The sequence below is a fragment of the Homalodisca vitripennis genome, chromosome 4 (genome assembly GCF_021130785.1).
Source record: "Homalodisca vitripennis isolate AUS2020 chromosome 4, UT_GWSS_2.1, whole genome shotgun sequence".
Lineage (NCBI taxonomy): Eukaryota > Metazoa > Arthropoda > Insecta > Hemiptera > Cicadellidae > Homalodisca > Homalodisca vitripennis.
Genome location: NC_060210.1, coordinates 81,688,655 through 81,943,187, shown reverse-complemented (window position 1 = coordinate 81,943,187; position 254,533 = coordinate 81,688,655). Strand labels below are relative to the sequence as shown.

General features: G+C 34.1%; 4 protein-coding genes across 7 annotated transcripts; 3 read left to right on the top strand and 1 right to left on the bottom strand.

Moving 5' to 3' along the window:
- The first annotated feature begins 25,262 nt into the window (after positions 1 to 25,262).
- On the top strand, positions 25,263 to 98,650 carry LOC124359636. 3 transcript variants are annotated; one of them, XM_046812541.1, is made up of 9 exons: positions 25,263 to 25,644; positions 55,745 to 55,829; positions 56,151 to 56,202; positions 57,453 to 57,536; positions 62,847 to 62,930; positions 68,241 to 68,324; positions 73,635 to 73,718; positions 77,015 to 77,158; positions 98,447 to 98,650. In XM_046812541.1, the coding sequence occupies exons 2-8, from the start codon at positions 55,827 to 55,829 to the stop codon at positions 77,143 to 77,145; spliced, it is 522 nt and encodes a 173-aa protein (XP_046668497.1). In that variant the 5' UTR covers positions 25,263 to 25,644; positions 55,745 to 55,826; the 3' UTR covers positions 77,146 to 77,158; positions 98,447 to 98,650. The 3 variants fall into 3 exon arrangements, with proteins under 3 accessions (XP_046668497.1, XP_046668495.1, XP_046668498.1); XM_046812539.1 differs by lacking the exon at positions 55,745 to 55,829; XM_046812542.1 differs by lacking the exons at positions 55,745 to 55,829; positions 57,453 to 57,536.
- LOC124359635 (zinc finger BED domain-containing protein 4-like) lies at positions 48,463 to 52,220 on the top strand. Its single transcript, XM_046812538.1, has one exon. The coding sequence runs from the start codon at positions 49,926 to 49,928 to the stop codon at positions 51,315 to 51,317; it is 1,392 nt and encodes a 463-aa protein (XP_046668494.1). The 5' UTR covers positions 48,463 to 49,925; the 3' UTR covers positions 51,318 to 52,220.
- A 3,974-nt stretch (positions 98,651 to 102,624) lies between the features above and the next one.
- LOC124359632 (ATP-binding cassette sub-family C member 4-like) lies at positions 102,625 to 217,489 on the top strand. 2 transcript variants are annotated; one of them, XM_046812536.1, is made up of 29 exons: positions 102,628 to 102,926; positions 120,944 to 121,054; positions 124,942 to 125,076; positions 125,452 to 125,656; positions 133,293 to 133,515; positions 138,052 to 138,208; positions 138,564 to 138,702; positions 140,001 to 140,111; positions 142,264 to 142,476; positions 144,650 to 144,814; positions 145,291 to 145,412; positions 149,244 to 149,341; positions 154,196 to 154,281; positions 154,505 to 154,660; positions 154,753 to 154,970; positions 161,621 to 161,716; positions 162,803 to 162,936; positions 164,746 to 164,825; positions 174,780 to 174,930; positions 177,057 to 177,163; positions 184,701 to 184,824; positions 186,455 to 186,616; positions 193,450 to 193,583; positions 194,301 to 194,546; positions 200,496 to 200,671; positions 200,852 to 200,981; positions 201,122 to 201,232; positions 202,164 to 202,223; positions 217,354 to 217,489. In XM_046812536.1, exons 1-28 carry the CDS (start codon positions 102,841 to 102,843, stop codon positions 202,194 to 202,196), a joined length of 3,909 nt encoding a protein of 1,302 aa, XP_046668492.1. In that variant the 5' UTR covers positions 102,628 to 102,840; the 3' UTR covers positions 202,197 to 202,223; positions 217,354 to 217,489. The 2 variants fall into 2 exon arrangements, 1 of the variants encoding a protein (XP_046668492.1); XR_006922179.1 differs by lacking the exons at positions 200,496 to 200,671; positions 202,164 to 202,223; positions 217,354 to 217,489 and having other exon boundaries at positions 102,625 to 102,926; positions 201,122 to 201,137.
- Positions 209,025 to 254,195, bottom strand: LOC124359634 (protein Wnt-11b-2-like). Its single transcript, XM_046812537.1, has 5 exons — positions 253,519 to 254,195; positions 248,021 to 248,253; positions 234,593 to 234,918; positions 234,219 to 234,505; positions 209,025 to 209,203 (listed from the first exon to the last, which is right to left on the bottom strand). Exons 1-5 carry the CDS (start codon positions 253,620 to 253,622, stop codon positions 209,029 to 209,031), a joined length of 1,125 nt encoding a protein of 374 aa, XP_046668493.1. The 5' UTR covers positions 253,623 to 254,195; the 3' UTR covers positions 209,025 to 209,028.
- Positions 254,196 to 254,533: the final 338 nt, after the last annotated feature.

The window sequence follows — 254,533 nt, the reverse complement described above, 5'->3', positions numbered from 1 at the left end:
AAGAGTATTTAGAAAATTCAAAACATAAAACCCTAAAATTTCTCAGTTTGTGTTGATCTCTCAGATCCTTTCTTATACAGTTTTGTCTTAAATGTAATTAATTAAGTAGATTAAAATTTTTTCTGTTTATAATAGATAACATTGGTTTACTCTTTTTATGTTGAAACAATAAAGTGTTATGATTATCTTATGATCACTTCAGTTTTTGCAAAATAAATATAACAAAAAAATTTAGAAATACCATTTTCAAATTTGGAACTTTATTTTTCACTGGTTTTAGATATCTAGAATACAGAAAGAGAATGTTAGTAACCGAAACAAAGAGACAGCTGTACTGGCAACAATTTAGATTTTAGACCCGTAAGAATGATGTTCACATCATACTCTTTCATGTTCTTATTTTTGGATGTAGATTTATAGGAGATGTGACATATAGTAGATATAATTAATAAGCCTTTAATATTTTGGTTGATGATTCAAAAAAGTCCAAATTTTTTAGACATTGTCATTTAAATATTAGAACAGTATACACGTTACAAGAAAAACTAAAAAAACCTTAGATACGAGGGCTGTTTTTTTTTCAACTTCCGATCGTGCCGCTAGATGGCTGGGCGAGCGGTATCGGCCAGCAATGCGCGGCAGTCGACTGCGCACCTCTCCCACTACAACCTCACTCAATTTCAGACGGCCGACGCCATTTCCAATTTATCTAGCGACACATAAACATGGCTACCATGATAGAATCTCCCGCCAAGTGTGAGTTGAGAAGTGTCATTCGTTTCTTGCAAGCTGAAGGGTTATCTGCAGCAGAAATTCACCGTAGAATGGAACGAGTATACGGTGAAAGCTTTATGAGTGACAGTGCAGTGCGTGATTGGTGTAGGAAATTTAAAGATGGACGAGTTGACATTCATGATGAAGGGGGCCAAGGACGAAAGTCGGTCGCAAACGAAGACCTCGTTGATCGAGTTGACCAAAGTGTAAGAAGCAATCGAAGGTTTACGATTACGGAGCTATCCAATCAGTTTCCTGAGATTTCAAGGTCAGCCCTATACTCTATCGTAACTGAAAAGTTAGGCTACAAAAAACTTTGTGCGCGATGGGTGCCGAAGATGTTGTCTGATGACCACAAAGCTCGGCGAATGGCGTCAGCAACGTCTTTTCTGAACCGCTATGAAGCTGATGGCGAAGATTTTTTGATCAAAATCGTGACAGGAGATGAGACATGGGTTCTGTACGACACCCCAGAAACGAAACAGCAGTCCCAACAATGGATGCATTCAAACTCTCCAAACAAACCCAAAAAATTCAAAAAAACTTTCAACAACAAAAAGATTATGGCCACAGTGTTTTGGGATCAAAAAGGTGTATTGCTTGTTGAGTTTTTAGAGCCAGGTACCACAATCAATGCGGAAGGATACTGCGGTACGTTACAACGTTTGCGGAGAGCTATCCAGAACAAAAGGAGAGGAATGCTCACATCGGGAGTAGTGCTCATTCATGACAACGCCCGTCCTCACAGTGCTGCTTTGACAAAGCGTCTTCTTGACGGTTTCAAATGGGATGTTTTTGACCATCCGGCGTATAGTTCTCACTTAGCGCCGAGTGACTATCACCTTTTCCCGGAACTGAAGAAGATGCTAGGAGGGCAGAGCTTCCGAACAGACGACGCGCTGCGAGACGCCGTGAAGACCCATCTCAAATCACTGGCGGCAAACTTCTATGAAGAAGGTATTAAGAAGCTTGTACCCAGGTATGAAAAATGCCTCAATTTAAATGGCGATTATGTTGAAAAGTAACTAATAATGTACCGTACCTAACTTTTGATAATAAATTTATTTAATTACTCTCCCTAGTTTTATTTTTATATCACATCGGAAGTTGAAAAAAAAACAGCCCTCGTATATTAATCAGTATATTGCGTGCAGGATAAAACATAGTCATTTGACTACAATCAGCTCTTAAGACCTTGTATATTGTTCTTCTATGAATGGTGAATACAAACAAGTTGATTCATGAAGTATTATTAAAGTTAACAATAGCCACACAAACACCAGAATGGCTCCCTGTATGAGCTGTTTAATAAAGCAATCTAAATGAGCTTGTGACACTGTCTATTCCTTAAACAGCAAGAAAATTAGCTATACCAACAATTTGACCATGACCATTTAAATTTGTAAATTGTGCCAAGTAATGGATTTCTATAATTCAGTGTAGTATCCAGATAAACAGTTGAGTTATAAAATTGGATAGTTTAAAGAAATAAAGGATATTTTTTTTTAATCTATGATTGTTTAGCAATTATGGGTTATCCAGAAGTTATCTCCATTTTGAAAGAAAAAATAAACCAGTGAAGATATGAAAATTAAAACTAATTTATCCTACATAGTTCCCAAAGTCAAGCACTTGTCATATCTTGGAACAGTCTGAAATACTATACTGAAATACTATCTTCATAAAATCTGCTACTTCATTGGCAAACTGCTGAGATGCAAGCCACCACTTCATGTTCAGGAACAGGTCAAAGTTGGTAGGAGCCAAGTTCGGATAATCAAAAACATCTCATATGAACTTAATTTGCTAAAAGTTCATTATTGTTTCTTGAGCAATGTCACAAACACAACACCGCTTTGTTTATAAGAAGGCCAGGACACTTATTTTGACCACTCTTGTTAGTCTTTACAAAGTGTCACAGTAGGCTTCAGAAGTGATGCTCATACCACATTTCATAAAATCAACAAATGAGATGCTCTTAGCATTACAAAGATCTTGGGCTTTTTATATTTGCTTGCATTGACTACCATTTTGTCTCAGGATTCATGTAGTTAACCAAAATCTCATCATTAGTAACAGTCCTATAAAAAAATTACTTCTCTTTCAAGGTCATTCTGAGAAATGGTATCTGTAAGTTATGGTACCCAAAGACCATAAGATTTGTAACCCTAGTTTTTCTTTCACTATCTCATGTGCAAGACTCCAAGAAATATCAGGAGTATGATCAGATAGTTCCAAAATTGTGAAGGGAAGAATGTCACAAACTTAATTCACTTTATTCAGTATATTGCTACTGACAAGGAAAGGTCTAGCATTGCTCTCCATAAAACATAATTTTATGGAACATCGTGAATGTTCGTTCTTCCATAAAATAAAATGTATCCATTGTCAGATACCATCTCACTCAAGCCCTAAATACACACCATTCACAATGAATCTTGGCTGCTTAGTAATTTTTCACCTAAATCTTTAACACCACGCACTTCACACTTCATGGGATTTTGTATAACGGCAATCGTGTTTTTAAGTTAGAACTGGATAATGTGCAAACATACGGTATTCTGCCTTGTACAGTTAGAACTACTTCCTGTGCTATGCATAAACAGCAGTTACTTACTGGATAACCCATTGGGTTTGTGTTAAGTGCATTCCTAGTAGTGCCAGAAACTAGCTAGTATTCTGAGGAGCATTAAATTACTTCCAAGCTAAAGGCTAGTACTTCACTGTACAACAGGCAGTTCTAAACTCAAAATTTGTGAGTGAAAGCTAATCAATTCAACTGCTAGTTTTCAAACGTGAAGTCTAGAGCAAGGTCTCAAAACAGTGTGCACCAAAAAAAATTCTCTTTTACACTACACACGTCACAATAAATAAATGATATTTTTGCCTACCACTACAAGCATGATCAAACTCCACCTTTGGAAGTTTGACTTGTACTCTCAAAATTCATTTGGCATTGATAATAGTACATATTTTGTGCAAGATTAGGGAATGAGGTAATTTATAAATAAGAGTTTTATATATATATAACATGTACAATGTATTTTGTAAAATAGTTATATTTTGTATTGTTAATAAATTGAAATAAATACATTATTTTTAACTAATCTGTGCATTTATTTTGTACCTTTATTCATACTGTCTTATATGTTGGTGTTTAATTAATTTTTAATTGTAATTAACATTGAAGTCTATAAAAAATGCTGTTTTAATTGTTTGGGTTAGTCATTGAAAATTTATTTTTATACATCCAAATTTTTGTTACTGTTAAGCTTACTAACTCAGTATGAAACACTTTTATTCAGTTTAAATATCATCAGTACCTTTTTATTTCTCATTAAGATATACTAGCCACAAATTTATTTATTCATTTCTGTATTTCTAATCTTAAATATTTTAAATGGTGTAAAATAAAACATATTAATTGGAGAAATTCCTGCAGAGTAAATCCCAGGCCTTTACAAAACCACGAGATCTTCTGAACAATGCCTACCTGTTCCAACCCCTCTTCTGTAAGCCTAGAAAACCTACGGACCTTGAGTGTTTGCTCTGTAATGCCGGACATTCAAATATGACGTGCTCGGCTATTTATCAGCCTGCACAGTGTTTCCTGAACCGGAATACCTATTCTGTTCAGGTGGCTTCGGAATATCCAATGACCTGTAGTAAAACCAGTCACCTTACGGATCTCTGTTCTACTCATTCTAAGGGCATCGGCTGCAATGTTCCTTGATGGTCCATTGAGCATCCACTTTCCTTGCACGTTCCCTTCAGTGTTTCTCCAATTTTGTCAATGTTTGTTAAACACCCACTTGGCAACTGATCTGCGTGCTAAGTTATATGAAACCTCCACACGTTGGTTCAGGACCTTCATTACCTGTGATTCCCCTATGTCCAGGCACCCATGTTAGAACAACTTTATTGGTTTTCTCCAGCAATTTCATGACCTTATGGCATTCTCATACTGTCTTTGAAATACAGTCATGGTTGGCCATGGTCTGCACAGCAGCTCTGCTGTCCGAGTTGTAGATGGTTTTGCCTTTATAGCCGCTTTCTTCATTAATTCTTGTGCATTCTGCAAGGACTGTAACTTCAGCCTGAAAGACAGTTGCCAGTTTGGCTAGGGTAAAGCTTAAACTAGCTCTAGGTCTGGCTCCCCAGTACCCTTCAGAGTCTTCGACCTGTCCATGTACCAGGTTAGAGCCTTTTTCATGTAGACAGGCTCACCATTTGACCATTCCTCTCTTTCAACAATGTTGGCTTGAAATGATCTTTCACAGCCCATAACCTTTGACATTCTGTCAGACACTATCTGTAGAATGTCCAGTTTGAGAATGTCAGAGATCTTGGAGTGCTTACTAGCATGGTGATGATGCCAGTTCCCATTGCACTGCAGTCCGTAGGCAGCTATCCTAGCCTCTCCTATGACAAATATGTCAAGGGGGAGGTTTAGCACTACTTCCATGGCAGCGATTGGTGTGCTTCTCATGGTGCGTGTTATCCCCAAGCACGCCAACCGCCGTACATTTGACAGGTTTTTTTGTAGCAGTCACCTGTTGGACCTTTGGCCACCATACCAATGAGCCATACACCATCATCTGTCTAATGATTCCGGTGTATAGCCAGTGTGATATGTCGGGTCTAAGCCCCCATGTGCATCCTACCAAATGTCTCACCATCATCAATGTAGTCTGAGATCAGCTGATTATGTATTCCAGATTACTGTTCTAGGTGAGTTTATCATCCAGTTTGACTCTTATATATTTGAACTCCCTGCTTACCTGTATCTGGCCTCCACATAGGACTGGCTGTGTAATTTCCAGTTTCCTCCTACTTGTAAATGGTATCATGACGGTCTTCGTAGGATTCACTGCAAGTCCTTCATCACATGTTTGCTCCACAATGGACACTGCTCTCTGCATCATTTCCAAACATGTGACCAAATACTTGGCCCTAATGAGTATGACAACATCATGTGCATAGCCTTGAGCATACATGCCCTGTTCATTCATAGTCCAGAGTAAGTCATCCACAACTATGTTCCACAGGTGATACACTACCTTGTGGAAATCCTTGCTGTGATTTGCCCTCTCTTGAGACTCTGCACAGAGATGCCTGTGCTCTTCTGCTACTAAGCATGTTCTTTATCCATCTGACAATAGTTTTCTCAGAACCCCTGGATGTAAGCTTAGACACTATAGATAACACTATAGAGTACTTATTCATAACTTGATGCAAGTGGTCTCAAATGGCATACTAAATGATACTGTCAAAATACATTCCGTTGTGTTAAATGTTCTCAGGATCATGATATAAAGTTTTGAAATAAACCTTTAACATACATCCTTCTTGCGTTTTGTGCTCTGGTGAGCATCCGGCTAACTATAAAGGTTGTCCCATGTTAAGAAAAATACAACAAACAAACAATTCCTTCCCCTTGACTTGAAATCAACCAGGATCATTCTGGACGAAACAACCCAACTAATGTTAACCGAAAACAGTCCTCTCAAAATAGTTTTGTTACTGAAGGAGTAACATGTACTCAAGCTGTACAGATTAATCACAGAAATTTAAGTTTTCCTTTAAGGGAACAAGAATCTCACACAGATGAATATGAATGTTTGTCCATCATAATTAAAAACCTTTTGAGTGACTTGAAAATATGTTATTTAAACTAGCAGAACAGATTAGTATGTTACTTAATCTGTTGACTACTATTGTTTCTTGTCTAAAATGAATATTCTTCTCAAAATTGCTGCATGGACTGCCAATGGGTTGTCTCAGCATAGTCCAGAAGTCCAGTTCATCACCCAACATAACTTAGATGTCTTAATATTTCAGAAACTTCCTTCAGGAATAGAAGATATTTCAAAATTTTTAACTATACATTATACTATACTAATCATACTGACAACACAGCTCATGGGGGTTGTGCCATTTTTGTAAAAAACACAATTAAATTACCCAATTTAGAGAAAATTGCCTACAAGTTTCTAGCATTGTTCTTGAAGATTAGTTAGGCCGTATTACATTTTCAGCCATTTTACATTTACCCCCCCCCCCCCAAGACATGTTATAACCAAACAACAATTTGAACAGTTTTTCACTACATTGGGGAATAAATTTATAGCAGGAGGTGATTACACCGTGGAACACCGAGACTGGAGTTCTCGGTTGGCCTCTTTTTGATCAACGACTATTGAAAACCTTTGAAACTATCAAAGGTTCTAAATGATAATTATTGCAATCATCTTTATATGGGTGAACCTCCATACTGGCCAATTGATATGTGAAAAATTCCAGATTTATTAGATTAATCAAAACTACACAGATATCAAATCTTGTTTTGATCTGTCTTCTGATCATTCACCGATTATAATTAATTTAAGCATAGACATTTTTTTATCAAGTGAAATGTTATATTATATGTGGATGGGGTATATTTTCCAAGTTAGGATAGCAAATAATGGGCAACCCTAAGTGCTTGAGTGCTTGTTAATCAAAGCAACAAAACCATTTATTCGACAATTGATTTATTTCTATGGTTGCTGCATTTGGTCCTAGGGCCTTTGTATGTCATAACTGCTTCCTTCAATTGATTTGGAGAAATGCCACTTGTTAAACTTCAATTTATTTAAAATAAAAGAACGTTTGAAATCTTTGGAAATACATGTTTAATTAGGTTAGTACTTAAACTATCAATCCCAGGAGATTTACTGTTTTCCAATTAATTTACAATCTTTTCCAGCACATACAATGAAACAGTTCAAAGAACATGGCGATTGCTCTATGTTTTTCCTTAAATACGATATTTTGAGGAAAGGTATCAACATAGTTTTCCTCTAAAGAAATTCAATCTCTAACAACTCCCAAAAAATATGAATTAAACTCATTGGCTATAACGAAAGAATTCAGTTCAATAACATTATATATTTCCAGCACATACGTTTCTCTCCCTTTAGCTGCTTGCCCGGTAACTTCATTTACAACTTTCCACGTCGCTTTACTGTCACCTATGCAATTTTGAAACAATTCTCTGTAATAGTTTTGTTTTGTTTGATTTATATCAACTACAGGATATTTCTGTACCTTCACAAATTTTTTCTTAACGATTCATTGTTTGGATTCTGTTTAGCTATTTTGAATAAATATTTTTAAAGTTGATCCTTTTAACTAGTTTGTCTGTTACCCACGGTTTAATATTTTTCATGCCTTTATTTATGTGTGTTGTTTTAATATAACATTGTTCTACATACATTTTTAAAGCGTTTACAAAATTGTCATAAGCAAGAGACGCGTCAATGCAGTTATAAACAGCTGTCCAAATCCTCATATTCAAGCCGGCCGTGCAACGGCTGATATTCAGTGCGGCATGCAGTCGCTACGGTGGCAGTGGACGCTCCTGCACGCGCACCACACAAGCTGTGGTCGGTTATACATTTAAACCGGTTATTTATTGCATTTAAACAATTTCTGACATTGTATTGCAATCGTCAACTTTAACACATTTTGTAAAAAAAAACCATGTACACGTTTTCAATCAGTCAGACATACATTTTAAACATTCATACAGACACATACATTCCGACATCAGATCCAGCTGTTGAATTTTGATTTTTAAATTTCCCAGCGGCTCATCATGAATTCTTCAACAGAGCAAAACGCTTTAGACACCAGAAGGCGCTTCAGACAAGTTTTAAATTGATTTGTGTTGTTTGAATTTTTCACACTTTCAGGGAGCTTGTTGATTAGTCTGACACCAACTTGTTGCGGGAGGTGTTGAGACAACGTCAATCTTTGTTGCTGTGTTCTGAAGTTGTCCCTGCCTCTGGTTTCATATTGGTGAACTTCCCTGCCACGAACCAAGACACACCTGGAGAAGCAGTACATGATCACCTCAGAAATATAGAGGCAGGGTAAAGTCAGCAATCCCAACTCCCTGAAAGATTCCTTGCACGACTCTCTAAAGTTTAACTTTCCAATTACTCTTACGGTTTTTTTTTTGGAGTTTAAAAACTTGCTCCATTTTGCTTTTGGAACACCTCCCCAGAGTCTTATTCCATACGCTAAATGTGCATGGATAAGGCCATAATAAGCCATCTTTAAAACTCTTGGGGAACAGTACATTGCTAGTTTTCGCAATGCAAATATGCCTGAGGAGGCCTTAGCACATAGGTTATCTACATGATCGTTCCAGGTCAGTCCCCTATCAAGGAGCATTCCCACAAATTTAATGGAATTAGTTTCCTCTAAAAGGTCCTCATCCACAAAAACAGCAGGCTGCTCTGCATCTGGCTGTCGGAGAGAGAAATGAACAACATTTGATTTCGACTGGTTGGTTTTCAAATTTATTTCCGAAAAGAACTAACTGTATAACTGAATTTAATTCTGTGAATGATGTGATCTCCAAATCTTTGAGAGATTTATTTTTGAAGCAGAGAGTCGTGTCATCAGCATACTGAATCAGTTTCCCATGGTGGATTACTGAATTCAATCTGCCGACGTATATCAGAAATAAAAGGGGCCCGAGGATTGAACCCTGAGGGACACCATGAGCCATTTTGATTTTTTCAGAAACAACATTTGAAATTTCTATGCACTGGTCTCGATCCTTGAGGTAAGAAGTGAGCCACAAGTGCGGGAGGCCCCGGACGTAACATTTATCTCACTGGTACAACAGTGTCTCATGGTGTACGCAGTCAAAAGCTTTGGAAAGGTCGAGAAATACGCTAAGCACGTACTCTCGTCTCTCCAAACCATCGACAACATTTTCTACAAGATTATTTACTGCATCAATTGTGGATTTGTTTTTTCTAAATCCAAATTGTTCAGGGTTCAGAATTTCATTGTCTTCTAGAAAGCTTACGATTCTTTCATAGAAAACCTTTTCAAAGGTTTTGCTGAACACTGGAAGGATCGAAATAGGACGAAAGTTACTTTTTAAGCAGGGGTAGTCCTTTTTGAAGATTGGAATGACTTTAGCGGTTTTTAAAAGAGATGGAAAATTTCCAGTGTCAAATGAGAGATTGATCAGTTTTGTTAGTGGTCTCAAAATATGCCTAAAGCAGCGTTTGATAAGCCACACCGATACTCCACTGGCATCACATGATTTCTTTGGGTACAGCCTCTGCACAACAAACGCCACCTCCTCCACACACACAGGGGCCAAGGCCATGGATGCAACTGGAATTCTAACATTTTCGCAAGGTTTGTGTTCTCTGAGCGACGAATTAACCAAACCGACAGAAGAGAAGTATTTATTAAATTCACTGGCAACTTGTGATTTATTTTGAACAATTTTGTTTCCAATTTTTATAGCAATTGATTTAGTATGTTTTTTTTTTTTTAAACTTGTATCTCGAGACGAATCGTTTATAATTTTCCAGGCTGTTTTTGAAAAGTTTTCACAGGTATCCAGGGCTTTATTAACATCATAGGTCTTGGCAGCCCGTAAGACCTTTCTGTAAATTCTTCGGTATGTTCTGCAAAAGTTTTTGAAATTTTCATTTTGAGATTGAGTGAATATTTTGACGTGACAACGTCTTAAATTAGGTTGCGGCTCGGAGTCACTCATGAAAAAGTGTAACGCCCGGTAACGTTACGATGCCCGTCCAGTGGGTCCGCCGCACGGGATAAAGCAGATAACTGTGGGTCCGCCGCACGGGATAAAGCAGATAACTATGTTTATTCGTGAAAATGTGGAGTGCTTAGATTCGTCATTTACAACAACTACAACAATAAAGGTAAATAATTGTACACTGATATTTCATTATCGTAAACTATGATTGATTGATTAATTGTTAGATTGACACAAAAGTTGAGAAACTGAGTTTATAGGTTATGTCATACTATTGACAAATGTTGATAGTGTTAAGTAAATTATTAGTTTAAATCACTCTGCAATCAATCGTAATTCAGTCGATTGAGAAGAAACAGCGCGTATTGCTAGTCAAACATTTAAAATAACAAATTATAACCTCTAACCTGTCATAACAGTGCGACCAAACAAACGAACTAAACCGACCAATCACCACGCGCGGAGTTAGAATTTAACTGTGTTTAGCAAGAATTTCAAATTCCAATTTTAGTAAATGTTTTATTCAACTTTACCATTTACAATAAACATTTTAATTAATTTCAAATTATGTACAATTTTTTAGTAAACAAAATATATTTCTATAGTTAAAATTTGTGCAATTCTTATTTTCATTCAATTCCTTGTTCCTACTGTGCAATTTAATAATATTCATATCAATAAATATTCTACCGAGAAAAAGACGTTGTCACGTAAAATCTTCGCCCGTAAAACCGACTTTACAGGCAACCATAATTTTTATGAAAGAATTTAAGATTTTCTCGAGATACAAGTATTCCTTTGGTCAACCAGGAGTTTCGTTTTTGTTTGAGGTTAATTTTGATTTTTTGGAAAGGGTAAGCAATGTCCAAATAATAGTTAAAGCCATTGCTGAATGCCTGATACATGTCATCGACACTTTCGAACTCGTCTAAAAATGCCCAAGACTCGTTACTCAGGAATTTATTCAGCAAGCATATATTCTGATGTTTAATTAACCTCATGATTTTAAGTTTTGGACTGAATATCCAGTTTGCACCCACGAACCAAGGCCTCCAGTGCGAAATGGTCAGAGATAACCGTGTCCACAACAGAAACTGTTGTGCCCGGAATGTTAGTAATCATATTGTCGATGGAACTGCTCGTCGTAGCGGTCACTCGTGTAGGAGAATTCACGGACCAATTTAGATTGAAGGAAATAAGAACATCGCCAAGCCGCTGGGTAAGAGGGTCAGTGTGGTTCATTACATTGATGTTAAAATCACCAATAATTAAGAATTTTGAAAAAAAGAATTTAGAAGGTTTTCAAATTTTTCAAAGAAAGAATTGCTATTGCCATTGGGCGATCTGTATAGCCCAATAACAACGATTTTTTCAAGTGAGTTTTTAGTGATTTTGATACCTGCAGACTCACAATCCAGGTCTGTATTATTGTTGGTTTTGAATGTCTCGAATGTTGAGGACTGTTTAACAAAAATTGCCACACCAACCCCTTGAAAGAGTTTCGGCAGAAATGTGTTGCCAAATCCAAATTTGGAATTTTGAAAAGATGTATTGCTTCAGGCCTGAATCCGTGTTCCGAGACTACGAACACGTCAGGATTCAATTCTTCACACAATAGCGCCAGTTCATCAGTCTTATTTGATGCAATCTGAGCGTTTTGGTGAATTAATTGAATTTTCGAATGTTGGAATTTTGAATTTTGGTGTTGTGACGACTGAAAAAATTTAGATCTAGTTCGGTGATATGTTGGAGCTGGATCTAAAATCTTTTCTATGTCAGATTTGTGGAATTCGGTAGCAGCAAGTTTTTTAAATCAGAAGGCAGTCTTTTGTCACTGCTTGGAGACGGAGTAGGTGAACCCGTTACGGCCTCAGCATAAGTGATGTGTTGGTGCGTCGGAGATCGCTGGTACGAGACGGCTGATTCGTCGGGGACAGCAGTTGTAGTCGTGGAGACTGGCGTGTCGACTGATGTAGGACATTCCTGGGTTCTCAAGGATGTTAATTCCATGTCAACAAGACTCTGTACTATTGCCCCTGCTAGCTGCCATTTGCCCCGCATACACAAGTGCTGACCGTGCCTCGTGAAGTACCTTCGACTTAAGCCATCAAAATTCAGCAGCTGGATTCTGTAACGTGCAGCCAATTCCTCGATAAAGGCGTTCACGAGCGCGGTATTTCCGTGGATGGGGTGGTTCGGATCCAGGTCGTGGCGGTGCGGCAGGGTAGCAATGACCAGTTTCCGACTGAGCAGTTTGGCTGCGATGTAAGTCTCCAAATGGCGATAAATGTTAAGCTGTTCACCGATTGTCATGTCATTGGTGCCGGCGATCAATACCTCGCAGCTAGGTCCGGACTCACACGATGCTTGGCCAGAGCCGATGACGTCGAGCAGTCGGGCGCGGGCATGCAGACTCCTCTAACTGAAGTTAAAGAGCTGATCCGTTCCCCCACTAGTCCCGCGATGTATCTAGCGTGGCTATCACCTCTGATGGTTACGTTTTTTAAAATAGTGTGGCGTGGCTCAAGAGGTTTCCGGCATGACTTAAGACTATGAGTTGCTTGTGGTGCTTTAATTTTTGATTTAGTATTTAAATGTGGCTTAGGATCAGACGGTGTTTTATTTTCAGAAGTTAATGTATTAAATTTATTTTGTGTGGAAATGGGGTGTGTGTTTTTTTTTATTTTGCACTTTAGTCCAAGTCTGTGAGCGTTTGGAATCCGCGCACTCACAGGTTCTCAGCTGCTTTTTTAAACATTGGTTCTCGGCTTCTAACACTTCAATTGAAATTTGTAGCCTGCTCAGAAGTTCGGCATTTTAGGTGCATTTATTGCCCGAGCACTCTGTAGACTGCCCCAAAATAATATGTTGCAAATTAGAGTTGCTACAACTGGGTGCTGAAAACTCCTGTTGGTCAAGAAGCGGTTCACACTGTACACCACAGTCTACTGTCGCGGAAACGCGCGCGGTCTGGTCGATACGCGACGAGGAGTTTACCGTGAAAGTTTGATTCGTAAACTGAAGCAGCCGGGAATCTGAATCAATGGTATGGTCCAGGAGCATCTTGTATTCGTGTTTCAAGCGCTCGATCTCATTTTTAAGACGATAGATCTCATCAGCTTCGTCTCCAGGCACTGTTGGATCGCGTATGGCAGATGCAGTAGCAGCAAGTGCAGAGTCGGTACAGTACATGGAGTGGAGCACACAGGTGGTGTGGCGGGCGGAACAGCGGCCGGGGTAGCTGCAGCAGGTGAGGTGGCGGGTGCAGGCGACGCGGCGGGAGTAGGCAGCGCGGTGGACCCAGGAGCAGTAGAAGACGAGTTCGCTGAACGGGAATTCAATAGTGGCGATGAGAGAAGACGCATGGTCACTGGATGTTGTCCGCTGTGTTTCTGGTTGGACATAGTCACTCTCGTCGTATTTGCATCAGTTCTTATCGATGCACCACAATTTTTACCTAGGCAGCGCCAGGACACCTCACAGGTTTTTAGAATTCTGCTTTGTCAGCATTTATAATTATTGAAAACTATGCATGGTTTACCAGTCTTAGTTTGTTCTATCGTAAAAGACATATTTGACATAAATACATAATTTAATAGTTAAAATATATTTTAAAAATAAAGATATGCAATAAATAAAAATTTGTAAAATATTAAAAATGGTTAAAATTTTATTTACAATAATATACGGTAACTTTGATAATAAATAAACTGTATGGCAAAAATATAATGCCTGATGCGGGAATCGATCTCGTGATCTCCAGTCCAGGAATACAAGACGGATCCTTCTCTGCTACCAAAGTATAAGTGAAGGGCGATAATTGTAGAAGACTGATAAGACGCGGCGCTCCGCAGTTGCGTCAACGTGGTCTTGTGTTGTGTGCCAGTCTAACCTTGTTAACTGGTTGGTTAGTATTGACGTTGGCAGTTACTCACAAGAGATTGAAGTTTGTCAATTTCACTTTCGAACACTATTTTTTGCTGTATAATATAATTGTTTAAGACTTGAAGATGTTTCTAAAATGTCATTGTCACATATAAATTAAATTTAACTACGGAGCGTCGTAGAAAGCGTGTGCAAGATGTAGGTCAGTCCTACCAACCCCCACGCTCCTCACGACACACGACACACAATCTGCTCTTATCCAATATTATTGTACAGTATATACGTGGTCTATGCAAGTGCTTGAAACAACGTGCAAGTCGTCCGCACTACGGACTGCTCTTGTGGGTTCTTTTATAACAGATTCAAACCTATAACTTGTCAATAACATTTTATAATTATTGGTATTCAAATCATCCTTAAAAATATCAATATTAATGTCTCAAATTATAAAAAAGTTTGAACTTATTCTTTTATTGCAATAACGGTCAAGATATTGTTCTAATTCATTGATATATTTAGCTACACTCGATTCATGTAATCTATACACTGCCAATACAGATAAATGTTCTTTATAAGCCGAAAAGGACAACTTTGTCCGCAGACGCTACTTTTTCCAAAGAAACACTTACACCTTCAATAGTTTCAACTTTAATAATTAATCACTACGCCACCAGCCCTGCAATGTTCGTTATAATTACCAAACATATTAAAATTATGTAAACTGTATAAATATTTTACATTTTCATAAATCTCAATTTCAGTTAAAATAATAATAATATCTGGTGAAGTTTTGCATGAAAATATTTCTAATATGAATTAGTCGAAATATTTCCTCATTGTTCTTATATTCTGATGAACAATTATTAGATTGTTACTTTTTCATCTAAAATGTTGTTTGATACAATGTTCTTCAATTATAATGAGTGATATAAACGTAAAATAAAAATGCAAGAATAAAACATATACATGTAGATAGCATTGTGTAGGAAAATATTTCAACTTATAATACGTTATTGCCGCAGTAAAACACCAAAATGTAAAATTAAGACTTAGTATTACGGTAACAGAAGGAAATAATTGATCAGAATAAAAAATATAATTAAATTAATTCTCTTTTCCCAATGAAAAGTTAAAAAATACAAAAAAGAATTCCAACCAGATAACATTTCTGGCGATATTTTTCTCCAGTATTTTGTGTAGAGCTTAGTTCGATTTACAGAAATCAGCAACGATCTTGGCTTGTTCTGACCTTATCTCTCGTGTACATCGTCGACGTTTAGCTCGCTAGCGGCCGCTTGTGACTCCAGTTTCATACTCTTCTCTTCCGTCTTGTTGGCCGACACTGCTCACACCTCCACATAATATTCTCAGATAGTAAAGTGTCTATGTCCACTTTGCTCATCTTTACACACTGGCCGTGAAAAACACGTGAGCAGTCTTCAATTTTTATTTGATTGGCACTAAGTTTCTTCGAGCACATAACCGGCAACATACATCTCAGGGTATATTAAGCATGGCCCTGATTTTTAAGCTATCACAATGTAACTTTATTTCAAATCAGAGGGACTTAGGACTTAGTTTTGTACGTCTACTGATACAGGGTTGAGCGAGCATTGATCCTCTCCTTCCAGATTATGTCCACCATTCTACCCTTAGTATGTATGTCTCATTGCCCATCAAAAACAATTCGGAAGTAGGATTTCATCCCAGCCTGAGGAGATACTGTCTCATGCTAACTTTGATGCCATAATAAACAACGTGGATGTAAACAGCATTTGATGATTTCCATCATAAAAGATTATGCTGTAATCCACTTCTCCCCGACGAGAAAATATGGCCAATATCCTTTTCCAGTGTGGTCTTCGGGACGAGTAAATCAAGTTGTTACATTGAAACAGCCCATCCACAGACAATACAAAGTGACACTTGACCCGCTACTCTATCATCGTTCTCGAGCATAAGGTCGCAACGCAAAACATTGACGAAGGCTTGTTTTGACGAATATGTCTGCTTTATTCAAGATAATCACAAATCAAAACCATAAATATTTTGGAGCTACTTAAAATAATTAAACAGAGGAGACAATATGCCGTCTACCATGTCTTATGGTGGAGTGTCCTCATCATATGATGTATAGATTTTGGACATTTTGCTGACTATCGCTTCCTTTTTCGTATCTGACAACGTTCCTGCTCAGATGTTTAATTATCACAATGTTTTGGATCGGCACTCTTCTCTCTCAGTTGAGGAAAATAATGTGAGAGTCATCCTCCAGAACCTCGATACAACAAAGGGAGTGTGTGTGATTAGCTAGTTACCTATCTGGAAGAAAACTTGCAGTGAGAATTCATAAAGCTATCTCTAACTCAATCACAGCTTCATCAGGCGTTACACAAAGATCAAATCCAGGCCCTTTATTGTTTAACATCTTCATAAATGACGTGGTGTCCAATCTTAAATATAATTTACAACTTTTTGGTGATGACATGATGATATAATTATACTAAAACATCTTCTATTTAGGATGTTATTCTTCTTCAAGAAGACATTGGCATAGTCGAAGCTTGGTGTCAAACGAATGTTATGGCTCTATACTTAGATGAACATACATGTATATTTTCCCCCCGTTAAGCGTCACCATTGTTCTAACTATATCATTGAGGTACGATTTTTATAAGGACGACGAAAGTGAAGGATATTGGATTGTTGTTTTCCTCTGATTTCTGTTTGGATGCGTACCTACTTCTGTTATAAGGCTCTTCGCAGCCTTGTTTGCTCTATTGAGTCTCCAAAACGTCCACGGACACACGCTAATTGATAATATTATACTGTTCTCTTGTAGGACAACATCTGGAATGTTGTAGTGTTGTTTGGTTTCCTCACCAGCTATACTTAAGGAAAGAGCTTGAAAAGGTCTAAAGGTTGTTATTTAGATTAGTTGATGTGAGGCTTGGTTACAAGTACTCTGAGGTTTCTATACGGAATGTGGTAAGGTTTTTGAGTCTATCATTGCTCGAATCAAGACGTCTAATTCAGGACTTTCTTTTCATATACATTAGAAACTCAGAATTTGACTGTCCAGAATTGCTTCGAATAATAAACCTGAGAGTTTCTTCTAGCAAAAAATATGAGGCCCTCTTCGCTAGAGTCACAGTGCCTTCCTCCTTCATGGCCAACAGCATCTTGAACAGGATCCAACGTTCCGGGTACTACCAGATCATCTGAACCTATTAATTCTACCTTCCATTCGTTGAAACTAAAGTTACTGTATCTCTGTCGTGGTTTTGACCAGCACAATCAAGTTTCATGCTGTTTGTTTTGATTTCAATTTACTTTTTTGTACTGTTATTATCGGTGTTAAATATTATAGGTATTGCATATTCATTGTTATGTTGCCCTTGATAGCTTAATGATTGTTATTTACAATCTATTTGTTGCTTGTATTTATTTATATTATTTATTGCATGTAGTTTATTATCGTTTGTTATTTATATTTATAATCGTGTTAATCGCTTGAAGTTTATTTATTACTTGTTATATGTATCTATATTGTAATTTAACATGAAACTTATTTGTTGCTTGTTATTTATATTTAATTTTGATTTATTGTTTGGTGGTTTTCGCGTATTATGAGTGTGCATATTCTTATTTATTAATATACATTTATTTATAACCTTAATTGTTACATAATTGTCTGTTAATTGTGATTGTCTAACTTGGATCTTTTGTAAGGTAATTATTTTTGTTACAGCCTGAAAAATCTCATATTACTCTTAAAACTAAATTCACGATAATATAACTTAGTTGTCGGTTATTTTATTTTTAATTTTATTGTGTATTTTGCATTATTTCTTATGTGCCTAGTATTTATACTTAAAAATAAATAAATAAAATCAATGAAACGAAAACAGGAATGGTTGGCAACCCTGGTCAGCTAAGTCTGCTCACGAGCAGAGCTCCTCTTGTGCCACCTGCCAAGGACTGATCATACACCTCGGAGAGAAAGAGTGGGGATGGAGGGGCCCCTCCTTCCAACTACAGATAGCCCTTGTATTGGAATAATAGAATGAGTAGTCCTAAGCGTTCTCGCTCCATACTATTCTAGATTTAATTTAGTTCAGTACCTGTCAAACCTATTACAACGTATTAGTGTATTTTCAGCTTATACTCTGCTCTGAGTTAAATCCCTTTCAGTAGTTTGGTACAGCATACATATATTTAGATTACTCTTTCAAGCTGAATGTTGCAGGATGCAGCACAATTACATTTATTTCATTAAACCTTGATTTTACAAAGTCATTAATATTCATAGCATTAGTGATCAGTAGGGCTAAAATATTTTCATCATATGTATTATACAGATATTTCTACGCAACCATAAAAGTGGTTGTAAACCGTACTTATACTCGTATATGAACTTAAACTGAATTTGTCAGTGACATTACTATAATCTAATTAGAAAAATGTTGTATTTATTAACGATGTCAGTGCTATGTTAGGTATTTAAGTTAGGTACTTGTGATTAATTTTGTCATATTTCTATATTCATGTTTCTGTTGAACATTTGCTCACAAGTTTCTTTTTTAATCCACTTAGTTTTTAGTTCTTAACACATCTACTGTGATAACTCTTTATTACAGTCTTTGTAGCGTAATTATTAATTTATGTACTACCAATTAAGGACTCTACATTAAAATATGTTGCAGTTATGCTTATGAATGTGTTGCTTTGCCCTATTAATTTTAATAGCTTTCCAATGAAACAAAAACATATATGTACCGTCGTGTTAAGCCTATATGCAAAATATGACGAAATAATGACAGTTTATTCTTTGTGCACCATCTCACAATTTGTCAAGTGTCTTTGGAGGTACAAAGAAAGTTCAATATTAATATAATTAGTAGAATAAACATTATTGTAGTATACGTTCTATATCATTTCTATGTTTTTCAGATATGTTCGGATATAAAACGACTCATTAATTCGTAATAGATGATAGAAATCATAACCGTTCCTAACTGAGGTCGCTGATCAGCAGCCGTATGTTCGGTATTTGCCGGCACTGCTCGGCTCTGACCCACTCTTTCTTTACGAGGTGTATGATCAGTTCATACAGGTGGCCCACGAAGATCTCAGGATCTCGTAGCTGCTCAGCGACAGCAACTCAGTGGTAGTCACATCTGGATCTGTGCCCTGTGCTTTGTGATATACATTACATCACATACCCCCGTGGAGACCAGACCCCGGTGGAACTTTATCGTCCAGACCGTTAATTTATCGTCCCTTTGTACTCAACCTGAAGGCGCTTTCAGACGGTCTGGACGATAAAGTGACGTTAACTTCACGGTAGTCATCACATCAGAGTTTCAACAGACATAGCAATACACGAGCTCCTCATGCAGTGGAAGAATGGGGCGATCAAGCCAGGCGGAGAGAAAGAGAGGGGATGGAGGGGCCCCTCCTGCCAACGACAGATAACCCGTGTATTGGAATAGTGGAATGAGCTAGAGGTGGGCCAAACGGCTACTTGGCTGTAACCGCTACATCGGCTCCGGCTACTTTGAAGTAGCGGTTACAAGTAGCCGCTTCGGCTACTCTAGATTTCGGAGCTGAAATCCTTGTTTATTGTAGCGATTACTTGTAGCCATGTAGCAGTAGCAGTAACTGTAACTATGTTCAGTTTGGTTTTTGTAAATGGAATAACTACATTAACAAATATTGCTTGAAATTTAATTTTTTGTAACGTTCAAGTTGAGTTTATGGTTATTATAGCTCGCCAAACTTAAAATCTTGGCGTTGAGCTATTGTACTGTTAATTAAAAAATAAATTTAACTTTTACACTCAAACAGTACACTATTTTTAAGTTATGTGTTAGGTTTTTCAGAAGCTTAAATATTACATACTAACCTACCTCAGTATTAACTAAAGTTAGGAATCGGCCGTAAGGATAGCGTCAATATAATATTTCAATTGACCGTATGGTCCTTTTCTACTTCAGTTGCACAACACTTTGAAGCGCTTGTCGTCCCTCAATTAAACGTTCTTTTTTCAAACGTGAGGTGTACTGTCTACAGAACCACTACTCATTAGCTACTGAAAGGCCTAACACATAACTTAGAAATAGTGTTCTCTTTGATTGTAAAACTTAAATTCATTATTTAATCTTGCCAAACCTAGTTTTGGTGAAAAAAATTCAATGAAAAAGTTATGATACATAATGTGTTTTATTGTTACAAAAATTACTCGTGAATGGCAAATTGTTCACTTTACTCGAACACACAGTGTCAACAAAAACTATTATACACTTGAATTCGCGTTCAAAAATATGAGTTCTTTTACTTTTCTAGTTTGAAGGCGGGTTCTTCTCTCACTAATAATTTGGCCTGCTTTGGAGAACATGCGTTCACATGGTACACTTGTAGCTACCATGCCTAAGTGGGTTTGAGCTAGTTTGGCCAGGTTGGGATAAATTTTTCTGTGGTCTCTCCACCAGGCAAGAGGATCTTCTTTCCGATGTATCGGCTTGTCATCAAAGAAGCGTTGAACTTCCTGGACAGCTTGAGAGTAGGCTGTTCCTACTGGCCTAGCTTTGCTAATAGTTTCGTCAACATTATCCCAGATTGAAAACTTTTTTTGTTGAACTTCTGGTGTGATCGGTTCAACTGACATAGGCTCAGTTAACGGAGTGTTTTTACTAATCAAACTAGCAACCAGTTGAATGACGTGTTTTTTTTTTTTTTGTAGCTTCCACTGTACTAGCCTCCTCAAACATGAGATGTTTGTATCGGGGATCTAGAAAAGAGCAAAGAGAGAAACTTTTGTTTTTTTCCAGATTTGGAAATCCTTTCTCAATACCGTTTAAGAGGTTGTCAACTAGAGTGTGTACTCTTGCGTTGGTTACATCTGCAGCCACCTTTTTTACAGTTGATTTGAGGCCTCGGGTCACAGGAATTACCTTACTAGCAGAAACATAGTTTTCGGCACTCATAACCTTGGTGACTTCTGAAAAGGGCTCAAGAATTGCACACGACTGTTTGCAAATTTCCCATTATTCAGGTGTCAGTGTTGGTAAGTCTGTGTCGGTTAAAGCCAAAGTGTGCTTTACGGCATCTTGTAATAAAACAAAACGCTCAATCATAAAAAAGTGGAATTCCACCTCGTGGCAACATCTTGGAGCAACTTTTTTGGCCGCTTAATACCAGTTTGCTCCTGGTATTTGATAAGCTTTTGAACTGCAGCATTACTTCTTTTGAAGCAGGTTACAATTGTTTTAACCTTTCTTGTCAAACTTTCGAGCAACAAGAGGCTGTCTTGCACGATCAGGTTGATTTTGTGGGCATAACACCCGAAATGCTTTCATTTTAGCACATTTGTGATCGCAGACGTAATGTTAGAGGCGTTGTCAGTAATCACTATCAATACCTTGTCAGACAACTCCCAATCTTCCACAACTCTTAGATTCTCTGAGGCCAAATACTGAGATGTGTGCGATTCATTGGCTTCTGCACATTCTAATAAAAACGCTTTCATTTCGAAATTTTTATTTATGTAATGAACCGTAACCGCTGTGAAATTGTCATTCACAGGGGAGGTCCATGAGTCTATGGTTAAGGTCACAGATAGTGCTTCTTCTTTCAGCTTGATCTTAAGATCAGACTTTTTCTGTTCGTAAAGTGACGGCAATAAATTGTTGGAAAAAAAACTTTCGGGATGGAATTTTATACGTTGGAGCACAAACTCTCATTAAGTTTTGAAATCCTTTATCTTCAACGATTGTAAAAGGTTGAAAATCCCAAGCGATTACTTTTATTACGGCATCGTCAATTTTATTTTTTTCACCTAGGGTCATTTTTTTGGGCACAAAGGATGTCATTGAGGCCTGTCTTTTTGTTCCAGTTTTGAAGCAAGAGCTGCTTAGACTATTTGCGATGGGGACATTTTGTTCAGAGTTGGTAGTTTCCATAGTGCTTACAGAACTCGCAGATGACGGGCCTGCTTGCACGACTATCACAGGGGTTTCTTCAGTGACTTGAGTTTCTGGGTTTGATTGGAGACTTATGCCTACAACTTCAACGTTCTGTACACTAGAATAGCCTAGGTCTACACTCTACAGTAGGATGTTTCCTTTGAATGTGTTTTTTTTAGATTTGTTATGGATCCTTTCGTAGAAAACTTGTTTTTACACATTTTGCAAATTGCAGTGTCCTTAGAAATTATATAAAAAAACTCCAAAGTTCACTGGTTTTCTTTCTTTTACCTTCCATGATTGCTAAACTAACTAACACGAACCAGCTTGAAACAAAAAATTAAATGCAATACAGTACACACTACAAAGCAATGAAAATTAGAAGCAACATAACCTACAAAACAATGCCATTAAAACTACCGCTAAAAATTATCTAGATGAAAACTAAACTAACTAAAACTAAATCTTAAAATCCAAAACTACTGAATGAATTACCGAAAACCGATAGCTACTTAGCGACTTACGCAATTGAAATAACTTTAGTCAGTCCACAAACACAGATCAACAACAAAACTTCAATATGAAGCCGATTTGGTTTGTTTACTACTGAGTTTGTAGCGTTTGCCACCATGCGCGCCAGTGTCGTACTGCTTTGTCACATGTCACCACTGCAGCAGTAGCAGGGAGCGCGCTAGTAGCTGTAACCGCTTCATGGCCCGATCCGAAGCGGCTACTTTCGCACCAGTCGAGTAGCGGTTACAAAGTAGCGGTTCCAGCTACTTGAAGCCATCTCTAGAATGAGCAGTCCGCGCGTTCTCGCTCTGTACTCCTCTGAATTTAATTTAGTTCAGTACCTGGCAAACCTATTAAAATGTATCACTGTATTTTCAAATCCCTTTCCGTAGTTTAGTACAGCATATTTAAATTACATTTTCAAAGCTGGATGTTGCTGGCAGCACAATTAAATTGCACGCAATTAATCTGACAAACCTCTTAAAACGTACCACTGTGTTTTTAGCTTCTACTCTGAGTTAAACACCTTTCAGTAATTTGGTACAACATACATATATATTACATTTTCAAAGCTTGATGCTGCAGGATGCATCGCAATTAAATTTATTTCATTAAACCTTGATTTTACAACGTAATTAATGACAGGCAATTAATCTTGTCTACATACAAATAAACCAATACAACGAAGTATCGAAAGACCCAAAAAGACGTAAGGAAGTCTAATGTAACAAAGTAACCTCGTTACATTCAGTGGCGTAGCTAGAAAACATTCGAGGGTGGATTAAAAAGAGCCCTACTAGCAAAAGTTAGACATTTATCTAGACTTAAGCCTTCTGAGTGACAATGGCAGACTTCAATAAATTATATAAATTAGTGTAATTGTAACTGTATCATAAATCTGTATATTCGTAGCATTAGAGATCAGTAGGACTAAATTATTTTCATCATCTGTATTACATAAATATTTCTGTAATATAAGTATTTCTGTATTATAATATATTTCTGTAATATTTCTTAAATAAATATGTGTTTAAAATTGTAAACCAAACATATACTCATATATGATCTTAAACTGAATTTTTCAGTTACATTAATATAATATAATTAGGAAAAGTTTGTATTTATTAATGATGTCACGTGCTATGTTATGTATTTAAGTCAGGTAGTTGTCATTGATTTTGTCATATTTCTTAATTATGTTTTTGGTTGAATATTTACTCGCAAGTTTCTTTTTTAATTCCCTTAGTTTATTACAGCTATTAAATAACTCTTATTACAGATTTTGTAGCGTAATTATTAATTTATTTACTACCAATTAAGGACTTCACATTATAATATGTTGCTTTTGCCTTATTAATTTGAATATATTCCAATAGCACAAAAAAATGTATTTACCGTCGTTTTAAGCCTATATGCAAAATATGATGAGATTATGACATTTTATTCGTTGTGCACCATCTTACATTTTGTAAAGTGTCTTTGGAGTTATAAAGAAAGTTCAATATTAATATAATTAATTCGATTTAATTTCTATGTTTTGCAGTAATGTTCGGATGTAAAACGACTCATTAATTCGGATATAAAACGACTCATTAATTCGTAAGATAATAGATATCAGAACCGTTCCGAACTGAGGTCGCTATCAGCCGCATGTACACAGTTTGTCAGGAATTTTCGGGATTTATCGGTACTGCTCGGTTCTGCCCCCAATCTTTCTTTCCACCTGGCTTGATCGCCCCATTCTTCCACTGCATGAGGAGGCCTAGTGATGGGAGAATCGAATACTTTAAAGAATCGAATACAGTGAATTCGAATTCACCCCTGTATTCGAATATGTATTCGAATACTTTTGATCAGCTGAGCGTTTCTAACAGACAGGTCTAGACCTGTCTTACTTTTTTTCGCAATCTATTGTTCCTGGGTTATTTCACTTGTTTGTCACGAATTCACCACTGTATTCGAATATGTATTCGAATACTTTGGCTTTTGGTGCCTTGTATAAACAAGTCATACCCATGATATACGAACTTCAGAAGAAATATCTTTGTTTACCTGCTACTTCAGTTCCGTCTGAAAGACTATTTTCCACAGCAGGTCTTGTCACTAATTACCGTAGAAATAGACTAAAGCCAGAAAACCTTAATAATATTTTGTTTTTACACAACAATATAAAATAAATATTCATATTTGTCTTTATTGTTTAGAACTGTAACTCTTAAATAATATGTATTTTTAAATTTAATAATTATACAATTAATTATACATTTTTTCAAGTATTAAATTTTGTAATTATTTTTTCAAATTATGAATCTCCCCTAAATTATTCTTTTCAAAGTCTCCATATATGTATTCATTTTAAACCTCATATGAATACGAATACAGCTCTTGGATATTTTATTTGAATACTATTTGTCAGAATAAACGAATACTCCTGGTTTGAATACAATTCTTCCAGAGAAATTGTATTCATTTCAAAAGTATTCGAATATGTGAATACTCTGGCTGTATTCGAATACTATTCGATTCTGTATTCGATTCTTCCATCACTATGAGGAGCCCGTATAGACTATAGCCATACTGTACCGCTTACGCAGTCAACATTTTCAATGTTAATCTAATCGTGACGCTGAAGTGATAAGCAACAGTTGAAACCGGCATACATTTAACAATAGTGTTTAATTGTGGAGAAGTCTGAATATATGTACATGATAAGATAAAAGACAACAATAAGAGCTAATTTTTTTCTTCTAAGTACACATATGGACTTTGTGATATATTTACCTATCGTGTCTACTTGACGTAGAGATTATTACAGTGATATAAATTAATTCATTTATAATCTACTACCTGTTTAAAATGTCTAAAGTGTCTTTCTTTATTCGAAAGGCAGAGAAAGACGACTGCAAGGAAATAAGAAAGTTAATACAAGTAAGTAAATTTTATGAAAGTGACAGCATCTCTCGCTCACTTTTAATACAAAAACTGAAGCTGAATGATTATTTTGGTAATTGTATACTTTGGCCACTTCACAATATTTGTGGTTTTGGGTAAATTTTAATAAGCGGCCTACACTCATTATTCAATTGCTATTATCGAATGGTTCCATTGTTTTTATCCTAAGGTTGGGGAGACTAATAAGCGGCCTAGCCTACAATCTGTTGTTTTATTGGACAGCTCGATATATTATCTAACTTGGTACTTTGGGATTATACCGACCACACCCAGAAATGAATCGTTATTTGACATTTTGCTTCTACTGATTACTAGATTAGCGTTGAACAATATTTCGTCAATATAAAACTGGAATTGTCTTATTGCAAACCCCTCCCCATCCTCAGACAGAGGTCAAAGTCGAGCGGTCTAGTAGATAACATGATTGCAGTCTCGCCGCCCGTTCAGCTGGTGCGTCGCTTTGTGTGTACTTCCGTGTTTAACTCTATGTTTCTCCAAACACAAAAATAAAAAAAAAACAAAACTTGTTTTTATTCTTATCACACTCCGCCACCCAAAATGCGAGTGCCTCCGGCCATCAGTGCGGGATGTCAAGCCCGCGCTGATGTCAACAACAGAAAAATATCCCTCGAGATAGTACCTATCAGTAAAATATTAAATTCTAGAAGGGCTGATCAGAAATATAAATTGAATTGTAATGGAATCAGCTGGTGCGCCGCATTGTACTTTCGTGCCGCAGTATCTGTCGAGTACTTCGCTTTGTTGCATTTCCGTCTTTTACTGTGTGTGTAATAGATTAGTGATGGGTGACACTATGAGAATTTGGGATTTACCCGGGAGCGAAGAGGGGGCCATTCGTTTTTTACAAGATCATAACTTGTTGCCTAAATCTAAAATATGCCTGAATGGACATGACATGACACTTTATTCGTTTGATAAGGCTCCGTTTTGGAAATGTACGACTCGACCGTGCCTGAAAAAAGTTGGTTTGCGCGTTGACACATGGTTTTCTAAAAGTAGAATACCATTTGTTACTGCGGTTCGTTTCCTCTACTGCTGGGTTTACGAACTGACATCTGTGGCGTGGTGTGAACGAGAGTTGGAGATTACCGGTAAAACAATTGTTGATTGGAATAACTGGTAATTCTAAGCAATATATGGGTCAACCTCGATTTTTCTCATATTACAATATAATGTTCCAATAGTCAATTAGAAAAGGAAATGACTAGAATTTCTTGCCGGAAAGCAGTTATAGGGAGCAGGCAACCGCCAGACGGTCATATATTGCTTAGAATTATCTATTAGTGATCAGGGGCACTAACGTGATCTGGGCTTCAAATTTGGAACTACTCGAGTTAATTTCTTTTCTAAAAGAGCAAGCAGCGCGAAGCGCTGCACAGCGGGCAGGCATCTTGCGTGATCCTTTTTTTTTATTAAAAATTACTGATAAATTGTTACATATTACAATATAATGAAAGCAATAAGAATCCTTGCAAACCTTCATTTCCGGGAAAGCTGCAGAGAGGTCTTTGCAACACTAAAGATCTTGACCGTGACCGCTCTCTACATACGAGAAGTCATTTTATATGTGGACAGAGAAAACCTATCAACGCTTGAAGACCTGCACTACTACAACACCCGCAACTCAACTATGTATCCACTGCCCATTCACCACTTAGCACAGTATGAAAAAAAAAACTATCCTACATAGGAAGAAAGCTGAGCAACTGTCTACCGATAGAAATAAGAACGAAGAAGGGGAAACAGCTAAAGACTGAACTCCATAAACTGCTCTCATACCAGGCCATCTATACACTTGAAGAATTTTACCAAATGACCAATCCTGGACATTAATATTCTACTCTAAATGTTTTATGTCACCAATTAGGTTTATTAATTTTTGACACTATCTCTGTACTTGATGTATATGAATAAAGAACATTTTGACTTTGACTTTGACTTTGAATGTAGGTAATGTATGTAAAACAATATTAAACACATAATTACATGCCGGAAAGCAAAGTAAAACCAACCAAAAACCAACAACTAACCTTAATAGTCGTCAACATCGGAGTCTGGCAATGGGTTATTGTTCACAGCGGTCACCGTACGCTGTGACACCGTTGTAGACATGTGAAATTGCCCGAAAGATGTTGTGTACTCCAGTTTTATAATCTGAATATTTTCTTTTAAACATAAACTCAGCTAAATGTCCAACATGATGATGTTTTCTGTTGCCGTACCTTGGGATATTGCCTCTAACTTCCTGCCACAAATGTTCTATGGTTTGGGTGTGCGCTGGTATCGGGATCAATGAAATTGTAACTGTGTTTAACAGTAAGATGTTGGTAATTGTTATATTGTAAACAATTATAGCTTTTAAAACAATCACTGATTACTGTTGTTCCCGGCAACACATACTTTTGTATTATAAGTAACAACGTTTCTTGACCACGTGTTGGTACAGGAACGAAAAAACAACGTTTTGTTTCACGCTCAATACCAGCGAAAACCCAATTCCCTTCAGTAATACGGCCGCGATTATATTTACGTTTATCGATTTTTGCCTCGTCAATCTCTACTGTTTTGCCCACCCCTCCAATAGGTTCTGATTTTTCAACTAGAATAATCACAAACTTCTCTGAGATAGCTACTCCAATCTACTACAGCAACATGTGACAGGTCGCGTTCATGTCTTAGCAGGTCATGTCGTGGCGGTTTTAATAACACCCAATAAGCCACAAATCGGCACACTGTTTGCGTTGTGAGATTATGGTTTTCGAAAAAAGTAAATTTATACTGAGACACATACTTTTTGCACTGGACTTTCACTTTCTTCCGGTTACGATCAGTCTTTTCTATCCTGTTCCAACATCGAAACACGTGATCCGTTTCATTTAAGGTCATTTGACCCCCGCAACTCGGACATGTTTTATTACGTGGTAAAACTCCGTGGTCGTACAAAAAATTTCTTAAAGTTACACTATCCTCAGAACAAACTATAAATGACGCTAACGTAAACTCGCACAAATTACACAAAAAAGGATTAACATCCGAACGGCTGCACATCACGATAGCAACTGATTAGGCAGTTTTACAATATATTTAAGTATTACTTTGATGTTAATTTTCCAAAATTATATATTACAGAAAAGTTGGATAGTAGAAATAAATGGATTAATGAGGAGTTAAAACTAAAGCAAACTGAAATAACTTATTTGGAGTCTCAATTTAGAATATGTAAAGATAACGAATTAAAATTATTAATCAAAAGTAAAAAGCAAGATCTATGAAATAATGTAATTAGTAATAAACAGTTATACTTTGAGGAAAAAATTATGAATTCAAAAAATAAGATTAAAACTACATGGAACTTAGTAAATTTAGAAACTGGAAAACTGTCAAAAACCTACACAAACACTAAATTATTTCATCTGGGTAACTAGATAACTGATCCATCTGTTATATGTGAAACATTTAATGAATTCTTTGTGAATGCAGTTAAAGATCTAGTAATCCCAAACATTGAGCACTCGGCAAAAGCTACTTTATTAAATGTTAGTCAAGTCAACACAAAATTTCAATTCAAAATGGTAACAGAAAATGAAATTGCAAAAATAATAACATCCTTCGATAATAAGTACTCTTCAGGATACGATGACATTCCTATTACAATTATAAAGGCAGCTTTGCCTTTTATTTGTATTCCGTTAACTCATGTAATCAATCATTCCCTAATCTCAGGTATATTTCCAGATAAATTTAAAATAGCCCGAGTTATACCTATATTTAAAAAGGGTAATTTAGAGGATGTGAAATGCTATAGACCAGTATCGGTACTTCCAGTATTCTCAAAAATTTTAGAAAAAGTAGTATATAGTCAATTTTCTAATTATCTCGAAACTAATGAGCTATTAGATAAACAACAACATGGCTTTAGGTCCAGTAAGTCTACTACAACGGCAGGAGTTGAGTTTATTGAATCAATAATTGAATCTGTTGATAGAGGGCAAAAAATAATTGGCATTTTTCTGGATTTGTCAAGGGCCTTCGATAGTGTTGAACACAGTAAGTTACTGAATGTACTTTATACTCTTGGAGTGAAAAGTACAGAATTGACATGGTTTAAATCATACCTGTCAGAAAGAAAACAATTTGTTGAAATTAATCATTATAAAGAAAATGCAAAAGTTAGATATAAGGAAAAATATGCTTCTCGTCTTTTAACTGTTCACTATGGTGTCCCCCAGGGGTCTATATTGGGCCCATTACTATTCCTATGTATTTGAAAGGTCTACCTGGAGTAGTATGGGGCAATGATAATAAAGTTTGCCTTTATGCAGATGACACAAACATAATTGTAACTGCGGAAAGTGAAGAGCAAATAGAAATTTCCTCTCACATTGGCTTGTCGTTGGTAAAAGACTTTTTGGACAGTAAAAATCTCCTTTTGAATTCTAGTAAATCTAATTTTATTTCCTTCTCAACAAAGCAAGCTAAGAATAAATTACGGCCCACAGTATTTGTCGAAAATAAGATACTGGACCAAGTACAAGAAACTAAATTTCTAGGATTAGTTATAGATGAAAACTTAACGTGGGATGAGCATGTAAATCTTGTTATGCGCAAAACATCAAGTGGCCTTTATGCTCTAAGAAGAATGGCACTATCATGTAACATAGAAACATTAAAATCTATTTACTACGCCTTAATCCACTCCCACATTTCTTATGGTATTTGTATATATGGCACAACAACAAAACGAAATATGGACAGAATCTTAATCCAACAAAAACGGGCCTTAAAGATTATGCTCCATTTGAAACAATCCGACTCTGTTAAACATATATTTTCAGAATTGAAGATTTTTACAGTGTATAGCTTATATATTTTTGAGACAATAAAATTTATACTTTTAAATAATAAAACTACAATAGGGAAAAATGTACATACATATAATACTAGATCACATCGACAAGTTGAACAACATAGATTGTGCTTTTTCTATCTATCGTGAGGTGTGTGCGTTCTCTGTGGAACAAAAAAACAGTGGTAGGATTGGAGGAGTTGGCCGTATTGTCGAAAGTTTGTTTACCAAACGGAAAAATAATGCGGGACGTGTCTTGCCGCAACAGTGGATATTTGGGGGTTTATGCCAGGAAACTGGAGGCAGATTTTTGGTTCAAGTTCCGAATCGTGGAGCTAAAACCTTGATGGAACAAATTCAACTCCACGTTGAACCAGGAAGTATAATTGTTTCGGATTGTTGGAGAGGTTACAAAACGGCCGAATTAGAAGCAGCAGGATTTGAACATTTCACCGTTAACCATCGCTACAATTTTGTCGACCCGGAAACTGGTGCCAATACTCAACAGGTTGAGCGAATGTGGGGTTGAGCTAAATGGCGCAATAAAAAACAACGAGGAACAGCACGACACCATCTTGACTCATACCTAGCTGAATACATGTGGCGGTCGGCAGTTGCGGCTGAAGGCGGAAATCTACTACACGCACTCCTACGTGATATTGCTGCATTTTGGGCGTCACAGGAAACCCATTAATAATTGATAATCGTTTTAAGTTTGTAATTTTGTGATTAAAGAGTTGTTTTTTCGTTTTTTTTTGTTCCTCATACTAGTGTGGTCGGTATAATCCCAAAGTACCTCTAACTTTAATATGTACAAATCATACATAATAAGTTTTAATAATATACGGAAACGAGAAGAATCTTGTACATTATAATTAAAAAAAACTCAAATTTAACATTAACAATACAAAACCAACTACGGCCAAGACTTGGATACCAAAGAAACAATATTAATGCCCAGCTAGATATCAATGAGTAACCAATGCTTCTTTTGTGAAATGGAGGAAAGAATTCATTGCATGGGTTACCATGAGCCAAACCCACATGTTGAAGCCACTTAAACAAATCACTGCTGCCCAAGTATGTGCAGTCTTTCCCCATGTGCTGCACATATTAGTATTGCTGCACTCTTGATTAGTATTTATATATAATATCATGTATATGTCATTCTCACAATATATATACATTGATATATGATGGATGCACATGTGCGTCCATAGCACATGACCTAGAGTTTTCATTGTCATATGCTGAAAGCAAATTTGTGCGTCCATGTTTATTTCACCATGACTACCAAAATTTCGTCTTTGGATATTCTATTATTAGCCAGTTTATGTAACAACTAATTACGATTGATAACATTTTTGGTCAAAAATGTAATTTTGTTCTCTTATGAACAAAATCGTGGTATAGATTTTGTAAAATACCCGTAGTTTGACAAATGGAAAATCAAAATAAAACATTCTATAATTTACACAAATGTATTTTAAATATTTACAGTAAAATATATGTACAACAAATCCTTGAATTTGACATCTGAATTTAGGAACTGGCACTTCATTTGTGGTACTCCGTAAAACATGCCAAACATAGTCCGGGATAGCCGGGACAAGCTAGGCAGTGATAAATTGTATCCATCCTTTTGCCCTTGGATTTGCAGTTCCTACACTTTTTCCTCATTTTGCCATTATTTCCTGAAATTAAAGAGTTTATGTAACTTGCTATAAAAAAAAGTTATGAACAAAGTGGGTTTTATTTTCAGTAATATGGTATTAATTTGCTTAATGGTCGCCGCCTGCAGTGTCGTCGCGCCTCTGCTCGCCGCCGTGCACGGCTCTGACAGCCCCGCCCCGAGCGGGCGCGCCTCTCCGCCGTCCCTGCCCGCGCTTCTCTGCCATTCTCTCGCTCCCTACAACAATTTCCTCAAGGCAGCACACGTTAACGCACAATCACTGTTTAGTCATATTGACGAATTTCGTTCCATTTTTGAGCCATTACATACCGACATTATCTTGGTCTCTGAGACTTGGCTAAAACCAACCACAAGCGACAAGAGCATTAATTTAGCTGGCTACAATATTTTCAGGAACGACCGTCTACACAAACGTGGTGGTGGAGTCGCAGTTTATGTCAAGTCTCAGTTTCCTACTTCCATCTTATTCTCATCTGATACATCTAGAGAGGGACGGCCTGAATTTATGTTTTTGGATGTCAGTGTCAACGGGACGCATGTTTTAGTTGGTGCATGTTATAGGGCCCCCAATACCGGCCATCTTGCTGAATTTGAACACACACTCATCGATCTTATGGCTCGTTACAGTCATGTCATTGTCATGGGCGATCTTAACTCCGATTTGTTAGGGCCTACCACATATGAAAAAACCTTTTTGACCACAATGTTTCAGTCATGTAACATGTCTCTGCTACCACTTCAGGCCACTCATCACACTGCTACAACCGACACGTGGCTTGACATTATGGCTGTTTCCGACCCGACCCACGTTGCACACCACGGACAATTTCCTGCCCCTGGACTTTCAAAGCATGATCTCATTTTTTGTGCCTATAAACTCCATACCCCCAAAAATAAGCCCAATATTATCAAATATCGCAGATACAGGGACATAGATCATGCTTCACTTCTCACAGATGCTGCTGCTTTACCCTGGCATGAAGTAACCACTGCCAATAATGTAGACAAAATGGTTATCAAATTTAATGCTTTACTTACTAATTTATTTGATAAACATGCCCCAATCATAACTAAAAGAGTAACCAAAGCCCCCTCTCCATGGATGAATGATTTCATAAGAAATTTGCAAAAGCAAAGGGATTCCGCCTTCAGAAAAGCTAAACGTTCTAAATCCACTCAAGATTGGGAGGCATATAAACGTCTTAGGAATCACACGCAGCAGCAAATCCGTAACGCCAAAGTTAGATTTTACCACACAACACTTTCAGAGCCTCAGTCCACTAAATCACTGTGGAGTAAAATTAAAGACCTTGGTGTGGGTAAATCCAATATCAGTCCACCTGTTCCGTTTGACCTCAATATTATAAATGATTACTTTATTAATATCCCTGTTAATATATCTGCAGCTAGCGATTATTTTGCTGAGCTGGAGGCTGCTCCTCGAGAGGCTGCTGGCCGCCAGTTTTCTTTCACACCTGTGAGTGAGGCTGATGTGCTTGCTGCTTTCGCGAGGATGACCAGCAACGCAGTTGGGGCTGACAACATACCTTTGCGCTTTCTGAAAGATACATTGCCAATCACCCTTCCTGTTTTAGTAGTCATTTTCAATTATTCTTTAAATTCCTCTGTCTTTCCCTTAACCTGGAAGCATGCTCTAGTTCGTCCGTTGAGAAAAGTGTCTAATCCGCAATCCCCTTCTGACCTACGTCCAATCAGTATTCTCCCTTGTCTCTCCAAATGCCTTGAAAGAGTGGTACATCAACAAATTTCATCTTATCTGAATACCTATAACATCTTATCTAAATACCAGTCTGGATTCAGGCCTAATCACAGCACCACCACAACCCTAATTAAAATCACCGATGATATCAGATTGGCAATGGACAAGAGACTAATCACCATTTTACTGCTTTTTGACTTTTCCAAAGCCTTCGACTGTGTTTATTACCCCCTTCTCCTCATCAAATTGAAGAAGTATGGTTTCTCCGATGAGTGTGTTAACTGGGTCAAATCGTATCTTACTGGGCGACAGCAATGTGTCAAAGAAAGGGAAAAAATATCTGAATGGAAAGCCGTAACACGGGGTGTTCCACAGGGCTCTGTTCTTGGACCCCTATTGTTCTCAATTTATATTAATGACGTCACATCTATTATAAGGCACTCTAAGTTTCATCTTTATGCCGATGATTTACAAATTTACGTACACTGTTTGCCTGATGAATTGAGCACATTTATGGTTCTACTCAATCAAGACATTGAATCAATTGCTTGTTGGGCAAATAAACATGGGCTGAAATTAAATGAAGACAAAACGCAGGCAATGGTATTGGGAAACCCAAGATTGATGGACCGTTTGGACTTCAACGTTGCACCAAAACTTGAACTCAATAACCACGTACTAAATTTTCAAAACAAATTAAAAAATCTTGGTCTTACTATGAGCTCAAGTCTTAAGTGGAATGACCAGGTTACGATAACGTGTAATAGAGTATTTGCTGGCATTCACAGTTTAAAGCGTTTTGCTTTATATCTACCATTCAGTGTCAAGGTTATGCTGGTTAAAACTCTCATACTGCCACACTTCAACTACTATGACGCTGTGATCAGTGACATGACTGTTGAGCTTTCGGACAGGCTTCAACGTGCTCAAAACTATTGTATCAGATTTATTTTCAATCTCAGACGTTATGAGCATGTGACTCCATTTTTCAAACAGCTATCACTCCTGAAACTTCAACAACTTCGCCAACTTCACATTCTTTCAACTCTACATTCAGTTATCAGAAACAAGTCACCTGTTTAACTGTCCGAAAATTTCAAATTTATTTCCGATATAAGTGAGCGACCTACGAGAAGGGGATCCACGTTACTCTCAATTCCTGTTCATCGATCGAACTTCTTCAGTAGGTCGTTCACTGTTCAGGCATGTCGCCTCTGGAACTCTCTTCCTGATGATATCCGTATTATAGAAGATCGGGCTCGTTTTGGGGCGGGGGTCAGGGACTTGTTGCTGGGCGGTCTGTAGGGGTGGCGGATGGCGGTGCTTGTGGTCAGGCTGTGTGTTTGAGAGAATGAATGTAGCAATAACAAGAAATTATTTAAAAAGTAAATTGTTAATTTAAGTTTTAATTTATCTTTGTTTGAAAATTTTCTACATATTCAGCTGATAAATTTGATTTTTAATTATTACATAGTAGTATATATTTTGGTTAAATTTAAATTTAAAATGGAATTTGTTATAGTTTTAAGGTCATTAAATGTAAATATGTATATATATATATCTGTATATTATGTGAGGTTGAGTGGTAGAGAGGGCTAAATAGCCCTAACTCCGCCTCTTGAATAAAGGCATATTTCATTTTCATTTTCATATAACTGTATCTTACCTGTTTGACATTTAGATGGGAAATGATCCTTTTCCTTGGGGCTTAGAGCTAAAGCTAAGCGGGGTTTATTGGCCAATTGAGCTTTGATAACAACAAGTCTGTAATCATACAGAATCATTTTTGTGCCGATATTTATTGCATAGCAAATATCCATTTATTATCATCATCTGCAGGTACCAAGCTTTTTGTACCAACGTAACGTTTTACGCTCACAGGGATAGTAGGCCATCAATTGATCCTTTCTATCTACCCCTGACATCTATGTATTGTATTTAATTATGGGCAAAGGTTTTTGCACTCTAGCTCCACGTTTGTTTGTTGTATCAGTAAGTTCATTGCTGTGTTCAGTAGAAATATATATCACTGTCCTCTTGTCTTGCCATTTTCCTACCATAACATGGTCCTCTGAGTACTGAGCAATGGTTTCTCCTTTCCGCAACTTCTTCTTTATAACATCTGGAGGGTTTTGTTGCCGGTTTGCTTGCAATGTTCCTGTGCAGTATATGCCCTTTTCTAGAAGAGATTTTGACAGGTCATGGGAATTGTAAAAATTGTCCATGTAAATTGCATGGCCATTGTTTTCTTTCCCCTCTACTAAGTGCTTCACCACTTTACTAGTATGACCTTTGCCACCCAATTCATCTTGTTGGCCAGTATAAATCAGAGTGTTGAGGACGAGTCCATTTGGTTCAGTGAGGGTATAAATTTTTATACCATACTTGTTGCGTTTATTTTTTATGTACTGTCTAAAAAACAAACGTCCTCGCCACAGTACCATAGCCTCGTCTAGGCTAAGTTTCATTCCCGGATAGTACACATTTTTCATTTTGTCATTAAAATGATCAACAGTCATTCGAATCTTGAAAAGCCGGTCATCATTTTCTTCATTGTTGTTGCAAAAATGTAAGCAACACAAAATGATCAAGAAACGATCACGACTCATGTAGTCAGGAATGATATTTTTGAACAATTGATCTGTTTTTCAATAATCATTTATACGTGGAATGATGATATTTCCCCTGTGAAGGAGTATTCCTAGAAAAACCTTGAATTCATTCATTTTCAAGTCCTTCCATTTATTTATACGGGAATGTACTGCCAAGTCTGCATTAGTGAAAAAAATTTCAGAGGCATAATTGTTTGTCATGTCAATAATATTTTGCATGAAATTCTCGTCAGCTATCAAATTAAAATAATCAATAGGTGTGCCATCCCCTGGCAAACGTACAAGTAGTTCATTTGGTCTGGTATGGTGTAAATTAACAAGATTGATTTGCTCATTCCATTTTACCTGAGGTAGCCTATCCGCACGTCTAGGCCTAGGCCTACGTCTTACAGGTTGATTCTCAGTTTGGTTCTCATCACAAGCCTCATCTTGTATGTCATAGTTAGTGTTAACATTACCAATATCAGGCTCTAAAATCTCTGATTCAATTTGTGGATCTTCAAAAACCAAATGTTCAATGTTTGCTCAAAATCATCTTCAGATTCACTGTTTGAGTCTTGTTCTGGCACATATTCATCTTCATTCTCTGAGTAAAAATCTTCACCGGAATCCACATACAACTCGTCCAATTCACTCACTGAAAGATTGTTTACATCAATGTACTTATTCACTGTACGAGATCGTTTGGGCCCGCTTCTTCATCACTCATTTTCAGTATTTGTACTGACACTGAATTGTAAGCAAACTGCAAACGAATCACACAGTAGCACAGCCAACAACCTAACCAAAAAGTTTGCATTACCCATAATCCCACGAAACTGTCAGCTGGATATGAAAATGGCGGACAACCACGATGCTGCACGAAGCGTGCAAGTGCGCCTGCAGCACATCGGGCGAGCATACGCCAAGCGCGCATGTGCGCCCGCAGCAGTGAACGTGTTAAGTAGCTTCAACATTAGGGTTTGGCTCCTGGTAACACATGGGGAGAATTCTTTTCTCAATGTCACCAAAGGGGTTACTTATTGATATCAAGCTGAACAAATTATAAATATTGTAAGGTTTCTTTGATATGTAAGTCTAGACCATAGTTGGTTTTGTATTATTGTAAAATTTGTGTATTAAAATTATCAGACTATATAATTAGATAGGTTTGGATTAGGTTATCATAAATATTTTACTAGCAGTATCAAAGTTAAAGATTGTGAGCGCTCACAGGATCTGAGCTGAGCTTAAATTTGGGTATTATATTGAGGGTTGTTTTTTTTTCTTGCCAGAAGTGTGGAGTTACGCTGAAGGCATCACCAAAGCCCACACTGATGGCCAGGGGCATATCCGATCAGTGCTTATCCGATCTCAGATTGTCCAACTTTTTGGAGGTTGGGAAAGTACTGTTCGGACATGTCTCTGGTTATCAGTGCGAGTTTCGGTGGTGTCTTAAGGCGCCACCCCTAACCTCTGGCATAACAAGAAAATCATCCCTCGAGATAGTACCAAATTCAAGCTCAGATCATGCTATTGTCACTTATACAAATTTAATAAATAAACACACACACACACACACACACACACACACATATATATATATCAGTCCTGTATGTAATGGCAATTAGATGTATAAAAGTAAATTTATCCTTACTCTATTTAATTAGTTGATGCAATACCCATCAAGCTAGGAGTGCTAACAGTCTGAACTTAAATTTATGAACTGGACTATCTCAATGGGCATTATTTTATTTGTGTAAGCAGTGCGGGGTGGCTGAAGCCTGCAAGGATGGTCAGAGGCATTTGTACTTTCTTGTGCATTCAACATGATCTGATTACCTCACACTAAGGGAAGTAAAGGTTGTAGGCTTATGAGATGGAAAAATTGTACAGGTTGAAACGCCCCTAGATTGAGTACATAGACTAATCCAGTTTTGATCAAACTTGGGAATTGCCTTTATGTACGCTTAATTTACAAACAATAAAAACTTTTCCTTCCCAGGATTATCCTAAGTAAATATTTCTCTTGAAAACCCAGCTTATTGGATAAATACTGTAAACTGTTAAATACTAAGCTGATTTTAATATTTGAGCACTAGCTAACTATGGTGTGAGATTAGGATAATAGAACCCCTTCGCCTAAGAGGTCACAAATGCTTCTGATCATCAATGTGGGAATGGCACTGGCAAATATATTTCAAGTAAACATGATATTTTGTTTTGAGAAGTGTAATTTAAAATATGGAACCAATTTGTCATCCAAATACTGGAAGAATTACTTAATGAAGCAAAAAATAACCAATGATTAAGACATTGAAAATAGAGAAAATTATTGAATTGATTAGAAAAACTGAGGATATGAGAAAATATATTTGTACTGAAAAGTTATTTTGTGAAACAGCTAAAAATATTCCGTATATATATAGTAAGATGTCTAATAATGTAATATGTTGTATTATTAATTTTTAATTAATATGATGTATTAAGTGCTTTGAATATATAAGCACTTTATCACTAATTTTAAAGGTTAAACCTTGGAGGTGGTCTTATATACATATTTGGAGACTGCCAGTGGAGGTTGTGGGATCTACAATAAATTATCAAAAGATGTGGAAGGAGCCTCACAGAAAGGAGTATTTTAATATAAAGAGGATACTCTGATGGAGCTACATGGGCAGGTGATGCTGTTGTAGGATCTTAATGTTATTCATAGAAGGTTTCTTTGAGATTTTTGTAAAGATGTTTTAATTATTCCATACTTTTTATCTTGGATATTTTTTATAGAATGGTTTATACGAGGTGTGTCCAAAAAGTATCCGACTTTGACGTCTGGTATGAACTGACTTTTTTTCCCCTTGGTGGGGCCTACTGCCATGCACTTAAGCCTCAAGGGCTTTTTGCGCACCCCGGAAACACACCATGAGGCCCACCAGTCTACAATTTCAGCAATTCCACAAACCGCCGAAAACAACCTATCAAGTCCTCCTGGGAAAATTAACCACCCCTGTCCAAACTAACAAAGATGGCATACCGCTCCCTTGCTATTGCAGGGCAATCAAAGAGCAGATGCTCAGCAGTTTCCTCCTGCTCATTACACCTTCTACAGAGCGGATCCTCCTGAAGGATGCCGACTCTGTGAAGATGCTTCCTCAGGTGACCATGCCCCGTAATGAGACCAATAACCTGAGAAGACATTGATCTATTTAATGAGAGAAGGTCCGAAGCCACCCTGGAGGAAGGTGACTGTAATACCATTCTACTCATTCTCAAGCCCGGATGCAACCTCTACCTTCTCTCATGCTCCGCGCGAATCCATTTCGAGACAACATTAGAGGATTCACACCTTGGAACACCGCAGAACTTCATAATTGTCGCTGAGCCCCGGTTGGCTAGGACATCAGCTCTTTCGTTCCCAAGAATCCCCTCATGACCAGGAACCCAACAAACAGTCTCATTGTTGATTCTGGCAATGGAGGAAACGGCCTGATAGCAATCCCAAACCAGTTTGGATTTGATCACGCAAGAGTCCAGCGCCATCAAAGCTGCCTGACTGTCCGTGAAAATATTAATCGTCTTGCTCCTACATCGCAGACGAATTCTCACAAGCACATTCCATAATAGCTACGACCTCCACTTGAAGAACTGTTGGATACGGACCCATAGGGATCACCAGCTCCCTACATGGTCTCACTCCCAGAATTCCAGCACCTGTGCCGCTTTTTGTTGTAGAACTGACGTTAATCTGCGGCAACGGCAATCTGGTCCCCTTAAAAGTACTCCCCTCCACAAGCCACTACCTTATTCCAACACTCCTCCCACTTCCGGAAACACTCCTGAAATTCATTTTGCGGAATGGCTAACAGGTCCTTAGTCTCATTTTGTTTTATTTGTTCAACATCATCAAATCTTTTTCCTTTCAAAGGAATTTTTAATTTCGGAAATAGCCAGAAGTCACAAGGAGCTATGTCAGGACTGTAGGGAGGCTGTCGTAGTTGGTTGATGTCGTGTGTGACCAAAAAACGCTGAATAAGATTTGAGGAATGAGCTGGCGCGTTGTGGTGCAGGATCCAGTCACGGCTTGTCCACAGTTCAGGTCGTTTCCTTCGCACTGCATCTCGTAGCCGTCTTAGGACCTCAAGATAATACTCCTTATTCACTGTCTGGCCTCTTGGAGCATATTCGTGATGAACAACGCCATCCTGGTCAAAAAAATTGTCTTGACATTGCTTCGACTTTGTCTTGCTTTTTTTGGCCGTTGCTCTTCGCGAGTTTTCCACTGTGAATTTTGAGCCTTTGTTTCAGGGTCGTAGCCATAAACCCATGACTCATCACCAGTAATAACTTTTTTAAATAGCCCTGGGTCACTTTTTATCAAATCCAGATTGTCCTGTGCGATTTCAAGTCGACAGTTCTTTTGGTCTTTTGTCAGCAGCTGAGGAACAAATTTTGCCAAAACACGGTTCATTTTTAAATCTTCGTATAAAATGTTACAAACTGATGATTTTGGTATTCCTAAATCTTCTTCCAGCTCTTGGACAGTCAATCGACGGTTTTCATTAATTGCTGCATTAATTGCCGTTGATGGCCTGCCAAATCGGTCATCACTCTCCACTGATATGTGGCCATTTTAAAACTGCCTAAACCACTCTTTTATTTGTGTATCGCCCATAGACACGTCACCATAAAATTTTCGTATCATAGTAATCGTCTCTGATGCTGAATGGCCAAGTTTTTGGAAAAATTTAATGCAAATGCGCTGCTCGACACGTTCAGTCATATTGAAATGCGACGCACACATGACAGTATTGTACGGAACAGAGCGCTGTGACTCACTAAGTTTCTGGATCGTATTCAATGCCTAATATGGGAAGGAGTAGGCTCGCCCCTCCCCTCCAATAACCGGTTCGAGCCGGTCGGTTACGCCGCGGCCGCCTACTGGTCGGCGGTCGGATACTTTTTGGACAGACCTCTTATGATAGATTTTGTCCATGTAGATATTTTTGTTTTAGTATAGAAATTTGTCTGAATTTATATCCATCTATATTGTACACAAAACTGCTTAATAGTCCAGTTGGTAGTTCCTTTCACCTGGACAAAATTTTAAAGTTTATTAATAATCTTTCGAGACATTGTTTATTTGTAGTCTAGGTATTGTAACCCAAGTTTTTGACCACAATAACCTGTGGACATTTTTTGGTAACAACTGAAAATAATTGTACTTTTATTAGTATTTATTTTAAATAATATCTAAATCATGCATTTTCATAGGAAAAAAGTTAGACTACGTGTTCAAAAAGCAAATGGACAAATATTTTTGGATACTGTTGAATAGGTTAAAACAAAAAAATCCTCTAAACCTGTGATCTCTTTACTTCAGCCAATCATTTTTGTCGTCTGCATATAGAATGGACATTATTGGGATATTAAAGGGCAGGTAGTTGATACAGACCATAAAAAGGAAATATCTAGGATTGAACTCTGGGGAACACCTGACAACACACTTTCAAAGTTAGAAGTATCATTATTCACTATTATAGCTTGCTTTCTATTTGACGATTAAGATTGTATCAAGGAATGTAGGAACCATGAAAGAGTACAGTTCTAGCAGTCAGTGGAATAAACAGACCCACATGAAGTTGTGACAGCAGTACAAACAATACATTTACACTGATTTGCAATAAAAACACATGAAAAGCTAACAATGATATAATATGATACTAATAATACATGATAATGGAAAAGCTACATAATGGAAATAATAAATAGCTAGACCGCACTTATATAGTGTTTATTGAAAACATAAAAATTTAAATTGGTATTAACACAGAAGCAGATGTATACTTGCTCTAAACTGAAAAAGGCGTGTGAAAAAACTCCTTTCACTATATTTTTTTAATTAAAATTCTTTGTTACGTTGACTTTTACAAATAATGGACCTTAAGTTCCGGAAAGCGTATCTCCAGGGACCATATTGATAATTAAATAAAAATAATGATTTTTACTTTCAAATATTTTTATAATTTTAATTAGGTTCTAAGGAGAGTTTAATATACTGTTTAATGACAAATAAAAAACATCAATAATGTTATATGTTCATGAATTGTTTATTAATCTAGATTGTGCGCACTACTAACATGTCAAAAATGTGTTTTTCGACCTATGAAACATGGTTTAGATTAAGAAGAAGTTATTTATGTTTTGAATTTGGTACATACATGTGTTTAAAAACGAGTTGAGAATTTGTGTGACATTTAACTCTTTTTTCGAGAGCATATATTTGAGGAGAAAATCCTGTGAGGTTTAACCGGGAGTTAAATTATATTCTAACTATTGTTTGTTTGGTTTTGCTGTATCTAAAAAACAATTTTAAACTTCATTACCTCCTTTTACTTTGTGCTCAGCTTTTAAATATTTAAATAATATCACAATAACAATGAAACTGCTAATCTATGAATGTTAAATATTTTTTATTCACTCAACCCTAAGGTTTTTTTGTCTACTTACAACAAGAAGCTGAGTAATCTTTTATTGCATTTAGTCCTAAAATGACATTTGCCCTTGCTTCCGAAGCGACAGGATAATCACGATTTGTAAGGTTAGGGGTAGGCCGCCTTCTGTTAAGATCCCATGAAGAGGAAAAGCAGGCTATATCTCAGTTAAATCAAACCAAAATTCCTGTATTTACAATATCTTCAAGATATGTAATAGAGTCGAGTTACATAAGTTGGATACAATAGATTCTTTATTAGTCATCATAACATCATTAAATTGCATTGACATCGTCACCAAAGTTTCAATAAAATATTAGCTCACAATATTCTAAATTAAATGTTGATTAAAGTGAAAAACCTGACTGGCCAGGATGAAAGAAGCTTACGTTTAACTAAGCATGGAAAATCAACAATAAATACATGTATTAACAGATTCAACAAAAGTAAATTAGGTACTTTGGGATTATACCGACCACATCAGTATGAAGAACACAAAAATATAAATTTATAGAAACAAACATGATAAAACGAAAAAACAACTGTTTAATTACAAAATTACAAGCATTTCCAGGTATTGTTGTCGCTGTTATCTTATCTTTCTCGAGAATCCCGATTAGGGCAGGGCGCGGCATCACACGATTTGCACGGTACATAATTGCCTTTCCATTACAATTCAATTTATATTTCTGATCAGCCCCTCTAGAATTTGATATTGTACTGATAGGTACTATCTCGAGGGATATTTTTCTTTCGTCGACATCAGCGCGGGCTCTCGCATTTTGGGTGGCGGAGTGTGATCAAGAATAAAAACAAGTTTTGAGTGTTTTTTCAATAAAGAGTTTAGTTTTAGTTTGGTAATGAAATTGTATGAAATTGTATAAATTGTATAAAATCAGTAACAATGCTGTTGTTTCATTAATGATGGTAAAGCATGGTAAGTGTGAAAAAGAAAACAAATTTAAATCTGGAAGTGCAATTCAGAAACCAAGAGTTGTAAACCGTAATAAACCCAAACTGAAAATGAATTTCTCAGAGCATATTTTTCATAACATTAAAAAAACAAACAACTCTAAAACACACAAAAAATCTCAAAAAGCCAGTAGAATAGAAAGTTTTAAAACCAACGTCACAATTTGCTCTGACAGCCAAGGTAAAAATCTTGCTCCAAAAAATACAGAACTGTGTGAAGGAAGAGTAAATGCTTTTGGCTATGTCAGACCAAACACAACTTTTCTGCAAGTCATCGACTCAGCTAAAATTGATGAAGAAAGTAGCCCTTTAGTAGTTTTTGGTGGAAGAAATGATAGTCTTAAAGAAAACTTTAATGAAATCTATGAGAGTTTAGAAAGTAAACTAAAAGTGCTTACTGTAACCAGACCTGTTTTCTTATGTACTGTACCTAATCGATACGACAAAATTCTTAATTGTCCGGAAAACGATCAAATACAAAAAGTAAATAACTACATCATGGAGATAGCTGCCAGGATTGATGGAGTTTACATTATTAATCTTAATCATTTGGGACGACAACACTATACTGTCCATGGTCTGCACTTAAACATGCAAGGCACAGCAAAACTGGCTCGCATTATTTTAAAAGCCCTTACTTGGTGGAACAGTCAAGAATTACATTTCAAGTATGATAGAGTTCAACCTCCAGTAAAAATAATAGAAAAGAACATGACTGGAATAATTACTGAACATAAAGAGACTGTGAAAAAACTGCGTTTGCACACTGTATTTCTGGCGACTTTGAGGATGAGCGACAGATGACTGCTGGTGTTGCAGTGATTTTTAAACAACAATTTGGAAGACCACTTGCTTCAAACTGCATAACCAGTCACCTTGCTTATCAACAAATCCCTGATTGAGCTGGAATCTATTCATTGATTACAAAGGATAAATACAAAAATAAACAGACTTTGTTTGACTATGATAAAGCTTTTGAGGATTTCTCAATTGATTTTAAGAGAAGAGGTTTTACAAGGCTTATATGTTCGGCTATGGGTTGCGTTCGTGATAAAATATCCATAGAACACTTTGTAACCAAAATAATGAAATTTCATCACCTTTCTGGAGCTTCTGTGGACATCATATTGTACAACCAGTGGTCCTCCAGAGTATTATGGAATGGCTTAACATATGATGAATTTATCACTGATTTAAAATACAATATTTTGTCAAAGTAACCACAAGCTACACCATCATCGTTTGTTGTTGATCACATGCAGCCTGAGACCTCTTCACCTCAACCACTGCCATCAACCATAACTACAAACCTAGGACCACAAGGAGACAAGGAGATGGCCCTACATCAGGATCATCTTGATTTCCAATCCAAACAACACTTGGAAGCAGTGTCTGGTGAAAGTGAGGTGAATCATGGGCAATATGGTGTCAGTGATTTTTGTTCATCTTTATCAGGTTTAAACTAAACTTTTATGACAATGAAAACTGTTCTGCATATAGATATAATAGTTTGAATGTTATTGATCTGGCTCATAATAATGCACTATTAAGTTCAAGTAACGGTAATCATTTTACACTATCAGGGATGAAAAACTACCATCATTTAAAATATACTGAAACCAATATCAAACTGAATTCCAAAAATAAACAAAATTTTGACAACATTCAACTTCAACCATTTAAAATATTACATCAAAATGTTCAACACTTATCATCACGTATTAATATATTAAAAATTAATTTAGAAGAAATCCAACCAGATGTAGTAGCAATATCTGAACATAAAATGACTGAAGCAGAAATCCTGTATCTAAATATTCCAAATTATAAAATATGTTCCTTTTTTACAAGGTCTATCTCACTTGGTGGTGGTGTATTGATCTTAGTTAGAAGTAACATTAAAAGTAAAAACTTATTAATTCCTGAAGTCCAAGATCTTACAGCCGAAAAAGAATTTGAATGTTGCTTATCAGAAATTACTGTAAATACATTTTAATTTATTTTAGCATGTATTTATAGATCCCCACAGCAAGGGCTACCTGAATCTTTTCTAGGTAGACTTGATTTGTTATGTAATACATTAAATGATAAATTCAAGAATATTATCATAGCAGGAGATTTTAACATCAATGTGTTGAACAAAGACAATACATATAGGAACTTTGTTAGTATTTTAAATTCTTATAACTTAGTTTATAAAGTAAATTTTCCTACTAGAGTTACCTCCGAGTCAGAAACCAGCATAGATAACTTCCTCACTAATATTACAACTAAGAAATTAAAAACATCTGGCCATGACATGTATATAATATATATATATATATATATATATATATATATATATATATATATATATATATATATATATACAGGGTGAGTTTTTTAAAGTGATCCAATAGCTAACTTTTTAATTACATGACTTAGCACCACACTTTAAATTTGGAACTTGCTCAATTTTAAGTTTCACTCAGGAATACACTTTCTAATTTTTTGAAGATGGCCGCCATTTTCCAATATGGTGGCCAACTTTAAAATCTTTTATGGAACACCCTGTATTTTATGTTGTTTTTAGATTCTACTCTACAAAATAAGACATTTTTGCTTCTGAAAGTTTTTCTATATCTCTAATGGTTCAGGAGCTACGTGGACTGAAAGTTTTCACCATCAGTCCGAAAAAATCCGAAAATTCAGAATTGAAAATAAAATGCAAATAAACAACGACAAAAAAAGGTTTTTTGACAGTAAAATTAAGAAATCTACAAATAAGTCGAAATCAACTTGGAAAATTATCAAATCTGAAATCAACAATGGCGCCAAGATCACTGATAACATACAATTAGTCAGGGATGGCACATCCATATCAGACCCAATTCTTGTTAGTAATATATTTAATGATTTTTTTATAAATGTTGTTGATAGATTTGTGCTTCCAAATATTCAGAAAGATTTTGTTAATCAATCGGGTCATGAAAAACCGCCTCAAGCCTCAATTTTTTTCAAATTTAAAGAGGTTGATGAAAGAATTTTAAAAGCGATTGTAATGGCTTTTGAAAACAAATTCTCAACAGGAATTGATGATATACCAATCACCCTCATTAAACAGTCTTTTCCGCTAATCTCCAAACCATTAACCCACATAATCAATTCATCATTAATATCTGGCCTTTTCCCATCCAAATTAAAAATTGCTAAAGTTGTTCCACTCTATAAAAAGGGGGATTTAAATAGTCCAACAAGTTACAGACCTATATCTTTATTACCTGTGTTTTCTAAAATTTTTGAAAAAGTAGTATATAATCAACTTTTGGATTACCTGGAAAGTAATCACATATTGGATGATCAGCAACATTTCCGACCACAAAAATCTACGATAACTGCAGGTGTTAATTTCATTGAATTAATAATAGATTTGGTTGACAGGAATGAAAAAGTCATTGGAATCTTCCTTGACTATTCCAAAGCATTTGACAGTGTGTCCCATGATGAATTACTTAAGGTACTTTACAATTTAAATATTAAGAGTAAGGAACATGGTTCAAATCATATTTAAAAAACCGACAACAATGTATTCAAATTCAAAATAGTTTTAGTTATTTAAACAGCAAATATAAATATACACAAAATTTTTATTCAAACCTTCAAACTATAAAACATGGTGTCCCACAGGGATCTATACTTGGCCCTCTTCTGTTTCTTTGCTATTTAAGTGGGTTGCCGGGTGTGATACAGGTGGATGGGTCAGTGTGCCTCTACACTAATGATACCAACATCACAATTTCAGGTAAAAGTCAAGAAGAAATTGAGCTTAAATCATCTCTAAGTCATACAACTGTAAAAGAATTTTCAGACACTAAAAATCTCCTAATAAACATAAATAAATCGAATTTTATTTCATTCTGTACAAAACAAACTAGATCAAAATTAAAGCCAAATATTTATCTAGAAAATTCTAAACTGAATCAAGTAGAAAATTCAAAATTTCTTGGACTAATATTGGACCAACACTTAAGTTGGGATAAACATGTTGACCACGTAGTAAATAAAATGTCCTCTGGTCTATATGCTCTACGACAAATGTCAAGGGTATGTAATATTGAAACCTTGAAAACTATTTATTTTGCACTAATCAATTCACACATGTCTTATGGTATAAACATGTATGGAGCTACAACAACAAAAAATCTAGACCGAATTCTTCACCAACAAAAAAAAGCTATTAGAATAATGTTAAATTTGGAACGCAATGAATCTGTCAAACAGCATTTTTCTAAATTAAGAATCCTTACCATATATGGTCTATATATTTTTCAAACTATAATGCTTGTGAAATCAAATGAAGATAGTATACCTAAATTAGGAGCAAATCATGATTATAACACTCGCCGTAGAAATTATCCATCAATCCCAAAACATAACTTAGAACTTTTTAATAAAAAACCCACTGCTATAGGATCCAAATTCTTGTTATTTCTTCCAAAAACGTATATTTAAAACAAAGTTAAAATAATTTTTAATTGAAAAGTCAGTATACTCATTTAAAGAATATTTTGAGGTAACTTAGTTCATCCAACAATTTAGTAGTTAATATGACATATTGTAAATAGTAGCAGAATTGTAAAATCATTTCAATAACATTTTGAGGCAAACTGCTTTATTTAATGATTTATGTAATCACTAAATGGATATTGTAATGTAATGGTTGACGCTATTCTGTATTTATACTGTATGTGTACATTGTATGAGTCTTGAATAAAGTTGAATTGAATTGAATGTTTGTTTTTGTTAAATTTTTGTGTTTGGAGAAATGTAGAGGTAAAACACGGAAGTACAACAAAGCAACGCACCAGCTGAACGGGCGGCGAGACTCTGCAATTAGGGATGAGCATCGATAGTCGATGTTTTCCTTTCGATATTCGATGTTTTTGCCATCGATGGTGAGCTAACGATGTTTATCGTACATCAATGTTTTGCATCGATGTTATTAGAATTTTACTGTACACGATATTTTTCAGTTTTATATTGCTATAGTATTATAGCCTCATATAAAACGGAATTGTTAGTTTTATTTTTACCACTTTGAAAGTTTAAAAAAATAAACCCCCAACGCTCAAAACAATAACTAATTTTGTTAGTACGCTATTGGAGTGGAGATTCTCGTAGGACCCGGACCCGACTGTACTCTCTGTCTGTACTGTACAATACACTCTACACTGGCGCTCGGCGAGCGAGCGAGTACTGACTTGAGCGATTGTGTATGTGACTGTACTGTGTTCCCGCGTTTCTTTGTCTATTTCTAAGGAGAATGAGAGAAAGGTCTCTCATTCCAGCCGCATTCGCAACGTAATAACATAACCTAAGTTACAGTTACTGTCTGTATGTACTGTGACTACTCAGACTGCTCAGTTTTGTGTTGTTTAAAGTTAGTCGTGTTAGTGTTTAGTTCGTGTTAATGTTAGTGTGTTAGAAATTAGTTGTTTACTTACTGTCGTATTAGTGACAGTGCGCTGCCAATCACATACGATTATTAGAGACTGTTAAATTCTGTAGCTGTTGATACTATTTGTAAATATTAAAATGCCATCTAAAAGTGCTTTGTGGCAGCATTTTGTGCGAAACGCTGACCAAAGCGGTACTTGTCGGCATCCAAATATTTTCTCTGTATTTAAAAAATCTATTGAAACAAAAATCGATTCCAGTAAGCCTAAACAGCCTAAACTTGTTAATAAGGTAGACAACATACAAGGCCCTTCAACATCATCAGGTTCATTAACACATTCGGTTTCATTAAAGGATGATGTGACAGCAGCTAGTGGGTCTATTGAAAGTGTTAAGGAATGTCAACCAAGCTTGTCATCATCTATTTGTCCAGTGGGGGCTACACGAAAAGACCCACACCATAGGCCCTATCAAGCAACGATAGCGAATGCATTCAAAAAGATTGAGTCTTTTAGAGAAGGTGGTGACAGAAACCAAAAAAATAACCCAAGCTATTTTGTATATGATTTGCAAAGACTGCCAGCCTTTTTCAATTGTTGAGCACACTGGCTTCAACAAACTAATGAAAACTGTAGCTCCTCACTATAAAGTGCCGAGCAGGTTTACGATCAAAAGACTTATTAATGATAAGTTTGAGCTAATTGCTTCTATCATGAGAGAAAAACTTAGTAAAAAGAAATGCACTTTAACAACAGATATTTGGATGGATCCCCAAACCCGTAGTTTTCTAAGTTTAACGGTACACTTTTATGACGAAGACCAAGACAAGTTAATATTTAGTGGGACAATCGGAGTTTTTATGTTAGAAGAGCGACACACGGGACAAAATATTGCTAATGAGTTGAAGTTAATTTGTTTGGAATGGAATATTTGTGAAGAGGATGTCATCGCCGTTGCTACAGATAACGCAGCGAATATAACACTTGCTGTGGAAATTGCGTTTGGTAAAAATAGGCACATACCTGGTTTTGCCCACACTTTAAACTTAGTTACGGAGAAGGGGATTGAGCTCAGTAACGATGCAACTGTCTTGATTGGTAAAGTCAAATCAATTGTGACATGGTTCAAACACAGTGGTGTTGCAAGTGACGAGTTGAGGAAATTAACAGACAAAAGACCAGTTCAATCTGTACCCACCAGGTGGAACTCGGTTTTTTATATGATAGAAAGATTTTTAGAGATCCGGCCTTTTGTAAATCAAGTTGTCAATCAACACGCCAGTGCACCGCCTATGCTTAGTGCTGTGGAAATTGAAATGTTCTCAGATATTGTTGATGTGTTGCGCCCTCTGGAATCCGCAACATCTGAGATTAGTGGGCAATATTATGTTACAGGAAGTTTGGCAATTCCAATTGCACACATAACTAAGCAAAAGCTTGATTGTTTGGACCCAAAAACTAATGCAGGAAAAGAGTTCCACAAACAAATTTTGAAACAATTCAATACAAGATTTGGTAATATTGAGCAAGTCCATCTTTTGGCTGTTGCTACCATCTTAGACCCCCGCTTCAAAAAAATGTACTTTGAAAATCATGTAGCATATTCAAAGCATATTGGTTTTATTGATAAAAAAATAAAAAATATGGACAAGGAACTGTCTGCAAAGCGATTGGCAACCGATTCGTCCTCCTCCGACTCTGAATTGGAGCAGAGGCCAAAGGGACTATTCTTTGATCATAACAAGACGATCCAGAAGAAATGGAGGAAACCAGATGACAACAACAAAAACCTGGGTGGAGAACCTCGAAGACTACATCCAGAGCTTTCATTGTATTTAGGTAAGCCTGCGTGTTTTCTTTGTTTTGTTTTATATAATTAATATATACTCTCCAGCATATTTTGTTTACTTCTGTAAAATGTAAAAGAAACGTTGGTTGAAGTACGGTAAAAAATAAATTGTACAAAGTTTTACAATAAGTCACTTATATACAAATACGTCAAAACAACGTACAATTTTAATATCAGTACAATGACAATACAATTATACAGATATTTACAAATATTGTCATTGTATGTTGTTTTGACGTATTTGTATATAAGTGACTTATTGTAACAACACGTAACATGCTAATCAAAAAATTATTTAGTTTTACAATAGTAATTTGGTTTTCAGGTGCCCCCGCTGAAAAAATTCAACAAATACCCTTGCTATTCTGGAAGCAGATGGCCAGTACCTATCCACTACTAGCAGAATTGGCCAAAACCTATTTGATTACAATGGCCACGTCAGTTCCATCTGAGCATCTGCTTTCCAAAGTGGGACAGAGAGTTACCAAAGCCCGAAACAGACTAGAGGGGAAAATGATTTCCAAAGTGGTTTTCCTTCATTCTATTGAAGATACGCTATGGAGCTGGGAATGATTTTGTGTAGGCCTATCCTATAGCCTTTGTAATATGTATTAATAACTTGACAAAATTAAATACTTTTTTTATAACGTTTGATTTAAATTTATTGTGTGTATAATTGTGGTTTACCTATCCTTTTATACGAAACTACAGAATTATTACTAAAACATTGATGTTTGGATCCGATGTAATTTTTTTACAATATATCAAAGTTTTTATAAAAACATCGATGTTTGGGTCCGATGTTCATCGATGTTTAGAGGTCGATGTTTTCCACACATCGATGGTCATCATCGATGCTCATCCCTATCTGCAATCGCGTTATCTACTAGACCGCTCGACTTTGACCTCTGACTGAGGGTGGGGAGGGGTTTGCGATAAGACAATTCCTGTTTTATATTGACGAAATATTGTTCTACGCTAATCTAGTAATCAGTAGAAGCAAAATGTCAAATAACGATTCATGTCTGGGTGTGGTCGGTATAATCCCAAAGTACCGTAAATTAATAACTGATTTATCAGGGAATAAATTGGTAAAAGATTTAATAGTAAATAAATAAATAGTACAATAACAGATAGTTAAAATACTTGAACACTTAGGTAGGCTAAAATACGGATAGGATTAAAATTAAAACGAAACATCTATTACAGAAGGTGTCAGATATTCATCTATACTATAAAAAGGCCTAGATAACAGCCATCTATACATCACTAATTTGAATGTACTAACACTAATGTTATGACTGTTAAGAGGTAGTTTATTAAACAAACGGATACAAAGATTCTCTTTTACTTTAATCAGACATGAATAAATATAAAGGTTGATTGATAAATGTAAGAATACCTTCCTCTAAAAGAATAGGTTTAATGTAATTAAGAAGGAGACACTAGCCACAATTTATTTACATTCCAACGGCAATACACCAATTTACACTTTACAACAAGTTGATGGCACATGTTAAGAAAAAAAAAAGAAAACAGCAAAAAACTTAACGAGTAAACAAACAATTGGATATAACAATAGCAATGCTACAAGATGCTTAACTGTCAATGCAATGCCTTACAACTAAATCTGACATTGAATACTTAAATACTTACTCAATGAAGATATCCGACAACTCTGCTACAAATGCTAATAATACAGTGACTAGAAAGTACTACGAATCAGTTAACAAAGATAACAGAAAAGAACAAAAACAACGGACTTAATAATAACCATAACAAAGCAAAAACAACAGAGCAATGAATAACAAACGAACAAATAACAACACTACAGAATAACAAAACAATAGATAATGTGATTTATAAAAAAAAAAAAAATCTAATAGCATATTTCTGTAATTGTAACACTTTTTTATTTTCATGACTATTACCCCATAGGGTGATTCCATACAATATGGTGCTATGAAAAAATGCATAATATGCAGATTTGAGATAATCTTTGGGAACAAGTTTCTTTAGGTGGCACAGCAAAAATATATTTCCCTTGACAGCCTACAACAGACACTTTGAACATGGGGTTGGTAAGTCAACTTAGAGTCTAAAGTTATACCCAACAGTCTTACACAGAACTGCAAATTTAAATTATACTTTGTCAACACAAGATTTTTACAAAGAGAAAATAAAATCAATGAATGAAAAAGGTTTATTTCCCAATAATAGTACAATAAAAACACATATACATTTATACCTAAACACATATTGCAACAAACGTATGCACATACAATGTCTGAAACCATGTATCAGAGCACAACATTACGGTACTAATACATAGATATTTTTATTATATTAAACTTGTAGTAATTATAATTATTTAATGCCACTAAAATTTGAAAAAGGAAGAGTGATATAATTGGGAAGAGTAGTCTACATGGGCCGAGGGCCTGTGCTTAGGCTCTGGTCGTAAATATTGGAACTCAAAATTTATAATAGGTCAAATGTTATTATAAGTCAAATAAAAAACAGTAGTTTTGTAATTTTTGAGATTATTAAAGGGTTATAGAATTTATTTTAAACCCGGATAGAAATGACAACAATCTACTTCTTCACCATATAACTATAGCAACCAATCCTTCACGCGTTTTTTAAACCAGTTAAGATTAGGTCATTGAAACACAGCGAAGTTGTAATTCAAACACACGTTACGGTACAAAACATGGGAAATATAATACGAATTTGTTATGCTGAATGTTCTTTTTAATGTAGAAACTGTAATACCGACTTGTTGCAAGTATCGTGTGTTATGAGTATTAGTTGTCAATGGAAAAAGAGTATGAAAATGAGTGTATAAGTAAAGAATTGTTTTGATAAACAGTTGTCTTATGGTCATTAGTTTTGTCTCAAAGAATAATCTGGACAAATCATTAATGTAAATTAGGAAGGAATCACTATTTACCCCCCCAATAATCACACGTTGGTCTGTCTTTGAAATAGCTTTTAAACCATTTCAAGTATCCCGGATACCAATAGAATTTAGTGATTATTTTGTGATTTATTATTATTTAGTAACAGACCACAAGATACAAACCAGTGGTTAGCTTGGTGGAGGACATGAGTCCTCTCGACAACACTTCCTCATGTCCTGGCTACTAACACGAAGGGAGCTCCACCCACCCCAATATCCTAACACTTGTGATAGTGTTACGACACGCCTGCACTTCCACAGAGTTGCCCAGATATAAGTGACATCGGTGTTTGCTTTACCAAGTGTAGGTTCAACTGGAAGTTATAAACAATCCAGAAGAGACCTTTCATAGGAAACCTTAAGCTTTTCATGACAACCCAAAGGCATTGAAACTTTTATTGTTTAGTTAGAACCATGTCTGTTTTTTTTTTGTTATCATAAACATTGTAACTATTGTATTAAAGAGATATATGTAACTAATAATATTTTAAAAACTTATCGAAATTTACAACTACTTATAAATAGTTTTTACAGAAGTAGTAAATGCAAAATTTTTCAGTTAATTTTATTGTATAATAAATAAAGAGAGACTACATTTATCTAACTAGCGTTATTCACAATAAAGCCAAGTCCCTCATTGAATGGTGGGCAAGACACGGAATCTACCACTCAAAATAGAGGAAAACTTTAATGCGGTTTTCAATTAAACTGCACACATTTGTAATACATCTATAGTTTCCAACTTTAGGACAGGATATGTGGCTTAGTGCTATACACTGAAGGAAGTGTTAAGTATAAACAACATTTTAAATCTGATTTAGAATAATTAACAATAGTGAAAGAAATTATTTCAATCACGTTTTAAGACAAGAAAAATTTAGTAAGGGAAACAAATGTTTTTAGTCAAGAAAGTTTGTTCTGCGGCTAAGTTTTAGTTAAAGAAAAAAATAAGATGAATGTATTAGGAAATAAATTGTGTTTAAGAGGAGGAAATATTATCTTGGCAAGGAGATGGCATTCGAAACCTATCACTGTGAGTCTACTAACACTACCCAGTACCAGAAACCTAACACGGATTTAACTTAATTATGCAATGTCTCAATGGGACATTAATTATGTTTCCAATTTATACCTGGTATATGCTACATTATTTTTAAATTGTAATACTGTAATTATTTCTTGTCTTCATGTCACCATAATGTTTATAAAGAAATTACGAAATGTTATTATACCAAACAGTATTTACTAAGTACATATTATTATACTATTTGAAGCCCTCTTATTACATGTTTATTTTAAAACTTAAATGGTTAAAATGAGGTAAAAGAGAAATAACACTGTTGCTGGCAGTATACATGTTATTTATATACTTGTATTTGCTATTAATTATATATAATTTGTAAAATATAATTTTGAAGGTAATACTAATTTTTTAATTCACAATTGTTGTTTATCCATAAAAAAGTGGAAATTATACTAAGAATGTTATGTTTCAGTAATACCAGTAAGGTTTGATGGAGAGGTGTGTATGACTCTATTGATAAACTTTACAAGACAAACTGATTCTTTAAACTCGAAATGGTATGAATATTATATAGATTTCATATTTATTTATTTTGTCAATTTATGTATCACATTCTAATCTCAATTTGTCATTAATTGTAAATTAATAATTTGTGAAAATATTAGCATTAAAAATGAGACACACCCCTACTCCATTAGACCATTGATATTTTTCTCAGAACCAGAGCTGAAATTAAAGTTTTTACTATTTGGCAAAGTACAATAGTATTTTACAAACAAGTATATTGCATCAAAAAATTAAAAGTTGAAGGAAAATATTATACTTTTACTTTATTGTTTGTTTACAAACTGATTTTAAAGAATTCTTTTAATTTTTAGGAATGTGCTGTTTTTTTGGAAAAACCAGATGATCCAACAATAACAGTTGAAAGTAAGTATTTAATCTTAATCAGATAACTAGTTAAAGATTCATTATATATATTTAATTAATTTTTTAAGCCAATAATGTAAAACCAAGTGATGGCCCTTTGAAGCCAGTCATATAACCCTTTATAGTTAAGGTTTGGTATGCCAGTAAAGTATGTACTTCTTGTCCATTCTTAACAGAAACATGTATGCCTTTTAACAAATTTGTAATATTGCCTGTATCTTAGGGTGTCCCCTACAAATATTTAAAAACTATGCACAAACATGTGTAATACAATAAAAAGTGAAATTTTATGACATTAAGAATATTATATATGCCTACAATATGTTTCTTTTTACTAAGGACTATTTTATTATGTACAATCCAATAATATATTTTAAGTCATAAGATGCTTGAAGGGCAGCACAACTACAACATTTAGTTTTTATTTTACCAAGCATATAATCTTTAAAATATTATAAATGCAAAAATGCCTTCGTTAGTTTGTATTGCTTTTACACATAAACTATGCAACCAATTGTACTGAAATTTTATATGGACATTCTTACAGTCCCTGGGAGGAATATGGGACTATTCTTATTTCGAAAATCCCACTGGTCTTTAAAGTCTGTGTAAACATAATTTTATGACAGCACAACCGTATATTTAATAGTTTAATCACTATTCTCAATTTGTTTACATTTATAGTGTGCAAATTCTCTAAGGAGTAACCATTAATTTTTACACAGTTTTTTAATTCATTGATTAGGATAGGAAGATACTATTCCTCACATTATAAAGTCTTTCTAGTTGCACACAATCAGTCTGAAAAGCTTCCCTGACATTGCCCCTAAAATGACCTATAACTCACAAAAAGCATTTGAACCATCAAAGAGGTGTGAGCTTTTAGAAAAATTGTTTACCTCTGTATTTAGTGAACCTAATGTGCATGTACTAACTTTTAACTTTGGATAGAATAAAAGTCCTTGATCTACCTTATAGTGTACCACCCAAAATTTGTGCTCTGATAATAGTTTGCATCTGGCCATCCTTATTTAGTGCTTCACTCCCTTTTAGGTGTCTTTCCATCACTTCTCAAAGTGCGTTTTATTATTCCAAAATAAAATAGGGTTAGTAAAGATAGGGTTAATGCCCTTTCAGTCAATCAAACAAATCAGAAAGATATGTGATTTCATATATAATATCTGGTCATCATGATAAGTTATAAAGATCCATTAATGCAGTTTAAAAATTACATAAAAATTTTGTTTCAGTCTTGGAAAGAGATGGTTTTGAGACCAGTCCTCCTTTATTTGAGTGTTATGTAGCTGAGGAGAAATCTGAGAACAAGAGTGAAGGTAATCCTTATTATAATTGACTTAATATTCCTTCACACTCACACTCAAAACTTAAAAATAATATAGCAAAATACCCTTTATTAACACTTTCACTGCTAGTCTGTACTGACTGAAACCAACTACTTTGCATCTGGCCATCCTTATTTAGTGCTTCACTCCCTTTTAGGTGTCTTTCCATCACTTCTCAAAGTGCGTTTTATTATTCCAAAATAAAATAGGGTTAGTAAAGATAGGGTTAATGTTAATAATTATCGGCCAGTAGCCATCTAATCTGCTATTGCCAAAGTCCTTGAGAGCGTGGTGCTTGAAAATCATTATTTTTGTGTCAACCACTGCCTGTCCCCCAAGCAACACGGGTTCTAGCGTGGCCAATCGACTGTAACAATCCTCTTCCAGTACTAATATTACTAACTCATTCTCTGATGCCCCTCAAGTGGATTGTGCCTATTTTAAATTCTTCTAAGCCTTTGATAAAGTAAACCACTACTTTCTACTTGCAAAACTCGAGGGATACAGCACCTATGGGTCCTAGTTACAGTGGTTGAGGAGCTACTCATGCAATAGAGTATTTTTCAGTTTATTGTCAATTGTGATGCACATCCTTTTCTTTCCCAGTTCTGTCAGGAGTATCTCGGGGATCTCATATTGGTCCTTTGCTTTTCAACTTTTTTATCAATGACATCAGTTCACAGATAATATGCAAATATTCTATGTTTCTCCGCAAGATAATTAATGGCACTCTGGACTGCCTTTTACTCCTATGCAACATCAACGACTCAATTCCAAGAGGCAACTACTCTAAAAATATCTTCCAATGGAGATTCATGCCAACATATTACTCTTACAACATCGGCATATCCAAGCTTTTTCAGATTGATAGTGAAGTAGTTGCTTATGTTCTTCACTTCTCTAAAGCATCTTTTAAAAGTGCTGTTTTTAGAATACTTGCTACTACGGCTTCTTAACTTATTTCTCACTTGTATTTTCCCTCACATACTCTTGTTTTCCTCTTATTGCATTTTACCTCATTTCCTCATAACTGTTATTATTTATGCTCTGTTACCTGTCTTTGTTGCCACATCCTTTGTTCACTACCTATGGTACTTTATTATATAAAAATAGTCACGTTAATCTGTTAAGTCCATATTTTGCTTGTTCTTGCTTCTTCCTTTCTAAGCTTTCTTGATATCAAGCATTAGTTGCTATTGTTTTTAGTTATTGTTACATCTTATTTTTTATTATAATGTATTGTTATGGCCATTGTCACATTTTTGCATAGTAGAAGCCTTTGTCCACAATTGTTGTTTCTGTTCACATGGTTACTATGTTCTTTATAGGTTTTTTATATTGTTTTGTCAGAAAATTGTTTTCTTTTTTTATTACTTTGTTATGCCTTTAATTAATTTTACCTTTCTTTAAGATTATGTCATGTTATTTTTTTTAGCCTAATACTTGTTACTAGGATGTTGTACTGTTATGGAAATCTTTTACTTTGTTCTGTACTTTTAATGTCCTACCCTGGCTATTTTGGCTTTGTTGTATACCTAGGGTAAGACCTTAGCGCTGTTGTTATTTAGTTTAAAAATAGTGTTTTTTGCCTTCTTACACAGTTGATTTAATTTAAATCTGTCCTATGTAAATAGTGGTTGGTGTTAATAAATAAATTAATGCATAAGGATTAGACTCTTTAAACTCAATTGTAGCACTGACTCATCCAGCAGGTTAGCAAAAGTAAAACATTTAATAACAATCTTCCACCAAAATATACAACATCTAGCTTCAAGAATTGAACAATTACTAGTCATCGTAGATGGAATTAAATCCTCAGATTGTAATATTAACCGAACATGATATGAAAAATAATGAAGTGAATAGACTTAATATACAAGGGTACAAAATTAACAGTTTTTACTGTGGAGAGAACACTGCTAAAGGAGGAGTCATGATGCTCTGCCAGGAGGGTTTGAATTGGAAGCGGGTGGAAGTACCTAAATCTTTGTCAGACAGATTACTCGAAGAAAAACAGTTTGAGTTTAGTGCTTGTAGCTATAGAGTTGGTTCCTTTAAAATGTTGGCTATAGGGGTATATAGATCGCCTAGGTCAGACTGTGTAGTATTTTTAGATAGGTTAAGCATATTAGTTGACTATTTTTTTAAACAATTTGATCATATAGTTATAGGGGGAGACGTTAACATAAATGTTTAAAAAATTACCATGAACTCAAATTATTCAAAAATATATTAAAAAGTCACAACATGAGGTATCTTATCAATTTTCCGACAAGAGTAACAGAAAATTCTGCATCAGCAATTGATAATTTCATAGTAAAAAACTGTCATGATTCCTTACTAACTGTAGAGGGGGTAAATACCTGTCTTTCAGATCATGACGGACAATTGCTGCATATTCACAATCCAAAGATAAAAGTCGAAAAAAAATTACCTATAAAGCGTGAAATACGCAAGTTTTCAGCCCAAAACATGAGTGAATTTAATAGGCTCCTAAAAAATGAAGCTTGGGAGAACGTTTACATGGCCTCTGTTGAAAAAAAATATGACGAGTTTCATAATACTTTACAATATTATTTTGATATTTCTTTTCCTAAAACCTTAGTTACTGAAAAAAATGTGTAAACAAAATTGGATTTCAGAAGATCTTAAAAATGACAAAAAAGAACTAATACAATTGGCTAAAAAAACTAGAGGAAAGACAAATGCTCTTTTAAATAAAGACTTGAAACAAAGAAAATGTGAGTATAAAATAAAATTAACACAAGCTAAAACCGATTATTTTGAAAATAAAATAGAAAAATCTACAAATATACAAAAAACAGTGTGGGCACTTATTAACTCTGAAGTTGGGCAAAAAAATCAGAATGAAATTAAAAACATCTCCTTGCAAGAGGGAAATAAAAGTTGTTATAGTCCTAAAACTGTATCTAATGTATTTAATAAATACTTTGTACATGTAGTTCAGGAGATCGGTGAATTTAATTGTCAAAATACAGAAGTTAGTGAAAAGGAACAAGCACAATGTATTAGAAAAGGTTTTAACTTTAAATTTGTTGATGCAGAGGAGGTGGAAAAAATCATAAACTCAATAAAGAACAAAAAATCTGCCGGATATGATGAAATCCCTATAAAAGTGATCAAAAATACCAAACAGTATTTAATCCAAATTTTAAACCACTTAATAAATTCATCATTTGTTTCAGGGATTTTCCCAAATCAGCTTAAAAGATAAAAAATCATACCAATCCATAAGAAAAACTGTCCAGAAACTGTGTCAAACTATTGCCCAATTTCCCTTCTTCCGATAATTTCAAAAATTTATGAGAAAATAGTTAACAAACAGTTAATAACATACCTAGAGGATTCTAAATTACTAACTAATATTCAGCACGGTTTTAGACCACAAAAATCAGTAATAACCACTGCTGTATCTTTTGTTGAGTCTATAATCGAATCAGTAGACAAAGGTGAATATACAGCAGGAATCTTTATGGACCTATCTAAGGCATTCGATAGTGTAAGCCATTCTCACCTGATAACTAAATTACAATCATTAGGAATACAAAAAAATGCAATTAAGTGGTTTCAATCGTACATTTACAATAGATGCCAATTTGTAGAAATTACCCATAGAACGCATGAAAATAGAGTCTTAAAGGTTTCTTCAGAAACTAAAATGATTAGATATGGTGTCCCTCAGGGATCGATTTTGGGCCCTCTTCTGTTCCTATGCTATATAAATGATGTAGGGGGCGCACTCACACGTGCACCCCAAAATAATCTGTTTTTATGCAGACGACTTAAATCTTAAAGTAGCAGCCAATACTGTTGAACAGGTTGAGATAATAAGTTTCATTGAATTAGAAAATATTGGAACTTTCTTTAAGCAGCACAACTTAATGTTAAATGCTCAAAAAACTAACTTTGTAAGATTTAAAACACACAACAACAAACAGATATCCGAACCATTAATTACGTACAACTCAGAAGAAATTGAGAGTAAAAAAAGCACAAAATTTCTCGGCCTAACAATAGATCAACATTTAAGCTGGGACAAACATGTGGATAAAATATTATCAAAATTAAGCTCGGGGATATTTTCTCTTTATAGGATGTCGTTTTTTTGTAACCAAAAAACACTAAGAAATATATATTTTGCAAATTTCCACTCTCATTTATCTTTTGGAATATGTCTCTTTGGTGCAACGACAAAAACAAATATGGATAAAATTCTTAAACTACAAAAAAGGGCAATTAGAATTATATTGAGACTAGATTACAATGAAACATTAAAGGAGAAATTTAAAGAATTACAAATTCTAACAATATATGGCCAATATATTTTTGACACGATTCTAATTGCAAAAAATAATCAAATAAGTAATGAATTAAATCTTGAACCTCATCCATACAACACGAGAAATAAAAAATACATTGTAACAACTCATCACAATTTAAAGTATTATGAGGAAAAAACCATCATACATGGGGCTGAAATTTTTTAAACATCTACCCACTAGTATAAAAAATTTAACTAATATGAGAATATTCAAAAACACAGTTAAATGTTTTTTGATAAACAAGGCATTGTATTCTCTGGAGGAGTACTTTTCCACCTCCCCGTAGATTTAGATGTACTTGTATTAGTAGTTTTAAGATGTACAGACTGCGTGTCTTTGGACACTATTCAATTGTATACTTAGTGTATATATCTGATGAATAAAGATTTTTTTGATTTGATTTGATTAGAAGAAAGTTTTTAACGGTTTTGTGGTAATACTTATTTAAGATGTCTTTTTCCCCACCATACTAAGTATTAAGTTTCACACGTGATCTTGATTTAATCATTTTATTTGTATTAAGGTTTGTTCTTCACTAACAAGTGTGTTGGGCAACATGATATCAAAGATATTTTTAAAATTAAAGATACATAGTTAGTTAGTATGTGTTTATATAATTACAGTAAAATATTGGCTCGAGTACATAAACAGGGATGGCAAAAAAGGAATTTTGAAAATATGAACATGGTTTTAGTCTTAATCCCAATAAATTTAGTATGTTAGTCTATACAATAATTATAATTTTGAGTGTTCTTGCTTAACAAATAACCTCCTTGCATTGTTTTTTAATTTAAACTAATAAATATAAAACTAGAATAACCTATATTGTGAAGATTTGCCTTCAGTCAATCAAACAAATCAGAAAGATATGTGATTTCATATATAATATCTGGTCATCATGATAAGTTATAAAGATCCATTAATGCAGTTTAAAAATTACATAAAAATTTTGTTTCAGTCTTGGAAAGAGATGGTATTGAGACCAGTCCTCCTTTATTTGAGTGTTATGTAGCTGAGGAGAAATCTGAGAACAAGAGTGAAGGTAATCCTTATTATAATTGACTTAATATTCCTTCACACTCACACTCAAAACTTAAAAATAATATAGCAAAATACCCTTTATTAACACTTTCACTGCTAGTCTGTACTGACTGAAACCAACTACTTTGCATCTGGCCATCCTTATTTAGTGCTTCACTCCCTTTTAGGTGTCTTTCCATCACTTCTCAAAGTGCGTTTTATTATTCCAAAATAAAATAGGGTTAGTAAAGATAGGGTTAATGTTAATAATTATCGGCCAGTAGCCATCTAATCTGCTATTGCCAAAGTCCTTGAGAGCGTGGTGCTTGAAAATCATTATTTTTGTGTCAACCACTGCCTGTCCCCCAAGCAACACGGGTTCTAGCGTGGCCAATCGACTGTAACAATCCTCTTCCAGTACTAATATTACTAACTCATTCTCTGATGCCCCTCAAGTGGATTGTGCCTATTTTAAATTCTTCTAAGCCTTTGATAAAGTAAACCACTACTTTCTACTTGCAAAACTCGAGGGATACAGCACCTATGGGTCCTAGTTAAAGTGGTTGAGGAGCTACTCATGCAATAGAGTATTTTTCAGTTTATTGTCAATTGTGATGCACATCCTTTTCTTTCCCAGTTCTGTCAGGAGTATCTCGGGGATCTCATATTGGTCCTTTGCTTTTCAACTTTTTTATCAATGACATCAGTTCACAGATAATATGCAAATATTCTATGTTTCTCCGCAAGATAATTAATGGCACTCTGGACTGCCTTTTACTCCTATGCAACATCAACGACTCAATTCCAAGAGGCAACTACTCTAAAAATATCTTCCAATGGAGATTCATGCCAACATATTACTCTTACAACATCGGCATATCCAAGCTTTTTCAGATTGATAGTGAAGTAGTTGCTTATGTTCTTCACTTCTCTAAAGCATCTTTTAAAAGTGCTGTTTTTAGAATACTTGCTACTACGGCTTCTTAACTTATTTCTCACTTGTATTTTCCCTCACATACTCTTGTTTTCCTCTTATTGCATTTTACCTCATTTCCTCATAACTGTTATTATTTATGCTCTGTTACCTGTCTTTGTTGCCACATCCTTTGTTCACTACCTATGGTACTTTATTATATAAAAATAGTCACGTTAATCTGTTAAGTCCATATTTTGCTTGTTCTTGCTTCTTCCTTTCTAAGCTTTCTTGATATCAAGCATTAGTTGCTATTGTTTTTAGTTATTGTTACATCTTATTTTTTATTATAATGTATTGTTATGGCCATTGTCACATTTTTGCATAGTAGAAGCCTTTGTCCACAATTGTTGTTTCTGTTCACATGGTTACTATGTTCTTTATAGGTTTTTTATATTGTTTTGTCAGAAAATTGTTTTCTTTTTTTATTACTTTGTTATGCCTTTAATTAATTTTACCTTTCTTTAAGATTATGTCATGTTATTTTTTTTAGCCTAATACTTGTTACTAGGATGTTGTACTGTTATGGAAATCTTTTACTTTGTTCTGTACTTTTAATGTCCTACCCTGGCTATTTTGGCTTTGTTGTATACCTAGGGTAAGACCTTAGCGCTGTTGTTATTTAGTTTAAAAATAGTGTTTTTTGCCTTCTTACACAGTTGATTTAATTTAAATCTGTCCTATGTAAATAGTGGTTGGTGTTAATAAATAAATTAATGCATAAGGATTAGACTCTTTAAACTCAATTGTAGCACTGACTCATCCAGCAGGTTAGCAAAAGTAAAACATTTAATAACAATCTTCCACCAAAATATACAACATCTAGCTTCAAGAATTGAACAATTACTAGTCATCGTAGATGGAATTAAATCCTCAGATTGTAATATTAACCGAACATGATATGAAAAATAATGAAGTGAATAGACTTAATATACAAGGGTACAAAATTAACAGTTTTTACTGTGGAGAGAACACTGCTAAAGGAGGAGTCATGATGCTCTGCCAGGAGGGTTTGAATTGGAAGCGGGTGGAAGTACCTAAATCTTTGTCAGACAGATTACTCGAAGAAAAACAGTTTGAGTTTAGTGCTTGTAGCTATAGAGTTGGTTCCTTTAAAATGTTGGCTATAGGGGTATATAGATCGCCTAGGTCAGACTGTGTAGTATTTTTAGATAGGTTAAGCATATTAGTTGACTATTTTTTTAAACAATTTGATCATATAGTTATAGGGGGAGACGTTAACATAAATGTTTAAAAAATTACCATGAACTCAAATTATTCAAAAATATATTAAAAAGTCACAACATGAGGTATCTTATCAATTTTCCGACAAGAGTAACAGAAAATTCTGCATCAGCAATTGATAATTTCATAGTAAAAAACTGTCATGATTCCTTACTAACTGTAGAGGGGGTAAATACCTGTCTTTCAGATCATGACGGACAATTGCTGCATATTCACAATCCAAAGATAAAAGTCGAAAAAAAATTACCTATAAAGCGTGAAATACGCAAGTTTTCAGCCCAAAACATGAGTGAATTTAATAGGCTCCTAAAAAATGAAGCTTGGGAGAACGTTTACATGGCCTCTGTTGAAAAAAAATATGACGAGTTTCATAATACTTTACAATATTATTTTGATATTTCTTTTCCTAAAACCTTAGTTACTGAAAAAAATGTGTAAACAAAATTGGATTTCAGAAGATCTTAAAAATGACAAAAAAGAACTAATACAATTGGCTAAAAAAACTAGAGGAAAGACAAATGCTCTTTTAAATAAAGACTTGAAACAAAGAAAATGTGAGTATAAAATAAAATTAACACAAGCTAAAACCGATTATTTTGAAAATAAAATAGAAAAATCTACAAATATACAAAAAACAGTGTGGGCACTTATTAACTCTGAAGTTGGGCAAAAAAATCAGAATGAAATTAAAAACATCTCCTTGCAAGAGGGAAATAAAAGTTGTTATAGTCCTAAAACTGTATCTAATGTATTTAATAAATACTTTGTACATGTAGTTCAGGAGATCGGTGAATTTAATTGTCAAAATACAGAAGTTAGTGAAAAGGAACAAGCACAATGTATTAGAAAAGGTTTTAACTTTAAATTTGTTGATGCAGAGGAGGTGGAAAAAATCATAAACTCAATAAAGAACAAAAAATCTGCCGGATATGATGAAATCCCTATAAAAGTGATCAAAAATACCAAACAGTATTTAATCCAAATTTTAAACCACTTAATAAATTCATCATTTGTTTCAGGGATTTTCCCAAATCAGCTTAAAAGATAAAAAATCATACCAATCCATAAGAAAAACTGTCCAGAAACTGTGTCAAACTATTGCCCAATTTCCCTTCTTCCGATAATTTCAAAAATTTATGAGAAAATAGTTAACAAACAGTTAATAACATACCTAGAGGATTCTAAATTACTAACTAATATTCAGCACGGTTTTAGACCACAAAAATCAGTAATAACCACTGCTGTATCTTTTGTTGAGTCTATAATCGAATCAGTAGACAAAGGTGAATATACAGCAGGAATCTTTATGGACCTATCTAAGGCATTCGATAGTGTAAGCCATTCTCACCTGATAACTAAATTACAATCATTAGGAATACAAAAAAATGCAATTAAGTGGTTTCAATCGTACATTTACAATAGATGCCAATTTGTAGAAATTACCCATAGAACGCATGAAAATAGAGTCTTAAAGGTTTCTTCAGAAACTAAAATGATTAGATATGGTGTCCCTCAGGGATCGATTTTGGGCCCTCTTCTGTTCCTATGCTATATAAATGATGTAGGGGGCGCACTCACACGTGCACCCCAAAATAATCTGTTTTTATGCAGACGACTTAAATCTTAAAGTAGCAGCCAATACTGTTGAACAGGTTGAGATAATAAGTTTCATTGAATTAGAAAATATTGGAACTTTCTTTAAGCAGCACAACTTAATGTTAAATGCTCAAAAAACTAACTTTGTAAGATTTAAAACACACAACAACAAACAGATATCCGAACCATTAATTACGTACAACTCAGAAGAAATTGAGAGTAAAAAAAGCACAAAATTTCTCGGCCTAACAATAGATCAACATTTAAGCTGGGACAAACATGTGGATAAAATATTATCAAAATTAAGCTCGGGGATATTTTCTCTTTATAGGATGTCGTTTTTTTGTAACCAAAAAACACTAAGAAATATATATTTTGCAAATTTCCACTCTCATTTATCTTTTGGAATATGTCTCTTTGGTGCAACGACAAAAACAAATATGGATAAAATTCTTAAACTACAAAAAAGGGCAATTAGAATTATATTGAGACTAGATTACAATGAAACATTAAAGGAGAAATTTAAAGAATTACAAATTCTAACAATATATGGCCAATATATTTTTGACACGATTCTAATTGCAAAAAATAATCAAATAAGTAATGAATTAAATCTTGAACCTCATCCATACAACACGAGAAATAAAAAATACATTGTAACAACTCATCACAATTTAAAGTATTATGAGGAAAAAACCATCATACATGGGGCTGAAATTTTTTAAACATCTACCCACTAGTATAAAAAATTTAACTAATATGAGAATATTCAAAAACACAGTTAAATGTTTTTTGATAAACAAGGCATTGTATTCTCTGGAGGAGTACTTTTCCACCTCCCCGTAGATTTAGATGTACTTGTATTAGTAGTTTTAAGATGTACAGACTGCGTGTCTTTGGACACTATTCAATTGTATACTTAGTGTATATATCTGATGAATAAAGATTTTTTTGATTTGATTTGATTAGAAGAAAGTTTTTAACGGTTTTGTGGTAATACTTATTTAAGATGTCTTTTTCCCCACCATACTAAGTATTAAGTTTCACACGTGATCTTGATTTAATCATTTTATTTGTATTAAGGTTTGTTCTTCACTAACAAGTGTGTTGGGCAACATGATATCAAAGATATTTTTAAAATTAAAGATACATAGTTAGTTAGTATGTGTTTATATAATTACAGTAAAATATTGGCTCGAGTACATAAACAGGGATGGCAAAAAAGGAATTTTGAAAATATGAACATGGTTTTAGTCTTAATCCCAATAAATTTAGTATGTTAGTCTATACAATAATTATAATTTTGAGTGTTCTTGCTTAACAAATAACCTCCTTGCATTGTTTTTTAATTTAAACTAATAAATATAAAACTAGAATAACCTATATTGTGAAGATTTGCCTTCAGTCAATCAAACAAATCAGAAAGATATGTGATTTCATATATAATATCTGGTCATCATGATAAGTTATAAAGATCCATTAATGCAGTTTAAAAATTACATAAAAATTTTGTTTCAGTCTTGGAAAGAGATGGTATTGAGACCAGTCCTCCTTTATTTGAGTGTTATGTAGCTGAGGAGAAATCTGAGAACAAGAGTGAAGGTAATCCTTATTATAATTGACTTAATATTCCTTCACACTCACACTCAAAACTTAAAAATAATATAGCAAAATACCCTTTATTAACACTTTCACTGCTAGTCTGTACTGACTGAAACCAACTACTTTGCATCTGGCCATCCTTATTTAGTGCTTCACTCCCTTTTAGGTGTCTTTCCATCACTTCTCAAAGTGCGTTTTATTATTCCAAAATAAAATAGGGTTAGTAAAGATAGGGTTAATGTTAATAATTATCGGCCAGTAGCCATCTAATCTGCTATTGCCAAAGTCCTTGAGAGCGTGGTGCTTGAAAATCATTATTTTTGTGTCAACCACTGCCTGTCCCCCAAGCAACACGGGTTCTAGCGTGGCCAATCGACTGTAACAATCCTCTTCCAGTACTAATATTACTAACTCATTCTCTGATGCCCCTCAAGTGGATTGTGCCTATTTTAAATTCTTCTAAGCCTTTGATAAAGTAAACCACTACTTTCTACTTGCAAAACTCGAGGGATACAGCACCTATGGGTCCTAGTTAAAGTGGTTGAGGAGCTACTCATGCAATAGAGTATTTTTCAGTTTATTGTCAATTGTGATGCACATCCTTTTCTTTCCCAGTTCTGTCAGGAGTATCTCGGGGATCTCATATTGGTCCTTTGCTTTTCAACTTTTTTATCAATGACATCAGTTCACAGATAATATGCAAATATTCTATGTTTCTCCGCAAGATAATTAATGGCACTCTGGACTGCCTTTTACTCCTATGCAACATCAACGACTCAATTCCAAGAGGCAACTACTCTAAAAATATCTTCCAATGGAGATTCATGCCAACATATTACTCTTACAACATCGGCATATCCAAGCTTTTTCAGATTGATAGTGAAGTAGTTGCTTATGTTCTTCACTTCTCTAAAGCATCTTTTAAAAGTGCTGTTTTTAGAATACTTGCTACTACGGCTTCTTAACTTATTTCTCACTTGTATTTTCCCTCACATACTCTTGTTTTCCTCTTATTGCATTTTACCTCATTTCCTCATAACTGTTATTATTTATGCTCTGTTACCTGTCTTTGTTGCCACATCCTTTGTTCACTACCTATGGTACTTTATTATATAAAAATAGTCACGTTAATCTGTTAAGTCCATATTTTGCTTGTTCTTGCTTCTTCCTTTCTAAGCTTTCTTGATATCAAGCATTAGTTGCTATTGTTTTTAGTTATTGTTACATCTTATTTTTTATTATAATGTATTGTTATGGCCATTGTCACATTTTTGCATAGTAGAAGCCTTTGTCCACAATTGTTGTTTCTGTTCACATGGTTACTATGTTCTTTATAGGTTTTTTATATTGTTTTGTCAGAAAATTGTTTTCTTTTTTTATTACTTTGTTATGCCTTTAATTAATTTTACCTTTCTTTAAGATTATGTCATGTTATTTTTTTTAGCCTAATACTTGTTACTAGGATGTTGTACTGTTATGGAAATCTTTTACTTTGTTCTGTACTTTTAATGTCCTACCCTGGCTATTTTGGCTTTGTTGTATACCTAGGGTAAGACCTTAGTGCTGTTGTTATTTAGTTTAAAAATAGTGTTTTTTGCCTTCTTACACAGTTGATTTAATTTAAATCTGTCCTATGTAAATAGTGGTTGGTGTTAATAAATAAATTAATGCATAAGGATTAGACTCTTTAAACTCAATTGTAGCACTGACTCATCCAGCAGGTTAGCAAAAGTAAAACATTTAATAACAATCTTCCACCAAAATATACAACATCTAGCTTCAAGAATTGAACAATTACTAGTCATCGTAGATGGAATTAAATCCTCAGATTGTAATATTAACCGAACATGATATGAAAAATAATGAAGTGAATAGACTTAATATACAAGGGTACAAAATTAACAGTTTTTACTGTGGAGAGAACACTGCTAAAGGAGGAGTCATGATGCTCTGCCAGGAGGGTTTGAATTGGAAGCGGGTGGAAGTACCTAAATCTTTGTCAGACAGATTACTCGAAGAAAAACAGTTTGAGTTTAGTGCTTGTAGCTATAGAGTTGGTTCCTTTAAAATGTTGGCTATAGGGGTATATAGATCGCCTAGGTCAGACTGTGTAGTATTTTTAGATAGGTTAAGCATATTAGTTGACTATTTTTTTAAACAATTTGATCATATAGTTATAGGGGGAGACGTTAACATAAATGTTTAAAAAATTACCATGAACTCAAATTATTCAAAAATATATTAAAAAGTCACAACATGAGGTATCTTATCAATTTTCCGACAAGAGTAACAGAAAATTCTGCATCAGCAATTGATAATTTCATAGTAAAAAACTGTCATGATTCCTTACTAACTGTAGAGGGGGTAAATACCTGTCTTTCAGATCATGACGGACAATTGCTGCATATTCACAATCCAAAGATAAAAGTCGAAAAAAAATTACCTATAAAGCGTGAAATACGCAAGTTTTCAGCCCAAAACATGAGTGAATTTAATAGGCTCCTAAAAAATGAAGCTTGGGAGAACGTTTACATGGCCTCTGTTGAAAAAAAATATGACGAGTTTCATAATACTTTACAATATTATTTTGATATTTCTTTTCCTAAAACCTTAGTTACTGAAAAAAATGTGTAAACAAAATTGGATTTCAGAAGATCTTAAAAATGACAAAAAAGAACTAATACAATTGGCTAAAAAAACTAGAGGAAAGACAAATGCTCTTTTAAATAAAGACTTGAAACAAAGAAAATGTGAGTATAAAATAAAATTAACACAAGCTAAAACCGATTATTTTGAAAATAAAATAGAAAAATCTACAAATATACAAAAAACAGTGTGGGCACTTATTAACTCTGAAGTTGGGCAAAAAAATCAGAATGAAATTAAAAACATCTCCTTGCAAGAGGGAAATAAAAGTTGTTATAGTCCTAAAACTGTATCTAATGTATTTAATAAATACTTTGTACATGTAGTTCAGGAGATCGGTGAATTTAATTGTCAAAATACAGAAGTTAGTGAAAAGGAACAAGCACAATGTATTAGAAAAGGTTTTAACTTTAAATTTGTTGATGCAGAGGAGGTGGAAAAAATCATAAACTCAATAAAGAACAAAAAATCTGCCGGATATGATGAAATCCCTATAAAAGTGATCAAAAATACCAAACAGTATTTAATCCAAATTTTAAACCACTTAATAAATTCATCATTTGTTTCAGGGATTTTCCCAAATCAGCTTAAAAGATAAAAAATCATACCAATCCATAAGAAAAACTGTCCAGAAACTGTGTCAAACTATTGCCCAATTTCCCTTCTTCCGATAATTTCAAAAATTTATGAGAAAATAGTTAACAAACAGTTAATAACATACCTAGAGGATTCTAAATTACTAACTAATATTCAGCACGGTTTTAGACCACAAAAATCAGTAATAACCACTGCTGTATCTTTTGTTGAGTCTATAATCGAATCAGTAGACAAAGGTGAATATACAGCAGGAATCTTTATGGACCTATCTAAGGCATTCGATAGTGTAAGCCATTCTCACCTGATAACTAAATTACAATCATTAGGAATACAAAAAAATGCAATTAAGTGGTTTCAATCGTACATTTACAATAGATGCCAATTTGTAGAAATTACCCATAGAACGCATGAAAATAGAGTCTTAAAGGTTTCTTCAGAAACTAAAATGATTAGATATGGTGTCCCTCAGGGATCGATTTTGGGCCCTCTTCTGTTCCTATGCTATATAAATGATGTAGGGGGCGCACTCACACGTGCACCCCAAAATAATCTGTTTTTATGCAGACGACTTAAATCTTAAAGTAGCAGCCAATACTGTTGAACAGGTTGAGATAATAAGTTTCATTGAATTAGAAAATATTGGAACTTTCTTTAAGCAGCACAACTTAATGTTAAATGCTCAAAAAACTAACTTTGTAAGATTTAAAACACACAACAACAAACAGATATCCGAACCATTAATTACGTACAACTCAGAAGAAATTGAGAGTAAAAAAAGCACAAAATTTCTCGGCCTAACAATAGATCAACATTTAAGCTGGGACAAACATGTGGATAAAATATTATCAAAATTAAGCTCGGGGATATTTTCTCTTTATAGGATGTCGTTTTTTTGTAACCAAAAAACACTAAGAAATATATATTTTGCAAATTTCCACTCTCATTTATCTTTTGGAATATGTCTCTTTGGTGCAACGACAAAAACAAATATGGATAAAATTCTTAAACTACAAAAAAGGGCAATTAGAATTATATTGAGACTAGATTACAATGAAACATTAAAGGAGAAATTTAAAGAATTACAAATTCTAACAATATATGGCCAATATATTTTTGACACGATTCTAATTGCAAAAAATAATCAAATAAGTAATGAATTAAATCTTGAACCTCATCCATACAACACGAGAAATAAAAAATACATTGTAACAACTCATCACAATTTAAAGTATTATGAGGAAAAAACCATCATACATGGGGCTGAAATTTTTTAAACATCTACCCACTAGTATAAAAAATTTAACTAATATGAGAATATTCAAAAACACAGTTAAATGTTTTTTGATAAACAAGGCATTGTATTCTCTGGAGGAGTACTTTTCCACCTCCCCGTAGATTTAGATGTACTTGTATTAGTAGTTTTAAGATGTACAGACTGCGTGTCTTTGGACACTATTCAATTGTATACTTAGTGTATATATCTGATGAATAAAGATTTTTTTGATTTGATTTGATTAGAAGAAAGTTTTTAACGGTTTTGTGGTAATACTTATTTAAGATGTCTTTTTCCCCACCATACTAAGTATTAAGTTTCACACGTGATCTTGATTTAATCATTTTATTTGTATTAAGGTTTGTTCTTCACTAACAAGTGTGTTGGGCAACATGATATCAAAGATATTTTTAAAATTAAAGATACATAGTTAGTTAGTATGTGTTTATATAATTACAGTAAAATATTGGCTCGAGTACATAAACAGGGATGGCAAAAAAGGAATTTTGAAAATATGAACATGGTTTTAGTCTTAATCCCAATAAATTTAGTATGTTAGTCTATACAATAATTATAATTTTGAGTGTTCTTGCTTAACAAATAACCTCCTTGCATTGTTTTTTAATTTAAACTAATAAATATAAAACTAGAATAACCTATATTGTGAAGATTTGCCTTCAGTCAATCAAACAAATCAGAAAGATATGTGATTTCATATATAATATCTGGTCATCATGATAAGTTATAAAGATCCATTAATGCAGTTTAAAAATTACATAAAAATTTTGTTTCAGTCTTGGAAAGAGATGGTATTGAGACCAGTCCTCCTTTATTTGAGTGTTATGTAGCTGAGGAGAAATCTGAGAACAAGAGTGAAGGTAATCCTTATTATAATTGACTTAATATTCCTTCACACTCACACTCAAAACTTAAAAATAATATAGCAAAATACCCTTTATTAACACTTTCACTGCTAGTCTGTACTGACTGAAACCAACTACTTGTACTATGAGTGTGCGCTGTAAAGTTTCTGTTGCAGTTAACTTGTTAAACTACTGTACAATAACTGTATAGTTATAAGAAACGTAGTTAACACCTTCACTTAGAGCGTCTTGTTCATCAATATAAGTACTAAGCGGGATGAACATTTGCAGTATAACTATAGGCTGAAGAGGAAGAGGAGTGGGAGGTCACTTTATTGAGTAATAGGTAAAACTATCTGAAGGTATGGGAAATGTGTAAAACCTCAAACAAACTCTGATCAAAATAATGTTTAGAGAAAAATAAAAACAATCTAGTGGAAAAGGAAGTGATACACACAATGTAGATAGTGTTGTACTATTGAATTAAAATGTAATGCCTGAAAAATAATGTTTTTAACCCTCCAAGTGATACTCATATTACTCTAAAGTGACAGACCTTTTTATGATGACATGCAGTTTTTTATTTTAATTCATAAAACATATAAAATATACCTGAAATATAACATATTATATATGAAAATGTTCACTATAACATGCACTAAATGGTAATGATAAAGAAAAACTTACCAAATGTTTTTTAATTTGAAGATTTAACCCTTTGGCTGCTAAGAATTTTTGACATGTTATCCCAAAAGTGCTCAGGTTTTTATCGGATTTTATCCCAAAAGTGCTAAGCCTAAAATGGTGAATTTGTAGAGTTTTACTAAAAAAATCATAAGTTCCTCAAATTTTAACCTATTTCATTGATTTATGTTTTGTTTTGTAGTATAATATATGTAAGAAAATAAAAAATAATACATTTTGAAAAATACAAAACTATGTAAACAAATAAATAAATATTTTTTTTTCAACTTTGACACAGAAAAACATAATTAAATTTAACTTTTATCATTTTAAATACATTTTTAACTAAAACCATATGTTGTTTTAGTACATACTGAAATTTTTATGCAAAAATATAGATTTTTACTTATGTAATGAAAAAAACACAAAAAACTTACCCTGTGCTATCTAGATCACAACTGTTTTTGCCGTTAGTGTACTATAAAAAAACCAGCAAATACAAGTGTTATTATTATTTTTAAGGAAAAGTAAACTTATTCAACTGTCATTTACCGCAATTCGGGTGTAAATAATGTAATATTTGGTGCTGGAAAAAAAAATTCGCAACAACGAAATATCGTTGCATAGCATTTTTCGGCACGATTACCAAAAATGACATATCGTTGCATAGCAGCCAAAGGGTTAATGATGACCTTGAAAAAAATTGTTCCAACAAAAATTATGTTTTTGTGGCAATTTTCCACAATTTCCATGGAAACACATTTGAAATTCATTATATACAAAAGATTCACACTTTAAGTCTGAACAAAAAGATTTATAACATTTGTAGTTTAATTTACATGAAAATGGCTTTGAATATGTTTATCACCAGCATAAAAAATAAAAAACTGCAAAAAAGGACTTTTCATCAACAAGTTCCATATAATGTTTATATAGACTTGTAGCACCTTATTTACATATGTAAACACTTTTAAGAACTAAATACAATACTTTTAAGAGAAAATTATAATTATGTATACATATTTACTTATAATGGCAGCATTAACATCACTTATTCGAAACCTGATTCCGCTGCATCAGGTGCTTTTCTCTTCCTGTTATGACCTTTCGCTTCCTGTTATGACCTTTCGCTCTCCAGAAGTGCTTCAACACTTTATAGCAGTCTGGATGGATACCTGCATTGCATCCTGAACACCAGAATCGGTATCAATTTACAAAATCGTGACCATGGAAAGGTATGTTAATTTTTTTTTCCTGAAAACTACAATTTTTCCTGAAAACAATAGTGAAGAAAAAATTCGTCGGCAACGAAAATCAAAGGAGTTACGATTTTTTGAAATCCTCTGAAAACTCTGTTTTTGACAGTACCTCTGGCAATTTTACTGAAATGATGACGTTAATCCTGTCAACGATGCCTGCCCGCTGCGCAGTGCTTCGCACTGCTTGCTCTTTTAGAAAAAAAATTAACTCGAGCTTGCAAAAGTCGAATCCCAGATCACGTGATGCCCCTGATCCTTAACCCTCCAAGTGTTGTTCGACAAAATTTTGTCGGTTATTTTCCATCCTTAATGCAATAATGGCCGAAAGGCATCAATATAATACAATGATATACTTTCCCCCCAGTTTATATGCACCTGTGATAATAATACTTGGCTATAAATGCCCAACCCATGAAAAAAAGTCCATTTTTCATGGTCACGGTATTGTAAATAAATACCCCAGAATCTACTTTTAGAATGTTTAACCTTTTCTAGACATACTACACAAATACGTAGACTTCCTCCAGGGTGTCATGCCAAAGTATGTTCAGTGCCTGCTGGGCCTGGTAGAGGTTCAGGTTCAGGTTCAGGTTCATCAACAAGTGATTCTACAATGTATACGACATAGAGTATCAAGTAAAGGAACTCTTTCTAAACCGTTTAGTATAAAATATAGGTGATTTCCGATACTAGTTATTATTTAACAGTCGTTTTTCATGAACGGCTCGGACCGATGTAATGTGATGTGTAATGTTTTTATTTATAGATGTGACATAGAGATAACCAATTGCTTTTTAATTTTAGCAATATTGTTGGTTTTTTAAATTGTAAATTCTCAAATCTATTTTTTATAATAGTGCTGGGATTGTGAAAAAAATTGTCAGATGTGTAAAATCGTACAAAATTCTAAATGACTCATCTTCTAAATTAAACAAAACTAAATGGAATATAGTAGTTTAAGGTGTAACATTGTCTTGAATTTGTTCCTTCAGACTTGAATATGTCATTAATGAAGAATTGTTTTCAATTTACTATGCCATGGAAGCTCACTGAGCATTGCACTCATATCCTTGGATCAATAAATTTAAGTTTCCTAGTAGATCCAAGTAATGTCCTGGATAATGGCTTTGATGATTTAGAAGTTTTATAAACAGGTCACCGATACAAGTTTTGTACTGTCGAAATAGACTAGGCTCTGCCAATTTTATGAGACACAGATAATTAAATACTCAAATTTCTGTTTATAAGGTTGTAGTTGTTTGCGTAGGTTGTTTAGTCTATGTGTTTTATTTGTGTGTTTTATATATATATTGATTAAACATTTTTCTGGAGTATATTTGCAACATATAATGAATTATTACATTTCAGATACAGTTCTAGTTGGGTACGCCGTGTATTGCTATGGATACTCAACTTGGAATGGAAGAAAGCTAGTTTTACAAGATGTGTTTTGTAACAGACAGATTGAGAGGAAAAGGTGTAGGCACAAAGTTGTTTGAAGAAGTTGTCAAGGTAAATAAAAATGATTACTAATATACATAGAAGGAAATCTTTTTGTTGAACTTTGGTAATATTTTCTCTTACTTAAATCAGGATATCTAAAAAACTGGTTTTGTTCTTTATAACGAAAATAATGAACCCATTGAGCAAATGTCCTTTGATGTATTTTGATAAACATGTATGTTTCTCCTACCAAGTAATTGAAATCATCCAAATGTGATATTTTATCTTCCTAAAAGTTGTTTACATAATGTTGGTTACTTTTTTCATGTTCTTAGCACTGGTAGCACGAAAAAATGTTTAAACAATGCAATTGTTTAACTACTAGAATTCTGTCACTGCAACTACAATATGGACACAATTTTAAACACCTTTACATCTTGTCAGGAAAAAGTGCAAATATGTAGTGAGTGTATGTAGCAAGCACAAGGCAAGGTGGAGACAACTTTTAGAATAAATATATGCCAAGCTATCTTTTTATCATATATATATATAATACATAAAATTTAATTATATTTTAAAGTTAATATAATTGTTACATTCCAAAATTTTCAAAGCAATATATATATATAATATATAATATATAAATATAATTAAATTGTATGTATATATATATATATATATATATATATATATATATATTGCTTTGAAAATTTTGGAATGTAACAATTATATTAACTTTAAAATATAATTAAATTTTATGTATGAAGTATTTATTTGGTTATCTTTTCATAAGCCTAAATTTGATTTAAAAGCATAATATTTTTCTTTATTATAGATATTTTCACAGTTATATTCTTGATTAATTATGTGTTCTATTGTACTGTAACTGTATTGAATAAAGAGATGAAATAACAAACAAAAAATTAACATTATATCTATAATATGAAATTAGTTATGGCATGTCTAACAAAATATTGGATATTACAGTTTCTGTGTCGGCTCTTTTAATACAAGGCACTTGGCTCCAAAAAGGTTTAGTTATTTAATAATTATTATGTTCACTTTAATTCATTATGGAATATTATCTGCAATAAAATGTAAAGCTTAAAAGTAAAATGTATTATTCTAGAAATTTAATTTTATAAGAAGTAAGAAACAGTTGGGTTTTTGTTTTACCTAGAGAAGAAGTTGTTAGGTTTCTAAATAGATACTAAATATTTTTTTAAATCAAAGTCTTTAGTTTTGTCCCTTGATATTAAACCTTCCAACGCGGCTAACGCCTATAGACGCGGAACTGCCTATGCTTTAAACGCGGATAACGTCTACAAACGCAAAAGCTTTACTTTTGAAATGGCGAAGAATTAGTTGTTAAAACTTCCTAAGAGAGCAGGTCGATGTTCCTTTCGACTGTCGGGACTAGACAAAACGCTTTGTCACCGTTGGTGGACGTTGTAACGGTATCTACTCGGGTTGAAAGCAATCGCCGCCATTTTTTGTATGGCCTGTGACGCGGCATACGCCTACAGACGCGTTCATTTCATTCAGCTGTTTAACTACGTGTGTGTTGGTCGTATGTTGGTTATATTGTTAAACAAAGTGTTTTGAATCATCCGTTTTTATTCTAATAGTGTTTTAATTTGTTTTTACTAACATTTAGTATAATTTTTTGTTATAATGGTTAATCCAGATGATCCAAGTTTTGACGAATTTGTTAGTAATATTATAAACACTTTATTCTCAAGTGCGATTGATTTTGATACTGTGGACTGTGGACAATTTTTTATTTTATACCAGTTTCACCATACAAGTCCAGTTTATTTATTCTAAATAAATAAGGTTTATAAGTACAATATTTGTTTCATTTCCCTTGTAGGCTATCGTATAAATAAGTTTGTGTTGAATTTCATATTATTACATTTCAAAATCTTATACTGAACATATTTATTTTTATGTACTAATTATACAGAAATTTCAGTAACAATTTACTCATTATAAATAATCTGTATAAATGTAATGTAATCAGTCAAATAGTGTTCCTATGTACATTATCCTGCAATGCAGTCTATTCAAAATTTCAAATGTTTTCGTACGTATAAAATTCTCAAAAATATCTAATATTACATGTTTATTATTTTTTCTTATAAAGGTAATACCAAGGAATATGAAACAAAAATTAGCATTGGGAAATTTTAAAAAATATATTTTTTTATGTCTTAGCGTTTGACAGTAATTTAAATTAGCGCTTTAAGGGTTAAGTATCTTATTTAAACATTCAAACTTTTTTATCTTTTTATTTTAAACTTACAAAAAGTGCTGACTTTGTACACAATTTCAGGTGCTGCTCAAAATGATTAAAACAAAAAATCATTTGACACTTTTATAAAATTACATGTAGTCTAGAGATAGATATATTAAAAATTTAGCAATGATGAAAATTTAAATTTCATGATTAACCCTTTGAGTGCCACGCGAAGTGGTGGAGGTCATGCAGCCAGTGCCAATTATTTGTGACAGGCCATTCCCCTCAGTGCCAAGCACTATTTTTATGTTACTGCAGTATTTTACTAAAAAATTAACATCTTCCTTAAAAATTAACATAATGAGACACTTTTTGCTTTATTATTTAGGGCAAGATATAGGCTACAAATTGGTATACATATATTTTGACCATAAATTAAAAAAAAATATTTATATATGTATAAACAAAAATACAAAAACAAAAAAAACACATTTGTTTTGTTTAAGATACAAAAAGTATTTATTTATTTTTGTTTTATTGGTGTTATGTGCCAATTTTATGTTCCCCATGTTAGTTGGAATAAATGTACCAAGTTTCATAAAAATATATTTATATATAACTGAGTTTTGAATTTTTTTATATATTGCTGCAAAATGCTGAAAACCTGCACCAACATGCACGCTTACTCTTGTTCATGTAAAATATATTTAACTAGTTTTATGAAATTAAATTAAGGTAGATTATGCAACTGTTATTTATTTATTATGAACAGACTTAAATTAATTACTTTGGGCTTATTTCATTAGGCCTATTATACCAAATCCTTCAGATGAAATAACTGAGTGAGTGTTTTTATCATATAGGCTAAGAATGAATTTTCGCGGTCAGATTCCGTTATATGCCCCAAACGCTTAAACTTTTTTCAATGAACTTAGAACGTTATAAAACGATGTAGTTGAGTAACAGAACTAACATTCCATCAATCAACAAGCATTTCCAGGTATTGCGCTCAGTATTGTTGTCGCTGTTATCTTATCTTCCTCGAGAATCCCGATTACGGCAGGCCGCGTGGCATCACATGATTAGCTAGTAACCAATTCTAATTCATTATAATCATACGTAAATGAAAAATTAGCATTGGGGGCATAATGTTAGTTCTATTACTCAACTAAATCGTTTTATAACGTTCTAAGTTAATTGAAAAAAGTTTAAGCGTTGGGGGCATATAACGGAATCTGACCTATTTTCACTTAAGTGCGATCTGTTCCTTTTACTCATTTCGGCAAACTATACCTTATTAAAAAATGAAATTGAACTGAAGTAATAAAAGTAGGAAACTTTTAAAACACTAATCAAAATGTCAACACAGCCACACTAGACAGCTAGCAGAAACAACTGAACGTAAACAAAACGACTGCAGCGTGACAACAGGCGGTTCGCACCATAGCCTTCTAGATATCAGCTACATAAAAATATTGTATACTATATATATATATAAACTATCACTACGTGAATTATGTCGTACATTTCTTGGACTTTAATTTGATACGTTTTACGATATCATACGTCAATATTTAGCAACAGGATGTCCAATATTGGAAAGGCCGATCTAGTCGGCCCTTGGCAATTTTCGTCAATACCATCGGGCCGATTAGATCGGCCCTTGGCAATATGCGGAAACGTTGCTAGGCCGATTAAATCTAATTGTCCAAATCTTCATTTGTTCAGTTCAAAGCAGTATTCCCCAGATTGTTAGATACCTGGCAGAACCTGTTTTATAAATAATATTTACATTAAACAATAACGGGTAGCATTATCATGTGTCATAGGTTTGTGGAGTTTGGTAATTTCACTCTCTTTTTATTGTTTAATTGCATGAATACATGAGTGCAGGATGTGTGTGTTTTGGTTAAGTGACATCTCTTTTAATGGAAGGCAGACAATATTTATTATTATTTGTTAAACATTGTATTTGTAATATCTTCTGTCGAAAATTCAACCTTTTTTCTTTTTAAATATTTGATACAATGGCACAAATCATTTTGAGAGCTGTTGGCCATGGCCACACCACATGGAGAAGTTGTGAAACCTGATCACAATCATAATGATATCATAGCCATTAGTGGAGGAACAAACAATACTTGGTGATTACGTACACATTTTTTTCAGCTAAAATCAAATTATTCAAATATTTCACTGGATAAATGTGTGCAGGCGTACACTGAAAGGGGGCAACAAATGTGACCTGTCCCCCCCCCCCCCCAGAGCATTTTATTTCAAACAGGGTGGCCACGCTTTTGGAATTCCTGGAAAGTCATGGAAAAAAAGGTCATGGAAAGTCATTGAAATTCAAAATTCGGTCATAGGAAATTTCGCGGTAGCTGTTTTAGGCTGGTTTTCTCGCTAGCAATTGGAAAAAGAGTAAGTGAAAGTAGTAGATACGAATACAGCGTATCTACTCTACATGGACATATTAGATATCTAGAATGCATTTTGTACATATCGTATAGATTAGAATTTAAAACAGTCTTTAAATTAGAGACAACTGAAAAACCCAGTACAGAGGAAGGAAGAAACATATACAAGACAAACTCAAGAAACAGTTAGGTTTGCTGGTAGACATACCTAATCAAAGCTATGGCATAACAAATGACGGAAACACATCAAGAAGGTCTTTGGTACACTACGATACGGCTTCAAAGATACGACAGGTCAAATTACGACATTTGAATATTCGCTGGGAATTGGCAGACTGTGACGTCAGTGAATCACATGTTGTCGGAATTGAGATTTATTTAATTAATAACGAAGAAATATATTAAACTTTATACGGGAAAAGATTTAATTAATTAAAATGAAGTAAACATAACCAAAATTCGTGTTTTACAAAAGTACTAAATAGAATTACACAGAAAAGCCAATTGTGGGATAAATGACTTGTATATTGATGATGTCATAAAGCACATGTTGCTAAAAATTTAAATAAAAAGCTTTGAAAAAATAATAAAAAGAAAATAGAAAGACTTAAATTGATTAATTATAGTGAACGTGATAAATTTCGACAATTATAAGAAAAGAATCAAATTATATTTAATCGTGAAGACACTGATTTGAACAGGAGAGGGGATGAGTATTGTTTTGAATCGGTATGTGTAGTTTTATACGGAGATTCCTTCTTCTCTTTCCAGACTTGAAGCAAGGAGGTTGTGTTCATGTGGATCCTCCTGGGACAGTAGTGATGAAATTAATAGGAAACTGTATTATGGTGTATTGAAATTTTAATGAAGGATGGGATATTATGTTAGATTCTTAAGTTATCAAAGCAAGGTGAGTGGAATTATATATGTATGGACAGTGTAATAGGGAATAAATTAACGTCAAGGTCATTTGGTTTGACTTTTATTTGAGTATCCCATTTATAAAGAAGTGTGATAGGAACTTTAATGGAGTGATATTGAATTTTTTAACCACTACTCAACCTATTTAAAAACCTGAGATAGATATAGACTTGTTGTTGGTGACAAGACCACAGACATTCAAATTTGATAGTAATTTGGTATTAACTTGGAATAGTATGTAATGTATTGTAAATATTTATTTAAATTTTTAGCAACATGTGCTTTATGACGTCATCAATATACAAGTCATTTATCCCACAATTGGCTTTTCTGTGTAATTCTATTTAGTACTTTTGTAAAACACGAATTTTGGTTATGTTTACTTCATTTTAATTAATTAAATCTTTTCCCGTATAAAGTTTAATATATTTCTTCGTTATTAATTAAATAAATCTCAAAGTTGGTAGTGGGGAAAAAACGGCAATCTAGCAGGAAAAAAGCTGTAAGTAATAAACGAAGTTCATTAAACGTATTTTTATGGATTGTTTGCCTTAGATAATACTATTTTAATACCTTTTGAATGTTATATACAGTAAACTGCTTTCAGTAATAGTTTTTTATAATAAAATAATAAACAAACCAAAATTGTTTCAAACAAAATTAAAGTCCAACAACACCAAATTAATTCAGTTAAAGCCGGATAAATAGCAACTTTGTTGGTTGATTTTATATGGTTTACAATATTATATTTAAATAATAAATATTTTGAACCGTATTTATGAAATCAATATGAACATGGTATAACTTCAAATCTGGTACTTACAAAAGATGTCGAACATTCTTTTACCTCAGCAACTCAATCATCAAATTCCATTTCAGAGGCCACATTTTCTGACATGAATTTATTCACTTTATCGTCCAAATTAGTTTAATGATTGACATGTCAACTAACTGTTCTTCTGTTAAATGATATGTGAGTTATAAATGGATCTGATGAAAATAGCAGGGCATCAAACAAGACAGTTAATTACTGTCTGAACTACTCGAGATGATTTCCTCGTATTAAAACTCTTGAAATTTCCTTAAATCTTTATTGCTGGACTTGAGTGCTTCTGAAAGTATTCTGGTCAGCAAAATTGCTGCCTTAATAATATTAGATCTATGAATCAATAGTTTATGTATACTCTATAGCATCTAATACCATGGGTATACGTCAATGAATAGTTTTACTGTCTCAGTTGAATATCCACAACAGCTTCACATTAATTGCTGTTCCATTTGAGAAGACCATCAGAATCAAAGCAGATCTTATCAGTTTATTATGCCATGCTGCGGATCTGCCCCACGTTGGCTGCATCAATTTGCTGCGTATCGGTTTTTTAGTGTTGTTGACGCCCCATGTAGTTGTGCGCCATTTTGTTACGAGTCCCACGTTGCTGTACCATTTTGCTCCGGATGGCGTTGGTCGCCATCTTGCTCAAAATCTTCCCAAAGCTAGCTGCGTCCCCTTGGTACTGCTTGAAACTTTGCCACCTTCCAGATAAACAGTTTGCTGTCCCAATCCTCTCCCAATCACTATTCAAAATGTGCTCCCTCTCATTGGTTATGTAAATTACTTCGTGTTGGCTAACTCATACTATTCCAAGTTAATACCAAATTACTATCAAATTTGAATGTCTGTGGTGTTGTCACCAACAACAAGTCTATATCTATCTCAGGTTTTTAAATAGGTTGAGTAGTGGTTAAAAAATTCAATATCACTCCATTAAAGTTCCTATCACACTTCTTTATAAATGGGATACTCAAATAAAAGTCAAACCAAATGACCTTGACGTTAATTTATTCCCTATTACCAGATGAAAGCTGTAGAGAGCATTTCCGATGTAGTGGAATCCTAACCTTGGCCTTGGGAAAGCTCCTCAAATACTGATTTTCATTCAAATCCGTCAAAAAAGGTCAGGGCAATGAAGGATCCACTTGTTTGATGCTATAATCTTGGAAACGATAATTAATTAATTTGTAAAACTGATATCATATACATGTTTCTAGACTCAAAAATCTCCATTTTCGCCATTTAGCGGTGGCCATCTTGGAACGGTGATAGCAACTACTGATTTGCGGCAACATTTAAAAAAGTTCCCTTTCCAACAATGTATTCAATGTGGGGGTTGTCATTTAAAAATTATTGGTCTCGGTGCTTCCAACCAGGGGAGCTGTCTCCCAACATTTTTATATGCCAAAAAGTAGGCCTCATTAACCTACAAAGATCCCTAAATTTTTATTTCAGTGGATCAAAAAACTTCTAGAAATGACAGGGGTGGCCGCTGACTTTTAGAAGACCCTGTATTAAGTAATACTAGAAACTATAATATATTATAAATAATAGTGGCAATAAATAAGAAATGACATATATCATTTGTTACCCTTATTACTGTAATTCACTACTATTACAAACTTTAAATAAATGGTTAAACTTAATTTGTATTCTGATGATTATAGTCAGAAATAACAAATAACTCAGTATGATATAAATGTGAACTTTAATGATGATAAATTGACATACAGGTTTGAATTTTGAAACAATTCATGGAGGATACAATAATGGTAAATTTTTGTAAATACAGTTCTTAAATTTTAGGGCAGGGTGGTCGTGCTGGCTTAATGAAATAGAAATATTAGGTATTGTTTTTAATAAAAAAAATTGTAATTTTGAGAAATAATTTTGTTAAAATTTAATTATATTAATTTTGAATTATTAGCCAAATCGAATGTTCCTGGGTTTTATGTTCTTCCAATGAATCACTGTTAAACTTAAAAGGAATTTTCTCACCCAATGTCTGTCTTCTGCTTATTTGTACTTCAGTGACAATTAGAATTTAATAAAGTAACCTTTCAAATACTGCTGAATAAATGTAACCAGTTACTTTATTTAAAATAATAATCTTGCTTCACTTCTTCCAGATCCCTCTCTCCTCTCAACCTTTTAAACCTCTGCTCTCTTCACTCTTCAACAATCATCCCTGCACACTTTATCACTGACTTTAGTTCACTTCATAACTTTTGAGTTTTATATGTAATAAGGTGAATTTTGATTAATTTAATTTTGTATTTATTATTGTTTGTATTAAAATTTGAGACAATTTATAATTAATTATTCCTTAAATATTATTACTAATAAATTTCTAAATTAAATTAAATATTGAAATGAATGTGAGATGGGTGTATGAAATGAGTCATTACAATATCCCCTCAGAAATCATGTGAAATAAATGAACGTGGTTTCGATACAATGACGAATGAATAGCAAATGATACATATCGATGTGTGATAATTAAAGAGAAGGATGAACCACATTAAATGAGTGAATTAACTGATGATCTTACATACTATTTAATAAATTTAATTAACAAACAAACAATAGGGAAAAAGGAGAACAAAATTAAAATTAGGGTTAGGTAGTATTTAAGCTAAGCCAACGAACCAAGTTATAAGTCTTTTAGTATACAATAAACAAATAATAGAGAAACATTAGATCAATGGCAAATATTTACTCAATGTCAAAGGACATAGTTTTATTTTTGGAAATACACATCAAATGAATTGTGTACCGAATAGCGGTATACCTTCCACTCACAAATTATTATCCCCTCCTAATAGGAAAATGTTTATATAGTATTGATTAAAAGTGTCTATGTCACTGGGTGTATAGTTACACTGTTTATTTGAGGAAATAGTATTACTTTCACACAGGTCCCAACGCATCAACTTCAGTATCTTCTGTAGCGTTGTTGACCGAGTTTTTATATGGCTTCAAAGCGGAGATATGATAAGGTCCATATACATGCTCTTTGGATAAATCAGAAATTTGGTAGGTCGATTTCCCGAGGATTTCTTGAATTATGAATGGACCTTCGTACACTTCAAATAATTTTGATGTTTCACCAGCAATAGCTTTAGAAAGGTGATGGGACTTTAGCAATACTTGGTCATTAATTTGGAGAGAAACTGGTTTTCTCTTTTCATTTATTTTATCAGATCTCTTTCTATTTTCTTCGAGTTTACACCTTGCAACCAGTAGTTTGTGTTCGATTGGTACTTATTCAGCTAGAGGGTTTGATATATATTTTTTCCCAAAATCTGATATTTCTTGTTCCAAACTGTAGTTCGTTTGGTGTGAATCCAGTTGATTCATGGTAAATTTCATTAAGACATTCATTTATAACAGGTACATATTTCACCCATCTCTTATGATTCTGTGAATAATACGTTCTGAGACAACGCTTTATTTCTCTAATTGGCCGTTCTGCCAAATTAAAACTGGGGTGATACACTGGACTGTATATTAATTGTATGCTGTGGGATTCAAATTTTCTGATCCATTTGTTACTTTTAAATTGGGTTCCGTTATCTGATTGAATTCGTTTAGGAAAACCGTAATTAGGAAAGTGATGGTGAAATAATTTATGTAATATACTTCTGGTTGTTGCTCTTTGCAGTGGATAAAGTTTAACGAATTTGGTAAATATGTCAATAACAATTAACATGTATTTTGTATTTCCTACACTAGTCGGTAAGGGACCTATGATGTCAACTGCTAACTGGTCATTCTTCTCTCTGCATTTAACTCCTTTGGCTTGACTGTTGAGTGGATGGTTGTTGATTTTGCAGCGCTGACATTTATCACATGATGATAACAGTTGCCTGATTGTTCGATGCATATTCTTGAAAATAACATTTTCACGCAGTAACAGGAAACATTTTTTTGTGCCGCAGTGTAGATAGTAGAGATGGCATTCTAGTATTAGTGGTTTAATTACTGATTCTGGGATGACTATAAACCATTTGCCCTTAAATTTTTGTAGTAAAGCGTTGTCATATAAATGATAATTAGTATATAATTGTTGAAATTCATTTGTTTCCACAGGTAACTGTAAGATTTCTATAAGCGGTTGTAGTTTAGGGTCTTGATGTTGAAGTTGAGGTAAGTTTCGGAGCTGATCTTGTAGATGTTGGTCGGGAATTCTCTCGATGTAATGAATAGATAACTCAGTGAGGTTGTTTGCATCGCTTGACATGTGTTGTGGGCATATACGACTGAGAGTGTCAGCAGTAATGTTGTCCGTCCCTTTGCAATGGATTATTTTAAAGTCGTACTCTTGTATAGCCAATATCCATCTTGCTAATCTATTGTTTAACAAACGGCAGATTTTCAAAAAAGTTGGTTTTGGTTATTTGTAATTACTGTTAACTTAACGCCCATAACAATGTATTGACACTTCTGTAGGTAGTGGATTATAGCCAATAATTCATTTTCGGTTGTGGTGAAACGCTGTTCTGCTGGTTGTAATGTGCGTGATATGAACATAATTGCGGCTTGTTCGTTATTTTCTTTGATTTGATATAGATGTTCGCCAATTGCAAGTTCAGACGCATCGGTCTGTAAATAGAATTCTTTGGATGGATCGGGGTGTGTTAGAGTGTTAGTTTTAATGAATAGCTGTTTAATTTTGTTGAATGTTGTATCATCATCTCTAGCCCAATGAAATTTAACCTTCTTTGACTTTAGTCGTAATAGTGGCTGGACTGTTTCAGAGAATTTATGAATAAATTTATTGTAATAATTGATACATCCGAGGAATGCTTTTAATTGTGTACGACTTCTGGGAGTTGGGAAGTTTAGAATTGGATCAATCTTACTGTTATCCATACAAAGACCTTCATTTGTTAGAGTAAAACCTAGGAATGGTACAGAATCTTTACAGAATTAAGATTTTTCATAGTTTATTGTCATGTTGGCTTCAGCTAGCTTTTTGAATATGTATTCTAGGTGTTGTAGATGTGTATTGAAATCAGGGGAAATGATACATATGTCATCAACGTAAATTGCTGTGAAAGCTTCTATCTCATAATCAAACACGTTATCAAGAGCTCTTACTAGTGCAGCTTGGGAGGTAGAAATTCCAAATGGTGTGACTTTGTACTGGTAGGTCTTGCCTCTAAATTGGAATGCGGTGTATTGGCACGAATTTTTAGTAAGTGGGATTTGCCAATATGAAGCCGTTAAGTCTACACTGCTTATGAATTTTGCGTTTCTACATTTACTCAGAATTTCGCTAACACTGCGGTTACATTCATAATCTGGTTTAATTATTGCGTTTGCTTTGCGGGCATCTAAACACAATCGAATTTCTCCAGACTTTTTAATTACTGGGATGATAGCATTTACATAGGTACTTTTGCTTCTCTCGATTATGTTGAGGTTCTCCATGCGTTGAATCTCAGTTTGTACAGCGTCTTGGTATGCTTGAGGTACTGGATAGGTTAATGATTTAAAATTTTTAGGATTTTCTATATTTAATTCGTGTTCATATTTAGTGCAACATCCGGGTTTGTCTGAGAAAACGTCCCTATATTGGTATAGTAGATTGATCAAACATTGTTTTTGTTCTTCATTTATGTAGTTATTAGGGATTAGAGTTTTCGTTATATCTTCCACCGACATATTATCTTTGGATGATATATTGTGTTGTGCATCAATGTAATCATTATTCTCATTATTAATCTTGTTATCTTCTTATTGTTTTATAGTGCCATACTCATTAAATATTGACATTGAGTCATTAAAATCTTCCCTAAGCATAACGCCTTGTTGAGTGGTGATTTCACATAAGTGCCTTTCATTTATTGCCATTACAAACTTCGTTATAACATTTGTATTGTTTATTTTCATATTTATTGTATTATTATTAAAGTTTAGCTCTGCTTCCCATAATACTAGCATATCCATTCCTAAAATCACTGGTTTGACAAGATGCGGTATTATAAGGAATTGTATGAGTAGTCTCGTCAGCTACCGTGACAGGTACGTATATGACTCTGTTGATTCGTTTTGAAATGTTTCTAATAGCAGTTTTAATGGTAGTATTGGCTAGAGGCAGTTCTTCAAATGGTTTTAATGATTGTTGGTTATCTTTAAACCAAGACTCTGACAAACAAGTAATAGATGATCCGGAATCAATTAAGGCATTAGTTTCTACATTATTAATTTTGATGTTAATTTCTGGACATCTTATTTGTATAGGATTAGCTATTAGTGGATGTTCTATTTTTTCATCAAAAAGGAAATCTATATCACATATTATGTTGTTAACTTGAAATTCACTACTAGGGTTATAGTTTGAAGAATAATTCAGATTTAAATATCCGAGGTTGTTATTTCCTAGCGCTGTAGTTTCGTATTTTATTCCTGGTGCTATGTTTCCTCGGTTCCGTTCTACAGCGCGCAGCCGTTTCCCACTGCTGGAACATCTTCGCTGCGGTCGTTGCCGGTACTAGAAGGTGGCTTTCGAGCATTTTCTCCCTGCCGCACGATAGTGCATACTTGTGCCTGTTCTGTGGTGGGGTGATGTCTATCGTTTCCTGGGTAGTAGTGGGTATTCTGTCGATTTTGGTAGTGGTCTTTGTATGGTTGTGTCTTACTCTTGAATTCATTATCATTACAACTGTTGTATGGGTGGTAATAGTTCTTGTTATGTTGGTTTTCGATCATTATAATGTTGATTTTGTCCGTGATATTGATTCTTTGGCTGATATGCTCTTTGTGCAATGTTATTATGTGGTGTGACTGGGGATTGATGAGATTGGTGAGGTTTCTGGTGTATTGGCTTATAACCAGATGAATTGTGATTTTGGGATGAAATTATTTTGTTCCGTTTTGGGCCGTCTCGGATGTCTTCTCGTTGTAGTAATCGTTCGAACTCTTTAATGGTGTTAATGTTTTGAACGCTCCGGCTATCCTGAATAATTTGTTCAAACCGTTCCGATAAAATGGTGACGATTTCTTCTTCGGTTATTGGTGGGGTATTGTAGTGTGATAACACGCTCGGTGAAGTATTCAGCACGAGTCAATGTTCCATTATTCTTGTAATGTTCTGATTCTATTTTTGCACGTATGCCGCGTTGCACATCACGACTCCAATATTTCGTAGTAAATTCGTGTGCAAAATCCTCCCAGTTTTTAATATAATGTTTTATTAATTGGAACCATGGTAACGCTTGACCATCGAGACTACTTTCTAATATGTCAATGAGATGTTCAGTGTTAGATGTGTGTGTGAGTTGCACACGACCTATATTTTTTTCGTAATACCTTCTAAATTGTTGTAAAAATTCCATTGGACTGTTAGAACATCCGTTGAATTTTGGCACTTGTCTGTCTACAGAATTTCCTCCGGTACAAATGACTTGCAATGGTCCACATGGTTTCGTCTCAATTTGAGATTTAGATTTTATATTTTCTAATTCACATTCATATTTATTAATACACTCGGCTAGATTGTTTATTCTATCACGATTGTTTTGGATTTGTGGTTGAATTTCATTTATAATGGTTTTGATTTGTATTTTATTTGTTTCCGCGTTTTCATGGCGTACTTGGTCTATAGCATTTTTTATTTCAAAAGCAATTTTATTTTCTAGAGTTTGATTTTTGTTTTGTACCGATTCTAATATCTTGGATTGTTGGTTATTCATCTGTTGGTTTACAAATGTCTTATGTTCTTCAAAACTATGATTTAATTCACCTGTAATGCTGTCAGTGGATTTTTTAATTTTCAGGTCTATTTTTTCACGGAATTGATCTTGATTGTCCCTTATAGCGTTCAATTCATTGTGGAATTCAGTTTGATCATCCCGCAGTTCATTAATTTGTCTCTCGAGTGTCTCCCTACAAGATTTGATTTCATGGCTAAGTTCAATTTTAGTTTTAGAAATACAATCACTTATTTAGTTTATTTTTGCGTTTAGGTTTTCGTTTAACTCAGATTTAGTGTTAATTAAATTTTCATTAAGTTGTCTTAAACTGTTCATGATAGCATGAAGAGCTGTCGATTGGGATTCGTTAGCGGTTTGCTTATTTGACCTATCACTGCCAATGGCATCAACTGATTGAGTATAATGAGAATGTTCAACTACAACGTTTAGTGTTAAAGGCTCAGTAGCTCCATCTTCACGTCTCTGCAGGGAATCAGGGAAATTTACCGCGTAGGTGTTGGTAGCACTGTTTTCATTCATCCGTGATTGGTTGTCGACCGCTGTGAGAATGTTGACTTGGTTAGCACGAGGAATTGTGGGCGTTTGTTCTGCTTCTTCTCTCTGTCCGCTTTCGTCTTCGATACCGGGATTAATGGCGTCTTTGTTTACGTTTAGCATTTGGTTATTTTCCATTTTATCTGTTGGAAATGGGTACCGTTTAGGGTATCTTAAATTAAAATCACGGGACATTAATTGCGATAAAAAATAGGAATATATTACAGGACTAATTTCTTGTTAATTAAATGTTTAATACGGTGAGTTATTAAATAACCTATAGCCTATTGACAGACAATATGAATAAATGACAACTACGTACAGTACTTATGCCTAGGCTATTCTTACGATCTAGAAAATTGTCTCAAATCAAAGATTATTAATATTTCATTAAGCTGCTATGTTGGACGCCAATTTTTGTAATTCATTACTATTATACACTTTAAATAAATGGTTAAACTTAATTTGTATTCTGATGATTATAGTTAGAAATAACAAATAACTCAGTATGATATAAATGTGAACTTTAATGATGATAAATTGACATACAGGTTTGAATTTTGAAACAATTCATGGAGGATACAATAATGGTAAATTTTTGTAAATACAGTTCTTAAATTTTAGGGCAGGGTGATCGTGCTGGCTTAATGAAATAGAAATATTAGGTAAATCGAATGTTCCTGGGTTTTATGTTCTTCCAATGAATCACTGTTAAACTTAAAAGGAATTTTCTCACCCAATGTCTGTCTTCTGCTTATTTGTACTTCAGTGACAATTAGAATTTAATAAAGTAACCTTTCAAATACTGCTGAATAAATGTAACCAGTTACTTTATTTAAAATAATAATCTTGCTTCACTTCTTCCAGATCCCTCTCTCCTCTCAACCTTTTAAACCTCTGCTCTCTTCACTCTTCAACAATCATCCCTGCACACTTTATCACTGACTTTAGTTCACTTCATAACTTTTGAGTTTTATATGTAATAAGGTGAATTTTGATTAATTTAATTTTGTATTTATTATTGTTTGTATTAAAATTTGAGACAATTTATAATTAATTATTCCTTAAATATTATTACTAATAAATTTCTAAATTAAATTAAATATTGAAATGAATGTGAGATGGGTGTATGAAATGAGTCATTACAATATCCCCTCAGAAATCATGTGAAATAAATGAACGTGGTTTCGATACAATGACGAATGAATAGCAAATGATACATATCGATGTGTGATAATTAAAGAGAAGGATGAACCACATTAAATGAGTGAATTAACTGATGATCTTACATACTATTTAATAAATTTAATTAACAAACAAACAAGAGGGAAAAAGGAGAACAAAATTAAAATTAGGGTTAGGTAGTATTTAAGCTAAGCCAACGAACCAAGTTATAAGTCTTTTAGTATACAATAAACAAATAATAGAGAAACATTAGATCAATGGCAAATATTTACTCAATGTCAAAGGACATAGTTTTATTTTTGGAAATACACATCAAATGAATTGTGTACCGAATAGCGGTATACCTTCCACTCACAAATTATTATCCCCTCCTAATAGGAAAATGTTTATATAGTATTGATTAAAAGTGTCTATGTCACTGGGTGTATAGTTACACTGTTTATTTGAGGAAATAGTATTACTTTCACACAGGTCCCAACGCATCAACTTCAGTATCTTCTGTAGCGTTGTTGACCGAGTTTTTATATGGCTTCAAAGCGGAGATATGATAAGGTCCATATACATGCTCTTTGGATAAATCAGAAATTTGGTAGGTCGATTTCCCGAGGATTTCTTGAATTATGAATGGACCTTCGTACACTTCAAATAATTTTGATGTTTCACCAGCAATAGCTTTAGAAAGGTGATGGGACTTTAGCAATACTTGGTCATTAATTTGGAGAGAAACTGGTTTTCTCTTTTCATTTATTTTATCAGATCTCTTTCTATTTTCTTTGAGTTTACACCTTGCAATCAGTAGTTTGTGTTCGATTGGTACTTATTCAGCTAGAGGGTTTGATATATATTTTTTCCCAAAATCTGATATTTCTTGTTCCAAACTGTAGTTCATTTGGTGTGAATCCAGTTGATTCATGGTAAATTTCATTAAGACATTCATTTATAACAGGTACATATTTCACCCATCTCTTATGATTCTGTGAATAATACGTTCTGAGACAACGCTTTATTTCTCTAATTGGCCGTTCTGCCAAATTAAAACTGGGGTGATACACTGGACTGTATATTAATTGTATGCTGTGGGATTCAAATTTTCTGATCCATTTGTTACTTTTAAATTGGGTTCCGTTATCTGATTGAATTCGTTTAGGAAAACCGTAATTAGGAAAGTGATGGTGAAATAATTTATGTAATATACTTCTGGTTGTTGCTCTTTGCAGTGGATAAAGTTTAACGAATTTGGTAAATATGTCAATAACAATTAACATGTATTTTGTATTTCCTACACTAGTCGGTAAGGGACCTATGATGTCAACTGCTAACTGGTCATTCTTCTCTCTGCATTTAACTCCTTTGGCTTGACTGTTGAGTGGATGGTTGTTGATTTTGCAGCGCTGACATTTATCACATGATGATAACAGTTGCCTGATTGTTCGATGCATATTCTTGAAAATAACATTTTCACGCAGTAACAGGAAACATTTTTTTGTGCCGCAGTGTAGATAGTAGAGATGGCATTCTAGTATTAGTGGTTTAATTACTGATTCTGGGATGACTATAAACCATTTGCCCTTAAATTTTTGTAGTAAAGCGTTGTCATATAAATGATAATTAGTATATAATTGTTGAAATTCATTTGTTTCCACAGGTAACTGTAAGATTTCTATAAGCGGTTGTAGTTTAGGGTCTTGATGTTGAAGTTGAGGTAAGTTTCGGAGCTGATCTTGTAGATGTTGGTCGGGAATTCTCTCGATGTAATGAATAGATAACTCAGTGAGGTTGTTTGCATCGCTTGACATGTGTTGTGGGCATATACGACTGAGAGTGTCAGCAGTAATGTTGTCCGTCCCTTTGCAATGGATTATTTTAAAGTCGTACTCTTGTATAGCCAATATCCATCTTGCTAATCTATTGTTTAACAAACGGCAGATTTTCAAAAAAGTTGGTTTTGGTTATTTGTAATTACTGTTAACTTAACGCCCATAACAATGTATTGACACTTCTGTAGGTAGTGGATTATAGCCAATAATTCATTTTCGGTTGTGGTGAAACGCTGTTCTGCTGGTTGTAATGTGCGTGATATGAACATAATTGCGGCTTGTTCGTTATTTTCTTTGATTTGATATAGATGTTCGCCAATTGCAAGTTCAGACGCATCGGTCTGTAAATAGAATTCTTTGGATGGATCGGGGTGTGTTAGAGTGTTAGTTTTAATGAATAGCTGTTTAATTTTGTTGAATGTTGTATCATCATCTCTAGCCCAATGAAATTTAACCTTCTTTGACTTTAGTCGTAGTAGTGGCTGGACTGTTTCAGAGAATTTATGAATAAATTTATTGTAATAATTGATACATCCGAGGAATTTAATTGTGTACGACTTCTGGGAGTTGGGAAGTTTAGAATTGGATCAATCTTACTGTTATCCATACAAAGACCTTCATTTGTTAGAGTAAAACCTAGGAATGGTACAGAATCTTTACAGAATTAAGATTTTTCATAGTTTATTGTCATGTTGGCTTCAGCTAGCTTTTTGAATATGTATTCTAGGTGTTGTAGATGTGTATTGAAATCAGGGGAAATGATACATATGTCATCAACGTAAATTGCTGTGAAAGCTTCTATCTCATAATCAAACACGTTATCAAGAGCTCTTACTAGTGCAGCTTGGGAGGTAGAAATTCCAAATGGTGTGACTTTGTACTGGTAGGTCTTGCCTCTAAATTGGAATGCGGTGTATTGGCGCGAATTTTTAGTAAGTGGGATTTGCCAATATGAAGCCGTTAAGTCTACACTGCTTATGAATTTTGCGTTTCTACATTTACTCAGAATTTCGCTAACACTGCGGTTACATTCATAATCTGGTTTAATTATTGCGTTTGCTTTGTGGGCATCTAAACACAATCGAATTTCTCCAGACTTTTTAATTACTGGAATGATAGCATTTACATAGGTACTTTTGCTTCTCTCGATTATGTTGAGGTTCTCCATGCGTTGAATCTCAGTTTGTACAGCGTCTTGGTATGCTTGAGGTACTGGATAGGTTAATGATTTAAAATTTTTAGGATTTTCCATATTTAATTCGTGTTCATATTTAGTGCAACATCCGGGTTTGTCTGAGAAAATGTCCCTATATTGGTATAGTAGATTGATCAAACATTGTTTTTGTTCTTCATTTATGTAGTTATTAGGGATTAGAGTTTTCGTTATATCTTCCACCGACATATTATCTTTGGATGATATATTGTGTTGTGCATCAATGTAATCATTATTCTCATTATTAATCTTGTTATCTTCTTATTGTTTTATAGTGCCATACTCATTAAATATTGACATTGAGTCATTAAAATCTTCCCTAAGCATAACGCCTTGTTGAGTGGTGATTTCACATAAGTGCCCTTCATTTATTGCCATTACAAACTTCGTTATAACATTTGTATTGTTTATTTTCATATTTATTGTATTATTATTAAAGTTTAGCTCTGCTTCCCATAATACTAGCATATCCATTCCTAAAATCACTGGTTTGACAAGATGCGGTATTATAAGGAATTTTATGAGTAGTCTCGTCAGCTACCGTGACAGGTACGTATATGACTCTGTTGATTCGTTTTGAAATGTTTCCAATAGCAGTTTTAATGGTAGTATTGGCTAGAGGCAGTTCTTCAAATGGTTTTAATGATTGTTGGTTATCTTTAAACCAAGACTCTGACAAACAAGTAATAGATGATCCGGAATCAATTAAGGCATTAGTTTCTACATTATTAATTTTGATGTTAATTTCTGGACATCTTATTTGTATAGGATTAGCTATTAGTGGATGTTCTATTTTTTCATCAAAAAGGAAATCTTTATCACATATTATGTTGTTAACTTGAAATTCACTACTAGGGTTATAGTTTGAAGAATAATTCAGATTTAAATATCCGAGGTCGTTATTTCCTAGCGCTGTAGTTTCGTATTTTATTCCTGGTGCTATGTTTCCTCGGTTCCGTTCTACAGCGCGCAGCCGTTTCCCACTGCTGGAACGTCTTCGCTGCAGTCGTTGCCGGTACTAGAAGGTGGCTTTCGAGCATTTTCTCCCTGCCGCACGATAGTGCATACTTGTGCCTGTTCTGTGGTGGGGTGATGTCTATCGTTTCCTGGGTAGTAGTGGGTATTCTGTCGATTTTGGTAATGGTCTTTGTATGGTTGTGTCTTACTCTTGAATTCATTATCATTACAACTGTTGTATGGGTGGTAATAGTTCTTGTTATGTTGGTTTTCGATCATTATAATGTTGATTTTGTCCGTGATATTGATTCTTTGGCTGATATGCTCTTTGTGCAATGTTATTATGTGGTGTGACTGGGGATTGATGAGATTGGTGAGGTTTCTGGTGTATTGGCTTATAACCAGATGAATTGTGATTTTGGGATGAAATTATTTTGTTCCGTTTTGGGCCGTCTCGGATGTCTTCTCGTTGTAGTAGAATTTTGAAACAAGATGGAGGATACAATAATGGTAAATTTTTGTAAATACAGTTCTTAAATTTTAGGGCAGAGTGGTCGTGCTGGCTTAATGAAATAGAAATATTAGGTATTGTTTTTAATAAAAGATATTGTAATTTTGAAAAATAATTTTGTTAAAATTTAATTATATTAATTTTGAATTATTAGCCAAATCGAATGTTCCCGGGTTTTATGTTCTTCCAATGAATCACTTTTAAACTTAAAAGGAATTTTCTCACCCAATGTCTGTTTTCTGCTTCTCTGTACTTCAGTGATAATAAGAATTTAATAAAGTAACCTTTCAAATACTGCTGAATAAATGTAACCAGTTACTTTATTTAAAATAATAATCTTGCTTCACTTCTTCCAGATCCCTCTCTCCTCTTAACCTTTTAAACCTCTGCTCTCTTCACTCTTCAACAATCATCCCTGCACACTTTATCACTGACTTTAGTTCACTTCATAACTTTTGTGTTTTATATGTAATAAGGTGAATTTTGATTAATTTAATTTTGTATTTATTATTGTTTGTATTAAAATTTGAGACAATTTATAATTAATTATTCCTTAATTATTATTACTAATAAATTTCTAAATTAAATTAAATATTGAAATGAATGTGAGCTGGGTGTATGAAATGAGTCATTACGTTACAATGCATTATAAGATAGTAATAACATTAAACATAAAATAAAAAATTACATATAAGACTTAATAAATCCTAATAAAGAGTGAATCATAAATAGCATTATACACGTCTAGATAAAAATTAAATTACTTAAAATGTGAGGAAGCTATTAAACCACAAGTCTCAAAACAATCGATTTTATTATAATTAAATTGAGAGTGATGAGCATCTATACAGCAACAATCCTGTTATCCTTTTTAAGTCTTAATAATAACTAAAGTCATAAAAAATAAACATTAAAGATAGTTAGCTAATAAGGAATAATAACGATTGTTATAATTTTGTTATATGATTATATAATGATACCCATTTTCTTATATCGAACTTGTGTTACAGCATACTGTTGCAAACAAATGTGCATACATGGATTATCATACCTTGGACAGGGATGCATCAAAAGAAGTCTTCGATATCCTAGGTATAGTCAATATGACAAAGACTGAAAAATGGGACATATTCAGGCTGTCAGGTGAAGCATTGGAAATACTTTCAATTCCTTAGTGATAAATTATCAATAAATGATTGTTACTAAGTGTTAAACTCATTTTTGTCCTCTATCACACCTATTGATATACTTGGGTTTGGCAGTCCATGTGAGAACAGACTGATAGAATTGTGCTTACAATTATTTGGATCTGGTTGAACACTGGTAAATAAATTTCAAAAGGGTTATAAACTCAGTCATATTGATTTTACAACACTACTAACAACTTATAATAATTTCTTCAAATATATAGTTATAACCCTTGCTTGAATTGGATTGTGAGTTATATCATTTTAATTGGCAGATTCAATACTTAGTATATTAACTACAGGCTGATTTTTTTCAATGCCAGTTGTATTAGTATCTTTTACACAGTAAATCTGACAATAAAATTTAAACGAGGTACCATTTTTACTTTTAGTGTCTATAGGGATAATTTTTGAAAGATTTTAAATGTAAAGGTAGGTCAAGCCTTGCATAATTTTAAAGTTTTCACTCATTATTTTGGAAAAAGATTTTCATTTATTTTGCTTCTTGTATGCAGTGATCTAATATGTCAAAGTTGTACAGTTTCACAGTTTATTTTTACTGTTAAAAATGTTAACAAATCCAAATTTTTATCCAAGGTTACCAAAGAATGACTTTTTCTAAAAAATATGTTACAGTTGTCACGTTTAAGCTCATTCCCATTTTTTTTAAATAGTTCACATTAAGGATATTTCAAACCTGATATTTCAAAAATATTCAGATATTTTTGAATAATCTTGAATAAACTATCCAAGAAATGTGGTTTATACATGATGGAGTGAAGCAGTGTAACAAACTCTGGATGAGGTCAACTACCTACCCAGATCCCCGGCTTAAACATGTATGCACTACTAATTATGGGAAAGCTTAAAAGACTTATGCATCAAGGCTACAACTTGAGAGGACATGATGCAACAAATCAGGATTGCTGTTCAATCAATAAACGGAGAAGAGGTCTTCAAGAGCAGTAGAAAACTCAGTTCCAGGATATAACTCTGTTTGGAAAACAACGGATTACAGTTGGAACATCTGCAAATAAAGTTAGTTGAATAACATAATAATAGCAATGAACAAAATAATATCAAAAACAACAAATTTGCAATCAACTGTTTTGTAGACTATTTGTAAGTTTTGACAAAGAAGTAAATTTATAAAAGGAGAAATACTCAATCATCATTTAGACCAGTTGTTTGCCTAGATTTTAAAGTAATTAGATGATATGAGATTTCAACCTTAAATTTATTAGATTTAAATTAAGTTCAGGATTTGGTTCTTGAATCTCCTTGTCAGGAGGCTGCAGCCTCTTCTTCCATGGCTTCATTTTCATCAGCTGAATTTTCTTCATTGTCACATAGTCACTGTCACCAAACACGTTTTTATCGTCGGAGCTTAATATTTCATCATTGCCATTGTCATTTCCCTCACTCTACTCATAAAAGGACTGTCAAATGTTTTCACTATGTAAGTTATGTTCTGGCTCCATTCCACATAAACAGGATTAAACCTGATATTCAGTGAGTAAAACCAATAACAAATTTATTGTGGCTGCTTCCCGATGAATCAATGAAGATTTAAAATGATGAGAGATTTATACCAGGTCCCATGATAGTTACATTTATCGTTTACTGTAGTAAGAATTGCCTCGGCTGTTTTATCCTAAGATCAAAACATATGTATTATACATATGATATCATAAGAGCAGTCAATGTTCTTTCGAGGGAAACTGTGCTCAAGCGTTTAAGGCTAGGAACAGCTGGTTACTGGGTGTTCACTTGAGTACAAACACTAGTGATAGCGGAATATTCTTGCAATGTTCACACCCCTGCTGTTCTTTTCATCTATCTTTTTATATGGAAAAGTGTATAAGTGTATGTAGTATTAATATTTGTAAAAATATCATATATTTAATTAAACTATAGAAAGGTATAAAATAACCATTTAAAAAAATTACAAATGTGATGTTCCAGAATATCAAACTACTTTCACACTAATTAAAAGATTACAATCAGAAACTTCAATACTATTTTTAAGCAAATACGGGTACTCATTAAAGAGTTAATAATAATAATAAATATTAAGTACTTTTAAAGATGACATAAATGGGTTTCTAGTAAAATATTACTTTAAATAAATAATGTTTAAGAAGATTGTAAGAAAACAATCTGAAACTATAAAATGTGTGGTCTGGACCACGTACAACAAGGATAGACTCCTATGTGCAATTTAGCTTAAGGTGGTACAACGGTTTTCTATTAACATCATATTTTTTGAACTTTTGTCAAAAATTTGATCACAGTATCTTAAGATACCTTTTTGGAAGACAAAATAGGTTTTTTATCATCTTATGATAAATAAACATTGAGGGATTTGAAGCAATATTTAGGGGGAATATTATAATCAGACTCAAAGAAAAACAGTTGAAGTTAAGAGTATGCATTTTTTAAGTATGTACATGAAAGGTGAGAATTGCCAAAACATTATTACCTTGTAAAATTAAATACCATGTAATTTTTCCAAATTTTATTTCGTTAAAAGATATTATTTTCTTAAGTTATAAATCGTTTAAAAAAAGACACGCCAGTCCTTCAAGTTACAACTTATGAACTCACGATAAAACATTCACATTTTTCTCATAAGCTGTTTGAATCCACACAAAATTGCCTAAATTTCTTTTGGTAAATTTCCCGTTATCCCTCAAGAAGTGATCCAGAAAAATCTGTTCTGTGCTTCTGTCCTCATGGAAGTCATATTAAAATTATGTGACTTTTTAAATATTAAAACTATCCAAATCAATAATACCAGCGTAAAATGACTGCAATCTATGTACGGAAAGCAGACATTGTCAATGAGTTTTGAGTATTTGACATTGTCAAATATATATATAATTCCTATATATTTCTTACTGAATACTACATTTAACCCTTTCCGCTCGTATGTCGGACGTCGTCCGACATTGTTATTTGGCCGTTCCGCTCGTATGTCGGACGCCATCCGACATTGCAGTGATGTCAGCTTTACTTTATTTTTAGCCGGCCTACGATGTTTCCGATTAGTGCTGCGATCGCACGGCATTCTCAGGAACTAATAAATTACAGCTGAACTACGATTGGTCGGCTGCTGATTTATTTTGCTTTGTTATTGTAGTCACGTTTCCTAACCAATTTTCAGACGCGTTCGCATTAGTGACTCGATATGTCATTACCAAGTACCTCTTTTCTTTCTGATTCAGAAGTTATTGCTGAATTACTTAATTAAGGCAAGGATAATCAAATAAACATACAAAAGCCAACAGTTATCTGTCAGTATAACAAATATATGGGTGGCTTGGACCAAGCAGACCACTATATTGCTTCCTACAAATTTCCCCGTAAATCTCTGAAGTAGTGGAGAAAGCTATTTTTCTGGATGTTGGAAGTGGGAATAGTAAATAGCTTTCTTTTTTTCAACACGAATAAACAAAACCATGGAGAAAAAACAATTCAACACAGGAATTTCAGAGAAATCCTTATCACTGGACTTGTAGGCCATGTCCGTAACCCTATGAGTTTGAAGCGGGGTCGTCCTTCATCAGTAGAAAAAGAAGAAATGCTAAACAAACAACCTCACTTTCTTGCAGCTCATCCAACAAAAAAAACTAAAGACTGTGCTGTTTGTAGCAATAGAAAGGTGCCAGGAGGAAGAAAGGAAACACTTTACTATTGTAAAACCTGTTCAAAAAAATCCTGGTCTTCATCCTGCAGAGTGTTTTGAACGATACCATACCATGCTAAAATATAAAACTTATTAGTGTAATTATCAAATTTTATATCTCTAAAATATAAATTAGAAATAAAATAAAATTATTATACAATATAATAATGTATATACTTTATTGACTTCCAGTTTGCTAAAAATGGGTTTTTACTGAAAATATGCTAAAATAAATACGAGCTGAGGGGGCAGACTAGTGAAAAAAATCCGAGTGGAAAGGGTTAATGAAAGTAAACTCATATAAGTTATATATAAATGTTATGTATTAAAAAACTTTTAACCAAATTCAATTTCAAGCTAAAAATATGATTGCCCATGATTATCTAGAATATTCTTAAATTACACCCAAAACTTTAAGATATAAGTAAACTAGATTTGAGATAACAGTAAGTTGGTGAAGGCTGTGGTGTAATGTGTGTGTGTTTATGCTACTTATCTTGACACAGTGAAGGTACCTGTCTAGGAGAACATGGATGCGAGTGTACGCTCAATGGTCCGAGTGCCACGCACTAACCCCCAAAGCAAAGCAAGTCTATTTTCAAGATTATTTTTATTGTAAGTATTGTGCCATGGTAAAATCTTTATTTTGATTTTCAATAGTTTTTTAACTTGAGTAATTCGTGAAAGACACATCAAGTTTTTTATTTGCATTAGTTAACTTTAACTAATACAAAATTCAAATATCACTGTCAAATTCTATAATACTTTATTTAGTATTTAAAGAACACAGTTGTAGCTCAAAAGAAAAAAAAATGCAATGATTTATACAAATATTTATTTTAATATAGGTATAATGGAAATATAAAGGAGCTATTGCTAAGAACACAAGATTAATACTCAATAAGAACTTTGTTTTTACTGTGGTTTTTTTGGATGGTGGTATGTTTGTTGTGGTAACAATATTACTTTTGATGTAAATAGGAGAATAGTGACAAAACAGTATTTTTGGAAAACTCAAATGGAATAATACAACTTTGAAATATACAACTCAATTTATTGTGGGTTATTGGAGGTGACATCCAAAGCAGCATAATTTACTTACTCAAAGGCCAAACTCGTATTTGGGAGATTGGATATGCATTGCTATGTAGTTAGATACACTAGAGGAAAAAGTGGGGGCAGACAAATAACACAGGTGCTAATAACACTCTCAATTTAAGATGTTTTCCATATTCTCTAAAAAAATAAAACTGGTAATATGAAACAATATTGTTTGTTGCTCTGAAAAGTACTTGCTTTCAAAACTGATTTAAAAAATTGTATCCTTTAATTTATTTACAAACTTAAATGTAGGGCAGAAACAAAAAAGAAATGTAAATGTAAAAGTTGTTTATTACCAAGAGAAAATTATTTTTAGACATATTTATATTCTAAATCAAAGAAATAAGCCTAACATACGTTTTTAATAAGTGTACATATGCAGACAATTAGGAAGACTTAGAAAATTAAAGATTTACATTTTAAATTACAATAACTGATTTTCTATATTAATTAACATGTACGGATTGCCTTTAATGATTTTAAGTACTGTATGCCTATCTTTACAAAGCCAATATATGTTGTATTACATTTTAGGACGGTTATATTAACGAAATTATTATTCAGGTGAGTTGAACTGTCTGCTTTAGGGATATTTCTGATGTTTGGTTGCCGGATTTAATTAGCCACTTTTAAATATTTTGAATTTTCTAATTTATTAGTATGAACATTTTGCACAATGTGACCATTTTGAAAATGGTCCTCATTGTTAAAACATTGAATTTATTTATAGATGGTTTACACTAGAGTTGTAATTACTCAAAGTTAACGAAATCAAGCTTTTATTTTGGATAATCAAAATTCCAAATAAAACTAACCATCATTAAAACCTTGGTCTGTTTGGTACTGATATCTAATAAGAAGTTCAGCGTCCACTTAAAATGTAATACATTGCTAAAGGAAAGAAAGTTGATTACATAACGGTTTAAGTTTAATTGTTAATAGTTTAGTAACAAACTTACTTAAAATAACCAAGAACTTTGCATTACCACATTCAGATAACTGCATCCCTGGTGTATTTATAATAAGAAGTTTAACCTTTTCGGGATTCATTAAAAAGTCCTAATTTCTCTATCTGGTTGTATTTAAATATTCAGTTAAATTACGGTGTTGTATATTTTAAAACTGACACTTTATTGTGAAAAATAAAGTAATGCATCATGTTTTATGATTAAGCTTGATATATAAAGTAAATAGTATAAACAATGGTTTTTGCCACACCATTATATTTATAATTTATAATTTAATGCTTTTAACAAATATTTTGTTGTTTTTAAACCAAAATCCCAAGTTTAATGTATATTTTAAAGCTGTGGGTGCATCAAATCAAATTTGTTTTATTGAATATGTGTATCTTAATATAACTTTTGTTTTGTAATATTATTTCTATTCCAATAAACTGTAAAAAATAAAATGTATACACATCGCCTAGATCAGGTGGAGGAGGTAAATCAGTCTCTTCATCACTGGATGTAAAATTGTCATCTAGTTTATCACTTTTGTCATTAATTCTTAATCCACTTGTACTTGCAGCCATCAGAAAAATAAACAATACAAAAAGAATAATTCACGCTTTATTTCATCACTATAACCTAGCAACTCAGTTCAAAGTAATAAAAGTTATACATTTTCACGTGAAACTGAGGCCTAAAACTGATTATATTGTTTAGTCGTACCCACATATTTACAATAGATTAAAAACTAAAGCAAACTTGTGTTACGATGTAAACAACAGTAAAAGTATAAAGAGTCTGATTCTCAGTGGCTTGATTAGTTTGTTTACATTTGCAGACACTTCTCAGCTGGAACTTAAGTTGCTCATCAACAAGCCAGTAAATGTACTGCGAAAAAACGGCTGCAATATTGTTTAAATAGTTGAAACTATTCCTGACAGGTAGGAGCACAATGTTGAACAAACAGCAAAGTATGACTTAGTCCATCAGCTGTGCAGTGCCTAGTGGAACGACAGCAGAACGGGCAGTGCCCGTCTTTCATCCGGAAAGGGATAATATGTTCTAATGGTTTACCAGATATCAGTGTGGTCTATGTGCCTAAGGTCTATAATTACAGCCATTAGATGTTCATAAATAAAAGTATAATATTTAATATAAAAGCAAATTGCAGAGCAATAGGAGGTTTCAACAATTTGATAGTTTACAATTAATTGAAAATTAATAACCTATATACACAAATTAGTGTCCATTATTACTCTATCAAGCTTCACTATTTGATTTGTAATAAGGAATGTCAAAAATATATAATCCTATTGTGCTTAATTTATCGCCTGTCTGTGTTTTTAAGAGGAAAAAATATATTTAAAATGAATAAAGGTGAAGGAAAAAACGCTAATAAATTAGAAAGTTCCAAATTTTTAGTAAAATTAAGATCTGTTTTTAAAAAGATTCAGAAAATTATCATACATGTTTCAAAATGGAAGAGTTTATAAAAGATTACAAGTGTAATGAAATATGGGTTATTTCGTATGGACGTTTTGATAACAAATTTATTTTGCTATGGCAAATAGCAATGGAATAGTAGAGGTTTTTCTTAGCTACATCCCTCAGTTAAAATACATTAATCAAGTTGTTAATGTTGTTTAACTGCTGGTTAATTATCAGCTGATGTTCTTATTAACAGTTGGAATTACTCACTGTTGTCATTTTTGGACAATTGATATTACATTTTTTGGATGTACAACATTACATATGTTGTTTTTCCGATTTGATCTTTTAATTTTGTTTTATTTGTTTATGTATTGTATCATAATTATATATATATATATATATATATATATATATATATATATATATATATATATATTGTAACCAGTATAAGCAGACAATAGTTATGTTGCATAATTTTATTATTATGTTGTTTATGTTAAATCAGTTGATTTATTAAGAAAAATCAATTAACGGGAAATTTTCAGTTAATTACATTTAATAGGTCAGTTATTGCTTATTGTTGCTGTTTGAAATCTGTAAACAGTCTTATTAATAGTAAAAAATTATACCTAACTGAAGTTATATAAATTAACAGATTCTATGTTAAGTATTTGGATAAATTAAATAAATAAAAGAAAATTTTATATCATTTCGGCAAAAAATTTGATGAATACAAAGAAATTTAATAAAAAGTGTGCAAATTGATCTTTAAACTGTTGCTAGCTTAAACAATGGGAGTACTGTCCTCTATCTGCTTTGACTGGAACAGAGCTACCTCTCCTTCAAAGTGACATGACTAAGATATAGTGCCCGCCATCCTTCTTCATGGAATATCGACAGGAGGCGGCCGCTACCTTCTGACCTTACATTGTTAATATCATCCTACCAACCCTAGTTGCTGTGTTTTTAGGACAAGTGCAATGAATGGTTTACTCAGCTACTTGTGTTAAATGAATAAAAAAGGTTTTATTTGGAATAAATAATTCTTGTTTTTTGATTAAAGTAAAGAGAAAGAACCTCTTGATAAGTTGAAACACTTCACTAATCTATTCAGTAATTAAATAATGGAAGTGTGTGAATAGGAGAACCCCTCATATCCGTCCTCAGCATAACCAACACCTTGGGTTATCTGACCATTTGATTATCCCTGAAGTTGACCGAAACGGGTAGGCTAGTAAGTTTTGATGTTGAAAGTATTAAAAAATCTACCAGTTCAAAAATTTCTCTGAATCGTTGAATTATATCTCAAAGAATACCAAACTTTAAATGAAAGGACTAACCTTCCCATATCAATAATTATGGTACTGCTAGAACTATGCACTCAATGTAAAATTACATAGAGTTTGAGGGTCAAATTTACTTTTAAGGAATGGCCATGAGTTTCAATTTTTATCAATTTATTTATGGAGGAACTTAAGCAATAAGCTCAGTTCAAACCAAAGATTTGGTGAAGATATGCGAGATTCTGTAAACTAGAATTTGTGTTGAGGAGGTACTAAAATTTTAAAGCACATTTATTTGTTACCCTCATGATATCCTCTAAAAATATATCATCCATTAGTAGAGGAAAAAATGGAATGGTTGTAAATTTTGAAATTGGCACAAAAACTCCTTCATAACCTAAAGGCTACCACTACTCTTCACATGCTATTGGCACCAGTCTATGACCCATCGCTGTCATACTCCACTTTGTCATCTGGCACACCTGGTTCATCTGAGTCTTAATTCTGCTTTTCTAGGCATATTTGGTTATAAACAATGGTAATCCAGGAAGGTCTTTATCCATCATAGAGTTCTCTATCACACAATATTCCGCTGATTCACACAAAGAAATAACCGTAAACTCAACACTGGTATATAACAACAACTGAGGAGCAACCAAAATTCAGTCTATTAAAAATAGTGCTCAAGACACATTGGGCTCGTAAAACAACAAGGCAGAGTGCGAGGCATTCCTCCCATGTGTCACTGGTGATGCTTAGCAACGGTATGATATCTCAAACAATCAATCAATCAATCATTTATTTGTCATATAATTATTACATAATGTTGGAGCATAGCTCCTGTAATGTATGACATGTCAATTTTTCTAAAAGCTACTTAGTCTACTATTAATAAAATATATGATATAATTACATGCAATAGGAAATAAAAAAAATTTTTCATCCTGCCTTATTCATGCTTTTTTAAACAGTTCTGAATTAAAATCTTCGATCTTATATGGACATGCTGTTATTAATATTGCAGTCAGAGAAGAAACAAAACGTAATAAGTTATTTTCTTTTTTCATCCCATCAGGAATAATATTAAATATTTTAATTCCCATGTAATAGGGACTCTTTTCTAACATAGTAAGTTTATGTATTGGGTATTTATAATTAGTTCTATATCTCGTGTTATAATTATGATTTATGATTGATGATGTAAATACTAGTAGATTCTTTTGACGTGACAACGTCTTAAATTAGGTTGCGGCTCGGAGTCACTCATGAAAAAGTGTAACGCCCGGTAACGTTACGATGCCCGTCCAGTGGGTCCGCCGCACGGGATAAAGCAGATAACTGTGGGTCCGCCGCACGGGATAAAGCAGATAACTATGTTTATTCGTGAAAATGTGGAGTGCTTAGATTCGTCATTTACAACAACTACAACAATAAAGGTAAATAATTGTACACTGATATTTCATTATCGTAAACTATGATTGATTGATTAATTGTTAGATTGACACAAAAGTTGAGAAACTGAGTTTATAGGTTATGTCATACTATTGACAAATGTTGATAGTGTTAAGTAAATTATATTAGTTTAAATCACTCTGCAATCAATCGTAATTCAGTCGATTGAGAAGAAACAGCGCGTATTGCTAGTCAAACATTTAAAATAACAAATTATAACCTCTAACCTGTCATAACAGTGCGACCAAACAAACGAACTAAACCGACCAATCACCACACGCAGAGTTAGAATTTAACTGTGTTTAGCAAGAATTTCAAATTCCAATTTTAGTAAATGTTTTATTCAACTTTACCATTTACAATAACAAATTTTAATTAATTTCAAATTATGTACAATGTTTTAGTAAACAAAATATATTTCTATAGTTAAAATTTGTGCAATTCTTATTTTCATTCAATTCCTTGTTCCTATTGTGCAATTTAATAATATTCATATCAATAAATATTCTACCGAGAAAAAGACGTTGTCACGTAAAATCTTCGCCCGTAAAACCGATTTTACAGGCAACCATAATTTTTTTACAAATTTTAGAACTTCCAAAATATAAAGAGCAGGAATTGTCAAAATGTTATTTTTTTAAATACTTCTTTACATGATTCTCTATAGTTTAATTTAAACATGTATCTAATCACTTTCTTTTGTAAAACAAAAATTGAATTCATTTTTGAATCATTACTTCCCCAAAATATTATACTATATCTGATTAAAGAAACAAAGTAACCATGGTATACCATCAGGGCAGTTTGTTTGTCAGTTACCTCTGCAACGGTTTTAATAGAAAAAATGGTTTTACTTAGTTTTTCTTGAAGCATATTAATATGTGATTGCCAGTTCATCTCCTCATCTACGATAATTCCCAAAAATGTGGCTTTCTGTGAAAGTTGGCACTCTTCTCCACAGGGAAAGTTGATCTTATTTATAATGCCATTGGTTTTAGCATGGGAGGTGTGAAAATGAATTAAGTTTGTCTTTGAGCTATTGAATTTCAAGCCATTTTTGCTAAACCAATCATACATGTCTTTAATTGTTGCTTCTGCAGATGACTTTAAAAACTGTGGGTTTCTTTCAGTTGTTATTAATGTTGTGTCATCTGCAAATAATATTAATTTTGACATAATATTTTGAGGAAGATCATTTACAAACGCTAAGAACAATACAGGACCCAATATTGAGCCTTGGGGCACCCCAACAGTAACTGGTTTCCAATCTGAAAAAAAGATTTTCCCTTCTTGGTTTGAGGTTTTCACTCTATGAAACCTATCATTAAGGTACGATTCAAAAAATTTCAAAGATTTTCCACTGAAACCCAATTTGCATAATTTAACCAATAGTAGTTTATGATTCACACTGTCAAAAGCCCTAGATAGATCACAGAATGCTCCAAGAACACTCTGCGATCCATCCAAAGCCCTCAAGACGTGTGACCAATTCAAACACTGCCATCTGAGTATTTTTCCCCTTCTGAAAACCAAACTGTTGCTCAGATAGTAATTTATATTTGTCCAAGTACTCCATGACCTGATTGCTTACTATCTTCTCAACCACCTTAGAGAAAGCTGGTAGTAGGGCTACTGGACGATAGTTTTCTATTAGTCTAGTGTCATCTTTTTTAAACAGGGGCTTGATAATAGCATATTTCATTTTTTGAGGGAAAACACATGTTGTTATTACTAGGTTCACAACATGAGTTAGAGGTTTGATAATATAAGGACTTGCCAGTTTCATTATCGATGTGGGAATTTCATCCCAGCCGTAAGAGGTTTTTGATTCCATTAAATCAATAACCTTTTGGACATACTTTTCACTCACAGTTTTCAAAGTAAAGTTATTGTAAACTTGTCTAGAACCTCTTAAATATTTTTTTGCTTCCTCTATATTAGCTGAAGAACCAATTTTTAGCCCCGTTTCTGAGAAAAAATCATTGAAGCAGTTTGATATCTTTGTTGGATTATGTATAATTTCTCCGTTCACATTTATTTCATGACACATCTTATTTCTCCAACTGCCCAGCTCCTCCTTGACCACCAACCAGGTAGCTTTACTAACATTTTTTGATGATAGAATTAATTGTCTGTTAAATTGTCTCTTTGAATTTTTGATATCTTAATTATATTTTGTTTGAAACTGTTTAAAATAATTTTTAAACGATTCAGACTCATTAACTTTTGAGATTTCAAACAGTTTTCTTTTTATTTTACTGGCTTCTTTCAATTCGTTTGTTATCCATGTTTTTTTTTCTTTTTATTATTCAGAGGATTGACTGTGAATGTTCTCATTGGGAAAGCAGAGAAAAAAAATGATTGGAATGTTGTCAAAAAGCTGTTATACGCCTCATTGCATGTTTCTTTGGATAAACAAGACTGCCATTTTTCCTTTTGCAAGGAATTGCAAAGTAGTTTAATTCTATTTTCATTCTGTAGCATTCTTGTATTTATAATTTTCTTTTTATTCATGGCTTTTTTATTTAAGTACACTGCTTGTGAGTTGTGATCTGATAGCCCTAATTCTATAATTTCACTGCTGATGGATTTTGGATTTACATTTGTTATGACATTGTCAATGCAAGATTTGGTATTCTTAGTAATTCTTGTTGGCCTTGTAAATACAGCTCGACAATTAAAAGACGTTATAACATTCTTTAACATTTTCATCTCCTTATCCTCCTTCAACAAATTTATATTTAGGTCCCCACAAAGAAATATGTATTTACTTTTGATTTCTCTTCTTACTGTTTCAAACAAGTTTGTTAATTTCCAAATGAACTGATTGAAGTTACTGTTGGGGGTTCTTTACAAGGAGATTACAATACACCTTTTGAAACATTTTTCAATTATTAATTCTAGTTCTAAGGCTACACATTCAAAAATAAGGTCTTCTGAAATCTCATTCAAATCTTCCCTAATTGTAATAGGAACATCTTTCCTCACAAATAGACAGACACCCCCATGACTTGAAATTTTTCTTAAATATATTGTAGCAAGTTCATAATCTATTAATTTACGAGTATTTACAAGTTCAAAATTCCAGGGTGAGAGCCAATGTTCACATATACTAATGATCACTGGGTTTAGTTGGTGCGATTCCAAACTTAATTGTAGTTTATTGACCTTTTTTAACAAGCTTTGAATATTTAAATTTAAAATAAACATTTGTTGATTTTTTGTTAATCTGTTACCGATACTAGTTGTGCTTACATTCGAGTTTGAGTGATTGGCTGTCATCCTAAAAAAACACTGTTATCCAAAATACAGTGTTCCTTTACAAGCTCCTTAGTATCTACAATTCCATTGTTTACACTATTGTTGTCATAAGTCTGTGGTTTGTTGTAATCACTATCATTAACACTCTCACTATAATGCCCATGTATCACTGCACCACCACTGCTGTCTGGTAGAGGAGGAAAGCTGCTGATATCCATCCAGCTGATTTCTGCACATTGGTTTGCTTGTAGTGTGTCGCCGCAGCCGTGTGAGGTGTGTGGCCCTGGTACCTCCTGAGCACCATGATGACTTGGCATTGTAGCTGTAGTAGTGGAGAGGAGTCGGTCAGTTCTGGGTGTGGATGTGAAGTCTCTCTTCTGGGCCTGTTGACAGTGTTCAGTTGAGTTCTTTGGCGAGAAGTGAAACTGCGAGTCAACATCTAAAAAGCTTCCACTTGTTGGTATTTCCGATTGGGTTTTCTTCATATTCAACTTTGTACTTAATAATACCACTTTGTTAATAACCTTGCCGAGAATGTCAGAGCCTTTCCTGTTCAGGTGCACCCCATCTCTTGCAAGACAAGAATCATTGATATATTTTCCACTATTTACGTATACCACTTGCAGATCCTGACACAACCATCGTATGTTTTTATTTGTCCTTTGTAGTAGAGAATGGGGTAAACTCCTTCTTCTGATAATACTACTCACAAATATGGTTGTGTTTCCAAATTTGTTTTTGGCATTTTTAATCACCTTGTACATGGCTCCCATGACATCTTCTGCATTTTGTAAGCAATCTAAATCATTTGTACCAAAGTGAAGTACAACGGCTTGTGGGTCTTTTGTCATCTTACCCATACTGTCCATCGCTTGGCTCATTTGTGCAGCAGTTGCCCCCCTAAAAAACTTAAGTTTCGCATTTGGTACAAATACATGTTTCAGCATGGAGTCCCCAAGAATGAGATAAGTTTCTTTCCTTTGTTTTTTTATTTCACCTGTTAGTGTAGGGTTGCTCCAGTAGTACTTAGATTTGTTATTATAAGTTCTTCTAACATTTTTAAGCTTACTGTCATTGGTGGTATTTTCTTCTTTTTCTTAATCACTTAGTTGTTGATATTTGTTAGTCAGAGGAGTGGAGTGCTTTTCTGTAGAGGTTTTCTTGGCTCTAGTACCCTTTCTTTTCTTCACTGTCGTCCAGTTTGAATTTCTTTGCTTTTCCACATCTGGTAAAGTCTTACAAGTCATGTTGATCTCTTTATTAGCATGAGTAGGCAAGTACAAACATTTTTTTATTAATGTTCAGTTTGCTTGAGAGCTTTGAGCCAGCTTCTCTTAAGAACAAGGGGGCTAGATGTGTTGTGTTATTACTGTTTTTATTGTATATAACTGATGAGAGCTGGGCTCTTTTACTCCATATATCCAAGTAACTTAGCGTTGGAATTTCAATTTCATCAATAACTGGCCAATTAGTGATTTGAGCCAATATCATTTCAGCTACAAGTAGCATGTATACTCCACAGTCATAAGTATTGCTTTATTGTGGGGTTGGACAAATCTTCAGATTTACTCTTATATCCAGGTCAATATGCTTGAGCAATTTTTCGGCTAATATTTCAGCTGCCTGTAGGTTGTAGGTCCCTAATGAATCAAAATAAAAGAATTGATTATTTTCTTTAACATACAGAAGCATGCTCCAATGGGTTCCCATGCCTTTACTGTCTATACTATAAGGTCCTTCGCCTGTAAATTGAGCATCATTTACAGGTATGAGTGTGTGATTTTTCCCTCAGGTTCAACTGATTTAGAACTTCCTTGTTGCTATCAAGACATTTCATGACAACCGGGTTCATCAAACAAATGTTGTTACAGTCTATGCAGGTTTCCAGCAGATCAAAATACATTTTAACTGTATCGTCGGTGATCCATTCACCCTCCACTAGTGACAGACTGACCGTTACATCGTTTGTGTTAGATTGTCCAACTTTTAGACTTTGAGATTGAGTATTTTTCTCCAATTTCAGCCTTTTATTTTGTTCAGTTAGTAATTTGATTTCTTCCTTATATTTTTCTTCCCTTTTCAACAGTTCATTTTTTACTATTTCATTTCCCTTTAGTATTGAAATATCACCTTCTTTAATTTTGTTTTCATCCTCCAAAGATCTAATGGTTTTGGTCATACCTTTTAATTCATTTTTGAAGGTATTACGAGCTGTACACATTTCTTTTTCTAGCTTTTCATATGCCTTTATCAACTCACCATATATTTTTTCTTGGAGAAATAGCTTATTTTTTAAAGCGTCAATTTCATTTTTCAGCTTCTTTTCGTTCTCAGAATGCCTTTTTAATTTTATTTCTAGTTCATGTTCTGTTTCCTTCAATTTATCTTCTAGCTCTAATTCATACTGCGATTTCCTTAATTTGTCATTATGTATCTCCTGTTTGAGTTGTTCATTTTCCTTGAGAAGAGCGTTTCCTAACTCTGCTGCTAGGTGTAATGAGCTCTCAAGATCAGGGTTATCCTCATTTTGAAGTTGAATCAATCTGTCAGACATCTCTATCTCTGTGTCATACATAACTGATTCCTTTTTCCTCTGTGCTATTTATACAGTCAAAGCACTTCCAGCATTTCTTTTCTTCTTCTGTAAATTTTTTAATATCAAAATATGAAATATTCAAGCATTTCAAATGGAACCATGTTCTACATGGTCCACTACAACCCAGTGCTCCGTATCTAACATTTCTGTGGCATATTCCACAAGGAAATTTTAAATCTTGATCCTTCATTTTGTATTTATTTAATCTCCTTTAAATTGTTGAAGCTATTTTTGTTATCCCTTATTTGTAGTTTAATATTTTTTACATTAGCATTTATATATATATATATATATATATATTCCCCTGTTAATAGTTCCTGAATGAAAAATGATCACACACAAACAATAGATATATTCTCTATGCAAAAAGTTAATCCATTTTCCTGGATTTGAACTGGGGAACTTTAGGAAAGAAGACTTCTACTCTACACACTGAGCTAATACCCATGAGTTCAAGGTGCACATTAAACACAGATAAGCTGCATGGGCATAATATGATAAGAACTTGCTACCTGTTTTATTTGGAAATCCCAAATATTGTTTATCTTTTTATCTGTCAAAATGACATTCACAAAACAGCTGTTGTCTATTTACTATTTTGTTGTCACAGTATATGATACATATTACACAAAACTTTGGTGATAAATTTTCATTAGAATTAGGTTATTCATTACATTTTTAAGTTATCTTTACTCTAAATTTATACTGTGCTCCATTTTAATACCTAGCTGTATTAAAAACTGTAATTTTATTGGTTAGTAGATGGAAGGTTATAAAAATTGCAAATACTACCACATTTTAACTAAAAAAAATACTGCAATTTTAACATTTCACCAAATAACCAACACTGAGACCAGATAAACATGTCTCCACAACCATTTCCCTGATCATCTCATTGCACTCAACAAAGAAAAAGTTCTGAATGAGTATGGGTGAATGAGATATTCAGTATCTCATCATTACATGCCAATCAGCACTCATACACAGTAGGAAGTCTACAAGAATTGAATTGCATAGTTTAGTTGGAAGTGTGAAGGAAAAAGTAAGCTAAAGCTAAAATTAATATAAAGCCCTAATAAAACAAAAGCAATGCAAGACAAATTCTATTTCGACAACCTTGGCAATAACTACAACTTATAAAATTATGCATCTTTAAATAGTTAAATTAAAATAAATATGTTAAATTATATAACAAAAAAAGACTAAAAATGCTAGTGATAAAAACTCCTTTAAAATAACTTTTAAAGAATCTAACTATTTATAGTTTCCTAATTTCTTATTGCGTTCCCAGCACAGGGTAGCTAGGGAAATTCTGAAAAGGAGTTTAGTGCTTTTTCTCAGTTATATTTCGCTTTGTATGTTTTATTGAATTTTTCAACCATGCATCATTCTTATGACCTTTTTTGTTTCGTAATAATGTTAAGTTATACTTAAAATGGTTCCATGTATGTATATTCCATATGATAAATGTGAATATATTAAAGAGTGATTAATTGTTTTAAAGTAGCCAAATCACATATTTTTGATATTTACCATAATTCATAAATTGCCAATGACATTGCACTCACCAAATTGTCAACATGATTTGTTCTAGCTAGCAAGTTCTGATCAATTTTTATATCCAGGTTGTTATTTTTTGTTTTGCTTAGTTAAAAAATATACAAAATTAGATTTTTATAAGCTTAGTAACAGATTATTAGCATGCTAGAAATATTTTATGTTTGATAAACCTAGATTAGTTGATGTTCTTAAACTTGCCTTTAACAATTAAATTAGTACTGTCTGAATATAAACATGTAGAACTTGTGCTAACTTTCTCCAGCAGACCTCCTAAATACCATGAAAATAGTTAAGGACCCAATTAGTCCTTAACTATTAGTTGGCACCAGTCTATGACCCATCGCTGTCCACTCCACTTTGTCAAAGAGCACACCTGGTTCATCTGAGTCTTAATTCTGCTTTTCTAGGTGTATTTGGTTATAAACAATGGTAATCCAGGAAGGTATTTAATATAAGTAAGTTTGATATTAGCAATTGTATTTTCTTAAGTGTTTGCAATATCCAGAATCATTCACATGTTCAATATCAACATATTGCTCTCTGTATTTAAATAGGAGGAAAACCAAGCAGATTATCTTTTGATTGTATTCAATAAGATTTTACTTTTAAATTGCTATGGGATGAGACACGCTGTTGAAGGCATGGGAGATGTAAAGTGAAACACCTACTACTTTTTCTCCTCTATCTATAACAATCTTTCTTTTCAATAAACTGAATTGCTATAATCACAGGTGATTCATTTGGCCTGCTCCTTGTCCAATAAATTATTTGACTCTGTGTACTTGAGCAGTTTAATTCCATTCTATCTTTAAAATATTTTTTTTAATGATGGAAGCAATGAAACTGGTCTGTAACATGTAAAGTCTTTGACAGTTTCCCTTTTAAAAATAGGAATTATTTTGATGTTTTCAGTTTATTCAGAAAATATCCTGATATGAATGAGGAGTTGATTACATGTACTAATGGTTTTAAAATATGTATTGCTGATTTTTTATTATATTGGTGCTTCATCCAATCCAGATGAGTATTTATTTTTAACAAAAGAAATAACTGTAATAACATCATGTCTTAGGACACCATGACCGGTATTAGTAACAGTGTGAAAGAAAATTGTTATTTTGTCTTTAATTTGAAGATTTCACATTTTTTGGGTGTGATTCAACAAAACAGATATCATATCCAAAATATGTTGATATATAATTATTTTGATTTGAATATCAACAGATTCAACAAAAAAGGTTGAATGTTTCAATGACCTTCAACGGATTATTTATTACCCTGTTTCAACCTGATTACATTCTAAGTTGCTTTGACTTTGGTAGAAGAATTTTTAATTTTATTGCATATTTGCTTTTTTTTGAGAATGTACTAAAGCTTGATTAAGAATGGTCTTTTTTATTCTACGTTATTTTTTTAACCAAGTTTTTTGTCAACCTATTTCTTATTTGAGCTCCAGTATTTTAAGTGTTGAACTCTAAATAGTTCATTTGTAACCCATTTTTGCTTTCTTGTTGATGTTATAGAAACAAGTTTTCTTATAAAACACAAGTTAAAGTAACAACCAAATAAAGAATGAACTACTATACTTCATATTTTTTCTACGCTGATGCTTAAAACCTCCATCCAGCGTTTGTTCGAGATCTGCCTAGCAAAGGTTTTAAAAGTTGATTGGCTAGATATTTTATTCTTTTTATTATGTTATTTCTATATTTAGTATTTAAATGATATACATGTAAGCACTGTCCATCATGATAAGATATATGTGTTATCACAACCCTTGCCTCCACTCTAAGTGAAGTTATGTCAGTAATAAAATGAGTTAATAGCATTTTTTGAAATATTAGTAACTCTAGTTGGGAAATCAATCTTGTATATCATGGTATACATTTTCAATATATTTATTCATTTTTTAAATATTTTATTTATTACTAAGTTAGGAATGGCAATAGGTAAAATAAAGGAAAAATAAATGAAAATTCAAAGCAATATGTCAAACAATAATCAAATTACTTACAAGCTAAATCTTCTGTCACAAAATGGTTTTCCTTAAAAAGTATGAACTTACAGAGTATCCTTTAATACTTAAATATGGTATTTGAGTTTCCTTTAAATTAACTTCACGTAGTAAAGAAGCTATATCTGGTTTTATGACGTTCAAAGTTAACTGTAAATTATTTAAATTTGTAGGAATGCTGAACATATTCGTGTAAAATAGAAAGTTTATTTAAAAGAATAATATTAGCATTTTTTAATGTTTATTGCTTATCATTGCCATTGTAAAAAGGATTAGCCGAAAGATTTAATTTTTTGTAGAGAACCTAAAAAACTACAATAGTGTACGTACGTTTGTATATCTGAGCATTCTCTGGCACTTGTATGTTTAGGAGTGTCTGTCTGTATGTTAGCACTAGATTTCCCTCTCACTTTACAAACACCATAAACAAGAGATGTTCTCCTGTTACTGAGCAACTGACATCAGTGAACATTCCTCACTGAGTGTGTTTGCGTGCGATTGGTGTAGCTGTTGAATCCACTTGCAGTACAGTTTTACTGTGGACTTCTGAAGAAGACCATCCTTAGAAAGAAAGGCTAGCAGAATATAGGGATCCACTGCGTCAGTTATGTGAGAAGGGAAAGAGAAGATCACTAGAAGATAAATTTCGTTTATTTTATTTCAGAGATTGAAAGCTCTCAGATTTCTTTTGGATTTGGAGAGCTATTGAATTTGAAGGTGTTTTAGAATTTCTTCATGGATGAATCAATTTAATAGAATTCTTGTGGATCGTTGCTTCTAGGATACAATCTTGAAGGAAGCTTCAGTAACTGGATTTAACTTTAGTATGTTGGCAGCAAAGAGATCAAAGTTTACTTTGTCTATTATACAGTCTAATGGCAATCAAATAAGTTGTTGAATTTTTAGTTTCAGTGATCAGATTTTTGTTTTGTCTGAATGAATTGTAGGTTTGTTGTTGTTTAGTTTGGTATTCTCTTGTAGGTTTCATGAAATATTCAGTTTTATCATCATACTGTAGATGTTCACACCCAGTTTACCATGCTTTTGACTAGTTAAGTGGAAGTTAATGAGATCAAATAAAGAAGGTCTCCTAAATGCAACATTCACTCCAGCAATCGTATGATGATCATTGTGGAAATCAACAGAAATGCAGTAAGCAAAGGCGAAATTTTTGCTTTTGGAACACATAGCTATCATTTTGTAGGGGACTACCTCTTTCATTTTATAGTATGAGACATATCATTGCAAACCTGATTGTTTGGCTTTATTATTTATTAATAATGTACACAATTTCAATTAAAATTGTACTAGTGTTATTGTAAGAAACTAATCTTGTATAATCATGCAAAGTTTAAACTAAATCTCAGGCCTAAGTAATTAAACAACACTTTATTTTCTACAACCTAAACTTGCAATGTATGTCTCATATTATAGCTTCTACAAGAGTAATGATTTGTGAGATAAGTATGAGACGATGATATGATAGAGAAAATAATTAGTCCTGTCATGTTACTTACAGCTTACATAAAATTAAGATTTAACATTAGTTTTGTTTATTAAGAGATAGATAGTAATATGTCATGAGTGGGATTTTTATTGTATACATTTTGTTTCAGTTTGCTTTAAAAGTGAATAGAAGATTCTGAAATATTTTTTGGTTTGCATAGAGGTTTGAGTTTTTTTAAGCAGTTTAAAAATAATCTCCAAAATAATAATTCAAAATCAATATTATTAAAATAATTTATATTGTGATTTTAGTTATATAGAACTATTATATACATATTTGGTATTAATAGAGATCTCTTGCACTCTTGATGTGCTTTTTGTGGATATTCAAATAAATCCGACAATAGGACTCTGCCCCCAGGTTTCCAAAATGTTATTGTCAATCTTTAGACTATTTTTGTTTAGTTGATCCACTAACCAATTTCATACCAGCTTATTTCTTTAAGATGGTTTACACTGTGTGTGTGTGTGTGTCCAAATGATTCCCACGATAAGTGCTGGCACTAATAAATACTGTGCAGAATAAACTTCTAGTTACAACTTGTTTTGTTTGGATCATTCTAAATATTATTATTCTTGTATTTTTTACAGCCTATACTATTTTAGTGTAAAATTAAGTTGATTTTGTTTAATGAGTTTATTAATTACAACTGTATTAATTGTATTTAATGATGCTGTGAATGAACTGATAACTGTATATAAATTAGGTAGATAGATAAGAATGATAAACTTGGAAACTATATAACAAGCCTCAATATTGTGCATTGTATTTACACATAACATGGTTGTTGTAATTTCTTGACTTAAACATGCCACTACGCTCTGGTATGATTTGTATATTTTAACTTAGATTGTACCCATGTGTTAGGTTTTCGTTATCCACCTGAGGAAGAGATCAGATTCCAGATCTCAAAACGTGTTACCCATTTTTTATCACTGAACAATGGCAAATGTCAGGAAATATCCTGTTTTCTTCACCATCTTCTCGAATAGTATAACCTATGTCCTAATGACTTTCTTGATGACTTTCTATTGGTTTCTAGATTGTGCATACCTCTATAGATAACAATGCCAAATTTGGTGGCATTTTATTTAGCAGCAAGCATGTTGTTTTTAAGATTTAAAAATTTCGTTTAAGTCTCTAGGTGTTTGAAAGTTCCCAATATTTTGTCAGTCAATAACAGCAACTAGAACTGTCCATAGAGTGAAATGCAAAACTTGATGTAATAATGGTCAATGAGTGAAACAGAAACTATGGCTCATGCATTGTTGAAGGACCAAGAAATTTTTGGGCTCTATCACTTTTCAATATATAAACAAACAAAAATTTGGATGGAAATATTATATAGAAACACTATGCATATTTAGAAATAAGAAGTATTAAGGATTTATAACATTATTTTAGATAATTTAATGCAGAAGTCTTAATCATTTTAGGTTTTTAATGATGAATTTCAGTTAAAACTCAACTGTTTTAGGTGGATTATTGACATTATTCGCCAGGGGAACAAAGATGATTTTGAACAGGATGATATTCCAGAAGCTATGCCCAATTATAAATCTGAAATTCTCTCCGCTGGTCTCCAAAGGTAAGCAATTTAGTATAAAGTATTAGTTTTCAGTTACACACGGGTATGTTCTAGTAGATCATGAGTTTATAATCACTGGGTGCAGTCGTACAATGACATAAAAAGTGCTAAAAAAGCAAGAATTTATTTTAGACCGTGTGAGAGGCTGTCACTCTTTAGTAATAAAATCTTCCATAAAAATAAATTAGGTAACTAGAAATTAATTAAATTTAGGTTTCCTTTTTATGTGCATGATAAAAAAATATAGAATTTACTATAGAGCTCTAGTTTTTTTTGCTCTAAAATTGTGAAATGTATTTTGTATCCATTTACTATCTATATTTAAAACTTATGATTACTGCTCTTAAACATTAAGCACCTCATAAGATTTTTTCAGCTAGAAAGTAGACATTTACAGTTTACCACTCTATAAATCGAAGAGGACAAAATGTAACTGTTATTTTTAAAAGCTAACAAGCAAACATCCAACAACATACATTATATTTAGTGACATATTTCAATATGTCAACATTTATTTATTTATTTATAATTTTATGGCCTACATTGGACCACTTTAGTCACTTTATATTTTCTAGTCTTTCTTCTTTTATCCACCCAATATTTCTTCATCCTTTCCGAGCGTAATTTCCTTTCCTCCTCCGGAACCACTCTTCCTATTCGTTGTTTGTTTCTTTTCAGCTGTAGTGTAGAGTATTTGTCATTCAATATCTTCAATGTGTTTGTCTTGTGTTTTAAATCCTCTACTGTAATTTGTAACTCTCTCATATCTTCTTTTAATTCTGTGATCCATTTAATGTCACTTTTACTATACCACAGTTTTTCTACTATTTTCCTGCTAATTCTATTTTCAGGTGTTCTTAACAAATGCTCCAGGAATGATATTCGTTTCTTTTAATATCAACATTTAAATGTCAACATTTAATAACAGAATAATAAATATTCAAAAATTCGTTATAGTTGGTCCTCTGCACTTTTTGGAAATATCTGTGGTTCGACCTCATTGGCCCTCAGCACTTCTCGGAATTATTTGGGGGCCAACTAAATTGGCTCGTGACACTAAAATGATTAATAAACTAGATAATTTAACAAAATCTGAAGAATTACTATTCATAATAAGTTACAATTTTTTTGGCTACATTTGTGATGTCCTCATTTTTTGTAAATAACAAGTAACGTAAGGCTCTACTCTTGGGAATAAATACTAAATTAAATATATACAAGGCGGCAATTGAGTGTTAGGATAACTTTATAACCTTTAAACTACAAGAGATATCATAACCAAATTTGGCATACCGTTACTGGTAATAGTAAGCTAATTTTCTGTGTGTACGGTGATCGGATTACTTGTTGGAGATAAGGAGAAAATCCTAAGTGATAGGCCTATGTTGAGTTGTACATAATTTTAAAAGTCTAGTTGAACTGAAAACAATGCTGCAAACCGGACTTCAAAAAATTGATCCAATTGGAAGAAATTGCTGTTTGAATTTAAAAAAAAAGTTTAATACATTGTACATAAGAAATAACTAATTCTGTATCCCTTACAAGTTGAAGGTAATACTTATTTGAACGAACTAATTTCAAAGCAGGTGTTCAAAATGTTCCCCTTCTGCCATCTGGCAATGTGCTAACTGGTTATAAAAGCTAGATACTACATTTTGAATGTATTCTTGTGGAATAGCTTGAGCTTCCTGTGCTATCCTATGTCTGAGTTAGATCAGATCAGTAGGCTGAGTTTGATAAACTTGGTCATGAGGTAGCCCCATAAAAAGTAGTCAAGCGGAGTTAAGTCAGAGAAACGAGCTGGTCACTTACTCGCTCCACATCTTCCAGTCCACCAGTGTGGGAATATTGTATCTAAATATTGCCTCACATGAATACCATAGTGTGGAGGTGCTCCGTCTCACTGGAAACCTGTTTGGAAGTTCGTGCCAAGACCAGCCTTTAGAACAGGAACTATCTAATTTTGAAATATATCTCAATACTTGTTGACATTTCAATTTCCATAAATGAAAAATGGTCCTATAATTGAATTAAGTATTATACCTCCCCACACGTTAAGTTTTTGGGGATGTCGAGTGTGACACTCTAACATCAAGTATGCGTTAAGATAGTCATTCAATATAACAGTCAACTTATCTGAGAATACAATATTGTCCAAAAGTATTTGGCTTCAGCCAATTCTATTCATAATAATTTTTCAGAATTCCATCCGATGATCAAAATTGTTCGCTCAGTCGCTGCATCAGGGTAACACGGTATTCTTTGAAACCAGACTTCTTTAAAACTTTGCGAACTGATTCACAAGATTTTCCATGAGATTGTGATGCAGTCTAACTGATTAATTTGGATTTACAATGAAAGACCTTTAAAATTATGTACAACTCAACATAGGCTGTCATTAAAGTTTTTCTTCTTACCCCCAACCTCCAGAAAAGTAGTTTACTATTACCAGAAACGGTATGCCAACTTTGGTTGTGGTATACGAGGTATGGCTATTAAGTAACGGGACTGACGCTGCAGTGGAACGAGTGCGCATGTGCCAACCAACAATGACCAACAGCTGTGTAGTTTGAGACTTCCTCTTCAGAATGCAGTTAGTCTCGTTTCTGTAAACAACATCGTTGTGTCATAATCTTCATTTATGTAAGTGTTGTTATTTTGTTTTGCCGGAAAAATGGTTAGCGTAATAATAGAGCAACGAATTGTTATTAAATTTCACGTTAAACATGGAAAAAACCGCTACCGAAACCTATAATTTACTAAAAGAAGTGTATGTTTATCGCAGACTCGTGTTTTTGAATGGTTTAATCGTTTTCAAGATGGTCGACAAGACGTGGAAGATGATTTGCGGCCAGGTTGTCCTTCAACATCAAAAACTAAAGACAATGTCGAAAAAGTTGCTAATTTGATTCGGTCTGACCGACGATTAAGCATTTGTGCAGTTGATGAATCTGTAGGCATTGATAAAGAATGTGTACGGCAAATTTTACATGACAATTTGAAAATGCGAAAAGTGTGTGCAAAAATGGTACCAAAAATTCTTACGATTGATCAACAAGCAGCTCGTAAAAATGTTTGTAATGACACTTTGAATGCCATTGAAAATGACCCAAATTTATTGGAAAGAATAATAACATATGATGAATCGTGGTTTTTTTACTTATGATCCGGAAACGAAGCGCCAATCCATGCATTGGAAGATCTCAACTTCACCGAGAGCCAAAAAAGCAAGAATGAGCAAGTCAAAATTTAAAGCAATGATGATTGTTTTTTTCGACATTCGTGGTATTGTGTACCTTCACTGGGTTCCTGAAGGTCAAACAATTAATCAACATTACTATCTTGAAGGTACTTAATAAACTACGTGAAAGAGTAAGAAAAAAAGACCCGAAATGTGGAAGGACAAATCATGGATTTTGCACCAAGACAATGCGCCAGCTCATTCCGCGTTATCTGTGAAGCGGTTCCTGACCAAGTACAGCATCCCAGTGTTAGAACATCCACCTTACTCGCCAGACCTAGCACCATGCGACTTTTATCTTTTCCCTAAGGTGAAATCTGCATTGAAAGGTGCGAGATTTGAATCTGTAGAAGCTGTTCAAGAAAAAGCGGCAAGACTCCTGAAAGAGTTGACAGAAGATGACTTTCAGCATTGTTTCCAACAATGGAAAATTCGCATGGAGCGTTGTAGGGATAGAGAAGGGGTGTATATTGAAGGTGATAATAAGTAATTATGTTTAAAATGAAAATACATTTTTTTACAATATCAGTCCCATTATTTAATAGCCATACCTCATATAGGATTGTCTTACAATTTTATTTATTTAAAATGAGTTTACTTATTACTATTATAATAGTTACTTGATTTGTGGTTTTTTATTTTTCAGGCAGTGGGAGATTGAAAAAGAAAGAGCTAGAAGGAATAGAGAAATTCCAAGTTTTATAAGAGCAATCATAGCAGAATTTGGTATCGGATTTCTTGCAATGAGTATTTTACAAATTCTCAAAGATATAATTTTTGTGTGAGTAATATGTTTGCAAATTAGTTTGGTTTTACACAAAAACATATTTAGAAATCAGAAATTTATTTTGAATTGTATTAGTGTTTGGTAAATTCTGATTTTAGTTTTAATTTTATATGTTTATGTATTATAAACCCTGATGGCTTAAAAATTTCAGACGTCTGGGAACGTGAGTGTCTCCAGACACTCCTGTCTAGAATGATTTCTTGCATAGAAAAAAACCCATGTTGAATCTTAATTATTGGCTGATTTGAATTTGGTCTTTTGTCTAAAGAAAACATATGTTTTGAGTAAAATAATTTTAATATTTACAATGTAATTTTTATTTGATAAAGTATGCACAACTGTCAGCTTACTAGTATTTTTCCCTAACAGAGTGTTGAACCCCTATTTGCTGGGACGTCTGTTAGAATACTTCACACCAACTAGTACAATGTCCTACTCTGAAGCATTGCTGATAGGACTGATCCTCTGTATTACCAATTGTCTTGTTGGTCTCCTCTATGTCCACTTTATGAATCTTGCTGTACTCTTCGCAGTTCGGGTCCGTGCATCTTGTATAGCTGTGGTGTATCATAAGGTATGATATGTCAGTGTTGTCAACTCTACTTCCTCAAATTACTTCAATCTCACACTCTGGTCTATATATCTCCTATATCTGTTTAAAAATATTTAACCCTTTGACTGATACGCAACGATATATCGTTGTGAGTGAATTTACCAAAAAGTGATACACAACGATATATCATTGTTGATGTTTTGGGCAAAAATTGATATGCAACGATAAATCGTTGTTGCATCATAAATTTATTTCAGCGTTATTATTTTGCCAAATAAATCTTACTATATCTCAATTGATAGGGAAATATATCTAATTAATTTAAAAAATAACAATCATCCTTTTATATTCTACGTTTCGACATCGAACTTTAACTAGGAAAATATGCTGTGGGTCAGAAAACCTATATGAGGAAAGGGCCTCTCCTATAAAGGCCGTTTCACACCGCGGTCACACTATGTAACGTTACTTAAAGTGACAGATGTCGCGTGACAGACGTACAGTTCACACCGCCACCGACGTCTGTCAGATACTGGGACAGTGTTTCTGCTCTGTCAGTCGGTTTAGTTTAAGCAGGTAACATGGCAAGTGGTTCGTAGTGCGATAGCACGTTTACTAAAAATGTGCCTTGGTTGGATGACGGCGATAGTAGTTCGAGTAGTGAAGAGGAACTCATGCTGTTGTATTCGGTTACAAACCGAACGCACTGGGTGCACCCTATCAACCAAAGACAGTGCGGCGATTATCATCATCTGATGAAGGATATGGAGCTAGATGATGACAGATTCACAACATACTTTCGGCTATCTAAACCTGAGTATGAAGAGATCTTAACATTGATATGTAACGATATTAGTAAAAAAGATACCAACTACTGGAGATGTATAACCAGCAGAGAAAGTTTGGCACTATGCGCCAATCTTACCAGGCGTTAAGATGGTAAGTATACTAATCTTAACGACGAAAGAAGAATTTTCAACTATAGACTTTGTAGAAGAGTAGTTTAAAATGCTTTTGTCATTCTTGCACAAAGATAGCGTATCTACTTCAGACCCTTAAAGTGTAAGCTGCACTTAGTAAACAAGATAATCAAAGCAACAGCCGTCCTCCACAATATTATCTTTGCTCAAAGGGATCATTTTCTCCAGTACTGACGCCTGAGGAAATTTTAGAAGCTTATGACAAAGCATGAAAACCTATTCCTCGTTATGGTGCTGAGGCATCTAAAGAAGCTACCGGGATAAGAAATCACTTTGTTAAATACTTCATGTCCGAATAAGGAAGTGTGCCATGGCAGTGGAACCACATTTAATGATAACCAAAACAACAATTAATTGTTCTAACAATTTGTATGTATTCTGCTCTTGTGTATGATTAAGATTTAAAAAATGTGTTTGCTAACAGTTTGTGGCATGTAGTAAGAATGATTATTCTACTGTCTGTATATGAACATTATTTAATATGTAATTTTCCGTAGAATCACTTTCGTATAAACATAATGCCAATTTGTAATTAACATGTGTTTTTCTTTTTTTAAGTCGTGTTTTTTACCCTTGCGAGATTTTGTACTAAATTTAATTTGGGCTGTTCATTAAAGAGTATAAATAATACAAATTTATGCTAATATTAAAGCCAGTGAAGTAGATATTGACACCACACATTTATGTTGCCAATATTATTAAACTATTAAACTCAATTATGAAGCGTTATATTGAAAGTTTTTAAGCTTGAACAAGTGCAATTAAGAACTGCTTACTATTTTGTTCCAGTTGCTCTGCTATTTCACCCATGCTGTATCTTTTAAATTGCTGTCTCTATACTCCTCCAAATCTGTATTCTACAGCAGTGGACGCGTTCTGACAGCATCAATTAATTGTTCCATAATAAATAACAAAACTAGCAATCCAGCTTCTTGTAAAGAGTTACAGCACGAAACTGCGCGACAGGTCTGCGCATGCACGAGGCCACAGACATCGACAGATGCTTTGAAAAGATCGCTCTCGGAGCGATTCCGCAGATTCGTCTGTCGACGTCTGTGGTGTCTGTGAGGTTCTGCGAGGTCGGTGTGAATTACACCATTTAAAACTATGGAAACAGATCTTTTGAAAAATCTGTCACATTACGTAACGTGACATAGTGTGACCGCGGTGTGAAACGGCCTTAATAATGGCTCATAGAGAGAAAAAATCAAACTCATCTCAGTTTTTGATTTTGTCTACTGACTGCCAGGCTGCCTCAGAGACTTACTCCATCAGAAGAAGTGGACATGTATTGATACGGACCAAAAATTGCTCGTCAGTACAATAAAGGTATGGGGGGTATTGACTCAACCGACCAGATGTTGTATATGTACATGGATGAGCGGAGGACCATGAAACATGCCAAAAAAGTAATATTTAATGTTTTTGGACGCATGGTGCTGAATGCATATGTGTTGTACAAGTTAAATACAACACAAGTCCAACTGAAGAGGGCTGAGTTCATGAAAGAAGTGATAGGAGATCTTTCTTCGGAATGGCTTGCAAGTAAGCAAATCCCGCAAAATCTCCAGGGTGGTGGTGATGGTCCATCAGTTAGTTTTGGACTCAGGAAATTACCTGAGAAGAAGGAAAAACTGTGCTGAACCTGTTCAGGTGACAATCATCCTGTAGGAAAGAAGCGTAGGTCTCGGACAGTGTGTGTAAGGTCTTGGTGTACATGCTGAATGCCTCGGCAAGCATGTTTGCCACTGAAATTATAAAAACTAAAAACTGTAAATATTGTAAATAATAACTTTTTTATTAGTGTTGTGTTTTGACAATAAAGTGTATTTTTAAGACAGGATTCACAAAAAAATTTAATTAATATAGAACATTCAATGTGTTTGACTCCAGATTTCCAAACAGATTGCCTCGAATTCACGTAAGTAAATTTTTATTATTTTACCAATAAGTCATGCATTTTTTAACTTATATGCTTCAAATTTTCTGGATTTGTTGACAATAATACGTACTTTTAGAATAAATTACTGTCAATAAGAAATTTCAAAAAATTATTTTAGTTTACTACTGACAAAGTAAGAAAAATTTTTTTTTTATAAATAAAAAAAAATATTTTTAAGTAATTTTTTTGGCTTTTTTATATTTTTTCCTAATAGGCCATTTAAATGTCTAAATAACAAAACTACTTTCAAGTTTCTATTATATTACATAATAAAGCTACAAATTATCTAGTAAAACACTACAAAAAAGCTAATTTTAGCCTATCAATTAAGGGATAACCCTGTTAAAAATCATATCAATTTTGGAAAAAAAAATAAAAAATTGTTGATCAGTCAAAGGGTTAATGTTAATTTACTTGTATATTGTGATTAAATCTTTTAAACATTTCTTAAAAGTCAATATTTTGAGACATTATCTAAGTATGAACAAGTCAGAATCCATAGATAAAATTTCCTCTTAATAGAAAGGAAAATTTTAACCCTTTGCTCTTGGTTTTCAACTTATATGATTGTCACCTCAACTTGAGGGACTTTTATGGGTGACTATGGTAGTTCTCTTTGTCAGATCAAAGGATTATCATCATGTCCAGTACCTCAGCTCAGCTGACTACAAAGCGTAGACCCCACAATTTTTTAGTTAAGCTCAGCCGGTCATTACCGGTAAGCGCTGTAATCAGCAAAATAAGCAAAATAAACTAATATTTTACCATTTGCAGCACTTATCATACCAAACATTGTTTTTTTCCGAGTGTCAGGACCACTGTAGCTGCTATAGTATGTGTATACCGGCTATAATTTTATTCACATACTAGTACATAGGTGGAGCCATACACCAAAATATGGAAAGAGTTTATATTCTTGTTGGTATTAGGAACCTATTTGAAACTAATTGAATCTTTATTTAGCAATAAGTTTGAAAAAGAGAACACCCTGATCAAGGGTATATCAAATATAAAGGGGATTGATTTCAGTAAAAGTCAGAGCTTTATTGGACTAAACTTATGAAATGAGTTATTTTTCTTCCACCCTTGGACTACATTTTTCCCATCAGTTTGGGATTTTTTTAAATTCCATTATCGTTAAGACCTTTTGGACCACAAGTCATTGGAGCACAAACACTTCCACCACTTCGTTGCTATCAAAACGTTGGCCTCCATGCACTTCTTTGAGGGGTCAAAAAATATGAAAGTCACAATGTGACAAATCTAGGCCATAGAGTGGATGTTCCAGTGTTTGTCATCCTAATGCAACCAATTTTTATCTCATGGTGTTAGCTGCATGTAAGCTGGTATTGTGCAGAAAAATGTTACTTCTGGCCAATTGCTGCTTCCTTTCTCTTGAAATGATCATTTTACAGCATCCAGCACTTCATAATAATATTGAGCGTTGTGGTTTCAAAGAGATTTGTGCCGATTTCTCTTAATGAGATTGTAGACTGCCTCAATGTTGACTTTGGTTACAGTTGTCCTTGGGCGATAATCGTGGCTCTTATTCATAACATTTTCACGTCCATCAGATAATTTTTGTCAAGCAAAAACACATGGATTCATGACAGGGTATTGTACCTGATCTCTACCCATGTTCACTGTAAAATTTTGGTGGGGCTTAACTTTTCATTCAACAAAAACTTTGTTATAATGCACTACTCCACAAAGACATGAACTTCCTGTTCACGCATGATTTACTTTGATTGTAAAGGAATCCTAACAGTACAGGCTACCAGCTCGTCAACCCATGGTAGGGCAATGACTCTTTCGAAATTTTTAGATAACCAGTGTCATTTATATTTGACACATCCTCGTATTTCTAATATTAAACTTATTTCTTTTGTTGGTGTCATAGCCAAACTATTTGAGTGGGGTATGTGATATTTATGTAAAAGGTTCAATCCCACTTTTCTCTGATATTTATCAGTAAGCATTTATCTTGAACTGTAACATACAGCTTTAAGCTGTTGATAATTAAGATATTTTTTCACTAATCGCACATGCTGCAAACTCTGTAGTTTAGACTGACCATCTGATCTTGTCTTTTTCGAGACAGTCCCGATTTCGGAGATTTAATCTCAGATTTCTTAAAGCATTACCGGGACTTTCATTTTTTCCAGTTTCAGATATGGTACAGTAGCTTGTTCCAGCAACAAAATATATAATTCTAAAACTCTTTTGTAGTCCATCCAACCTGCAAGAGAGGCTTGCAGTGTTAGCATATACAGGTTGTCCAAAAAGTCCCGGGTCCGTTAAATATTTTTCAAAATATTTAAAATAGAGCTACAAAACCTTACACAAAGTTACTGGACATAAAAATCTATTTTATCACATATTCAGTGATCCGCTACTCCCTCAGGGGGGCGGCCCGCTAGGAGTCAGAAGAAAATCTTAAATGTAAGCATAGGTTGATATGCATATCAAATAAAAGATGCTCGAAGTGTCCGCCTTCTGTTGTTTGACAATAAGCTAATCGGTGATAAAAGGCCTCCACAGCGTGTTGTAGTCCTGTTTCCTCACGTTCCAAATCCGTGGTTTTCTTTTATAAAAAAAAAGAACTAACCCTATCTTTAAGAAAAAGAAATCCAAAGAAGTTAAGTCGGGGGAATGAGCGGGTCATTCAATGGCACCTCTCCTTCCGATCCACCTTTGAGGGAACATAACATTTAAGTAATCCCTTACAATATTCCTGTAGTGCGCGGGTACTCCGTCTTGTTGAAACCAGATTTGAGCCAAGTTTTCACCAACAATATTTCGAAGAGCTGGTATTATACGGTTTCTGAGCATGTCAAGGTAAGAAGCTCCGTCTAAAGTTCCGTTGATAAAAAACGGCCCCACAATTCTTCCACGTAATATGCCGGCCCAGACATTCAACTTTTGTGGGTGTTGCGTGTGACCTTATATCATCCAGTGCTTATTACTATCAGTCCAGTAACGGCAGTTGTGTTTGTTTACATTGCCATTTAACATGAATGTAGCCTTGTCTGAAAATACAATGTCATTTAGAAGGATTTGATTTGTACCTAACTTGGTCATCATAATTTCACAAAACTAAAGACGTCTGTCAAAATCGTCTTCGTTTAGTTCTTGGTGCAATGTAAATTTGTATGGTTTGAAACCATTTTTATGCTAAATGTTTTGAACAGAGCTTTTGGACATATCATGATTGCCTGCAGCCGATCTGAGCGTTTCATGAGGATTCTCAATGAATGACTGAAGAACTTTCACACTCGAATCCTGATCGGTTGCACTTGGTGGATGACCACTTCTAGGAAGATTAGAGATAGTTCCATGAGTTACAAAACGGTCTATTATTCTCGTAACTGTTGATTTTGATATTGGGTTTCGGTTTGGAAATGAGTCATTGAGTAGGTGTTGAACTTCACTGTAAGACCGTGTTAAATCCCCCCAACCACGCATCACGAATATGGTAACTCTCTCACGTTCACTAAGTGCCATAACAAAGACAAGATAAAACTAAGTTGAAACAAATTAAGAGTAAAAAACTGATATGGTCTGTCTTTACTAACGAGTAGAATGCCACTAATAACGTCTAACTAAAGCAAGAATGGTTACTGCCTGCGGGAATACCCCTCAGAAATAATGAAACTTATTATTCCACAACAAAAATTAATTGTAAACAGTTTTGGGTTAGTAAAGTTAAAATCAAAAAGCTCATCAGTGTATTTTTTACATTAACCTAAGTTGCAAACTCTAACCATCTTTGAACGGCTGTCATTTTTGACTCGGTTATCCGTTTGAGGTTGGGTTTGTGGCTCTGTACTCTACTAATAAAGACCTTTAATTTGATATGCATACCAACCTATGCCTACGTTTAAGATTTTCTTCTGACTCCTAGTGGGCTGCCCCCCTGAGGAAGTAGCGGATCACTGAATATGTGATAAAATAGATTTTTATGTCCAGTAACTTTGTGTAAGGTTTTGTAGCTCTATTTTAAATATTTTGAAAAATATTTAACCGACCCGGTACTTTTTGGACACCCTGTATAATGATTTACATTTTACTTGTTTCCTTGGCTTTAACCTTTTACAATATATCATTACACATGTATTATTTTTTCAAATCAAATTCAGTGTGTAGATTGTATTGTCTGGCCACCTAAGTAGCAGTGAGTAGAATATAGAGTAGCTGTAATATATGAGGGGTAGGTGTAACTATGCGGCTATTGCCATCTCCCTCATATTCTATCTCAGAGACTACTGTTTTCGTATTAGTAGCAGTAACATTGACGTCCTGGCTCCTTACAAGTTGAGTGTTTTAGTGACTGAAAATCAGAGTGTTTTAGTTTAGCCTACTTGATTTTGTTGACTGTATAGTAATTATGTTTTGTGATTTATGTTGCTAAGTTGAAAAAAGGAATGGTTACAGAAAACAAGTAAATGTTCTTTTAATGCAGATCTATAAAAAAATATCCTTTTATTAAAAAATGTATCTCTATTTCAGACGTTTGTTGTAAGAAATGTGTTTAAGGTTTTAAAATAAACCATAGAAAACAATCTGATATGTAAACCACAAAAGTAATGAAAAGCACAAAAAACTATTACTTCTGTTATATAAGTTCATAATTTTTTAAACTAAAGAACCTATTGCAAAAGAATTGTGTGTTCTGATGAGGGCGCTTTTGCTTACCACACATAACTGTTTATTGTATTGTTTAAATTGTGTATAGTGTTTACGGCTCAGTCAGTCTGCACTCGGAAGCACCTCATCTGGTCAGATCATCAACCTTGTGTCCAATGATGTTGCCCGATTTGAATTTGTGTCATTCATGCTAATGCCAATGATCAGTGCACCTTTTATGTCAATTATTCTGACATACTTCATTTATAAAGTTGGAGGACTAGCCAGCTTAGTCGGTGTTGGAGTACTTCTTATTATCTTGATAATTCAATGTAAGTATTAGCTATCAAATTAACATATGTGATATTTAACACTGTATTATTCTATTATGATAATGTTGACTTATGTTGTTTCCCTAGAGTTTCCCAGTATGCCAAGTTGTTGTACTATGTCATTTATCAGATTAAAAACCTAAATTTGTTTAAAAATATATTCACCATATTTTGTATTAAATTTATAGTGAATTTATATAGATTAAAATAAAATAATGAGTCAAATAAATTATGTTTTTAACACATATTTTGTATTCACTTTAAATTTAAAAATTTGGGTTAAATTGAATTCAACCCTTTATTAGGTTAAAAAATTATTAGATATATGATCATAGAAACAAATGGTTTTAAAAGATTTTATTCTTAGATGAGTCTAAACTGAAAACAATTTCAAAGGATAATGCACAGCGATCGATCCTACAGTATTAGCAATTAGGAATTGCAGCTGAACGGCACCTGCCGTTTTTTATCCTAGGTTATTTACTAACATCTTATACTCAAGACTAAGCAATGCTCTGACATTTTCAGTATATTATACGTTGTTTGGTATCATTTTTGATATGATATTACAATGTATTTATACTACTCAGTTTAGGATAAAATTACAGCTAACAAACATTTGGGCCCCAGCTGCAGTCACTATTTGCTAAAACTATAGTCATGGTTAGAAGGAAAGAAGGGGAGAAGCTGTTCCACAGTACTGCATCTGTAGACCTGACGAAATACATAGGAAGTAATTGAGAAGGTCCTCAGTTGGACTCTGCACATATACAACTTTGTAAAAACCTAAATACAGGACTGAATGTTAGTTAAAATAATCAATGAAGTTAATGATTATGTATCGCAGCAGCAAGTGTTGTATTATGAGGTGTATCCCTGCTATTCAAGTGTACAAAATCTGCTAAGATATCTTGTTTATTTAAAAGGTGTGTACAAATTTTGATTTGTTTACAGTCCAGTTGAACAGCTTTATATTAAAATCATAACTGTAATATCTTATCACTCCATATAATTGTGCAAGTGATAATGTATGAAGTTGACAAATCCCTTTGATCTACATACCCGAAACACTTGTATGCTACAAATTTCTTTTTATCAGCATTCAGACTTTCAGTAAAATCTTCCTACACGGAACAACTTTTCAACATGCTGCCTGATGACATCAAGTCTCAAGAAGGGATCCTGAACTTCAAGAAATTATTAATTTGGCTGATAAGTGACCCCTTTTCCATAATTGACGACTTTCTAAACTCAGTGGAATATAGCACCACAAAACTTTATCTAGAAATGTTCTGTTCTGTTGAATGTCTATAAAGAAGAAAGTCTTGGGGAAATCATTATGATATTGCACCTTTTAACTTGAAACAGCTTTATTATCATGTTGTAAAAAACAATGATCACTTACTTGACTAATGAAAAGTTAATGGCTGTCATGTAATTGGGATCTTTTGTGAAAACAGAGATCCCAACTTGAAAACTTTGAACGAGAAAATCTACTCCTTTCCCACCAATCTGTTCATCAAAAGCTGTATATATATATATACAGGGTGTATATTATGTCTGGAAACACCCAAATATATCCTTTAATAATTTAAATATAAATTTGAAACCTCTTACAATCGTGATAGAGATTGGGCATCTACTTTTTGGAACAATGTTTTGTTATGGTCACACCAACGGGGGACGTCCTGCCGAGGGTATCGTGAATATTCTTAATGGAAGCCTATACCTTGTGATACATAATTTTAAAAGGTAATAGCTTACTGAATTGAATGCCACAAACCGCATCTCAAAGGAATTATTCTATCAGAAAATAGAGCATTTTTAGTATTGAAAATTTACTGATGTTCAACAATGTAATTTTAACATGGTTCTTGCCACAAAATGTGTTACACTAATTTTTTAGCATTTTTTAAATGTTCAATTAAAATAAAATAAACAATTTATTTTTAAGCTGGTTTCATTAGTACAAATTTTACCAGTTTTTATTACAATGAATAAAACTTATGAGTCACTTTCTCTGATTACTTATGAATCTGTACTTGGTGTTTTCCAGTCAGCAGGAAGGTTTAAAGAGACAAAGGTCACTAGCCTATGAGAAACATTATTGTGTTATTAATCATCTGGTCTACAGGTTTCAGTTTGTTGAGCATGGAGCTTTCACTAGACAGGTCTAAGCTTGGGAATTACAAATGGACAAAGGTCATATCATTCCTGTCGAGTTAATCAGTGTCTCTGAAGCATTGCTGTCAACAAGTTATCTAATTACAGTAGTTCAGTTTTTATTTGGCATTTTAATGGAATTGTCTGAAAGAGAACGAATTACTCTGTTGATGATGCGAGGATATGGCGATCGTCAAAGATCTTATCGGGAAGTTTGTAATTTGTTTAATGACACTTTCCCAGAAAGGAATCCCATAAGTGTTTCAAACAATATCAAAAACTATTGAGCGTTTTGAAAATGACAGGGAGTGTACGTAATCGGCCAAAAAGTCGGGGTAGGATACAATCTGCAACAGATGAAGAACATGCACTAGATGTTTTGCAAACATTTATTGAAGACCCACATACATCGCTCAGAAAAGCTGCACAGCAACATGATATGCACACCTATGTCTGTGAGTAAGATTTTGAAAATTAATAAATACAAACCATTTAAAGTTCATTTAGTCCAACAGTTAAGTGAGGATGATTACGACAGAAGAGTTGAGTTTTGTGAACTTGTGATGCGCAAATGTGATGACAATAGAGATTTTCTGACCAACATACTATTTTCTGATGAGGCAACTTTTTTCCTAAATGGCAATGTTAACAGGCACAATTGCCGTTACTGGGCTAGTGAAAACCCACATTGGATTACTGAGTCCCATTCACAGCAACCACAAAAAACTGAACGTATGGTGTGGAATTTTAGGTAACAAAATTGTTGGACCCTTTTTCATCAATGGAAATTTAAATGCCGAACTTTACTACAATATGCTCCAAAATGAAATAATCCCAGGCTATTCAAATTGCATCAGGAGAATACTTTGATAATGTATGGTTTCAGCAGGATGGTGCTCCACCCCATTATGGGAGACAGGTAAGAGAGTATTTGGATTTAAGGTTTCTCATAAATGGATTGGCCGAAGAGGAGAAATCGAATGGCCTCCAAGATCTCCGGATTTGTCACCAATCGATTATTTCCTATGGGGTCATTTAAAATCCAATGTTTATAGAAGAAAGCCTCATAATTTGGAAGACCTAAGAAACAGGATTATAGAGGAGATTGCTTTGATAACTGAAGAAATGTTAGGCAACTCTGTCGAATCATTTTACACAAGATTGGCTCATTGTCAAAAACCGTAGAAGGAACACAGTTCGAACAATTGCTTTGACACCAAATGCAGGTAAAACGTTTGTTGTAAGACTTTTCTAACAGCATACATTATTTTTTATTTGTAATAAGAAATCAATAACATAAGTATTTCCATAATTGTACTGTAATAAAAACTGGCAAATTTGTGCTAATAGAACCAGCTTAAAATGAAATTTTTGTTTTATTTAATTGAACATTTAAAAAAATGCTAAAAAAAATTAGTGTTAACACATTTTGTGGCAAGAACCATGTTAAAATTACTTTGTTGAACATCAGTAAATTTTCAATACTAAAAATGCTCCTATTTTCTGATAGAATAATTCCCTTGAGATGCGGGTTTGTGGCATTCAATTCAGTAAGCTATTACCTTTAAAATTATGTATCACAAGGTATAGGCTTCCATTAAGAATATTCACGATACTCTCGGCAGGACGTCCCCGTTGGTGTGACATAACAAAAACATTGTTCCAAAAAGTAGATGCCCAATCTCTATCACGATTGTAAGAGGTTTCAAATTTATATTTAAATTATTAAAGGATATATTTGGGTGTTTCCAGACATAATATACACCCTGTATATAGATATACACAGATATATAAGATTGTTAAATTTTCCAAAACATAATATTTTTTGTAATTTTTAAGTGATTTTGTTTTTCAAACACATGGATATTTCTGGATTCAAACTGATATTATTTTGAACTTATACATCCCTTAAAGTAGGGGTCTAATATTCCTATTGTTTAATATATTTTTGTTGTCATAATATTGCCAATCGTCTATTACATGTAATTTTTAAGTCGAAAATAAAGTTGCTTGTATTTTAATTTACATAGTGAAATTTGCCTTGGTATTTTTTGTTTGTGTAAAAATATAACTTAAATATAAAATTTTCTTACATATTTATTATTAAAGCCTTATACCCAAAAGTTGCTCGTAAATTTAGGTAGTTTTGAATTTGGGAAAAAATTTGGGTAAGTTTGAATTTTCATGTAATTTGACCTCAAATCCTATTTATTTATTACAAAATTTTAAATTTCTACTATTTATACATGGGTAAAAATTAAATCCAGTTAATGTATCATTGAATGAGTGTTACAAACATGTGAACAAAAGATCCATTATACAAGATTGTTGAGGTAACAAATAGTGAACAAGGATTTTAATTATTTGTTGTAGTTATCAATGCCAATATGACTGCAAATTATCGGATCCAAGTTGCCAGACAGACAGATGAACGAGTCAGATTGATGGATGAAATCGTGCTTGGCATTCAAGTGATCAAGTTGTATGCGTGGGAGAAACCTTTTCAGATCTTCATTGACTACACAAGGAAGTATGTTTGTCATAACATTTCCTATTATTTTGTAAAAAAGTCAATTTCCAGATTATAAGGGGTGATCAAATTGGCAGTGATTCAAGGCTGATTGGTCTAAGATCATTTAAAAATACATACAAATATAGCACATTTTGAAAAGTTTAAAATTACTAATATGTAGCCAGATTTAATTTGTTAACCTGAATCTGAAATTAAAAACATACATTAAACAAATGTTGTTATTGACTGTGAATTTCATGTTATGTATTTATGGATTGTATTAATTTGGACCCACCTCCACGATGTTAACCTCAGCTGTGTATTTATGTTTGTCTTTGCTAGTAATATATTTTAAGTTTTGAGGATGTTGTAGGTTGGAGTTGAATATTCTTCGTAAAGTATCTTATCTAAGGGCAGCCTTCATGTTCTTCGTAGTATTCTCTTCCAGACTGACGATATTCTGTGTTCTCCTCACATTTGTTCTGTGTGGTTTACAACTGGAGGCTGTATCTGTAAGTTACTACATGTGCTATGAAAAAAATACAGTATATCCATAAACAGGAATTCATGTTTACATGTTTGTATTCAGCATTTATGTATTCCATCATGAGAGAGATGAACAAAAGCCTTGACTGAGTTGGCTTGTCCAACAGTTAACAGCTCTGACCATGATTAACTGTTACTTTTGTTTGGATTAGTATTTTTGGATTTATGTAAAAACATAACTTTAATAGAAAATGTTCTTATGTATTTCTTATTAAAGCCACATAGCAAAAAATTTTCTCATGAATTTGGAGGACAATGTGGGTATGTTTGAATGTTTCCTGTGATTTGTTGAGGAAACAGTTATAGTGAACAAAAGTTGTAATAGTGAGTAATAGTTATACTAATTAATGCAAATATGACTGCAGGTTATTTGATCCAGGTCACTAGACTGACAAAATAATGATTTAGACTAATGAGTGTAACTTATTAAGGATCTTATGGGATTCTAATAATTTTTTATCTTATTAGAATCCCTATCTTCTAAAGTCTACCATATTACAATGTGTATTAAAAACACAAAGCTTAGTTAAACTCGGCATATCATAAAGAAGTACTTTGTGTTAATTGTTAAGTTTTTGCTGTTGTAGAAACATTCTCCCTGTTGTAGTCCAGGAGCTGAGAGCCAATATGCATTGCCTAAGCACACATACTAGTTTTTCTTGAAATTTATAGAAAAAGTTGCCATAAGAGAGAATTTTATCATCATCTGCATTAGTTTTGGTAGAAGTCAAAATGCGAGGGTATTAATAGGATTAACATATGGAAGAGTAATTTTTTTATTTAATCATATTTTCCTTGACACACATTAAAAACCAACAAGACAAATAAATGTTAAATCAGTGTCAACTAATCACATACCGACTCTGAAAGTGGTGACATTCGGTCTCGTTATCTGGTTGTGTGACAGTGATAAAACTATTTATTTACACATTTAAAAAACCTGTTTTAAGTACTTATGCTCAAGTTAAAATTTCAACCAAAACTAGTGTGGGTGAAGATTGTTTTTACTTATTTAATGAATTATTGATAACAAACTATTAATAATTGTGGACGATGCTACTGTATGCCTTCCCATCTTACATCCTATCTCTTCCTTTACCTTTTTCCTACCTTACAAAATGTAAACTTTTGAATTTTATATGACACCAAAGTTTTGTTTATTTAAATTAATCTTCAGTAACAGGCTAATAGAAAAATCAATTATAAAATATTGTAATTTCAAAAATTCTAATGCTGTATTTTAAAAGTATTAATTTGTTTGCAGATATTTGTACTGATGGTATACTTTTCTCAGTTGGCTGGTTCTATTACAGCTCTTGTAACAAGAGGATTTGCAGAGATAGCTGAATGTATGGTTTCTATTAGAAGAATCCAGGTAATTTTGGTTCATTTGAATAGTTATGTTCAATAAAGATTTTAATTTTTTTTGCATTGAATGTCTTCTGTTTCAATAAGAAGTTCTTAATAAGTTAAGTTAATAAATAAACAGATTTCATATTTTTCCCATCATCAATCCCAGTTTTCTATAACTAGTTTGAATGAGTCTGTTCTTGTCTTTGGCCGACCATACGCCTAGACTAAATTATTAGTATTATATTTGTTGTGTTGAGTGCCTCCATATGTGCATATTAGTTTGTTTATGTAACGTGAATGGTGGTAGAGGAGAGGACATGCGGCATAGTTGGGCTGTACATTACTGAATACTCTACCATATTACACCAGATATCACCAACACACAGAATACTACTTCTCAACACATCAGCCAGTACAGATTACTCAATACTATGATATTAGTTGTTACACATTATGTATTAGTAATCGTAAGAGTAGGAAATATATTTTTAGAAATAAAAAATATATTTTAAGATTTTACAATGGTTAAATCTCAAACCTTATGAGTACCATTCATTTCTCTCAGTTTATAAATTATTTTCATTCAATAAACTGGCAAAAAGTGGAGCTTAACCCTTTCAGGGCCAGGACCAAATATGAGATGTTGCAAAATTTTTTCACATATCTATCCCCTTGTGACTAGTCAAAAGTGCCAGGCTAAAATTGGCGATTTTGCAGTCTCTTAGATTAAAATTTATAACTTTTCATAAACATTAGAGAATGACCTAAAAGTTGCACCAAATTACTCGTATAGATATATACTATCAACAAAAAAATATAAAGATGTAGTTTTAAGTAATTTAAAATTTAAAAAAAATAATGTTTTAATGGATTACATAAAAAAAATTTAATTTTTTAATTTTTTTCGTAAATAATTAAAAAAGGAAAAATAATTTTACTGTAGAAAGCTATGTTATTATATTGTACATTTATAAAGGAACAACCATACAAAATTTTGTGTTATTTCTCTCATAAATAAATTTTTTATGACACATTTTGTATAAATACGCATAATTGTACTTCGCAACAAGTGATAAAGCAACTGACTCTTAACTGCAAGAAACTTAAAATAAATATTCACATTACGGATGTACCGGTAAACAGATGATTGTAGGATCCATAAGCAGTTTCAATACAGTTAAAAACACTATTTACCAAGAAATATTTACACAATTTTATTTGAAATTTATTTACACTTTTTCTATTTACAAATATGCTACTTACAATTTCACTCCCGTGAGATCGCAAATTGTCAGTCATTGTAACTACTACACACAATAGCTAAGCAGGTAACACTACTAATATTTACAACCACAAAATAAAATAATGAAGAAGAATCCAGCATACAATGGTACGATTGCACTAAAGCATAAAGAATTAACAACAATAGATCGAGTCACCTGATAATGTCACGTGACAATTACGAAATAAAAATGCATAGACCTCCAAAATAAAAATTATATTCATATTAAATATCTACAAATATACCAGGGAATAAAAAAACATAAAACTTTAATCATTTGATGTCGTATTTTTTAAAGAAAATTACGAATATCAAGGCGGCATGTCGCGTATGTCACCGACGGCAATATATTGCCGCCTGGCACTTTTCAGACACGATCTATGGCGGCAATATATTGCCGCCTGGCCCGGAAAGGGTTAAAGCTTTATATTGTACTATATACAGATTATAATTTTAAAATTTGAAGTAGTAAAAAGCTGTAGTTTAATTTTAAACTAGAAACAATATCAGTTATCAAAATATTAATATTTTTAACACCAATAGTTTAATTCTAAATAACGGATACACAGTATATCTATAACAACATTTATACAATATTAAAAACACAACATATTTACAATATGCTTTAACACGTTGAGTGTGGCAAACGCCATCGTACACATGCTGTGTTATAAAACTACTTAAGATCACTCAGTATAGAGACACAGTGAAGCTGTCAACTACATGTATTATAACTTGACAGTTATTATAAAGTAGTTTAACATGTTGACTGTGACAGTTTCATAATGCTCGTGCTGTGTTATAAGATACTCAGAATCACTCAGTACAGACTCGCAGTGTAAGTGTGGCTTTATGCAGCTTAAGAAAAGACTGAAAAAGGTAAACGTTTCAGGCATTCTTGTTACAAGAGGATTATGTTCCATTGAGTAACAGTGACAAAGAAATGAAGACAAGTGGTGTGGAAGTGGAGGGGGAGCAGGCAGTGCTGCTGACAGGTGTCAGTGCCAAGTGGACATCTGCAGGTAGTATGACATTGACAGATCTCAATGTTGATATCCGAGCTGGTCAGCTTGTGGCTGTCATTGGTACAGTTGGTAGCGGCAAGGTTGGTACTTCTACATCTGCCATTATTTTTTTAATTTTGATTTTAGAGGTTGCTATTTATATTTCTGCCTTAACAATGAAAAAATAAGTATTTATGATCGAATCTATCTTTATTGTTTTTCAAAATATTTCCAATTAAGATTAACACGTATACAACGACGGCTTATTTCCTGTTTTTTTAATTTGCCATAAAATTTTTCGATATTGGCGAATAACTGTAATCTTTTTTTCATTAAACGTCTAAGTATAACAAGAAAAGTATGTAGGCTTCGCAGTTTGGCACAAAAAAAGATTTCCATTTGTTTTTTTAGTGTTTCTCTGTGTACCCCGAGGGGTATATAAAAAATTAATTTACCTACAAAATTAAGGAATCATGTGCCCGACAGAGTACACGATAATCTAGGGTATTTATCTACGCGCAGGATCACATTTAACAAACCACCAAGACAGGCAAACAGTAAAAACGCAATAAGGGAACGTGTACCCCATCGGGAGCACGAAGCGCTTTACGAAAGCTCGGTGTGTGCCGGACCGGGTACACTACAGCAGTTGTGAAAGTTTGTGTGTATCTGATGGGGTACACATACTTGTGAATGTTTTAATACACTTTTCTATGTGTTTGAACTAATGTTTAAAGCACATTTTCTATTCTAACTGTAGTAGCTCCAAAATAAGCGTTTAGAACAAAAAAACAGCTTCTTTTGGTATAGAAAACCGTTGACCAAGCAGATTGTTTTTGATGTATGGGAACAAAAATAAGTCATTGGGTGCCAAATCAGGGCTGTATGGTGGATGGCCCATCAATCCAACCTTCTGGCTTGTTAAAAGTTAAATTTGTTTGAGCAGCGATGTGAGAGCTTGCATTGTCATGATGAAAAAGATTCATCTCTTTCTTGACGTTTTTCAAATTTCTCCAATGACTTCTGGCAAAAAAAATGGTCATGTACCATTCAGAGTTAACTGTCTTAAGTTGCTCTAACACCACTGTAGCCACATGGCCGGTAATACCAAAGAACAGGCTACCAATGCCTGCATCATTTGCTTCAATGTTCTTCTTCTGCAAACAACTTTTGTTGGATTTGGCTTGTCTTGAAAAACGCACATTTTATTGAGTTTTGTTTAAGGATCATATGAATAGATCCATAATTCTACACCTGCCCTGGTGTTATAGACATAATTTGATACAACTGTAACAAATATTTTCAAAATTTCAATGCACCAGTCGATGTAAGGCTTTGTGCATTGGTCAAATTATGCAAGACCTAATGAGAAAAACTTTTTTAAGGCCAAATAATGATGTTTTGTCTTGTTAATACTAATCATACTAATGCCCAAAGATGCGTCAATCTCACGGTATATCACATGACGATCGTTTAATTAGTTCAAGAAAAACATCGATGTTTTCAGGAACAACCGATGATTTTGGATGACCGTCACAGATTTCGTCCTGGAGTAAATATCGACCACGTTTTAACTCACTATACCAGTTTTTTTACAGTGCTGCAAAATTGAGCTTAATAAAGCTTTTGCAACTAACTACAAACAACACTAAATACACTCAAATGACAAAATATTGTGGTTGAGATTATGTTCAACAATGTAAAGTTTTCACCAGAAATGTCATTTGATGCCCGGAAACAGTCAGTGTTTCCAAAGCTAGAATATTAATAGTATAAATAATAGTAAATAGTATAAATAGCTAGAATAAAGCTGTAAGTAATAGAAAACTACTATTAGGAAAATACTGCTTTTTCACCCAACAAAAGAAATAATATTTTATAAACATATAAACTTCATACATTTACTTCAATTTTAGGATGTGTTGGAGCCAAGAGGAGAGCATTGCAACCAAGCTAGCTTCTACTCTTGGGAGAACTAAAAAAATATATTGAGATTTATTAATTATTCAAAACTGTAGATTGCTTTTGAATTCACATATTTGTTCCATTGAAAGAGGAAAAAATTTAAACAGAAATATTCAAAGGTGCAATAAAGTATTATTCTTTCCTATTTTAATTGTAATTAATAAATATACTATCAATAAATACAGATATATTATTTACCTTATCTTCAAAACAGGCAGTTCCATAATGTTTCTAATTAGAACTTTCCAGTATTTATAAACATAGAAAAGTACAGAGTAATATCCCAATCCATCATTATTTTGCTTCTAGAGTTCTCTGTTGAATCTGTTTCTTGGAGAGCTGACAAAAACCGAAGGGAAGATGAATATAAACAGAACTATTTCTTATGCAGCACAGGAGCCTTGGATATTTAGTAGTTCTGTGCGTCAGAATATACTCTTCAGGGAGGATTACAATTCTACTAGGTACAAAGCTGTAAGTAATAGTTTTCGTCATATTCTGTTCTGTGTTGTTGACATAATTTTGTGGTGCATATAATTGTTCAAAGTAGAGTAATTCCCCAGACTAAATTACCTATATTTCAGTAGATAATTTTTGAAGGAAAATTTTTTATCCTACAGTTGGTGGCATTGCTGGTGAGAATGCTGAGGCATTTGACATTCTTTCTGTTGATATTGTACAAAATTATGTTGTTTCTGATGAATAACTTTGTTCATTCATTTGATTTTTGGTTCATTTTTGTTTTTATTTAAGCAGTTTTTTTCTGAGGGTTAAAAAAGAGCTGTCTGCATCACCTGTCACAATTCTTATCGAAACTGTTATCTTCGTCAGCCATCTCAATCAATCATGGTCTCAACATGCTGGGCTTTTTAAAACTACAAAAACTCTCATTGTATCCCACATCAAGGTAATTTTAACATTTTTAAATTCATAGAAATCTTCCATTACAGGTTTGTAAAGTTTGTGAACTGGAAAAGGATTTTGAGTTGATGCCTCGAGGAGACAAGACTCTGGTAGGAGAGAAAGGAGCTGCACTTTCCGGGGGTCAGAAGGCAAGAATCAACTTGGCCAGGTAGTTTACAGGCTTTTTTAAAATTACTAAATAATATTTTCTAAGTATTAAAAAGTAAAATATATAAAAGTACATATTAATAATATTAAGTTACGTATTATTTTAATTTCAAAACTTAGCTATAAAATAACTCAATTTAGTATTTTATAAAGAAAACTACTCAATTTAGTATTTTATAAAGAAAAATACTCAATTTAGTATTTTATAAAGAAAAATACTATTAGAAAAATACAGCTTTTTCACCCAACAAAAGAAATAATATTTTATAAACATATAAAGTTAAAATAAGACCAATGAATTACAAATATTTTATAAAAAAAAACCAACAAAAGTTAAAAATTAGGATCTGTGGCAAATTTTTTAATTTACTGTATTTGACCACTTCCATATTTATAACTCTTTGCCTAACAAAAACTTGCAGTATATTTCAATATTGTAAATAGTTATAATAAATTATGTTAGTTTCTGTAAATCAAAAAAGTTTGCATTTGTTATAAAAACACTTTTATATTAAGGCATTTTTGCATAACATATTTTTTGAGCATCTTGTTACAAACAAATATACGAGGTGTGTTCAAAAAGTATCGCAAATTTTGTGTATTTTAAAAAATATTTATTTATTCGTGAATATCTATTTTGTCCCCTTCAAAGTAATCCCCCTGGGACATTATACACTTCTGCCAACGTTTTTTTCCAATTTTCAAAGCACTTTAAAAAATCATTTTTTTGTATCCTCCTTCGATGCTGTCTCTATCTCGTCAAACGTGGCATAGCGTCGTACTTTCATAGGCCTCTTCAGTTTCAGGAACAAGAAAAAGTCACAGGGGGCCAGATCTGAGGAATATGGTGGCTGCGGTATCATTAGTGTGTTGTTTTTGGCCAAGAAGTCGCATACAAGTAGCGATGTGTGAGCAGGGGCGTTATCATGGTGCAAAAGCCAATTTTTGTTTGGCGGACAGTTGTTTGTGTTGCGGACAGATTCCAACATCTCATTAGCAATGTTCATGCGATGCTGTTTTTGATCGAAATTGAGCAATTTTGGTACGAATTTTGCGGCGACCCGTCTCATGCCCAAATTATCGATTAAAATCGAATGGCACGAGCCAATCGATATGCCTAGGCCCTCGGCAATTTCTCTAACAGTGATTCAACGATTGGCCAATACCATTTTCTTCACTTCATCAATTTTTTCGTCTATTGTTGAAGTGCTCGGGCGTCCAGCACGCTCTTCATAGTTCACATCTTCTCGGCCTTCTGAAAACATTTTGTACCACCCATAAACGTTGCTTTTGTCCAAAGTAGCTTCTCCGTATGCCACAGTCAACATTCGGAATGCATCTGCGCACTTAATTTCATTTTTCACACATTTTTCACACGAAGACGAACCAAAACACGTGCAAGCAAAGCAGCTGTCAACAATTAACTGAACATTCAAAATGGCCGAAATTGTCAACATAAGTGAGAGACATATGTACCAACATAACGCCACAAAAGAATCGAAATTCGAATATACGTAACCCGTGAAAATTCAAAATTCACGATACTTTTTGAACACACCTCGTATATGAGATGTATTGAGATTAGTCCAAAAATAATTAAATGCTGCAAAATAATATTAAATGGTGTATAAAATCTACAGATCTAGGTGCACAAAACCCAGAGAATGTTTGAAAATTTAAAACTGCTTATCATAAACTGTAAAATTTACAGCTATGTTTATGATGTAGCTAAATGTCTCCTGTTGTTTTTAGGGAAAGTTAGAGAAGTGTTGTTATAAAATAGAAACATTGTTCCCTAGAGAAAACACTTATGATAGTAATTTATAACAAAACTACACTGCAATAATAAAACAATGTAATGCCTAATAATAATAACAGTAACAGGTACAGTCGGATATTATTTTCTGGAGTCGATGCATTGGAATTGCCTACATCTTATTCATAACAGTTTTAAAGCTCACAAGAAATTATTCACAATTACTTCAACCTTTCGACAGCATACTTGTGATATATGGGAGGTTATACAATAATTAGTTGATATTCATTTCATACCACATTTTAATCAAATTATCACAAAAGATTGCAGATAGAAGAACCAAATAAAAAAATATTGTCATTTTGTAAATAATATTTGACTCATAAAAAATTCTTCAGATTCTTAAAAAATCATAATCTGTTATTGAATTTAAAAAAATCCAATTTCATAACGTTCTCGACCAAACAAAATCGGCCCAAAATTCAACCATCACTTATAATTGGCAATTATCTCATAACACAAGAAAATTGTACCAAATTTTTAGGTTTAATCATAGATGAACACCTTTCTTGGAATAAACATGTTAACAATGTATTAAATAAAATTTCATCTGGAATCTACGCCTTACGGCGTATGTCAAAGTTATGCGACCAAAGTGCTTAAAAAAAATTTACTACGCACTCGTTCATTCACATTTAGCATATGGAATAAGTATCTATGGAGCAACATCCAAACAAAATCTTGAAAAGATACTAAAAATGCAAAAAAAAAGCAGTTAGAATAATATTAAACCTAAACAGACGAGATTCAGTAAAACACCTGTTTAGTGAGCTCAAAATTCCAACAATTTATAGTATTGTTACGGAGGTCATTAAATACGTTAAAAGTAATTTTACAACATTTTTAACAGTAAAGCATGACTACAATACACGTAATAAAATCAGCATTGACAAACATAACTTGACATTCTATGAAATGAAAACAGAATATATGGGGAAAAAATTATTATTTATATTGTATATTTATATTGATTATTAGTTTATATTATTTATTAGTGCATTTACATTATGGCTACTAATGCAATTCTGTCCAGAACCAAGTAAAATCTTTCAACATCTACAATCTTTGTGCTGGATATAATATATAGTGCTTGGTCAGTACTGTAATGTAAATATCAAAGACAAAGTTACTATCTAAATTTTATTATAAATTTAAAGACTGTTAGGTGTCTTTTGACAGAAGTAGGCTTCTAAGACCTGTGTATGTATACATATTTTCTATCAACTAGGGCATGAAAAAGTACTAAAATCAGAGTAAATCATAATGGTCATAAATATACACTTTTTGACATATTTTTTTGATGGTGTCAATAAGGTAAATTCAATATTGGTGTTGAAACTATAGTTCATTAGAACCAGATGTGGTCATACATTTGCAAATCCTGAAATAATAGTCATTTTCAATTTTGCTTAACATCTGATGATGTTAACCATGACATAATATATACCTAAAATATGCCCACTAAATTACGTAAGGCTCCATAAGTGATTATATTTTAAGTGTGTTAACTGAAAAGCTAAGAACTTTAATATTCATCCATACTGGCCTATAATAGTTCAGTTATTATTGAAACCACTGGAACTATTCAATAAAATAGTACTCAGTGTTTGAGAGAAATTTGAGTTATTCACGAGTACTTAAAAAAAACTCAGTCTTTGACTTCAGGGTCCCAAAACACTTGCCCTTCAAACTTAAATCTAAAATGGATCAGGAGGTTGGAATATCTTCCAGTGACTATCACTTATCTCTGGAGTGTTTAGAATGTCATTTAAAAGGAATATGCCCATGATGTCCCTGTTTTTAAGCATGAAATTGCCTGTGAAGCCAAAGGTGACTGTTAGTATTTCTATAAAAAATGTTTACCTGCATCAAATAGATACCCAGGTCATAAAAATGAAAATGTTAAAAATGCATAAAAGTAATTATAAGTTTTTCTACTAACTTTTAAAACTTTTTCAAAAGTTTACTGTCCTAAATTAGTTTATAATATTAAAGATTATAAATTGTCTGTTTCAGGGCTATATACAAAAAAGCAGACATATATCTTTTGGATGATCCTCTATCTGCTGTTGACTCTCATGTGGGGAAACTCATTTTCTACAATTGTATAGAAGGTATGTCAAGCCCTAGTGTTATAACCTTCTTAGATCACTGTATGGATCAGATTCTAGGCTTAGAGACCTTGTCCGTGTTTTACTAATGCCCATATATCATTGAATTGGAAATTTTTATCAGCTTTATTCTTTCTAAATATTGCATGCTCATAATGTCCTCAAAGTTGTCTATGGTATTTCTATTACTTATTGTTTCCATTGATGTTTCATCCCTATTTTATCTAACAAGAACTTATGATTAAGTTTATTATTTTGGATGTTTACACAGTTTTGTCAAAAACATTTGATTTAGTATTTATTTGTGTGATTGTAATAATGGTTAATTCCTGCAAATGCTTCCCAATTAAGTTTCAAAATAATATTCTCTGCTAACAGTTTTTGTAATGAATTTAATCATTTTTATTTAGTGGAGTTACTATTGGTAAGCTGTAAGTGGTAGATCTAGAAAATAATAAAAAGAAAGAAGGGAATTGACCGTGAATCTGTAAAGTATACCATACATCTAATTCCAAATTGGGAATGTTTTTTTTTATTTTTTCCAGAAATGATATTTAGAGTTTTTCTGATGATACTTTTTACTTCTATTAATTTCTTTGACAAAGATTTTGAAATTAAAGTATATATTAAGATTATTTACATTTCAATTTCTCTAATCAAACACCATTTATTTAAATATTAGTTATAAAATGATATAAAGATCATAGAATTTATTCATTACAGTCAATCTTAAGACATTTTTATCTTTATGACAAATGCTTTGACGTATTTTGTCCAAATTTTGATTTATAAATCCAGCTTAAATATTAACAAGATAATCCCTTTAAAAGCTATTATAGGATTTTGTAGGAAATATTTGGATATGTTCAGGTTATTAATTTTTTTTACTTAAGAAATTGACAAAAATACTTTAGCTTAGTCAACTCGAAATTTTAATTTTTTTACCTTTTTTCATCTTTACCAGTGCCAAGGATACTAGGAAAATTCACTTTATATAAGTATATAATGTCTACTTTCATGAAATGATATTGAATATAACATATTTTTTATTTATATATCAAGACCAAAAATTAGCTTCTCAACAATATCATCATTTTATGTAGGCTTTATCTTAAACTGAAGATTTGATAAATCAGGAAGAACAGCTAAAGAGTTGAAGGCACCAACCAAGGTCTTCAAGTTAGTGTTTTCCTTAGCGAGTCCTGCTAAATCAGATCACATTTTCTTACTTCTTAAACGTACCTAATATTAGGTAATCTTAGTCATTATTTATTTGGCAATCTCCTGAATAACGAATATAAATTCAGATACTGATACAGATAGAAGTACTTTAACAGTTGTATCCGAGTATTTTAACAGTTATATCCGAATCCATAGTCAAGCTATTAGGATTTTTTCAGCCAGATTATAGATCAGTTTTGTACCACAGACTGGAGTTTCTTCATACCTAGACTTTAAACTTTCAGAAAATGTACTGTATTTTGTAAATAGTGAATCAATCAATCAATCAGTAGGCTTTATTCGTGAACATCAAGTACAGAATAAGGGTCAACAATCGATAAAACGAATAAAAAAATTAAATCTAAGTAATACATAAGGTTATGTCTCTCCTTGGGATGTTCTACAGCATGTCACAAATTCTTCCAGGCTGTAGATCGATTCTCTCAGCAACCAGGTCTTCAGTCTTCGTTTTAGAATTTCAGGATTGTCTTCTTTCAGCTTAGGTGGGAGTAGATTATAGAGTTTCACTCCTGCATATGATGGTTTTTTTGGAAAATAGAGATGTCCTGTGTATTGCCAGGCTGAAGTCTTGAGCATATCTTGTTTGCAGGCCATGAAGATCACCATTTCTAGTAAGTCCTTGTTTGGAGGCATGTACAATGACTTCAATTATATAAATAGCCACAACTGTCAATATTCTTAGTGTTTAAAATACCTCTCTACAACTATCTTGATGTTGGAGGGAAGCCATGATTCTTACTGCTCGCTTTTGAATGAGTAGTATCCGCTGAAAGTTCTTTGAGGACGCGCTGCCCCATAGAATCACTCCATATCTAACATGAGACTCAAAGAGCGAGTGATAGACTGTTTTTGTAGTCAATTCTATACTCACTGCCGTGGTTCTTCTCAGTACATACAAAGCGGTGTTGAGTTTTAAGCAAAGAGAATCAATGTGGCTGTCCTATGAAAGTTTGTCGTCAAGAATCATTCCAAGGTGCTTCGTTTGTTCAACAGTTGCAATCTTGGGTGTTCCAGAGACTCTTTTCTTGTGCTTACCCAAAATCATCTGTGTTGTCTTCTCTTCATTAAAGACCAAGTCGTTTGCTATACAGTAATCATGAGCCATGCTGACAGATATGTATGAGGCTATTTCCAAAGCCTCAGCTGTTTTGTTGTTGGATAGCAGCACAGTGTCATCAGCATACATGATTATCTGACTGTAAGGTTCCATGAATGTGGAGAGGTCGCAAGTGAACAGAACGAACAAGACTGGTCCCAACACAGACCCTTGGGGGACTCCTCTTTTTACTTCTCTTGAAGCAGATTTTATATTTACTGTCCTTCCATTAATAGTCTGTTTCAGTTCTACTATTTGTCTTCATTCACTTAGATAGCTATGAAACCATTTGAAGCTCTCACATTCGACAAATAATCTGACACATTTAAGCTGTCCATAATTGTTACATGAACTCGTATATCATTTTTGACAACATAGAAATTATTTAATAACAAACAAGAGAACAACAGTAAACCTTCTAATATCTAGGAAAATGCCACACTCTAAAGAAAATTATGGGTCCTAACCCTAGAACTGACATGCAATCCAGTTGACTTATACAACAGGTACCCTAAGTGAGCTACGAGGGCTGTTCAAAAAGTATCGGAGCACTTCTGTCCTCCCGCTTAAATGAATGAGGCGCTGGTAGCCATGCTTAGTTGGAGGGGACTGTCATGCACACGTATGCACTGTTTTGTCTCATGAAAAAGCTTCAGTCACCGGCAGTCAGCCTAGTAGTGTAGACCTCTCTGTTGTGCCTGTTGATTTTTATTAACTTATAAAATGACAGAAAAACTTGAGCAGCGTTACTGCATTAAACTTTGCCAAAAGCTTGGTGAGTCGAAAGTGGAAATAATTTGCAAAATTCAACAGGCTTTTGGGGAGTCTGCCATGGCAGTACTCGAATAAAAGAGTGGTACAATTGATTCAAAAATGGTCAAACGTTAGTGGAAAGTGAATCGCGTTCAGCAGGCCATCGACAAGCCGGAATGATAATGTTATTGAACAAGTGTGAAATTTAGTCACCGAGGACAGTCGTCTTACAGTCCGAGAACTGGATCAGTACATTCGATTTTAACCAAGGATTTGAAAATGAGAATAGTGTCCGCAAAAATTTGTTCCAAAGTTGCTGACAAAGGAGCATAAACAACTGCACCTTGAAATTGCACAAGACATGCTGGACAGTGCAAACAGTAACCCAGACTTCATGAACACTGGTGATGAATTGTGGATTTATGGATCGACTCTAAACCAAGATGCAATCATCACAGTGGAAACACACAACATCTCCAAGACCAAGAAAAGGACGGCAAGTTCGCAGCCAATTCAAGGTCATGTTGACAGTCTTCTTTGACTCCAGTGAGTGGTGCATCATGAGTACATACCACACGGCCAAACCGTCACAAAAGAATACTATCTTGAGGTTCTTGGTCGCCTACTTAATGCTGTGCAGCGCGAACGACCAAATCTGTGGGCAACAAAAACTTGGCAGCTCCACCATGACAATGCACCTGCCCACTCAGCACATCTAATTTAGAGTTTTCTCACTAAAAACAACACACCTCTGGTTCGCCAAGCTCCGTACTCCCCCCCCCCCCCCCGACATGGCTCTCTGTGACTTTTAACTATTTCCTAAGCTGAAAATATCCCTGAAAGGAACTAGTTTTTAAGAAAGAGAAGACATTAAACAGAATACAATGGCCGATCTTAACAGCATTCCAAAAGATGCCTTCCAGAAATGTTTTGAATAGTGGCAGAAGTGCTGGGAGAAGTTTGTGCATCACCAGCGAGACAACTTTGAAGAGAATTAAAGGTTTTGTAACTCTAGTTCAATAAATGCACTTTTAAGTAACAAAAGTCTGATACTTTTTGAACAGCCCTCCTATTTGCATATTCATATCATCAAGTCAGGATGGCTGTGTGGTCCACGACGCTTCTCTTGGACACAGGAGTTAGCCTTAGAGTCATGGGTTCAATTCCCGCGCCTGACGTAAGGGATTTTTGTGTTCTGTTGTACATTTATGTCATTGGTCACTAGTCTGTAGTAAAGCCAGTGGGATGGCCCAACTTAAATTAATGGTGGTTGATTTGGGTGGAAGTTGATGGGGTCAGTGACTTTCTTATAAACATGTACCAGACTCAGAACACCCGTTTTGCATTTTTTGACCTTACTACAAAAAAAAGCACTTAATTTAAGTTTATTTTATGTTATACAAGCAGTTAAGAGTAAAAAAAAAACATTTGTACCACAATAATATGCAAAAGTCTGTACTCACATTTGGAACAAATGAGTTATAAATTACAACCTTGCCAGTTCCAGGGTTATTATAACAAATTGGGGGTTAAAGAGAGTGAGAGAGGGGGAGAGTATATTTTGTGCATTGCTGTAGAAATAACATAAATTGTGTATGAATTGTTTGCATTTTGTAAGGAGCAGGAACGTTTATGCAGTATTTAATGGTGTTTACATTTTTATTTCAGCCATTGATACAAGGTTTTAGCTTAATATTTTGAATAAAAAGACATGCCCATTATTGACCATGGCCATCCCATTATTATTAAATATAACTTTTTTCCAGAGTTTCTTGGGGACAAAACCAGAATTCTAGTTACCCACCAAGTGCAGCACCTTTCTAAAGTGAATCATTTAATTCTAATGGAGAATGTAAGTTATCTTTAAATATAAAGTAATATTACCAACTTGCAATTTTAAACCTGTAAGTTTTTTTTAAACTATTTAAAAATAAGTTGGTAAAATTCCAATATATGTATATTATTTGGGTGATGAGATATAGTTTATTAATATGTACTTAGAATAATATTCTTTAATGATCATTCCTCTTGAATGTCAGCTAATCACTGGTTTTATCTTTTTTCCTTTGTTGTAGGGCAGAATTTTGATGCAAGGAACATTCAAGGAGCTAAGACGTAGCCATTACAACTTTGCATCAGTTTTGGCAACTCCAGAATATGAGAAAAGTCAGTTTAAATTTTTGAGTACAGAACCTATCCTTCAACGCAACACTCAGCGCAAATCTACTAGGGTAATATCGGGGTCACTCATTACTTAAGTACTCTAATTAAGAAATTTATGTTCTTTGCTGGAAATGATTGGTTTTATATGTTTGAATTTTAGAGTGAGAAGTCTTTGAGCATGGCGGGTGATGAGTTGATAGAATTTGAGGAATTTGAGAATGAACGGGAAGCAGAGCAGATGTCAAAAAAGCCGTCTCTGGAAGTGTATCGAGAGTACCTGGGTGCGGGAGTGAGTTCACTCTACTGTTTTGCAGTGGTTGCACTGTTTGTTGTCACACAGATCCTCATCAGCAGCTATGACTACTGGATAGCTTACTGGTATGAATAACTTCACAGTAACATAGCATGGTAATACAGAGAGCTATTGTGGATTAAAGTCCATTAAATAGCCCAGAGTAGCTTTAGGTATACATCCATAAAAATGTACAACTGCCTACCAATTAATAGTAAGAATTGACTGCAATAGTTTACAGTCTAGTGTAAAGGCCATTCTTATACAATTTTGTTTTTGGAAAGTAGATCGTTTTTATAAATCTAAGATAGAGTCACTTCAATATATTTTTAAACTTTACCTCTTTATGTATCATATACAAATATTTTTTTTTATTTATCTTTGGCCAATACAAATTCTTGATATAAAATATCAAATTGATAAATATTTCTACCATGAAATAGTTGAATGTGAAAATTTACCCAACAATAAGAATGCCCTTTATATAAAAATACTAGCAGTTGCCCGCGGCGTCGCATGCAATTTCCTATTACACTATATTCACGTATTCTTTTTCTATCACATTCTAAACATTCCTGAGATAATTGATAGTCGTTCCTACGTAAGCCTCTTGGGCGCATTATGAAGATATTTACTATATTTCCTGCCTCTATCTTTCGTGGTTTTTGCTAGGTGTTGATAAGTTATTCATACAATTAATTTATATACATGATATTAATTTATATGTATTAAATATAATTAATAATGTATATAATTAATATATGAAGCCTTCCAGTTCAAATGGAGCTATGTGCCATTTTTAAGAACTTTTGGAAAACAACAAAACACTGTTTTATTCGTATTATAATTATTTTTCTTAATTGAAATTAAGTAAACATGGTTTCTATAAATATATGAACTCTTCTATGTCTTTAAAATCTTTTATATGTAATGAAAATATTTAAAAAAAAATTTTTAATTGACATTTTTGGAAAAGAGCTATGTGCCTTATGCATAGACGTTCTAAAAGAGCTAAGTCCAGGTATTAAAAAAGAACAAGATATCATGGTAGTAAAACATGTTTAATGAAAAAGGTACAATTAATTATAAAAACGTACAGGGTAAAAATGAAATATTGTTAACATTATATTGAAAAATGTCATTGTAATCAGTTAGTTTATACAAATTTTTTCAAAAAATTTCCTGTTTTCTTCTTTTATATAAGGTAACATTTTCCTCAAATCTTCTTTTTTGGCGATTGATAAATCTACAGTTTCTGGTAAGGATTCAAGATTGACTGTTTGTAGAGTCCTTTCATTTACACCAGGGTTGAAAACGTAGTGATCTATCCATGGTTCAATCTCATTGAACGTCTTTTTTGTTTGTACTACTCCTGGTTTCTTTTTTTCTATACGGATCCAGGAAGCTGTAGATATACCTAACTTTTTGGTGTTTATGATGGAAGAAGCAGCTTGATCAAAGTCAAGGAACTGTTCAGCCCATCTCTACAACTTTGAATGGTCTTTCGTGGCGGGATGTGATTATAGCACGCTTAACATCGTCAGGCGTTTCAGCTTGTACACGCTTCCAACGTTTTTCAATGATTGCAAAAATTTCTATCAGCTGGAGAAAAACTATGTCCCACAACAAGAAAACTTGTGGTTAATTTGGTCAAATAAGTCCAGGGAAATCAAATACATATACATGAACACCATCATTCTGTTCTTTATCTGGCCGCAGCAATTATCACTCCAAATTGTTAACTGACGCTTATTAGTCAAGTTCATGTTGTTTATTACTCTGAACAAACAAGACGCCATTTGGTTTCCACCACGAGGACGATTGGCCTTCATGCCAAAGGCACATAATACCATCACTGGTGTCAGTCACGGTGAATGCCAAAAATTGTAGCATGATAACTGACGTGCATATACATGTCTGAATGTGTTAATTTCGGGATTGGGGAATACTTTTTGAAGATCAATTACAACAGTGCAAGTATTACTGGTAGGAGAGGCGGAACTGATACTGTCAGACGTCATTGATGTATAAGCTGATTTCACTTTTACGATGGTGTTTGTTCTTGTTCAATCTTCGCTTGTCTAACAACGACTGGGTCTTTTACTAGTCATTTCGAGTTTTAGGCGGTCACATTTTTTACATGTATCAAACACGAGGTTTCCTAAATTTTAGATTTGGAAAATCATTCTTAAAAACTATGGAATAGAAATTGTATGAGATTTTAATATTAGGAAAATTTTTCCATAAACGCCTTGTATAGGCGATACAGATTGAGATCTTGGCTCAGGTATTTCATAATCAGATCGGTTTCTGTTGTAGTGGCTAGGTTTCAGATGGTATGGATTTAATATGGTCCTTGACCAAATTTCTATCAGCCAGAGTGTATTTGAAAGTTTTCAATCCTCCCCTGGTATCCTTCACAACAGTATTGCCCATTTTTTTATTTGCCACAAGAGTTTTGTACTCTTTTGGATGACTTAATTCCAAATATAGCCATTAAATGTGTTTTTACATACCGGATATGGTATCCTTTCCCATTTGGCACGATGTAACTCACAGTATTTTGACGTCGGCTTTCTGTTGGGGTATCATATTTACCATGTCGCCTCCTCTGAACTGGGAGAATCTCTATCAGCCCCAAGCAAGTATGTGTTCTGTCCGTTCTTGTCAAGCTCATGGATCTCTTTAAATAACTTCATTTTGTAGTCATCAGATAATTCACTGCATTTGTACTTGCATTTGCACTTTTCCTGAAAGTAATAAAAATTGCTTAGGAAATAGTATGGTTAAATGGGTAATAAGATTGACATAAGTTTTTTATATAGGATAATGTTAATTAAATTATTATACGAAAAGAATAAAACATTGGTTTTGGATTCAGTTCAGAATTTTATCTACGGCTTAACGATTTATGAGTTTTACCTTAGGCCTACTCTAATCTTAAAATATAGGCTAACCGTTATCCGTAGTTTGTAGTAGTGGGGCTAAATGAGATACGGGATAACAGCAGCCATACTGTTAAATTATACACTATTATTTTACTTTACACAAAAGTTCAAGTAGCCTACCTACTCCTGGATTTTAGAAATAAATTCCGTAAAAATATAACTTATGTTAGGTTATGTTGCTAAAAAATTATTGTAGTATTTATTCATTAAACTATAACTACAAACAACAAAACTTACTCAAAATAATATATAATATTGTTTAAGTTACAATCAAATTAATTGAAAAAACAACTTTAGCTTACTAATTAACCTACCTGTGTAAAAGGTGGATCTTTTGCAAGACACTTCTTTGTAACCTTTCTCTTTGCTTCGAATAATGTATGGCTTTTCCACTTATTCTTGCTTTCCGTTGTTTAATTTTAAAAAGATTCATTATCCTTAGGAGTTTCACTAAACGCTTTTAACTTTTGATTATCCATATTACAGCATAATACAATATACTTTTTATTTATTACACAACTCACAGTACTCACAGCTGCTTAAAATGGTTGCCGGCACTTAGCTCCAATAGCACTGAAGGCCAGCTGGAGTTGCCACCGGCACCATCTGTGATCATTGATTGCAACTAACAGAAACATAGTTGGCACATAGCTCCTTTAGATATGGAATCACGTTGGAACATAGACTACTTTAATTAGAAAAAACTATTTTTGGAAATTTTGGCACTTAGCTCCATTTGAACGGAAAGGCTTCATATGTATATATATATAAATATATTATATAATATATATTATATATTATATTATATAAATTATATAATAATATATATATATAATATAATATAACACACACACACGCACGCACGCACGCACGCACGCACGCACGCACGCACGCACGCACGCACGCACGCACGCACGCACGCACGCACGCACACACACACACACACACACACACACACACATAAATATTATATATATTTATATATATATATATAATATATATAAAATATATAAATATTATATATATATATATATATAAATAATATATATTATATTTATTAATTAATAAATATAATTAATAAATGTATATAATTAATTTATATGTATATAAATTAATTATATACATGATATATTAATTTATATACATATACATTTATATACACTCGATAATCTAATTAAGTTATGAAGAATCAAATTCGGTCTGTTAAGATTAATTTTCTGTCTAAGATATTTCCAATATTGTGGGGTTTTTCTTGTTCCCCCGGTAAAGAAAATGTATCAACGAAAACCAATTTCGATCATAAAGCGTCTTCTTTCGGCTCTTTTCATTTACCTCCGATCTAATCAAATTCAATTACCTTATGTGCAAACATTCACGGCTTTGTACAATGAGGTGGTTTTTATAACAGCGTTTAATAGTTTTTTTCATTGCATTAGATAGTTTATTGATCATTGGCGCAATCTAAATTTAAAATTAGGTAATAACTTCTTCTATGCAATCTGCATTACACTACTGATCAAGCACTTTAAAATAATAATTTTCTAAGTTTTAAATGTAAACAAATGTTTCTGCCTTTTTGATGAACTTCAACTGAAGTTATTAACAGCTGTTAAGTATCAGTTCACTTTGTATTACATGTCGTAGTGCAGTCTGCCGGATCCAATGTAAAACACTCCAAAATCAACAACTACTTACAAATGAAAAAATTAATTAAAAAATCATTTTCCAGTGGACCAAATTGTAAATCTAAACCATTCTCGAATCTCCTTCAACACACACACAAAATTTGATCAAAATCGGTCCAGTCGTTTAGGAGGAGTTCAGTCACATACACACGAACACAAGAAATATATACAATATATAAAGATTATTGAGTTACATTGTTTTCCTTATATAGCCCTGAACACTGTGGATTGACTAATAACAATAACAATGTACCTTCATCTAACATAAGGTTATTTTTGACGATGGAAGGATTGTGAAGGAAACAGGATTTTTCCAGACATTTGCCATCGTTCAGTGAAACAATAAATCAGTAACACTACGTTTTGAGATCTACAATCTGATCTATTCTTCAGGTAATAACTAACCTAATACATAATTACAAACTAGGTTAAAATAAACAAATCATATCAAAGCGTTGTGGCACACCTAAGTCAGGAATCACAACCACCATGTTGTTTGTCAACTTCACTAACTCTAAAAACATGCACTTAATAAAAAACTATACACAACACTAATCGTTAAAACGGAACTACAGAATACAGGTCGCAATACGTCTGCATTCGTCTACCAACAACCTACGACTGAAGTTGTTACGTACGTTAGTTATTACCTGAAGAAGAGATCAGATTGCAGATCTCGAAACGTAGTGTTACTGATTTATTGTTTCACTGAACGATGGTAAATGTCCGGAAAAATCCTGTTTCCTTCATCTAACAGCTCAAACTGTAGTCATAAACTACTATAGTTTCAACTTTTAATAAGTCATCTTCTGGTGTTAGTGTTATAAAATATTAAAAACAAGGACCGTCCGTCTGGAGTTGTCATAGTTTAAAATTTACGAACACAGCACAGAATTTAACAAAGAAATATAAATATGAGAAACACAACATTTGATAGGCCTATCACACAGGAATATAAAACATGATATAACATCACAGCCGGCAGAAGACAGAACAACGTATTATTTATTTATTCGTTGTGTTTTGTGCTGTGTTCATAAATTTTAAACTATGTCAACTGCAGAAGGATGATCCTCACTTTTAATATCTATTGGCACTGACACCAGCAGATGACTTATTAAAAGTCGAAACTATTAGTAGTATATGGCTACAGTTTGAACTGTTTGACAAAAGTATGTTATTATAATTGTTATTATACATATTGTTGTTATAATACATAGTGCTTCATCAGAACATTTCCAGATTATCTAATCCTATATTCAAGCCCGTGCGCATGGGGGGGTTTTGGGGGTTCAAACCTCCCCCTTGAAGATTGGGATATATCATATTGTTTCCATATATCAGTTTAATTGTGCTCTATTGCGCAAGAATGAGTTACAAATGTTTTAAAAGTATGTAGTTTTACAATTTTATAATAAACTCATTTTCCATACGTATTAATTTTTAATCTATTACTTATTTAAGTTTCTTCTTTTTTATTTCATAAAATAAGTATAGAACCCCCCCCCCTAAATAAAATTCTGCGCACGGCCCTGCCTATATTAATCTTTTATTTACTTATTTTGATTTCTTTACTATAAAAAAATAAAAGTATGAGTTGACCCTTTCAAACTTTATAAATTACTTATTTACTTTAAATTTAGTACTTTTCATTGTATAATAACCGTTATATGTTTATATATTCAGTGCATATGTTTATATTCAGTATTATATATTTTATGATATAAAATAATAAAACTGGTGTGATCTTCATGAAATTAAACTTTTAAATTTTATTCATTGAACAAAATTTAATTACTTTTTGTATGCAAAACAATTACAAGTTAATAGTTTGCTGAAGAATAAATGTATACTTACAACCCCATAGTTTTAATCATTAAACACACTATTTTAGGAGACATAAATGAAGATAACAACCTAGAAAATGTCTTTTTTTATAAAAAATAATTATCCTTAATATCAATTATAATATAACTATACACTGTTTAATTTGTGATTTTTTTTCTTTAAAACATAAATTTTACTACATAAAAGAGATTGCAGTTATTGACATTCAAATTTTACCTCACATACAGGCAGGCTTACGTATATGTTCTTATACAGGCTACACCAGGAGCAGGATCGTCTTTACCAGCATTCAAACACATCTCTCTGGCCTACCACCACCTATCTGGCCGTCTTAGCAGTCCTTCTCGCAGGGTCTGTACTGAGATACTTTCTTTCTTTTTCTGTTATTGATATGAACATTTTAAATTAAAGGTATTAACCCTTTTAGAACCAAAAAGTTTATACAAATTTTGGGCTGTGGTTTTTTTTATCACTGATAAATATGTTTTATATTTCATAAAGTGGTTGAGCCTGTAAGACGTTATTACATGTTCATTAAAACACAGTTTATTTAAGTAAATACTTAAATATTTTGAAATTGACTCATATTTTAGTCAGGATTCAATTGTCATGGATAATATGCTATTTAGCTATATATAAATGTGTGTGTGTGTGTGTGCGCGCGCGTGTGTATACTGTATATATATATATATAATGCGTAATATACATATGTATATATTTATATATGTAGAGTTTTTTTCCCAAATTTGATTTGTGTCATTTGTAGCTGAAAAACAAGTTAAATAATTTACTTGTGGGAAAACCTATTATTTGTAATTAGAATATAATCTGGTACCAAATTAAAAAAATATCATGAGAGTTAAGTAAACTTTTACCATAATGTCATGAAAATGTACAATTCAAGGTCTACCTTACTCTATGATCGGCAACGATTTTCTTATCCGTAATAAAACAGTTTCTACTTACATTATGAACATTATAAAAAGTAAAATAACATAATTAAAACAGTCTCTACAGCAAACAAGTTACTACAAGAATTATTATGATTTTGTCAACAAAGAAACATAGATGAACTGAACTTTTAACAGTTAAGAAGACAAGTGATTAAAAACAATAAAAGAAATAATAAAATAAAAGAAATAAAAATAAACACAATAACAGAAGACAAACAGCTGTTTCTATACCTTGGTATAGAGTAAACTCGAATTATTTGAATAAAAAATTATTGCTGGAAGTGACATCTAACATAATATAATGTAAAAAAAAACTAAGTATAAAATCTAGATCACTAAAAAACAAAGTATTAAAAATAGGAAGATGATAGATCGCCCACTGTTCCTATAAGGGTTAAACAAAACCACATATAGAATATGCTTAACGTGAATCTAGCATGTATATATATTAATAGAAATTAATAATATTTTGATTTTGTAAAAGGATTTTTGTCATCGCTAATGTGAGAGGTGTAGCCTACTACACTGCCTGCATTCGCTGTTCCCGAGGCATCCACAGTCAGATGTTCCAAGCTGTTATTGGCACATCCCTGAGCTTCTTCCACAACAACTCTTCTGGTCAGGTCACGTCTTGTTAATGTAGCTTTAGTTGATGTTACTGCATTACATTATAAGAAGTACAATGACCACATGAAAAATAACAAGAAGAAATATTAGGTCAAAGGTAGTGTGAAAGACGTTGTTTGTTATTTTATTATATGGATTGGGAAAACATGAATCAATGTTAATGCAGAGACATAAGTGATAGCAGCAGTTAGCACCTTCTAGTGCAGGTATGCAATCCTAACTGCTGTTATCATAGATGTCTGTCTGCATCATCATTTACACAATGTACTATTACAAGTTTGGTTGTTAATGCAGAGACATAAGTGATAGCAGCAGTTAGCACCTTCTAGTGCAGGTATGCAATCCTAACTGCTGTTATCATAGATGTCTGTCTGCATCATCATTTACACAATGTACTATTACAAGTTTGGTTGTTAATGCAGAGACATAAGTGATAGCAGCAGTTAGCACCTTCTAGTGCAGGTATGCAATCCTAACTGCTGTTATCATAGATGTCTGTTTGCATCATCATTTACACAGTGTACTATTACAAGTTTGGTTGTTAATGCCGAGACATCTGTAATGGCAAATCCATACAATTTATTCTAATAATACAATTGCAACAATAGAATACAATTGTTTTTGTTTGTATTTTCTATTATCTATTGTAACAAAAAGTTAAAGAATGACGAGTAGTTTTAGGCTTGATATAGCAAACCTAGTTGTTTTTGTTTAGAAAACTAAAAACTGTGTGTGTGTATATATATATATATACACATATATGTATATACACATACATATATATGTATGTATTTGATTGTTGTATACAATTTTTATATATTCTGATTCTGTGTAAACCTGTAAAGTAATAAAAAAGTTTACTTACCCAGGCTTAGTTGTTTTTGTATTTTACAATCAATTATAATCATTTATCATAAAATTTATATGTATATTTATTAATAGTACACATCCACATTCTGTATTCATAATATACAACAATACAGTAATATTTTTCTTCTTTCTCTAGAATATGTGCTGACTCACCTACAATAGGTCCATGTAATCATGTTTCATGAAATAGATCATGATCGGTTTTGCTATATAGTGGAGAAAATTTCTGTTAATAAATATGTAATACACATTAAAAATATTAACCTTAAAGATTACTGATTAAATATTATGGTAATGACAAAAATACTTGAAGCGTGTTGGTGCTTTATCAGTTTAACTCATATACACCCATAGTTTCATTATTGGGGTAGCCAAAAACTCTAGAAAGTATCCAGCAGCTGCTGTGGAGTCCTCTAGGTATATGAGTTAAGAGCTGGCTGTAATAGCAGCCATCTTTACTGGAAGTTTATAAGATCAATGTTATATCTTAAACAGTTATACACCTTTATTTTTGTACATAGAATTATAAATGTCTCATTTTAAAGATATGATTAATGCACAACCAAACACTTTTCAGTTTATTTTCAATATTTGTATTGATTATTCAGCAAATTAAACCTCAATTACAAGACAAGCTCAAATGCTCTTGGATGTGTATTAACCATGTCTTTAAAATTAAAATTCTACTATAATTCTATAACAAAAAAGGGTGTAACAGTATTTGTGGTTAAACATTGTTCTTATGGGATGTACTCGTTATTTCATAACAGTTGGCTCATAAAACTGTAAATTAAATTTGAAAAGTATTATAAATTTGAACTGTAACTATAACCATTTTTAAAGTCAAGTGTAGCTGTATAACAAGTAATTTTAAAATTCAGCTCAATTTTTATTAAGTTTTAGTAATGTAGGAATTTTGGCTTTTTCTAGGAAGAATTTTGAATCGTTTCTCCCGAGATCTTGCAGTGACCGATGAACTGCTTGCCAAGGCTGTAATGGACATGGGACAAGTAAGTTATTTCTACATGTCAAGTAGGTCCTGACTTAATCACACAACTTATGTTTCATTTATAAAATAGTTAACATTTTGTTCATTTATTATTTACAAAAAAAACTCAGTTTGTATTCTAGTAAAATTGTAACCTTAAAATAACAATTAAAATTCTTTTTGTCAAATAGTATAGTATTTTCAAATTATATGTTTTTAGTACACAGTAGACCGCCTATACAGTATAGATAATATCTACAAATAGCCAAAGTATTATAACTATTGGTATTATTTTTGTCAAACTTTTATATCGGATTTTTATATTTCAAACTTTTATATATTTTAGTGCCGAAATACGTCTTTGAAATATTATAAATGTTAAACCAGGATGTTAGTGTCCTTTTTATACTAATTATAAAGATAATCCTTCTTTGTGAAATTAATAATATTACACATATATGTGGGATGTCCTAGAAATCTCTACCAACCTTCCAGCTATTATTGTTAGACCAAATGCAAACCAAAATATCATATTTAAACTTTTGAAAACTAAATAAGTAAACAGCTACCATTTAGTTTTCTTCACTGAACTATCTTTAATTTGAGAACAACTTGTTGTATTAAGTTGAAATGTGGTATGGTACATAGCTTTATAACCTAATGGTATAATTAAAGAAAGAAAATCATATTTTTTACAAGCATTATTTTAAAAATGGCGGGTACTTAAAATCTTAGAGTATGAATATCTTAAAACAACCTATAATAAAAATTTCATAGTTATTGCATTTTAGTTTGACAATTTAATTCAAATTTAATGATATCAGGGTTAAGAAAATTATTTGATAACTAAGGAAGGTAATTTGCTTTCAAAAAGTAAGAACTAAACAATATGCATTGTCATTATGTGATAAGCACTGATTGTGAGCTACAACAATCTCTGTTTAAAGTTTAGCTGCTCTAATCAGCTGATTATAACATTATGTTGTTGGACTGTTATCATAATATTCCTTACCTACTGTAAGATTTAGTTTTTTTTTTAATATATATTTGCATACAAAAATATGTATGTATTACAAAAAACTTTATTTACATAAGACTTTCTAATATTACATACATTTTTATAATAAAACAGTAAAAGTAATTTTGAATCAAAAGAACAATTTCTGGTGTTGAGCAGTGTCAGTCCAGTATTAAACAAGCAACGTTTAATATTCCCATCACCCATCACCAGTTTGATTTTACAGCATAAACTGAGTCAGTAGACAATATTTCCAAATTCAATTTTTACGTTGTTGAATTTTAAAAAGCTGAAGTTTTGAAAAAGATATACTAGCCATTCTATGTAAATCAAGTTGTTTTATTTTTGTAGATTATACACTTTTCCATTTTCTAATGTTAGAAATGTATATTTTCTAATATAATAATAATACTCTGCATTGCCACGGGCGACCCCCAGCACGTACGGCGCCTTGTGTGTATCGGTGCTGGGCAAACGGAGGTTCAGGCCCCGGGGAACTGGGGTAGAGGCGTCCTCTCTCCTACGGGAGGAGGAACTCCAAGGGTACACCCGCTCTCGGCCAATGAACGGGCCCGCTCCTTGCCGCACGATGCGCTGGTGACAAAAAAAGCATGGACTGTCAAACCACATACAAGAGTATGGAAAAGAGAAGGAGCAAGCTGCTTTCAAACGCAGCTCAATTATGCAAAGGTCTCCGACCTTGACGACTGGGACGCCGACGAGGGGACTTAAAACCTCCCCTCCGCCAGTGCCGTTCAAGGCTGTTAGTGACACCGGATCGTCGTCCGGATCCGGAAAGGGGAAAGAGGAGGTCGATCTGGCGATGGAGGTGACCAACCCGGAAACACCTCAAGCTAAGAAAGAAGGAATTCCTCCCAGCAAGAGCCCTCTTCGTGCGGCATTCGGTCTGCAAATGCTTCGGCAGCAGCATGACGATGCCAGCGACGAGGAGTACCTGTCACTGAACAAAATGAAAGCTCTTTTGAAGGATATGGCCAAGGCTCTCCTTACTCAGAGGAACGTGAACAAGGCGATAAAAGATGGAATTCCGAAACTCGATGATTTCCTTGGTGAAATCGAGGAATGCCGGAAGATCAGGCTGAAGGCTGTGAAGTAGGAGCGCGACATCATGAACCGTGTCATATCTGATTCGTCTCAAGCTCTAGGTCATCTGGCTGAGTCTCAGACCCAAGCCAGAAAGCGAGCAAAGCGGCAGAGAGGTTCTTCGTCGGGAAGCCCTGAGCTTAGGGAATTGGATCCAGCGCCGAATCCAGTCTTCTTCTCTGCTTCCACGCAGACTGAGGACGTTCCGGCTGCTGCTTTAGTTCCTGCTCCGACAGGGGTTCCTGCACCAGCAGCTGCTCTAATCCCAGCGTCAATCCCATCGACACCTCTCAACTCTCAGGGGCCCGCCCCGCAAACACCTTTGGGAAACTGGGAGAGACGCCTGTCAAAAAAGGAGAGGAGACAGCTAAAGCGCGCCGAGGCTGCCTCAAAAAAGGCGCCTGCAAAAGGGAAGAAGAAAACCCAAGTCTATGAACTGGTTAAGGAGACCCCTGGCAAAACTTCCAGGAAGCCTTCACGACCCAGGCTCAAGAAGCCTAGGGCTGAGGCGATTTTGATCAAACCCTTAGGGGGGCGATCTTTCGCCGATGTCCTAGGACAGATTAAAACCCATGCGAAACCGGAAGAGACGGAGACTACAATCAAGTCCATACGACGAACCCAGAACGGGGATGTTCTCCTCGAACTGGGAAATTCGAAGGACAAGGACGGTTTTGCTGCTTCCCTCAAAACCGCTCTTGGTGACAAAGGCTCAATTCGAACCCTTCAACCGAGATGTTCAGTGGAGATTCGAGACCTAGACGCTCTATCTACAGAGGACGAGGTGATCAGAGCGTTAAAGAAGGCGCTTCCAGAACTACCGGGAGAAACGGGAGGTCTCAAGGTCTGGTTGACAAAACCAAATCGGAGCCAGCAGCGTATGGCAATTGCTGAATTGGGCGAGAAGCACGCTAATAAGCTGCTTAGCCTCCAGCACCTGAGAGTCGGATGGGTGATTTGCAGGCTCAAACAAAGGGTAATCGTGCAAAGATGCTACAGGTGCCTAGCGTTCGGTCACCCTTCCCGTACATGCAGAGGGCCCGACCAAAGTTTCAGCTGCCTCCGGTGCGGGCCACAAGAAGAAAGACTGCACCTCGAGCCTCTCCTGTTTCCTCGGCAAGGAGACAGGTTCTGCTGGGAATGCTCTTGGTCACTTACCTGGTTGTGGTCAGTGCGGTGTTTTTAGATCCGCACTCGAAGAGGCAAAAGTCAGAGGCCAATAATCCGTATCCTACAGGCCAATCTTCAAAGATCCTGGGGGGCTGATAATCTTCTAAATCAGCTCGCCCGAGAACTCGGTGCCGACGCGCTCCTGGTCAGCGAGCAGTATCGGGACAGGGACCCAAGTTTTTGGATCCCAGACAGTCTCGGTACTGCTGCTTTCTGGGCCCAGAACTCACAAGAAGTCATGGTGCGGAGTCACGGACGTGGCCGAGGATTCGTCTGGATAAGGTGTAGGGATGTAACTTTCTTCAGTTGCTACCTCACCCCAAACGAGGCCATCCAAGACTTCCGCGACAAGATTGATCGTTTGGAGGAGAGCGTGCTCGGCACCACTGGGCACTTCATCGCCAGGGCCTGGCTCGTCGTCCTCAACCAGGGCGACACGCCTACTTTCAGGCGCCCCGGGCAGAGAGGCACGATTCCTGACGTAACCTTCGCGTCTGAGTCTCTTCTTTCGATGATCTCTGGCTGGAGGGTGGTGGAGGATTATACGGGTAGTGACCACCAGTACACTGTTTTTGATCTGCATGATGTAAACCGTAGAGTTTCCGCATCACGGAAAGGGCCACGCCGGTGGAACACCAATAAACGACGTGGTCAAGTTCACCGAGGTCATCTCTCGGATAGCGCAGGCGAATCCTGGTGAGGCTGGCGCCGAGGCTTTAGTAACATGGATGGAACTTCTTGTCTCGGCCTGTGACCGGTCTATGCCGCGAAGGAAACTCCGCCGCGACAAGCAACCCGTCTACTGGTGGACTGAAGAGATTGCGGAACTTAGAAGAACATGCCTTAGAGCAAAATGTGCCGCCACTAGAGCGAGAATTCCTGCAGATAGAGTTCGTAAGTCGGATATCTACAAAGCTGCGAGAAAGTCTCTCCGCCGAGCCATCAACAGGAGCAAGGCATATAGCTTGAGGAAACTTCGGGACGACGTCGATTCCGATCCTTGGGGTTTGAGTTACAAAGTTGTGACCCAGAAACTCGGCGCCCGCTCTCCACCCTCCATCATGGAGGGCGCCACCATGGAGAGGATCGTCACTGCCCTGTTTCCTGTACATCCACAGCGACCACTAGTTGACTTCGAACGGGTGCAGAGCGTTCCGCTTTTTACTATTGAGGAGTTGGAAACCTCCGTTCTCACCCTGAAGAGCAACAAGGCTCCCGGCCCGGACGGGATTCCCAGAGAGGCCCTGAAGAAGATTTTCACCATCAATCCCGGGTTGTTGCTGAGAATGTACAATGCCTGCTTGGTTGAAGGAGTGTTTCCATCTCCCTGGAAAACCGCCAGGCTGGTGCTTATTAGCAAGGGTGATCCTGAGCTACCGTCGTACTACAGACCTCTCTGCATGCTGGACACGGCTGGAAAACTTTTTGAAAAGTTGATCCGTTCCGCCTGATTTCTGCCGTGGTAGCCGTCGGGGACCTTTGCCCTCGTCAGTACGGCTTCAGAAAGGGACGATCAACAATCGACGTGATTACGGAAGTACATAAAGCAGTTGAGAGAGCCGAGAGCCACAACCATTTCTCCCGCCGAGTAGTGCTTCTTGTTACGCTTGATGTCAAGAATGCCTTCAACTCGACGAGATGGGTCGATATGTTGGATGCACTTCGTGACACCTTCCGTATTCCAACGTATCTGTTGCGGCTCATCGAGGACTACCTCCGTTCTAGGCGTCTGATATTCGACACTCGAGACGTAGCGCGGACGGTGGAAGTCACCTCTGGTGCCGCGCAGGGTTCAATACTCGGCCCGGATCTCTGGAGTATCGCTTATGACAGCCTCCTGAGATCCGAGATACCAGAGGAAACCGTCTTAGTTGGGTACGCCGATGACGTTGCGGCTCTCATCGCCGCACGCAACGTTGAGCTGGCCCAGCTAAAGTTGAACCAGGTCATGCGAGTGGTCAACGCCTGGATGTCCGATCACGGTCTTTCGCTTGCTCTGAGCAAGACGGAGATCGTGATTCTCACAAAGAAGAGAATTGACACCGTCGTCCCGCTGCGAGTGGGAAGGGAAGTGGTCCAGTCAACGCGTGCCGCCAAGTACCTCGGAGTCATGGTGGACAACAAGTTAAGCTGGAGAGACCAGATCTTCCGTTCGGCGGACAAGGCTGCTAAGGTGGTCTCTTATCTTAGTAAGCTGATGGCCAATGTCGGGGGTCCTCGGTCCAGCAAAAGACGGTTATTGATGTCCGCAGTCCAGTCCGTGCTCCTTTATGGGGCAGAGGTGTGGGCAGATGCTCTTACCAAGGAATTTTATAGGTTGCGACTCGCCCGGGTTCAGCGTCAAGCTGCGCTCCGGGTGTGTTCCGCCTATCGGACAGTATCCGAGCCTGCCGTCTTGGTGGTTGCCGGAGTCATCCCTGTCAAGCTCTTGGCAGGGGAGAGGAAGGCGATTTATCAGAGACAAGGCGAGATCGGCAAGGACGCAGCAAGATCCGAAGAGCGTGCCCAAACCTTCCAGTAGTGGCAACACAGCTGGGAGCACGAAACCCGAGGACGATGGACTGCGCGACTCATCGAGCAGGTTCAACCATGGGTCGAAAGGCGGCATGGCGAAGTGGACTACTACCTCACGCAGTTCCTGACAGGTCACGGCTATTTCAAGTCGTACCTGAACCGGATGGGCAAGACCGGTTCACCGGATTGCATCTACTGCCCGGGCGTTCCCGACGACGCGGAACACACCTTCTTCCGCTGTCCGCGTTGGGAAAGGCCCCGCCTGGAGGCCACAAGAAAACTCGGGGTTTTTCGGTGGATACGGTCTGCGAAAAGATTATGGAGGATGAGGGAAACTGGGATTGTTTGTCACAGTTCGTCCGGGGCATCCTCCTGGAAAAGAAATCTGATCTGGACCGCGAAGTGGCCCAGATCCCTTGACCGAGCGGCTGGTTAAGGAGCGAGCCCCACGGGCTTAAGCCAAATTTAGGCCTAGCCTGAAGTAATGTGATAAACAATTCCAGGTTAGAATCCTAAAGAGTAGAGGAGATTTTTTAGTGGGTAAACCCGTTTTTAGGGGAGTCCCACACTACAGGCTGGCCACCTGCGTGCGTAATTGCATTTTTCCTGTCTCTCCCCTAAAAAAAAAAAAAAAAAAAAAAAAAAAACATTTACTAGTTTGTTACCAAATGTACTCTACCAGTGAAAAACATATGAGAAGTTAAGTGCTGCCTTGTTTGTCTTCATAAGGGCATATACAATATAGCTCTTGTCTTGCTCTTGTCATTATAGTTTTGTTAGAAAAAGTTTTATATGGAAATATACAAATGATAAGCCCTCACTTACTTTTCGCTCACTCACTCATTCACTCATCACTAAGTTGAAATTTGGCACATGCATGCCTCATGACTAAATAATAAATAAATTCGTTTATTTGTCGTAAAACATGTTACATGCATTGACAAAGTCTAATTCAGCTACAGACTAAATAGCATTGTCTCTAAATAATATTTAATAAGTATAATACATAAATATTATATATATAACAATATAAGAAATTAATTGTCTAGTTGAAAATTATACTAGTTTTATACCATGAGTTTATCTTAAAACAATCATTGAAGTCTATTTTGTTAATAGAAAAAAACTCATCAATATTATATAAAGGGTTTTTTAACAGCCATTCATAAAGATTATTTTTATAAATTTGAAATTTTTATCTATAAAATGTTTCAATTTGTTATACACCTTTAAGCCAATTATAACATGACTATTCAAAGATTTGCTCAGTCAACAATATTCAATTAAAATGTTATTTCTGTTTCTTGTGTTATAATTATGTGTTTGTGTATGATTTATTAAGTCCTTATTATTTAAAATGTAAACAGATAAGTCAAATAAATATAAATTAACTATTGTAAGTATTCCTTGGTTAATGAAAACAGGTTTACAATGATCGAGATATTCGGCTTTACCAACAATTCTAACAACTTTCTTTTGAAGCACCAGTACAGTGTCATCGAAAAATAATGCCTAAATTTAATAAAATTATAACATCAAATCATGTTAAATGAGTAATTCTTTCACTGGACGATAACTGGTGAACGCAAGTTTTGTTTTTAGTTCGTCTGATTGTGTTTCCCTGTCTTTGTGATGCGCAGACAAGCTGCGCAATCGTCAAGGTCAGCCGGCCACAGACGCGCCGCCGCTCAGTACGATGTTGACCGTGCAACAAAAAAGCACAGTGCGTGAATTGGTACGCGGAGTCAAAGTCAATTGTCAGTGTACAGCGGCTCTTTCGGAGAACATATCCGGGTCAAACAGCACCTGATAACAAAGCTATCGTTCGATGGTTTAACCAGTTTAGGGAAACATGGACCGTCGGCAAAAAATCTAGACCAGGCCGACCAAGAACATCAGAAGAGAATGTTGAGCGTATCCGGCAATCTTGTGTTAGGAGCCCAAAAAAATCCATTGCTGGACGAAGTCTTCAACTAAACATTCCAAAAACAACAATACAAAATGTACTGCACAAACGGCTAAGACTTCATGCGTATAAAATTCAGATAAAACTGCAAATAAAACCTACCGACCGCCCTAAACGAACTGAATTTGCAAGTTTTATGTTAAATGAAATTGATGATAATCCAAATTTTCTACAGAGAGTGTTGTTTAGTGATGAAGCTACGTTTCACATAAATGGATGTGTAAATCGTCACAATTGCCGTGTATGGGGATCGCAACAGCCAAACGAAATCCACGAGTATGTGCGTGTCCCAAACTCAATATGTGGTGCGCGTTATTTCATGACAAAGTTATTGGACCTTTCTTTTTTGTAGAAAAAACCATTACAGGCCTAGTTTACCTGGACATGCTTGAACTGTTTGTGTTCCCCCAATTAGACGATATCGAACAACAGACTGGACAGCGAATCATTTTTATGCAAGATGGGGTTCCACCTCACTACCATTGCGAGGTACGCGCTGCACTAAACGCACGCTTCCCAAACGGTTGGATTGGTAGAGCAGCCCCCATTTCATGGCCTCCTAGAAGTCCTGATCTTACCCCTTTGGATTTCTTTTTCTGGGGGTATATAAAAAATATAGTTTACGCAGAAAAGATTCGGGATTTGGACCATCTTCGGGAGCGAATTTCTTCCGCAATCTTAACTGTTACGCCAGATATGATTGGACGCATGTGGCAGGAAGTTGACTACAGACTTGATATCTGCAGGGCAACGAACGGTGCTCACATTGAAACATACTAAGGTATGAAAAAAAAATGTATTTCTTTCCGCACATTTTAAGACTACAACCTTTAAATTACCTTTAATAGTTTTTTTATGACAGTTATTTAAAATCTAGGCATTATTTTTCGATGACCCTGTATTTCCTGAGTCCTAAAGTCATAAAATAGTAAAAAACCAAAGTGTTTTAATGAAGATCCAGCACCCATAAGGGTTGGAATGGGGTTGCAACCCCTATAAGAACTACATTTTATTTTTCAACTTCCCGATGTCTCAGAAAGATGAAATTTGACACACATGCCTCATGAGTTAGATAGAAAATCAAGATACATTTTTTAAATATCAAACATCCACAGGGGTTGAAATGGAATTGCATCCCCTAGAAACAATATTTTGCTTTTTAACACCACAATGTCCTAGGCAATGAAATTTGACACAGATGTGTCTTATGCCCCCAACAGACAAATAAAATATTTATGAAGATCAACCATCCAAAGTGATTTAAATGGGTTGCAACCTCTAGACTATCTATATTTTTTTGTTTTTATGATTTCCCAATCTCCTGGAAAGATAAAATTTGATAGACATGTTCATCATCAAATACTTAAAAAAACAAATCATTTTCATGAAGACCACCCATAATAATGGTCCACAATCCAACCAGGAAATATTGACCAACCCTTTTGATTACAATATTTTTGTATATTATCAGAAACAAACAGTGAAGGGGATGGGAATGGGATAGAGAAGGAATGACGGGATGGAAGGAATGCTGCTACCTGTTTGTGGCAAATTTGTATTACATGTGGATCCTCTGATACATGACAGCTGGCACTGCACTAGGCATCTAACGTTTGTCTTTACATTATAATATGTATCCTTTTTCGGTGAACAAATCATAATGTTCTGAGATTCCAAATGAAGCAGAGTCCACCAAAGTTTTTGGGGTGGTGACATTTTGGACTTCCCTGAGTTATAAACCTCTGTTGGAAGAATCTGACCTCTGTAGATACTAAGTAAATAACTGCCCTCTGCTGTCCCACATAGGGAATTGTAGACTCAAACACTAGGAACAGGAAACAGCTCTGTAATGACACTACATGATTTGGCTATCTGCCAAACATCAAATCACATAAGATGAAAGCTACAGAGTGGATTCCCAGTCCTCTGTAATACACCATAGGATAGGAAAGTCTGTATACATTGTTTTATGCAGCTGAAAGCAATGCTGAAATGAAGTATAAACAGAGCAAGCCAACAATCTCCACCTTCCTATTGCTAACTTTACCAAACATAAAACTGTGATATAGATGGGGAAGAAGAAAATATAAAACATTTTAATTACTGCTTGTATTAAAAAAAGCCTTCACTATTCGGTCAAATACATGTAAATATCCCAAGTTATTTTCTAAGCATTGCATTAAGCTTAGCTTATTTGGTTTCAGGCATTTGGACAAGTAATTGGTGGTCTGGCCATTGCTGTAGCCATAAACTACTGGCTGACACTGCCCATTATAGTGCTCAGTGGTATACTACTGGCTGCTCGTCACTTCTGTCTCAAGGCATCCACCAATCTCAAGAGGATTGAAGCGATTGGTATTTATCTTAAAGTGTATTATTATACAGTCTGGAGACAGATTTTATTTTGAAATTTCCTTTATACAAAACTGTGAAAGAATGTAAACAAGTTATGTAAGTTGTTAAAGATATTCAATACATAAATAGGTAAAAAAAGAAAATCAGTATTCACTATATACTATATCCAATAAATAGAAAGCTTTGGCCTTTATTTAATAATGCAATGAATACAAGAACAGGTCATCCCACCATGCGGCTTAGGAAACAGCAGATAATATCAATATAGATTGTAATTGGACACTATAAGGGGTGGTTAGGGGTTGTAATTCGTGTTGACAGATTCACTGTTCTTCAGAATGTTTCTCATTAATATGTACACCTTTTGGATTAAAATGACAATCGATAAGATTTTCTTATCTGAATCAAATCCAAATAGAATAAATAATGAAGTGTTTGTCAATTAAATATTTTGGAGATGACACTTCACCATTAGACTACAATATAAACATGATTCTGTCAAATGGCCATTCGTTGGATTCAATTTTATATCGTAATGTGAAGATGGAGTGTCGTCTCTGAAATACTCATATGTAACTGAATAGATTCAATATTCTTTATTGGTCTTTAAACACATCAACAATGCAATAGACTTCGTAAAGTTACTAAAATATTCTAAACTAAAAGTAAAATTAAACAATTAATTAGTATTAAGTAATGATTCTATCTACTCAATCCAGCCTGCCAGTAAATAGATATATTTATATAATTAATAACAACAATAACTAAACAACCAACAAATCTATATAAATTAACAATAGTGACTAAATAACAATTCACATATTTAACATGGATAAAATTTTAAAACTCAGCAATAGCAGAACTGAATAAATAATACATTGAGAGACAAAACTTAAAAATTAATGTTGTGTTATCACAGTTTTAGAATTTATCTACTCAATAAAATATATTAACTTTCAACCAGTGCTTTAAAACTGTTTTAAATTTGACTAAAGATACAGATCTAGCATGTAATGGTAACTTATGAAACAATATTTAATTTTCATAAAAAGATGACTGCATTTTGTTTTGGTTAATTAACTGGTAAGAGTTGTAATAATGCTTTGTTATGGTAGGATAATCATGAATATTCTGTCTAGTTGTAAATTTTACAAGTTGTTCCATTACACTTATAAGACAGTAGAATATGTATACATTAGGAATAGTCGTTATTTTTAGTTCTCTGAGTTATTTTAGGATTTAACAAAGGTGAGGGCATTCCTGAAATTCTATAATGTTTGCTATTTGTCATAAGTGCTGTCTGCCTCATTCATCCTTAATATCCAAATTATTTATTAAGTATGTACAATAATACATTGAGAGACAAACCTTAGTTTTAGGTTTTTGTTTTATACTATTTATTTACCATTAGTTTATGACTTGACAAATATCCCACTTCTTCCTACCACAGTGAGTCCGTGAACCAGAACTTTCTAGACCATGATAAAGAGAACCTCGATGCTCCATTTTTAACTAGAATGTCTTACAATTAAGAAAAGTCTTTATTGCTGGTTCAAGAAGAAATTGAACAATCTATATTAATTCAGATAGTTTAAGGTTTTAAGAATAAAAAATAGTTAACAAATAATAAAATATTTTTGGTTGTTAAAGATATTTAATATATAAATAGGTAAAAAAAGAAAATCAGTATTCACTATATACTATATCCAATAAATAGAAAGCTTTGGCCTTTATTTAATATGAAATTGGTAACTTTTGTTGCGAAGAAAGTTACGTATTTTTAACAAAATATGTATGTATGGGTTGTGGTGTAACTCAGAGCAGAATTTAGGAGATTAAGATTTTTGTAGTTTTTATTGTCATGAATTAGCAATGATTAGAATGGAACAGAAGGATGTATTGTATAGTTATATAAATTATTGTATTGATATATATATATATATAGTACTATTTTAATAATATCATATATATATGATATTATTCATTTAAAAGTGTATTAAAAAAGTACTATACTATTTAAGTTACAAGTTTATCTTAAAAAGATATCTATTTTACTATTTTATCTTTAATGTAGAATAGTTTGCAAGTTTTGGTGTTCTTTGATGATGGTTTTGTTCTATTGACAGCTCGGAGTCCTGTGTATGCTCACATCAATGCCTCACTGCAGGGTCTTGTTACCATCAGAGCACACTCAGCTGAGAAACTGCTGGAACAAGAGCAGTATCGCTATCTGGTACCCAGAATGAATGAAAGCTATTGGAAAGTGAAGTGTGATACTGTATGAGTATGTTGTAGGAAGGAGAGGGAGAATTGTAACAATTTCTATTACCAGCTCAGTACAAGTCAAAGGAATGTTGCCGTCACTGTAAATTAAAATACCTTCTATATAATTTTTCTATTACAAAAAAATCCACTAGCTATGAATTATATTTTGTAATCTACTTTCTTTTTGAAGAAAATAAATATTGTAGAGGTTGATGATGGATTTGGTGCATTAAACAGAGAAAATATTATGAGTCACATATTTATTTTAATTATATCATGAAGATGGTGTAAGTTTTAACGAACAGTGGACAAATTTGGCATAGTTTTTTTAATAATCAAATCAAATCAAATCTTTATTCACATATACATTGAGTACAGCGATTGTGTCATTTGAATTACAATTGTTAAGTTCGAATTAGGTAAAAAGTATGTACAGTAAGAGTTACAGAATTCGTCATTATTCATCTTCATTGCTGAGTTCTCCAATCCAAAAACTCCTGGACTGTGTATATTGTTCGTTCCAGCAGCCAGTCCATGAGTCTTCTCTTCAGATTCTTCTCAGGGATTCTCTTCATTTCTTCTGGCAGACAGTTGTAGAAGGCAGCTCCTCGATAAGATGGTTTCTTCTCGAATAGACAGAGATGATGAGTGTCAAGTGCGAAGTTGTGCCTATGCCTTGTGTTGTATGTGTGGTGGTCTCCTAATCTGGCTCGGCCTATTTTTACTGCATGCATTACTGTTTCAAGAATATAGAGTGCAGTAACTGTCAAGATCCTGAGCTCCTTGAAGGCTTCTCTACATGTCTCTTGCGGTCTTAGTCCTTTCAGTGTTCTTATGGCTCTTTTCTGAATAACCAATACTCTTTGGAGGTTTGAAGCGCTTGTCCCACCCCAGGCCACTAAACCATATCTTAGGTGGGTTTCAAATAAAGAGTAGTAGGCTATGATGGCTGTTCTGTTATCACTGACCTGCTTTAGCCTTCGTATAGCATAGAGACCCATGTTCAGTTTTTTACAAAGTTGGGTCACATGAGGTGTCCATGAGAGATTGTTGTCAAGGACTATGCCTAGATATTTATTTGAGTTTAGTGTTGTTAATTCTGGAAGGCCTTGGTAGTCATTGGGAAGTGATGTGTATATCAGTTGATAGGTTTTACTTTCATTCAGGACCAGATCATTTTGAAGGCAGTACTGTTTTGCCATGCTGTATGCCACATAGGAGTTTATTTCAAGCTCTTGTCGATTTTTGGTGGCAACAAGTAGTGCTGTGTCATCAGCAAACATCACTGTCTCACAAAACTCTGAAAGGTAACTTGGAAAATCATTGGTGAGGAGTATATAAAGTACAGGGCCAAGGACAGATCCTTGTGGCACTCCTCTTTTCATTGGGAGGGTTTCAGATTTTACTGTGAGAAGGGTGTTGTTATCCTTGTAGCTGAGCTCAACCAATTGTTTCCTATCGCTGAGATAACTTGTGAACCAGCTGGCTTCTTTTCCAATTATCCCAAGTGCCTTGAGCTTTCCAATTAACAGGTTGTGGTCCAGGCAGTCGAATGCCTTGCTGAAATCGAGCATGACACTTGTTGCAACACATCCCTGGTCTAGTTTATCAATAATGTACTCAATTAGTTGTACTACTGCAGTTGTTGTTGATCTGTTCTTGATAAATCCATGTTGTCTAGAGGTCAGGAGGTTGTGTTGCTGCAGATGTGCTATAAGTCTGTTCAATATTACTCGCTCTAGGATCTTAGAAAAATTTGATATCAGAGATATTGGTCGATAGTTAACAGCGTCATTGATTTGGCCACTTTTGTACTTGGGATAGACTTTAGCCACTTTTAGACTGTTAGGGAAAATTCCTTCGTCCAGAGATTTGTTTATAAGAGTTGTCAGTGGGGTTAAAAGTTCACTTTTACAATGTTTAATTAGCTTTGAAGAAATGTCGTCCTCTCCAGCAGATGTTTTAGCTTTCATGGAGTCAATAATTGTTCCTATTTCTTCTTCAGTAGTGTTGTGGTGCTGCAAGTTAGTAACAAAGTGAGCCTGAATAACATTTGCTGGTGTAGGATTTTGATTCAGTGTTTTATTTTTGTCAAGTGTCTTCTCTGCTATTCTGGAGAAAAATTGATTTAAAGCATTGGCAATGTTATTGGGAGAATCGTGTAATTCACCTTCAACAATGAAACTTGCTGGAATTATGGTTGTGGTGTTTTGTTTTCTTTCAGAGTTGATTACCCTCCAGACAGCTTTTGATTTATTGTCAGCCTGCTCTATGAATTCCGCATTTTGCTTCTTCTTAAGTTCTTTTAGCTTAAGATCATACATCTTCTTCCTAGTTGCTGTTTCCCTTTTATCATTTACATCTCCAGTAAGTATTTCTATGTTCAAGGCTTCCAAATATGATTTTCGTAGTGTCTCACTTTCAGTATCCCATACTCTTTTTGCGTGATTGGTTTTTAATTTAAAAGTTTTATGTGGGCAAGATATGTCCATCGCGTATTTCATAACGCTGTTAAAGGCTGAAAAAGCTGTTTCTGTGTCTGTTTTTTGAGTAATTTGTGACCAGTCTTGGGAGGCTAGGATTTTCCTCACTTCCTCTATTGTATTGTGATTGATTAGTCTTTTTTTGGATTTTGCTGTACCGGTATTGTCATTTTGTAAGTCTGTCTTGATGTAGCAGATTTGTGCTGTGTGGTCAGATAGTCCTGAGCTGATTACTTCATATGATAGATGGTCCTCGTTCAGATTTGTACAGATACAATCAATAGATGTCTGGCTATGATGTGTAATTCGTGTGGGAGGCAGTTCTTGTCTTTTTATGTTGTATCCTTCTAGGGCATCTGTCAAGGTTTGGTTGTCATTATTGTTCGTCAAATTGTCCACATTAATATCACCCATAATGACTATTGGATTGTTTATACAGTGTATTTTGTCCAGTTCAGCTGATAATGCATCCAGTGAGTTTTCTAGCCTGCTGTGTGGTGATCTGTAGATTCCCATTAAGTAAAAGTTGGATTTTCTAAATGTTATCTTTAGTAAAATGGCTTCACACGATAGCTCAGATGATATGTCAGAGATGGATACTATGCTGATTGTATTTTTTAGTTTAAAGCTAACAAATACAGCAACTCCTCCCTTCCTGTGGTGAGTTCTGGAGAAGCCTCCGATGAATTCGTATTCAGGTATCCTGGTGTTCTTCAAGTGATCACTATTTAGCCCATGTTCTGTTAGAATTATTATGTGTGGATTGAACTTGTGGAGGAAGTGTGTCAGTCTTTCTATTTTGTTTTTTAGGCCATCTATATTTTGGTGAGCTATTGAGATTTGATCCTGGGTTTTTTGTTTCATTCCATTATATTCTCTTGTTGTGTTCCTTCCTCTAAAAAAGTGTTCTCTGTGCAAGTTGTTGGACTGTTGTCTGTGGAAGCAGTGTGATTTGCAGGGAGCACGATACTGTCGGGCAAACTGTCGTCAAAAATAGTTGTGTGCAGAGATATTTGGTTTATCTGTGATGGATCATCTGTAGTCCCAGCATAACCGTAGTGTGTCCTCATATGCTTCTTGAAGAAAGCAATATTTTTTAGAAAGAAGTCCTCATAACTTTCCTCACTTCTCTTTAACTTTGCATTTAGAGGTGGAGAGTTTCTCAAGCTCATTTTTTAACTTAACTTGGCTGGTTTTTCGAGCCTCTGGGCATTTGATTTTTCAGCAGCTTTTGCCACTTTAAGGGAGACACTAAAAACATTTGCCTTTTTGCTTCTAACTACCTGGGGTGTATGTTCTTTTTTTGTGGTAGTTAGGTTAATTCTTTGTACAGGGGGGTTGGCATTCCCTGACTTTTTATGCCTTTGCAGTTTGCTGCTGCATCCTGTCAAAGTATTAGTCAGTTTTTCCTTGCAGGTTTGGCTGTCTCCTGAGGTCGGGGATGAGCTGTATTCTGTCAATGTATCTGTCAGTTTTTCTTTGCAGGTTTGGCTGTCTCCTGAAGTCAGGGATGAGCTGTGTTCTATCAGTTTTTGTTGGCAGGTTTGACTGTCTCCTGAGGTTAGGGTGTTAATAGCTGTCTCCAACCGGTCAAGTTTTGTTTTGATGTCAGACATTCCTAATAGCAGGAAAGTGGGACTGTCAATTACTTCAGTAGTGGGGGAGGTTTGTGTTGCGGAATTTTGAAAAGTCTTGGTTTTAGTGTCTTGATTTTTTATTTTATTTTTCAGTGCAGAAATAGTTTTTTCAAGCTCTGTTATTTTCTTAACATAACCATCAATTAAATGACTTAGTTTGAGGTCATGTTCCTCGTAGATGCTTTGCGCTTCTAGGTGAAGGTTTTTCTCTTTAGTCAGTTGAGCTTGAATGTCTGCGTTCAGCTGTAACAGGTTTTCTACTTTATCTAGGTGTTTCTTATCTTCATTCTCAAGTTCCTCAAATTTGTCCTCCATAATACTTAGTTTTGTCCTTAGATTGAATATTTCTTCTTTTAAGAGCTCATTTTCCTCTACTAACGCAGACCCTATTTTTGCAGCCATTTCCAGTTTGTCTTCTTGACTGCTTGAGTTATCTAGTAAATTAAGACTGTTTTTCAGATCTTCAATGGTGTCTGAGCTATTTAGGGAAAGTGAGTCAGTCAATTCTTGGGTCAATAGGTGTGAATGTTTGTCTGCCAAACAGTTTGTGCATCGCCATATTCCAATTTTTTGAGTTGACCACTTTTTGAGGTCCTTTTCTATGATATTCTGACATCCTGCATGATACCATTTTTTACAGAGACCAGTACATTTTATGCCGGAAAATCTGACTCCAATACCACAATTACCACATGGATACTTTGTGGGCATTGTATTCTGTGAAATGAAATGAGTAAATGAGTTAGTGAAATTAAGTAATGGTAAAAATAATTAATGTAAGTATGAGGAACTGTAGCAGAACATAAAAATATTCACGGTTTAAATTAGTGGCAGTGCAATGAATAGCAAGCAGATGTCTAAGGTCAGTTACCAGCAGACGCAGTGTCAGCAGCTGAGGTTAGTGCTCCCGGCTGCCTGACACACTTGCTCTGCTGTCTGTTTGTCCGCCACCTGGCTGATGTAGTGTTGGAAGTTGATGTGTTAACAGCAATGAGTTGGCTGTGACGTCACACTTGGTGGTTATTAGTTGTCAATGTTAAAAAGTAATCAATTCTTCATGTAATAGAAATATATTAATTCTGAAAAACTAAGATCCTTTTCTTGTATTAAGAACCATAATGTTTCAAGTGTCAAGATTAGTAGTTATGAAGTTGATATGGTGTCCAATGATCAAAATTAAACCAACTGGGTGGCAGTATGTTTAATTCAAAATCTTATCTTGCAATTGTTGTTTCTCTTGTGCTTGTTAATAATAGTGAGACTTACAGTTGTGTGGTGTCAAGGTGAGTTGTTTAGTAGAGTTTCTGTTGTTTTACCCACTAAAAAACTTCACATATTTACTACCTCCAAAAATGAAATGTGATCACTTGAGAGTGTAGCTTCAAATATGAGTATTTTCTGATTAATTACTTTGTTTTATGAATTTTTTAATGGCTAAAAATGACTCACAGTAATTTCTGGTAAGTTATAGTCCGTAGGAAGTATTATGTAGTCACTATTTCCCACTTAAAACTAAACTTATTACTGGATCACTTTCACTGCAAGACTAGTCAGGTAGCCATCTTGATTGTGCTGTAATAACATAATAACATTAGGCTGCTTGCAGTTGCATGTACTCATGGGTTGATATCAGAACTAAGTGGGTAGTTGTTTGACCATCCTTCCCACATAGAGATATAGTGCACTTAAAAGAAAATACTGTACAACCTTATATTTAAATATTCTATAGAAAAATTTGCAAAAAGCAAATTTTGTTAAAGCATTATGAAAAGATTTTGTAAACATGTTTTTATATTTTAAGAAATTATGTAGTCTTAAGTATTAAATTAATACTTTGACCACCATACTATTTTCACAAAGAAGTTTTGATTGAATACTGTGACAGATTATTGAGAGTTGTTGCATCCACCATGGTGGTATGAACTGCAATTTCATCATGGCCAAGACAGTTATTTATCTGTAACTAAATTGTATTAATCTCACTATTTTTAACTAACAAGTTTATTTGGTCACATTCATTATTCAAAAAATATGTTTACTAAAAAATTTTATTTTCTATACATTACACATTTTCAACATGCAAAAATATAAATATTTTTACTTTTGATTCTCGTAAAATAAATAAAAATATTTCTGGTCAAGATATGTTATAATGTTTTACTGGAAGCATTGGCAATATAATTTAAAAGGCGTTTTAGCATTACACATTTCTATTTCTCATGGTTTGGCTTAGTTTTACAGACAAATTATAGTCATTCTTCTATAAAATATTTTTGTAATTGTTTTAAATTGTATCTTAAGATCTGTAGGTGATATTTTATGAAACTTCACCAATTACACTTTAAGTGTTTTTTGAATTCATTATAAAAATGAAAAATGTGTATATTATTTCACCTCAAAAATTTGTTCAATTATTCATAACGAACCTAGATGAACATTGTTTAGCTTTCATTGCTTTAGAATGAACATGCAATTATACACAACTACAGCTGTGAGTGTTCTCCTTACAAACATGAAAAATAAGCTGGCTGCAATAAAAAATAAATATAAATATTTTACACAGTTATACCAACTAGAAACATTGAATATACTATGGATAAAATTGGGAGAAATCCATAGCCTCTATGATTTGTGTCAAAAGAATGGATGTTGTCCAGAAGTGGTAATGTTTCAAATTATTAGTGTTTCAAATACATAAGCAGGTACACAGTCACAACTTTTTAGTCTTTAAAGTGCAATTTAACAGATGTAAAGTGGTTTAGATTTAAAATTACCATAAGTGCACACTTTTACAATAGTTCAACTGCAAAGGCAGTCAGTTACATTACAAGCTGTCCTGTCACAGCGTTATTGTAATGCCACTTTTTCGGGTAGTTAATACTTGTTATATTTTATGTCTGTGTCATATTTAAAAACATATTACATTTTATTCTTAAATTAAACACCACTGTTCTTTTTACTAAATTATAAATAAAGTACAGTACTAAAAAATTACTTTTGTGAACATTTGAACTATTTTATTAAAATCTTTCTTTGGCAACAATATAAAATAGAGAATTAATGCCCAAGTGTTTAATAAACTCCATCCACAGAACTTAGTTATAGTAAATAATTGTTTTAAGAAAATTAATTATCTTAACCTGTAACAATATTCAGACACACCCCTGTGACGATTAGATTAACATACGGAAATATGAGAAAGGCTTTTAAAAGTTGATTTAATCAGCTTATGAAGGTCAAAGGGTAAAAAATGAAATTTTACGTTTTTAATCTTAACACACTGTTTAAATTATAAGTGTAGATAAAAATTGTATTGCAAGAATATTTTTAATTTGTTCACAATTCATAGCTGTATCATTTTATTCTTTCAATTATTTTTTCGAAGGATTCACATACAAGTGTGACCCATATCTTCTACTACGTAATGGCGTTTCTATCATTGGCTCAAGAAATCATCATAAATATCTACGTGGCAATTTGTGTTTTCTCCTTTATTCTTTTCAAAACAGGTAATTATCACAGTATTAGCCAAAATAAACAGTACTGAAATGGTAATATTTTATTATGATAAACACATAAAGAATTTACCAATAAATACAAGTCAAAGGATGCAAAATCAGTTATACTCGGGTATTAACATGTTCAATATGACCCTCGTTCAGTTTGAGGCAACACTCATACCGTTCTTTTAGGTTTTGCATCATTTTTGTGAATAGGGGTTGTTGCATTCTCCTAATACACATGGTTATTTTTTCTTTGAGTTGAACGATGATAGATGGTGTGTCCTCACAGAAAATGTTTTCTTTCAACATTCCCCAGACGTAGGCATCCGGTGTTGTAAGATCGGGGGAGTGGGCTGGGTAAGGAAAGTTTGTTCTAAGGGAGATGAGACGGTTGCCAAAGGTTTGTTGGAGGAAAGCAATGTTGTTAACGGCAGTGTGACTGGTTGTGCCATCTTGCTGGAACCACTGTGAATTTAACGGCAGGTTTCGTGCACAACAAAATCTCCTGAGGTCTCTCGCAAAAGATCAAGAATGGCTCTATATCGATACTGATTTACAGTAAGAGTCTTTTCATTGTTGTCTTCAAAAAAGTATGGTCTCCCTACACCTCTCCCAGACACATCGCACCAAATGGTTACACGCTTACTATGCTGTGGCCTCTCTACAAGGTCAGGACGTTCAAATCCAAGGTAACGTGTTGTCTGCTTGTTTATGAAACCATTAAGGTGCACATGGCATTCATCTGTAAACGGTACATCACTCAGAAACTCAGGTTCTGCATAGCATATTGCTAACATTGAAGCACAGAACTGAATTCTGGCTAGTTTGTTTCTACAGTTCAAAGGTTGTCCAGTTTGTATCTTGTAGAGAAAACCACCAATGTTTTTGAACATTCTTCGCATTGACGTATTGCTAATATTCAGTTTAAGAGAAGCTCGCATTAGGCTTCTTTTCAGTGACTGTAACACTTGCTGCAACATTTTTCCGTGGTTTTCATTTGTACAGACAGTAGTTGGGCGACCTGAAAAGCCCTTTCGCTGTGTCAAAACACTACCTGATCTTCAAAATTTTTCAACAACACTAAGAATCACAGTATTACTAGGCGGGTTTTTGTGGAAATGTTCCTAAAAATGTAAAGCAGTGTATGACAAACTTGGCCCACCCGTACGTCCAATTCCGTATGAGCAAAAATAATGCTCTATGATAAAAACTTTCTCTACCATTATTAGCACCTTGTTAGCAAAAACCAACCTCAAATAAGAAAGAAGAAATAAACACGAAGCTGTGGCAACAATCAACAATTGAATCAGCTAATCAAGAAGGCAACTACAGCTGATTCAGTTTCAGTACTGTTTATTATGGCTAATAGTGTATTTACATGTCCAATATTGTAATTAACATCATTATTTATGTTTAAGTATTATTAAATGCAAGGAAATATGTTTTAAGATCAATTTTGTTAAGTCATAAGAAAACATTTTAAATTAAATCAGTACAGATGGTATTATGTTGTAATTATTTATTTTAACCAAGGTGTGGTATATGACAGTCAACATAAATTTTAGTTCATAAATGTTGCTAATAGTTTATCTTGTAAATGCTCGAGTGTGCTAGTTATGACTGTAAATATTTGCAGATTCGTGGGGTACTGATGCCGGCCTGATTATAACCCAATCTCTTACTATCATGAACTTCCTACAGTGGGGGATGAAGATGTCAGCTGAGGTTGCTAATCAGATGACTTGTATAGAACGCTCCGTGGAGTACATGCATTTGGAGTCAGAAGAAACTGACGGAGGTATCACAAACACAAAAAATTGAATCCTGTAATACATTTTGAAATGTAATGAGGGTACTGATATATGATCATCCCTGTAATTGATAAATCAATATCAGTACCTACAAGGGTAGTTCTTGTTTTTATTTGTGTAACTAATTGTTATGGGAGGTGACAGCTTTGCAGTGAATTATCAGTTTTTATTTTTTAATTTACTGTCAAACTATAAGAATTTAATGTTACTACTGAGCTATAAAATTAAAATTTGTATAAAATAGTTTAATTGATTTTAAATGGCAATAATACTTACTTCTTTTGAAGGAATAAACACACCCTTTGTGCTCTAAAGGCCAGCAGCACTGGCCACACCAAGGTTGCAGACAGCTCGCCTTTATTTTGCTGCAGTTTTCCACGCAACTCGTATGGCCAATATAGATGGCCGCACTAATTTCATTGTCAGCTCGGCAACCATATTTGTTGTTTACCTCCCCAGATTTTTCAATATCTTCCTTGTTATTTGCATAATAATTTTAAATCTTTAAAGAAGGAATGAAAACTAATTTAACCCTTTGCCATCGGATGGGTGTTTTAATGATTGTCCTCTCAAGTTGGATGGGCCACTTTACTGCCCACAGCTGTTTCCGTGGCAGCTCGATTGATGAACTAACCTCATTGTCCTGTGCAGTCGGCACGGCCACTATTGTGGCAATGGCCGCTTTGCTCTCTGCTCGGTTAGTAAATTCCCATTGTGCTTTGCCAGGTCGGAACGTATTTTTGCTTATCTAGAATAGAATAGAATATTCTTTATTGCACATATTCTTGGAGAACAGGGCAAAAGTCATGTTTATGTTACAATTGGTGTATGAGTTATTGTTTGTCAAAAATTGTGTGTTCTACATTGAACAAATTCTTGGATTGTGTAAATTGGTCGCTCCAGTAGCCAGTTTCTCAAGGAGGCTTTGAAGTTCTTTTCTGGCAGTCTTCTTAGGGATTCAGGTAGAATGTTGAAGAACATTGCTCCTCGATAAGAAGGTTTCCTCTCAAATAAGCTGAGATGATGTTGATTTAGGAGAAAGTTGCTCCTGTGTCTGGTTTTATAGGAGTGTCTGTCTCCAGTCCTTGCTTGCCCTGATTTGATAGTATAGAGGATTGTCTCTTGGATGTAGAGTCCTACTACAGTCAGAATTCTCAGTTCTTTGAAGGCTGTTCGGCATGTGTCAAGTGGTCCTAGTCCTTTTAGAGCTCTAATTGTCCTTTTTTGTAGAACCAGCACCCTTTGGAGATTTGAGATTGTCGTGCCTCCCCAGGCTATCAGGCCGTATCTCAAGTGAGATTCAAACAACGAGTAGTATGCTGTCATAGCTACATCAGTGTTGCTGATTTGTGCAATTCTCCTTATTGCGTAAAGACTGCTATTTAGTTTTTGACAGAGCTGGTTGATGTGTGGTTCCCAAGATAAATTTCGGTCCAAGGTGAGTCCTAAATATTTTCCGAATTCTATTGTAGTTACTTCTGGGAGACCATGATAGTTATTTTGAGTAGCTGTAAAAATTAGTTGTTGGGTTTTTGATTCATTTAAAACCAAATCATTTAGGTTGCAATATTGTTTAGCCATATTGAAAGCTACAAAGGAGTCAATGTCTAGTTGATCTTTGTTTTTGTTTGCTATAATAAGGGCTGTATCATCAGCGTACATTACCATTTCACAATAGTTTTGAAGGTATTCTGGAAAGTCGCTAGTCAGAAGGATATACAAGACAGGTCCAAGAACAGAGCCTTGCGGCACTCCTCTGCTTACTGGTAGTGGTTCAGATTTTACTTTTTTGACTGTGTTGTGTGTAGTGTAAGTAATTTCCACAATCTGTGTCCTATTGCTGAGGTAGCTCTTGAACCAGTCTATTTCTTTGTCAATGATTCCCAGAGTTTGCAGTTTTTTTGTAATGAGCTTGTGGTCTAGACAATCGAAGGCCTTGGTAAAGTCCAAAAGTATACTTGTGGCTATATATCCTGCTTCCAATTTATCAATGATGGTTTCAATTAGTTGGACCAGTGCTGTTGCTGTAGATCTGTCTTTTACAAAACCATGTTGTCTCGGAGTAAGAAGGTGGTGCTGTTTGAGATGGTCCAGTAGTCTAGTTAGCACTACTCGCTCCAGGATTTTGGAAAAAGTGGAGATAAGTGAGATTGGCCGATAACTGGTGGCTTCGTCAGTTGCTCCAGTCTTATATTTTGGATAAATTTTTGCGAGTTTCAACCCGCTGGGAAAAGTCCCTTGTAAAAGTGATTTGTTTATAATAGTTGTTAGTGGAGTGATAATTTCATGTTTGCATTGTTTGACCAATTTAGAAGATATTTCATCGTCTCCTGTTGATGTTTTTGATTTTAAGGTGTCTATGATGTCTCCGACTTCTATTTCATTTGTCTCCTGGAAAATTAGTCTTGGTATTTGGGGTATGTAATTTGGTTCTATTGTGTGTGTTGTTCGTTGTTCATTTCCTTTGGTATCAAGTGTTCTGTCAGCAATTGTAGCAAAGAAGCTATTTAAGTAATTGGCAATGTCTATTGGAGAGTCTGATGCGTAGTCCTGTATGTTTAAGCGTTCAAGTTGAGTTTTTTCTGATCTCTCTTTTCTTTCATTATTAATCACTTTCCACATGGCTTTTGATTTGTTGTCAGATCTTTCAATGTAGGAGGAGTTAAGCTGTTTTCTTAGTGTTTTTAGTTTTAAATCGTAGGATTTTTTCCTTTGGGCTGTTTCTTTTTTGTCGTCAGGATGGCCCGTAATGTGTTCTCGATTTAGTGCTTCTAAGTATGCATTTTTTAGCGCCTGGCTTTCATCATCCCATATATTCTTGGTGGGATTTCTTTTATTTTTTACTATTTTGAGAGGGCAGGCTATGTTCATTGCAGATTGGAGGATCCCATGAAACGCTTTATAAGCAGCATCCACATTGTCTGTGAGCATAACTTGTGACCAGTCCTGTGCTTGTAGATTATACCTCAGTTCTTCTACGGTTCTTGTGTTAAATTGTCTTTTGTATGATTGTGTCTGCGTGGGGCTTGTCATGTTTGTAGAGATAAAGCATAACTGGGCAGTGTGATCTGAGAGGCCTGTTTTTAGCACTCTGGTTGATATTTCAGTTTCGTTAATGTTTGTGCATATGAAATCTATAGAAGTCTTGCTGTGACTGGTTATTCTTGTAGGGGGTAGGTGAAGTCTGCTCAGTCCATAGCCGTGAATCATATCGTCCAAGTTTCTTCTGTCGTTGCTTGCCACCAGGTTGTCTACATTGACATCCCCTATTACGAGTACCGGGTTTTTAAAAGATGTTATTTTGTCCAATTCAGATGATAAAATATCTAATGCTTCTTCCAAGTTGCTACTAGGTGGCCTGTATAAACCTAAAAGGTGCAAGAATCCTTGTTTCATCTCAGTTTTTAGAAGGATGGTTTCACATATAAGTTCTGATGTGGTTCCTGATAAGGATATTACTGTAATTTTATTTTTAAGGTTTAAGTTTGCAAAGACAGCCACTCCACCTTTTCTGTGTTGTGAATCACCATCTCCATCTAATACAATTGTGAATCACCTTGGGTTTTTAATAATTAAAAGGCCAATAATAAATTTAAATTATATTGTTTTAATTCATTTAACAACTTAAGGTATCTATTTTTTTAGTTTTCTGATTTTCTTTGGAATATAATACAATATTAGTATTAATTAATATTAATAAAAAACATTGAAAATGCAAAAAATTATGTAATACATACAAAATACATATAATTTTTTGTTGTTGTTGACACAAACTAATTTTTGAAGTCTTTTTCTGTATGATATTTTTGAAAACAAAGTCCAACACAAAGTCCTGGTTTACTCTCACAAGTATCACATATTAATTTTGTTCGTTTCCTTGACGAACCTTCACCTCGTCCACTGCAAACAATACAGTCCTTCAATTTTTTACCTTCAAGAGGCATCAATACATGAAGCTTGCCATTCAAACGTTCTTCTTGTTCAATGCTGGGTGGCCTGCTTCTTTTGTTTTTATTTTGTTTGTCCCCCACTAATTGCTTTACCAGATTTTTCCTGAAAACTCTTTGTCGGACTTTGGCATTTTCTGGTCTATTCTTTGTGAACAGAATTTACAATGGCTGTTTCAAACAACCAAAAAAAACCTTCCTCCACCATTTTATTGACTTGCGGATGAATGGGTAACTTGAAATATAATGGTCTGTCAGGTCGACACCACCCATCGATTCATTATATTTACAAACAGACTTTGGTTTATTTACACTGACAACGGCTCCCCCTTTCTTGACACGTCTAACTGTTTGTACAGAGGCATCATACAAAGTGCTAAGAACAGTCACGTCATTTGTGTCTTTCCAGTGTACAATAGAAAATTTATTTTCCTTTCTGTATACTTTAATATCTCCTTTTTTTAGTTTACTTTTCTGTGTTTTTTTAGAAGATCTGATTTTTGTGGGTAACCCTTTGCGATTACGCATTATTGTACCTGTCAAGTGTACTTTCATTTGATGAAGTGCAGATGCCAGTTCTACACTGGTGTAATAGCGATCTGTAAAAATATGAAAGCCTTGTACACTGCCGTAATCGTCTTCCAGTTTCTTCACCAAGTGCAGCACTATTCTGCTTGTTACAAGCAAATCTGGCCTAATCAGAGTTTCTGTAGTTGTCTTACCTAAGTAAGGTTCTAGGCCACAAATATAGCCGGTGCTTGCTTCTGCGATAACAAAAATCTTTATACCCCATTTTATGGGTTTATCCTTGTTATAGACTTTAAAATGTACTCTGCCTTTAAAGGCAACGGTACTCTCATCCACGCTGATCTTGTGCTGTGGAACATAATATTTTCTATACATTTTATCCAAATATTGCACTACTTTTCGCACTTTTCCAGAGCGTGTTAGGGTTCCTCTTATGGGACCACTACTATGGGGAGGATGTACATGAAGGTTCCAAAAAATCTGTTTAAACCTTTATTTAGAAAAAGTGTTCTTAAAAAAAGGCTGGTAATCTACAATATTAGAAGAAAAATAGTCATCCAATTCTGGCTTAGGATTTAGTCCCATGTTAATTAGTACCCCGAAAAAGGCCTTCATTTCTTTATTTGTCACTTCTGTCCAGTTCCACCAAGTTGATTTTTTCCGCAATGGGGCATTTTTTTGAATTTTTTCTGTGGCGTACCGGTTGGTTTCATTAACAAGTTCATTAATTAGTTCATCTGTAAGAAATAATGTTAAAAAATCAAGTTCAGTTTGAGGGGTTTGGCCTTGAGGTGGTTTAAAGCCATTGTTGAGTACAAATCTAAATTTTTCAAACCCCACATCATTGTCATTCCATTCCCTCCAACCTGCATCATCTATTTCACCTTCGTTTTCATTTAAATCTCCATCTTCGTTAGTAGAATCAGGTCCATTTACATTGTTGTTCTCACTGCCGTGTTCATTTACATTTTCAATATCAAAGGGGTCTTCATGTTCTATTTCATAATCGGGCCCATCTAGATAAACATTATCTGGATCCTGATCAATTGGGCTTTCCGGCAAAGTATCATTTATTTGATCTATTTCACTTCGTCTGAATTCATCAAATTGTTCTCCAATGTTAGAATCAACATCGCTTTCATGATTAGAATCGCTATTAGAAATATACTCATCAAGCAATTCTCTAATATCGTCAGATTTGTCTACATAAACATTTTTGTTAGTCATTTTGATATTAATAACAACACATAGACAGCCTCATTTGCTAAAAACCTAACCATATAACCAAGATACTAAGGTTATACATGTGGTGTAATGTCTTCGGTAATATTGTACAATTTTAGATTACCCTACCTTTATATGATGTAAAAAATAAGGTATTACTAAAGGTAAACTAGGTACTTAAATCACACTTTTCAAATAGTCACAGTAATCACTCAAAACAGCTGAATAAACACATAACAGATGCAGGAACGAAGTAGTAAGCAACAAGCAGTGAAGTAATGGCATGGCCGTTGACATCATGTGTTTAAAAGTTTTTTTTTCGTAAACGGAAGAAATTATAAATATAATCAGTGTTCCCAACTGTTCTTCAAAAGTTCCAAAATATACCTTTGTTACCATAGTAACTGGATATTGTTAAAAAAAAAGAAATAAATAAATATGTTGAGTGGCCACCAGAGTGGCCCTACTTAGCGCGTAGGGAAATCACTAGTGGTCACCAGAGTGGCCCATCCGACCTCACAGACAAAACCAATACAAACTGCTCCGATCTGAATACAACAATGGCGGCTGCCACTATAGTGGCCTACCCGACCTGAGAAGACGAACGGTCATGAATCAATATAGAGCTGGCACAGAAACGACGTCGGCCACCTAAATGGCCCATCCGAGTGCAAAGGGTTAAAATTTATTTTTGTTTAATCTTTTTAATACAAAGACAAATATACATTTGGGATATTTAATTCCTATTATATGTATATTGTTAAAAAGTTATGGAACTAAAATATTATAAACTAGGCATTTACAGTTATGTTATACTCAGACAGGAACTATTTTACATTTTATGAATAAAACTTAAAAATACACTCTTATGTCTAGTCAAGAAGAGTTAGCACCACACATCTAGTAAAATTTTCTAGGTTTCACTGATCAGGCAGAACAATAGCACTATTAGATTTAAACTAGCTAGCACAATAACTGGTCTCCTTAACTTAGCACATATACATTTAGATATATCGTCCTGACTGTGTTTATTCTTAGCAATATCACACATTCACTATATAGGCCACTGCCAAGTAGAGAGTTAAACGCACTATTGCTACATCACATACTGCTTATTTCAGATGAAACATTAACTCCTGATCCCAGCTGGCCTCAATTTGGAATGATCGAGATGAAAAAAGTATTCATGAGATATGATATCAGTGAACCATATGTCTTGCGCAATCTTAACTTTTTGGTTCTACCACAGGAAAAGGTAATTAAAATTATTTCTTTGAACATAAATTTATGGAGTGAATGAATTGTAAGTTTTATCAGTGAAATGTAGCAACATTTTGTGCGTATGCATTTATTTAAGTTATGCACATTATACAACACCCTATTAATAAAATTTGAAATTTATGAATAATTTTTGCAAGCTTATTGGAGTAAAGGACCACTTGTCAAAAACCTGAACCCTGATCAACCTTGTATATTGGTACTTTTAATTTGGAGGTAAGCAAACTAATCACAAAATTTAATTCACAGACAAGTTAGTCCTGTCTTATAAGATTCAAAAATATTGATTTCAGGTTTTACCAGATCATAAATTTGTGAATAGGTATATATCATAGCTTTATAAGGTATCAAAGTTGTAATAAAACAACATGTTGTATTAAAATTTAACAAAAAATAGCTACTTAGATGTAGTTTATTTAGAACCAATGTACAAACATGAACTACTGTTCAGCAGAAAATAATTACACCAGTAAGGAACCAGACGTTCTGGTAATTTTTTTTCTTCATGAGAAACCTTTATCTTTTGATCGTAAATATTATATAATTAAACAGAGTTTTCAATAATTTGCAGTTAATACACTATTTCGAGACGTCATGGGATAATGGTAATAACCCAAGGATACATTCTTATACTTGTACCAAATGTTTACTTTGCTAGTAAAATGGTAACACATATTGGTGGTTACACTATTAGGTGGGTATTGTTGGTCGTACTGGTGCCGGAAAGTCATCTCTGATCGCCGCTCTGTTCCGCCTGGCACCACTTGAAGGCTCTGTGATCATTGATGCTGTGGACACCAATACAATTTCCTTGGAGGCTCTACGCTCCCACATCTCAATTATCCCACAGGATCCTGTATTATTCTCTGGAACACTCCGCACTAACTTAGATCCCTTCCACAGATATTCAGATCCAGAGCTGTACACCGTCCTGCATGAGGTAGGAATTTCTTCTCCAGAATCATAAATTGGATCTCATTGTTATTTTGTGAACACATTTGAAATTGGACATACAGAATGGAAGGTTGCTATTGTAGTTTTACTTGTATAAGATACTGTCACTTCTAAATCAGAAAATTTGAACCCTCCTTTATTTAGTTGGACTACAAAGCATGCAACTGCACTAAATTATAACTGATCTTATATATCAGTTATAATTAGTGTAGATAATTGCTTGATTAGCTCTTTTAAGAGACGTTCTCTGTTCATTCTAATATTTAAATCAACCAAATTCATTTTTTACACTCTATTTTATTTATTTTTATGCATTTATTAAATAAGTTAGTTAAAAATCAACAAATCTATTATCAACATAGAAAAATATTATTTAAACTGCAACAACAAATCAGGAAAATAACAATGACATGTGAAATGGATCAAATTGAGAAAAGAGTTATAATTCAACTACATGCTACTCTATCTTCTAATTAAATTCAAGAAGCGCAAATCGCTTAGCAATATCAAAGTTTAGAAGTGGAATGAGCACAAACAATTTGCTTAAATGTGGTACTGCCAGAACCATAATTATATTCTACCATTGTTTGTTGTTGAAAATTTATATATAATACATTTATTTATTTATTATTAGCTAACCTGACAAACATTGTTTTGCCATATAAATTCTTATTAGTATGTGCAAATGTAGTATGTGTGGTATGAGTAGAAGTAGCATGGAGCGCTGTAAACGATGATGGGATATAAAAATTATAAAACATTAAACATTCATATTTTCTCATTTAATATAATTTATTCTGTATAGATAATTATCATATATGATACACATGATAATATTACTAATTACAACATCAATCCCTTAACACAATGGGTTCTACAATATTGTTTGCTAGCCAATTTTCAGCTAACACAAACAAACTGAATGGTTTGCCCACTCGAGAGCATGCCACATATAATTGCCTGTGTGAAAAGCAATACTTCTGCACCGATGCTTTTCTACAAACTACGGTGCAAACCTGTATGAAGACTTCTGGTTCGTATTCGTATGAATTATATTTCCAACGCTAATGTTGAGTTTCACTTCTTCTCAACATGGAGAAAAAAAATTCTAAACTGGTTTATTTATCATCATTGTAATTTAATTTGATATTAGTGTTCTTTCCATTGCTGATTGTGCCTCTTTTCTGATAAAAAAAATACAGTATATATACGTACACAGCTCTGATAACCCCACTTTTGTAAAAAAACAAATAATTTTGGTTTAATAACAATGTTTAAATGTAAAGTAAATGTCAGACTACATTGTCCCTTACATCTGCACTTCTAGCATTTACCCGCTCCTTTGCATGTATAAGACCACTACTGGTTTGAGGAATTTTATTTCCGACACCAATGTTGAGTTTGCCTTGTTGCGATGATCAAGAAAATATGTTAAAAGTTTATATTTATGGCTATTCTAATTTATTTTGTTAGATAGTAACATTATCTTTTATATCTAATACTTAATATTTGATTAAAATGCACAGCTAAAAGTACCTTAACAATGACACTACGCGTTTGTTTCCTTTTTAACTGAAAAACATTGTTAATATTTTAGAACATTTAGAGCTGGAATTAGTACATTAGTTCAAAAGCACAGTCCAGAGAATTTTCATCTAGCATAGTTCTTGCCGACTGTTTCAAAGGGACTGCTTCGGTGTCAAATTCTGACCATCTTATGTTTCTGGATATTTTGTAAAATCGTTTGAATAGTTTATGGTTGAGTAAAAAAATCAGGTTAGTTTTACAGACACACAATAATTTATTAAAGTAATGTTCAATAAATAATTAAAATTACTTAATGATGGTAGTAACTGCTCATAGTGAAAAATTGAATGATAGAAGATTGAAATCTTTTGTAGGCTGAGGTGTCCTGCGAAAAACAACAAAATTAAAAGAGACGTACATATACTTTATTATAAAGTGGTCTAAATTTCAAGCTTTAAATTCAACCATAGATAATTTATTTAAAACACAAATATAGATCTTAACTTAGTGCCTTCAAATAGTGTTTGGCTTTATAACAAACGTAACTGTCTCATATTTGCAATTTCCAATATGCAGGCGCTTTGAAAACTGTGATCTTCAAAATTTAATTGGTGGACCAGCCTGTACACTTCAGGGTATGAAAAATAGATAGTAGCCGATTCTCAGACATACTAAATATGCATATAAAATTTGGTAAAAATCGGTAAAGCCGTTTTGGAGGAGTAAGGTAACTAGCATTCCTCAAGAGTCTATTTTGGGACCTCTACTTTTTCTTCTGTACGTTAATGATTTACCTAAAAATGTTTCACCAAAAATTATATTATATGCAGATGACAGAACCGCAGTTGTTAAAGCAGACTCTCACTTTCAAATGGAAAATACATTAAATCAAGCTTTTTATGAATTGGCATACTGGTTTAAGGTTAACGGATTGAAATTAAATCAAGAGAAAACTCAACTACTAAATTTTCTAACGGCACAATTAAAGGAGAGCAACATAAACATTTAAACCCATATATTTGATTTAACTATAAGGATGTGATTTTCCACGGCCAGCAAATAAAATTATGTGATAGCGTAAAATTTTTAGGTATTGATCTGGATATCAATCAGTGTAAAAGCCTTTGACACTGTTGATCACGGAATATTATTGGGAAAAATGTTTGACTGTGGGATAAGGGGAGTTGTTTTAAATTGGTTTCAAGATTATTTAAAATCTAGAAGACAGTGTGTAAAAATTAATGGAGTTTTCAGTGCAATGGGTGAAATTAAGTGTGGTGTACCTCAAGGATCAGTTTTAGGCCCTACTCTTTTCTTAATTTACATCAATGATCTTTGTAATGCTAGTCTTCAGGGTAGTATAACTTGTTTTGCTGACGACACTGCTTTGTGTTACTCCAGCTCCAGCTGGGGTGATATAGAGCTTGCTATGAATGTTGATCTCAAAGCGCTAAAGTGGTGGTTTTGTAAAAACAGAATGGTTCTTAGCCCTGAGAAGACAAGTTATATTAATTTTAGTTTAAGAGGTCAAGTGCCTTTTGACGCCGGTGCAATTATTTATAAATGTTTTAATTGTCTTTGCAATAATTCTATTTGCAATTTATCTTGTAAACCGGTTGCAGAAGCAAGTGAAGTTAAATATCTAGGCGTAGTGTTAGACAGAGAATTAAACTGGAATAACCACATATTAGTATTGAAATCTAAATTAAAAAATTATTTACGAGTTTTTTATTTTCTGAGGAATTTTTGTGACAAAGAGATATTACGTCTTTTTTATTTTTCATTGGTAAACAGTCGGTTAGACTATGGTATTTCGTGTTGGGGAGGCACTTACAAGACAAAGCTACAGCCTATTTTGAAACTTCAAAAACATTTTATTAGAATTATAGTAAACAAACCTAAAACTGAAACCTCATTCCCTCTATTTGTCAGCCTTAATATTTTACCTCTAAGATTTATGTTTGTGTACAAAACTTTAAAGTTGTTCTACGATATGAGTGGAAACCTACCGGATGTTGACATTAATGAGTATAGGTTTAAACTTCGCAATGCAAATAACTTTAGAACACCTAAACCACAAAAAACATTTTTTACTAAAACTTACTTTTTTTTAGCCCCAAGAATATTTAACAAAATTCCTAATGAAATAAAATTTAAAAAGTCAAAATTCTGTTTTTTGAAGACATTAAAAACAATGGTTGTTTTCTTTCTGCGACATTGAGGTTTTAATTGAGGTTCAGGAATAAATGAATTAAATTTTCATTAATTTTCCAAGCATGGTCCACAAAATTTACCCTGAAATAGATTCCAGTAGCATGTATTATCTTACACATGATTACAAAATTTCAATAAAATAGCTTATAGGGACTTTTTTCTTTTTAAATTTAACTGTCTGAACTTTTTATTTTTTTTAGTTTTTAATAATATAATTACACAGTGTCCTCTAAACAGGCTTGCCTTGGAGGCCCTAAATTTTCTCAGGATTTAAAATATTGTTTTATATGTACATATTAAAAATGTTATTAGTTTTTCTTCCTCTAGTTGTGTATTTTGTTAGCTTTTATCTGATGTATACTTTAATTAACATTCATATTGTAGTTGCTGTAATGTACATAGTAGTTAAGACTTAACAATTTGGACAAAGGTTTTTTTTTTTTTAGTTTGTATAATTTGATTTTTTTTTTCTTCATTAAGGTCAGACCTGGGAGAGTTTTTGTTTTGTTTTGTTTTTTTTTTTTTTTCACGCTCTGTAACTACTGTATGTATTTATGTTATCCTGAGAAAATAAATTTATTCTTATTCTTATATAAACTTTTCTTGGAAAAAATGTATTGAAAATATTATTAGAAGATTGAACTCGGCATGTTATCAAATGCTAATGTTACGAAATTCAATTAATTTGGAAACTAGAATAATAATTTACTACTCTTTCTTTTTTTCAATAATTCAATATGGTATTGAATTTTGGGGATCATCTTCTGACTTTGATAAAGTTTTTAAGATCCAAAAAAAATTATGAGATTAATGACCTTTTCATCATTTAGAACTTCTTGCAAACCTCTGTTTAAATAATTAAAAATCTTATCACTTCCAAATTTATACATTCTGAAAACCCTACTAACAGTACAATCAAATTTTGAAAGCTTATCAAGTGATAACTTTGATCATAATTACAATACAAGATTTAAAGATAATTTTCAATATCCCATACATCGACTGCGTCTGGTAGAAAAAACTCCAATATACACGGCAAAAAAATATACAATGTTACCTCAAAAACATAAACATTTAATCAATTCAAAAACATTTAAAAGCAAACTAACAGATTTTTTGTTGGAAAAAACTATTATAGTGTTGATGAGTATTTGATGGATCCTGAATTTTAAAATTGTGTTTTAACATAGATTACATTAAATTTGTTACGCTGTCTTGACCTCTTATATGTATGTTTATTATGTTTATATGTATATGTGAATTGTGATGTGCATATGTATGAATGTATATGTGTATGTATCATTATTACATTAATTTATGACAATGTTACCTGTTTCTATAGCAATGCTATGTATAAACGTTGATGTAACAATAAAGACTGATTCTGATTCTGTGACACAAGAATTTTATATTTAAGATATTGTTATTTTTATTATCATATTTGATTTGTATAGTTTTAAAGATGTAAATGAACTCTGTCCGTAATTACTTTTGCATGGAGGATGTACAAGGAAAGTTTATTATAAATTAATTCACTGTAAAATCTATGATTGTGTCCTTAAAACATATTTGTGTATTTAAAATCAGCTACAATGAAGTTAAATCGTCTGAGTGTTTGGCAGTCTCTCCCAATAGTTAATGATGAAAGCGGATTTCTGTCTTGGTATATATTTGTTTATATGCATGTTACCTTTTGAATGAGTTGAAGTTAGCTTTGAAACTCCACCTTTACTACCTCTATATTGAAATTGGAAATGTTAAACTTGCTCCATTGTGTGCCGCACTCGAGCCAGGATATTGTCTTTTCAGAAAGAACAGAAAGCCTCCCATGCTGATCCAAAGTCTGGAGTGTGTTTAACTTATGGATATAGAAAGAAGAAGCTAGTGGAATACAATAATTAAGTATATAAGCAAAATACAAAATGTTTCTCTGAAGATGATTGTTGATAGTAGTGAATGTCATTAATGGCAAACTTCTGAGCATTCAGTGAAAGTTAATAGGTTTTGAGAAAAGCCAAATGCACTGAAGCTGAAGAGTCTATTTTAAAATCTTGTTTGCATGTATTAGAATAAATTGTATTCACTTAAATGCTATGTCCAACCGGTGTATTAGTTTCATATTTACCATGTGTTTAATGAAAAATTAATTAATGTAAATATTTTATTATAATGTCCATTTTTATTATTGTTATAGATAAAATTGAATGAAAACATAAAAAGGTCAGAAATGCTACACTTGGACACTCAGGTGACAGAGGGGGGAGGAAATTTCAGTGTAGGTCAGAGGCAGTTGGTGTGCCTAGCACGAGCCATTCTGCGTGACAATAAAATTCTGGTTCTGGACGAAGCTACCGCCAATGTTGATCCTCAGTGAGTTGTGTAAAAAATTTCACGTACTATTTCTAAATGTACAATTTCATCAAAATAAAGCAACATAAACATTTAAACCCATATATTTGATTTAACTCTAAACAGACAAACAAAACTGTCAATATGACATTTAAAGAACCAAATTCTTTGACCAAGTTTATATGTTTATTCTTGTTCCAGAACTGATGCACTGATCCAAAGCACGATTCGCCACAGATTTGCTCATTGTACTGTGCTAACTGTAGCTCACAGACTGAACACTATCATCGACTCCAACAGAGTCCTTGTCATGGATGCCGGCTCTGTTGTTGTAAGTCCACATCATGCAATTTAAAGTGCAAATATTGATATAATGAGAATTAGTTACACAATAAAGGAATATTTCAAATACTTTTACACTTAAAAATTACTTAAATATTGGTGAATTACTTAAATACTTGAGTGTTGCAGGAATTTGACCACCCCCATGAGCTGCTGAGCCATCAAGATGGTCTGTTCTTTAAACTGGTGCAGCAGACAGGGCCAACCAAGGCCAAGGAGCTGGCTCACATTGCTCAGGAGGTGACTCTGTTCTTTCATTAATTGTTAAGAACTGATCATTAATATTAAATACATAAATTATTTTGATTTAAATCAACATTTTAAAAATTAAACTGACATATGAAAATAGTACGAATATAATTTTTGTACTTGATAATATGCACATTTTTGTAATGTTCACTTTAATCTTTTGAGAAATGCTTCAAAGAATAGCCATACGAGTATGAATGGTAGTTTCCGTTTGGTCTCTTATGAGGGAGGCTATTATTTTTCATATTGTAGTACTGATAACTCTGTAATGGTAATGTTTCAACTGATATCTTTGTGAGTTTATCTTGAAAGATTTTCAGAAATATTGACAGTGTAGCTGTACAAATTCTTGTTCTGTATGATGACATTAACCAGTGGCAACTCTCGGATCTTGTGTTTGTGTAAGAGCTTTGCATGATTTTGCCTCACAGTGATCTGTTTCTGGCCTAATATTAACTCAAGAGTGGTCTTCATAATACTCAGCACATTCCAGGGAAATATGTTAATATATTCAATTTGTCAGATGGACGTTGAAACATATTTGCTTTATTAAAGTATTTGTATACATTAAAAACACTAGCAGGCAAAAGTATTAATATTGAATCAAATTAAATCTCAGAATAAAAATAAGCAGTTTTATTCAACATGTCTCCTTATAATGTATTTATGTTTCATACAAAAGTTAATGTATATTACTTCTTGGTTGAATTTAAATTTAGATACATTCAGTTCTTGATTTCTATCTGAATAGCTTCAACTTCTAGAAATACGATACAGTATAATATTGGATTTTATTTTGCAATACCTTCGAGAAACATTTTCTACATTAACTAGGTAAAGTACAGTTGTCTTGGATGTTTTATGAAAAATCTAACTACCAATATTGACATGTTATACATCATTACAATTTTGTCTGTTTCAGAATTTCAAGAACAAGAATAGTTTTAAAGAATAGTCTGAGTGATGGAGAACAAGATTTTATGTATACATATTTAAGTATTCATAATATTATTTGTAGAATTTATTATTTATATAGACTCTTACTTATATCTATATAATTCTTACTTATACAGGGTGTCCCAAAAGTAAACGATAATATTAAAATATTAAAAGGGGCAGTATCGTAGCCAGAAATTTCGTTCGGGGGGGTTTCGAAACCGGGAGATCCGGGGGACGTTTTGTGTGTTATTTTCCAATGAGTTCACTGGTAAAAGGTAAATACCAAAAATATGGGCTTTAGTAACTATGCCTTATAGAAAGTGGAAAGATGTAATAGGCAAATTCAACTTTCACAGCAAATCTAGTACCACAAATTTTCTTGTATAGCTACAGAAACTTTACAAAGTTCGATTCTGGCCGAGTATAAGGCACCAAAGTGATGTTGGATTCACTGGATAAGAAAGAAAAAGAACAAAACAGAGCTTCACTCAAGCTTATAATTGACACAACTATATTCTGTGGAAAAAATGAAATACCCCTTCGGGGACATTGGGCCACTGACGGTCGAAACCCTTTAGAAAAGGAGGGCAATTTTCAAGCGTTGCTCGGGTACAGATCAAACTAACGGTCGGAAAATGCACCGGAAAAACTCTACTGATTAGAAGTTCGGCTACTTTGGATTTCACTGATTAAGGTATTTATGAATGAGTTATAATGACGATTTTTTGTATCATTACACTGTAAACGAATATATAATTATCGGAAAAAAATCCAAAACATCATTTCGGTCGGAAATAAAATACACTTGAAAAACTCTAATGATTAGAACTTAAACTACTTCAGACTTAAGTTATTGAGGTAAACGTGGTATTTTTATTTGAGTTAGGACGACGATTTTTTTGTTATCATTAAAAACTGTACTCGACTACCTATATAATTATCGACAAAAAATCACTTCCGGTCGGTAAATACTGAAGAAAAGCTTTGAACAGATTCAAGTTTTGATGATTTTGGATTTCACTGGTTAAGGTAAAAGTGGTATTTATAATTAGGACATTGATTTTAGGTATTAATTCAACGCCGACTAATATAAAATTATCGAGAAAAACAACAAAAATAATCACTTCCGATCGGAATATACTAAGGAAAATGAAATAATACCTCAGTCAGTGAAATCCGAAGTAGTCGGAACTTCTTATCAGTAGAGCTTTTAAAGTGTATTTTCCGACCGAAAGTGATTTTTTATATTATTTTCGATAATTATATACACGTCTACAGTTTAATGACACTAAAATCAACGTCGTGACTTAATTCTTACGTCCCCAAGATGAATTTGAACGAAGTGGTCGCTAATTTAAACTGTCCAAGTGCAAGTCGGGTCGCTAGGATAGCCTCTGGGCACTCCTCCTGGTCTGTGGGCAGTATCTGAGCAGTTGAGCTCAATGATTTGCCTGTCAACTGGAACAATTTGCTCCTGCAGCAGTCTAGCAGCTGGTCGGTGTGCCACTGAGGGCCACTGCTTCATTGAAGAGCCGGGTGAGCTATTTCAAGACGGCTTGTAGGCTGCGCTGGGCGAGGGCGGCTGCTTCTGCTGCTGCATCAGCTGCTGGCGCCTCCGTTTGTTGCGGCGGAGTGGCTGGTGTATTTGGCCACTCTAGTTTCTGCCTGGGAGTCGCCCTGGGCCTCTGTGTGGCCGGAAGGCGGGTGAGGAAGTCGGTTGGCTGGGTTCTGGGGTTTCCTCCGGCGCTTCTTCTTCTGCGGCATGTCGTCCTCAGCTTCATTCTCCGATACGGAGTCCGCTGGTGACTCGTCCCGCGCTGGTCGCTTGGGCGGCTGGGCCGTTGATTGCCTCGCCGCTGGTTAGGTTGGCCGGGACTTGCGGCCTAACTGGACAGCTGCCGCTCTGGCCTCCTTGTAGGCTGGACACCCACGATAGTTGGCGTTGTGAATTTTCCCCGCAGCGGACGCATTTTCTCAGCCTCCCGCAGTTGCCGGAGCCGTGGCCAAAACCTTGGCACCTGTAGCACTGCGGCGGGCCGACCGGCTTCTTGTAGACAGTGACTGAGACCCTGATATGGAGCAGGCTTTTCACGTTGTAGATTTGGCAAGCTCTCTTGGTGTCAGGGTTCTCTCGCTCACTGTCCCTGGTCAGCGTGATCAGCCAGCTCCTGGTAGGTCCCCTGGCTGTCCGATGTCGTGCAACCTCGTCGACGGCGAAGCTCTCGTCAGTTAAAACATCGAAGAGCTCCACATCATCGGTGTCGGGCAGTCCGCTGATCACAACCTTAAGCGATCTTTCATGCCCAAGGTTGTGAGTGTAGAAGGGCAGCTTATTGAAACATAGGTACCGCTGAACCGCCCTGAAGTCCTCCACAGTGGTCACTTTCAAGCGATAGTGAGCACCGCGGAATGTTGTCGTCAGGCCGTCCCGCGCCAACTCCTCTTCTTGGCGTGGGTAGGCCAGTCCGGAACACTGTCCAGGAACAGCAAGGGTATCCTGGGCGTAGAAACCGAAGCCGTAGGTTGGTCAGATGTCACAGTAGCAGTGGTGACGTTGTGGCCTTTAAAAAGGCCCTTTGCAGGAGCAGCGACCTTCTTAGGCGCCGAGCCGGCAGGTGGAGAGCTAGGCCTCTTAGTTGGCTGCGCTTTCAAAGGCACGCTGTCCCATCTTCTTGAAGATGTCACTCATGTTGTTTCAGGAGTTGTTGACACAACGAGCGCTGGAGGTCGAATGTTTGCCGTGTTACAATTTAGGTTGCTTTGCGACGTCACGTGACCGCGCTCTATAGCAATACCGTGATTACACTACACTATCCGAAAGGCCGAGCCCATAAGTATCGTTTGATACTTTATGATTTAAACAAAAGGACAATTATATTTTTAACAACGGTCACTTTAATCAATTAAATCAATCAATTTAATGTTTGTAAACAAGAGTAAATGATAACTCTCCTTTTTTTCTCCTGCTCCATGCTTTATTTTTTAATATGTCAGAGAGTAAATGATAACTCTCCTTTTTTTCTCCTGCTCCATGCTTTATTTTTTAATATGTCAGAAAATTTCCGGGGGGGGGTCCGGACCCCCCCCTTCGCTACGCCACTGAAAAGGGGTGATAGGCCAGCCAATGAGTAACTCAAATAACATAACATGATCCTAGTAAAATTTGCCTAGTTTTCGAGATAATGACACTTTTGTGGAAACCACAGCATGAAATCCCCCATCATGAAAATGTTTTTAAATAAACATGTCAGTGTAGTGACGGGTTTTTCTTTAAAACACAAATTATTGAACGAGAAGATTGATTATAATAAGTACCTTAAAATTGAATTTACTTTTAGTTCAATGAGGTAACGGTGATGGCATTCACCTGTTTTTCAGTTTAATTGGATTTCCTGACATTATTTTTTTTTAATTTAAAGATAACATAAAAACAAATGTCCTAGTTTTGTAACAGGAGTGCATAAAATATACATCTAAAGTAGCTGTTTTTGTGGTTTCCGAAAAAGTGTCAATATCTCAAAAACTAAGCAAATTTTACTAGTGTCGTTTTGTTATTTGAGTTACTCATTGGCTGGCATATCACCCTTTTTAATGTTGTCGTTGACTTTTGGGACACCCGGTATATAAAAATATTTTTCTTCAATATTAATAGTTTCTCTTCTATTTTTATCATTTATTAGTAATTTTAAAAACTCCATCCAATAAACGCATTTCCAAATACTGTCAGATGTAAAATATATTATAAAAAACACTTTTTTATACAAAGGTATATTATTGTGTAATAAATTCTTTATTTTTTAATAAGTAATAAAAATTTAAATTATTGAAAAGTTGTAATTGTGACTAATTACCTGGTAGTACATCCAATAAAACCAGAATATGTTGTCATAATATTACAACAACTATTATATCTGAAGAGTGAATTGCTAACACTAGATATGTAAATTTGTATTAAGTATAGCAATCAGCAGATTGTAATATGAATCAGTAGAACAATGTCAATCAGTAACTTAACACTATCTCTATATTTAGTGTTGAAGGCAATCATCATTTGGATGTTCATTAGTATGCAATGTATAACACCTATTTGAACAATGTCAATCAGTAACTTAACACTATCTCTATATTTAGTGTTGAAGGCAATCATCATTTGGATGTTCATTAGTATGCAGTGTATAACACCTATTTGAACAATGTCAATCAGTAACTTAACACTATCTCTATATTTAGTGTTGAAGGCAATAATCATTTGGATGTTAATTAGTATGCAGTGTTTAACACCTATTCGAACAATGTCAATCAGTAACTTAACACTATCTCTATATTTAGTGTTGAAGGCAATCATCATTTGGATGTTAATTAGTATGCAGTGTATAACACCTATTTGAACAATGTCAATCAGTGACTTAACACTATCTCTATATTTAGTGTTGAATGCAATCATCATTTGGATGTTAATTAGTATGCAGTGTATAACACCTTTTTGAACAATGTCTAGGACAAATTCTTGGCCTCAAAAAGACATATTTTGTTTATTGCTGTAAATTTTGTATTAACGAAAAATAGGCATATTTAAATAATTGACTTTTGGTTTTCAGGATAGGTGGAAACTATTTTTATTAAAATAACTTACCCCATGCTCTTTGTCATTTGTATAAATCCCTTAGATATACAGAATATTCAAAATATTATTCTCTGGTTAAAAAAAGTCCTTATAAACATATGTTTTGTAATGCATTTTCCATCTCTTTGTTTTTTTCTCCTAAAACATCCCATACTCTAAAACAGTTTTAATTTATGGAGTTATAATTTGGCATTTTTTACTATCCTATGACAACACATGAGAAACTAAATGTTTTGTCTATTTTTGAGCTAGATAACTTCTGTTCTTACATCAATTAAATTTCCAAATTTGTGAAATTATGCATGAAAATTTATGAAATCCTCCTGTTTTATAACCATTTTAAAATAATTTATTTAATATTTTAATCTTGATTTTGAAAATATGAATAATTATTGAAATAAAAATATTTAAGTTTGTATTTTTATATCTTATACACACATTAATTAATCAGATAAACTGAAAACAATAATGGATGTAAAAAGTATTCTTCTTCTTTTTCTTAGTATTTTCCCCCTGTATTGCCAATAATTGTGAGAATGGTTATAAGTTTTCAGGTTCATACTGGGCGTTGAAACATGTTCACAATATTAAAATACTAAAATATTATCGCACCGCGCTATCAGCACTATCTGGCAGTCACGTGAGCTATCTTCCTGTGCCAATCAGCTATCGATGTGGGTTTTAGTTAGCTGAGAGTTGGAGCGAGATCTTGTGTGGCTTTGGGTGGGGTCTGGTAGGTAGGAGGGGGAGGGGTGTCACTTTATGTGTCATTCCATATTTTTCAGAATACATGAATTCAAATTTCTAGGATTGTAATTTATAATTGTCCTATAGTAAAACAACCTTGGAATAAACTGTCAAAATAGGCCAATACACTTTCAAATATTTTTTTGGAGTGAAATCTAAATACACTAAAAAATAATTAACAAAAGCAATAAAATAGTTATGTACAACATAATATGGTTACCAAAGGTGAATGAAACGATCACACGGTGCCGTCTGAGGAAGTTCGGCTAAGAAAAACTCAGTGCAGCTGGCTGCACAATCTACAGCGGTCAAAGGGTTAACACTCAGTACACTGTAAGGCGTCTGCCGTCTGTCAATGTATTGAACAAAAAAATGTGAGTTGTACATTGGCATTATTTTAACTTTTCTACATAAATAATTCTTAAGCTGTTATTAGCTTTAACACTCTGTAAAGATACTAGATCCTGCCTTATGGGGCTGAGATGGAATCACCAATAATTTGTACAGAAATGTGTTCTATCTCTCTTTATTATTGAGATTTTTACCTTTGGGATACAAAAAATCAAATTATCGAATTATAAAATGTGGTTTATCCAGTAAAACACTATACAGCAACATTACCTGTAGCAGTATTTACAACATGACAGCTTGTAAGTAACATGAATATCTTTTAAAAATTGTGAGGTTGATTTCAAAAATGTAATCCAATACAACTAGTTTATCTAGTTAATTAATTATACTTTATAAATGTTGTCTTTCAACGTCCAAAATTGGTCATATTATATCGTATTGGTTACCAGGATAGCTTGGTTAGATCTTGCAGCAGCAGTGAATGATTGATACTTTCAATTTCACTGCTAGTTTGACTGTTCTTGTTTTACTACATTGTTTTAGTCCATTGCAGTACATTTCCACACGAATCAGTTACATTGTTGAAATTGAAATGCACCCAGCTTTGACAATTGTTACATTTGACATAGCAGCACAAAAAGTATTTGCGTTCCACTCTCTGAACTGTTCTCGTCTCATAGCCTGGCTTACAGAATATGTTTAGTTCAGTTAGATCGGTTGATAGTCACCCAGCTTTGACAAGTTTCACATTTTACGTAGAAGCACTAGTAGTATTTGCAGTGAAAACCTACTTTCTCCAGAGTTCTTGTCTCATAGCCTCGCTCACAGCACATGTTTATGTAGTTCAATTACATCGGTTGATATTCACCCAGCTTCGACAAGTCTTACATTTTACGTAGCAGCACCAGTAGTATTTGCAGTGACAATGTTCCACTTTCTCCACAGTTCTTGTCTCATAGCCTCGCCCACAGCACATGTTTAATTCAGTTACATCGGTTGATATTCACCCAGCTTCGACAAGTCTTACATTTTACGTAGCAGCACCAGTAGTATTTGCAGTGACAACGTTCCACTTTCTCCAGAGTTCTTGTCTCATAGCCTCGCTCACAGCACATGTTTATGTAGTTCAATTACATCGGTTGATATTCACCCAGCTTCGACAAGTCTTACATTTTACGTAGCAGCACCAGTAGTATTTGCAGTGACAACGTTCCACTTTCTCTACAGTTCTTGTCTCATAGCCTCGCCCACAGCACATGTTGGCACAATTTAAATGCCCCTCAACTGAGTTATTGCACATTCTGAAACAATCAATAAACATCATTTATGTACAAAATTGATTGTATATAATAAGACTACTTATGTGTTCTCAGATGGCTTTAGACCAAAAAAATGTTTCAGGTAATCTTATATTTCTTAGCATAGAATTACTCCTGGTTTATTAATAGTAATAATTTTTTAAAGAATATACTAAGATCCAAATATTTTTCCAGTGTATGTTTTTAATTTTTAACTTTTTCATGATGGTTAATTTTTTTATATTTTGGGTATTTTATTGACTGAGTTGTAAGCAAAGCCTATCACTTGAGGGGCTGGAAAAATTTCATTTTTGTCTGTCCATAATTAAGATAATATCTCGAAAGCCAACTGACTTGAAGACTAGACTACACTTAGACTGACTAGACTTGAAATTTTCCATGAAGCTTGATTTCTACATATGCAATGGTGAGGTCAATGATAATACATGTCACCTCAAAGAATTTGGCTGAGTGTTAGGAAATATTTTTACACTGGTCTTATGGGTAACCATGTTGGCAATTAGAAATAGCAGAATAAAACGTTTTGTAAACAAGCAGATTACAATCATAAGATTTTAACATGGGACATATCAACACATGTAGCTTACTCATATAGTAAAAAATAATATAATAAAGTGAAAAGTAAATTGTAAAAGTCGATGACGAGATTCTATTTCAGTGCACGCTTGCATTGTAGTACAGTACTCTCTAACTCACCAGAACTTATATTATTTGAACACTAGTGTGAAGTCTAACAGTAATAAAAATGTGAATATATCATGTGGCAAGATATCTCGAAAAAGATGTAATCTGTAGATTAAACTCTTATTGAAACTTCATGTATTTTTAGACAAGTGTTTTAGATGGGGCATGTCCAACCGTGGAATCTGGTTGAGCCTCTTGAAGCCTATCACTCAGTAGGCTGACACAATTTCTTTTTTGTCTGCAGAGGAAATGTAAAAATTTCTTTTCTGTATATTGTCTGTCTGTCTGTACACAGGAGATCATAAGAAAGAAATTAGATAGTTAGGTGTATAACCTCGGTGAAGTGCGACATGAGGTATGATGTACTTCTACCCTTTTTTGTAGGGTAAATGTAAAATATTTGAAAATCAAATCCTATTAATGGATGTGTTTCCATGACATGCCTTGACTTAATTTCATTAAAAACTTGATCATTAGCTACAAATGGTTTACCAGAGCAGTGATTCTGAGTAATAATCCAAACTGTTTTTTTTTTTTACCTGAACTGTACTTCCATCTCTACTTGCTGCATCCAGATAAAATACCTTTAATGTCTTCTTTGTTTTAATACAAGTCTTAAAGGTGCAAATTTAATTCTATTGCCTATATTAACAATTTTAAATTTGATGAGTTAATTTTAAAATGTCTTTTCCAGTTAACAATTATTAAAATAAACTTTATGAATTATTTTACAGGACTTTTTATTACTTTAAACATGTATTATTATTCTAACTCAACGGCCTGTAAGATAAAATGACGTACAAATATTTGTGGGCCTTTAGTAATCCATATTGGCATTTCAAAAATATTGGTCACGAGCCACTAATGACTTTACTAGTTATTAGTAGCATATGTTGGTGTGAGCATGTTATGTTCAAATTTATATCAACAATTACATTGTAGGGTTTCAGACATTTGCCATTGTTATATGTAACTATAAAGTATAACACTAAATTTTGAGAATTGAAATCTACCTGCCTCCACAGGTGTAAAAAGCGTTTTAAGACGTTAAAAACTTTAAAAAATGTGACAGTGGAGTGGTACCCAAAGTTAAAATCATTTTTAATTGGTTCCTGACAAAACTTTATTGTTATTATAATTTTGGGTGATAGTCCATTGCCACATATTTATTCTTTGAGTGTCTTATGAATTTTTTGCATCTGAGGAAGAGGGTGGATTTCAATCCTCAGAATGTAGTGTTATGCTTTTTTGTAACATAACTATGGCAAATGTCCAAAATCCTACTGTTCTTTCAAACCATCCATTGTCAATAACAAATTTCAAACAATGAACAATACATATTATGCATACTTAATTAAAATACATTCCATGAGGTAAGTCTAATTTAAATGTAGCTCCATATTTAAATTATATGTCTCGCAGATTCTTAGAGCTTTGGAAGAACTCAAATCTATGACTACGTTGCAAATATGAAAATCGACAGTTCCTCTCAACCATGAGGACATTGAAAAACTTCAGGTGAAGGAGGAGGTTGAATGAAGCTAAAATTGTCTGTTAAGGATTAGCAAATCATACAAACTTTGGTCCATGTCAGGCAAGAAACTATTTGGAAAAATGTGATGAGACAATTCAGTCATTGAATTTCTGAAAAAACCTCCAAAAACACTCCATGCATTCTAATTGTATTTATATTGCTTCACTAATCTCAAGGAGGGATGAATTTCAGTCTTAAGTGTGCGAATATGACAGTTTTTAAAGATATCATGGGCAGACTGGCAGTATTTAAATTACTGAGACAAGAAAGACTGAGATGATTCCAGACAAGAAAATTGTTTTAAATTGTTCAGGACCAGTATATTTGGAGTGATAAAGTATCTGCTGAAACTATTATGAGACATCTGATTCATTGACAAAGGTGAAGACTTTGTTCATTATTATGAACAAGGCATAAACAAAAGTCACTTTACTAATTAGTTGGATGATTGTATTTTATTAATAAAGTTTGGGGTTTTTTAAATGTTGTTGTCCAAGTCAAGTGTAATAACTAGCATTTGTGAATCAAGATAAAATTTGTGAGATCAAATTTGAATGAAGTAATAAAAAAATGAACTACAGTTCTTAAAAGAACAGATAAATAAACTAAGATTGATTGTAATAAACAAGGAAATCATCAATAAGAAAGTCTAGCAGCTAGCAAATACACTAATTGTAAATTTTAAACCTGTTTACTATTATGATAGAAAGTATTTTTGTTGTGCTGAATAGTTCACTCAGTCCCCTACCATCTGTCACAATCGCACTTTCTCTTTTCTTTCTTCTTGTGCCAGAAATCCTAGTCAAGCTTCACAATAGAGCTTACTGAAAACCAAGTGAAGATGAGGTATGCTAGATTTGGAGAGGGCCACAGAGATGAAGACAACGAAGTCCACATAGTAGTGGGATGATTTTCAGTGTGTTTGTTGTTTACAGTAGTAATGAATTTATAGTTTTTATATATAATGCTGGGCTATTTGTATACCGACTATTGATTTGTTCCAATGAAAATTCAACTGTCAGCAATTAACCATATAATAAGTAGAGTATATTTTTAGTTTTAGAAAGTAGTATTTATTTTTATTTTTTATTATACGTTTTATAACATAGAACTGGAAAGAAGTGAATCAATGTTAAAAAATTATAAACTTGTATGCTCTAGTAGTGAAAACAGCTACTAGCTGTAAAGTTTTCATAAAAGAAACATTCATGCATTCTTGGACCACAGAATGATAGGATGTCCATTGTAATCGATTCTAGTACGTCCTCATCAAAGTCCTGCTGCCTCAGACCCATCGGCCTGGATGGGTCTACAGCAGGTAAGCACGTTAAGTAGATGATTAAGTTGGGTCAATATTGATAACATCAAGTATTTACTATACTTTCAGGCCGATAAAACACAATAGTGAAGTTGTGGTGTGTGATAATTCATAAAGTGTTTATTATATTTAATTACAAGTGTACAAGCTTGTTTTACAGTTTGACACCAACTTGTCACTTGTGTTCATAATCAGGCGTTTGTATACACAAACAGTCTAGATAGTTAATTACATTATTAACACTTTCAGAACTGGGGTCTAGATTACTCTAAAATTGTAAAATATTCCTACTATGAATCTTCACGAGAGCGTGTTAAAATCAGTTAAATGTTAGAACGGTACTAACAACTATTTAAATGAAAGATTATAAAAATAAACACGAATAAAATGTTTTATTACTCATATAAAATGTATGAGTGTGAACGATAAATGTGCACTTTCACTAAACAGACAAAATATCCTTTTATCTTATGTCAAAAAATCTAAATAAAGCTTTTTTTCCTGCAGTAGCTTATACATTCTTCTGTCACTATTCATTAAAAAGAAAGTTGCAAAGTCATCACTCACTAATTTGCCTAAGCTTAGAACTCACTAATCAGCCACAAACTATGATTAAGCTGATTAAGATGCTGAGTTAAAACATTGCTTATAAAAATGTAAAATAAATATTAGAAATAGTAATTATTCTTGACAAGTGCAGCAACAAAGTCCTAAATATTTAAATACTTTGCTTATTTGATTTTTTAAAGACATATATAAAGTTAATGTGATAATTAAAAACAACACTTTAAACTGGTTAGACAACTGTTACACAATCTTAAGTGATGGTTAAATCATTTGTTGTGTTATCATATGATACAATTACAAGTTTTATACATACATTCTAACGTTGTAAGGTCACTAAATAGACATAATATAAATATATTACATATTATGTTTGGTAAATACAATAAGTTTGAAATATAAATAATTTTAACAAACTGAACACTTTAAGACATTTTTTTATGAAATACTAATAAGTTTGGTTAAAATTTATGTACTCTTTAGACTTAATTCAACCATCAGTACCTATATTTAATTAAGAATAATGTTACTTAAAATAGACTTTTGATACAAATAATTAACAACAGATAATCATGTGTAATTAGTCTGAGCTTATAGTTTGTAGTATTGGTAATATTTAATGTTGTCACTACTTTTTAGATCTTTGAAAGTTAGTTTCCAAAATGATATGTGGTGTGAACAGATTGAGTTTGGTGAAGGTCAAAAAGACTAAAATAGTTGATAGATTAGTGGTGAGACAATGTGGGGGGGGGGCATGGAACTAACCTGATAACAAATATCTGACTGCACAAACAAAATGAAGTCATTAAGACACTGCTATGTCAACAAGTGAGTGCAGTTAAACAACAAGCTTGGTGGTTTATTATTTTGATGTGAGTAATACATACCTTAGGTAAGCAAGTTTATACTGTTAACCTCTCCTATCATTGTTGAATTGATGTTTTGTAGTACAATACGTCACAGAGTGATATTTTAAGTTGCATACCACAATAAACACCAACAGCACAATACCAGTCTACTGGCCTCATGAGGATATGACATAAACGGCAGTTGTTCTAGAGAATGGTACTTAGGTTTGCTGGTTGAGCTACAATTACATATATACACTCACACTTATATAATGTTAATGTTATGTTTTATGTTGTTTTAAAACTGTATTTATTTTTATGTGATAAAAGGTCAATCGGAATTTAAACAGGCACTGACAGGTAGAATAAGGTTAAAAAGAGGATTGAAGAGAGAGGAGCAGTAACAACCTAAGTAATTATTTATTCAGTTAAATGAATCAAATTCATAATTTTTAGTCACATAACATTATATGAACCAGTAAAAAACATGGTTAAAAACACAAATTTCTTTTTGTGAATTTGGTTTATTGTATTAATTTAGAATCAAATACAGCAATATATTAACCTACAGTAATGAGGACAAAACATAAACTTTTTAAATTACTTTAACACCTCTTAGAATGTAGCAAACATTGTTTTACCATCAAATAAAAATGTTACCAATGGTTACAGGAGTATTTTGTAAAGTGTGTACCAACATTATACATTGTGCTGCTCTATAGTCAAAGTCCTAACATTGTATACTATAGCTAGATGGATGTCCATGTATAAATGGATTTTGACAATGTACTCGTCTGCGTTAATGTTAAAAATATAACGTATAAGACTTGGAGATCTGGATTCAACAAGTTTTAATGTGACCCTTATTTTATTTATTTTTATATGCAAAGTCTCAATATATTTTTTAATAGAGAATTAGTATGAACCCCCTCGATAAAAACCAAAGTAAATGTTATGTGCAAAGGAGAGGCCTAGTCTTCTTTTATTCAGTCTAGTATTGCCCCTCAAATCTGTGGGAGAATCCTATTAAACAATGAGGTAGGGAGAAATTTGCAGTGTGAGGTGGATGGACAGTATAAATAAAAATGTTCACAAAAAAGAATCTTAACTTGTGTAATAGCATATCCAACAAGGACATATCCAACTCAGATTGTGCAAACACTAACTCAGCATTCGTGTAGACTTTGTAGTGACATTAAATTAAAAACATGCTTTTCCTAAATCTGAAAATTTTTTTAGTGTTTGGAAAGTTATGATTTGGAGTGAGCAGGACCCAAAAATATATTTGGGAGAAGTAATAAATCATTTAAAATCTGTTTATGTGACCAGAGGTTGCAAATTCTTCAACTGGTGATCTTAGTTCTTAGAGTTACGTGACCAGTGTTATAACTAACAGCCAAGTTTTCTAGTTCACACCGCATAGAAACATTGCTTATCCAGTTTATAATATTCTTTAAATATTTCGGCACTGCTGTTTCGGTTTTACATCTGATGAGAAGATGGCTCCCTACAGCCACGTTAGTTAATTGAACTGAGTATTGGTGTACCAACTGAACAAAGATATTGAATTAAATAATCCTATCATTACCAAATTCAATATCTGAACGTGTTACTGATCTACTAGAAAATTTGGTGTGACAATTTATACAATTATATTTAATTAAAAAACTTGTATGTGCAATCAAACCTTTCCACCTGGAACCTAATTTTATGTGACAAAATAAAACTGGATGTCTTCATTGGCCAAATTTGAATTTCTCATTGCTTGTGAATTCTGTCCTCAAATTCTTTATTTTTTCTGTGTTTTAAGCAATTAGCTTAGCACTGACTAGAAGCAATCTTCTCTAAGTTGAATATTTCCGTTTGTACTTTAGTGGAATAAACATTATATCACTTTCAAACCTAATAACAATTGCTTTAAGTCATGTTTATCTATCTAGGCCATTAAAAGGTGTTCTATATTCTAACAATATCAATTCTAACCCGTAATATCGAAAGAACCCTCTTTTTAACTGGCACAGATCTTAATAATAATAACAGTAACAATTACATAAATCAGTAAAATATTAAATAAACTGAGAAAAATGTCATTTATCATTAGCATTGTATACAAAAAAGAGACATATCTTATACTAATCTTTAGGATATGTTATATCAGTCTCATCATTTGATGATTGACTGTGATGAGTGTCACTGAATATAGCACTCTCCAATAATTGTTCAGAATGTTGCCAAAAGAATTTACAACATAAAAATCTGTATTTTATAGATACATTCATATATACTAGATTATATTGCCAACATAAGATATTATCTGCATAGTTTTCATGGATAACAAATACATCACAGTGTCCTCTTGTATTTAGATACTAAATGGACACTATTGTAAAAAGCATGGTTATCTAAAATTGCAGCTAGAAATTATGCCTCTTGTAAAATCTATGACACTGGTTTCTTTTAATAGGAACACATTATTGAGTTCTACTATTTTGAAGTTTTTACTTGAGAATATGTACTTGATTTGCACCAGTCCATGCTTGAAACATGTGTAGTTTGAGTTACAGTCAATGTAGCGTCTAGGTTAGCATGAATTTGACCGATTATCATGGAAAACCGTGGAGGCTTACATAGATTGCAAAACACAACAAATCGATAAAATCACCTCTGGAAATATGTAATCAAACCATTATCTGCTTACAAAGACTTTTATATGTTTGAAGAAGATATCAAATTTGTCCTCTTATCTAGAGAGACAAGAGACTTTTTTGTATTTTGAGTTCCATGTTTTAATAATACTCTGATACTTGCTGTTAATCTTTAGAAATAACTGTTTCAAATTTATTGTGAATAATTTATTTTAGACTACCCATTTTTTGTACATAGTATTGTATTAATATTAATTACCAAACTGAGGAAGACTTGAATAAAGATATTATAATTGTACCTATTTGTTTTACATAGTTAAACAGATATTTAGGCTTTTGACATGTTAAAATTAAACAACGTCCATTGAGTTAAAAATAACAAATAAAATTATCTTGTTCACTATTGAATTCTTCTAATAGATAGTTATTTTTATTTCATTGCTATTTTACTCTTTCCAAAAAAACTCCAGTTTACAATTCATTCAAATTTATGGGTTGCTGTACTAATTCTAACAATTAAAATAACCTCATTGTTTCAGAATCATGGGGATCCTGTTCGAAAGTGAAGTGATGGACATTGCTTGTATATCAATATTTACTTTCTGGCTCATGTTCGTATACTTTGTGAAGAACTATGACTATTGGCGAATCAGAGGTGTACCATATGTGCCGGCATGGTTTCCGCTTGGTTCTCTACCGCAGCTGGTATTCGGTCGTGTGCACTACACCAGTGCAATTGACCAAGCGTACAAGCAGTTCAGTCATGACCGATTTATAGGCATCATAGAGGTGCGCTCACCTATTCTTATTATTAAAGACCCAGACTTAATAAAAGAAATTCTTTCGAAGAAATTTAATCAATTCACAGATCGTTGCATTCCTGATATGAATTCCAAATCCGACTACCTCAACCACAATTTGTTTACAATGAAAGGAAATGAATGGAAAGTCATGAGAATGAAACTTACTCCAGCATACACGGTATGTAAAATGAAGATGATGTTTTTTCTCGTCAAAGAGTGCAGTGATCAGCTTAGAAAAGCTGTTGAGGAAAAGACTGACGTCTGTAATATAGTGGAAGTGAATGACATAGTATTACGATTCATTATGGATGTCATTGGAAGTTGTGCATTTGGCATTGATGTGAATACTCTGTTTAGCAGGGATTCTGTGTTTTATCATACCACCAAGGATATAATGAGGAAAGATGTTCCTCACTTGTTAAAATCTTATTTGGTTAAATCATTCCCAATATTTCACAATGTTTCTTTATTTACCATGATTAAGTCTGAAGTTAAAGAGTACATTACAAATCTAGTACATAAGACTGTAGCCTATAGAGAACGTAATGAAATAAAGAGAATGGATTTCTTAGATTTGCTCATCAAGATTAGGCAAAATGAAATTATTTTAGATGATGATGAAAAAACAAGTATTACAAATGATAATTTCTCCAGCAAAACACGAAATAATAAAAGTGAAGGTACCTAATTTTCATCAATTAATTCTGTTAAGTAGTCAATAGTTAAAATTATTGTTGTAATAAAATTTATTTATATATATTTACAACAAAATATACACCAAACACAGGCAGAAAGAAGTACAATAGTTAGAAAGATATAGATTCATGATAGTGGTAAAAGCCAAACTGCGGCTGATCTAGGAATCTTCTCCATCCCATCATCCTTAAGAAGTCTATTTTCTTGGCACCTTTTAGCCATTTTGATTTTCTGCGAAAGCCACAAAATCTCAAAAATACATGGAAACCTGATAGAATAATGAGATGAAGGAACTTCTGGGATCAGTTGCAGCGTGGCCTGTACCAGTAATGTGTGCTTCATCCATTATAAGTATTTTTGTTTTTGTCCGTCCCTTTGTGTTTATGTGTAGATATGTTTTTACGTTTTATTTACTGAGAAAACACAATCAATTTTATTGTGACATATTCATTATCAGATAACAATTCCTTACAAGTAAAATCTATTTTCATATGTCCATCCCTGCATTACAGGAATTAGACAAAACCTAATGTAAGCCTGGTCCCTGAAATGGAATTATTGTACAAGTACTTTTTTGAAATAGCAGAAGTGTAATGATGTATAAGTGTAGGCTATTATTGGCTTAAATTAAAATAATCAATAGTAGGTTAAAAATTTTAAATATAATTCTGTTTAAGCTTATATATTTACACCATTTTTTTAATTAATTATAACAATTATCTTGGTTTGGCTATTGTTTATTTAGAAAATTGGATGTTTGTTTGAAATCCGCAGAGAAATTTCTTCTGAAAAAGAAATCAATTGTCAGAATAATAGTTATGTTTATCTTTAGACAACTATAATAAGTGCCTGAAAATTTGCCACATTCAGCCAAACAGTCGGTCACAATATGGTGATCTGGCACTAGTATAATTTTTGTTTGCATGTCAGGCTGTTGGAATGTCAAGGTAAATGATATAAGAAAAAAATTATTCTTTCATGTTTTAACCCTTTCGACCCCCACCAAAACTAGTGTGGCTGATGATCAATTACTTTTTTAGTGTAATTCCTCTATTGATTTGTAAAAAAACCAGATTTTGTGCTTATACAGTGCAAATTGACTCTCTGCTCCTAGACCATTATTATTTAGAGATTTTACTACTAATTACTCGATAAATAGAGGATATAAATTTTAAAATATCTTTTATATCCTGTACCTAGTTTAAAAATAAAATAAAACTTCTTTATATATATTCTGTGTTTACACTTCATATTTTGAAAAAAAAAGAATATTTGGTTAACTCTTAAATCCTTACCTATTCAAACACATGTTAACTTTGTCAGACTGCTATATGTCACCTAGAAGTGTTCAACTGAAATTTCAGCTGCACACAAATTAGCATTTGGGAGGTACAGGACAGAGAATTCAGAAGTATAAATTTATAGGAATCCTTTATCTAAAACTTAACCAAGCCTTTCATCTTCTTAAAATACAATAAATTAAATTTAAAAAATAAACATTATAAAAATACTTGGATGAAAAGTAATCTATGCAGAAATAATACTATCCTATACACATTTGTATCCTTACTCTTTTTTATTTTATTAGGTATGACACTTGATCAGATGGCTGCAGAAACTTATTTGTTTTTTGGAGCCAGTTTTGAATCATTATCTTCAGTGATAGTGTTTTGTTTATTTGAACTATCATGTAACCAGAGCATCCAAAATCATTTGTTTCTCGAGATTGAAGAGATACTGAACAGATTCGATGGAACAATTTGTTTCCAGGCCTTGCAGGAAATGACGTATTTGGATCAAGTAATTAATGGTGAGAAAAAATTCAACCTTATAACTTTTTTTAGTTTTGCTGTTTACACATATTACTACTAGTCGAGATTTTTTCTTTTAAACCATTGTTAGTTACTTTTTATTACATTATGATCAATGTTGTTTTAATAAATTGTCAGGAAATTGTGCAGAATAATAATATAGTGTCTTGAGAAAACATAATGTAACTGTATTTATTTGTAGAAAAAAATTTAAAATAATAATGTTATTGGGTGTAGGCGTCTATTACTAATTATTGTTGTGTTCTGCTCTTTGATCTAGAAACAATGAGAATCTACCCACCTTTTCCACTTTTAAATCGGGTTTGTACTAAAAGTTACAAGATCCCTGAGTCGGACGTCACCCTGGAGGAAGGTTTAGTAATACTGATACCTGTATACTCCATTCACCATGATCCTAAGCATTATCCAGAGCCCGATTTGTTTGACCCAGGACGATTCAGCCCAGAAAATTGCCAATCACGTCATCCATACGTCTTTTTGCCATTTGGAGAGGGTCCTCGTGTCTGCATTGGTGAGTTGAAAGAAATAGAATGTATTAGTTTTTATTTCTATTTTTCAAGGATTGTAATTATAATCTGTTTTTTCAATAGGTAATGTATTAATTGATAAGTTTTACATTAATAAATTATGTTTTTGTGTTCTTAAAAAAATATGATGTAAGACTTATTTGTATTGTAAAATAGAATCTGACAATTTATCTGTTGTATACGTTATTTTCTGTTATTTAATTTGAACAAAAATGTGTTAATTTATTCATTGAATTTGTTTACAAATTACTACAATTTTAAAGTTTAGGTAAATAAGGAAATATAATACAGCTAAATTATATTTTTACTATGTTTCGTACAACTTAGTTTTTTATCAGGTTTACAGTAATGTATGAGGAGACAGAAAGATGATGTATACTCTGATAGATGAGGTAGATACATGAGCCTTGAGTTTCAGGCCCCCTCCTTTAACCCCCACCCCTCCCTCAACACAACAATCTTCACTTAGCACATTTATAACATATTTAATTTGACCAAACAGAATCTTATTTATCTTTATTTACATTTGTTAATATAACCTATATTAATTTTTGTAACTTTCTCAGTTTACTGTTTATCTATATAATGCAACTAATGGTAATGTAACAGACATTTTAGCATTTTTATTAAATTTGTATGAAAATCCAGCACATGTAAACTGTCACAGTCTGAGTGAAAAATTTGAATCATACTTGTATTTTTGGAGGTAAATAAAGTAAACGTAGAATTGTCTTTTGAGTTCATTCTGCTGCTATGCATAAACTAATTGAAATCATAAATGTTTGTTCGATCACTGTAGTAGGGTTGATATCTTGATATTGAGAGGGCCATTAAAATGTGGGTAATGCCATAATTCATATATATATGTATATATATATATATATATATATATATATATATATATATATATATATATGTAATTTCAATAAACATTCAACCACAAAAAGTATTTGCTCCGCCGGGACTTGAACCCGGATCTCTCACTTGCCGAGTGAATGTGCTACCATTACACCACAGAGCCCTCACTTTTTACGATTGAATTATTTTATATTTGGCCGTATCTGTTAGTAAGGGCTCTGTGGTGTAATGGTAGCACATTCACCCGGCAAGTGAGAGATCCGGGTTCGAGTCCCGGCGGAGCAAGTACTTTTTGTGATTGAATGTTTATTGAAATTAAATTCGGCTATTATCATTTATACAAATTTAATGTCTATATATATATATATATATATATATATATATATATATAATTTATTTACATTATATATATATATACATAAAATATAATATAATTGATATATGTAAGTATCATACTCTGAATAGGCTGTATATTATGTTAGTTATGTATTTTATTGAATTAAGCATTATAAGATTATTAATTTCCCTACATTAAAAGTTTTTGAAGACATACAAGCATGTAAACTTTCTGCCAGAGAGATTAATATAGTTTATAATATTTCCTCTTTCGATTTACCTTACAGTGTACAGTTGTCTATTCTCTATTGTCTTTTGTATGCAATGAATAACTCTGAATATTGAGGTTTGAAGCAGATGGAGTTTGAGTGAAGAACATTATATAAGTTTAGATTCAAAATATTGCACTGATTTGCTGTACTGTGTTTTGTGTTCTAGAGTTTTATGTTTATTCTGTCTTATTTTGTCTTAAAATTTGAGCGTACAATATGTGTATTTAATATTCATGTTCAAATTATTATATAATCATAGAAAATATTTCTAGAAAATAATGTGATCTGTCAAGATGCAGACGGCTGAGGAAACATGAGCATGGCAAGTTAGAGTTGGAAAGGGGGAAACAAATAATATTGTTGCCCTGGGTGATATAAAGTCTACATTCAACCACGTAAATTTGTCTCCTCTACAGCCAATAACTAGTTCCTGCTATATAAGGAATTATCAAATGTCCTCTTGGGCATCCAATCATCGTGAAAGATTGAATGTCAAAGGGAGAAAGTGTCCCTTTATGTCAGGAGTTTTGAGATATTTGATTACAAAAATATTACTGTTATTCACAGCGCACTGTAATTCAACACAGTTATTCGTGTTTAATGCCATTTAGTCATTTTGTTGGCAAAATCATATCATATTCTGTCTTGAAAGAAAATTACTGATTTGCTTGTCTGTCATATATTTTAACGCTGTAATATTATTAAAAACAAAACTAAAAAGGAAAGACTCTCATGAAACAGCCACACCAATGACATTGTTTACTGTTTCAGGGATGAGATATAGTCTGATGATGGTGAAAACGGCTATTGTGACCCTGGTTAATGATTATGCATTTAGTCTAACACCGGATACACAGGTTCCACCTAAGATCAACAGCAGGAGTCTTGTACTTCAACCATCACAACCCTTGCACCTGGTACTTAACCACAGGAGACATAAACCCGTATGACAATGGTTGTTGTACATTTCTTGTTTCTGCCTGACTATCTCAACTATTTAAGCTCATTACTGACAATAGATATTTTGAAATTATATCAGAATTTTGATATGTTGCCTTGTTATGTTTTACAAAAACTGAAACAATATGTTTAACAGTACTGGAATCTGTTCTCTTTTTAAGATGTCAAAACCTAAAGTTAAGTATATTATGAAAACTGACAAATTAACTTAACATGGTCATTAACATGCCAAAGTGATACTTTAAAATAGAAAACAGTGTCATAAAAAATTAAACATATACATGAAACTCACAATAATGTTAAGAGAAACTAACACAACAAATAGCACTGCAAAATATAGATACACATTGTAACATATGATACACAGCAAGGTTTGTAACTATTGCATACTGTGTGGTAAATTCTATTGTCATGTCCCATGTCAACATCACCATTGGTGCAGCACCTAAGTAGACAGAAGAATGGGTGGAAGAAGGGAAAAGGAATAGACAGATGATTTCATCCTTATTTTTTTATTTCTATCTTTTATTCTGCATCTCAAAGTCATTGTTGGTATAAAAATTGTAGTGGCTGAGATTTTTTTTATTTTATAATTTATTTAGGTTCTCTAGCTGATGTTTTAAATATTCGTAGCCAAATTGGCCTAACTTCAAAATAAGATTGAATTTAGGTTGATCTACTAATTTGATATAAGACTCAATTTCTTTTTTTGTTAAAAAAATAAAAATTAACAAAATAAAATGTCAAGCAATTTTAGACTTTCCTTTAGTCCTTTTTCTTTTATTGTCGCCATGTTCTCTAGTTTTAACATTTAGTGTTTTCTATTTTAATGCTAATTATTAGATTACAAACTTTCTCTGTGTATATCGTTATGACGGAAAATTACACTTCTTAAATTAAACCACTTTTCATTACTCGTTCGAGCTGAAATTTTCCATATAAGCTTAAATCCTGTGACATGTTATTTAAAAAAATTTTTACAATAACATTATTGTGACCCTGCCCCACTGGCATCTAAAGTAGTCTGGATAGTCTCTCTCCCACATGCTTATTGTGATGGGGCGGCAGCATAGCACAGAGCAATGTTTTGACTTGTGACATCGTCCATAGCACATGTAACAATTTTAGCAAATATTAAGATTATCCTTTTGACAAATAAAATTAATAATTAATTTGGTTATGGTAGAAAATGAGTTTTATTCAATATGTTATCTTTCTATCAATTTCATAATATAAAAAACATATTTTTAAAAACAGATACAGCTAGACAGGCGCCCACTATCAACTGACACCCGGGCCAAGCTGCCCCCTACATTTCCTTAGATCTGTCCCTGCGAATTTGGACACATGATAACTTTGAGATGCAGAACAAAAGATAAAAATTAAAAGTAAAGCAAATCTGCCTGGTCGACCTTATGACTTTGGTTTAGACAAATTAAGAAGAATACAGATAGCAGTTCTTTCATTATAGTGTGTCAGTTTTTATAACATATAGCAATAGCAAATATTCTAAATCCTGAAATCCTTTCAATCGTACTTGCCACTAATATCAGTGTTAAGTATTATTGCATTAAATAACTTGTTTTTATTGCCTAATATGAAAAGGCTACTTTTATTGAACAATAATTATGTATATATTTTTTGGGCAATTTATACTCTATATTTACCTTTATTTTACTAAACTGTATATACTGCATTAATTCTATATCTCTTTCTGCGGCCTAGTGCCTACAATACCATTCCTTACTGGATTAAAATATTCACGTACAGTGACAGACCAATGAACCATTGTTTCACGAATCAGCTGTTTACTGTACACTCACCAACCAATCACAACGGTTGACTTATCAATTGCCTATCTTGCAAGCGACGGCACGCTTGCTCGTTATACTCTCGGTCCCGCCTGGGGCACTTATGTACTCTCTAGCCACTGCTTACCATACTTACTCTCTCCCCCATGTGTTACTCTCTTATTTAAATATTAGTTTATCTCTATTTGTTGTACATTTACATTAACATTAAAGTCAGTGCTCTGGATTGGCAATCTCTACCAGAACGTCTCTGCTCCCGGACACGCGTCTACCGTGCTCTCTACAGGACTGGCCACAGTGTTATGAACTATTCGTTTGCGGTCGTATTGTGCGTGAGTGAATCCGTGAAGGACATCTTCCGTCTTCACGCCTGCCGACAAGACAGCAGCCTATTTCCACACTTACTGATCACAACCTGGCCCTCAACAACAGCAGACTACGGTTAGGTACCTCTCATGAAAACAAAGGTAACTGTTTATTTTCTGCACTTTATTTGAATATGCACTGTTCATAAACTCATTATGTGTAACCTAGTGAACTCTTGTTAAAATCAGTGTGTTCGGCGTCTTCACTGCATAGTGTGAAGTGGTCCTTCTTAATCGAGCCTCTAAAATATTATCTAACGGTTCTCATAACCAAAATTCATTCTTTTTATGGTCCTTAGCGAGCCGGATAATAAGAACTTTAGTCCATTGGTGAATATCAGTGCAATCTCAACTCTTATAAGCTCTATACAGTGCATATTTCAAAGCGTGGTTTCAGGTTCTTTCACGATTGCAAAGTGAATATCACGTGCATATCGATTTTCCAGTCCCCTCTTCACTCATATCAGCTGTGACGTGTCATATCAGCTGTTTGTCCTCTGCTTTGTCGACTGCATTGTTTTGTTGACAAACAAGCTTTCAGACTGTCACAGCACAGGTGAACTGATTACTGTGTTTAATGGTTACCGCTTCTCAATACTTGTTGGTTATCAGCCCTACTTGTAATACTCATTATTCTAAGCAGGTTACGCGAACTTAAATATAAACAATCTTGGTTATTGACACTTTACCTTGAGCAGGACTTGCACCCTTATTGCAAAATTAAATGTTTATTTTGTCAACACTATATTCTAGTCTCAGCTTAAAAAGAAAAAAAAGCTACTTACTGCTCACAATTGTTTATTATAATTTCTATTTGAACATAGCTCACGCATATGTATGCATGGTTTATGGTTACCGTCACAACACTACCATACTTTACCACTGACAGTTTACATGTAGTACGTGCGCATAATGTTTCCAGAGCCTCTGCTACATTATAGCTGAATTTAGCTCAACAATAACCTTAATTGTTGTTTATTATTTAATAACAACTTGTCTTGTTTACGTTTTTCCATAATAACAGTGTATTTTATTTTCTCAAAACAAAACTATATTATAGGCCTATACGAGCCTACTCTACTTATTGCATTATTATTGAGTTTTTACCTCTAAAAACTAAACAATTGGTACCTGAAGATGAAATCAATGATTTCGAAATGTACATAGTAACAAAAATAAAAGTTTACAAAAAGTGTTAAAAGGTTTATTTATATTGTATCATAAATATTTTTTAAATTGTTTTTCATTGTATTATATTGTTTAGATACTTCTTATTTCTTGGGGAAAATACTTCAGAGGAAAATAATTTAGTTTCTATTTTTATCACTGTCCCAATTCAAGAGGACAATATTTTGTTTACTTTTCACCTTTGAAGTTTTACTCAAATTGGTTAATTTTCTACAAACACTTTCAACATGGCGATGTCTCTTAAAGTGGCTAATGCAAAGCGAGAACACCTCTTTTCTCAGATACAAAGTATCTATGATTTAACTAAGAAGACTTCCGATCCAAATATACTTCAGCAGTTGCTTGTCAGAGCTAAATCTATTCAGAGACTTAGACAGGAATTTTCAGAAATATTAGACTTGTGCCACGAGTTGGAATTAAAAGTAGATGCCGACTATACACCTAACTATTCCGCATTAGCGAGCGTGGACGAGTTAGTTGATTACATTTCTGCTAACGTGCTTATGATTGAGACCAAGAGACAAGCTAAAGCTAATAAAAGCGAAACTATTTCGCCTGCCTCCCCTCAAGTCAACGTCCGGCTACCGAAATTGGAATTAAAAACTTTCGACGGAGCTGCTTTGGACTTCTGTACGTTCATCAACGTTTATGAACAAGCCGTACACAACAATGCGCACTTAAGCGATGTAATGAAATTTCAATATCTCTTGAGCGTGCTTTCAGGCGAACCACTCTCTCTGATAAAGTCGCTAAATATAACTGAGCAAAATTATGCAATCGCTTATCAGCTGCTGAAGGATCGCTACCATAATACTAGGCGTCTACTCACACTACATTTAAATCAAATACTAGACCTTCCTGTCATCTCCAGCACATCTGTGAAGAATATCCGTGCTTTCCTTAATCTTTTTCACGAACATACGCAATCACTTAAAGCATTAAACAATGACATCACCAGTAACAACCCACTTCTCTCAGCCTTGTTATTACGCAAGATTGATAATCGGATGGTCACCCGCCTAGAACAGTTTCGAAAAAAGGAAGAGCTGCATACTTTGCCCTCGGTTGAACAAATAATTGAGTTTCTCAACCTGGAATGCAGCCACATTGAGGACAGTAGTCTACATGACAATATTGTGGACCCCAAGAACGCTTCAAGTTCTTATCTTGGGTCAAAACCCAGATTTGATAAACGCAAATCGTCTCTTAAAAACGTGAGCTTGTTAGCGGCTTCCTCTCCACCCTCCTCGGCCTATAAACAAGGCCCATCATGTTTTTATTGCCATCAGAGCGGTCATAAAATTTATGGCTGTCCCAGCTTCGGCCAAAAGACACCTCAAGAACGGCACGGGATTATTAAACAGCACAACCGCTGTTCTTCTTGTTTGGGGACGCACAGATTAAGTGAATGTCAGTCTAAATTCACGTGTCGAACATGTCGTGGTCGTCATCATACCTTGCTACACTTCACTGATCGGCCAACACGGTCCAGTGTTGGTACGTCGGACCGCGTTCGTCCCGTTGTGGAGAACGGCCGTGACGGCGGCCGGCCTGCAACACCTACACCTGCTGTCCGCCCTCCGCCTGCGACCACAGCGCTCTCGCCTCCTAGCCCGGCCGAACACACCACACTACACGCTCATGGCACACTGATACCTGATGTCTTCTTCATTGACCAGCATTGCTGGATTGAAAGCGTCACAATAAAATAAATAACTAACTAAATTCTACTATTTACACTATTTACAAATGCAAGTGGCGGCAAGGCTAGGCTATGTTGCTCGCGTTCTCGAAAAAATCTCTGATTTAGTAGAGAGGGTTGGCCAGGGACCACTTCCTAAGCCTGCATTCAAAGTCCCTGCTCTCAAGAGCTTTAAGATGTTGAGGGAGGCAGTTGTACATTCTTACTGCTAATGCGGGGAAACAATCTCTTGTCTTGCCTAGCCTACAGGAGACTGTATTTAGTTGTGAGCTGTTCCTCAGCCTGTAGGCATCCTGAGCTTCACCCCTAGTTCCGAAGGCTGCAAGGTTTTCCTTGACATGTAACAAGCTGGCGACAAAATACTGGCTAAAAACCGTTAAGATCTTAAGTCGGTTGAACAAGGGCTTGCAGTGATCTAAGAAGCCTGCAGATGAGATGATACGCACAGCATGTTTTTGCAGCAATAAAATTTCGGCACATCCAGAAGAATGACCCCAGAGCAGCAGACCGTAGAGAATGTGGCTATGAAACAGCCCATGATATATAGTGACAAGATGTTTTTCCGTCAATAGAGGCTTCAGTCTGCGCAACAAGCAGGTCACTCGAGACAGTTTCTTACTTAGTTCTGCCACATGCCCGTTCCACGTAAGTTTGGAATCAAGTGTAAAGCCCAAAAGTTTAACACTCCCCACTGTATGGTTAGCTAGAGATAAGGTGCATGTTAACTCCTGCGTTTTGGAAAGGTTTAGACTGAGTTTGTTGGCTGAAAACCATTCCTTAGCTCTGTCATAGACTTGGAGCGCTTGAGCTCTCGCATCTTCAGGTGTGGGTCTCGCTTTAAAGAATGTAGAATCATCTGCGAACAGAAGTACATCACCCACCAACTCTAGGTCATTAATTAGTACCAAGAAGAGCAAGGGTCCGAGAACCGAGCCCTGAGGCACACCGTGCATAACAGGCAGTGGTTTGGATGAAGCACCGTTAACAGAAAATATTTGTTCTCTACCCTCCAGATAAGAATGGAACATTTGAAGAGGCTGCCCTGAAACTCCGTACAACTCAAGTTTTCTTAAGAGTATACTGTGGGAAACACAATCAAAGGCCTTGCTGAGATCTGCAAGAATCAGCGCTGTTGACTGCTTTGCTTCAAAAGATTCCAACACTTCTGCCACAAGTTGACGCATACCAGTTGTAGTTGAGTGCTGGCCTCTAAAATCATGCTGTGATGCCGAAAAAAGATGGTTCCTATCCAAGTGATCGACTAGTTGCTTCTTCATTACTGTTTCAAAAATTTTGCTGATAATAGGAGTCAATGAAATGGGTCTGTAGCTCTCGATGATCTCAGGATTACCCTTCTTGTAGACCGGTATTGTACGTGAGACTTTAAGTGCCTTAGGGAACACAGCATTCTCCAAGCAGTAATTCAGAACCTTGGCTAAAGGGGCAGCAATGACATCTGAAACATACTTTAGCACAGGGGTTGACAACCCATAAATATCCTGACTTGATGAATTTTTTAAATGACATATTAACCTCTCTACCTCTGCAGGACAGACCGGATTCCAAGTTGAGAATGGATTGCTTTCAATCAGCATTTAGAAGCAATAAACTACAATAATTTAATTGATATCCACGTTTTAACACACTGTATCGGAACATTGTTTACATAATTAAATTCTTAAACTCGCTGTAGAGAACCATCTTCAGTTTTCGATGTCCTGATTAATCTAATTTTAATCTATATCAGGGATGACTTTAATCACAATACAGCTGTCATTAAATATACTTTATACAATATTGAGAACAGCTTAAAGGATCGATACATGTTTGTCAGTGTTGTTGATTAATTATATACATCTGCTAGTTATATCAAAACTCCAATAAGCAATTGAAATAAAATTATGGCTTTGAACTCAATAATCAAAAATTGTATAATTCCATTTTTTACAAAAAAATTGTAGTATTGTCAGTAAAATTTCCAAAACGCAGCACATACCAAAGACATCGTAAATGAAAAAGGACAAGATAGGTGTGAATTGACCTCCGGAAGACCAGTAGCTGCCGCCTCTGCCCTGCTGTTTTCACACCCTCTCTCAAATAGACTATACAAGCCCAGCAAACATGAGTCCACCCACTTGAAGTGATAATTGTTATTTAACATTACTGTTGGGGTGCTGCAGTTGTGGTGCGATGAACATCACTCAACATGTATGATGTTCATCTTAAATAAGAGGACGTTTTTATAATAACTGAAGAGTAGATACCTAAGGAGATGTATTAAAATACAGATTTTTAGTCTAGAAATTCAGGAATTTTAAGCTTTAAATATAAGTCTTTATCAATTGAGGGCTTTTATAAATGCTTTTATCTTTCTGTTTCCCTGGAAATTTTCACACAAGAATTTGTTTATTGTTTTGAAAGTTCTTATGCTTTACTCAAACACATCAGAGGGTGTCAAAGGAGAAAATAACTACAACTGCAGACACCACATATATAGGTGATATATAGTAGTTAACAATAACATCCTTCACTATTTTATAAAATTTGAATCTCCTTCACAAAAACGCTTAAATGTGGTATTTTTAAAAACTTTTTAAAAGATATAGTTCGTAAGTTTAAAAAAAATATTAAGAATAAATAAGTGTTTGAAGAAAACATTATAGGGTGTTCCACTATTTTGGAAAATAGTGGCACAAATTGAGAAATCCTAAATATATATATTTAATGGTCAATGAAAAGTTTCTTCATTTAATGTCTTATAAACTTAGATGTTTTAGAAATATCAATTAAGGGACAATCTAGATAAACACTCCCTACATACATACATCAATGGTCTGAGATTCTGGGGTACGATCATCGAAAATCCAAAATGTATCATAGAATTTTAGTCATGACCGTGATTACAATAGACAGATTTGTATTTAAACTACCTGAAACATATTAGAGTGACTCATTTACTTGATTTGTATCATTAACATGTAAAAATGGGTCATTTTCTTTCAAATTAAACTTGACACAATGACTAAATTAATTTTTTTAATCGCAAAAATGTTTATCAAATTTAAATTAAATTTATTATTGTTAGTTACAATATTATGTATTTTAACCAATGTTTCTGTATTGGCTTATCACAGAGTTTTAACAATCAGCTTTGATTGTTTCAATTAAATTTAGAAACCAATAATAAATCGATTAAATATGCCCTCATTATACTAATTAATAAACTATAAATATTATGTATGCTCTTACATAAATATAACAAAATAACTAGAATGTTTGCAGGACATTTCCAAATATTTTCATAAAAAACGGGACACTTATTAATGTATTACAGAATTCCAAATATTCCTCAGCAAATTTGAGGCGTGACAGTCAATAGAACAAAACCTCATCTTTAATCTCTAGTATGTTTGGCTGCACCAGGATGCTCAACATTAGATCTTTAACTTAGAGGTCACTAGAACTTAAACATTACATTGACGTATTCCTTATAATCTCTTAAGGTTATTTATAAAATTTTGTATCAAAATCTTTGTATTTCATTGTATACAATTACCCTATCAGTAATCATCACTGTTCGCTGTACCAATTATACCAAGCTGTCTGCTTGCCCCCCGACCCTAGATTCTCCCAAAGAAAAATATTTTAGTAGATCTCAATAATAGTTATCTGCTGCGAGACTAGTTTTATATCTAATTATTTCTGCAATTCTTTAGTTATTTAGAAGGGCACCAGGTTCGTCTCCAACAAATACTTCACTCGACAGCAACATGTCGGAACTCTGCTCTCTACAGGAAAAGCTGTGGGGAGGGGAAGGCTAATATGCAGTAAGGACACTTCTACATAGAGATCACCAGTTCTGACATGTCTCCTATCGTATGAAATCCCTTTCTAAATTTGTATTTTAATTTCTACTGAGAACATTGAAATTTGTTTAGATAAATGTAGCTTTTCCTAACCATCATCTTATTTAAGTGACAAGTATAATCATCTGGCTCTGGACCATACGTTGTGACCATCGACTGGCAAGAAAATCGAACCCAGTTTCTCCTCTCATCAGTCATCTATCAGTGAGCACCTGTCCAGAGAATTCTCTGGTTCTTTGTAATATATATCACATGTTAATTTTATTTCAGGCCTATACATCTTCATTCCCCCATAGACCTGCACATTGAACTCGGTTCGTCGTAAACAGAAACATACCATTTTTTGGTGGTCAAAAAGTCATTTTTACAACAAATCACTTTTTTGCTATAGTCTGACGCTGCACATTAACCAGAGATTGATGTGCAAATCAACAGAACAGAACGTCTGAATTTCTTTACGTTGTCTCGCTGAGACTATTACATAAATCCTGTACTTAGTGGTGGCGTGTCTCGTGTTTTTGTTGGTCCGTGGCAAAATACCCACACAATCAATTTGAAAGACATTATAATACTTTTTCGATGAGTGACGGACAGATTCCACAGCTGAGCGGCGACGGCGCGGCGCGGCGGCGGACGATGATTGGCCGGAATGTGGTTTGTTGCTGGGTTTTTGTCAGGTTTTGGTTTCTCTCTGTAAATTGTTCTTCTAAACTACTTAGGCGAGATTACTGCAGCACGGTGACGGGAATGACAGGTCCGGATTTTCGGGTCCGAATCCCAATATTGAGCCCGTTAACCGTGTAGAAGGTAATGTGTGTGACCCCACTAGAAATGTGACTAGGAACACATTTTAGTACCACTCACCATTTGTGTGTTTGTTTACATCGAGTAAACATTTCAAAACTTTTAGACTTTCTTATCTCTTAGTTTCAAAAGCAGAGTGCTCATTAGACAAGGCCACATTTATAATTTACTTCTATTAATACTATTAAGCACAGATAATTTAGGTTTTTTATTTTGTCCTATTTAAAATGTCAAGGTAATCTTTGGGTAATCTGTTAGTACAACTCATAGCAGCAGTGTGAGTTCAATGGATTATGAGACTTTATAAAATTGCTATGAATTCTGTCAGAATCGACGGAATTGAATTAGATTTGGTTGCGTGTCGTTAAAGATTAATAACGTTTCGTTAAATTGCCGAAATCGCAAGAAATGCCTTGGTTGGATGAGCGAGTGCAGGTTAAAGAATGTCTATTGGCTCACGTTACTGGAAACACGGTACTTGTTTGTAGTTATTATGGACTATTCTTCAATCGAATATAGTAGTATTCACTTTGTTTAAGGGCTAGCTGAGGCAATGCCTCTAAAGCCACATCTATGACCACATCTTCGCTGGAGGCTAACTAATTTTTCTCACACTTCTTTAATAAAACAATCTACAAAGATGTCTCAAAGGACCCAACAGAATACATACAGTGTAACTATATTCGTTATGCAATAACCATACCAGCAACATGACGCTGAATATATCTATACGCCGCTCGAACGTTGCCAACTGTAATCCTGTTGCTCTTAGACATGTTGATCCCCAAAATCTCCGTTCTTCCTACGAGTATGCATTGAGTTTCAAGAATATAGCATCTTTCTTGTCCGTCATCACGCCAGGACAGAAAACTACACGATTTTAAGAAGGGCATTACATGTCCTTAATAAATGACGTAGTATGTGAAGATGATCGCAGTAAAATTGCGTTTTACCTATTAGAGAAACCTCCACAATAAGCTACGCTAGTCTGCTTACACAAATTCTTACATTATAAGAATGTCTTCGTTTTTTTGCGTGAAACAGTTAAATTCTCAAAAATATAAATATTTGTCCTCGTATGTTAATTTAACATGCAATGTTAGCTTCATTATTGAATTGTCGTTTAGGATTTGAACTGTGCAATAGTCGACTTTACCAAATCAGTGTAAAAATACCGTTTCGAAGCTGAAACTGTCATGTTGAATTTTTGAATAGAGATAGAATAAGAATCAGCCTGACAGCTAAGGGAATAAAATACAATATGTTACATACTGAAAGCGATAGTTTGAATATGAGCAGGGAAAAAATTATGGTAATACTATATTGTAATACGAATGCAAAAAAAAACCTTAAAATTGAGGAAAGAAGAATTCTGCTTGCATACCTTCCGTAAGTGCCGACACTCCCTACGCGGTAGTCTCGGTGACAATAATCCGGGCTCTTGGCGACGTAGACGAGATCGTCCTGGGAGTAGCGGGTAGGTCGAGCCGGCAGCAGGCGGCGGCCCACGGCGGGGTTGGCTCGGACTTCCACAGCACGCGGGTAAAGGCGCAGAAGGCGCACCCCTACCTCAAACAGACGCGGTGGTAAAGCCTTCCAGCATGTTCGGACACTACATGAGCCCGAGACCCCGTGACACTTGCACTGCGCCTGGACACTGCTCTCTACCGCCTGCCCTGCCAACAGATCTCACTGCTGAGTTCGTCGATATGTGGTTTACTGTCATTACATAACTCGGGAGTCAAATATATTACTTACCCGTCTGCCGGCGCGGTTGTTGTGGAGGTTGACGAGTGCTAATTCTCTGTCTCCCTCGTCCACCGAGATGTTGGCCAGCCGCAACCTCTCTCTGTAGCGTCGTCCTGGTCTGTGTTTGTCCGCCGAGTCCACGAACTGCCGTGAAAAGTGAGCGGCCCAGCGCAGGTTGTCGCCACAGCCACCCCACTTGAAGGCGCCGTCTGGAGGGTCAGTGGGTGGAGATGCGCAGGCGCAGTGTGCCAGTAACCCGGCGGCGCAGGCGCGAGCAACGGCATGAGTTACCGCTGCCGAGCTCAGCGCCTGCACGAAGGCCTGCTCTCGCGTCCCTCATAGAATAAAAACATAGTTAACACAGTTTATTACACCACATATTGTTAAACAATTCTTTTAACTAAACATGTTTTTATTTCGAATACATTTCTGGAGAAGAGATTTTTCTTGAAGCTACTGAAAAATAAAACTTAGTAACGAGTGTAATAACATAGTTTATTTATTACTATTTTGCTATAAACCCGGTCGTCTACAAGGTCTTTGCAAGTTTAGCCCCGTGTCCAGGTAACGGGTCAATAGTCAATAGTCAAGTATTTATTGCGGAGACAAATAGTAAATTTGTATAGCAAACGTCAAGTATCTAATAATTTTGACACACATGCTACATCGAACTCTCATTCATACATACATTTTGAAACTCACTCTGCTCCGTTCATCGCCAATTTTTTACCCACCTCAATTCGAGAGCAAGTCTTCTGATTGTGCGGTCTCCCAGTTATATGCCATAAACTCGTTCACGCTATAAAAAGTGTTGGACACTAAACAGCGTTTCAAACGAGTTTTAAATTTTTTATGCGTAGGTGAATTTTTAATTTCATCTGGCAAGCTGTTGATGAGATGAACTCCTGCCTGTGAGGGCAAACGTTCATGAACTATCGTCCTGTGTCTCCTGGTTCGGTAGTTTTCTCTGCCTCTTGTCTCGTACGAGTGAACATCCCGTCCGTTGGTCAAGGTGCATTTAAGCATACAATATGACGTTGTTTCTAAAATGTAGAGACTTGGCAGAGTCAACAGTTGCAATCTTTTGAAAACTGGCCTGCACGACTCTATTAATTTTAATTTTGCAATGATACGTATCGCTCGTTTTTGAAGCTTGAACGTTCTTACAAATTGGTTACTTGCACATGCACCCCACAGCACTAGTCCATAGGTGAGATGTGGATAGATCAAGCCATAATAAGCCGTCATCATAACCTGAATAGGGCAGTATTTAGCTAGAGACCTCAGCACATAAATGCCTGAGGCTAATTTGGAGCAAACGTAATCGATATGAAAATTCCATGTCAAACCTTGATCAAGGTAAATTCCAAGGAATTTCGAGGAACAGACCTCTTCTAATATGGCCTCATCCAACACGATGGCCGGGCCATATTCGCAGTCTGTCGAGCGCAAAGAAAAATTTATAACATTGGATTTTGAAGAATTTGTTTTTAGATTGAGGCTATGAAAATGTTGCACACAACTGTTTACTGCAACAAAGGTGTTTTGTTCTAAAACTGATTTTGTGCTTGTTAAAAGACGTCACTCACTATTGTTTGTACAAGACCGGTATAATAGCAAGTAATCTTTCATCTCACATGTCTTTTTTATCATCTGCATATCTCTTTATGTTGCTTGCGATACAAAAATAAGATGTTCTGAGGAAAAATAAATATAATAACATAGTTAAGATATTGAAAATCTTTGTTACCAAGATTACTCCACTGGAGCTATATACATCCTATACTGATAAGTGCACAGGGCGTATCAGAACACCCGAGCTGAATGTTTAATGAATGGCTGGCATATAGACAGATGGTTTTCCATTGGAAGCTGAAATACATGTAGAATCTGTTGTACGAGTACACATTGGATAAGGTGATTTTCCTAACAATCGTTCGGTTAGCAGAAAAACTGTGATGCTAAACGTTTGATTCAGGTAACCAACTTTCGAGCTATTGGTGACGATATCTGTGGTTGTCAGGAATATCCAACAAATCTTAGCTTATAGCTTTCAGTGAGAGCGCAATCGATTGACGCCAGCACTGGTGATGATACAGTTATCATCATGATAGCAGTGCTTAAAACACAGATCGTGAAGATTGTCTTGTTTGAAATACATTCGAATGATGTCCAAATTCATGTTAAGTTTATACATACAAATAGATTTCAAAGCTTTAACAAATTTCCCATTACAAAGTTTTGGTCCGATTAGGAGTACAAACCTGTTTTCGGGAGTAAAAAGCCCCCATGAGCAGAGTTCGTAAACCATCAGTTAGACGACAGATCACAGGATTGTCGCCGTACAGCACGACGAACGTTTGATATTGTAGATTTTGTTTTATAGTAGGTAGCTTAAATAGGTGGATTTTAAACTGAGATAAACTAATATATTATTGATGTTCTTTCTTTGTTAGTTGAATAAAAGTGAAATCTGCAGCAAATTTGGGAACGGCTGGACAACGTATCACCAACTGAAAAATTTCCCACTGGATCACGTCATTTTGTCATTGTTTTGTTTCTGTTCGGTATCCAAGATAGATAGATAGATAGATATTTATTGACCATTAAACAATTACAAAAATTACAATAGGTCTTGTCAAGAAATTATAAAACTACTACAACCAGCAGTAGTATATATAGTTAATAAAAAATTCACAAATGAGAGCAGACAACAAAAAATAACAACTTGCATTAGCCCTTGGTAGATCCTCACTGTTCAAGTAATATTCTAGGTAACCTTCTGAAATACAGTTACACATAACAAAATTACAAATAACAAACCAGTTAACAATAACCAATAAGATAACAGATATAAAATTTTGAGTCATCACAGAGCAACAATTCAAATTAACAAGAACATTAACAAGAATAGAGGCTATAGATTAATAACAAGTAGTGTAACAAAGAACAGATTAAGACGACTAAGATTGTAACAGTTTCAAGACGAATACGTGAAGAAACTGTATTCATTACACTATTTGTTTGAATGGTTTATTTTTCTTTTGCGTCCAATGTGATGAAACACATTTCGTTTGAACCCTTCTTTTTTCTTTTTGTTATTTATTTTTGTGTATATATATATATATATATATATATATATATATATATATATATATAACCTTCCTACCTGACGAGGAGGATAGATTCCAACGTTGTGTTATTCCTTTTGTAACATAAAATGATGGCAAATGTCTGAAATCCTGTCATTCTTTCAAACCTTCCATCGGTAACAACAAACTTTAAACAAAGAGTATGTTAATATTAGTTCATGTATAATATTTATAAGATTGTACCTGTTACAATTTTCACTCTAGTATTAATTTGTGTATATTGTAATTATTTGCCATTTTCATTTAACTACACTGATCTACCTTGAGTGGCTACACACAGACAACTGATTGCAGAGATCACCTCGCTGGTGATCTTCATATAACTACACTGATCTACCTTGAGTGGCTACACACGGACAACTGATTGCAGAGATCACCTCGCTGGTGATCTTCATATAGCTACAGTGGTCTACCTTGAGTGGCTACACACAGACAACTGATTGCAGAGATCACCTCGCTGGTGATCTTCATATAACTACACTGATCTACCTTGAGTGGCTACACACAGACAGCTGATTGCAGAGATCATCTCACTGGCGATCTTCATATAACTACACTGATCTACCTTGAGTGGCTCCTCACAGACAACTGATTGCAGAGATCACCTCGCTGGTGATCACTGTCTGTGATTAGTCAGAGGCCCCTGCTGTCGACTAACGTCTTTCGCTTAGGCCTTTTTCTCGTGATGAGATTTTCAATGGATAGTTTAGTCCGATCTCTTTATTGAGGTGTGTGGGTTCTGTCCCCCGCTCCCGCCGAGGGTCACGTTTGCTTACATATTATCGTGCCATATTAAACTTATTTTATACTTTGGTAGAAGACTGGTTAAACAAAAGTGAATTTCTGACAGCCTACTAGTGATATACTTCAACGCCGCTTAGCCAAATTTCTTGGTTGAACGTAGTAGAAGGTATTCTGGTCTTTGTAGAACGAGTGAAGTTTCATGCATAATTTCAAGTCTAAAGATGAAATATTTCTAGAGATATCTTGTCACATAATGCATTAAATAAATTATTTGGGCTTCATGTCAGTTTATAAACAATAAACATCTATACCAAGTTACTATAAAATTATGGTGGATGTCTTAAGATAATTAGACCTAGGCTAAATGTATTATTATGTCCAATATCAAAATCCTATAAGTATTTTGAATTTGTTTACTAACTTATTTATTCTGCAATTTTTTGTTGCCATCATAGTTACCCATGAGACTAATTTTAAAATATTGGCTAACGCTCAGCCAAATACTGCGGTTCCTGCACAAAATAATCTAAAAGTAAGTTAGTTTTCGAGATTTCATGCGGACAGACAGACTTATGTAACATCGATATCGTTCAAAATTTCAAGTAGTTCTCGGCAAGATCGGTAGGCGGACGTTGACGTGTACCACAAACAGCTGATTATTACATGTAAGTCTAAAATAATTAATAAAGCAAAAAAGTCAACTTTATACTAGAATCAATAAAATTCGAGTTATTTAATTACGATGATCACTAAAGAAATTCAAAATCCATTGGCGATATTAACTAACATCATGAAAAATTTATTAGTTTGGGTCGGAGGCTGAAAGAGCTTACAATTTCCGGTCTGTATAACAGGGCGGTTGTAGCGGATTGCTTATTCTTCTTGCCTGATCTATTAATGGGAGAGGACGTAGGCTAATGGTGGTTCTCGTACTAAAAAGCACACGATCTTATACAATTTCATTTTGATTGAATTTGTAAAGTGCCTATTGGAGTTTAGATAATGTAATACAAGTGTTCTAACGATCGTCAGTTACATGTTCGAGTAAATTAGATTGGTGAGTGGAATTACATTGAAATACAAAATATAAATTTATATGAGTGAAACTCAAGAGAACTTATTATCCTGGAGATCATCTAATTCGTGAGTACGGTGTTTTTACTGACTGCATCTCATTGAAACTACTTACAGGCAGTAGCGTAGCCAGAAATTTCGTTCGGGGGGGGGTCCGAAACCGGGGGATCCGGGGGGCGTTTTGTGTGTTATTTGCCAATGAATTCACTGGTAAAAGGTAAATACGAAAAACATGGAGCTTTAGTAACTACGCCTTATAGAAAGTGGAAATATATAGTAGGCAAATTAAACTCTCACAGCAACTCTAGTACCACAAATTTTCATGTATAGCTACAGAAACTTTACGAAGTTCGATTCTGGCCGGGCAGAAGGCACCAAAGTGATGTTGGATTCACTGGATTAGAAAGAAAAAGAACACAACAGAGCTTCACTCAAGCGTATAATTGATTCAACTATATTCTATGGAGAAAATGAAATACCCCTTCGGGGACAATGGGCCACTAACGGCCGAAAACCCTTTAGAAAAGAAGGGCAATTTTCGAGCGTTGCTCGGGTACAGATCAAACTAACGGTCGGAAAATGCACCGGAAAAACTCTACTGATTAGAAGTTCGGCCACTTTGGATTTCACTGATTGGGGTATTTATAAATGAGTTATAATGACGATTTTTTGTATCATTACACTGTAGACGAGTATATAATTATCGGAAAAATCACTTTCGGTCGGAAATAAAATACACCTGAAAAACTCTAATGATTAGAACTTCAACTACTTCGGACTTCGGTTATTGAGGTAAACGTGCTATTTTTTATAGAGTTAGGACGAAGATATTTTATTATCATTAAACTGTACTCGACTACCTATATAATTATCGAGAAAAAAAACACTTCCGGTCGGTAAATACCGAAGAAAAGCTCTCTACTGATTCGTTTTGACGATTTTGGATTTCACTGGTTGAGTGGTTGAGGTAAAAGTAGTACTTATAATTAATTATGTTAGGATATTGAATTTAGAAATTAATTCAACGCCGACTAATAAATATATAATTATCGAGAAAAAAAAACAAAAATAATCACTTCCGATCGGAATATACTAAGGAAAATTAAATAATACCTCAGTTAGTGAAATCCAAAGTAGTCGGAACTTCTTATCATTAGAGTTTTTCCGGTGTATTATCTGACCGGAAGCGATTTTTCAATTTTTCTGTGATAATTATATAGATATTAGTCGGCGTTCAATTGATACCTAAAATCAATGTTCTAACATAATTCTAAGTACCACTTTTATCTCAACGACTCAACCAGTGAAATCCAAAATCGTCAAAATCTGAATCAGTAGAGCTTTTCCTCTGTATATTCCGACCGGAGGTAATAATAATAATAATATAATAATAATAATAATACTTTTTATTGTGTCAACAATAATAAAAATTGCATAAAATCGTCAAATTAAATTATTTAGAAATATGTATATCTATTTTAAATTTCCCCCATTCATACCCGTTCATACACAGTCCACACTCATTCCTAAGACTGATACATACTTACAGCCATACGTTTTAAAATCTTCTAAATTTTACCACCAGAAATAGAGGATGATCGAATTACTTTAAATTTCATCCCAGCGGCTCATCATAAACTCTTCCACTGAATAAAACATCCTCGACACCAAAAAGTGTCTCAATCGAGCTTTAAATTTTGTTGGTTCATTCAAATTTTTGATTTCATCAGGGAGCTTGTTGATCAGCTTAACACCAACCTCGGATGGCAAACGTTTGAATGCGGCTGTTCTGTGCGGATGTAACCGAAGGTTGTCCCTGCCTCTTGTCCCGTATTGATAGACGTCCCTGCCCCGGACGAACTCGCACTTAAATCGGCAGTACAGGGCGCCATCGAGGATGTAGAGACAGGGCAAAGTTAGCAATCCAAGCTCCCTAAAGGCATCTCTGCATGAATTTCGGGATTTCAATTTTGAAATGATGCGGACAGCTTTCTTTTGACTTCTAAATACTCGCTCAAATTTGTATTTAGAACAGCTGCCCCATAGCCTCAACTCATACATTACATGGGGGTGTACAAGGCCGAAGTAGGCCATTTTTAATACATCCCGGGAGCAAAATTTTGAAAGGTTCCGTAGAGCATAAATACCTGAAGAAACCTTTGAGCAGGTACTTTCAATGTGATTGTCTCAAGTCAGACTTCGATTAAGGTACATTCCGAAGAACTTGGTGGAATCAGTTTCCTCTATGAGGATATCGTCTGCCATCACAGCAGCGCGATCCTCAATCTCTCTTTGCCGCAAACAGAAATTTAGTGCATTTGATTTGAAGTTGTTGGTCCTCAGATTTAATTTAGAAAAAAACTGAATACATGAATTCAGTTCTAAAAAGGAAATGATTTCTAATTCATGTTTTGTTGGAGCTTTAATGCATAGCATTTGTATCGTCAACATACTGGACCATTTTCCCTCTCAGGAGCGATGAGTTCCGCCTGCTGATGTACACAAGGAACAAGACTGGTCCAAGTATAGATCCCTGTGGGACTCCATAGGAAAAAAGTCGCTAATTTAAAGTGATTTAATTGTTTTTTTTTCTCGATAATTATTGTAACGTGTCTATAGTAAGGTTAATTTCTATAAACCAATTACAACTATTTTTGTTTTAGTATAAGAGCGATCAATTGGGTTCTAAACTAATAACCCTTTATTTTAAGAATGTACAAGTTCCAATGGAATTTAATAATTAAACTCAGTATAAATTAATAGTAATTTTAATAAAAATTGAAAATCAATAATACAGCAACGCCAAGCTATCTTTTTTACTTTTAATTTATTCTCAATTATTTCGTATTAATAAGCCATCAAATGTTCACCTGTCCAGCCTTAAAATCAACAATCAATCAAATTATTCAATAATTGTGTCCTTCAAGTTCTCAGTGTTAATATTTTCAACACAAACTCAAAATAAAAATCTTCATTAAATTTCAAAATAAAATAATCTTCTTCAAATATAAAATGAAACAAATAATAAAATAAGACTTCTTCTCAAAATAAAAATCAAACAAACTAAGGTAATATTAATAATTAATATATGAACAAAGACGATGTCCAACCAGTTAAACTCAAAGATGTAGCTATCAATTACAAAGTACTTATTTCCGGTAAATTTCCAATTTACAACATTATTGAATTATCCAGAATAATCTGCTTGGCTTTGAATGTTAAATTTAGGAACTTGTAAAAATATACGAGGTATGGCTATTAAATAACGGGACTGATATTGTAAAAAAATTTATTTTCATTTTAAACGTAATTACTTATTATCACCTTCAATATACACCCCTTCTCTATCCCTGCAACGCTCCATGCGAATTTTCCATTGTTGGAAACAATGCTGAAAGTCATCTTCTGTCAATTCTTTTCTTACTCTTTCACGTAGGTTATTAAGTACCTCAAGATAGTAATGTTGATTAATTGTTTGACCTTCAGGAACCCGGTACACAATCCCATGAATGTCGAAAAAAACAATCATCATTGCTTTAAATTTTGACTTGCTCATTCTTGCTTTTTTGGCTCTCGGTGAAGTCGAGGTCTTCCAATGCATGTATTGGTGCTTCGTTTCCAGATCATAAGTAAAAAACCGCGATTCATCACATGTTATTATTCTTTCCAATAAATTTGGGTCATTTTCAATGGCATTCAAAGTGTCAGTACAAACATTTTTACGAGCTGCTTGTTGATCAACGTAAGAATTGTTTGTACCATTTTTGCACACACTTTTCGCATGTTCAAATTGTCATGTAAAATTTGCCGTACACATTCTTTATCAATGCCTACAGATTCAGCAACTGCACGAATGCTTAATCGTCGGTCAGACCGAATCAAATTAGCAACTTTTTCGACATTGTCTTCCGTTTTTGATGTTGAAGGACGACCTGGCCGCGAATCATCTTCCACGTCTTGTCGACCATCTTGAAAACGCTTAAACCATTCAAAAACACGAGTCCGCGATAAACATTCACTGACATACACTTCTTTTAGTAAATTATAGGTTTCGGTATCGGTTTTTTCCAAGTTTAATGTGAAATTTAATAACAATTCGTTGCTCTATTATCACGCTAACCATTTTTCCGGCAAAACAAAATAACAAAACTTACATAAATGAAGGTTATGACACAACGATGTTGTTTACAGAAACGAGACTAACTGCATTCTGAAGAGGAAGTCTCAAACTACACAGCTGTTGGTCATTGTTGGTTGGCGCATGCGCACTCGTTCCACTGCAGCGTCAGTCCCGTTATTTAATAGCCATACCTCGTATATAGAATCTCAGAACATAAAATAAATTTTCTTTATCAGTAGGCTATTCCTGATTTAACCAACTTGAACAGGAAAATATCATCAAGCAATTTTCTATTTAAATGTTAAATTCTAACTTTCACAGTACCTCACAGATCTCCTGAAGACTTCACCAACTAACAAAATAACTGTTATAGATCAATTAAATTAAACTTCAAACTTTAAATTTTGAAAAGAATTTTAATCTTAAACTCAACCTTCCTACCGAAAAATCGATACGGCAAGAGTAGGCTATCACTTCTACACGAACTTCTCTCTCTGAGCACACAGCAAAGAATCCCCTGAAAACCTACTTGAATCCACCGGAAGGATCTAGAAGTCCCTCCCACCATCTAATCAACCTAACATTGGCCAATCAAAATTGAGCAAACACAATGTCTGAACTGGATGGCACCTATCCAACCCAGACCTGTATCCTATGCTCAATACCTAGAGACAAAAGGAAGCTTCTAGGCTTTCCTCGAACCCGAATCGACAAGAAATTCAGCACTGCTCAAAGGATCACAATTCACTTATTATATAAATTTACAATTCTCTTAATCTAAATATAAATATTCCTATAAATAATTAAATAATATAGGAAGCATCCTATAATTATATATGTATTAGTCGGCGTTGAATTAATACCTAAAATCACCGTCCTAACATAATCCTAAGTACCACTTTTACCTCACCCACTCAACCAATGAAATCCAAAATCGTCAAAACTTGAATCTGTAGAGAGCTTTTCTTCGGTATTTACCGACCGGAAGTGATTTTTTTCTCGATAATTATATAGGTACGGTGTAGAGTTTAATGATAACAAAAATCGTCGTCCTAACTCAATCGAAAACCTCACGTTTACCTCAATCATTGAAGTCCAAATTAGTTGAAGTTCTAATTAGTAGAGTTTTCAAGTGTATTTTCCGACCGAAAGTGATTTTTTTCGATAATTATATACACGTTTACAGTTTAATGATACCTAAAATCAACGTCGTAACTTAATTCTAAGCAGTCACTTTACGTTCCCACGACGAATTTGAACGAAGTGGTCGCTAATTTAAACTGTTCGTCGTGTTACGGTTCAGGTGACTTTGCGACGTCACGTGACCGCGCCCTATAGAAATACCGTGATTACAGTACACTATCCGAAAGGCCGATCCCAAAAGTATCGTTTGATACTTTATGATTTAAACGAAAGGACAATTATATTTTTAACAACGGTCACTTCAATCAGTGAAATCAATCAATTTAATGTTTGTAGACAAGAGTAATGATAGTCTAACTGTCCTTTATTCTCCTGCTCCATGCTTTATTTTTTAATATGTTTTTAAATTTCGGGGGGGGGGTCCGGACCCCCTGGACCCCCCCTTCGCTACGCCACTGCTTACAGGATATCCATTTAATCATTATCTCATTAGAATCAACATCACATTTGGAACTTCATCATATGGCACCACCAACGTTGGATAATACACCGTAACCTAATACTTGAACTACCTCAAATGGCACAACAACGTGGGATAATACACCGTAACCTAATACTTGAACTACCTCAAATGGCACAACATTGTGGGATAATACACCGTAACCTAATACTTGAACTACCTCAAATGGCACAACATTGTGGGATAATACACCGTAACCTAATACTAAAACTTCATCATATGGCACCACCAACGTTGGATAATACACCGTAACCTAATACTTGAACTACCTCAAATGGCACAACAACGTGGGATAATACACCGTAACCTAATACTAAAACTACATCAAATGGCACAACAACGTGGGATAATACACCGTAACCTAATACTAAAACTACATCAAATGGCACAACATTGTGGGATAATACACCGTAACCTAATACTAAAACTACATCAAATGGCACAACAACGTGGGATAATACACCGTAACCTAATACTAAAACTACCTCAAATGGCACAACATTGTGGGATAATACACCGTAACCTAATACTAAAACTACATCATATGGCACCACCAACGTTGGATAATACACCGTAACCTAATACTTGAACTACCTCAAATGGCACAACATTGTGGGATAATACACCGTAACCTAATACTAAAACTACATCAAATGGCACAACAACGTGGGATAATACACCGTAACCTAATACTAAAACTACCTCAAATGGCACAACATTGTGGGATAATACACCGTAACCTAATACTAAAACTACATCAAATGGCACAACATTGTGGGATAATACACCGTAACCTAATACTAAAACTACATCAAATGGCACAACAACGTGGGATAATACACCGTAACCTAATACTTGAACTACCTCAAATGGCACAACATTGTGGGATAATACACCGTAACCTAATACTTGAACTACCTCAAATGGCACAACATTGTGGGATAATACACCGTAACCTAATACTAAAACTACATCAAATGGCACAACAACGTGGGATAATACACCGTAACCTAATAATTGAACTACCTCAAATGGCACAACAACGTGGGATAATTAATTAACCTAACTACTGAACTAAATCGCACACAAATGAAACTTGTTCTGCCCCACGAGTGATAAACTTTGCTAACGCTCAACTATTATAATTTTAAATAATAAGTTAGCATTCAGAACATAATCTATAATTATAAGAAAAGCGCTACCTGTTCAAGGCTTTAAGAGTGCATTATAACAAGCCACATAATATACTGCTAATGAAAATACATATCGACACCAAACCCAAAGGTACTCAACACATTTTTCTGGCAGCGCAAATATAAAATTTCGGGCTGGACTGAAAAACTTCGAAACTGAACTAAATTGTAAATAACAACTGTCCAATGGTAATTTTGCCTCCTAACAAACAAAGAGGTCCCTAGTTGCTGTGTATTCCTAATTCTAATTGAATATAACGTTGTATATAATAAATTGGATCCCCTTAGGTCGGGACTGGTCGTAGCACTTGAGGGGCTCGGTGCAGTTGACCCCCTTGCCTGTGCCTGAGACCGACTCTGCCTTACTTGGAGACACAAGAATGGGAATCTTGGAGACACATTAATAACATAACCATAAAATAAAATTACTTTCCTCCCTGTTTCTCGATCCCCGCAGACCGCCGACGTACACATTCCCGAGTCTGCCCGGTGCCGTAAAATTAATGCATTCAGAAGAGAGGATGCTACTACCAGAGGTGCGAAGTGTACAAGTGGTTATCACCTGAGGAAGAGATACGGACAGTGAACGAAATGTCGTGTCAGATGTCAGATAGTCCTGTCTGCTGCCCACAGGAGCGCGGTGTGGGAATACATAATATCCCGTCTCTCCTCTTCGCTTGCTCTACAAGGAAATATAAAACGACATCATTTGTATACATTTAGAAAGGCTATTTGTTCGTCTTTGGTAAGGATAGATATTCTAGGAACTTTGCTTCTCAAATAGACAACAAAATAATATATTATAATTATTTATTACCTTATTTCTAAACTCCTATATCGGATTTGTAGTATTCTAACTCGGTATAATTTTTATAAACCACATATTTTGCATGGTTATGTTTTCAATATAAAATGTAATACGTGTAAAATTAAAAGCGTTTTAATGTTTGAATTAGTACCAATAACTCGCAATTCATTGGTGTAAAACAGTCAAGCATCTCAAGAAGTAGGTGCTAACGGTCCTGGATTTGAAAAAAAAACTGTATGTGTTCTTTTGTAGAATTATATAATATGTGACTACTGGGTGAGTCAGCTATGTGTTTTAAACGTACAACCAGATCATTTAAATCACAAATCCAATCATTACCTATCATTAAATATAGTAAGGTGCCAAATAATCTGAAATCTGCCATTGGCTTACTAATTGCAATAGGCTATAGATACGCAACTCTACTTCTACATGGTAAATTATCGAACAAGAAAGTTCTAATAATGCTGATTTTCCAGGGTTATAATTCCCTCCGAACAGCACTATTCTGTATCGTTTTCCTTATGTTTTTTATGGTAAGATAAGGTTCGTGCTTCTTTTGGGGTCTACCCGGACCTAACTGGGTTCATCTGTTACTTATCGATCTACGAGCATATACACATTTCCCTTAATTATGTGATATATCGAACACTATGCTGATTGCTGACCACCCTCGAGATTACCTGTTGTGAGGTCAGGCGTGAAGTGCGGTGCGAGCTGGATAGAGGAACAGTTCCAGCGGCGGTCCTGCAGAAGGTCCTGACACACTGCGACCGTGGAGGAAGCCGCGCGTGTCACCTGCACCATGGTGTCCAGTGAGGAGCGACACAAGCGCGTCTGTCGCCGGCTCAGTTCACCAGCGAGCCGCGCCTGCCGACATTCTGCCGTAGTGTTCCACCCCTGGGTCTGCAGCGCCCTAGAAATCCATCAGCTATAAGACCGAGATCACGATTAGTGACAGAACAATCAGGCTCAACATTTGTTCAAAAGTGTTATCATATGTTGGAAACATAGCTCGCTAGCACGCTACATCGGCCGAACCAATTTACAACCCTTGCCCTGCCCCGCCCGACCTGTCCCTCCACGCTCGCAATAATTACTGGTTTGAGCGCCGCCTCGTCGCTGGATTCCTTCCCGTTCGTTCTGCTGCAGTCAGCACACGGGACACGGCTTCATTTCGGCACCTGTACTTTGTATATAAAATACGCATAACACATGCAATAGGCATGGAGGAGTGAACTGTGGCAAACGGTTCTGACAGATTAAATCATGACTCTTTCCTAGTATACACGATTCATGAGGCCGATACTTTGATTAATGAGACGAAATCTATCGGCTTGAGAGTATAAAGAGCCTTTTTGTACAAAGCGATAGTGCGTTTTTAACATATTATTAGACCACTAATTTGTAGCTGAGACTAACCGGTAAATCAAAGGGCATTACAAAATTAGCAAAATCTTTTAATGCAATTTAATTACAAAGAACAAAACAAAAATTTACCATTTATCACTTGAGAGTTCAGCCGAGTACAACTCCAGAGATTTTATTTGTGATATGAGTCACACCACAGTATCAAATAAATTCTAATATTAATTAAAATTTTAATATTTAAAATTGTTGAGTAGTCTACAGGCAATCCCGTATTTTAGGCACGTGCTCACGCACATGGCGACGAGTTTTGGGGAGCGGAAAAAATTCTCAAATTTATTTTTCGTATTCACAATAAAATATTTACAAAACATTAAAATAATTATAAGAGGTTATGTTACATTACGTGAGTCATGACATTAGAAGGCTGTTTGAATGAGGGCAGCGCACCGTAACGTACTCGTAAATATGTTTGTGTGTCTAGGACTGACAGATATTGTCCTAGAGAGAGTCCGCCGTCTGCCGCATAGTAGTCACTAACTATAGATGCCCAGGTTTTAACATATTACCAGATTGAACTATGAACTAACTAGTAAAGCTACATTAGCGGGAGATACATTAAAATTTATCCTGTTTATTTCTGCGTTTAGGGAATATAAAGTAAATCTAAATATGTATAAAAGATAGTTAAGTGTAGTGATTTCGAGTATTTAAATTAAGAATTTTTGAATTATACGAGTAAAAAGTTATCTTAGTACCATCTGGACTTATCTAGACCGGATGGTTAAAAAGAGTCGGCATTGGTCAAGTTATGGAGCTGTTAATTCATTATCTTGGCGTGTAATTTCGTAAACCACCATTCAAAACTGTAATTATTAACTCTAGTTTCAATGAACATATCTTGTTAATTCACCGCGGCCGGCGCTGCACGGCGGCTGCTGATTGAACCGCGCAAACCGTTAGACTGCCGAGGCCTAATATTTATTAGGCTATACCTACTGTATGATAGCAAAATAATAATCTGACCTGTTTGTGCGGCAGTGCTTTGCATTGAACTGCTTATACTAACTCAACGAACAATCTAAGTTTTATGAAGAAATTTTCAATTTTGCCCATAGGCAAGCTCGAACAATCCTTACTTAAAAAAAGTTAAAAAATCATTTGAGAAACTTTATAAATCTTATAAGTTTTTTTATTAATAACTGTAATTATTGTTATCGTTGTTTATAATCTTTCGGAAATAAATAGGCTTCATTTAAAAAGCCCTTATTTTGATTTTCGTGTTGAATGATGTAAGATTTAGAACTAACAGTTGATTATTCAAGAAATGTAATTTATAGAAAACCACATAGTAAAAATGTCAATGAGTGTTGCATTACAGCTTGGCCCATTATGTGTGAGGTGTAAATTAGGCTAATGTATGTATTGTTGTCCGGGACTGCCTAGTGGACGGTGGAAAGGTGTGGATAGAAACGGGGGGGAGGGGGGCGATGAAAGACTGATGGTACAGGGGCGCACAATTACTAAATACGGGCATGTTTAAATGTTGCAGCTTAGTAACATAACCAGTATAGATCCTGTTTCGGATCTGTGGTCGACTCGCACTATGTTTTTTTTACATAGGATGAAGATTTAGAAAACGTCTTCCTGAGCAAATCGTATAGAACTAGGGTACAGTACAGTAAATTAGTTGAAACATGTGGATTTATGATATAAATTTATATAATCATTATTATTTTTCTTATTATTATTTTTTATTATCATTATTATTATTATTATTATTTATTAAAGTTGAATAGACAGTTGGAAAACCGTACGCATAGATTCTAACCCTCCCAATCCTCGCAATAGCTTACAGAAAAGAAACCCATCCCAGACAATCACTCATCTCAAGCTTTATATGTCAACATTCCGCTAGAATATTTTTTCTTTGGATGCCTTCCAATGAATTTATAATTTCACATTATAATCATCCCTTGTAAGGCAGTTCTTATCGTACACAATAATATATAGGCTAATGTTAATGGTATAGCAATACTAATTGGGACTGTGATTAGCCTATACAAGAATGCTGCCACTAACTAGGTGAGGTTGAGGTCAACTATGATAAACAGCTCTCTGCGATTAGTTATCGGAGATCGCCAAATTACTAACCACCGGATAATGGATTGTCATGTTACATTCGATGGCGCAAAAATGACGTCTTGCTTAAAATAAGAAATGTTACAGGTATTAATACATAGACTAAATAAACATGTTATTTTGTGATCGTATGCACATTTCACGCAGTCTCATCATGGTTCACTCATTACATCACAAATGTAATTGTAATTTGTAATCATTGTCCAGAGACAGAAGTGATATTCAGGAGATTGAATCTCTGACAGTACGCTATTTGAATATTAGTAATAATAATAATCTTTATTGCGTCAACAATTATTAGATTGCATGCATGCGTCAAGTAGCTACATTCATAATAATATACAGTCCCATTGCAGTTATTGCTATTTAATTGTATGACAGAACTGGGGATTTAATTTTATTCTTGTTTTCAATAGTTTTCATTAATTTTCATCCCAGCAACTCAGCATGAACTTTTCAATGGAGGAAAACGCCTTTGACACCAGGAGGTGTTTTAATCGAGATTTGAATAGTTTAGAATCAATGAGATGTTTTATTCCCTCAGGCAGCTTGTTTATCAGTTTCACACCAACTTGGGACGGCACGTGTTCAAATGCACTCGTTCTATATTGTACAGTCCGAAAGTTGTCCCTGCCTCTTGTCTCGTATTGGTGGACGTCACTGCCTTGGGTCAACTCGCATTTGAGTCGACAGTATAGAACGACGTCGAGAATATAGAGACAGAGTAAAGTTAACAATCCAAGCTCTCTGAAGGCATCTTTGCACGACTCTCTGAAATTCAATTTGTAAATAATTCTGATAGCTTTCTTTTGAGCTCTAAATACTCTTTCGAATTTGTATTTAGAACAGCTGCCCCACTGTAATTTGTAATCATTGTCCAGAGACAGAAGTGATATTCAGGAGATTGAATCTCTGACAGTACGCTATTTGAATATTAGTAATAATAATAATCTTTATTACGTCAACAATTATTAGATTGCATGCATGCGTCTCAATTAGTTAGTGGTATTAAGTGGTAATTTAATACAGCTGACATTAGTAAGATACTAGTATACATTAAAAAAGGTCTGCCACACAATTGTTATTGTTTCAAATAATACCCGAGAGTTGCTTCAGTATAATGAATTCTTAAAAATTATCAAAAAATATACTTAAAATGTCCAGAAATTACCTACGAAGGAATGGTGTGCCACATACAAATTTTTTTTAATACCAGGGGATAAAATAAGCATTTTTGCATTCATCAAGCAAACCAGAATCTTTGTTCTCTCTTCGTATTTTAGTCTGTTTAAGGTCGACTAATGAATTTGGGAGAGTGAAATGGTTGGGAATGATGGGTTAAAACCATGTTTTACATATGATATGTATTTGACATCTATTAATTTTCTTCGTTTGAAATAGGATTTGATGTACAAAAATGCTTCTTTTACTTGCTATGCTTTAAAAATATTTAAACCCCATTATAGTGAATGTATTTTTTTTCTTGTTAAGATTGATTTATGACAGTAGATACAAATATTACATTACACATTTCTGTATAGCACTTTAACATACGCAATCATAACCTACATTTATATATTAGCAAAATGAAACAAATTTGAAGTTTCCAACTTTAAAAAAGTGGAATAATGAATTTTTATGTGAAAATTACACTAATTGCAATTATGTTATTAGCTAATTAGCAATCAATAAAACAGAAGGTACAAATCTTAAAAGCTGATAACGCCAATATTTTCAGGTTTAGTGTGTAACTTATGTTTCATTACAATAAACTCGAGTTTCGCGGTATTTGTTTTACGCAGTTATAATCTAAAATGTAAGAGTGGTGCCTACTAAAGGATGTTGCGTCTGCTGCGAACGTCAATTTCATCGTAGGGGTTTATATACCGCCGTCGGCTGGAATTCAATGTAATTTTTATCAGATATCATTAAACTGGCCAAACTGCTAATACATGACATAGTGAACATTTACGAATAAACAACAAAATAATATGTAGTTCTTATAAACAAAGTTGTTCGTTAACATTTTCAAATGAATACTGCATCTGAGCATTATATTGGTATACAGAGTGTCTCGAAAATCCCACTACCCAACCATAATTTTGTAACTGTTGAAAATGTAAGCTCTATGATAGTATTATTTAATAATATAACATTAGAACGTTTTTAGTACATTTTAAAGTCCCCTCCCTACATTTCTCCGGATTGGGGGTTCGGGATCAAGCATGTAAACTGCTCAACTTGATTGTTATATAAAATAACGGGCAATGACAAACCCCCAAGAGAAATATTAAAACATAGTTTTCATACTATATTAATGAGTGTTTGACCCTCCATTTTTATCTTAAACGTTCTTTCAATGTTGATAATTCTCTTTCAGTTTACATATTTCAAAGTTAATACGCATTAAGATTTATATAATATGTTCGATTTACATTTTGACCTTGAATAGCAGAAAACGAGTAAAATTGGCATCTACAGTGTGACGCACATTTCTTAGTCTTTCCTTTGTATAGTTTTTCCTTTATTACTATTTACGCCAGATAATAATTTACAAAATGTTATTAGAAAAAATCTATCACAGAATCTTTCTAGCAATTACCATAGTATATGAGTACTTATATAGAAGATCATTGAATGTATCAACAAATCAAGCTATTTCTAAACTTACAACCATCGTATGGCTTGGGCGTGGTCACTAGCTAGGATCACGAATACAGCCGCTATCAGCGTTCCCAGCACTTCGCGACAGAAGATAGCCTGCAACCTTCCCATCCTTCCTGAAACATTGTTCACAGTGATTAAGCTATTTCTAAACTTACAACCATCGTATGGCTTGGGCGTGGTCACTAGCTAGGATCACGAATACAGCCGCTATCAGCGTTCCCAGCACTTCGCGACAGAAGATAGCCTGCAACCTTCCCATCCTTCCTGAAACATTGTTCACAGTGATTAAGCTATTTCTAAACTTACAACCATCGTATGGCTTGGGCGTGGTCACTAGCTAGGATCACGAATACAGCCGCTATCAGCGTTCCCAGCACTTCGCGACAGAAGATAGCCTGCAACCTTCCCATCCTTCCTGAAACATTGTTCACAGTGATTAAGCTATTTCTAAACTTACAACCATCGTATGGCTTGGGCGTGGTCACTAGCTAGGATCACGAATACAGCCGCTATCAGCGTTCCCAGCACTTCGCGACAGAAGATAGCCTGCAACCTTCCCATCCTTCCTGAAACATTGTTCACAGTGATCAAGCTACTTCTAAACTTACAACCATCGTATGGCTTGGGTGTGGTCACTAGCTAGGATCACGAATACAGCCGCTATCAGCGTTCCCAGCACTTCGCGACAGAAGATAGCCTGCAACCTTCCCATCCTTCCGGAAACATTGTTCACAGTGATTAAGCTATTTCTAAACTTACAACCATCGTATGGCTTGGGCGTGGTCACTAGCTAGGATCACGAATACAGCCGCTATCAGCGTTCCCAGCACTTCGCGACAGAAGATAGCCTGCAACCTTCCCATCCTTCCTGAAACATTGTTCACAGTGATCGAGCTACTTCTAAACTTACAACCATCGTATGGCTTGGGTGTGCTCACTAGCTAGGATCACGAATACAGCCGCTATCAGCGTCCCCAGCACTTCGCAACAGAAGATAGCCTGCAACCTTCCCATCATTC

Bases quoted from the DNA above. Each gene is read 5' to 3' on its own strand.
- LOC124359635 (XM_046812538.1), top strand. From the start codon at position 49,926: ATGCATTCAAAAAGATTGAGTCTTTTAGAGAAGGTGGTGACAGAAACC.
- LOC124359634 (XM_046812537.1), bottom strand. From the start codon at position 253,622: ATGGGAAGGTTGCAGGCTATCTTCTGTCGCGAAGTGCTGGGAACGCTG. The intron at 234,919-248,020 runs GTAATCTCGAGG...TTATTCTATGAG, and splicing joins CACGCCTGACCTCACAACAG to GGACGCGAGAGCAGGCCTTC. The intron at 209,204-234,218 runs GTATGCAAGCAG...TGATTGTTTCAG, and splicing joins AGTGTCGGCACTTACGGAAG to AATGTGCAATAACTCAGTTG.
- LOC124359636 (XM_046812539.1), top strand. From the start codon at position 25,573: ATGTCTAAAGTGTCTTTCTTTATTCGAAAGGCAGAGAAAGACGACTGC. The intron at 25,645-56,150 runs GTAAGTAAATTT...TTTAATTTTTAG, and splicing joins AAATAAGAAAGTTAATACAA to GAATGTGCTGTTTTTTTGGA. The intron at 73,719-77,014 runs GTAATCCTTATT...ATTACATTTCAG, and splicing joins ATCTGAGAACAAGAGTGAAG to ATACAGTTCTAGTTGGGTAC.
- LOC124359632 (XM_046812536.1), top strand. From the start codon at position 102,841: ATGGATGCGAGTGTACGCTCAATGGTCCGAGTGCCACGCACTAACCCC. The intron at 144,815-145,290 runs GTAAGTAATAGT...CTTCCATTACAG, and splicing joins ATTCTACTAGGTACAAAGCT to GTTTGTAAAGTTTGTGAACT. The intron at 154,661-154,752 runs GTAATATCGGGG...TTTGAATTTTAG, and splicing joins CTCAGCGCAAATCTACTAGG to AGTGAGAAGTCTTTGAGCAT.